At 49.2% G+C, this 257207-nt stretch overlaps 12 protein-coding genes across 18 annotated transcripts; 8 read left to right on the forward strand and 4 right to left on the reverse strand.

Moving 5' to 3' along the window:
- Positions 1-8531: 8531 nt before the first annotated feature.
- MPG (N-methylpurine DNA glycosylase) lies at positions 8532-22508 on the forward strand. Of its 3 annotated transcripts, XM_032197450.1 has the most exons (5): positions 8532-8589; positions 11615-11763; positions 12372-12597; positions 15774-15978; positions 21986-22508. In XM_032197450.1, exons 3-5 carry the CDS (start codon positions 12376-12378, stop codon positions 22378-22380), a joined length of 822 nt encoding a protein of 273 aa, XP_032053341.1. In that variant the 5' UTR covers positions 8532-8589; positions 11615-11763; positions 12372-12375; the 3' UTR covers positions 22381-22508. The 3 variants fall into 3 exon arrangements, with proteins under 3 accessions (XP_032053341.1, XP_032053343.1, XP_032053342.1); XM_032197452.1 differs by lacking the exon at positions 11615-11763 and having other exon boundaries at positions 8570-8589; XM_032197451.1 differs by lacking the exon at positions 8532-8589 and having other exon boundaries at positions 8856-11763.
- A 2430-nt stretch (positions 22509-24938) lies between these two features.
- Positions 24939-75163, reverse strand: NPRL3 (NPR3 like, GATOR1 complex subunit). 2 transcript variants are annotated; one of them, XM_032197447.1, is made up of 13 exons: positions 75022-75163; positions 72388-72457; positions 63262-63391; positions 59478-59552; positions 56179-56332; positions 55281-55362; positions 46123-46260; positions 45212-45368; positions 44649-44755; positions 43262-43391; positions 33280-33469; positions 31956-32148; positions 24939-25707 (listed from the first exon to the last, which is right to left on the reverse strand). In XM_032197447.1, exons 1-13 carry the CDS (start codon positions 75137-75139, stop codon positions 25542-25544), a joined length of 1710 nt encoding a protein of 569 aa, XP_032053338.1. In that variant the 5' UTR covers positions 75140-75163; the 3' UTR covers positions 24939-25541. The 2 variants fall into 2 exon arrangements, with proteins under 2 accessions (XP_032053338.1, XP_032053339.1); XM_032197448.1 differs by having other exon boundaries at positions 75104-75122.
- A 4777-nt stretch (positions 75164-79940) lies between these two features.
- LOC116495457 (hemoglobin subunit pi) lies at positions 79941-81882 on the forward strand. Its single transcript, XM_032197927.1, has 3 exons — positions 79941-80035; positions 80980-81184; positions 81754-81882. The coding sequence occupies exons 1-3, from the start codon at positions 79941-79943 to the stop codon at positions 81880-81882; spliced, it is 429 nt and encodes a 142-aa protein (XP_032053818.1).
- A 2906-nt stretch (positions 81883-84788) lies between these two features.
- LOC116495420 (hemoglobin subunit alpha-D) lies at positions 84789-85804 on the forward strand. The gene is made up of 3 exons (XM_032197860.1): positions 84789-84912; positions 85065-85269; positions 85629-85804. The coding sequence occupies exons 1-3, from the start codon at positions 84821-84823 to the stop codon at positions 85755-85757; spliced, it is 426 nt and encodes a 141-aa protein (XP_032053751.1). The 5' UTR covers positions 84789-84820; the 3' UTR covers positions 85758-85804.
- Positions 85805-87921: 2117 nt separating this feature from the next.
- LOC116495403 (hemoglobin subunit alpha-A) lies at positions 87922-88727 on the forward strand. The gene is made up of 3 exons (XM_032197837.1): positions 87922-88044; positions 88193-88397; positions 88502-88727. Exons 1-3 carry the CDS (start codon positions 87950-87952, stop codon positions 88628-88630), a joined length of 429 nt encoding a protein of 142 aa, XP_032053728.1. The 5' UTR covers positions 87922-87949; the 3' UTR covers positions 88631-88727.
- A 9165-nt stretch (positions 88728-97892) lies between these two features.
- On the forward strand, positions 97893-117312 carry PGAP6 (post-glycosylphosphatidylinositol attachment to proteins 6). Its single transcript, XM_032197765.1, has 13 exons — positions 97893-97995; positions 102334-102511; positions 104179-104386; positions 104477-104610; positions 105011-105276; positions 106474-106799; positions 107582-107675; positions 108116-108239; positions 109029-109165; positions 111285-111463; positions 111972-112118; positions 112576-112692; positions 113559-117312. Exons 1-13 carry the CDS (start codon positions 97893-97895, stop codon positions 113853-113855), a joined length of 2310 nt encoding a protein of 769 aa, XP_032053656.1. The 3' UTR covers positions 113856-117312.
- Positions 117313-117454: 142 nt separating this feature from the next.
- MRPL28 (mitochondrial ribosomal protein L28) lies at positions 117455-119665 on the forward strand. Its single transcript, XM_032197586.1, has 5 exons — positions 117455-117751; positions 117828-117980; positions 118149-118283; positions 118907-118993; positions 119283-119665. Exons 1-5 carry the CDS (start codon positions 117461-117463, stop codon positions 119358-119360), a joined length of 744 nt encoding a protein of 247 aa, XP_032053477.1. The 5' UTR covers positions 117455-117460; the 3' UTR covers positions 119361-119665.
- A 29841-nt stretch (positions 119666-149506) lies between these two features.
- Positions 149507-224777, forward strand: AXIN1 (axin 1). Of its 2 annotated transcripts, XM_032197956.1 has the most exons (9): positions 149507-150458; positions 188467-188607; positions 198106-198202; positions 206295-206432; positions 212260-212813; positions 216102-216278; positions 217529-217774; positions 223248-223415; positions 224172-224777. In XM_032197956.1, exons 1-9 carry the CDS (start codon positions 149581-149583, stop codon positions 224296-224298), a joined length of 2526 nt encoding a protein of 841 aa, XP_032053847.1. In that variant the 5' UTR covers positions 149507-149580; the 3' UTR covers positions 224299-224777. The 2 variants fall into 2 exon arrangements, with proteins under 2 accessions (XP_032053847.1, XP_032053848.1); XM_032197957.1 differs by lacking the exon at positions 216102-216278.
- A 2225-nt stretch (positions 224778-227002) lies between these two features.
- PDIA2 (protein disulfide isomerase family A member 2) lies at positions 227003-231438 on the reverse strand. Its single transcript, XM_032197842.1, has 11 exons — positions 231189-231438; positions 230590-230796; positions 230227-230360; positions 230024-230161; positions 229835-229951; positions 229631-229756; positions 229353-229547; positions 227757-227877; positions 227413-227594; positions 227239-227325; positions 227003-227083 (listed from the first exon to the last, which is right to left on the reverse strand). Exons 1-11 carry the CDS (start codon positions 231436-231438, stop codon positions 227003-227005), a joined length of 1638 nt encoding a protein of 545 aa, XP_032053733.1.
- A 255-nt stretch (positions 231439-231693) lies between these two features.
- Positions 231694-235283, reverse strand: ARHGDIG (Rho GDP dissociation inhibitor gamma). The gene is made up of 6 exons (XM_032197940.1): positions 234998-235283; positions 233756-233938; positions 232976-233059; positions 232816-232892; positions 232367-232430; positions 231694-232285 (listed from the first exon to the last, which is right to left on the reverse strand). Exons 1-6 carry the CDS (start codon positions 235068-235070, stop codon positions 232086-232088), a joined length of 681 nt encoding a protein of 226 aa, XP_032053831.1. The 5' UTR covers positions 235071-235283; the 3' UTR covers positions 231694-232085.
- Positions 235284-235937: 654 nt separating this feature from the next.
- Positions 235938-240490, forward strand: RGS11 (regulator of G protein signaling 11). Of its 2 annotated transcripts, none has more exons than XM_032197949.1 (17): positions 235938-236048; positions 236480-236576; positions 236893-236943; positions 237014-237120; positions 237203-237254; positions 237340-237398; positions 237592-237668; positions 237793-237874; positions 237999-238067; positions 238705-238734; positions 238813-238874; positions 239050-239163; positions 239294-239409; positions 239575-239662; positions 239778-239916; positions 239986-240068; positions 240140-240490. In XM_032197949.1, the coding sequence occupies exons 1-17, from the start codon at positions 235989-235991 to the stop codon at positions 240258-240260; spliced, it is 1407 nt and encodes a 468-aa protein (XP_032053840.1). In that variant the 5' UTR covers positions 235938-235988; the 3' UTR covers positions 240261-240490. The 2 variants fall into 2 exon arrangements, with proteins under 2 accessions (XP_032053840.1, XP_032053841.1); XM_032197950.1 differs by having other exon boundaries at positions 238711-238734.
- A 1526-nt stretch (positions 240491-242016) lies between these two features.
- FAM234A (family with sequence similarity 234 member A) lies at positions 242017-256504 on the reverse strand. Of its 2 annotated transcripts, none has more exons than XM_032197527.1 (12): positions 256351-256504; positions 255698-256000; positions 254519-254635; positions 254014-254199; positions 250076-250206; positions 247752-247881; positions 247165-247303; positions 246644-246784; positions 246350-246428; positions 245764-245916; positions 244795-244897; positions 242017-244642 (listed from the first exon to the last, which is right to left on the reverse strand). In XM_032197527.1, the coding sequence occupies exons 2-12, from the start codon at positions 255960-255962 to the stop codon at positions 244431-244433; spliced, it is 1656 nt and encodes a 551-aa protein (XP_032053418.1). In that variant the 5' UTR covers positions 255963-256000; positions 256351-256504; the 3' UTR covers positions 242017-244430. The 2 variants fall into 2 exon arrangements, with proteins under 2 accessions (XP_032053418.1, XP_032053417.1); XM_032197526.1 differs by having other exon boundaries at positions 256079-256504.
- Positions 256505-257207: the final 703 nt, after the last annotated feature.

Consider the following 257207-nt stretch of genomic DNA (forward strand, 5'->3'; position numbering starts at 1 on the left):
AGGTCACTGTAGCGCACAGCAAGCTGTTCTGCTTCCCCTACACACTTGTCATCACACCCGCCATTCCAGCTGACTAGTCCTCAGTCTCTCTTTTTCTCCTGTTTGAACCCAACATATGGAGAAGCAATGCTGTAGAAATGCTATACATCGGAAGGCCACGTATCAGATGCGCTATGGAAATTAAAATGTAGTAGCAGAACAAAATTAAGGCACTTTCAGATGCAAGTCCATAGGCGATATAGCTCCTCTCAATGGTTTCTTAGTGAAAAAACAGAGAAGCAACCTTGCTATATCCCAGCAAGATGTGTCAACTTGTCAGAGGGTTTCCAAAAACAGAACAACTCTGAGCCAGGTTACAGTCAGTGGAGAATCAGGCAGAGTAATGTCTGTCCAGAGCCTGGGGTTTGACCTCTTGGTTTGCACAGCAGCAGCACAGCGCAGAACACAGGGCGTGATGGTTACTTTTCTTCCTCCTTGTGCTCAGTGAGGGAAAGGCCTTGGCCTCTACATCCCAGGTAAAGTTCTATAGTAATAATGAACTCAAGTTATGAACGCTGTGTCAGCAAAGGATGTGTGCCCCTTTTTCTGAAAGGAGAGACACAAATCACCTTTCCCCAAAGTATATTCACCTGGTCTATGCAGGTGTGCTACAACCCCTCAATACCACTATTTGAACACTTGTGTAATCCTATGCACAGAACCAGAGATGGATTCCTTGACACCTGATGCTTGAGGAGGACCTAACATGAGGCAAAAGGCCTTCAAGAAGATACTACAGTATGTAAGTCTGTTTTGTGAATCTGAATTTCCTCATCCTGTCTGTATTTAGACTTGTAAAGCACAGAAGTATTGATTAGAAGTGACCTTGGAGGTGTCCAGCCCAGTCTTCTACAAGAGCAGTACAGTCACCAACATTAGATCAAGGTACCTGTGGTTTTGCCCAGTGAAGTCTTGAAACCTTCCAAGGGTGGGAAAAAAGCTTATTCACTTGTCCAACCCAAACCAGATGCTGTTAGGCAGATGCTATCCTTTTAAATGTTTAATTACTGTGCCAAAGGCTGTATCTTTGATCAGTGGTTAGCTGCAGAGCAACCTGCTGCAAGTGATGAGAGTGCAAGTTTCTGGCCTTCAGCTTACACCAAGGCAACACATTCACGGCCACTGTTTGAGAGACACTGCTCAGAGATGATGCTGTAGGCAGAGAGGAGCACTGAGGGGCATGGCAGATGGGGTTTTCATCTGTGGGGGTCTCATGCAGTCACAGAATGGCTGAGGTTGGAAAGGACCTGGAGGTCAGCTGGTCTGACCTCCTGCTCTGAGCAGAGCTGGCTGCAAGCTCATCAGAGCCTTGCCCAGCTGAATTCTGCAAGTCTCCAAAGATGAAGGTCCCAACATCTCTCTCGGTACTGTTCTGGGACTGCACCATTATCAGTTATCTGATGGGACCCAGAGCTTCCCTTGTCACTGCCTGTGGCCTCCTGCCCTTCCAGGGTCTTTGTAACCCCCAGCAACAGCATAAGGTGCAAGTCAACATGAAGAGGAATTCTCCTGCTGCTCAGACCAAAAAAAAGAAACCCCAACCCCCCATTCTGGTCACTTTCTTTGCATGAGGAGGAATTCTGACTTACTCCAAATATCTTTGGGTATCCTATATCACTACAAATTTGTTAAGACTAGAACTGGCTAACCCACGGTCCCATTGAAGACACAACTGCAACTTTTATTTGAAGTTTTAAATACCACAGCCCACAAAATGGAGCAAGACACAGCTTGTGCTGCACTCTCAGAAATATGTCAGCAGGCCGAAAACAGATAAGTGGGGAAAAGCCATGAGCCAAGCAAGTGTGATAAATTTTCAGGAAGTAGGAACAAATAAATTGGGAGCTTAGCTATTTTGAAAATAATTCCTATTTTTTCAGTGAATATTTATATTGGCTCTGCGTTCCTAACTTTCCAGTCAAAAGTCTTTCTTGCCATGTGACAACATATTTTAACATTCAGCCAAAAGCAATGCATATCCCAACTAAAGCAACATTGTGATGTACACGAACTCTTTGGTAAGGCAGCCCAGAGAAGGGCAAAAAAAGTTCCAGATCATTGCAACCAGATGTGGTAGCTATCTTAACCAACTCCTAGACTAAAACGTGAAACGAGCTTCTGGCAGGCAGCAATCCATGGTAGGGAAAAGAGGTTCCTACTTGGAAAAGAGGGAGTCTTGGAGCTAGGCCATATCAGCTTCTTTTCAAAGACCTCATAAGTCTGTGGAGAATATTTGTGTCACCAGGGGATTCCATTTTGAGTATTAAAGCCATGGGGATCAGAAAATCTTTGCCTACTGTCTTTACTGCCAGCATCAATTCAAGTCCCTCAGCTTGAGGGCTGCATTCAGTGCCCCGCTGTTTTGGGATTGTTGAAGGGTTGTCACGTCTAGCTGTCTGCTCTCACCTGGCAGGAGGCTACTGCCTCCAGAGCAGACATGACTTCACGGCACAGCTTACAGCACACCGTGGGAATACACATATTCCTATAAGAGGACACAAAATGCTCCTGATTTCAGTACTTGTGTGTCCTCTTTGGCCACCCATGACGGCAGAAGGGCAAGCAGATGGGGCAGAAACAGCTTCAGCAGTGCTAGTTAACCCTGCTGCTTTGTGAGTGTCAAGGCCTTTCGTTAGGTTAGACATGCTCTACAGGTTTACTGATTTCAGTGTAATCACCCCCAAAATGTACAGAAGGCCCAGGAAGAGGGGGAGCCCAGTCCCCTCTTTGCAGAAGTTCAGGAGCCATTGCTCAGCAAAACTGATTCCTTAATTATATGATTTACCTTCAATGCCCATTAAAAGCTCTTACACAGGGATCTTGGCTTACATTGCCCAGAAGTTTTCCTTGTTAGTACAGAGGAGTTACCACCTCAAACGGGCTACAATCCCTTAGCAAAGGGTTTTGTTTTTCCATTATTAATCAAACTACACTGGGATTTTCCCAATATAATTGTACTGGTCAGGGTGTTGTGTTTTTTTTCTTGTTACATTCCTAAAGTAAAAGCCACAGCAAAGCTGCAGCATAGGCCTGTCTTGACTGAAGCAGATGTTAAAAGTGGGTGTATGCTGCAGAAAGCTTTAGTGATTTACATTCAAAAGCAAACTTTACCTATACTGTAGTTATGCTCCCAAACTGCTTTTTTTCTTTTTTTTTTTCTCTCTCTCTCTCTTTTTTTTTTTTTTTTTTTTTTTCCCCTGGGAATATCGAAGTTCCCATCTCTTCAAAAAGAAAAAGAAAAAAAAAAAAGACATTTGTTTTCAGTGGCAGTACTTGGAACTGGAACACTACGTCCAATGCCAACTGAAAAATTGATATGCAGAGGGTGCATCCTGCTGCTTTCCAGCTACTTGAATTCTCACCCCAAAGTCTGCATTCTTCTGGGAAACCCTGCAGCAGGAAATAACCACATTAAACCCAATGAATTTGTCTGAAGACAGATTTGAGGGTTCAAGAACCCCCCTTTTTTTAAAATGGGACCTCAGACAGAAACTGGAGATCCTTCATGTTTAAGTGGGTCTTTGAGCAGTGGAACAAAACGTTAGGCTCCTAGGCTCCTGTGTCCAATTTCCCTTTCTTTCCACAAAAACCTCCATCTCCTCCCGTCCTCCCGAGGACCTCACCATGCTGCCAGCTCCTGTATCTCCCCCTCCCCACCCCATATGGTTCTATACATCATTTACCTCCCATGTCCCATAAGCAGCATAGGACTGGGAGGGTGGCCAGTAGCTCTGTGCTAACCACCCAGAGCACTTGAAACAGCGTAGGGAATTGCTGAGAGCATTTTTTCTTTTTCCAAGGGGTGAAAACATGATTCCAAATCTTTATCCCCTACCTAGAAACTGGGTTTCATAAAATCTAAGGAACCTCAGCCTGCAGATTCAAAAGGGAAGGAGACAAGGGGAGTGCATAGGTTTGCTTACCCTGGGAAAGGATGTTAAAAGGGAATGGAACAGTAATTTTAGTTACAACAACTAAATTTGAAACACAGACCCTAAGAGCAGGGGTTCTCCGGTTCTTGTTCTGCCTTGTGAGCCTTAAGATGAACATCTCTCATGCAGCATTTATAATCATCTTTTTAGTCTATCGGGACATGAAAACTGGAGTTAAAAAACACCAGGAATATAATTAACTTACACTTCAGTCAGAACTAACCTTTTTGTTGCCAGCAGTCTTATACAGGCAGTAAACCCTGTCTTAGATCATTGCCTACATGCCAACAGTTCTGGTCAATGATTATCCCTTGCAAAAAGCCTCTGACATAGTCCCTCCAGTCACCTGTTTACATCCCAAATGTTCTCATATTCTGCTATTTCAAGCTTAACTCTTGTGACCTTAGTCAATGATATTCAATCCAAGCCTCCTTACCAGTTCCTGCAAGGCAAACAACTTCAGGTCAGTTTTAGCAACCAGTGCTATGTCATGCCTGTGGTCAATGACTCTAAATATGCCCACGCCCATGTGTATCCTAAATCTAGACGTCTGTGATGGCAAACAACAGGGTCTGGATAGGCAGTTCTGTTTCACTAAAGAAGATTTGTGGCATTTTTGCTCTTCAAACGTTTTCTTTCACCTTCTGTGCATTGCCTGGATGGATTTAGACGTATTAGAAGGGGTCAGCTAGGCAGGATAAGCAAAACAATTGTGACTCCTACAGAATCTCTAAGGGCAGATGAGTCAGATAACAGATCCATCGAGCAGAAGATATGTACCTCCAACAACGCGAATTGCAAAAGCTTACAGACAGTATAAAACCAGGTCAAATGTACAGTCATACTTCTCCTAAATACTCCACCAGACCCAGCGGTTTGTGGCTCAGAGACTTCCCGAGTTAGAGATGGTGTCTGCGTTTAACAGCCCTGGACAGACTTTCCTACCAAGTATTTATTCAAACGAATATTGAATTCCTACAACTTTGTTGTATCCACAATGCCCTCTACAAATACTCTCAGTTGGTGTAATTATCTTTCTTTGTGATAAAAATTGCCACTTTTTGCTTCTTTCTAAGCCTCTTTCTTTTCTTTTCAGTCTTTGTTCCCCCTCTCCATGACAATTTTTGTGACCAGCCCCTAGGACAGTGAGTGACTGAGTCCCAGTCAGGACATAAGCTTCTGATCTCATTTGGAAACTGCTCTGTTCTTTTCCCAGCAAAGCTAGTAAGTAGGTGACCAGTCTTTATCCCAGTACACTCATACAATACAAGCATCATTTTGCAAAGTTCCCTTTGGTGGTTAACAGTACATAATGAAATGACTCCCTTTAGTGTTTCTGTATTTACAAGGGGTACAGGATTACTCCTGTAAAAACAAATGATCAGCAGCAACTCGGCTGCATTTGAATTTGAATCTTTTTCATCAATTAAGAGACAGTGGTAGAGTGTACCTGAGCTACTAGCAGTTTGCTGACATTGCACAGGCTGCGGAACAACTGTCATTCCTCAGTGTTACCCTGACCTCAGCTTTGCTGATGCACCTTCTTTGTGCCCGCTTCTGCTCAGACTGCTCTAGGTTATCCATGTCAAAGGTGATCTGTTGCTCTGCCTAGGGAGTGCGGGCATGCTTGTGGTGGTTTCACACCAGTAGGTAGCTCAGCACCACCACGCCGCTCTCTCACTTCCCCTCCTCAGTTCAAGGAGCTGGTTTAAGCACAGGCCTGCAAGTTAATGCACTGGTACAGAACAAGTGCCTGGAGGCAAAGAGCACTGAAATGTCTTCCACTGGCATTTTCCCTGCATCCAGCACATTCTGAGCACTCCCAGCAGAGGGGCAGTGCTGGCCAATAGTGTGTGTCAGCTCCATCTCATGCCTCCCAACGTCCTACCAGTTTAGCTGGGCCTTTGGCTTCAGCCTCCAGCTTCCCACTGTTGTTTCTGTGCTATGCAGCTGGGAGAGACCCCAGGCATGTCTGTCCTTATGGAACTGCCAAAATCTGTGTCAGTGGGGATATCACGTAAGCTCTTAGTACTGCAGACACAGTGAGCAGAGCCCACCAGCTCAGCAGACTGCCCTGCTCACTTGTTTTTAATATTTGTTTCTCTGCACTGAGCAATCCCATAAAGCAAAGCCTCGTCAGAGAATGAAATATCCTGCATCCAAAACAAAAATGAGACCCAGTAGAGTCCATTAATATGTTACTAAATAGGACTTGCCTGCCCTCTCAGGTCCAGAGCTAAGGCCAGACCTGGAGGTCTGTTAATTTACTGTGTTTTCCCATTACATGCAATGCACTTGCTATGATTCTTTGCACCCTGAGTACAAAGTAGGTGGAATGGTATCCATCATGGATGTCACCAAATTTAGAATACAACATACACATCTGCTTACATAACAAGCTGAATGGTCTTGGTTCGCAGAACTAGATATTTGATCCACGGCTCAGCTTGGGTGTGGGAGATACCAAAGTAGCTATGAGCCCTGCTGCCTTCTAGTAGCTGGTTAGTTCTGGTAGTAATTTGAGGGCTGTGTGTACATACCTCTAACAGACACTGACTGGAAATAGCTCTGAACAAGACGCTGGCAACTGAAACTAAGCAGGAAGCAGCAGCCAAGACTGGATGTCAGGAGAGGCCAGGAGTGGGTGTCATAAAACCCTGTGCTGTTTGGAGCATTTTCATCTGCAGGAATTCTTCAGTTGTTGGCTCATGAAACTTTGCAGCTGTCTTGCAAGTCCTGGTGAGAGTCGTGTGGCCATGCAAAGTGGCCAGTCAACAGCCACTGGTAGGGAGCTGACTCCATGTCACTTTCAAACTGGACACGAAATCCAGTTTCAGCAAGTATCACAAAAACTTGATTTGGTATCTTATACAGGGAAAACTTGGAAATCTGTCCTTTGTGCTTTCTTCTGCTTCCACGCTGATTTGCTGTCCTCACTGCAGAAGGAAGGTAAGTCAACAGTCATCACATCCTGGAAGCTGTGGAGAACACTTCGCAAACACAGTTTTTGTTCCAAGAAAAGCCCAGCCCTCTGTATGCATCCAACATGCTGCAGATCCCAGGTCTCAGAAGGCCAGATTTTCTAACAGCAGTTTCCAAGTCGTTCCTTTCAGGGGGAAAAAAAAAAAAAAAAAAAGTGCTTTTGCCCAGTAGACAGGGAAACTTTAATCTTCCCAAATAGATCAGCTTTTACAAGAGGCTATTTTAGGTTTTAATTCTGTTACACTGAAGTTATTGGACAAATGAAGAACATGGCATATGCTGTAGCTTGGAGCAATTTGCATTCTTCAGGTGTTAAAAGCTTGAAATACTTCCTTTGGGCAGGAAATAGATCCATCATCAAAGTCAGCATTCCTGAAAGTGCCTGTCCCACAGACTCCCATAGGAGAAAGTCTGCAGAGCTGAACTAGTCTGACACCAGGAAATCCTTTCTGCATCTCTCATTCCTTCTTAGTTTCACATTTAGTTTTTGGAATTTGATGAAAGGCCAGTTTGATGCTTGGTTATCTTCCTTTTTATACACATTCTTGGCCTTCCTTTCTTATATTGACACCATATTAAAGCTGGGATGTTAACCATGCAAGTGAGGAAGTCCAAGATGCTAAGCTCTTCTGGAGGCATTCAGTCAATCAACACTGATTATGATTGTATATATGTATATACATTTATATCCTGATTTCTTTGCTAATAAGCGACTGATTTTCCGCTGGAGCTAAATGCATTTATGCAGCTGGACAACAGTATATCTCCAGGGAATCCTAACTATTGTGAGCTTATTTTTGTCCATTTGTCCATTTTAATTAAAGTCATAGAGATCTATGCTGTATAAACAGGAAATAAATACATTTTGATCCATCAGACCTTTCCTAGTACCTTTTATGCAAACACTTGTTTATGAATCCATAGGCCTGTGTCTCTCCAGAAAGCGGTGAGGTAAATCTTATTTTGACCCTGTTTTGACCATACGCTCCATCTGGGTAAAAGCCAAAGCCAAGAATCTTCTTCTGCAGGCCAGACGCTTGTTATTCAGAGAACTGAGGGAGTAATTAATGCAGCTTTCTATGAAGTCAGCTTGTGACCATTCGCATTCTCTGGAACATATATTCACCCTTCTATTTCATTTTTCTGGGTGTTACTAACATGAAGCAGCAACACGTCAGAAAGTCCATGTTGAAAACCAGGAAGAGTTCAAAGATGTGCTACAAAGCCACCTGCGGCCCATAAAGGAATGACAACGAAAGATCAAGCAAGCTCAGAGAAAGCGTTGCAAATCGACTTGATTGTGGACCATCACCACCTACACCGTGAGAAGACGGCAATAAATAAATAAATAAATAAATAAATAAAATAGAGGCCTTTTTAAGAGAGCCTGGTGCCTGGACACAGGAGACAGTGAGGTAAGGCCAAAAATCATGGCCTGCGGGCACACAGACGGGCTCCGGAGCCCACCGCCGTCCCCCCAGCCCTTCTCCCCCTCAGCAGCCCGGCCCCTCACGGCCGCGTATGGCGGGCGGGCGGCGGCCTCACCGGGAGGCGGTGCCCGGCAGCGGCCCGGCCCAGCCCGGCTCGGCCCGGCGGCACCGCGGGACATTGGGCGGCACGGCGCGGCCCCGGCCAGGTGCGTGTGCGGCGGGGCCGGGCGGGCTGGAGGCCGCCGCCGGGCCCACCCCGGGCGGGCTGCGGGGCCGGGGCTGCCCCCCGGGGCCGCCTCCGCCTCAGCCGGGGCCCGGCGCCAGCGTGCGCGGCCTGGAGGCGTCGGGAGGACGGGGCTGCCCCGTGAGGCCCGACCGCGGCGGCTGGGCGGGGAGCGGGGTGCTGGCAGCCCCCGGTGCTGCTGCGGGAACGGCTCCTGCGCCTCAGGGGTCCCGCAGCACAAGGGACGAACGCTTCCCGGTGTGTCTGGCCACCGAGCTCCCAGGAAAAGGAGCTCTTGGAGCTGTCTTCACGGTCACCAGTGGTGTTTATTTCAGGCTACTGTGTCGAAACATCCCTTTCTGATGCTATAAAAGCTATTTTCTGTGCTTCCTGGCTCTAAGGTGTTGCAAAGGCCATATAATGAATTGAGGGGGAAACAGCATCCCCGTGCTGTGAATGCAGCTGGGGCGAAAGAGGCGTGATAGCTGATAAAACAAAGCATAAATGGATGGCTGCCTTTGGAAGATGGGTGCGCAGTGATCCCCATCTCCTGTCCTGACACCTTCTGTTCTGCAGAGCCTCCTGGGGCCTTTTTATACATAACAAAATGCACAGATAATCAAATCAGTCAGCGATGCTCCAGAGATCTTGGAAGATCTTCGAAGATTTCACAGCTAAATGCTGGAAGGCCAACTGCTCTACAGATGTGTGCGTGCCAAAAAGAAAAAAAAAAAAAAAAAAAAAAAGTGGTATGAATTAGGCCCTATAAGGAGGGGAAATACCCAGTCTACACGAAATGTGCTGCTAATCTGTTTTGGAAAATGGAGGCTTTTCTAAATAAGAATGCTGTGTTAGAATCAAGGCTACTGTGGCATGAAAGGGACTGTGTTCATGCTTTACTCGTTCATGTCTATGTCTGACTCATATTTTCACAGCCTCTACAATAAGTGGGGATTTGCTCGATTACTGGAAGTGTCTTTTTATAGGAGAAACTTTAGCTTTTGTTCCTGTATTACATCATCAGATGTTTTTTGTCTCATTGCCACTAGCAGGCTGGTTTTGTCCCATACAGCATATGATCCCAAGCTGTGCGGGAAATTGACCTCTCTCCTCAGATCCTTCATTGTTTACGTAGAGCCTGAAGACTTTGGGGGTTTTGAAAATGTTCATTACTGTGGTGGACATCACGTCAGCTATGTATCTTAACCTGCATTTACAATTGTATCTCAACAGATCATCATCCATTAAGGCTTTGATCAAGTGTTCTGTTTTCTGACTTGAATTATTTAACAATGCCTGGTAATGTAATGCAGAGCACAGACAAATATTCTCTCTCTAACTATAAAGATTAACCCTGAATCACTAAATGTAGGAAAAGTCTTTCCTTTGGTTGAAAATTGAGGAAAGGAACCTTGGAATCCTATTGCTGTTTCTAATGAGAGCTGAAGATGCTGAGGTCTGTGTAGGATCAGCCTGTAGCAATGAAATTACCGGTGCTCTTGGGCTGCCCATGTAGCATGTCTGTGAGAGCACTTGCAGCTTTTAAGAATTGCTTAACTGGAGAGGCAATAGGTGCCAGGCAACTCGGATCCTGTTTCTGATGTTGCGTTCCATAAAAGCACAACTCACCAACTGAGTTAGTGCTCCACACAAACTGGCCATGTTTTCAGCACGTCTTCATGTATTGCTGGTGATCTGTAAGTTCCAGTTAACGCCATCAGAAGAGTCTGGGAGTAGTCTCCAGCGTGAAGCACTCCTTTGATTGACTCTTCAGAAGTATTTCTCTTCTGTCCCTTCCTTCACACAACCCCTTTTCCCATCCACGTCCTCCTTTCTAGGCGGGATTCACGTTTGCAAAGGCCAACAAGCAATTTTGTCTGAGGGAGGTAGGTGACTTCTAATAACAATTTAGAGTTGATACAAAGTGAAAGCAATGGTCCCGAGCAGAATGCTTGGCATGGAGTTGGCCATTCTATGCCAAGTCTCTACCATCACTGAATTATTGCAATAAAGAATTAGATGTTCAGGAAGAAACAAACGTACCATCTTTTTGCAAGTCATGGCACTGTGATTTTCTTACTGCATACCTTTATATGCATGTGTCTCTGCTTCTGAAGAACGTAACAGTACCGGAGAACCCACACTTGTGATTCATTATTGTTTCAGTGCAGGTAAAGGAAACTGTTGCTGATGTCTTTGTGAAAAATATCCAAGCAAGCTACAGATCATTTTTGATGGCAAAAGGTTTAGCAGGCATTTTTAAAAGCTCCTGATCTAGTGGAGAATGAGTGGCAGTAGTTTTACTATGTATATACTTCCCTTGCAGATTCAGCTGTGTGTAGGTCTCTTTCGATTTCCACTTATGTAGGATATTGAACTCTTGCTTTTTTCCCTTGTGTCTAGATTTGGTTGAATTTTAGCATTGGTGAAGCATCTTTTAAAACCTGATGTCACTGCTGTCTCTTATAAAACTTCCTTTTTAAGGCTGACACTTTCCGAATTTAATAAGTGGGTGCGATTTTTTTTAGAGTTTGGTTTCAGCTTTTTGTGTATCCGGTCTTGTTGGAGTACAGGAACAGTGCATTTTTCCCCACTGTTTTTTTAGCCTTTTTGTATAAAAAAGGCTAAATAAAGAGCATTTCCCAAAATGACAATGTCCCAGCTGGGAGACTGGCTTTTGCTAGACCCTGAGAAGAAATAGAAAACTGTAAGCTGTTCCTGAGTAAATGATGCTTTGTTGGTATTATGACCTACAGCTCCAAAATCTCTTAGGCTACCTGGGAGGTTCTGAGCGTCCAGTAAGCACCAGGAGCAGCATACACAACAAAAGGACAGCTCACTTCTGTGTTGTGCTCTGCAGATGTTCCTGCAGTGAAATATCTCCCACCAAAGCTAGTTGGAGTCACGGTGCCAATCCATCGCCCCCAGCTCCCACGTCACGCTGTTAGCCAGCATAGATTTCAAAGAGCTTCATAGAGTGAATTAATACCTTTGTTCTTCTTTGACAGGTGTAAGGACTGCAGCACAGAAAAAGAAACAAACTTTTGAATCTTGCATAGTAAATTGGTGACAAATCTGGAAGAACAATTTTGTCTTATGTAGTTGTCACAAATACATACTGTAGGCTGGAACAGACTGCTCTTCATCCCTTTGGCAGGTGAATTTAAAGCTTATTTTGTGAGGGTCTTAATACAAACATTTTTACAGCATGATAAACAAGTCTGACACTACGTCTGTAAATAGGGCATCTCTCATCTCAACTGTTCTGTGCCCTGTGGAGACTGAGATTGTTGTCCAGCTACATTACTGTATGAAATGATTGATACATCACTTCTCTGAACCTTCTAACTTGATACAATTTTCAGGGTGTTTGTTTCATATTTTTTTTTGTCTGCTTAACAGATCATCTCCTTTTTTGGAGAACTAACATAGTACTGCTTCGTATTTATTTTCAAATTCTGAATTTCCTAACCTAAAAGCAAACATATTTTTACTGCTACGTAGAACAGAGTTATTTTCTGTCTGGAGTCTTTACAAGATGAAAACTCAAACTGCAGTTTTCTATTTGTGTATCAGCAGAGCCCGGTATTTGCTTAACCTGATGTAGACCCGGCTAAATATGTCACCTGCTTCTGTAGTTTGCCTAAGTTGTCTAACCTTTCAGATTCATTTTGTGGAGAGATGTGTAAAAATCCGTGTGTGTGGACACGAGTTACTTTTAAATAAGCTTTACATCCTCTAATTATGTTTATATCTATTTTCTAGAACTATGCCAAGAAAAAGAAAGCTGTTGGCTGAATTAAGTGCTCTCCAAAGGAGCTCCAGCATTCCTCCCTCTGATGCTTTGGAGAACCTGAACACCACTCCTGATGGGGACTCTTCTCCAAAAAGCAGCAAATATTTTGCAACAGAGAAAAAAAAGTCTTTCCAGCTAGAAGCAGATTTTTTCAGCCAGCCCTGTATTAGTCTGGCCAAATCCTTTCTAGGACAGGTAAGACATTTAGACTGAGATTACTGTGCTGGAGCATGTGCTAGCTAATAATTTAGTGTAAAAGGATGAAATTCTTTTTCTGCAATTTGACCCTAGGGCTTTTCTATTTTAGGAATAATGTTCTCCTCATTCTTTCTCATGCAAAGTTTAGGAAACTAAAGACTGGTAGCTAAATCTATTTTGGATGAAGACATAAAAGTAATTTTTTTAGGTTTAATTTATTGTCACATTTCAGAATTAGTTTATTTTTGTGGCATTTTTCTCACTTATTTTCTGATTTACTGAAACACACTTTATTGTTTGTGGTTTGAAGGTTGCTTGAGGCCAATTTTTTCTTTTCAGGTATTCCTTTATTTGTTTTTGCCCACTCCTGCTTTGTCCACTGGAAAGTAATGCTGTGCAGTCAACATCATTTGCTCCTCTACCTCCATTTTATATCTTAAGATGCTAATAGCATGCCAGGTCCTTGGCCTTTCTTGACCAATAACCACTGTCATAGGGTACTGGAATATTCCGTTCTCACCTGGAAGTACACTATGAAAGTTGTGTCTTTCACGATCTGCTTTTATTTTTGCTGTTCTGCATAACTCAGTATTGTCAGTAGAGATGGGGAGCTTGCTAACAATCACCTTTCCCAGCTTACTAACACAAATACGTGAGGCAACATAAGCCCTAGCATGGAGGCCTCTGGGATGCCACAGTCCCACAGTTAAACTCTGACATGTTATTCCTACCTACAACTACTTGTTCATGTAAGTACCTTCTACCTTATCCCACTGCAGAAATTTTGAGGAATCCATGGACCTTGCTGAAAGCCTTTGGAAATCAGAGTACGGGAGATCACGTGTGTCCCTTCTGCTCAGCAAGTCCTTCAGAAAACCCTCTGGCTCTCTTTATGGGAGGGAGTTCCTCCAGTGTTCTCCCTGTAAAAAGTTCCAGTCTGAGACCTCCTAAACACAACTGCAAAATGTATTTTTAGTTTTACTGCTACAATCTTATCTGAGGCTTTTTTTTTAATACCTTTATTATCTGTAGGGTGAACTCTCTGGGTTCTCATTGGTTTAGATAACTTCAGGAATTTGTTCCACTAACTGTTGTTTTTGGCATGTATTGCCATGTCTAGCTTTGGTTTTACTTTTGAAGGATACTGTCTTGCTTGTAATTGATGCCTTTGCTCTGTTTTTTAACCCTGCTGCTTTTTTTTGTTCTTTCTCAGCTTTTCTCTCAGACGTCATGATGTGTATTTGCTCTTTATAGACTTCCTGCTAGAGGCTTGCCTTTCCTGCTTTGGCCTTTGGCTGCCTCTTTTAAGTTCTTCCTAACAAGCTTCCTCATTTTATGTAGTTTCCCCTTTTTGCTGGTAAGCAATACTGTAATAGATTATTTTTAGACCTGAAAGCTTGTGGAAGGACACTGAACTTTATACTTCATGGCTGAAAGCTCAACAAATTGAACAACTTTGTGAAAGTTGTTTTTCAGAGATGAGCCTTTGGAGGACACTTTGCATTTTGCTCTGGATCACTTTGACAGTTTATATACTGACAGTTGGTGGTATCTAAAAAATATGGTCCATGGCCAATCCTACTGTGGTATTTTCTTAGTCTATATGAAGATACCTGAAATTTTCTTGTACTAGTGCATTTTTTGTTGTCTTGATGATTCCAACATCCTCATGCATTCTGTTGCCCCAGGCAGATGACGTTTTAGTCCCAGTTCCATACTTTTCCTGTTTAGGCCTACAATTACAAACCAGGCAAATTCTGTGTTAATTTTAGATTTTCTTTAAAGTATAACTCCCAGTTTCCCGTGATGTAATCTATGGTTTCATTTTGTTATAATTATAACTGCATTGGTAGTTCACTGTTTACTTTTATTGTCTTTGCTCTACCAGATTTTGGAGGTGCCTGCTTTATTAGTATTGCTTATTATTTTAAACTGTTATAACTGTAAATAGTTTGTCTGAAGACTGAGGGAAATGCCTGCCTACTCTTAAAATTGTAACTTTACCATTGCATTTCATCATATTAAAAGAAAAATTTGGCCATCTGCGTGTGCTTTTGGGGTGTTCACAGACACCGGTGCTTTTCTGAAGTCACTGTTGTTCACAAAACCAATAAAATGTTGTTTTCAATGATTTGGGAACTGCTGTAGGGAAAATGTGATATATAGGAGTTGCAACATTTAAGACAGACTTCTGGAGCATCTGTACTGGATCAGGTCAATGACTGCATTAACAATCCAGGAAAAAGATTTATTAGGAGGTATGCTTTGTTTCTTGCAAGTCATTCTTGAATTGCTGGTTTTTAAGTATGGAAGCACAGAACATGGTGTAATTAGACCGATGAGACCATAGTGCAGTATTTTATAAACACGCATTAAGTAAAAAAAAAAAAAAAAAAAAAAAAAAGTTTAGAAATCAGGTCAAAAAAAAATGCTGTACAGAGTTTAGTGTTTATTTTTCTAGAGAATCTTTTCACTGTTGTGGTTGTGCTTTTCCTCATCTACTGTGTTTTATTTAAGGAGGTAGCAGCAGTGAAGAACACACTGCAGTAACGAAGATCCTTTGTTGTCTGCCTGAAGCCACTTTCTAGCTCTTCTGCAATTGCGCTCTCCATGATGTAGAAAATAACCAAAGTATCAGTAGTACTTCTGTCTCTATAGTCACTAGGACTTTTTTGAAACACCTCTAGGAGAGACTATCCAGTCACAGTAGTTATTTAATTATGCTGCTGTCATATTTCTTCTGATCAAAGGAAAACATATTTGTGGTGCTTCAGAGTTGATATTAGTGCTGCTTTTTTGCCTTAAAGCTCTAGCTCTCCTGCAGGGTTGAGGTGGAGAATACAGAAAATAACCACAAAAGAAGCTCTGTGGGCTGTGGAGATTGCTGCTTTGTTGTAGATATGGTCATAAATTTGCTCTGTATGATACTGTAACATCTAGACCCTCCAAGCATTTTGCTGAGTGAACGACAGGTAGGAATTTCTTGTATTGGGATGTGGCCCAGACAGTAGAAACTGAAAGAGTTCTTATTAGCTTACAGACTGAACTCATGGAGGTATAGGAGAGTAGGTTGTACCATCATGCCCTTTTTTCTGACTTGCTTCTACAGCCCTTGTGCTGTGATTGTTTTGTACAGGGGGTTGCTAACTGATGCCCTCTGACCTCTGTTTCAGATTTTAGTTCGCCGACTTCCTGACGGCAGGGAGCTCTGGGGGAGGATCGTTGAAACAGAAGCCTATCTGGGTGGGGAAGATGAAGCTTCCCACTCGAAAGGTGGGAAGCAAACTCAACGAAACGCAGCGATGTTCATGAAACCAGGCACCCTGTACGTGTATCAAATCTACGGGATTTACTTCTGCGTGAATGTTTCCAGCCAAGGTAAGCTGAGGCTGAAAAAGATTTAATGCCTACAGCACGGGTCTGATATTGCAATCTACATTTGCTGTGGTGCAGTCACTCGTGAGTTCCCTATGGACTCTGTGAAGTCAATGACTTGTCATAATCTCTCCTTCGGACCTTAGTTTTGCCATTGTAAATGGTTTGTAGCTGTGGCCAGTGTGTTAGCTTCAGACACTACAAGCAGGGCCCATCTCTGGCTATGCAGTGACCAGCCAGATGGGGTTTTTGTCCCAGCTGGAAGCTCTATGGCTGTTCAGATGCAGAAATAAAGGTCAAGGACTAGAAGGGAATCTGGACAGGATGGAACTTTCAGTTTTGATGACCAGAGCTGCTGCCTTATTCATGTGAGTTGGTGAACTTTGTTCCTTGAAGGTGGTGTAAGTAAGTAGCCACTATAGGATCATTTTAGCTGCTTTGCTGTATCTTAAGGAAAAAAAAAAAATGGAAAAAAAAAAACAGGCTGTTACAGGATCTTTAATCTTCTGTTATTCTCAAGATAATAAAAGCCCTAATCATATGATTCTCCTTTTAACAAGCAGGTGTTGCTTGTAGACCTGTTTTTTGCTTTACTTACAGATGACAGTGTTTGCCTTGCAATAAAGCTATTGGTTAATTAGACACCTTGAAATGGCAGCATGTATTTCTTAGAGTAAACACTTACTTTGTTTGAAAAATCTCAGAAGCTTTTTTCTTTTTCACCATTGCAAAGATAGATCTTAAAAACAAAAACAAATAAAAAAACCTTGCTTGTATATTCCTAATTAGAAAGCAAGTGCTGTCACAGTGACCATTAATCCTCAGGTTTTGGCCTTTGGACAGGAGCCAAGCAGAAAAACAGTGCCAGGTAATACTGTGGGGGAAGAGCCTGACTTCCTAAATGGAAGTCTGGAGTCTGATGGATGAACACATGAATTTCATTATGATGTCTCTGCCAAATCTGTTCAGATAATGAAAGAAGAATGTTTTGTTGTTGTTGTTGTTCAGGATGGGATTCTTAGTGTATGAAATATTAGGAATAATAATTTTTACTTTTAAAAAAAAAAGCTTAGCCTTTGAATTCTAAAAGATTTCTTTGAAATCTGTGCTTTCGGAAATTTTCCCTTATATACCTATGTTTAGTTTTGTAGCAAAACAGTCAATGAGCTCACTGTTTTGATGGAATTTGGAGATTGGGGTCTCTGCTTTTTTTGTGATTATGGCTAACAAAGAATTTATATCCCTCTTCCTAAATAGCTCCAAGCCACACCTTTAAAAGTTAGGCTGTTTGGAAATCTGAAGATTTAGCTGAGCTCTTAGCTTTATTTTTAGTTTCTTATGTTATTTGTGTTGCATTAGGACATTCCCCCATGTGTCTGACAAGACGTTTTGTTCCCTAAGCAATGCCCAAGACAGTGAGTCTCTGCACTAAAGCAAAGAGAGAATTTGTATGAAACAAAAAGATCTGTTAGTAAGTTATTACCTGTCTTTGCCAGGATCTTCCTGTGCTTTAAAAAGAAATGAACTCAGCCTCTGTCTGCTCTGCAGCCTTGATATGGTGTTGTGGGGACACAGAGTCTGAGATGATGTAAGTGTAAGAACAGACCCTGGAAGTATTTGTGTTCCCTGTCTGTTCTTGGGCACCACAGCTGTCCGACCCCTTGCTCTAGAAATGATTTTTCTCTCTTTGAATGTCAGCAGGTACTGCACGATGACTTTTGCATAATCAATTATTCATTTAGGCCTGTTTTGCTATGGCAAGTTGACCGTGAGGTCAGAAGGGAAGCTTTTGATGGTGACCGAGGCCTTTACTTGAGTTTTCTGTACTCTGCAGGATTGGGGTGCAGAAGGAAATGCCCAGCAGATTTTGCTTTGCAGCCTTAGGTTTGCTGCCCCAGCAGTGCCTGCTTTGGTCTTTCTGATCGGGTGGCCACGTTTACCAGCTGGAGTAGCGTGATCTGGCCCTCATGCTGGAAACGCCTGTTCTGTATCCAAATTTCTGTTGTCTCAACCACTGCTTTTCCTCAGCGTTTCTATGCCCCTGCTGAGACCTTGTATTGCTGTAACTGTGCTGGCTCAGGTCAAACTGACCAGTTCTGCATTGCTGGCAAGCCCTCGTGCTGCTTCCACAGCAGGGTCCTGATGAGGAAGGGGCACATTTCAAGAGAGCCACTGGCTGCTGTCCTGCTGCGGCTCAGCTTCCTGAACTGAGCGACCAGAGCGCTGATGTGGAGCTGTTAACTTAATGAAAGCAGCTGTACTTGCCTGGAGGAAGATCAAAGCGCCGTGCTCTCAGTGTTGCCTGTGTTTTGCTACCTTCTTGGCATAGCTGCTACACAGGGCTGTCCCGGACACATGCGCTGTTGGGACCAGGCAAGCAGCACAGGTCAGACTGTTGCAGCAGACAACAGCTAAACTCTGACTTGAATTGTGCAGGCAGCTTTTTGCTTCTTAAACAGCTCAGGATCTAAGACAGTAACATGTGTGCAAGCCTTTATATGCCCCTCTTCCTTGCTGCCCTCTGCGTACCTTCTCAGGAATGAGGTATTTGGCTCTTGAGCCTCTCGCTCTTTAAAGCTCCCTTTTTTCCATATGTAGCCTCGTAGCATTGTCTGTTTTCCTACCACTTGGGACAAACATCTTCTGGTTTTTGTATTTGGTTTATGCGAGACTTCAAGCTCAGCCGTGTCACTCGGGGATAGGAAGAGGCGTGTCACCAGTAGAGCTGTGCTGCCAGAGATGTGTGGCAGAGCAGCTACAAAAGCAAGTTTTACTGCACAACCCACCACCACTGCAGTGTCCTCAACAGTAAGTCCTCAGCCCAATGTGATGCTGCCGACAGATGGCAAAAGCATTTCAGCTGTAGCACGTTGCCTCGCCACATTGAGGCGAGAAGTTGAGGCTGTTTGTGTATTCAGCCAAGTCCACTTGGTTGTGGTTTTGTGTTCATAAAACCGTAACGAGCTGAAGGGTGGTCTCATATTTTCTGTCACAGAGGAAGGGGAAATCTTTGTGTACATCACCAAGAGAAAGCTGAATCGTGGGACTATACTGGAAGGGGCCTTTCCCATTACTGTCAGGACTGGTACTGCCTGAAGCCAGGGAGTGTGTCACTGCATTGTGTTTTTGGAGAAATCATAAAAGATAGAGGAAGAAAAGTTTATAGAAAAATATATCCAATGTCCTTCAGCGTGCATGAATCCTACCGCGAATCTTGGCAACAGCAGAATAATCTTAGCACAAAGAGCCTTCCCAAGGGCTAAGAGGGATGCTGGGCTTCCCTTGCTTCAGGAAGACAATAAATGCCAGTCAAGCTTCTCTTTGACTTTGCTGTGATTATTTTTTTTTTTCTCAGGCATTTGCCAATGTGAGCATTTTGCTGCCAGATCTGAAATAATCTTGTGTAAAATCAGGATCCTGGTGATTCTCTACCCAGGCCCAGGGTCACACAGGGTGGACTTCTCCCTAACTTTTGGATCCTAGACCAGGACTTTGAAGGAAGTGCTTTGAGAGCAGTGAGTCAGATGGGTGGAGAGAGGAGAAAACGTCTCTACAGCAGCCAGGAGCTGTTTCCAAGAATGAGAGCTGGAGTTGATCCAGGGAGGGAGAAGCAAGCTGCACAGCGCGGGTGTGGGACTTCATTATCATTTCATGATTTCTAGCTGCCCAGGGAGAGAATTGGCCTCTGCATTGCTGCCAGACCCCAGCTTTTAGTTCTAAACTCTGCTCGGTACACAGAGTGACTCTGTGAGGCATGGGAGGTAAATACACTGTCTCTGGACTGGAGCAGAGGACCCGAGCTGCGCTGATGGTGTGGCGGTGGCAGTGTCTGTCAGGCTGGTGCTGAAGCCAGGTGACCCCACGAGCTCGCAGTGGCAGGCTGCAGGAAGGGAAGAAGGAAGGCTCAAGCACTCTGGCAGGCAGGTGGTGAGCCAGGATTCAGGTACTATTTGGTAGTTAAAGTAAAACTTCTGATACGCAAATACACTCAGAGGGTCCTGAGTGCCAGCCTGCAGGCTGGGAGGGCAGAGAAAGCAGTAGCTCATCAAGGCATCCCTGCACTCATATCCTGCCTGCTGGCTGTTCCCAAAGCTCTCGTGGTGTTGCTCTCACGCTCAGGGGCTGCTGGCTTGGAGCAGAGCAGGGTCTGTATTGCACACAGCTAGGAAGAGCTGGAAAACTTCCTAGTGGAAACGCACAAAGAGCAGCCAGAGACAAGTGCCAGGTACACCCTGCCACTGCTGTGCGGGTGCTTTGGAGCACCTGGAGTTTCTCTGAGGGCTTGTCTTTCTTCACATGAGCTCCCAAGGACTTGCTTTAATTCACATGTAACCACAGTTTCCACTTGCATTTGTGATGGATGAAGGCAAGTAGTGTAATTAGCAGCTCCTCGGAATCCCACAGTTGTTCCTGGTGAGTGAGGCAGCATCCCAACATGAAGGATGTTTCTGTTTGCACGGATGAAAAGCAGAATTAGGACATGGAGCTTGTTCTTAAAAATCTAAAATGAGCTTTGAGCTCTAAATCAGTGTCAGAGAGGGAAACAGCTTTTGGCTGCTAGATTAGCATCAGTCCCCTTCCTTAGAGAAGGGAGTGTTTGGAAACAGATTGCGGACAGCTGTTGGAATTAAGTCTGTTTATTTCACTGAGCTGCACTGGGGGCGGTGGGGGTTCTGTGCAGGTTCAAGGCAAGAGGCACACCTTGCAAAAGCAAGAATCAGGCCTTCAGTTTATAGGTTCATTGGGAACCCAGGAGAGCGGTTTGTTATGGGCCTTGTACAAAATGTGAGAGGGCTTCTATTTTTGGAAACTGCAGGTCCCTAGGGATCTGGTGGGCTACAGAAGAGCCTTTGCCAGGCTTGAGCATGGCTCCAGATGTTTGAGGCTGGAGAGGGAGAGGAGATTCTTGTGGAGCAGCATCACCAGAGCGCAGATGCTGGAGAGGAGGAATGTCGTGGGCGGCCCCAGCACAACGGGTGCTGTGTGGGGCAGCACACAGATCGCATTGCCAGGCTCTCAGCTCGCCCACTCAAGGTCATGAGAAGACCTTCCCTGCTCCCCAGTGGAAAATATCAAGGAAGTATTTATGTCCCACTTCAGCTGGATAGCCTCCTTGCAGGGGAGTTTCTCTGCTCAGAGCTGTAGCTTTGCTTCACTGTCCCCAAAATGAGGGGGAGCTCCAAAGGCTCCCGACAGGGTGACAAATCGCATTTGAGAAGAGAATGGCAGCTTTCTGCCCTCCTCGTCGCAGGTGGACCATCTCTGCAGAAGGGATGCTCCCAGCGCCGTGCAGCCCCTGCCTGCCCCAGGACCCCATCCTGCGAGAGCTTCCCTGGCACAAGGATTCAGATCGCACTCCTCTGCAGTTCCCCAAAGCCACGTTTGTCCCACCCACACCTCAGACGGGGCGCTGGCGCTGGGAACGCCTCCATCCCAAGCTCCCTCAGCGGTAGCCCAGGCTGCTCCCAGTGCCTGCTGCTGCCTGCCAGGAGGCTTTGTCCAGTGTCACCCCACAAGCTGTCTCTTTCTGTTGGCAGCATCCACACTCATTCCTCCTCTCCTTTGTTAGCTGGAGATCTTATAATCAGAGTTTATTATAAATCCACTGGGTTTGGGAGCAGCTTCAGATAGCTATGCCAAAACTGAACCATATGTGTATTTATTCCCGAACATTGTGCTGACAGAAGAAAAACCTCTTGTCCTCTGGCAAGCCTTGGAGCAGCAGTGAGACCTGGGAACATCAAGAAGTGGGGTAAAGGAAGAGCAAATCAGCTCTGGTGAATCAAGGACACAGAGTTAGGGGACTCCAGATATTCAGGATAGGCAAGGGAATGCACTGACCATGGGTTAGCAGCTGATTTGGTGACAGCCTGGGAGAAGTAGAGGCCCTGTGGCTGGTGCTGCAGGCAATTGAAATAGAAATGAAGAGCTTCCACTGGCCTTGGGGCTGAGCACGGAGATGCTTTTGACAAACAAGCCTGTACTAACGTGTGGTTCTTGTTCCGCACAGGGGAAGGCGCTGCTGTCTTACTTCGTTCTTTGGAGCCTCTTCGGGGTTTAGATGCGATGAGAGAGCTGCGCGGTGCTGCCAGGAAAGGACCTGCAAAGCCACTGAAGGACTGGCAGCTGTGTAACGGGCCCTCCAAGCTCTGCCAAGCATTTGGGATTGATAAGGCTTTTGACCAAAGGGACCTGACCCAAGATGCAGCCATCTGGATGGTGCCTGGACATGAACTACCAGGGGAGCAGGACGTGGTAGCCACAACCAGGATTGGTGTTGGCAACAGGGGAGAATGGTCACATAAACCTCTCAGGTTTTATTTACGAGGAAATAAATTTGTAAGTGTTGTAGACAAGAAAATAGAGAGAGAGATGGCAGTAAGGGGACCCTCCCCTTGCAGCTGATGAGTCTTGCGGGTGTGCCACCAACCAGGACTTGATCGGTGCTCTGTATGAGAGCCTCAAGCTCCGCTGCAGCAGCAGCAAGGACAGCTTGTAGGTTTTTAACAATAAACGTACTTTATCACAATGAAGACAGCAAGGTGGAATTTTGTTTGGGGAGGCAGATGGGCATGGCTCTCCCAGCCAAAACGGAGGTTGGTTTTGAGCACTGAAGGGCACTGGAGGCATTGTGAACAGATCCAGGCTCTGGTAAGGTGGGTGACTGGTGAAGGCTCATGCTGCTGGCCTGCTGTGCTGCTGCCCAGAAGAAGCTTCCCACTTGGCATCTTCTGGGGAATAGCCAACAGACTGGATGGCAGCAGGGCTGACGGAAGGGAGGAGAGAGCTGTGGGTGATCAGCCTGGAGGAGCGGAGGTAAAAGAAGAATCTTACTGTCGCCTACAACTACCTAGTGGGAGGCTGTAGAGAGGGCAGAGCCAGAGTTCTGTCAGAGGTACACAGGGGCAGGATGAGAGGTAATGAGGACAAGCTAGAAAACAGGAAATTCTCATTAGCTACATGGAAAACTTTTTTGCCATGAGGGTGGTCAAACACTGGAACAGGAGCCCAGAGGAGCTGTGAGCAATCTGTCCTGGGAGGCATTCAAACCTCCTCTAGACAAGCTCCTGCGTGACCTAACCAGACGCATTCTCTTTGAGCAGAGATTTGGACAAGAGCCCCTGTTCAATCTATAACCCCAGTCTATAAAGTCCATCTTTTTTTTGTTTATTTTTCCTGCTGCTTTTGAGACCAGTTCAAAACTTACGAGTGTGTGAGCCTCAACACAGAGAAAGCACCAATGCTGAGGCTTCTGCTTCGCAGCACTGCAACCTGCCACGAGGTACGGGGTGTGTGTGTGTTTGCACTTAGGATTCAGGGCAAAACCCACAGAACTGCAGCCCTGCTGGCAGTTTGCCTTGGAGATACGGCACCAAGCCATGCAGCCAGGCCAAACAATTGCCTGGGTCTCAGGATTTAGTGGCCACCAGCCAGTGTTAGGAACCTCTGTGCCACAGCGTTGCTGCAACTTCCCCTGCGGAGAGCTGCACCCTGCCTTCCCGTGCCATGACCGTGGGGTGGGAGGGCGAGGGAGCGCTGTGCTGCACTCAGCCACAGCTTGCACAAATGCTGCTGCAGGGCTGGTGCCAATGTGCCCTGCTGACCTTGGGCAGGATTTGTCTTTTCACCTGCCAGCCAGGCACAGCTGGGTGATGGCCAGCAGCCTGTGGGCCCCTTTAGGTCCGGTGCTCACCTGTGTCCCCGGGCTTGGGCCCGGGTGACCACATCCCATCAGTGAGGTGTGGCACTTGGCTTCAGCTAGCAGTCTGTGTCAGCATCATCCCTGTGACCACAAATGGAGATGACAGGGATTCCTCTCCACCTTCAGGATTCACATGCAAGAAAAAGTTCAAGTTTCCAACTCCCCCATCACATGAGAAGACTCTTACCCTGCTCCTCCAAAGGGGCTTAGTTATGCCCAGCTCATTAACGCCCCGAGATGCATTTGCTGGGGACTGGATGGGCCAAGGGGCCCTGCAGCAACGTTGTGCTGATTCTAGCTCAGGCATCGCTTTTGTCCTTCTGTAACATCCTTGCTTGCAGCTGCAGGGGGTGATGCACAAAAGGGCCTGGCATGAAGTAGCTGTCATCAGGTATCCAGCACGCTGTGGGCCCTGGGCTCCCTCGGTGCAGCTGCGCCCTGCTGGTGGTGGCTATGCTGGGCAACACGTTTTTCACCCCTGCCATGTGGGCAAGTGAAGCCGCTCTCACATTCCTGCAGCTCTGGGGAGAAGTTCAAGCTTGTGTGTGTGGTCTGTGTGGTATACAGGAAGGTCTTCAAGAGGAGCCTGGTGGTCTGTACACACCGCATGTCCCTGGAAGCCACCACCACGGAAGCAAAAGTTGCCCCTGCGCCCTTTCCTGGATGCACAGCACAGAGCTGTAGGGGTGCCCGGGAGCTCAGTATCTCCTAGCCCCGGCCCCTGGGTCTTCTCTGCCTTCACCCATGCAGCAGCTGGAGCTCAGCGTTGGCCTTAGGGGAAGAGGTAAAACGGGCACTTTGCTGCAGCTGATGGCAGAATGTCCCTGCCTTGCTGTCGCCTTGGACCCCGCCACGGTGAGCAGCTGTGGGGAGCTGCTCAAGCGTTGCTGAACTGGGTAAGGAAGCACAGCCACGTACAGCCCTGTGTGTTGGTTTTCAGCTGGACGGCTTTAACCCAGGCCAGCTCCCTCGTCTGCTGCCCTGCAGCTGCAGCGGTGCTTGCAGGGAGGGGAACGGAGCCACAAACTAGGCCCCAGAGGGGCAAGCAGCAGCCTGCAGCTTTGTGGAACAAATACAGCCAAGCACCTGCAGTATGGCCAGACAATTTCAGTCCTGCTCTGTAACCAAGCTCCTCCTGCCCCAGTCAAAAACAGATCTGCAAATCTGCAAACAGGCTGCCTTGTGACAACAGGGTCCCCACAGACACTTAGTAATAGGGATACTGGGAAGAGGAAGCAGCAAGCCATAACAAAGCAAGTCATTTTCATTCATGAAACTGTTTACTTGTGATACTTTGCATTCTTAGTTATGTCCCCACTGCTGCCAGATAACGATGATCAGACAGAATTCCTCGGCACCCAGGGACATGTCCCTAAAAGCCAGGCCAACTCTGCTCTGCCCTTGAGCAGAGGCCAAGCACGGTCTGCCGTGGGGAGAGGCTGCCCACGAACAGTGCCCACGGCTAAATGACCCAGCGGTCACACTGCCGGAGAGCAGAAAAAGCATTTCTGCTGCAAAACATCCACCCAAATGTACTGTCAGTAACACTGCCGTTAAAAATCTTCTTGGACCACACTTACAAGCCCTGGTAAAGGAGTAGGAAAACAGTGACCCAGCAGCTCCCCTGCTGTGCAGGTGGCACGGCAGGAATCCAAGCTGAGCAAGCACACGCTGTCCTGCAGCAGGCCCCAGAGCCCTTCACATAGACTGGCCTCAGCTGTAACCGCAGGATGAAGATGGGAAATGGAGGCACGAAGGGAGAGAACCTGCTCTGTGTCATGTGGCAAGAAGGAATTGAATTCATCTCTTATGTTTTAAGCATCTCCTAGAACATCAAGCGTGTGGCAGGTTTTTGCCAGTAGAGTCATTTTAAGACTGACTGGAAAACTGAAATCACCGGGTCCTCGTGGCTGGTCACTACCAGCACACTGCGGAATTTGTCAAACAGCATCAGCAGCTGGGAGCGACGCATGTTCTCGTTGTACATGATCTCCTCCAAATGGTGTCGTCCTCGGAAATAATGCAGCAGCCTGCAGGGAAAGAGAACAAGGGAGGCATGTGGGCCAAAAGCAAGTGGATGCAGCAAGACTCGATATTGCCACCCTCAAGGTCTCCCCTCCGATGGAATGCAAATCAGAAGACACCTGGCTTGTGTCCCTCATTTACATGAAAAGTGAGTTGAGTGAAATCTGTGCCTATCTTAGACATGCCTAGTGCATAAGTCCCCCGGGAGAGCAGTACAGGGGACATCACCCACTAAATTCTCATTTACGTGTGCAATTTCCATCACACTTACTTTGCTTCAGCAGTGCCCAGCTGTTCTAACGGCTGCCCTGCTCCCGTGTTGCCCTCATCGCTACATCACACGGCAGCTAGACTGTAATGAGGAAATGCAGCCTGGGGGTTTTGCAGAGGCTCTCCTTGTATCGAAGTTTCCTGGCCTAGGGCATTTCCTGAGACTGTCAGTAGTTTTAACTCCAGAAAACACAGAACCACAAGTGCCAACAAGCCCTGAAAGCAAGAAGTGACAGATTTACTTCTGCAGTCTCTTAGCTGGATCTACAGTGTGCTTGTCACAGCTCTGCAGCAGCAGTCTAGGTAACTACAGTTTAGACTTAAGAGGCTATTTTCCTCCAGAGCAGTCCAAGTGGCTTGGTAACTACAGGTCACGCACTCCTGAGGTTTGGTTAGCTTGGGGTGGGTGAAGTGGTTGCAATAGGGAGATGGCAATTTTGGCCAGAATCACCACAAAGAAGGCCTGGGAATTACGAAGTCCTGAAAGAGCCCCTAAACCCTGGCTCTAAGCTAAAGCCACAGCAACTACTTGCATGGCCAGTCCTTGTTAGTCAGTACAGATACCGCTTTGCTGGGCACCACCATACTGCACAGACATCAGCTCACCTCAGCACTGCACAGTCACAGCAGGGTCAAAGACTAACTGTGGGCTTTGCACTGCATGATGGCATCCCTGATGGCAGAGAAGCTGCTGCTCCCCCAAGACTCCTCAGAGCACAACCACCAAGCCAGCCCTTCAGATATAGCTCAGGTTTGCTGCACAGCCTCTTAATTGTCTTAACAACCTCCCAAATGAAGGAACCATGCTGCACGTCACTCAAAGTACTCCCACTAGCCAAGGCCCAAACACATATGCCAGAGTCATTTCTCCAGTTAAACATAAAGATGTGCATCTCCATGTGTTATACATCACATGCTCTGCTCTGGAATTCATCAGCTTTTGCTCATGTTTCCATACCCATCTGCAGTTTAGGAACATACTGGGCTGCTGCTTTATGCCAACTGACGGTAAAAATGAGTGGAGATGACAAGATCTGTTTTCCAGTTCATTCATACCGTCCTCATGCAGGAACAGCCCCTGAAAGATGCCAAATATCCCTTAGAGCATTCCTGCCTGTATTCAGGTGATGGCAGGATGGGGCCTCTCCTGCTTTCACTGAAGGACTGAAGCTTGCCTGGTTGTCTTCTGCTCTTCAGGCTGGGCACTCCAGTCACCTCACCACCCTTCATGGACACCTGGAAAGGAGTCTGTATGCAACGAGCCTCCCTTCATCACACCCTCCATGTACACCACACACACGTGGTTTTAAGCTATCCGTCACCTCCAGTCTCCTGATGTTTCTCTTTGCTCCCCATCTTGCCCCATTGCTCATATCACCCTCCTCATGCTCCCTGGCCACGGGTAAGCTCATTGCCTCATCCCTGCAGGCAGCCCAGGGGTGTGCAGTTCCCCAGCAAAACGAGCACGCAGTGCAAGCACAACACACTGCACGCTCCCTTCTGCTTTGATGTACATCTGCCAGCTCTCACGTTGGCACCGTTATGCAGAACATAATTGCTAAGTCTGAAATGCAAACAAACAACGGGCTCCAGTCATATTTACATTTCCCCTATCAGTGGAGTGCATTGGCCTCCTGCAGTATCTCCCAACGGGCATTTAAATTAGGCTAATCAGCTTCCTTCCCCCAGTCGATGGTAACCAGCACGCTGAGAAGTGGCCATTAGCAGGCAAAGCGGGGGGTTGTGTGCCTCAAAAACGCACCATTGCCTGAAGTATTAATGGTAATTTTTGAAAACACTGATTTTGGATTTTTTTCTTTTCATGCTCACATTTTAGCTAGCAGGGGGATTAGCATTCCTTTCTTTCTAAAAATGACTACCTATCACTTCTACCAGATTCTTCCCCCAGAAGGACTGCTTTCTAGAATTCTCCATTTCATTTTGGCCAATTTATTTGCTGTGATTTTCCAAGCTGAATCAAATGCTGTCTAGCCTTGTCTGGGCACTGTGTTGCTATCTGTCCCTGGCCAAAGCTCCTCCTCCCCTAACCTGTGTCACTGCTCAAAAAAACACTTTAAAGATTTTTAAAGCTCCGTATTCCCTCCCTCCTACAAAGCTGCTCACGGTGACTGTCCAAACTCTCAACCCCTGGCACAACTGACTTCTGTGTGGATGATTGCAACCTAGTTTTCAACAGCTATGCAACCTAAGTAGGAGTTTTCCAATAAATACATCCGTCCTATATTCAAAAAGAGTCTGGATTTGTAACTGGTCAAGATGAAATAGTTTCCATTCCAATAAAAGCTAGAGAGGATATTAAAGAATATCACAAAAACGCTGGCTGGAAGTCACCTCCAAGGCCTAATCCAGCCTCCTGTCCCAGCTGGACTATTGCCAACGCTGCAGATTTTTCTGCCCAAGCTCTGTAACTCTCCAAGGGCAGTGATCCTCCCACATAGCTGGGTAATCTGTCCTGGGCAGCATCGCCCTCCTGGAGAAGTTTTCCCTAATGTCCAAATAGAATCTACCAAGCTGCAACTTGGTGCTGCTGCCCCTCGTTTAACTGAGGAGAGTTTGGCTCCATCATCTGCTGTAGCTGCCCTCCAAAGTGCTGCAGGCAGGCGTTGGATCCCCCTCAGCCTCCACTCTGCTGGCCTGAATAAGCCCCATCTGAATGAGCCTCCCCACCTGCCCCATGCCCCAGACCCAGCCCAGCAGCCAGCACGGGCCCTTCACCTTCACCAAGCTCTTCATGACCCAGGGGGAGGAGAGAGAGGGAAACGAGACAGTTTTCCAGGTGCAGCACCAGATAGAAAGGAATAATTTCTTTCAGTCTGATGGCCGCTCTCCCCCACTAATGTATCATTTGTCTCTAACAAAATAATAAGGACATATCCATGGACAACAAGCTCAGGCGTGTGCACCACAGGAGTCAGTGGTCAGGCTTGGTGAGCCCCACGCTTTGCTCCTGGTTCCCGTCTGTCCTGACTGACCCGAGCCCAGTAACTCTGCGCTGGGCTCCTTCACGCGTGCATGCACCCATGTCCATGTGCATGCCTGCAAGCCAGAGCTCTGGGAAATGCCTTGCTTCATCTGTCCCAGGCAACTCCTACCTGGAAAATACAGCAATTAAAGGAGGAGTGAACAGAAAGCTCATTTTGCTGTTACACAGGGATAAACCACTAGCACAGGCAGGACGGAGGGAAGTGCCCAGTACGATGGCATGTCGTTAAACACTGCCCCACAGAAGGGTTACACCAAGCACCCTCATTTACAGCTCCAATGAAGGCAGGCACTATCTTCACATTGTCAGGCAGTGAACATTTATGGGACCCAAAGAGGACATAAGATGGCAGTTCTGAGAATAACACTGCATTTGGGTCCCTCTGAAGCTGCACAACTATGTCTGTTGACAGATGTGTGCTTCCAGGTCCAGATGCAGTGATGGAAGATTATTTCTTTCCATTGCTCATCACTGTCCTCCCTGCCTCCCCGTTCAAGTTACCAGAGCTGCCCTGCTGTCAGCACTGTGGTGGTATAGCAGTTCCCTAAACTGCTTCAGACAAAAAAAAAAAAAGATATCTCAGGTTAGTCATTCAAATAAAATTAGCTTATATCTAGCCAAAGAGATAACCTTTCCAACACTTCGTGAAGATGGAGCAGAACTGTCCACAGCTTAATAACACCTACGAATATTCCTCTATGGAGTAAAGAACCTCTATTTCTCAATCTAAGAGTAAGAAAAAATCCCAAAAGTGACTCTACACCCATGGCTTGGGAGAGAAGCCTCAAACTGTCTTTAAAAGCACTGCTTGATGTGCATTGAGGAACACTTTATACACATTACTGAAGATCTAGCACAAAAAGAGCTTTTTGCCTTCTCAAGTGTAGTTCTGGAAGGACAATGCCATCCCTCCTCCAGCAACACCTATGGAAACAACTTGGATTTGAATTCCGATTCCATGCTATGAGGATTAATGCAGCCAATGCTAAAGCCAAGCTCCCATATCCCTTATTTCCCCCTTAAGGTTTCTGCCTTGCAAATACTGGCTTTGCATAGTAATGGACAGGCACAAGTTCTTTCTGGCATCTGTTTAATGAATAACAGGAGTTCAGAGGCATAGACACATGAAAATATATCAGGCTGAACTTTACTGCTATACTGAAAATAGACCATCCCTTCGTGCACACACAAAACTATACTTAGAAGGTCAGTTACAGTATATTTAGTGCACTAACTATGCATTTATAGTAGGAATTTGTTCTGGTAGGCAGCTGATACAGCACAGCTATTTGCTGTAGCACAGCTCTCATTAGGCTGTTATTCTTAAAGATGAAGCGAAAAGCAGACCTGATGCAGTAACCTCTGCTGGGGTAATGAGGAGGATCAGCTCATTCACTGCAGTGGCTTCTCCACAATTATTTATACTTTTACTAAGAGCCACATGCTCACCCAGACACTCATCTCTAATGGTTTACAGGACAAAATGAGAGAAAATACATGCACGACCTCCAAGTTGCGGTGTCTCATAAAATCACAAGTAACCAAGAGCATCTTGTATAAACATTGCTATTTTTACACTCTAGCATCCTACCCACAGGACCAATCTATTTACTCTACCTCCTCTCTTTCTCACTGCTGACTTAAGAGTGAGTTATGGTTGTCAATTCAATCTACAGTGGAATGGAAATTAACATTTTGCAGATGCTCAGCATGGCTTTGCTAAAGAACCTAGTGCATGGACAAACTGCAAAATACACATCATTAAGACAGCTGCCTGATTACGGCAGCTGATTTTCTGATGAAACTGAAGTCATTTTTGGCATCTGCAATTCAAAAGCTTTCAAATTGTTGCTTTATCCAGATGAAAGAAGTGACAGAGAAGCAATAATGAGATCCTTTCCTCTCTCCAGGATAATTAGGAATCTGCATTGCCACTAAACTCACCCGAAGTGTCCCCCACAAATTCTTTCTTAAGATACTACCAATTATGATTTTTACTTTTCTTTCTCACAGGTTTTATAACCACTTATCTGGTGATGAAGCTGCAAACTTCATCACAGATAAGAAAAGCAACTTCTTGCCAATACAGTTTCTGTAGGCTACTTGACTGTATCCATCCTAGGGTGAAAACCATGTTTTCAGGGATGACCACTTGAATTTGTGAAGTACGGAAAATGTTACAGAACTTGCCCCAGGTGGTTTTCTGCTCTGCAAGTATGAAAAACAGTGAAAGCTGCATTCCAGTGATGCCACCGTGTTTTGAAATGCTCAGGAAAGGAAAAATTTCCCCCCTACCATTTTCACAGATAGCTGGTTAGGAAGTCATTCTGCTTTTGACCATATGCAGAACCACACCTTGTGTATTTTTGTTGTGTTGAAATTTGTAACAACAAAACTGGGTGCTACTAATCACACAACATAGTGACTTTAACTTCTAGAGCTAACTAACCTACTCAAATAAGCAGCTTATCTCAGCAAAACTGTCCTTGAAACCTTTGTAAGCTGTTCTGTAGAAGTATTCAGGCTGACTTTGTCTCTGATGCTTTTTTCTTTGTCTCATATTTACATGTAGTTTAGAAATCTTAAAATAAAGACTATCTGGCTTGAAAATACTAACACAAAATGTGTCAGTATGAGTAAGTCTTTGGTTTTCATACCCAGATTTTTTTTTTAGGCTATGCTATTATATCTACCATGTGTGGACACAGGAAAACTGGTAGGTAAACAGTGATGGTTGGACAACAGGGTCTTATGTCCTGATGCTCCTTCATACATGGAGAATTTTGTTAATAGGTGTTCTTGTGACATACATATTAGTTTTTGTCAAAAACTGTATGAAATAGTTATAAAGGAAACAAAATCAAAACAATTTATCTTCCAAAATGCCAAGCTAATGGTATTTGCTTCGAGTCCATGCCTATCCTTCAATAAAACAGTAAGGATAAGAAAAAAAAATTATGCTCTGTACTCATTTCCTACCTTGCAAACATGCGAAGATCTTCTGGATTTTGGGCAGCAGGGACATTGAGGATAGCTTCCCGCTCGTGTTCCAACAAGCTTGCTAGGAGATTCTCTGTCATCCTTTTATTTAGGGGTGAGTCCCCACCAGGTATCAACTCAGCACTGGAATTGTCCATGCTAGGACTTGTCAGAGTCATGTCATCACTACTAGCTATCAGGGGATGAGAGAAAAGAGACAGAATGTTTACATTCCTCAGCATAATAACATAAAGATTATCAATTCAGGTCATTTCTGTGCGGTCTTTCCAAACAATCTCCTCAAATCTGTAGAAAGTGGCTCTGGAAATGCTACATGTATCTGCAACTAGTGATATGACAGCACAGGAATTTTCTCAGTTGGAAAGTCAAATATTTCAACAGCGTCATCAATTTATGTGGGAAACTACTTCTGGAGACCATAAACAGTCCATAAAAACACTTGAAAAGAAAATTCCCAGCCAGCTCTGCTGGAATACCATGAAGTGGTAACATGAAAAGCCTAACAACACAGAAGGTGGGAGCAAGCAGAAAGGCCAAGAAGCAATATCCTCTTGTGAGTGAGACAAAATAAGCAGAGCGCAAACTTATCAAACTCACGTTCCAAGATTTCTGCCCTAACTCATGAGTTCTGTAAAGCTGAAGGTTGCACAGAGTATCAATCCTGATTTCCAGCCACAGTGCTGTTCAGCGTTCTGAGAATGCTGCTCATGACAGCACAGGCAGGCACATTTAGGGATTTCTGTGTTGTATCTTCTTTACTCTTTGAGAAAATGCTTTCCTAGAATCACTCTGAAGAATGGCACTAAGGAAATTAAATACGTCAGGAAAGAGAAATCAACCATTTGTGAGACTGACAGCCAGCTTGGTATTTTCTGCATGCTGCTCTACAGCCCACAGAAATTAATGCTGTTTAAAACAATTTTTCACAATTTTCTTCCTCTCCTGATAACAAGAGCTCATGCAGTAACAGCAGTGCAACCAAAGGTCCTTCATGGTTACTCTTTAGCACAGCAAGGAAGTAGAAATTTGCTTGGGAAAAATGCACTGAAGTACCTCTGATAAATATTAAAATATTTGACATAACCAAATGAGAACTTGACAAATTAAAAATACCTACTTGTTTATAAAAACAAGAATTTAAGCCCTTAAGACTTTCACTAATGCCCAGCTCTAAATTTAAGAAGGGCAATTCATAATTTGCAAGCACTCCAGCAAAAACAAGTTATCTTGATACTAAGGCATCGCTAACAAAAGGTCTAGAAGTTGGCTGTAGTCTGAACAACAGAGAAAAGCTTGCTCATACTTGGAGAGCCAAAGCTGAGAGCATTGGGGGTGCTTAAACTTCGGCCTCCAACTCTGGCAGTAAAGGGCATGTCTTCATCCTGGGCCCGGAAATCCTCCTCATTTGGTGGCACCATCAGACAGACATAAGTGTGAAGCTGAATAAGAAGCCGGTGTTGGAGCATCCATATCACCATTTGAATGAGCTGAGTCTGCAGAGTGAGAAAAGAGACATTATACACCTGTGAAATAAAACACAGGAGAAAAAACAATGCACAAAGCCTAAGAAATCACAACCAGAAATGCTTTCCATGCCAGAGAACAGTTTTATATTTTCTCTGAAACATCAGCCTACACTTTCCATCACAAAAAGGTGACCAGGCACATGTGTGCTCATTACACCCAAAGCATTTGTGTATGTTTAGGCTGTTATCAAACTGCTAATGACCAACACGTCTTTATGCAACACTGGCCAGCACAGCCAGTGCACTCAAACAAACCAACCTTGCCCCCCTGCCAGAGTTTCAGCAGCTGCTATGTTCTAGCAGAGCAGCTGAATGCCCTCACCACACGAAGATTTAGCCATACAGATATGGCCATACCTAATACTTTAGCCATACAACCCCACGTAGAGCTGTTCAGTCCTCTTTTAACAAAAATGTTCGTAGGTGCTAAAAGAAAGAATGATCATCCTTCTGAGAGACACAGGGCATGCGAAACAAATGAGGCAGATGCAGCCCTGATGGCCTAGGCCCAGCAGTGTGAGCCCCGGGATCAGCATGCTGGCTTTTACACAACGCCCACTAAAACCAGTAATCACCAAACGGTTAATCCCAGAGTGGTCAGACCAAAGTTCATCTTCTCCTGGAAAGCCAGGGAGAGGGCAGGGTGACAGGACACAGCTGAAGCAACCAAGACAGGTGCCCACAGGTAGGAGGCTTTTGTCATCAGGTGAGAAATTGTTGCAGAACCATGAGAGACTCTGGGTATCAGAGCCACACCAGGAATCCCTTCCTGCTGCAGAAGTAATGCTGATGGCAGCAGACAACTGGACAAGCAACAGCAGCCTACGGCTGCCAGGGAGTCCCCTCTCAATATGCAGGGTTAATATCGCCCATTTACTCACCATCTCTCCACAATAAGAGGACAGGCCATGCTTGTAAAGGCACCTAGCTTTCTATAGTACAGACAGGCAAGAGTTTAAAATCTGCCAAGAGATGACGCTCAACTTAAACAAACAAGCAAAACACCTTTGTGTTGCAGCAGCTGAAGCAGCACAATGTCCCAAAGGCGATGCTGAAAGCAGCAGGCAGAATGAGGGAGGAACATTGGTAGGTTTCTGGCATGGCCTACTTTCGGGAGTTTTAGAGGAGCATTCAAAACCCATCATCATGTCTGAATTTCTACACAAAAAGCCTTTTCATTTCACTATAGACAACCCTTCCCATAGCTAACAGCTCTGAAAACACTGATTCACTGACAAAAGCTATTTGGGGATTTCATAGCAACCAACATTGTTTTGGTGAGAGAAACACACACAGAATGAGCTCAGACTCTGAGAAGGAAGCTAGCTCTGCTGTATTAATCATCAGGATAACAGGCCAAATCTCAAATACAAGCCCCCAAGATGAAGTTCATCAGCCCACATAATCTTCCTTTTTCCATAATTCATTTAATTTTCAGTTCCTTCTCTGCTATCAAATCACAAAAGAAACATCTTCTGCTTGCAGATAAACACACACCCTGTCTTTCCAGGGATTACCACTTTTTGAGGCTGAATGGATTTTAATTTTAAAACATCTTATCTGGGATTGCCTTCTACACATCTTTTCCATGAAAGGTGTAATTAATTTTATATGTTTAAAAGAAAATCTAGAGAAGGGGAAGTTAGCAGAAGATAGCAAGTACATTTGCATATTATTTTGCTAACATCTCAGATCAGCCTGTAAATAGAAGAGGCTTATTCCAGTGATTACATAGCTAAAAACCTTCCTTCCAGATGCAGGCCTGGATGGAAAGATCTCTTTTATGTTTTACTTAAATTTCCTACCTGCTGGCATGCAGCGGCATCTAATTACCTAGTTTCGTGTCAAATTAAAGAGGTCTGCAGATTTCATAGACCAAAATAACCTCAGAAAAATCCAAGAAAACTCAAGGCACAAAGACAGGCTCTGCCAGACCTGCAGAATCTGCTGTGTAGGGCCTGACCTAGACCAACCTCCACTGGCCACTTTGGTGATTTTGTAAATTACAAAAATAGCCAGTTGTTTTTGCTGCAGCTCTGTATGCTTGGGAACTCTCCCATTCTGCATACACACCTTCACTCCAATCCTCTTATGCAAATATCTAGAGAAAGCCACCCCTGAGACAACAGCCTTGGCTCAGTGGAACAATAAGCCAGGCAAAAGTGGTGGTAAAGATTTACAACTATAAGACACTTCCCTGAAACAATGACTGCCTAATGTCTTTGTGCCATGACTGGGAGACTTGGAGATAGTGAGTAACTCTAAAACCAGAGAGAATTGTTCTTCTGTATTGAAGTGAGCCTGAACAACCACCTCTAGGTAAAAGAAATTGATCATTGAAGCTTATCTCTAATAAGCCTGACTTCAGTGGGAATTTAGTCTCTTAAAATCCAGTCCTAGAAAAAAGACCAGGCAGTGAAAAAAAGAAAAAAGACCAGGCAGTGAAGCATATATAGCAGGCACCATGCCCTAAGTTGTGTGTATTGTGCCATCACTGCTAATACACCTCCAACACCTTTTCCACTTTGTCTTACGTACACAAAAATACTTCTTCCAGGTTTAAACTTATTTCTTACCAAAAGCAGCAAGCATTTTCACAGATAAAATAAGGCAGAGGCTTTGCTAATACTCTGCTGCCTGCACTTCTAGACATGAACACAAAATTTATATCCTTTCTCCATCTGTTCGTCCTGAGCTATGATGGAGTTTCCAGAAAGGTCTGTAGGAGAGCGGGCTTCCCCGCACCATCTGCGCTGCTCTGTCTGTTGGAAATGCTCTTCATCCCTCAGGGACACAAGCTTATCTCCATGCTTGGTCTCAGTCTGCTGGATTAGCTGGGTTCTTCCTGAAGCAAAAAAGGCTGAGAGAAACTTCCCAGGAAAGGGTATGCTTCAGTCCCAGGACTGACTCCACTCAGTCATTAAATGACTGTAGGAAGCCATAGCCAGCCTTTTTTTTGGCTGAAACACCAGTACCATGATAGAAATATAAAAGGAAATATTCTTCATTGTTTAATTCAACAATCAACTCTAAATTTCATCTCTATTTCTTTCATAGTTGCCCTCTCCCCAGCCTGAGGGGTTCTGTCAGCTGCAGCATCTGCATGGTTCCCACTGGCACAGATCAGCCCGTGGCCATCCCTTTCCTCACCCCCCATCGTGGCGCAGCAGACCCTGGGCAAATTAGAGTATGCACCACAGCATGGAAGGCATTGGTAACAATACATTGCCTTGTGTTTACTGATAAAATCAGAGAAGGTGGGCACTGTACAGCAGCCCATCTGGGCAGTTTGAGACACTCAGGAAAGCTCAGATCCAGGTCCTGGAGGAACAGGATTTAGCATTCATTCCCTCTGTGAATCAAAAGGAGCATTCCTAAAACTGTTCAGTAGTATGTTAAATAAAATGCATTTCCTGCACAGATTCCTTAAGGTAGTTTCTTTCCCAGGCCTAAAAAGCTAAAGAAAACACAAAGGTAACAGGGCCTAGCAACACGTTCAGGAAAGGGAAAACAGCACCACAGAAGCACCCAAATCCCAGCTCAGTATTTCTCACTACCCAAGGATATCCTCTTAGTTAAGAACCAGCACATTTTGCCTGCTGAAATATGTAAGCCCCCTTTCTCCAGTCTGGATTATCTAGTTAATTTGACACACACTCTTCATGGTCTGACTGGAGAACTAAGCATCACTCTGTGTCAGTAAAACAGCACCTGCATAGTCACTGCACGAAATGGATGTTTGCTGAAATGCATTAAGCATTTATCATTCAAACCATCCTGCTTTACAAATAACAAATCTATTACATTTTATCCTGTTTTGCATAAAACAAATTCAGAATACCCCTATTAATGAAGGATAAAACATTATTGTTTAATATTGCCATTTTGATCATTATGTGACAGCTCTGAATTCTCACTTTACCAAGAGAGCTTAACCATTCCCTCCCTTCAGGCCTAGAAAGCCATATTTTTTAACCTGCTACACTGAAAAACCCTACTGTTTCCATACCTCTGCCAACAAAAGCTCTTATGACTCTTAATGCCTTCCAGATGCCCAGCAGAACAGTGCCATTTGCAGTCTGTTTCTCAGAAGACAACTGCCTTCTCAGCATGCAGTTCTCCTCCCACTCCCATCCTCTGACACACACGCTCATTTTCCACTGTGCCGTTACACAAAGCATGGCACGTCTTCCGGATGTGTAAGGCAGAGGCCTCATCTGCTGGTGCCTTTGTCCCAGCAGTATGGATTGACTTTATTCAAGTAAAGGTGAAAAACTAATCATGCATGTTCTGTTCCCTGGCAGCTCTCATATTTCTCTGTTTTTTTCCACAGTTATCCTAGCCCCATCAAGGAAGAAGTAGTTAACTGCAATAATAACTGTGTATTATGATAATGAACTATTGTAGTGAAGGGGATGCAGGGGCAAAATGGGATGTCTAATTCACATAGGTGCATCCCTTCTACCTCATGGATGGAAAGATCATCTTCGTTCCTCAGGGCAGCACAGAGATGTTAAATCTTTGTCTCAAACAGATGAACTAGCTGAGGCTACAAGGCATGGAGGAGGGAAGCCACAAGTATTATGATTTACCCTTGGTTTGCCAAGAAACTTAGCACAGAGTATCTGGATGAAGAAACTCCGATATTGTACAAAGAAAACCTTGCACTGAGAAGCAGAATTAAAACATTCCTATGCAGCAATTGCAGTTGTCAAGCACATGCCTGGTACACTCACTCTCTCAATGGAAGGTGTTGAGCTAATGGTTTTAGGGCTCCAAGTGTTTCAGTGCTTTCACATGAGGGCATGAAGGGGTTCATATCACCAATGAACACCTTGCCACTCATCCCAGATCCCAGTGAGAGATTGGAAAAATGGCAATGGGTCATCACAGATCTGAGTGTACAGCACTTCAAAGAACCAGCTGCTGTAACTGCTGCTTCTTCTTAGTGCTTGTACAGGTGCACACACACACACACACGCATGCACACCCCCCTTCACAATTCAACTGAGCAATGTTCCTTGGATGACACCCTGCCACTTAAGCAGTGATTGCTGCACTCTGAAGTTTTAATCTGCTCCTGATACTCCTGTATCAGCATAGAGGGACATGACCAGAGGACTGGTGTTACTGCTCTGCAATATTCTACAAGAATATTCTTCCAAAAGGCTGTAAGGCCACCCTAGAGTCAGGCTGCCATAAGTGGGTGTTCTCTGCACACAGACACTTATATTCTTTGTAAAGACTGAACCAGTTGCTTTGTATGCAATGAATCTAGGCTGTGTCTCCTTATCTCCTACAACTTTTGAGAAAGAGCACCTATCAACAAACGTACAACCTGATCTAGGTGATATTCAGATCCTTTTTTTAAAAAAGGAATTTGAATTACACCTTCAGTTAATACTGTAATCTTAGATAAACTGAATATGGACTTAGACTCAAAGCTCACAGCTCTTCACTTCGTTTAGCTAATGCCACCACAATGATAATAGGCATCTTAGCTTATCAACAAGAATGGGAGCAAAAAGCTGGTAACTCTACAAACAATCTTGTGCAAATCAGAGGGGCAGATTCTCTTATCAGCAGAAAAGCTTGCTGTATTCTTTAGAAATCACATTGTTCTCAGGTAAGAGAAAACAGAATGACGCTAAGCAGGAAGGTGAGTGTCAGACGTGGCTTTGAAATGAAATTTTAACGTGCTTACTGAGACCCTCGGCTTCTGTATGTAACCTCAGACCTTCTTGATCAAGACACAGTTGCAGGTCCAAGCAGCTAATATTGCCCACAAGCTACATACACATGCAGCTAAGTTCTTCCCAGTAACAGTATGTGATATCAATGCTGTTCTAGCTACAAGTTGCTTCCGTTTTCCTCACTCACATACCCAGCTGCAAAAGTGCCTCCCTTGCTCTGTGCCAGTCCTGGAACTTGCTGATCCCCTGAGCAAATTCCACCTGCTAACCTGGCAGAAAACCAGCCAGGCTGAAACAAGTTAAGTGAATAGAGTCACGCTGGACAGGAGCCAGAGCACCAGCACAAAGGAAAGGGGGAAAGGAGGAAGGCATGTGTGCACACACTTGAGAATGGAAAGGAAAACCAGGGCCGCCTCCTCTTGGCAGCACCAAGATGCCATTATATCAGCTGAGCTGTAGGCATAGGCTCATCCTCATGCTACTGCAGCACTGCTATCCAAGCAAGGCAGATTAAACAGAGAAAAAGGGAAGCTAGCATGGAGATCCCTACCCAAAGACCAACAACTCGGCAAATATAAGCACAAGGCCACTGACAGAGGATGGATATTCAACCACTGAAGAGTTCAACTGCAATGTACTGCAAAGGCAGTCTCAATAGATGCCACTGCCTGGCCGCCTCCTACCTACCTGACAGACAGACACCAAAGCAGAAAGTAGACATGCACTGAAGCTCTCAAGGCAGTCTTATCCTTACTGAGGGTATTGCAGGTTGTTTGTACCTCCTGCCAGACAAAAAATACCACAGCACCCCAAGTACAAAAATGCCAGTGTCCCATTTTTCATCTACCCAGAGGAATGGAGCGCCTCCATCCATGTAACTGAGTAAACAAAAAATAAGTGTTCTCTTTTAAATGAGGCATTGTGACTGCATCAACACAGAAGGAAGGAACTGCATCAAAACATCACTACTGAGGATAAGGAAAAGGCTGAGGTTTTAATGCCTTCTTTACATCTGTCTTTACTAGACAGACCACCTATCCTCAGAGTACTCAGCCTCCCAACCTGGAAGTCTGGGATGGGGAGCAGAAAAAAAAACAGTGCTCAGGTGGAAATAGTTAGAGACTACTGCCCTATCTGGAATGTCACAAGTCCATGGGATCAGATGGGATCCCCTTGAGTGTGCTAAGGAATGTGGCAGATGGGATTGCAGGGCCACTTTCCATCCTCTATCAGCAGTCACGGTCATCCAGAGAGGTCCCAGATGACTGGAGACTTGCTGATGTGATGCCCATCTATAAGGGTTGTAAGGAGGAACTACAGGGCTGTCAGCCTGACCTCGGTGCCAGGAGAGGCGATGGAACAGGTCATCTTGAGTGCAATCACATTGCATATGCCGGACAGACAGGGGATCAGGCCCAGTCAGCATGTGTTCATGAAAGGGAAGTCCTGCCTGACCAACCTCATCTCCTTCTATGACTGGGTGACCCACCTGGTGGATGAGGGAAAGGCTGTTGATGTCATCTACCTAGACTTCAGCTAGGCCTTTGACATGGTCTCCCAAAGAATTCTCCTGAAGAAGCTGCCAGCCCATGGCTTGGACAGGTCAATGCTCGCCTGAACATGAGCCCAGGTGCCCAAGAAGGCCAACGGCATCCTGGCTTGTCTCAGGAGCAGTGCAGCCAGCAGGACCAGGGAGGTGATCATCCCCATGTATGCTGCTCTGGTGAGGTCGCACCTTGAGTGCTGTGTTCAGTTTTGGGCCCCTCACTACAAGGACATTGAGGCCCTGGAGTGTGTCCAGAAAAGGGCTATGAAGCTGGTGAAGGGCCTGGAGCACAAGTCCTGTGAGGAGTGGCTGAGGGAACTGGGGTAGTTTAGTCTGGAAAAGAGAAGGTTCAAGGGAGCCCTTATTGCTCTCTGCAACTACCTGAAAGGAAGGCGTGGGGAGCTGGAGGTTGGTCTCTTCTCACAGGTAACTAGCAATTAGACTTCCCACAGTACCAACCTTCCAGTACAGACTACCTTCAGAAATACAGAGACAGTACAGTCAGCATGACGAAAAGCACAAGGTATGACCATGAGTGAATTTCTTCAACGTTTAAAAAAAAAGCACCACAAATTAAAAAACATCCACTCCAATGTACAAAGTTACAATGAAAAGTCCAAACTTTGTTGTTTTTTTTTTTCAAAGGCAAAGCAAACACAATTAGATAATATTTACAGTTCAGAGTGCAGCATCTTCTACTGCTGCACAGCAGAAAGAAAGAACACCCACGTTTCATCAGATTACTTGCTCTGTCAACTAGATCTCTGTTAATTACAATTGGAGCCTGGCCACCTCAGGATAGGGATGGGATTCATCTCCCTTAAAAGGCTAGTTCCTAACAAAACAATACTACAGGAATTCTATAAAGCTACATTAAAGCAGAGGAATGTACCTTTTCTACAGGAACATAATAATACAAAAACACCCCTCCATTTCAATCTTCTTCAAGAATTGGCATGCTTAACTTTACACAAAAGAAGCTAGCCATCTCTCACAGCAGCCCACTGGTTTATGGTTTGTCTTGCTCATCCTCATGCACGTCTTGCCAAAGGAGTCCCAAGTCTTCCACAACCACAGAAACTCACCTCCCCTTTTCAGATTGCAGGAGGCAGTTCCATAGCTTTTCACAGCATCATCCTCAGTGCATGAACACATGCCAAAAGGATGAGGAAAACCACCCATGCTGTTGACTTTCAGAGCCCCATCACGGAGAGGCGAGCATCAGAGTGAAGATGCACAGCCTAAAAGAGCTATTATAGCATCCAACAGCTCTGGCAAACATTGACTCACACTGTTGTTTCAAGGCTTTCCTCATAACTGCAGTAGTGTGTGGCAGATTTTACTTATATATTTTAAACAAAAGTAAGATGTCTGAAAACAACCAGAAGTATTGAAGGAAAAGTCCTAAAGCAGGTAATTCATTTTTTAAAAAGTACTGAGAGTAAAAATGCCTCCTAAAGCTACTGCAGCTAAAATAAAATTAACTCTATTGATTCAGCTTCAATTTTCAGGACAGAGATTTGTCTGCAACTACAGCAAAGTACTGACAAAACAGTAGTCACTGCTCTTTCCCTGCTTCTAAAGATGGCAGCTGACCAGTATATACTATGGGGATTAGAAGCTACATAAGTAGTTACCTCTATCTCTGATCATTATCTCTGCCAACCTGTAATTACGACAAATTCGTCTCTCGCAATTGTTTGTGTGCTTGATTGATGTTAATCTTCTAGGTATTTGAACAGTGACTAATTTAATATAAACAGAAAGTCATCAAAGTACAAAGGCTAGCAAACAGCACGACAAGATACCAGTTAAAAAATTTGCCTATGCTCACTTTGCCACAATGATTGTTCAGAGGTTTTTTCATTTGGAAATGTAACAGCATCAGCATGGAGGTCTTACATTACTGAGATCTTTCTTGCATTTCGCCAGTTCCCAGAAATGCTGCAAACCATGATCAAGCAAAATAACAGCACACAAATTGAAAATCAATATGCTATTATTCCAAATCTGAACATCAAAATGCTTATGTTGTAACACGTGGGCTTCTGTTGACTACCTGCTGAATCTACTTCCTGCAATAGCCTTTAAACAATTCCAGTTTTGTACCAAAAGCTAAGTGAATAGACAGTTTGCTTTCAAAAACAGATGGGATATAATAAAAGTAAATGTGATTGTGAGGAATCCACAAACTTGCATTAAGCCCTACAGTTTATGACAGGCCTTCACTCTTCTTCCATACTACATCACTCAAGGAAAAACAGCATTATGATTTTTCTTTTAGGAATGTGCTTTGCTACCACAGAGCATCCACACAGCTTCATCTTGAAAATCCCCACAGCTTTTTGGCACACGGATATGAAACAACAAATCACGTTTGGAAATGTAGTAAGTGGCAACTTCTAAGCCTACAGTAGCAAGTTCCTAACCAGGTACTCCAGAAATATTACCAGTCCTTTTTCTCCTTAGCAGGGCAACCATACACTGTCCAAACAGCTCTTGCATGCTCCCCCATCTCACCTCCTGAACAGGCGGTGCAAGTGGATTCTTGAACTCTGAGAGTGACACTGGGAGGGAGAACTTGGAAAGCATCGATGGCAGATTGTGGCCCCGAAACTGGCAAGAAAATGCATCTGCTAATGGAGAGTAACTACAGAAAAGAGATAAAAGCAGAAGTCAGTTTTATATTGCCGGTCAGTGTAATATTTATCCACTTAAGCATTACATTAAGTGTCAATTTCAAATGAAATATTCTCTATCATCTAAAAACACAGTAAGGGTACTTAATGGCATGTTGCATCTTGCTTTAAGTAACCACATAGAATATGTATTTTCATCTTGGCATTACATTCAGCTTCACTGTATTACTGAGGGTGTGGAGGGAATCCAGAGAAGAAAAATAAAAATGATAAAAAGTCTAGACCTGTGCAGTCTCTGATCAAAGGAACAGGGATTGGTCAGTCACGAGATGACAGGACTAGGGATGGGCAGTATACAAGCACAATCTTCAAACAAGCTAAATGCAGCTGCAGATGTGACTGCTCTCCCTGCCTGTGCTGAACAAGGAAAGCAATATGACTGATTAGAAGTACAGGAGAGTCAAGTTAAATATTAAGAAAACTGTTTGTCTTCAAGAACAGCACTGCCATGTATGACACAGGCACAGCTGTTCGTGCATGACCTCAAGGTCCCTTTCAGGACTATTTTTATACTTCCATCCCATTAGTTTTGACCTAAAAGTATTTTCCTATAACTGAGTTCCAACACAGATTCTAAAAACATCTCAAAATACAACCCAGAAAAAGTTGCCAATCTTCAGCAGAGCAAAAATATCCACTGCTGCCTCCATATCTTCCTTGATTGCCACTACCTTCCCTCAGACTATCTGCATTACCTTCAGTCTACTGAAAGGCATGTAAGTGGAAATGCCATCATATGAAACAACACAATATTGATGGCAACACTACCCTGACTTGCTAATTTGATTCTTTTCAGGTGATGCTGTGTGCCAGATACCCAGACAGTCCCGTGAAATATTCAGTGATTCAACTTAATCAAGTTTTCTAAGTCTTTCCACATTGCTTAAGGATCATACAACCTTTTCTGATATGGACACAGTGATGTACTAAAGGATGGGACATACTAAGAGTAGCATCACAATGTAAATACTGTTTCCAAGTCCCATGTCACTGCAGAAGCATATTGAACTGCTTTGATACCGCTCCCTACCCCAGACAAACTCATATGTGGCTTTGCAATTTCCAGCTCATGTAATGATTAGTGTTCTGCACAACTGCAACAAATTCATACACAACGAAAGATCTACCCTGTATCCAGTCAGACAGGAAAGAAAATCTGCACTTCTCACCAATTTCTTAATACAATCATTGATCTTCCTACTACTTACAGACAGACACTGGCATTTGGAGAAAGCATGTAGACATTGTTTTCACACAGCGGATAAATAATAATTGCTTTTCCCCAGTAAACAAGATGTGCAGCAAGCTGAAAAACCTGCATTAAGGAAACAGGGAAAAGTTAGGACAGCAAAAAAGCAAAATTCAAAATCTCACCAGGACTTCCATACAATGACAGAAAATTCTTATCAGATGACCAAAAAGTCTTGTTTGAGCTGAAATGAAAGCAAAATATTATATCTTTTAACTCTGCCTTCAGAATAAGTTCAGGGTTTAAATAACATGTGGCACATCAAAAAACATTTGACAAGGTTAAGGATTTCCACAGCAACCCATGATTCAGCTTTGGATGCAGGACTGTTGAGCACCATCACTGCACCACTGATCTTCATTTCGCCCATCTCTCCCCCACACTGTAAGGCTCAAGCTTTCTCTGTGCACTCTGCTCACACTGAAAAAAAACTAGCATGCTCATATACCACCGAAACCCACTGGCATGAAGAACGAAAATGTCTTGTGAATTAAAAGAATTTCAGCTTACAGTTCCCCATACCTGCAGCAATGCCAAGTCAGCGTCTTGAGCTAGTTGCTGCAAATTCTTCACAGCAGAGGTAGTTTTAATTACTCTCACCAGGGCAGGAGAGCAGTCCAATGGGAGCTCATTAAGCAATGACTTCTCATCATTTAGAAGTAATAAGGCATGGTAAGGCCTGCAGAAAAAGAAGGAATATATTTGCCCAGTAAACTGCAACTTTTCCTGAAGGTTTAGTTATTCCCAGGCCATGATACCTCAGCTGGTAAAAATGACACTCTAATATCATCCTTTTGCTGTAAGTGGATTCAGAGTAAGCTTATTTTTATGTTACAAGATAAGATGTTCCCCACAAAATGGGGATAAAGGGTTATATGATAACTGGATGCCATAGTGACTAGAGAAGAAATGACACTGTGCTGGCATACAGTTAACCCTAAAGAATTTGACTGAAAACTGCACATTTGCATCACTGAAATACAGAATGAAGTAGAAGAGAGGAAGAACGCAGGACTGAGTTAGTTTTGCAGGTAAAAAGCTGTAACCATAGAGAGCAAGAAATAAGACATCAAAGAGCCCAGGCTCTCTTTCCTCTTTACAAAAAATCAGTCCTGTGTCAACAGATTCAAATGAACACACAATTTCTCTGAATGCAAATAGTGCAGACCTCTCCCGCAGCACTGCCTACCAAACTCAATTATGTTAACCAAACCACCTTATGTTAACATGAAAGCTGTGGCTTTGCACCACCACGTATACAGCAGCAGCACGATACCTCAGCATAAGATTCAGGGAGTCCTGTCTCAGCTCACGCCCCAGCCACCCACCACTCAGCGTCCTTTCATCCCCCCAGCTGTGCCAGTACAATCATTTGCAGCATAATACTTGGGCCTGGTGAAAGGACAAACCGCAGCTGAAGGACTTGCTCTTACCTGATCGATTTCAGGCTTCTCTCAATTGCTTCTGGAGGAATAAAGTTTGTTGCAACATAATGGATTTTATGAGGCAGGCAGAAACTCACTTCCAGCCAGTTGTTGATATGTAATCGGACCACTCCTGTTGTACAGAGACTATAACGGGAAGAAAATAAATACATACAGCATTTATAGTGTATACCAAGTGAAAATAGTGGACCAGATTGATTTCTGCACGGGAATCAGAGCAGGGCAAGAAAAGGGTGAGAAGGGTGAGTGTACCATGTCTACCGCCAGACTGGATGAGAACAAGATGGATGATTCCTGGCTGCAAGGGATTCCTTAATTTACAGAACATTATGTATTATGAGGCTTTGGGGAAATTTGCAAGACTATATCCCACTGGCTGCCACTTCCCTCTGCTCTTAACATTGCAGCAGTATCTCAAGAGAGAACAGTTACTTGAAGGTCTCCTGCAAGGTCACTACACTAGAAAATTCCCTAGACCAGAGATGGAAAGGGCAAAGATAAATAAGGCACAATGTTTTCACCACCATTTTCCATCTTTCTGGAAAAAGCTCCGTTTGTTCAGAATCCTTAAACAGTTCAGAGACTTGAGACTTAAATATATGCATCCAAGAAAAGTCTCTCAAGCTGAAAAGCAGAATTGCAAAGTTTCCATTTGGGATAAGTATTTGCCTTATTTGCCCTCACTCCTGCATTTCAAAAGCATGTTGAACCACAAAAAGTAGTTTCTGCCAAAATCTCAGTTCCACAAAGCAGACAAGAGCACCTATATCACAAACATAACCGACATCTTTTGATCCATACATCATATGATAAACAACTGAGATACCTTATAGGGCTTGCTTTGGGTAGTGACACTTCCAGATACTTCAGCAATGAACAGAATCAAGTCAGAAACAATACAGAGAAATGGAAACAGGAGTCTGTAAATCTAAGCAAGAGATGAAACATACCTAGGTAGGTAACTGTAGCTGCTGAAAAATGGGTACAGGTGGGCAAGATACTGTAAGGAACTAAGCCAGCACCCCCATGCAAATTTTTACAACACTGCCCAGTCTGACAAAATGAAACACTGGCCTGGAAACAGCTTTGCTGGAGACCATGGGACAGAGCAAGGAGGAAGAGGAAAGGCCCAGAACATCTTTCCATGTATAGGGAGTTAGAAACAAAACCAAACTCCTTAATCATTCTTAAGCCAAAGCCAACTTTGTCTACACTGGAGAGCTGAACTTCTCAAGATGCCTACAGGCTGTTGTCCTCCAAGATGAACAAAGTGCATCAGAGGCTAAATGAATATTGCCTGAATTAAAACCTCATCCCCAGAAAAAGAAAAAAAAAAAAAACAGTCCTCAGAATGTTTCATCCTGAGAACAAAAACCAGTCCTCAAAATGTTAATCACTCCATGGCACCAACTCCTAAAGATGAGCTGGCTGGAATCCATCAGGAGTACGCACGTAGGTCTGTAACTATAGATTACAGAATCACAGGTAGACCTTTACAGGCCAGGTTTCAGACAAAAAAAAAAAAAAAAAACAAACCTCTAGCTCCCTTAAGATGCCCTCTGCTTTTGAAGTTTGTTCTAAAATATTTTTTTCTAAACAAAATAATATTTTGAAGGTTTAGGTTGGATATTAGGGAGAACTTCTTTACAGAAAGGGTTGTTAGGCATTGGAATGGGCTGCCCAGGGAAGTGGTTCAATCACCATCCATGGAGGTCTTTAAAAGATGTTTAGATGTTGAGCTTAGTGATATGGTTTAGTGAAGGACTTGTTAGTGTTAGGTCAGAGGTTGGACTAGGTGATCCTGGAGGTCTCTTCCAACCTAGACAATTCTGTGATTCTGATTCTGTGATTCTTTTTACAAACTTCAGTTTGCAAACATTCCAGTCTAAATTTTAAATTTGAGTGTGTTGAGACTTGAAATATGACTTTTGTGTAGATAAAACCCAAGAATTTCCCCTCTGCTCAAAACACATTTAAAAACAAGCCAGGAGCAGACAGAGAGTGAATACATGTCTTGAACATTCTTTATGTGGTGATTTAAACATTTATTCCGAGCACTTAATTTTAGGCCACAAACTAACATGCTCTTTTTCAAGTTCATCTGGTTGTATAAGGAGTTTAGAGAGATCAGAAAATTCAGCTTTAAAACAAAAGCATTGGTAGCATTGGCTGCCAGTGTAACTATTCACCAAACCACAACAGAGTGGTGAGAGCACAAACAAGATCCTGTCCTGCCTTTTGCATGATCAGACTCATAAAGTCAAATCTCACTGTAGACAAAGCTTTTGTAAAGCAGGGGCCATGGTTTTGTTCTAAAAACCTGCACTGAACACTGAGAAGTATTTATTTTCCAAAATGTTAATGGAACAAACACTATACATGTTTTCCTTTAAAAAAAAATCCCTGAAAAGCTAAATCCACTCTCTGGTGCTACCATCTCACACCCATTTAGAGGCTACAAACCCTGAAGGAACATGCAAAGCATGGCAAACACCTCAGTTTGTCTTGCTACAACTCCGGTAACACTGCTTAACCCACCAGACATACACCAACTGACAGAGAAAGCTGAATTATCTTAAAATACATCAAGGTAAAGCGCACCTTGAAGCAGTAGTTATCCGCACTGTGTAGGGGGCCAAACACTCACAAGAGAAAACATGACAAAAAAATCAATTGCACAGATGAGTTAAGAGACTATGTGAAAGCTAGTGTGGTTGTCAAAATGGGTTACCAAAACAAAGGAAAGAAACATGAAAATATGAAACATTTGCAGGGATATTCTCCCTGTGTACTCTAACACTCAGGAAAAATATATGTTTGGTTCCTTTCATTCTTTGGTCCAAGTGCATTAAGGCAAAAGCTTTAATTATATAATTACATTCTCCACAGCATAATTTTGTCTACATTGCATTATACAACAATAGCCTAAAATTAAAGACAACAAGAAAAACAGATTTTGAGCTCTGATTTCAATTTTAATTTCATTTTTCTACATTTGCATTCAATTTCAAACCTTCACTATAGCTAGCTTTATGTAACGATTTCTCTTTCACTCCTCCCCTTGTGGATGGAAAATAATTTAAGTCTCTAATAATCTGGCTGGGAACAAAATACATCCACCAGCAACAATGTATGTGACTGCACTTAGCCAGTCAAAATCAATTAGTTTTACCAAGATATATGCAAGGATTCATGAAATACAGTAAAGTCCAAGAAAGTGAAATGGACAATGGGATGGAGTGCACCCTCGTTGAATTCACAGATGGCATAAAACTGTGAGGAGTGTGATTTACCAGAGGGCCATGCAGATATCCAGAGGAACCCTGTCACACTGGAGCAAAGCACTGTCTGTCAAGAACCTCATGACATTCAGCAAGGAGAAGTGCAAAGTCCTGCACCTGGGGAGTAACAACCCCAAGTACCAGCACATGCTGGGGGCACCCAGCTGGAAAGCAGCTTGGCAGAAAAGGTACTAAGAGTCCTGATAGACACCAAGTAGAACAAGAGTCAGCAATGTGCCCTTGCTGCAAAGAAGGCTAACGGCGCCCTTGGCTGCATCAGGGAAAGTACTGCCAGCAGGTTAAGGGAGGTGATCCTTCCCCTCTACCTAGATTTGGTGAGGCCACACGTGGAGTGCTGTGTCCGGTCCTGGGCCCACCAGTACAAGAGAGACCTGGACATACTGGGAAAAATCAAATGTAGGGCCACAGGGATGATGAAGGGACTAGAGCTCCTCTCCTGTGAGGAGAGGCTGCGAGAGTTGGGACTGCTCAGCCTGGAGAAGAGGCTCAGGGGGATCTCACCAATGCCTGCACATCCCTGAAGGCAGGGTGCACAGAGCATGGAGCCAGGCCCTGCTCAGCGGTGCCCAGGGCCAGGCCCAGAGGCAGTGGGCACAAACTGGAGCACAGGAGGCTCCCTCTGAACACCAGGAGGCACTTCTGTGCTGTGCAGGTGTCGGAGCCACACAGGTTGCCCACAGAGGCTGTGGAGTCTCCTCCTTGGAGAGCTCCCAAAGCCACCTGGACATGGGCCTGGGCTGCCCTACTTGGGGTGGCCCTGTGGGGGTACGGGGGGGGAGAACATGGGCTCAGAGGGGCCTCAGGCCTCAGCCATGCTGTTGTTGTGTGAAATTGAAGTTTGGATCCGCATTTGCTTTCATTTTTATTTGTTTCCCACAAAGTCATCTATTTAGCAAGCTTTTTACTGTAAGCCTCACGAATCCCCATGAGCTGGCTGCCAGCTGTTTGGCTGGGGACCATGCACACCCAGAAGCTTCCTTCTTTAGGGACAGAAGCACAACACCAAAAACTAGCAACAGAAGAAAGAACCAAGCAAACAAGTTGTAAGTTATCAAAGTTGCGTTACGGAGTCACCTAGCTGCACTTCGACTTTGCTCTTCTCAAACAACTAAAATTGTGGAGCAAACAGTCCTGTGTAAGTGGTGATATCCATGCTCACTGAGCACATGTAACTCTATAACATGATGTCCGTATGCAAAAGATGTGGTGCTAGCTCCACTGTGCTGATCCTATCCTAAAGAGACCAAAACGCAGTTAGAAACCAAAGTGGAATCATCTGTACCTAGCAGCAGTGAACAGGTCAAATCCAAAGGAAAACTTAGAGCACAGACCTTGCTATCCCACCCCCAGTCCAGCACCAGGAAGACACAGGACCACAGAAGGTGAGAACACTGCGTTGGCCAGCACTGTACCGTGAGCCTCTGGCTCTGGGACACATTTACATAGCCCCTGACAGAAAACATAGAATTACACAAAGATTTCAGAGGTGTGGTAGATTTACAAGAAACGTACAGGATTACCTCTTTTCTTCTTCGCTCCTTTCCCAACTTCTCTTCACGTTTTATGGGGATTTTTTCAGTGCTACTGCACCCCGAGGTTTTTCACTGAACCATCTGCTCTAATTCCAAACGCCCTTTTCAGAACAGTTATATATTATACAAGGTTTGCCTTGTCTCATGTGCATTACTTTACATCCAACCATAGTGAATATCATCTGCTGATCAGTTGGTCTCCAGTAACCTTTCTTCAAATCTTCCTCATCTATTTGCGTTTTTATTCCCTTCGCTATTATCTATAAACTTTGTCACTTCACACATTGCCCCTTTTTCCAGGCCAGTTATCAATATGAACACATTGAACAGCACAGGTATGAATACAGATTGCCATAGACAAACTGGGTAAAAATGGCTTCATTCTCCATATTCTAATCCTCCATTAAATCCTCATTGATGTTCCATTTCTCTCATGAAAACTTAATTTCAACACTTTTTGTTGGAAATCTCTGCTTAGATGCTACACCATGAGTGATGCTGAGGGATACATAGCAAGGGATTAGGATGCTGACAGGGGATTTTGTAGTAATCTGAAAATGAATCAGGGAGGAGTAACCAGTAAAAAGCTGTTCGCTGTCTCTCTAGTGTAAGACCTAAAATACATCTAATGAGACTGGGAGGAGGAGCAAAGTTCAAAAAGAAACAGAAAGAAACAGAGCAACCAGTTAAGCCATGGAGCTCCTTATCAGAGGATGTTGTGGTTGTTAAATATTTACTTTGGCTTGCAGGAGATTGAACTAATTTTGGGAAATGAGATCAGCTTAAGGCTGTTGAATATACACAAAGCACCTCCAGAGCTGCAAGCTGCAGGAAGCTGTGGAATATTTTAAGGAATATCAATGCTCTTTTGCTCTGTTCTTATGCTTTGCCCTGAATAGCAACTGTGATTTAATCCCCCCAAAATGGGAATCTTAAAGTTGGCCAGATCCTACAGAATCCCAGCCTTCTTTTTCACAACTATCAGCAAAACACAGCCAATCCCACCTCACATTTTATAAACTGGTTATGAATTCCTACACACACACCACATCTTATGTTTATCCTGTTTACACCATATATTAATAACATGCTTGCTAGTTTTGTAGGGGTGAGCTTGTAGCTTTTGAGTTTATTTTTGCTAGAGGTTGTGACTATTTGGAACTTTCAAATAGTTTTACTCTTCCCTGTAAAAGACACACTCACTGTCCTTTGGTCAACTAACTGTAGTTGGCTTATATGTCATAGTACAGTCATATAAATAACATATAATAATTCATTAATTTTCATATAATTATTCCTCTTCCCCTTAAGTTGATGAGAGGCTAGATCCACCAGTCAGTTCAAATCCCACTAGGCTAAAATGTATAAAGGCTCTTTGTATATTAAAAACAAATAAACAAAAACCAATCCTCTCCTCCCCCTCAAAAAATAGTATTTTCACTTTTCTTCTAATATAAAGCTAATAAAAATTTGCTAAAAACAGATGGGCACTTAGCTATCATCAAGCTAACAAATTATCCGCTCTAACAATTGGTGAAAGTAGTCTTAATTCCTTAAATTGAACGCTGGCTTACAGGAGGCCCCCATTGTAAAAGCAGGAAAGGTTCCCCTTCCTCTGAGGGGAAGGTGAAAAAGATTTTCAAACTTGTTTTCTCAACTAATGGAAGAGAAACATCTGGTTTTAGGTATTAGCCAAAAAGGTCCCAGGAACTAAATGTTGCTTACCTCCAAACTGTCAGTTTAATAATACTCAGTTACAACAGCAGCAGTAGCACTACAGTCAAAATGACCTGGCTACTGATTACTACCTTATAAAATAAGGACATTTCATTCAAAATGCAAAGGACATTGAGCTATAAAAAGATTTGTACACTCATGGTTTACTACAAACCAGCTTACTAAGGGACATGTTGGGTCTTGCCTGAAACACCTCAGCACCATCTACAGGAAACCAAAGGCTAGACAGCAATTCTGAAGCAACTGCAATAATTCAAGAAGCATTTGACTGGAATTCCAAAACAAGCAGGCACTAGGAAATGCTGGCTTGAGCAAATCTCAAATGGGGAGATGGGTTCCCATCTGCAATTCAAAGTGCCCTCTCCACCTAACTATGACATTTCCTTATGCCAAAGGCTATGCCAGAAATGCCCATATATTTAAAACAGTACATTGTCACTGCATGCACTTATCACAGAATCATAGAATGGTTTGTGTTAGAAGTGACCTTTAAAGATCACCTAGTCCCATGGGCAGGCACATCTCCTACTAGGCCAGGCTGCCCAAATCCCCACCCAGCCCGGCCTTGAGCACTGCCAGGGATGGGGCACCCACAGCTCCTCTGAGCAGCCTGGGCCAGGGCCTCACCACCCTTACAATAAATAGTTTCTTCCTTATACATAATCTAAGTCCACCCTCTTTTAGTTTAAAATCATTAGCCCTTGTCCTATCACTACATGACCTTGTTATAAGTCTCTCTCCATCTTTCTTACAAGCCCCCTTTAGGTATTAAAAGTCTTCTCCAGGCTGAACACCCCCAGTTCCCTCAGCCTCTCTTCACAGCAGAGGAGGGAGCTCCAGCCCCCTGACCATCCTCATGGCCTCCTCTGGACCTGCTCCAGCAGGTCCCTGTCCCTCCAGTGCTGGACAGTTTCTTCTACTTGACCAAAAAATTATTTTAGTTATATGCTTGCCCTGCAAGGTGCTGCTGCACCTCTCACCCTATCTGCCTGCAGGTGTAATAAGCATATTTCCTATTTTCTCGTATAAAGCATTAATGGAAAATGCAGAACACCACCTTATTACCTATCCAGCTAACACTGTTAATGACTTTTCAAAGAGAGCTTTCCAATCAAATGCAAAGTCATTTATCCTTTTACCAACAGTTTAATTCTTAACTTGCTTGTGACAATGTCATGCAAAATCATGTTAAAATATGACATGCATGTCCTCTACCCCACCCACAATGCCTAAATGAGGGAAATGAGGGAGACTGCTTTGTTTTATATCTGGGAGCCAGCACCAATGTGTGTTTCTCCATGGCCAGTCTACTCCTTATTGCATGGAAGGACAGTAGTACTACTCCATGAGCTTGGGCTATATGTTCCTCCAGTCACAGTTAAATGCCACAAGATGTCACTGTGTCACTAAAATGTTTGGAAACAAGATCAGTATCTGCCCTGTCACGAATTCATACCCTGAGAGGAACAGAGAAACGTAAAAAGCAAGTGAAAAGTTTGATATGAGAATTACAGGCTATGCAAAAAAAAAAAAAAAAAAGCAGCCTTATTTTAAAATTTAGTATACATTTTGTGAGAATCTAATTGATCAGTGTGCTACACTCATTCCAAATAGGCTGAAATTCACAGCTCTTGAACACAGTAAAAACAGCTCATTAGAAGTTTTACAACGTGTTTACAATCATTAATTTATCTAGGTTTTCAGTGCCTTGCCTTCCAGGTCTTCGTGATTGTTCCCTTTGAACAAAGGAAATTGTGACCTAGGGAAGCTAAAGAGTTGGTCTAAGTTCATACACCGTGCCTGACAATCAACGAAGGAACTCAACAGTAGTTTTCCTAAGTCCAGACAAACACACTAGTCAAGGGGCTCATCTTTCACCCCACCAAACCCTTCTGTCTTCTGTCTTTCTCCTGCCAAGTGCATATCCTGAATAAAGGTGTCTGCTCTGCATGACGAATCAGCACTGACATACGGTTGAAGCAGTATGCTGGAGGAGCTGGGTGCCCGACTCCTGCTGAAATTCAACACTAGCTCAACGCTTCCTTGAAATCCTCACCAGAACCTTTAATCCAGTCAAGAAACAGCATGTTACACTTTCCATTCTGCTGAAAGTCTCACCACCTAATCCAAATTCACTGTCCAGACATGCACAGTGTAACCAAATGAAGCCAAGGCAGTATCTAACGTTGCCATCAGTGCTATACGCAGCATTTTTCTCTTACTTGCAGGTTTATAGCACTACTACAGAGACAAAATATTCATATTTTATATTCAGATTTTTCAGTTTTACAATTCGTTTATCCTTATGTGCCTTTGTGCCAAAGAGGAAAATAATTATTGAAGCTGCAACAGATCACCGACTTTTAAGAAACATAATATATCCAAAGGGAGACCAAGGTGATGATTAGGATAGCGATTCTGCAAACATTTTACCTGACACCTAGCCTCCACCTCATCTAAACCCAAATCTCAATGAGTCAGCAGCATAAAGACATAGATAACCTCCTAAGGAACAGGGCCAAGAGGTTTCAGTGACAAGCAACATACTATGAGCCATGAAGGAAAACCTGCTTACCTGTCATAAGTCTCTTTGAGATCTCTGGCCAATTTGCACTTGGGCAGGATATGATGAAAAGGTGACTGTGGCCCTTCTGTGGCTATGGAAAATTTCAAAACAAGGAAGCAAACAAATAATTTCAAAGCAGAGAGAATTTCCTTTTCCCCCTCTAGGCAAAGCCAGTACCTTAGGCACAGAATCCATATCTTTTTAATCTACATTTCTATTTCAAAGCTTTTATGATAATCCAAGTTAACTATTAAGATAATAACAATGAATTAATGCCAACTTCTGATCCTCAACTTAGTTAAACACATTACCTGTGAACTTGACGTGATCATTTTCAGTGTTTTTGTTTCTATACATACTAGGTTTTATTTTCAATACTTGAAGCAAGATGATGTGTCAGTAAGAGTTCACCTTAGATGGTGCATATTTGTATAATAAGTTGCTATAAAGCATGGTCTATAAAAATGCTGTGCATAAAAATCTGTTGGCCATGGAAACTACATGTAAAAGTAAAATTTCCACACAAGAAGTCTAGTAACTAAACATAGTGTTAGAGCATAGGAAACTTGCTCTACATTGGGTGAAGTAGCTACATATGAGTTCTTCCACATCATCCTAACAGGCAGATCCAAACATGATGGTTCAGTACACCCTCTCCAATGATTGTTCTGAACCAAGCTAGCAAGGAAAGCAACCAAATTACTTCACTTCTAAAGCTGACGTCTCTGCACAGGGATAGTTTTCTTGGATGAGGAAAAATGCAGTCAAAAGCTGTAAGAATGCTAAAGAGCACCAAACCTTGTTCATTCTGATCGCTGCCACAAAAGAAAAAGGCACAATCAGCACTTCTCTGAAAAAGTGCTCCTGCACAAATAGAGTTGTACACAAAGCTAAGCTCAACACTTACTTTCTGACATGGCAGACACTTCATCCTGAATAGCTAAGATCAGCTTGGCCTCCCTGGTCAGGTACTGGCAGCGGCGCTCCTCATGCTGCAAGACGATGGCGATTCGACGGGAAAGGTTGTGTAAGCAGTTTATCACTGATGGATCTGCATTGGCCTACAGGCAACACAGAAGGGAAACTGTCTGGTCATTCAGCCACAGTCACATTTATGGAACTAGAGTGATGGATAAGTAATCAAAGCAATTATCTTCAGCAGATACCAGTCTCTCTGGCAACTGGCTGAAGAATAGAGTTTTCTCTGACAGTAACAAAGCTCCCAGAGAAAGTTAAGGAAGATGAAAGTGAGGGACTTATAGACTTGTTCATGAACATCAAATTAACACAGCACCTGGAGTATGATACTCGTATCTGTGTTTTTTTTTTTTTTTTTTCCAGCTGTTACTAGGCCTTTTGCTAGCAAAGAGACCAAAGAACTCAATTTCACATAGCCAGAAAAGAAAATGTCAAGTTATTTGAAAAGGAAGCGCATCACAATGTTCAGGTTAAATTCACTGGGAGTATAAGGACTGCAGTGCCTTTAACATAGCCCACTCTCACCATGTTGGTTGTACTGAAGTTTGTCTTATACAACTAGCATTTGTCTTGTCAGTATGTAAGTAGTACCAACAAATGATCAACACTTTGATACAAAAGCAAAATGAATCTGGACATACATTCCAAAGCATTTCACAAATATGGCTTATTACAAACACTTGCATTTGTGCAAGTCCCGGAACGAAAGTGCTAGAAAAATCTATCACGTAAGTACAGCTGATAAGGGGGGACTCAGCAGCTCTAGTCAGAAAGTGCACAGTAAGCAGCTGCTTCATGTTTGTTAAGACTTTTAAAGGAATTTACAGTTCTAGCAAATGATAACTTGGCATGTAAACTAGCAAACCATGAGTCAACATTTTCAAATTCCACTCTTCTTGCTGAGTCACGACACGTTGGTAACCCTGAGCTTAAACACAGCAGGATCAGTGCTGATTACAGTGTTTGGGACTTTGCCTGCTCTGTCTGCCCGCTGCAGATGGGCTCATCTTTATCACAGAATACCTCCACCCACACTTTGCAGTGCACTAGACTCTGCTAGGAAAAAAAAATTCGCTTGCTTTACACATAGCACTTTCCAAAAACTTGACAGCTCTCTGTGAAGTAAGAGTGTCTCATTTGGCAAACACAATTAAATGCTATATTAAGCACATAGTACATCAGTATCCTCACAGTGCCAAAATGCAAAAAAGTGAGTTTTCCTAGGAGAACCACTAGAAAACAGATTCTAAAGAAATGCAGACAAGAGGAATGTACGTGTTACTAAAAGATCAAAACTTTTGAAGCTAACAGCTCTTAATGCGTGAAATTTAAAATCAACTTCTGTATTGCAAATTTGGATCTTCCTAACCTAAGAATGTTCCAAAGCACAGCAACACTGGATTCCCAGCAGAACTCAATGAACGATATCTTGCTTGATTCAGATTGGGATAATTGTCTCTTGTGAAACCTTGCCTTTCCACTGAAGAAAAGCCACTTGGACTATGGCCATGTATAAAGTACCGGTGCTAAAAGGGGAAAAAAAAGTCACTTCACAGTCAAGGAGCTGGAGGCTTTAAAATCATGACATGGTATCCAAAGTCCTAGTCAAGCAAAAATCAGCCATCTCCAGCAGGACAGCTGTTCCAATGCCATCCTTCATTTTCAGCATGTTGCTTCACATGCATATGTGCCACAAAAACAATATGATAGCTCCACAGATGTAACCTGTGGGCTGTGAAGAGAAAGCCAGAGCTCAGAAATCAAATAATGCTTGAACATAATGAAATTTCTAGGGTTTTATACTATCAAATTAGTGAAACCAGGATCCCTTAACACTGATACCAACATCTCATCAACAGAGTAGACTTAAAAAGAAACTCCGAGGAAAACATACATATTTGCTCCAGATTTTTGTTTAACATCAAAGTGTATTTATTCCTCACGTGTTCCTGCTTCTCGTTCAGAATGCTACATACAGCCAGTTGCTCCCTGGCATGCTCCTTCTTTTACAACAGCCTCATGGCTAAAAAGAAGCAGCTTTCAAACACTATCCAACTAATTATAAAGAGGCCTGCAGGTAATGAGCAGAGGCACATGGCTCTGTATCATCAAGCATGATTAAGGGCTCTAAATAGTGCTGTTCTGAAGTATCATTTCAAAAAGAGCATCAGGGTTAAAAAAAAAAAAAAAAAAAAAAAAAAGAAAAAGTGATAGGTTTTGTCCAAATACAGAAGGACAGCCAAAAAAACTCTTCAGACATTAAACTGAGAGCACCTTCATCCACAGACCAATCTTGGATGAAACTGCAAGCCCATGATACCAGGAACATGGTTCCCACTCAGAAAAATGCTATGAGACGAGAGGAAAAAACACACAAATGCCATTCCTTTCTAAACATGAGCCTAAGCTCTATCCTTTGGTTCTGATATGTCTTCCAAGAAACTACAGCACCGTGCTAACACACAGAGCCAGCACCCATCCAGGTCTGGATCCAAGCTGGCAAACCTTACTGGAAAATGTAATGGCTCTAGAGAGCACAGAGCAGATTTCTTCATGGCTTTGCACTGAACAAGCTTGGGTTAACCAAAGCCATGGCAGGGCCCTAACTTGTAAGTCTGTCCAAACACATGTCACTGTCCATGCTTGCTGCTGCCTCTGCTTCTGGCGCAGAACTGACCACCAAGGCCAGAGCTGCATGGAGCTACAAGGGCTCAGCAATGTGCTGTATGGATTTGGACCTACCCCAGGCAGAAGTAGAGCAGAGAATGGCATCTGGCACACAGGACAGTAAGACACAGGCTGCTTTTCCACATAGCTAACTTGGACAAGCTTCAATTGCATGATTAGAAACATCACAGCAGGTCAGCAGCTCGTCAATAACAACAGACAAGACACATGCAAGATTTGTAACAGGGTTCATATCTATTTTTCAAAGTGATTTCTTGCATGCCTTTATAGTCTGGGTTTTTAAAAAACAGAACAAAAAAGCTCTAAGATGTATCCTGAACAGAACAACTGTGCTTGAGGCTACATAATGCTGGGCTGGAAATCTTACTAACTTCTCAGTGTCGTGTTCTACTTTGTTTTGTTATTTCAAATGAAAATCTCCCAGTGAAATTGGGTACTGAATGTTTTACAAGAGATTATGGCAACATGAGCCTACTGCATTCTGTTACACATCTGAAGGACACTCCATTACCAGATGACTAGAAGGCAGTCCTTACTTACCCTTAGGGCAAACACCACATTGAAGAGAATCATAGTGGGCATCTCTCTCTTTGGCGAGGGATCAGTTTTGGATACCTGAAAAATATTTGAAAGAAATCCCATATGCTACTGTCCTCCGGAACAAGTAATCAAGGGAGAAAAAAAAAAAAAAAAGAAAACTCAGTCAAATAACAGTTTGCTGAGAGATGAGAGCAGACAAATCAAATTCTACCATCAAAATTTGACTTGTAAAAAATAAAATTGTATGATTATTTTCTTATTAAAGTATTACAGTTATTTTATGCTTTCTGAGAAGCTGGTAAAACATAAACCAAAACATTTTGGTAAGGATCATAGAAATGTGTATCAGTTAAGACAGCGGCATTAGTAGATGTCTTTACTAATGCATTCTAGCACCATTAGGGGCCCTAGATATAATTTTTTCTTAAAACAATTGTTATATATTGTTAACCACAGAAAACACTACAGATTTCTCACCCCATGCCACACATATTCTCCTTTTTCCTAAAATCCCCATTTGGACTGCATCATGTTGCAAGCTGTTGTTTTTATCAGAAAAACTGTGCTCGAGAACTGCCCATATTCAATCTCACGCACTTGCACAATACTAAGATAAAAGGTTTGGTTTACATTCCTGCAGGACTTCAAATGCATTCTCCATCACGCACGCCTTCCCTTCCCCCCCTCCCCCCAAAAAATGTTCTTTCTGCAACAGAAGGCTTCCTAGTGTCATAATCTTTAGCACATGTACAGGCTTTCTTGTGGGGAGGCGCAGAGGAAGCGAAGACAAGCAAGTTGTATTTGCAAATCCAGTACTAACATCTCTGAATCAACTATGCGTCACCACAAGATGGAGCACAAAATCCAGAGGACACCCCTGCCTTCCCCGAAGCTCCCTGCTGAACACTCAGTCCAACCTGAAGTATAAACCACCTGAACAATCATCTAGCCTAATATTCTGCCTCTACACCACAATGAATGGGCATAAAGTTAATGCAGTGTCCGAGGCAGGGCAAACACAAAGAAGCTAGCAACAGCAAAGCTGCTTCCAGCCTTTCTGACAAGTACTGAGCATCAGCAACAAACTGCTCACTGGTGAACTCCTGAATGCTTTCACTTAAAAATCAGAAAAACTAGAAGTAGTAACACATACCTTTGTTTTTCTAAATTGTTAAGTGAAGTTCTATCAAAAAGGCAGTGACAAGGGGTATGACAAAAACAATTTACTGTGCTTATTTGTTCTTTTGGAGATACAGGTTCCAAGATGTCCTGTGAACTTCAATAAAGACTTAAAAGCATTAAGCGCAGGGACTGATCCTATTCTTCCCTTAAAATCAACCATTAACATCAGCTGGAATACAGCTAGTTTTCATATCCCCTCTTGAGTGGAAAAAAAGACCTAAGCTGGAAAAGAAAATGATGAAAGAATTTAAGAATTCAGAATATCATTACATAAAAGACAGTCTGGCACATGATTAAATGTTGGTGCTCTTGTAATTCCTCAATCTCATTTGAAGAAGAATTTGCTGAGTTGTCCTGTGAAGTAACTTACTGCAGCATGAACTCCAAAGAAATCCAAACCAGAGACTGTCAGGTTACTTCAGTCATTGCTTTTGCTCCATGGGACAGGGATGAAATAATCTAGCTTCTTACTAACTGCCTAAGGGTCCCAGATTTAGACCCAAACGAACTAGTAGAAAGGGCTGCCACATCCAGAAGATTCTGGAAACTAGAAAGTTCTGGGTGCCTCCTGGGGTGATAAGACACAGCCAAGAAAAAAGATTCTACTAGAAGTAACAAAAAGGCATTTACAGCACTCTATAATGTTGTTTATTTACACAGATGTAATTTTATTTAGACAAATTGAAAATGAAGAGGTTTTTCATGCAATTAGGATAAAAGTGACTACAAGCAGAGAAAATGTGTAACGTGTGGTAAACAAATGCAAATACAACTTTTCAACTTAGTTTAGACTCACTACACCACAATTATGAAGTTGTGCCTTTTGGACAAGATTGGCAAAATAAATGAACCTGGTACTGTGGGAGAACAGACCACTGTTGTCAGGGCCCTGAGGGCACCAAACACTCTTAATGGCCTTGGCCAACACCACTTGGTCCCCACACCTGCCCATGCATGACCCAGGAGCCCCATTTAAGCTCAGTATGGGGCCTTTGGTCCCTGAAGCTGGGGGTCTCCAGCCCTGTCTCTTGGATAGGCCTCAGACCTATGCTGTAGGTAGTGTGTCTCCTGGAGGGACTGCACTATGTACACAGCAGCCTTGTCCTCTAGCCCTACCTGTGGCTCCATCTCCTTTTGCTCCTGGCTGAGCTCTCCAGATGGACCCTGGGCCCAGTTCGTTGCTTGCCTTCTGTGAGACGGGTGACAGGCCCTGCTAGCAGCACCCCAGCTTGCCCATCCACCAGGAGCAGCTGGTCCTTGCTGCTCCCATACAGCAGCACAGTGGGTCTGGAGCATCCCCTCATTCTCTCCCTTCCTTAGCCCTTTCCTCCATCATTTCATAGAGTCAACTGCCACACATTACTGAGGTGGGCTGTAACAGTCTCTATAAAAACAAAACAAGGCAACACCTTCTTGTCTCTTTGCCACCATTCTATTTGCTCTAAGTGTCAGAGCTAGAAACATGAACGGCAAAACAAAAACTACCTTGCAAAACACTGCTTGAGCTTCCCAGCACCTGACCTCACTCCCAGCAGCACCAGGAACTTTTAGTGTCCTAGGGTAGTGGGCACCAGCTGTTCTGAACACAGCAGGTTGCATTTGCTGAAGTACTTGCATGGTCTGGGGGAACTTGTATTCTGTTTTCCAAAACAGTTCAAACATTTGAGAACTGAGTCTTGGTGATGCTCAGTCACATTTCTTGTACTCGTATGTGAGTTTCAGAAGTGGAACACTGGCACCTTTTGGTGCTTGAAGCCAGCTTCTTACTTGGATAAAAGCAGTCCTAAAGCAGTCTGGTCTTCTAAATACCAAGCAGCAGTTGCCAACAATCTGTTTGCACCTCTAATTATAGATAGAAAGGATGACAGAATTGGCAAGCAGATTTTTGCCTGGAAAAATGAACGACTTAGCAAATTTGACAAAAAAGGAGATGAAAGCAGTTCAGTCATACAGATTAGTGTTGGATTTAGAAATTACCAAAGCCTGGTTCATTTTTACAGTCTGTCAGGATGAGGAATGGGAAAGGGAATATTTTGCATGCAGAACCACGCAAGTTCTTTCCTAGATTTAAGCAGGGCCTTTTCTATACCTGGGTGACAACTGCTTTTACTCCAATCACAGACCATAAACCAAGGTCTGAATACAAACAGCAGCCAAACTTTCTCCACAAGAAAATTTTAGACCTCTTTTTAACATTTGTTAGGGTTTGGGCTTGTTTGTGTTTTTTTTTTGGTTGGTTGGTTTTTGTTTTGTTTTTTACTGCCATACTAATTGGTGGTGATGAAAAGCTAAGTTGCAACAACTAACATGGTGAGAAACAACTTTTTGAGCTGGACCACTTAGCAAACTTCTGTTTACCCAAGCTCCTTTTCTAATGTGACCAGACTGGGGTTTCTGTAAGTCACTGACACAGCTCCCTTAGTTTGCTACTCACTGTAGTTATCTGGAAATACAGAAAGGCAGCTTTGAGCATCCACAAGAATCAGAAATCAGGAAGAAACAGGATCAAAAGCAAACCTATCCATTCTAAATTCTAGGTTTCTTAACTAAGCCATGGAGTTTGAAAAGAAAGCATGCCCCCCAAGCAGACCTCTTACCATACCTGCCCAAGGGCATGCTGAAGCAATGTAGGGTGGCCAACAAAGCGAACATTATCAATCTTCAGTTCAAATTTTTTGCCACACATATCTGACTTTGTAGCCAAAATCGTTGCCAGGATGACATCTGAAAACCTTGAAGAGCAGAAACAAAAGTTATTACAATTTTCAAAAAGCATACCCCCAGAATGTTCCTCCAAATACAGATGTATTTAACTTGTGAGATTTTTTTTAAGTTGTAAATTGTGTATAAATTGCTGTACCTGGCATACCCCCAATTATAGAAAATTAAGAATCCCTTAATTACATCTGTCAGATCATCACAATTATAAAACAGGAAGCGTTCAAGACAAAGACTGTGGTGTCATGCTTATTTCAGTACATGCACAGCAAAATAAATTGGTAATATTAGATGCAGTTTGTTTAAATACAAAAACAGCCTGAGTTAGCCATTGCCTGGATTTAGCTGCAGATTAATGAACTTACTAAGCAACTACATATCAAGACAGCCTGTCACTCAAGCACAACAAAGATCTTTAAGCCACCCATTGCGGCAAAGGGGAAGGCAAGACAGAGCTTGAGTCAATTAAAAGAAAAATATATTCTACATTTGTCCCTCCTTTTCCAAATCTAGTCAGTGAGACTCAAAGTTACTCACTTAACAGCTCTCAACCTGCGGTCAAAGGACCAGCAGCACCCTGCTGAAAATTGCTTGGCATCACCTGGCCTCGTCTGATAAACTAAACCAAGACAAATTCATGACAATGGGCTCTCCTCAGTGCTGACCACATTTTAGTGGTACTGGGGACTGCTCTGGATTTGTGGTGGGAAGACTGCAACCACGAGACAGGACAGCAAGTACCTACAAGGAGTCTGCCAAGTAAAATACAGCCACAGCTCCAAATTGGGTAAGAATTCCAGCGTGACAAGGGAAGAATTCTGCAAACACTTCTGATGACCTTACAACATTGGCCTTCTCTTTAAAAATACTCATGTTCCTCAGGGTGTCCCCTGAGACAGTGAAGCTCAAATCCATACGAAAGGGGACCTCAGTTAGCTGCTGGAGGGAACTTCTTGTTGTTTCACGACAGCAGTAGTGCAAGGTTTGATATTAGCAATGTTCTTTCCTCATCTGATTTCTCTAAGACCCTCACTTAACCAAATGGATTTCAAGCCAGCTTCTGATGAGACTGTTTTTTAAATAATGGCAATGTTTAATCCAGTTTCTTTATTTGCATTCATGGATGTGTGTCCCTGTCAGACCATCCCCCTCCACCATGCAGGTTTCCCGGATAACACAGTATCACTCAGAGAAAAGGGCAGACGTGGGTGTGTTCTGCACTCACCTTATCTCTTGGCCACAAGCGAGCCCTCAGTGCCCAGGGAAGGACTTAATGTACCACGCTCCTGGTTCACTCTGAGTGAGTTATGGAGTACCACAGAAACTAATACAAGCACACAGCCAGGTCTTTAGTCTGTATCTATCTGCATATGACCCAGGGGCTATTGCTGTCATTAGACCTACATATACTGAAGATGCAGGATAATACAGGGGCTTTCCAAACTGCCAAAGCCTCTGATGCTTGTACAAAAAGGTCCTCCTCACCATCCTGCTTATGTTTGGCTAATGGAAGGAGCAGCTCTGTACAAAGTTCCAAATCCCTGGCTGCTCTGCTCACACAGGATGCTGAACACAGCTGAGGGCTAGCAGAGAGATGGGCAGACTAGCCAGAGACTCCTGGGGCCACTGAACCCGTGCTCCCCGGCCACTGTGCTGGACTGGGCTGCACAACACATGGATTTCATGAGGAAAAGGTAAAGCTTCCTCCAGCTGGACTTCACGTGACAGCTCCTGGAGATCACATCCAAAATAGGAAAAAGTCACCACGACAGCAGTGAGCTTTCCCTCCTCTTTCTGCCATACCCAGCTGTGTTAGATACTAGCCTGGTCACAGAGCCAGGAAAACTCTAAGAACAATGAGTCAAAAACGAGCATATGCTCTGGTAAGCAGAGGTAGAAACAGGGTAAACTAGGAAGTGCCTGCTTGCTTGTAGAAAATGAGTTCTTCTTCCCTCCCCCAGCCTTGGCAAAGGATGCCTTGAGAGCTGGAAAACCAAACTTCATTAATGACGACTTACACCTCTGTTAAGATTTCACTTTTACACAGAATTCCACCACGAGATCTTTTCATGCACAGCTGCGGTGCTGAATGTAACAGTTCAGCAGTGCCCCAGGATAGCTCACGACACTGACACCCACCTCTGCATTACCTCCTATTTGGCTCTGTGAGGAGCACAAGATTAAAAGCTTAATTTTGTAATGTCTTCCCCATCTTCTTGCTAGCCAAGTCCTCTCTTTCTGGAAGACCGCTGCAACTGCAGCCAGATGACATGTTCAGGATATATAACCCTCTGTTGTGTAGCAGGGGGTCTACCTGATGGGTACAGGCACCTGGTATCACCACAGGCTCTCCAGAGAGACCTGGACTCCAGACTCATTCTCCTGGTCTGACAGCCTAGAAGCATTGGTTTGGTTGTTTGTTCCAAATCCCCCCGAAAACATTCCACATCTTTTATACATTTCTTAGGCCTCTGGACAAGAGGGAAATTGAGGGACAACTGATATGTCATTCCCTTCATTTCAGTTCATCATTTCATCTTAAACAACAACATTTTAGTTTAGATATTTTAAAACTGGTTTTCTAATCTCTGTAGCATACTAAGATGACTTAAAAACACTGACTTATCAGAGCCCAAGAGTTTGTTAGAAGCAGATTAGGTTTCACAATTGGGCAGTAACAGTTCCTTTTTATTTCATGGGATTAGCCCGAGCTCTGTGATTTACAGAGGGAAGCAAACTTTCCCTTTACTAAAGAATTCAGCAACTGGAAACTAAATACAAAAAAAACAAAAGCTTTGATTTGCCCAAAATATCCTATGGTGAGCTTGACATTGTGGCAGCAGCAGACAATCCAGCAGTATGATACAAACCACACTAGTGCAGACTGACTGCTGTCACCAGCACCTCCTCTGGAACTGACATAGCTAAACCAACAATTGCTTTTGCTTTAGCATACAGAAGAGGAGGGATATCAAGAATATCGAACAAAAACATATTTTTTTCCCAAGGATGGAAAATAACTTTAAGGTTCACAGGAAGTCAAAGTAAGTTATTTCTAAGGAATTCGTCTTTGAAGTGGTTTAGAAAGGGAGCTGACTATCTGGGTGATCATCTTTGTTACATGGGTACTAGAGGTGAGGCTTAATACTTCTGGGGCCCCTGGCAGAGATAAGTACTTTTCCCTCCACACATTCAAAAAGGGGTATAATGCAGTCACCCAGCTTAGTTTTGTGGGGCAACAAGAGCAAGCAACCGGAGCATCCGCTCAAAACCTGGTCTCTGAAGAGCTCTCCGTAATTACTGTGAGATTGAATAGCGTACTTACTGGTAGGTACTTCTAACTCATTGCTTGTCAGAAAGCAATTTGTTTTAGGGCTCCTTGTCAGAATAACTACAATGTTAAGGCTATACATTTTTTTATTCCTGGAGGGTCACAACTTTCCTCAATTCACAGAGGGACAGTATGACACCCATTCTGGGTACCCTACAGAAAGCGCAGCGATGTTAGTAGGACCTTTGTAATTATCCTAGCATAAAACCTTAGCGATACATTTCCTACAGACATTGTGATTTAGCGTATAATTATGTCATCATTCGGTGTGAAGTAGAAACCAGGAACAAAGCACAATTAAAAGGATAGTGAGAAAAGAAAGCCATTCTAGACAGAGGTGATTATTAAGAACATTTGGTCTTACCCTGAAACCAATTGCTCATCAGTTAGAGGACATTGGTCTCTGAAATGGGAACATGGCCATAAACACAAGACAAAAACATAACAAAAGAAAATAAACGAGGCAAGTACACACCAAAAAAAAAAAAAAAAAAAAGAGAAAAGATAACATTAAATACTACGATGATCTATTAAGAGTTAAACTTCTGTACAGGAATGACAAGTATTGAGAAGACTCAAAACTAATGGTAGGTGAATTCCTGGGACACGTTGCAGACTGAAATTGAAGGCATTTTAGTCTTCTCACTAACACTGTTGTAACGTCCTCCCACAATGTGCTGCATTTATGGAATTGCATTTACACTGCATTTTTAAATTGACGCTTACCTTACAAGAAACAAACAAACAAAAACAAACAAACAAAAACACAGAAGATGTTGTAGTCTGATTTAGAGCAGATTATAAACGTTACTTTGTTTTCTAGACTGTCAGTAGAGGTTTCGCCAAAGGAACATCCCACGCAGCCCCAGCTGACTCAGAGCTCTTCACCACTGGTGCTAGTGCTTCCATACCCACAAGACTTAGAAAAAGAGGATGGCAAACACTGTTCCACACACAGCCAGCATTATTTTTAAAGGGCTTTGCACAAACAGCTGCTGCTGCTCTCCCACAGGGATCTAAACAATAGGTACAAGTGTGTCCAGAATCACAGCACAAGCATGAAGGTAACTTAGGAAGAGTAGGCAGAAAAAGTTTTCAGGCAAAGAACCTGAACGGTGTGCAGAGCAAGGCTCTGTTAGCAGCTGCACTCACTTTTGTATCAGGGAAATAAATACCTATTTTAATTCTATCAACTGCTTGGTGGTTGGATTTTGTTTTGTTTTTGTTTTTTTCCGAATAACAAGGGAAAAAGTACTTTGGAAAAATGAATCTGTAATGAAAAATTAATCTAATAAAAGCTTCATACTGTCCACTGTAGAAATGAGACAAAATGAAAACCTCCAACAATTATTTAATCCCAAAGACCGCAGATTTCCACAAGTCATGTTGAAAAGGTAGAACAATCCCAAAGGACAAACAATATACAACAGGGGTGATATTACAGAAAGGATGTTTAAACGGATGGATGGGTGAACAGAAAAGCACAGGCTTACAGAAAGGAAGCCTTTCAGAACAAATAACAAGGGAGAATACTGAGGTCCAGTGAAAGAGGGACAGAGGAGACAGAAACATTACCACAGGAGAACTACTGTTTGATAGAAAGGGACATTTGAGTCCTTGTTTGTCAGTAACTTGATGGTTGTTTTTTTGTTTTGTTTTGTTTTTTAGCAAAAAGCTTGTAGCCAATTAATGACATCAATGCTGTCAAGCTTACTAAATCTCCCTCAGTTAGTTGGTTACACTACTAAAAAATATAAAGTCTGGTGTAACATATGTTCCTCTGTGTGCATCTTCATTAGAATTTTTGCTGAGTATCTCCCCTCCAAAGAAAACTACAAAATGCACTTCAAAGAAATTTAACAAAGCATCATCTTCAGACTTCAAGAGTTGCTACATGTCTTTACTGCCTTACCTTTTTCCAGGATGGTGGGCATCTCCATAAGTTGTGAAGGGTATATATTATTGATAGAGCACTCAAAAAATGAAGCATGTTTTTGATGAGAGCAGATGATGTAAGACTGAGAAGAAGCCAGCAAAGAGAGACACTTGACAGGTGATTTGCTTTGACAGTGACAGAATCTTAACAATACCTCTCTGTTGCCTGGCCATCATCAACACACCTTGAACACTTTTGATGCTTGACTTGCCTTTAGGATAAGAAAAGATCTGTATTCTAAAGACCCAAATACACAGCTCCACTGAAGATAAATCAACACAGCTGATACACACCAGTAACCCAGAGGCAGGACTGTCATGAATAGGCTGCACTTTTCTTTAAAAAAACAAAGTATAATGAAGACCAGGAAACTCATGTCTGAAGGTCACAAGAAAATAAATTATGCATACAAATAGGGAAATGGAGAGTTAAGGCACCTGAACTGATCTAATTTTCTGAAGCCATAAAGAAATACAGATACCTTAACCGCTCCATGAGAGGTACGCTCAAAAGTAATCAATCTGGGTTCCAACAGCTTAGCAAAAAAGCAATACTGAACCTTTTCTAGGATACATTTCATCCTAGATTATCAGTAAATCATGGACAGCCATCCACTATAAAATAAGATGCATCCAACCCTCATGAGAACTATTGTAGCAGCAAGAGAGATCTGAAATAACCTTTGTTAACGAACATAAAACGTTATCAAACCACTCAACACAGCAGGCTGCCCTCTCCAAAGCCCCAGTTTGTGCTGCCAAAAACATCTGGAGAGATTACTGATATGTGGTGATTTAAAGGAATCTTTTTGCCAACACTTCCTTGAGGAAGCCTTCCAAAAATAACACAAAGCCACTTCATAAATTACTTTCATCTGGGACAACTCCAATAAGAAAATACCACCAGAACACAGATAGGACTTCATGCTGACAAACCCTCTCACTCTGTGGACTACTAAACCGAGCATTTCGGGAAGAGAATTGCTACACCACTGCACTGCACAAGAACAAACCTGCAGGGACAGAACTGCCACTCAAGAAACAGGGATGGCTCTCACAAATCCAGTCGCTCCACTCCTGGTCTCTCCAGCCTTCAGTAGAAACATAAAAAGCACTCCAAACTGGAGCTCAGGAGCGAGAATCAGAACACTGCTGAGGAATAATCCCACGGGCTCAGCAACAGTACTGGTTTTACAGTAAATGATATTTAAGCTCTTTCCTTCCCTAGTCTACTCACACAGGTCATAAATCATATGCATCTCGCTCTGTCCAAGACCTTTTGCACTTCTCAGCCTCTACTCTTCCCCAAGGATCTCTTATGCTCCACAGGCATCAACTCTTGTTACTCCTAATACAGATACAGATCAAAACTCTGAGCCACCTGTTGTACATGACTTTGAAAATCGCTTTTCACTTTGTGCTGGAAGATGGGTTTGAGTACCGAAGACTTGCATATGGTTTCTACCTACATATGAGAGCTTCAGTTATTTCTTTTACTAGTTGTTATCGCTGAAGAGAAGGATATTTAGCTGCTGCATCAGTTGTATGGCTGCATTAAATGAATCTGAAAGCTTCTCTTCTGTCTTAGTGTGAAAGGCAGCTTTTTCAATGGATTTACAACATGAATTACACTGGTATTCAGGAAAGGCTTTTCCATAAACAAAACTGAAAGAAACCCAATTTTGAAAAACACTGCATTTCTGAATGTCGATGTATACCTGTGGAAGCAGCACAAGCAGTGTGCTGGGCCTCAAGATCTGGCAGAGCAATACGGATGCTCCGCTTCCCCCACTCCCCTTTTACCTGAATAGCAGCGATTGGCAGATCCATAGGATAGTAATAAGGGCCCTCCTGCTAATAGACCTGTGTTGGCTGGCACCTCAACTACATAGATGTAACTATAAGGCTATGAACTCCAGTAAACTTGACAACCATCAGCTACAGAGAGTACAGCATGGATTTGTATGTACTGCTATGTAAGGCTGTACAAATAGCAATTTTTCTCTGAAGACCATCACTACAGAGCGGGATTTCTGTCTTAATACTCTCTCACTCAGCACTTCAGAACTGTCCAGACCCACTTGATGGACTGCCAATAAGCTGATACTTTGAGCCTAGAGAAGTCGGTTCCCTAAATTCTTTTAAACACTAAAAGCTTAATAACAAATACTTGACCCAACAGACTCGAGCATTAGCCTTCAACCACTAATTTCTGGACTCCACTATAATAAAATAATTTAACTCTTTGTTTAATTTAGGTTACATGCCAGCACATTCAATCCACTTACAACCAGTTTCAGAATACTAAATTAAGAGCACTTTTCTCATCTGACTGTAATTTGAAGTGATAAAAGCTCTTCTTCCACCACAGTAGTAGCCAATATTGCATCACACTAATTCAGCACCACAGACAACATCCGGCGAGCACAGCTCTGCATTATGTGTTTTGTCCAACCTGCCAAAGTGGAAGAGGCAACAAGAATAGGTATCAAAAAGAAGCTGGCTCGCTTCCAATATTGCCTTAAATCTATCTAGGGAAATACTGGAGACAGGGTTTTTGAACAGCTACCAACAAAATCCCTGAGATAACCAACAAACATGCACAGAGCCCTCCTAACATGCATGTTAGGACATGCTGTCCACAGGACAGTCTGAAATGTCATTCAACAAATATCAGACTTCAAGACGTAGTGTGGTCCCACTGGAGTTGTGGCTCATAGCACACTACATCCCATGGAGACATGGTAGAACTATTTAAAGGTTTCGAAAAGATGCAATACATACAAATGACCCTAAACAAGATGTGTTACATCTGTTTTCATAAGGTCCCAGTCCTGGAAAAACATACAGACTTGATGAAGTTTCCTGTTATAGGTGGTTTTAATTTCAGTGAAACTATTCTCAGTCAAATGTAAGAACAAGATTAAACTTTGCAAGTTTGGGATATTCATTTCTTTTTTTGAGGACAAGTGATGACAACTTTTTTTTTAATTCTTGTATTAGAGAACAGCACCAACTATGCCATTGTTAATATTTGAAATTAAAAGACACATCTCAAAAAAGATCTGGAACTGAACTATGGCCCAGATTTGTCTCATACCTGATAGAGATAAATTTAGAACAATGCGGCAAATTACAGATTTTCTCCAAAAACTAATTAGAGGGTCCATTTCTATGTATATGCATGCTGAACAATATACATTATTTTTAGTGCATTTTTTCAGTGCAATGACCCACTGATTTCCTGTAATTGAAAAACTATCTCTAAGTCTCAGTATCCTTTTGAGCTACTATTTCACTCCATGGATACACAAGCAGCTATGTCTGGAGAAACAAAATTAGTTACTCATTAGCATAGAGCAATTCTGTATGACAATTATATGAGCTAAGGAAGAATCTGAGGCAACTATACAATATATCCAGTTAGAGGTATGCAGGTAGAGAAAAGTGGAATTTTGCCAAAGGATTAATACTCCTAGCTTTGAAAGAGTAATACTGCCTTTCTAACAAGCACAAAATATCTGAACAATACCCTGCCCAGAAAACAACAGACTCACTAGCATTCACTCGTGAGACATTCCTCATTAACAAGCACTGATTTGCTCATAACCTGGCATTAAAGCATCTCTTTGCAGGTCTTCTATACACTGTAAGAGAATTTGCCTGCTGAACTAGCAGGCAAGAGAAAGAGAGGCCATCTCCTCCTGTTTCAAACTCAGACAAAGTGAAACGTTTTCTCCCTACCTGGAGTCCCCATCTTGATCCTCTGAGGTGTCACCAGAGCTATTCACAGCATATCGACTCCTTGGTTTATCTAAAGCAAAGAATAAAGACATTTTTTTCAAGGAACAACCTCCTTAAAGTGTACATTAAAGAATACTTGTCTGTGTCCTTTTAAAAATCATCTATAATCAAGCTCCAAAAAAGTAACATTAAAAGTAAGAATCCTTTCCTTTTTAAGTGGAAATACCAGATCTTGGTATGTTAGGGTTTTTTTATGATTATTATTTTTCTATTTTTACTCATAAACACATTAAAAAATAGGAGAAGCTTACATTTTCAGGGAATACAGAGAAGAAAGCAAAACATACAGAGAAGTAACTTTTCTCTTAAGTACCAGGTAACAGTTTGCAATTCAAGAGAGTGGAAAATAAAAATCTGACCAATTAATTTCCCTTATTATTACTCAGGTTTCAGTAGAATGATAATGCTCCAGAAGCCCCCTCTGCGATGTCAGATATCAAAATCTTTTGCAAACAAAAAGCAGGAGAGAGACAGGAGGGAAACTGACAGCAAATATATATATATGTGATATATATATATACACATGATATATATACGTGATGATTTTTCTTATAAAAAACAGAGAGGGATTCAAAAATTACTTTTGCTCAGTAAAAAATTACTCACAACCTAAAAAGGGGTGTCAAATCTCCCATGATACATGGCAGCTGGCAAAGATTCATGTAGAACAACTTGAGGCCACGGACCATGATACTCACCTACCAGGTGACTCTCATGTTCAGTTTGGTATGTTCTTATTGAGGTCCAAATCATCAAATATTCTTAGGCACCAAACTCACACAGAAATCAAAAATCATTTCAAACTTACCTGCAATTACATTGCCTGGAAATGGCTTAGATCTGCAAGCAATGACGCTGTGATCTTGAGGCACTAACCATGCTAAGGCCTCTCAAAGCTGCTCTGGCTTTTTAGTAGCAGTGCACCTCGAAGTGCAGGACAGAACCAGCCACGCTGGCTGCACAGGGCCAGCACAAGCATGGCTTCATGTCAGCCATTGCAGACCCAAGAGAAGACTACACAGAATTTATAGAATTTACAGAATATACAAAGTTGGAAGGGACCCACAAAGATCAAATCCAACTCATGGCTTCTCACAGGACAACCCAAAAAACAAACCATGTGTCTGGGCATTTTCCAAACGCTTCCCAAACTCCAACAGGCTCAGTGCCATGAGCACTGCCCTGGGGAGCCTGTCACCCTGCAGAGCCTCCACCTCTTCCCGCTGGCAAGTAGCAGTGGCCACACTGATTCTCATTTAGAGACACACGCAGTTATCCTACTCGTGGCTCCAGGCTGACTCCTGCTGAAGGCAGGTCTGCGTGCATCCCAGATACCTGCTGGGGCTGGAAACGATGGAGAAAGAGGTACAAGTGAAACTGCCTCCGCAGCAACCAGCTGAGACCCAACAGGTCCTGTTTTCCTTTATAAATGAAACCTCCTCCACCTGATTATTCAACACAATGGACTGAAGGGACAAGAGGAAACGGCCTCAAGTTGTGTCAGGGGAGGTTCAGGTTGGAAATGAGGAGACATTTCTTCTCAGAAGAGCAGTCAGACAGTGGGATGGGTGGCCCAGGGAGGTGGTGGTGTCACCGTCCCTGGGGGTGTTCAAGGAAAGGTTGGATGTGGTGCTTGGGGACATGGGTTAGTGGGTGACAGTGGTGGAAGGGGAACAGTTGGACCAGATGACCTTGGAGGCCTTTTCCAACCTTAATGATTCTACGATTCTCTGAAGCTTCTTAGTTTCTACCCATTATTGGTTAAAGCTCACTTTGTCTCTTCTGAATTCCTTCTCCTAGATCTGTATCTTTCCCCCTTCTGTTTCCTTACTCTGTCTCCTTCATCCTCCACAGTTCCGAAACCCCCCAGTGCTCCAGCTGATCCAACACCAACAAAACACCAACACAACACTGCCTCACGAGTAACGCCAGTCCCTACCATGATTCAAATTCGCCTTCCTCAGAGATGTCAGCCTGGGCACCTGCAGGCAGGGCACCTGCAGGCAGCCCCTGCTCGGCACCGTGCCCTGTGGCAGCAGCCTGGGGACAGCCCGGCCGCTGACGTGTGAGCACCCCGTGCCAAGGTGTGCATGCCTACAGATGGCTGCCCCACAAAGAACAGAATAGAACCACAGAACTTCCTTCCAGGTAGTTGTAGGGAGCAATAAGGTGTCCCCTGTGCCTCATCTCCAGACTGAACACCCCCAGCTCCCTCAGCGGCTCCTCACAGGACTTGTGCTCCAGGCCCTCCACCAGCTTCGTAGCCCTGCTCTGAGCCACGAAGATGTGCGCACCGTGCCAGGCAGGGCAAGGCACGAGGAGCTGTGTGTGTGTGTGAAGGGGACACCAACCACGAAATGAGCCTCAGAAGGGGGAGGCTGCCTCCGGGGTGCCACACACCAACAACTGTAGGGATGAGGGCACGGTGACACCACAGGGGCGTGCGGGGGGGGCACACCAGGACACGCAGAGGGCTGTGAGCTGGGCGAGGGGCTCAGGTGCAGGAGCACCGGCGGACGGCTCGGCACGGCTCGGCTCGGCTCGGGACGGACCCCAGCGGCTGCACACACTTACTGGCCTGGGCAGCGGGGTGCTCGGCGCCGCGCTGGAAGGGGAAGCGGAACAGCAGCTTGTTGCCGCGGCTGCCCGAGCTCACCAGGATGACGCTGATGGGGCTGGTGCTCTCGCCCATGCCGGCACGGCTCGGCACGGCCTGGCCCGCAGGAAGGCGGCACGGCTCGGCTGATTTCCGCTTCCGAGGCCGCCACCGCTTTCCCCGGTCCTTGGAGCTCTCGCTGGGGCGGAGCTGCCCCGGTGCGGGGCCGGCGGAGCTCGGCAGCCCGGCACGGCTGGGCTCGGCACGGCCACCGGTCACAGCCGTGCCCCCAGGACAGCCCAGCACCTCCCGCTTGAGGCAGTGCCCTCCGTACAGCCAGCACCCGGTGTACTCATTCCGTTTCAGTCCTTTAGCCAGCACTGGCTGTATCCATTCCGTTTCAGTCCTTCACATGCCTAGGGACGGTGTCCCTAGTTCAGCCTGGCACCACGGCTTTATTCCGGCTCAGCGCTCTTTCCCCAGCGCTTTGGGCCCCAGCCGATGGCTGTGGTGCCGCAGGGCAGTGCTAGCACCCAGCCCACCCTGACACCGGCTCCCGGCTGGGGCACCTGCCCTGGCAGCCTCACACCGGCTGTGGGAGTCTCGGCCCAGTGATTGCCATTATTTGCAAAACCCTACACTGCATCTGGCTTTCTATGGGAAGGTTTATTCCCACCTCTTCCCATATGCCTGCAAACCCGTTCACTACTTTCATGCCCTTTCAGTCATTTTTAGTCATTCTGTTATTACAGCTCTAGAACTTCACAAAAAGCTGGTGGTCAGTGGTACTGCCATCAGCAAGCGTCCGTAACTGAAGAACCTGTCCCTGCTCACAGCTCACACACTGAAGGGTCTCCACAGGAGGCACGCATTGGAAATCAGTCTTCTCTCCTCTGTGCTCATGGAAGTGCACATTTTCTATGTTCATTGTATGATTTCAGGGCACTTTGCAGCACAGTGTGCACTGCTAATGCAATTTGTCTTCTCATTCCTGTAAATTTATAGATTTAATGCCTATAGCTTACTAATTGCAGCATTATTTGCCTAGCAGCTGCTTTGGTGCATTTGTCTTATTTTGTGTTCTAATCAGATCAGAAAACTATCAACAATTATGACAGAGGATGTCCTGTGTTTTGCATGTAAATTCTTCTGTATTGGATTGCAATATTTAGATATTTGAATAATCTGAGGAAAACTCTGGAGTTTTCTCTGCAAGATTCTTCCCTGGGACATCAGGCAGAAAGATGGGTGGTTGAAAGAGTGAAAGGGAGATGAGCACATGCAGCAAAGGGCTTAATCAGCACTGTCATTCTCTGCAAGGCAGGTGATAACAACTGAAGCAAGAGAAGGTGTCATTGAGGCGAGAGAGTTGTTTAAGAGTGATTAAAGAGCAGTCACATTATCACAGCAGAGCATTCCTCATTCACCAGTGCTGGGCAGCTATGTTAAAATTTCCCAGTGTGTCTGCTTCAAGGCATAATTTTACTTTCTTAAATTATAAATTACAGACATATTTGTCATTTCCAACTCTTGTAGGTGAGCTTAGTTAAAGCAAAGCTTTAGAATATTGCATGCTCTTTGAGTGCTAGAAGGAAATTAAAGAATAAAGGCAAGATTTAGATTCTACTTTTAAGATTCCCAAAACTTAATACACTCCACATTTGTCAGAGTTAGAGCAGATATATGTGCCACCGTTCGTTATGCACTGAAATTCCCCCTGAGAGGGAGGCAGGCCCTGTGCAGAATATGGGCTCATGGGGACAGTTATCCATGATCTCACAGAGGTGCACAAATTCAATTAGTCACTGGATTTACAGTCAGGGCTCATGGAAATTATAATCCCACTTTTATAATGAGCAAACAGGTCTATTGCTGACTTACAGCTTTTATAATGAGAAAATCTGATAGCCTGCTTTTCAAGAAGGATTAAAAAAGACTTATGTTAATATTAAAAAACACTTTTCCTGCTTGCTGCCTGTTCTGTTTGTTCTTGTGGGAGCAGGATGTGGGAGGGCAGGCAGCCCTGAGGCCAAGCTGCTGTGAAGGATGACAGTGTGTGCCAGCCCAGCCTCGCTGCTCTTTTCCAGGGCTTTGGTGACATTTCACAGATTCATGACAAAGATTCATCATCTGCACCAGGGCGCACATTCTGCTACAGATTTAAGAAACATAATTATGAGAAGCAGCAGAAAGAGAGGACGGCATGTCTGATGCACATTGCCGGAGGACATGGCTTCATTATGAACCCTGTGACCGGAGGAATAACAGCAGCTGTGTTGTCCAACTCATTGCATCGTGCAGGCCAGGACTTCCACGCCTCTGTGTACTGTGGGCAGCTGAAACAGTGGAATGGAAGAACTTGGCTGAGAAGCCCATGCAAGGGCAGAGCCCATCACTCTTCTTGTCACATTGCCACATATGGCTGTAAATCATACTTCTCCCACCAAGCATGTTTCTAAAGAGCTCCTGAAGCTGTCCCCAGCACAACCCTGATCGTAGGCAAGTGGTTAGGTCCTTCTGGCAAACCACTGTCACCTGTTGGCTGCTCTGGCTTTTGTGATAATGCAAGAGCAACTCTTGGAAAATGAATTCAAATTCTGTGAAAATTTATACATATAAACCAACAAGCCTCCAGTGCAGGCATTGCTTTGATCCTTGTACCTACACAGGCCTTAATCCTCCAGTCATGGAGGACTGATATTCAGGTTAAACAGTTGGCAACAAAATAGGAAGGAGTACTGTTGGCCTCTGCCTGGCTATATCTGAGTCACAGTGGCTTCTCTCAAGCACTCTCACTGAGCAGAACTTGGAGCATTGCCATGCAGTAGGCAATATAAGAGGCAGCACTTTTGGGAGGAGACAAACAACAGCAGCATTATTATCATAGTAATTTTCCTGTGGGAAATCTGCAAGTTTTTTTTTCTTTCTTTCTTTTTTTTTTTTTTTTTAAATTCATATAGTAAGAGGTGATGAATACAGCCTCCCTTGATACCTCCCTCCGTTTATGCTATATAAACTGCATATAATATTTTCATTTTATAGAAGAGGCCTATCTTCATATGAAGGCCAAACCCCCCCCCCCCCGCCCCCCCCCCCCCCCCCACAAAAAAAAAACAACTATAAGAACATCACACCCCAAACCCAACACATGCTGGCAGTCAGGTTCCAGTGCCCAGCAGCACAGGACAGCCACACCGTAACTCTCAGGAGAAGCTCCACATTTGGTGCATGCGCCTGTGTGACATTTAGGGGAGCTGGGTGGTATGATTGCACTGGCACTGCTACTTTGATTCAGATAACTGTTGGCTGGACATACTCCAATGCATACATGACCCAAGTATCATTAGATACTTAGAAGGGCTTTCATCTTAGCAGGACAACCATGTCTGGGGAGCATCGTCTGTAGCTGTTGGTAGCGTTGTGAAACAGAGACATGTCTTGGCAAGGAATCTGGCTTAGACATATCAACTCCTCAGCACAAGTGTGCAAGGCTATTTGGGCAGAGAGCGCTGACGCCTCTGCCTGTACCAGCCAGCTTGCTCTGCATTGCTGCCAATGCACAGTGGTGTGTATTGCTTTTGTGGTTTATCAGGGTGGCAGAGAGATTTACCTCTGCTTCATGTGCTGGCAGGATACTCTCTGAGGATCAGAAGCAACCATCTCCAGAAGGGTATTTCTTTGACATTTTGCCCACGTATCTGTGATTACAGACCTGTGCTGGTCTTTCCTTTACTCATTTGGTCCTTCACCCATCAAGTGTGTCCAAGCCCTGAAGCTACAAGCTTTCTAGCATGGGACCAGGCTTTTCAGTGCATGTCCAGCATGTAGCACAGTTTATACCAGCACTGTCTGAGGTTCTGAGGGCTATTTTACAGCACCAGGGATAATTAACGGTAGGAACCATACAGCTAGAAATCAAAGAGATGCGGTATGAGGCACTTAGTGATGTAACTCAAATATCTATAGGAGGGAATTGTAGGTTAAGGAAATAAACTGCTGGGAAACATCTATGTTAACTGTCTCAGGAAGCCCTCTGGTATCAGCACTGAGATCCACGGACAGTAAGGAAGCATGTGCATCCAACTGGGTTTTCTCATATATACGTGCCTCTTTCTAGAAGAAATATTCTCAATTTCATAAGGTCTCAACTTCATAAGCTCTCTCTTCCTGTATCCATAGGAATCATTACTACTGTTGCTGCAAAAAGCAATATCAATAGTGGAGTGGGTCCCTAATTCTTTGCAAGAGGCTGGCAAATGCCTGGAAGTGCTGAAACAGGTGGAAAAATCTGCACAGTTTTCCACAAAAGCAGGGTCTCACTCCCACTCTGAACTATGCTGTGCATCTCCCAGCCTGTTCCCAGCACTACCCAGGAAGTATTTAACATAATATTAGGACATGTGATGACCACATAAATTGGAAGCGTATGATATGCATGAAAGACATGGTCTGGTGTTGACATCTGTGAAGCAAGGTAATGTAAAGATTTTTCTACAAGCTTCTTAGTATGCTTGAAATCCACCTGCTCCTCAGTTTAAAGACGTGTCTTAATCTGCCATCACTGGAATATTCCAGCACTCTCTCTCTGTTCATGTATCAATATGTGTCCAGACATTTTTTTTCAGGCCACATAGCCATTATGTTAAGAAGCAAGAAGCTGATAACACCAGCAAAACAGAAGGCCAGTGCACTGACCCTTTCCAAAAAAGGCTTTGTTTCACGGGGAGATAAGAGTCTCCCACCTCCCTGGGTGGGCCTCTGGAGTGACCAATGAACGTGGACAGACCCCAAGGTCCACTCTCCTCTGCCTCTTTATAACCAGGGCTGTGAGGGCAACTAGTACAAACCTGCTCTGAGTGTTCACTGCAAGGAGCCTGAGCCCGCACTCTCCCACACAATGACGCTGACTCAACCTGAGAAGGCTGCCGTGATCACCATCTGGACCAAGGTGGCTACCCAAGCTGATGCCATTGGGGCAGAATCACTGGAGAGGTAAGTCACCCCGAACACCCTAGCCAGAGGGTGCCACCTCTGAGTTTGCTATTAGGATGCTTCTTGTGTAAATGTCATATGGGTAAGATTCATACAGTCACACTGAGACTGATGAGAATTGCTTGATTATCTCCATGGTGTCTAATATGACTTTTTTTTTCTTTTCTTTTCTTTTTTTTTTTTTTCCCCTGGAATTACGTCTGTGTTACTAAATTCTAATAGATGGCTTCAAAATCTTACAGCGAAGATACTTTCCTAAACAATTTTATGGGTTTACTTTGATTATAGAAATTCAGAAGAACTGATAGGTAGGAGCCCTGAAGAGAAATTCAGAGTCATTCATACTTGATGACCTAAAACAGAGTTATTACTATTAGGAAATGAACTTTCACTCGTTTATCATGTAAGTTGTCATATGATGGGCATCAAGGGAACGGCTGTCCATGAAATTCACTGGGTACTCATGTTTCATGGCTCCAGTTGATACATAAAAAACTGTTAGGAAATAACAAAACTGGACCCTGCAGGAAGTACAGCACGGCAAACCAGTCATTCAAATTAAGCAAGCTGTCACAAAAAGGTTAATATTTTTTTCAGATTTTTTTCAGAAATCCTGGAAACTAGCTTACAGTGTAATACAGGAAATGTAGTGACAATTTGGGGCTAATATTTATTTTAAAAATACATTATGTTTAAAAAAAAACAACATTTCATTCTTCTCTAGTATGTGTAGATTAGCCCATTGTTTAATCTGTACATACTACAGAAAAGGTTTAAGAGCAGAAAGACCTCCTGATGCCAGCTTCAAGCTTCCAAAGCTCTGTTAACTGCTCAAGGAGTGTACTTCTGAAGCTGGTGGGTTTTTCAGTGTACTTGCCCAGAGGTTTTGTCAGATCATGCATGCCTTTTCCAATGCCAAACTTCATTATCATATTCTCCTCCAGGCTTTTCTCCAGCTATCCCCAGACGAAAACCTACTTCCCTCATTTTGATCTCAGCCAAGGCTCAACTCAGCTTCGTGGCCATGGCTCCAAAGTCATGAATGCCATTGGGGAAGCTGTGAAGAACATTGATGACATTAGAGGCGCTTTGGCCAAACTCAGTGAGCTGCATGCTTACATCCTTAGGGTGGACCCAGTGAACTTCAAGGTAAGTGAACACAGACATTTTAAAGAATGAAAACAGACAGTCACAGAACTACAGACCACAGATCATTTTGCTAATGCTTGTTTGATCCCTGACTGTATGGTACAGCCTTGTCAACTCATGTTGCTGCTGGTTCCCAATCTGATTTTTAACCTGAGACTGGATCTTCTAATAAAACATATGGTTCAGGTCAAGCAAAGAACTATTCAAGGTGCTTCTGTGGTTTGTGTTAGACAGACCTGAGTCCTTTCTGCCTTTGTTGTAATTTATCAATCTTCCCTACATGTAAGGTGGTATCACCTTCCCTGAATAGTCTTAATAAAATCTGAATTCCCTTCAGTGAAGAAGAAAGAGACAATTGGAAAAAGGGATTTATATCAAGCAGTGGCTTTTGTCCAATACAAGAGGCCAGTCTGCTTCTTCACACACTCTTTCTTCAGGCACTAGCATCACCTGTTTGGGACATGTATTTGTCATCCCAGACATTCTGGGACAAACCAATGTCAATTGCTGACCCTCAGACTGGCATCTGTTACTGATTACAATTGAATTTATCTTGTTTTCCCTTACAGCTGCTTTCCCACTGTATCCTGTGCTCCGTGGCTGCCCGCTATCCCAGTGATTTCACCCCAGAAGTTCATGCTGCATGGGACAAGTTCCTGTCCAGTGTTTCTTCTGTTCTGACTGAGAAGTACAGATAAACGGCCTCCACAGAGGATGAGGGACGCACATCCATGGCACATCACAGGTGCCAAGCTTTGGGGTATTCACTCCTTCCTATGCAGTCCTCTCAAATCCCCTATGCAGGGGCTTGGTCATCTGCAAACCACAATAAATAATTCAACTGTGAGCTATGGTCTCTGTGCTTTCATCTTCATATGTTCCACTTACACTGTAGTGTTCAGGTAGGGGTGTCCTGAAATCTCTACATAATATGGAAAGCTGATTAGGAAGCATTCTTTTACCCTTCTAGGATATTGAATGGACCCAGGCTTTTCATTTGGCCTCTCCAAAATCCAGCACAGCCTGTTCTGAACAATAGCTGCATTTCATATGGTGGGATGTGCACAAGGTGATGCTGAGCATTGTATTTGCATGCTCTTCTTCACAGGGTCTGGTCAAGGTATTTGGTGTTTCTTGAACACCTTGGGCTATCACACCTGCTAGTCACATCTGTTTGGTAAAGGGACCGTCCCCTCAGCTTAACATTTCCTGTTTATATACTGGGAACTTTGCATGCATTTGAAATTTGGGAAAACTAGTGGTCACTGGAATGAACACATCAACACTGGAGTGTTGATGACATCTGGAGGATCAGAAATTATGAGTGTTTGTCTGGAAAAAGGTCACCTGTATTGCTGACCTGTATCAACAGTCACCCTGGGGGGAGGCATGAATCTTCCATACATATCTACTCACGCCTCACTGGCCAAGGCCCTCCTGACTCCCACTGACTCCTTCCCAGCTCCCAGATGCTAAAAGATGTGTGACCTGTTTTGTTTACATCCTTACTTCTTCCAAAGTCTTCCCAAGACTTACAGTGATGCATCACTTCTTCATGAAAATACAGGAATGTTTAGAGCAGTTTGAAAATCAGAAGTCCCTTCATTTGTTGTTGTATTCTCTACCTAAGTAAGCCACATGCTGTGAACAGGCCAAAGACTAGATAAGCTCCCCACACATGTGGAACAAACAACATATAGTGCATCTTAGAAAGGATCTGTGTCTAAGGACTGGGTGAACCCTGTTTCTTTTGCTGAGCTATATCCCTGTACTTTCAGTGAGATATTTATCAAGTTACATCACTGTCCATGTGTGTCTCAGAGGAGTTGTGACATGAAAAGATGGGTGCAAAGTCTTAAGCAAATTCTGATCAACAAGCCTGAATTGGTGCAGTGAGCTGTAAGTGTTCATCTAACTTACAAAATTTAGGCTCTGAATTTGGGTAATTGTGAGAGAGAAGATGCAGAAGGTCTGAAACCATCAAACTGCTCTAAACCTGTTAAAGTGTAACACAGCATTTTCTGTGACCAGTAAGATTTTTAAGCACACTATATTGGTGGGTTTTTGGGTAGCTAAGAAGTTTAAATCAACAACTTAGAAGGCAGAATCATAGAATCATAGAATATTCCAGTTTGGAAGGGACCCATAAGGATCATTGAGTCTAAATCCTGGCACCACACAGGTCTACCCAAAAACTCAGACCATGTGACTAAGAGCACAGTCCAAACGCTTCTTAAACTCCAACAGACTCGGTGCCATGACTATGCCCTGGGGAGCCTGTTCCAGTTTGTGACCACCCTCTTGGTGAAGAACCTCTTCCTGATATCCAGCCTGAATGTCCTCAAGTCAGGGGGATCTGGTAGGTCAGCACCTGGTACATCCCTAAACCCAAACTTGTATCAATGACTTCATATAGAGATAAATGAAAGATATGACAGTCCTCAACCACCATAGCCCCTATGGAGTGTCCTAGCATTTGTGGAGAGGCAGGAGCACATACTGGGATGGGAATGAGGCAACAAGTGCAGGCCTGCAAATCATGCAGGTATGGACCTATAGTGATAGGACTAGAGGGAATGGCCTCAAGTTGTACCAGGGGAGGTTCAGGTTGGAGAATTTTGGAGAATTTCTTCTCAGAAAGTGTAGTCAGGCATTGGAACAGGTTGCCCAGGGAGGTGGTGAAGTCACCATCCCTGGGGGTGTTTGAGGAAAGTTTGAACGTGGTGCTTAGGGACATGGTTTAGTGGGTGATAGTGGTGGTAGGGTGATGGTTGGACCAGATGATGTTGGAGATCTTTTCCAACCTTTATGATTCTAGGATTCTATGATTCCATGACTTTGGAAAGACAATGTGCCAATGAAAGAGGTTCTTCCCCCACCCAGATTTTTCTGGACTGATGGAGAGATGCCTTTCCCACAGCAGGTCCATGGCATGACCTGCAAGGGCTTGCCCCACAGGTTGTCCATGGCTCTAGCTCAGAGGCATTGGGAGCATGCAGAAAGCAAAGGCAGCACAGGGAGCAGAGACGGCCCGAGCGATCTTTGCTCAGAGTGGGCTGCATGTGCCAGAGGCTGGAGGACAGGAGGGCCACGGGCAGGTGTGGGATCCACCCTGACACAAGTGACAAAGAGCCAAGCAGGGCCTTGGTGAGGGGAGAATGGCATATGTGGACAGGAGCACCAGCAAGGAAGACCAAGGCTGTGGCTGGCCTGTGGCACCCATGGGATGTGCTGATGGCTGCTGCTGACTGCAAGGCACAGCCCTGCTGGGTGCTCTCCCCGGCCCCAGGCCTAGTGAGGGGCTGCCTCGGATCCCTTCTGCCTGCTGCGGCAAGGCCACCTGCGGGGGCCAGCTCAGCTGGAAGGGCAGAGCAGGGCAGAGCAGAGCAGTGGTGCCCCATCTGGGCCCCCCTTGGGGCCGGGCCCCCAGGGCCCCCTCTGGGGAAGCTGGGGCCCCCCAAGGAACTGCTGCAGCCTCTCCCTGGTCCCGGCACTGCGTGGCCTCAGCCCCTCCACCCCTCCACGCTGATAAGATAAGGCCGGGGCGGGAGCGCAGGGTGCTATAAGAGCTCGGACCCGCGGGTGTCTCCACCACAGAAACCCGTCAGTTGCCAGCCTGCCACGCCAGCTGCCGCCATGCTGACCGCTGAGGACAAGAAGCTCATCACGCAGTTGTGGGAGAAGGTGGCTGGCCACCAGGAGGAATTCGGAAGTGAAGCTCTGCAGAGGTGTGGGCTGGGCCCAGGGGGCACTCACGGGGGGGGCAGCAGGGAGCAGGAGCCCTGCAGCGGGTGTGGGCTGGGACCCAGAGCGCCATGGGGTGCGGGCTGAGATGGGCAAAGCAGCAGGGCACCAAAACTGACTGGCCTCACTCCGGCAGGATGTTCCTCAGCTACCCCCAGACCAAGACCTACTTCCCCCACTTCGACCTGCATCCCGGCTCTGAACAGGTCCGTGGCCACGGCAAGAAAGTGGCGGCTGCCCTGGGCAATGCCGTGAAGAGCCTGGACAACCTCAGCCAGGCCCTGTCTGAGCTCAGCAACCTGCATGCCTACAACCTGCGTGTTGACCCCGTCAACTTCAAGGCAAGCAGGGACTAGAGTCCTTGGGTCTGGGGGTCTGAGGGTCTGGAGTGCAGGGTCTGGGGGTCCAGGGGTCTGAGGTTCCTGGGGTCTGGCAGTCCTGGGGGGCTGAGGGCCAGGGTCCTGTGGTCCTGGGTTCCAGGGTCCTGGGGGCCAGCAGCCAGACAGCAGGGGCTGGGATTGCATCTGGGACGTGGGCCAGAGGCTGGGATTGTGTCTGGAATGGGAGCTGGGCAGGGGCTAGGGCCAGGGTGGGGGACTCAGGGGGACTTAGGGCCTCAGGGGGACTCAGGTGGGGGTCTGAGGGGGACTCAGGGCCATCTGTCTAGAGCAGGGGTACTAAGCCCTGGTTTGCCTTGCAGCTGCTGGCGCAGTGCTTCCAGGTGGTGTTGGCCGCACACCTGGGCAAAGACTACAGCCCCGAGATGCACGCTGCCTTTGACAAGTTCTTGTCGGCCGTGGCTGCCGTGCTGGCTGAAAAGTACAGATGAGCCACTACCTGCACCCTTGCGCCTTCAATAAAGACACCATTACCACAGCTCTGTGTCCGTGTGTGCTGGGACTGGGCATTGGGGGTCCCAGGGAGGGCTGGGTTGCTTCCCCACATCCCTCAGAATGGAGAGACCTGCTGGTGGGGCTGGCTGTGGAGGTGGGGAGGGGGCACTGGCCCTGGGGTCCATGGCTATTCTCCAGGGCCCTGCTCACTCTCCCATCCCAACTTGGGACCTGCCAAGTTAAACACAATCCTGAAGCTGGTAGCAGGACCTCGGGGACAGAGCTCAGCCTGCCACCTGCCCATGCCTGCAAACCTTGGGTGGGGGGTAAGGGTATGTGAGGCCAACCATGGTTCCTGGATCTCCTTGAAGGATTTTCTATGGGGAAAGATTAACTCTTCCTGGCTCTGTAACCATGACTGTTTAGGATTTGATTTGGGATGCTGTGGGAGCTAAGTGCCTGCATGAGCTCCACAGGCAATCAGACAAGTTCACAGAGTGAAGAAAAAAAAATCCACTGTGAACCATGAAGTACAAGCACTGCTCTTGGTCTCAAGCCCCTGAGCCACAAATACCTAGCAAGTGCCTGAGAAGTGCCCCTGCCCTGTGTGTCTGCTCCTCCCATGGCATCTGGGGAGGTGTGAGCTGCTCCCTGCAGAGCTGTACTCCAATGCCGCTGGTTTCACATTCTTGGAACCTGAATCAAAAACAAAACAAAACAAAACAAAATAACTGGCTTTAGATCTGAAGGAGATGATAGGTTATAAGATATTAAACTAGCCTAAATTATTCTAAATTATTCTGCATTGTGGCACCAGAGGGAGGATTGTGAGGGATGAGAGAAAGTGCATCAGGAAAGCAGTGGCTGAGTGCAGGCCACTGGGCATACTGGGACCCTGCATGCACAGAAACAGCTCTGGGGAGTCCTTGTGCCATGCTGGCTCCTGCTTTTGTGAGTGCACTCATGAACACACAGTGCTTTTCCTCCATGCTCTGAAGCATTATCTAAATCTGTCTCCATTTACCCCCAAATATTCCTGTGCCTTCAGTTTGAAGGGCTCGTCTGCTTTTGCGGTTTGCCCCACTGATGTGTGCACAGGATGAAAACACTCTGCCCTGCTACTCTTTCCCTGGGCTCTGCTCCCCCCTCCTTCCATGCTCTGACATGGTGCCAGGTCAAGCTAATCTCCCCCAAACACAAATGATAAGAACCGCTGGCCATGGAGGAAACAGGGGTGTGAACTGTCCTCCACCCGCCTGCTCTCGAACCTACTGGAAGCACTGCTGCCCTCACCTTGCCAGCCGTCCTCATCTTCCTCGCCCTCCTCATCCTCCTTGCCCTCCTCACCTTCATCATTCAGGGTGCACAGGGCTCACCATGGGCCACTGTGGCCCTGCGTGCCTTCCTTCCTTCCCCAGCTGTCAGCTCCTGCAGGCTGGTGCTTGCATCTGTGCCTGGTGCTGACCCCCTGGCACTGCTGTGTGTACCCTGTTCCCAGGAGACAGGGAATCCTCCAGTTGTGTCACCACAGACCGTAACCTTAACCTGTGCCAGCACAGACCCTAGCCCTAACCCCAACCCAGCTCTTGTCAGGGTTGGAACCCACCAACCCCAACACTAACCCCAGATTGTACTGGGGTCAGTCCCCTCCAAACCTAACCTTAATCCCAACCCCAACCACAATCCCAGCTCATGCCGGGGTCGCCTCCCCCCCTCAAACCCTAACCTTAATCCCATCTCGTGCTGGGGTCAGACCCCCCTGACCCTAACCCCATCAGACTCCCCTAACCCTAACCTTCACCCTAACCCTAACCCTAACCCTAACCCTAACCCTAACCCTAACCCTAACCCTAACCCTAACCCTAACCCTAACCCTAACCCTAACCCTAACCCTAACCCTAACCCAGTTCATGCCGAGATCAGCCCCCCCAAACCCTAACCCTAAACCCATCTCATGCCGGGGTCAGACCCCCCCTAACCCTAACCCCGACCCCAGTTCATGCCGGGGTCGCCCCCCCCCCGTGGTGCCGGTGCCGCAGGCGGGGCAGGGCGGCGGCCCCGCCTGGCCGAGGTCCAGCCGCGGCGGGGCGGGCGGGGGCGGGCGGCGCCCGGGCCGGCACGGGGATATAAGGCCGGCGGCACCAGTGGGGGCACCCGTGCTGGGGGCTGCCAACGCGGAGCTGCAACCATGGTGCTGTCCGCTGCTGACAAGACCAACGTCAAGGGTATCTTCTCCAAAATCGGTGGCCATGCTGAAGAGTATGGCGCCGAGACCCTGGAGAGGTAGGTGTCTGTCCCCGTCCTTTGTCTGTCCCCGATCCTCTCCTCTCTAACCCCGTGCTCTCCCCCACCGTGACTGTCCGTGTCCTACCCCACCCCATCTGTCCCCCGTCCGTTGATCCCGCTGGCCCTGACTCGCTCTGCTCCACAGGATGTTCATCACCTACCCCCAGACCAAGACCTACTTCCCCCACTTTGACCTGCAGCATGGCTCTGCTCAGATCAAGGCCCATGGCAAGAAGGTGGCGGCTGCCCTAGTTGAAGCTGTCAACCACATCGATGACATCGCGGGTGCTCTCTCCAAGCTCAGTGACCTCCACGCCCAAAAGCTCCGTGTGGACCCTGTCAACTTCAGAGTGAGTCTGGTGACTTCCCCCAGCTCCTCTCCAGCACCCCTCCTGGGCCATCCGGCCACCCCTTTACCTCCCCCGCTCACTCACCGTCTCCTTTTGCCTTTCAGTTCCTGGGCCACTGCTTCCTGGTGGTGGTTGCCATCCACCACCCCGCTGCCCTGACCCCAGAGGTCCATGCTTCCCTGGACAAGTTCATGTGCGCCGTGGGCACTGTGCTGACTGCCAAGTACCGTTAGACGGCACTGTGGCTAGAGCTGGACCCACCCTGTTGCCAGCCTTCCAACTGCGAGCAGCCAAATGATCTGAAATAAAATCTGTTGCATTTGTGCTCCAGCCCTGGTGTCCTGCTCTGGTTGTTCCTCCATGGGGAGGGAGAGGGAGGGAGCGGCTCTGGGGCTCTGTGCACCTGAACTGGAGATCCCCTGAATGAGGTGGGCACGCATGGGGAAATGGGCTCTGTTTTTCTTCTCCTGCTTGGAGAGAAGGTGGTTGGGTGGTGGTGCCCAGAAGGCAGACGGTGCTCTGCCAGCTGTGGGTATGAGCAGAGCATTTCTAGGCACTGGTGGAGAGGAAAGGCCACAGAGTGGCCAGAAGCTGGTCCTTGGGAGATCCCTGCAACCCCGGCCCATCCTGACCTTCCCATCAGAGCACCATAGTCATGCTGAGATCCTTCCAGTTGGGGTGGAAAGTCCTGTGCACCCCTTACCACGCTGAGGATAAAGTTGCATGGGAAGAGACTACCTCATCCTGGAAGCGCTTGCAGGAGACTGGAGGACGGGCACCTGCCACCAGCTGTGTGATGGCATGGTGAGGACCCCCTGTGCAGGGACAGCTTTCCATGCAGCCCCACAACTGGTTGTACAATGCTTGTAGGACTTCTCTGTTCCCATCTAATGATGCATTGCTAGTGTGCTGCTTAGTAGGGGTGCTAGGGGCACACTGAGGGGACAGCAGGCATAAGGGACTCCTAGGGGAGCCCTCAAACACCTGGGGCTCAGTCCCAGATCCTGCTCTTTGGGACGGAGCCTCAGCAGTATAATGTGGGGGCAGGAAAAGGAGAGCAGGCTGTGAAGCAGCGCTGGGGGCTCTGTGTAGCTCCCAGCCCTTATCGTGGCCAGCTGTGGGGTGGCCATGGCAGGTGGGGGGCTGCAAGTGGCTGATAAGAGTCGCATGGGCTCTTTTCCAGCCTGCGGGTGTGGTAAAGGACCAGGGCAGCAGATAGTTGGGGGGGTGGGGGTTAGGGAAAGCAACCCAAAACCTGCCAGGTGCTGAGTAACTGTGTCCTGTCCATGCCAGGGCTCAGAGGTGCTTGGTGCAGGGATGAAGATTCAAGAACGCTCTGGGGCAGCCAGCACAGCAAAGCCACGACACGGAGCCAACTTGAAGGTGTCATGGCCCCCTTGCTCCCTGGCCTATGTGCCACGCTGGTGGGTCTGGGTGGAAGGACAGACACTTGCCCCTGTGCATGAAGAGTGAAGTGTAAGAAGCAATGCAGGGGAATAGTACATGTGTGGGTCAGGATTTGGCTGCTGCCTCTGCCAGGCTTTCACTTCCAATGGCTCTCACACAATTTGTCCTTAGGTAGGACACAGCACGGCAGAAGTTTGAGAGGAGGCAGCCTGTCCCAACAGGCAGCGCCCCATCTCTGCCTGGCCACAGAAGCACTGTGCTCCAAACAGCCAAATGTTTTGTCGCCGTCACTCACCCCCACTGCCACAAGATGGGGGCCTCAAGCCGTGGTCCCCTTATCAGAGCCAGCCAGGCAGTGCAGCCTTGCTCCTGGCTGCAGCCCGAGCTGGAGCCTCCAGCAGTTGCCAGGCTGTCCAACAGTGTGCAGGCCTCCTTACGTAAGTTTGTCCATGTTCTCAGGGGGTTTCCAGAAGGCTGCCTTCCCTAGGAATTATCCTGAAATACTGTTTTGCACCAGAAACAAAGAATCACAGAATCATTAAGGTTGGGAAAAAGATCTCCAAGATCATCTGGTCCAACCATCCCCGTACCACCACTCTCACCCACTAACCCACGTCCCTAAGCACCACGTCCAACCTTTCCTTAACACCCCCAGGGACAGTGACTCTGCCACCTCCCTGGGCAACCCGTCCCAATGCCTGACTGCTCTTTCTGAGCAGAAATGTCTCCTCGTTTCCAGCCTGAACCTCCCCTGGTGCAACTTGAGGCTGTTCCTTCTGGTCCTATCACTAGTTACCTGTAGGAAGGAGCCAACCCCCAGCTCCCCATGCCTTCCTTTCAGGTAGCTGCAGAGAGCAATGAGGTCTCCCCAGAGCCTCCTTTTCTCCAGACTAAACACCCCCAGCTCCTTCAGCCACTCCTCACAGGACTTGTGCTCCAGGCCCTTCACCAGCTTCGTAGTCCTGCTCTGGACACACTCCAGGGCCTCAATGTCCTCCTTGTAGTGAGGGGCCCAAAGCTGAACACAGCACTTGAGGTGTGGCCTCACCAAAGCAGAGCACAGGGGGACAATCTGCTCCCTGACCCTACTGGCTACATTATTCCTGATACAAGCCAGGATGTTGTTGGCCTTCTTGGCCACCTGGGCACACTGCTGGCTCATGTTCGGAATGTTCCACAAAGAACGTGTATCAGAAGAAGGTAGTTAATAGCATCAGAAGATTAGTAAGGATGCTGGATTAGTTGGGATAGAGTTAATTTCCTTCATGGTAGCTCATGTGGTGCTGTTCAGGGTGCAGGCTGGTAAAAACATGGGTCACACCCTGGTGTTCCAGCTGTTGCTGAGCCAAGGCCTTCTCTGCTCCTGATGCTGCCCAGCCAGTGAGCAGGCTGGGGGTGCCCAAGGAGATGGGGGGACACAGCCAGGACAGCTGAGCCCTGCTGGCCTCAGGGATGTGCCAGACCTTGGGGTGCCGTGCTCAGCCATGGCACTGGGGCAGCTGAGAGGGGGGCTGCCGCTGCTCAGAGGTCAACCGGTTGGGAGCAACTGCGTTGGGCATCACGTTTTTTAACTTGATTGTAGGAACAAAGTGTTTTGTTATCTAGTTGTCACCAAGGCAAGTGGCATCTGAGAGCTCATTTCTACTGAAACACCAGGAAATGAACTTGACAGCTATGGCTTACCTGATTGCAACAGTTTTGCCAGCCTCTCAAGAGACTGCAAACAGCTTTATCCAGGTAGCTTGGATATTTCTCTTATTAGCATCTGATAAAAAGTCATGGTCCTGGAGAGTGCCTCGTGGAAAGGGACAAGGAACCACATACTTCTGGAAGAAGGCAAGCTTCCTAGAGGAGTTTACCAAGAATTTCGCATTTAAAACGTACTTTCCTATTTAGCAGAGGAGCAATGGGAGGATTCAGAATTCTTTTATTTTTGAAAGCTGATCTTAGGATACCAGCTGAGAGATCCTCTTTCTGGAGAGATAAGGGAAAACGTGTTTACAACTGGTTCTTCTGTGTTTACATCCCATATTGTCATTCAATACGCCAACAGCATAACTTGCAATTAGTGCAACCTGTAGGTCCTTTGCCAAAAAATTGCTGCTTAGGCAGTTTGTTTGCCTTATGCTTGGACAACTTTTCTTTCCTAAATGTCAGACTTCCCATACTGAATTGGTCTCTCTGATAAATTAGATAATTTTGAATTTTAACCCAGTGCTTTGGGGTGCTCACAACTCTTCCAGCTCAAGCACATCCGAGATTTTAATAAGTGTATTCTCCATTACAACACATAAGTTATTGATGAGGGAACAGTGAATAATGATGTTGAACCAAGGACTGGAATATGTCACAGAAGGAAAACAGACTCATCTGAAATGATTCATTCTTGGCAATAGCAATGGTTATTACTCATCCCTTTATTCGATTAAATATCCCACTGTTTGTTTTTGTTGTTGTTGTTGTTTGTGTTTGTTTTGTGAATTGAAGTTTTCTGGTTTATAGTTCCCTAGTTGTTTTTTTTTTTTTCAGGCAAACAGTCTAAAAACACTGGAATCATTTAAATATACTTTAATGCACTCTTTTCAGCATCTGCCCACCTTCTCTAACTGTTCTTTTGCCAGTTGTAAGTCCTTCATCAAAAATGACATTTTTGTGAAGACTGATTCTATTTTCTTTCTTCTATGACTACTTTTCCTGTCTCTGCTGAATCAACACCTTCCTCATGGGATGTTTTATTTTTGGCCTTTAAGACTCTTATAAGCTATATCTTCCTTTGTGTCTTGGTCCTTTGATCATGTCCCTACAGGCTAGCAGCTATTTCCTAATACGTGTTGTTAATGAGTTTGCCTCATCTACAGTCAGTGGTTCCTTCTGGCAACTGAGAGCACTGGTTTAGCCAGGCTGTTTTCCTCCTGCCCTTCCTCTGCACTGGTACAGGTTTGATTTGTGCCCTTGCATCTCTGTTTTCTGTAATTGTTTCCAGCTCTCAAGACCCCTTTCATGAGAGGTTTCCTTGTCAGATCTCAGACATCAGGCTACCGAACTTGCTGGAGTTTTCTCTTTAAAACCTCATAAGGAAGGTGTTGATTCAGTGGGAAAAATAAAATAGTCAAAAAAGACAGAGTCAACCTTCTCTATAATGTCGGTTTTGATGAAGGACTTAAAATACTTTCTCTCCTTACTTTCCCAAAAGCAGAGATTGCTCCCAGTGGAGCAGCCATATGAAGCACCAGCTACTGCACAGCTGGTCCTTCCGGAGAGAAAGGAGCTGACAAAAACAAGCATTATCAGAACTTTAAACATTGGCTGCTCTTCTTTGACATCACAAAAATTTAACATCTTAGAAAAACTGTTTGCTGATCCCCCTCCAAGTTGACCCATGAGGTGTCATTCTGTGAGTTCCCCATGACCAAAAAGGTCAAACATGATGAATCCCTTGCCATTGGAGATATTCGTGGCAGGTTCCATGTCTTGGATTTTACATCTGGGAGGAGAAGGAGCAGGCCTGTGGTAACTTGATGTTGACCACAGATTCCTTCTCAGGGCTGTCACTGCAGTATTGGAGTCATTCATCAACTAAACAGCAGAAACTTAGCACTACTCCTTTGCACTGTTTTCCCACTTTCTTCTTGTGGCTAACCATGTCTTTTCTGACAATTAGATCTAGCCAGATTTCCACTGTGACTAAACTGTACCTCTAGCAACCTTTTTCAATGAAATTACAGCATTTTCATGTTGGGCCTGCTGGATATTATCCACTGGACATTGATCAGATTTTCAACTTGGAATGGAAATGCAAATTTTTTTTTCCTGCTAATTGTCTGTCTTCCTACCATGCACCAACCACCTGAGAAGATCTGAATGTGCCTAGGAATTATGAAACTGAGAATATAAGAAATGCTGTGCTGGATCAGATCATTGGTTCATCTCACCCAGTGTTGTTTTGAACAACAGGAGATGGCATTTAGGGTGATCACATGAGCCTAGCCTTTTTTGGTTTTGCTCTTCCAACATCCGCAGCATCAGTAGTTATGATTTCAGAGCGTACATTCCTGCATGTTGCCTTCGGCACCTGTTTATCGACCTGTTGTTCTTGAATTTGCTAATCTCTTTATAAACCTGCTGATCCCATTTGTTTCTACAACCTCCTGTGGCAGCAGGTTCCAGAAGTTTATTCTCCCTCCCTGCCTCACATGAAGTCCCTTTCATCCATTTTAAACCAATTTACTAGACTCATCAATGGTCTCTAGTTCTAGTGTTACAAAACCCAATGAGCACGAGGTGCACATTCACCTTGTGATCTGGTAAATTTTCTGTGCCCCCTCCTCCAGGTTGAAAAATCCCAGCCTTCCCTGGCCCTCCTCATGTTGCAGCTGTCCCATGCCCATGACCATCTCAGTTGCCCTCCTCAGGACAATATGTCCACTGTGTCCAGAGGCCACAACTGCATAGATGTGAGTGCACGAAGCTTTTAACAGCCAAATAATGTCCTCTCTATTGCCTTCAGAGTCCTTCCTGATGACATCACCACATTTTGCTGGCTTCTTGGACTGCTCTGCACACCAAGACTACAATTTTGTTGAACCATCAAAAAAGACTCCAGGATATTTTTCCTGAGCTGTAATAGTCAGTTCAAGTTCAATATCTGCTGGTTAAGATCGTAGTTCTGTATCTGTGTCACCTTACACTGAAACAATCGACTTCTTATTTTTTCCATTCTGGAATATCAGTGGAAGCTGCATGTAGCAAAGCTGGGACTAAGAATTAGAGAGATGCATTTATTTTGCTGCTGATTCTCTGCTTCTTACCCTTCCCTTTGCTGGGCTGCCTTGAGGGACCATACAGAAGAGCACAGCCATGCCAAGGACCCAACTGGTGCCTGGCCTGTCACATATGGGGCTCCTGAGGCATGGCAAGAAAGGAAATCCTGTGATGAAGTTGATGGATGGGAAAGGACCTGAGCCACTCAAAGCATTGCTGGATCATGTTACTCCATGGACTACAACAGAAAGCCTCTTACCAGTCTCCTGCAATGGTGGAGAAATGTCTAGTATTCCATCTGAAGTCAGAGCATACAACTAACACCAGAGTTTTGATCCATGCTCATGGGATGCAGTACTCTTCCTTTCCAGATCCCCTGCCACAGTGAATTCAGTTAGGCAATCAGCTGCAAGGTAGACACAATCCCAGGCTTTAACTGGAGATGGTTAAAATCATAGAATCATAGAATATCCCATGTTGGAAGGGACCCATAAAGATTGAGTCCAACTCCTGGCACCGCACAGGTCTACCCAAAAATTCAGACCATGTGACTAAGAGCACAATCCAAACATTTCTTAAACTCCAACAGACTCGGTGCCATGACTATGCCCTGGGGTGCCTGTTCCAATGTGCAACCACCTTCTTGGTGAAGAACCTCTTCCTGATATCCTGCCTGAACCTCCCCTATCGCAACTTGAGACAATTCCCTCGGGTCCTATCGCTGGTCACAAAAGAGAAAGATCGGCACCTGCCCCTCCTGTTCCCCCTTGTGAGGAAGCTGTAGACTGTGATGAGGTTTCCCCTCAGCCTCCTCTTTTCTAGGCTGAATCGGCCAAGTGACCTCAGCTGTTCCTCTTATGTCTTCCCCTCTGGGCCTTTCACCATCTTTGTAGCCCTCCTCTAGACGCTCTCCAACAGTTTCACATCCTTTTTGTACTGTGGTGCCCAGAGCTGCACACAGTGCTCGAGGTGAGGCCACACCAGCGCAGAGCAGAGCGGGACAATCACCTCCCTCGACCGACTGGCGATGCCGTGCTTGATGCACCCCAGGATGCAGTCAGCCCTCCTGGCTGCCAGGGCACACTGCTGGCTCATATTCAGCTTGGTGTCAGCCACAACCCCCAGATCCCTCTCTGTGTGGCTGCTCTCCAGCGTCTCACCACCCAGTCTGTACGTACAGCCAGGGTTGCCCTGTCCCAGGTGCAGGACCCATTTAGAACACAGTGTTTTACACCCTGATCTACTTTTTTTTTTTTTTTTTTTTTTTTTTTTTTTTTTTTTTTAACTTTCCTTGTACCAAAATCAGACAAATAGATACGGGAGCAGACTGTGCCAGCTCTATGCTCTTTAGAGACCTTTGTGTATGGCCAGGAAGATTCCAGCTATGGATTTATGGAAAGCAATACAACAAAATGTGCGGCTGCTTGTTCAGGAAGCTTTTATACCTTCTTCAATGGTTGAGCAGCTGAGTGCCTTTTTTTAACAGTAGAAGTGTATTTATCAAAATTCATGCTCCATAGAATTTGGACAAGTTGCCATTAGTTATTTTTCCAGATCACAGGTTCAGATGGGGTTGTTTCAGTACATAGTCACAATTTCTCCCCAGGCCTGTTTGAAACCTTGTAAGAAAGACATGAAAAGACATGATCAAGAGCAGGTTGTTCCTCCTGTGACTTCCTGAGGAGGGACTCATGGACCAAAGAGCAGTAAGCAGCTGCTGTTAGCCCTAGCCGTTACACAGGCTGGCCTGTTGGCACAGGCACCTGCACTGTATTCAGAGTCAAATGTTGAAGTTAGACAGAACCTCTGGTCCTGACAGGACCGTGCTCCCTTAGATTTCAGTGAAGACAGAAGCTCACCTGGGGGTTTCCAAACACTGAGATTTTTGTTGGCACCACAAAAGAAACAGGTATCACTACAGCTGGATTTTCTGCCTGGGAAAAATGTGGCAAAAATCATCACGAACTCCAGAGAACCCTCAAATAAACCCTTAACCACACACACAAGCAAATTTCAGATGTAGCCCACACATGGGATTTCCAGGAATTTTAATGGTACACAAGGAAGATAAGGAATTTCTGCTAGTTCATTAAACAAGGAATTTTCTTGGAAATTCTTGACATTCTCTCTCGGGAAGAATGAGTGTGAGGTTATATCCTCTCTTTCGAGGCCAACCCCACTTGTGACAACAGAACAGCAGTACTTCCGTGCTAAAAAAGCTGTGGTCACTGATCTCAGGCACGGAGAACTCAGCCTCTGAGGTATGACTGCACTGGGGTGGGTCAGTAGGGGAAGGGGAATATTTCAGCCATGGTACACATGGAAAGTTACTGACAAGAGATGAATAACAGGTTCCCTGTGTACATAGCAGCTGAAGCAAGAATTAACATGACATGATGCATCCGGCAGTGCCCCGTGCTACTCCAGGGGCTCAGCCCCAGCAGATGGGGCAGTGCAGAGCCCACTGGTGCCTTCCTACAGCAAGGCCACCACCATGCAGCACAGGGAGGAGGAGGAAGGGGAACCAAAGGCCAGCTGCACCAAGCCAGGCATCACCACAGGGCTTGCCATGCCACGCCAGCACCCGCAGATGAGGATGACGGCGAGCTTAAGCCCTTTGTTTTCCCAGTGCTGCTGTTCCTGTGGCAGGTGGCTGCACCACCCCACAGCGTACGTGGAGCCTGGCTAGGGTGCTGCTGCCCTCACAGGGGCACGAGAAGGGAGGCCACAGCGTGAGGATGAACCAGACCCCAGCCCACACAGGGACTGTCCCAGAGACCTCCTGGTGGCCACGGGGCATGCCCCTGGCAAGCCTGGATGTGCTGGGACTCCTCTGGGATTTTGGGAGCAGCACACGGCCACAGGGCTCTGAGCCCATCCCAGGTCACTCTCTTGGTGCTCTCGGAGACCTCTCGTGCAATTGGGGTGCCAGGGGGACCTCAGGGCCTTGTGAAGTCTCAGGGCTCCCTGCGGTTATCCCAAGGTCTCGGGGTGCTGACAGGGCTCTGCGACGTCCCCAGGATGACTGCTGTCCCCAGGTCCCGGCTTCCACCCCGGGGATCCCTCAGGACCCTGCCAGGCCTTGGGGACGGATCCCACCAGCCCCACACGCATCCCGGGCTCCCCAGAAGCTCTCTATTGAGCCGGGGGTCCCAAAGGCTCCCCCCGATCCTCTCCCAGAGCCCCGCAGCGCCGGGGCCGGCCCCGGTTGTGGCGGGGGCGGAGCGGGGCGGGGAGGCGGCGGCGGAAGCGGGCGGTGGCGGCGGCGATGGCGCTGCGGAGCCCCGGGCGGCGGCGGGCGGCGATGCCGGGATAAGGCGGGCGGCCATGGCGCAGGGAGCCGGCCCGGGGCTGCGGCTGCTCCCGGTGCTCCTGCAGCTCCCGGTGCTCCTGGGGCTCCCCGCCGCTCACGGCAACAGCACCGGCTCCGGTGAGTCCGGGTGGCTGGGGGATTGATTGCTCGGCCGTGCGCTGTCCGCTCCGGTGTCCCCGGGCTGGGAAGGAGGAGGAGGAGGAGGAGGAGGAGGAGGAGGAGAGGGGGGAGGCCTCCCCTCCCCAGGGACCCTGCGGTTGTCGTGTGCCCTTCTGCTCTGCTCTGTCCCCCCGGGACCACCGGGGGTGTCCCCAGCCCCGCGGATGTCACCGTGTCCGTGGGGAGAAAGCAAAGTTTGTCCGGAGGCACCGAGGCGAGAAATGCTGCGGTGTCCCCGGTGCTCACCGAGGTGGCCCTGGTGTCTGCGTTGGCCCTTTGGCCAGGAGGAGGCTTGGGGTGTGTGGTGTGGGGACAGGGACATGACCGATGGAGATGGCGCCTGGCCCATGGAAGCCCTAGGGCTGCCTTCCCTGGGCAGGGGAAGGGTGCAGGGAGGTCGAGGGCCCAGAGGAAAATCAACCAAATGTTGTTTTGCAGTGGGCAGAAGCTTCTGTCTGCAGCACAGACCCGAGGAAAGTCCCTCATCTCGGTACCAGAGGTTGCTTTGAGCTGGTCAGCGCTGCGATCTGTGGAGTAATTTGTTGCTCAAGAGCTCTATTAATTGTCCCCTGTGCTCTAGCAGAGCAGTGCTTCATTCTGGCTGTACCAGGTGCTGTGGAGCAGCAAGAGATCGATCTCTTTCCCTTGGAGATCAGGGCCTGAAACCAGGCAAACTTGCCACCGTGTGTGCGGTGGTAGCTGTGGTGTTGCTTCTCAGGTGAGTTCACTTCCACTGTGTTGAGGCAGATGGGCAGGAGCAGGCGCCCAAGTGGGCTGGAAGAGGGTTTGGCAGTGAGCAGAGCAGTGGGCAGCTCTTTGTGGTGGCATGCCCGGGGTTCCCATCGTGTGTATGGCAGAGGCTCTGCTGGCTGGGGGCCGTACCCCATCCTCTGGAGATGCCACCAGGCATTGCAGTGTTGGGAAAATGTTGGGAGGTTGTTCAGATGCTTCGGCGTGCTGTGGAGGCAAGTTGGCGCTGACTGCGGTTATCAGCTGCTGGTGGTGATTATCATGTTGTACTTCCTCATAGTCTGTGAAGCATGCGGGCTGCTCTGGGAAGCCTATGAGGCCAAGGTGAGATGTCCTTTTACCCCCGGCCCACCCTCCTCTGGCATCCTGCTAGCTGGGTTTCCAGCCCAGAGGAAAGCTACCCTGTATTTGAGGCGTGTTGTTAGGTTTTTCTTGGCGTCATCCTGTCGGCTGGGAGAAATGCCACGTTGGGATTAGATCTGAGAGCTGGTAAAGATGAGGTCTGCCCCAGAGGAGTGAGGTGACCTTCTTTTGGAACATGTAAATATGGGATTTTGACATGGACTAAAGAAATACGGTTTCTGTTACATTATAAATGGCAAAAAAAAAAAAAAAAAAACCTGCCATATAGCCATTTCTTGTCTTGACTGGCCACTGTTGGTGTAGTACACAGGCATTTTCATAGACTCTTTATGAGCCTTTAGAGCCGCTCCTTGGCCTAAGCTCTGCACAGGGTTGAGCCAGCTGCCTTTGGAAGTAGTGGCTCTTCTGAAACTCCAGAGACACTTGCATCTGCTTTGAAACTGGGACCTCACATTGTTTGTGGGAAGCTCTGAAACCAACGGCCAACATATTATGGCTAAAAGTAGAATGAGATAATCTTTGGATGAGCAAATCCAAGCTGTTGCAAGTGGTTCTTTATTTTGAAATTCAAAGAACGCATCTCCTCTCTGCATCTGTGGTTCTGCTATGTTTTGTTTGTTTTCTTAAAACCACTTTTGTTTTTTTGCTTAATACATTTGAAACTTGCTTTTAGAAGGAGGCCATGTCTTGTGGAGACCTGTCTTTCTGTCTACTAATATTTGGTTTTATCCACGTGTAGCATTTCCTTGTCAACCCAAGGCTGAGGGTGAAGTGGGAATCAATTCATCTTATTTCCTGGGTGCAGCTCTTGTGTGCCCAGCATAGCAAGCCTAAGAGCAGGAGCATGGATAGATTGTCTCCAAGAGAAACCACGTGTGGTTGGACTTTGTGCATGCTGCTGTCACGCTGGCTCAGCCGTGGCTCTTGTTTTAACCTGGGAGCTGTCACAGGCTGTGCTGAGGCAGAGCAGGTCTGCAGACCTTCCCTGGGTGCTGTGCTTGACCTCACTCATTGTAATTGACTGGTCCTTAATAAAAAGCACTGCTGATTGCTTGACTTCTTAGTTTTACAGCCTGCCAGCCCTCTGCTCCCCCAAAACCTCGCACATAAGTCTTCAGCTGCTGTGGCCCTTTGAGGGCAAGGACCTGCTGGTGGGTGCTGGCTGCAGCTTGTTGGCCATGCAGAGCCTGGCCACCAGCAGGGGTGGAACAGCTTCGGTCAAGGTCAGGCACTAGCAGGACAGCGTATCCCTGCTCAGGTTGTCCTACTCTACCTGTTCCTTTAAGCAGAGCCACGGCGACCCCAGCCTTATCACTCCTTCTGTCTGTGTCTCCCCTTGTCCCAGATGTCACTGAAATGAACGCGCTGTGTGCATGCAGAGAGCAATTAGGTGCAGAGAAGCCACTGATTAAAGACCTCTCTCTTCTGTAGTTCCTTAAATACAGCTGGGTTTACAGCAGATCTCAGCCAATTCCTGTCTTGTCATCTGCAAGTGGGCTTTGTGGTGTCCCATCCTGGCTCACCTTTCCCTCTGTGCCTGGAGCCCTGTGCGGGCTCTGCCTGCAGGACCCCGTGGCGTGAGGCTGGGGCAGGAAGGTGCCTGCAGTGTTCCGCCAGCGTGCCCTTTCCCTTGTGGAGTAAATTCTCCCATCAGCTTGTGCTTTGACAGCAGTGAAAGCTGTGTGGCTGGTATTTCTTGCTTTCCTGTTTCCTCCTTTCTGTTGGGTTTGCAATCTGCCTCGAGGCTTTAGCTTGGTAATTTGCCAGGAAATTAAACCCATCATTACTATTCCTGTCTCTTTGCAGTGCCGTGTGTTCAGGCTAGCTTGCGTCCTGCTTTGGGGCATGAATCGTATTTCCTGCTAGGATTAGTTTCCTCTTGGCACAAAGTATGTCCCAAGGCTCTGCTCCTGCCTGAGGAGTGTTCTTCCTCTTTTTCTGGCACCTTACTTAAACTCGGTTGGGTCCTGTGTGTTTCCACATGACCCCGAGCAGCATTAGATGAAGATGGGCTGAACAATTCTTGCTGCCTTATTTTCTGATCAAAGCGGTGGATGTGAATCTGAAAGCTAGAAGTTTCTCCCCACTCCAGAGAATTCTAGCATAGAAAAGGAGCAACTGGGAGGTCTTGGTAGAGATGTGTGGGCACGTTCTTCTACTCCCCTTGCTGAGTGTGAGGAACCTTGTTTTCTGGTGGGCAGAACAGCTTTGTCTCTGCCCTCTCACCACAGTTTTGCCCTCTTCCCAACCCTCGTGTGATGTTTTTCTTCTGTCCCTGAGTTGTAGTCTGGTTGTTTTCTTGCTAACAGTGACACCAATGCAGTTTTGCAGGTGAAATTATCTGCAGGCTAGGGGTGATCTGTAAGCATAGTTGGGCAGAGGGATGATGGAAGACGTAGGTAGTATTCTGATGCGTTCACTAAAAAACTGTTGTCCTCTTGCGTGACCAAGCCTACCCAAGGGCTGTTAACACTATTTGGGCAGCCTTTCTTCCAGGTAGGAAAATCTCTAGGGTTTGTAAGGTATATCTCTGAAAACAAAGTGCAGTTTGCAGCATGTAAGTTTTCGTCACATTGCGTGTTGCAGGAGGACAGCATGTGGCACAGTGCATGTGTCCTGAGCCTGTGAGGACTGATAACATCAGCCCACGTGCTCAACAGAAACCTATGAAGACAGCTCTTGCCTAGAAACTGCAGCTAAATTCCCTGTGTGGAGCACAGAGCACCCTGTGCTACCTGCACCCGCCTCGTCCTACCCTGTCCACCTGCTGTGTGTGGTTTGCCTAAGGTGCTGGGACTGGGCTGCTGCCTGCTCTGCTGTGCTTTCCTTGCCACCATCTTTTCCTCCTGACCTTTTCCTCCTCCTCAGTGTCTCAGGTGTTCTGTCATCTTCACAGCATTTTTTGTGGAGCATGGTTAAGGTTCCTCCAGTGCTGTCTGGCTGTAGGGGACAGTTTTGTGGTAGGGATCTGTGCAGTTCTGGCTGCTCAATCTCATCTCATTCCTCCTCAGGAGGAGTGCAGTGGATCAGCGAGTATCTAGAGGAATTGGGCTGAGAGATTAAGGACACAAAGGGCTTCTCTCCAGTTACCTTAAAACTCCTGTGTGTGTCTGTGGGTGGCTGTAGCTCTGCAACCTGCTCCCAGCAGCCACCCCAGCAGCTGCTTTGCTCTCTCCCTTTCAGATTCCCTGTATGTCTCCGAGTACTTCTCTCAGAGTGCGCAGAAGTTGTCCTTCTACAGCTGGTATGGGAATGCCAAGGTCTTCCACTTCCACGTGCCAGAAGATACTGTGCTGCTTCGCTGGCTTCTGCAAGCGTCCAGGGGGAAAGAACCGGAGTGTACCAGCATGGAGGTCACAGTGTATGTATGTCCCTGTGCCACTGCTTGCACATGTGGGCTTTCTTGTCTTTCCCTTGTCCTTGTTGCTCATGCAGTTGTTTCTCTGTAGGAGGCTGTGAATTTGTTGCAGCAGACAATTCCTTAGTGTTGCACTAACACTAAATCTGTGTTTTTTAAATCTGTAGAAGCATTTCATGTTACCAGTGGATCAAAGGGCTATCAAATATTATGTCTAAGAAACATATCTTATGTCTAAAAATGCTGGAGAGAGTTTCACAGTGAGGCTGTTGTTGCTGTTCATAACCAAAGGTGTTCCTGGACCTTTCTGTGTCTGTTGATCCTGTGCATGGTGCTGTGCAGATGTGGCAGAACTGCAAAGGGCCTGTGAGGATGCAAAACGTTTGAAGGTGGACAAATTCCCCAGTACAAAGGAGCTGGAGAGACCAGAAACACTATATTGAAGGATGCAGCCTGTGTATGGAGCACAGATAAGAGAGGAATGCCTAATCCTGCTGACACAACAAAACAAGATTTGAAGACGTGAAGATGGAGCGTTCAATGACATCAAAATAAATATTGCTTAAAGCAGTTCTTGATTTGTCAGAGGATTTGAGATCAAACAGGTTGAGACTTTGAGCTGTATTTCATGAGGGTACTAAGCTTCCTGGGCAGGTGGTTCCCTGAGAGGCTATTTGGACTCTCAGAGACCTTACATGGCTAGGACCTACTCCACAGGGGTGGCTGCAGCTTGCTGAAGTTTCAGCCACTCCAAAAGCAACTGAAGTTTGCTGCACCAGCTGGCTTGCACATTACCTAGTCTGTTCTGGGCACAGATAAGTGCTCTGTTGCTTCTGAGCAGCCTGAAACAGGTGATCTGTGTGTTTTCTGCATCCCAGAAGGCTTTCCAGTAGTTTAGGGATGTGAGGGACAAGACAACAGTTAAACAATATCCTAAGAAATGACTGTGGAGATCAGTTTAGCTAAGCTCGAACAGATTAATGACAAATAACCTGTCATGCTTGCTTGCTGGACCTGTTATTGTTCATTGTTCTGTTGTAGTGCTCTAGTAGTCCCAAAAAAGAGCAAATTGAATGCCAAATTGGCTGTCCAAATATCCCATGCATTACTTAGCTCCCTGCTTTTCTCATATTTCAAACTTCGAGCTACTCATCTTAAAGCAGAGGTGCTTGTGTTCTAAAGTCAGTCACACAGGCCTTGCTTGGTGTGTTTTTAGACTGTCTGCCCTCCTTAATGGAGGAAATAGGAAACATGCGGATCTCTTCTATAAAAAGAAAGCTCTTAATTGACGATTTAGCCTAGCTGGCTATAGGGGGAACTTGCTGATGGTTATAAAAGGAAAAAAGTAGTAGTTTTGTGACTGGGGCTTAACCTAAGCGTGTGTTATGGAAATTTTCTTTCAGGCTTGATGGAACGATGTAAATCCTTGTCTTAATAAGCAGTCAAGTTAAACTAATCTCTAAATAAATCCAAGATAAGGTAATACCAGCCAGTCCTCACCAGATGAAAAGGATAGCTCTGTGCTCCACTTGAATATGTGGCGTCTTTCCAGCCTGCAGCCTCTCTGATCTCAGGCCAACCTGGGTGGCCACTGACGAATTTGTATCCCAGTTTACCTTGCAGGTGTATATACCTCCCTCGATTTACTTGCATTCTGGTTTCTCTTGCAGGCACTTTCGCTATGGAGCCCCTCCTGTAATAAATCCACTGGGCACTCAATTTCCTGCAAATGCGACTGTCCATCCTTCCTACAACATAAGCATCACTCTGAGCAGTGCAGTGCAAAACACCACTTTTGTGAACGTTACAAGCCCTGCTGCAGGAGACTGGTTCATTGCTGCACATCTCCCTGAGGCTGCTGGCAGAATTGAAGTGAAGGTAAGAGCTCTGGTGAGCATCTCGGACAGCCAGCATACTCTGTCCGGTGTCTCTTGCCGCAGCTGACCAGTCTGTTCTCCCCTCCTGCAGGGCTTCTCCACTCCCTGCACCTATATGTTTCAGGCAGATATGTTTGTGCTTAGACTCGCTGATATGCCTGTTCTGGAGCCTGGTGTTGCCATGCCACAAACTATCGTCTCACCTGCTAAGCCTCTGCATGTCAAGTGAGTGAGAGCAGCGGCTGGAAGCACTTGGGGCCGTAGGTATGGGGTCAGATTTCCCACTGATGCTGTTTAGGGTAAGCCACTGTTGTTTCCATGCTGGGCTGGACTATGCCCTGGAGTTTGGGGGTCTCTGGGTCTGTTTGACAAGCTCCCTGCATCAGGGTGGTAGGTTTGTGGGCAGCACACTAGAGGGCCCTTCTCTGACTCTTTGCAGGCAGACGTAGAGGTCTAAGGCAGAAATCTGGTAGTTCTTAGAGACCCTTCCCCTGGGAAAGATTTTCACAACACAAATCAGGGCAATCTAGTTCTTACCACAATGCCTGTGGGAATCTGTGGTGGGTTGTGGCTGGTCTGTGTTCAGACTACAAGCTGTGCAAGTTGCTGGTTGCTTCTCCTGCAGGGTCTTTGTTCCCAAGTACACTGCCAGGATGTGGTTTGAGCTGCGAAGCTGCGTGACAAGTGAGCAGAAGGCATGCTCTGTGCGGGTAGTGCTGGGCTCAATCACGCTGCCACAGTCCTTCCAGAAGATCATCACCTGCACAGGGAATGTAAACTGCAGCCTGGGCCTGGATTCACTCCCCTGGGAAAAGTGGTTGCAGATCATGGTGGAGAGTCTTGGCACTGCCAATGCCAGTGTGTCCATGGAGATGCTGACTTCTTTCACAGGTGGGTTTCCATTTTCTCTACCCCTATGGGAGGGATCAGCAAGAACTTTGTGTCTGCTTTGTCTCTCTCAGGCCTTTGGTTGGCTGGCTGTGATGCCCTATGTTTTAGGTTTTCCCAGCATGCTGGTTGCCTGGGCATAACCTTGAGGGCTGAGATATAGTTGTTGCTTTAGTATCAAAAGTGTAGGCTCTAATATTCATCCAAGAAGACTACTCCCTGGACCTTCCTATTCTGGAAATGCCTGTGCCAGGATCTCTGAAGCAATGGTATTTTCCAAAGGCTGTGACCAGCTTAAACTCTGGTGAGGAGAATAGTTTTGGGTAGATGCACTAGACTGTATTGATACATTGACTATTGGCCATAAGCAGGCTACAGACAGGAAGTCATCTCACAGAGGTTTCCTTGGGGCAAGATCTTGGGTTGTGAGGAGATGTCTCACTTTTACATGCCTCAGGAGGTCACGGGGTCCTTGTGGCTGTGATAGGCACTTGTAACATGACAGTCATCCCTGTTTGGCTGTTGGGAGTCTTGCAAGCTCACCAACCAGGCATATTTTTGAAAATATTCTGCTAGGGCTTCTGCTATCATTTCCTCAAAGCAGAGCCTCATCCGTTATGCTTGAGGGCCTGACACTGGCATCTGAATTGTGAGAGGGGACACACAGCAACACCAGCGGCATTAGAGCTACACAAGCTCCAGCAAGTTTTCAAATGTCACATTTGGCTCCAGTTACTATGACTTCGTGGTTTGTGCCTTTAGCTGTTATTGGGTTAATTTATCTCTTTTGCCTAGCCTTGTATGCCCAGGTCTGGGAAACTACTACAGCCTTTCATGCAGCCAGTGGTTATGGGGCAGTTAAGTGTTGTGCTCAGTTATTGGTTAGTGAATACTCCCTGGCTGCTGGGCACGTTGTGTGTAATCCCTTCTTCTGTTCCTCTGCTTGCCAGCTGCTTCTCTGCAGCTCCAGGGTGTTGCCACCCACTGTACCATTCGCCTGGCTTTTGTCAGAACCCCACGTTGTGAATGCTGATGTTAGAGTTTCCCCTGTAAAGATGATAAATACTGAAGTGTCTGAAGCAGCTGAAATACCCCCACAGTTTGTGCTGTCGCTTGACAGTCTGAAGTTCCTGGGGCCCTGCCTGGTTGAGGTGCTGATCCTGGTTCTTCTGACTCCTCTCCTTTTTTTTTCCTTTACAGACTGTAGGCCGGGAAGTACCAGTTCATTTCTTAACTTCAGCCTAAACCAGAGCCAAGCTGGTTCTGGACCAGGTAGCACAGGAATAGCAGGGAGCCCCACTCAGTCTACAGGAACGGCTTTACGCAATGCATCTGAGCAGAGGAGCTTCTGTCTCCAGAATCAGCCCGTTGTTCGGGAGGACCTGGATGTGGTGTCTGTGCGGTACAGGCTCCTGAATGGTCCCGCTGTGCCCGTGTACTCCATCTCCCCAACCCTGCTTCTCCTCAACTTGAAAACTGGCATGGACAGTGGGGGTTCCCTTGTGGTGAATCTCCTGCTTAACAAGGTGCAGTAGCTTTATTTGTGTGATGGTCTTCTCTTTGCAGTGCTCGTCTCTGCCTCTGTTCCTGGGTGGGTTTGTCAACAAATTCCAGGGGTTGTAGGTACCAGCAGTACTATTTTCCTTTCTTCTGTTGTTATTGTCTCTTCACAAAGCCCTCTGAACCTGTTCTAGCCACTTCCATGATGTCCTGCTTGTCAGTTCCAAGTGAAATGCCACAGCTTGCTGGCATGTGGTGGCAGCACTGAAAAGGAGAGGAAATGGAAAATAATTGCATCTCCATCTCTTCTGTGGGAACCTAGAGCCTTGCCACCAAGAGAGGAGGCTCTTCAGGGAAACCCAGGGATGTTTCTGTCTGAGTCACCGATTCTCATCGCTTTGGTGGCACCAAGGAATCATTTTACCTGAAAGTGTGACTGTGATGTTTGTCACAAGGGCTAGTTAGAGCTTTCCCAAGGGCTGATGTCCTGCTGCCTCTGTTAGCTGTCACCATGTGCTCATGCTGAAGCGATGGCCTAGTGTAAATGTCCTGGTTGGGTGGCATTTCCACCCATGCAGTCTCCCTGAGAGACTCTCTTCCTGTGCCTTTCAGCAAAGGCATAATGCAGTGACGATGCAGAGCGGGGTGAATGCAGGTTTGCCCAGAAAGAGTTGGTGAATTGGTGGATGACCTTGATCTGCAGCAGTTAATATCACCTGCTGCTCCCGTAGGACACGGGCAGTGTGGGAGATAAATTGTGCAGTGCATCGAGGTGCTCTCATGTGGAATTTTTTATTTTTTTGCACAGACGTCTCTGAGCCAGGCCAATGCCACTGTGGTAGCGTGTCTGAGTGCTGCTTCACCAGTGCTGTCCCTCAATACCACGCAGAAGTGCAGTACAGGTATGAGAGCCACTGACACGTGCCCCCAGCTCAGCTATGCTGCCTCAGGACTTTGCTTTTAGACCTCATGACCTCAGATGGACTCGGGTCCTTTGTAGATTGTCTCGGGGAAGCTGATTTTGGCGCAAGCCCTCCTGAGGCTTTCATCACTCAGTTCCAGCACATGCCCTGGGGTGCTGGGTGCAGATGCTAGTCTGGAACCAGGAGTTAGCCTCCATCAAAGGAAGGCGTGGTTAGCACCCAGCTCTCTTCCAGCCTTGTTGGCAGGTTTGGGAATGGTCAAGGCTTTGCTGGTGTGCAGAGAAGCAGAACTCTGCACTGGAGAACTAAATAAGCAAACAGGCTGGCCCAGCCGCCTTGTGTAGCTGATCTCAGCTTGGAATTGGTGCAGGCCCTTCTCCCCAAGTCCTGGTGTATCACAGCAACTTCTTGTCTTTAAGCTTTTTTCCAGGGCTACCCTCTGAGTGTGAGCACGTCCTCTGCAGAAGCGATGGTGATTGTCCTGTACCCCCAGACAGACGACTGGTTCCTTTCCTTGCAGCTCATCTGCACAAAGGGCCAGGGGTGAGTCTGCTGTGTTGCGTGGCTTCGAGGCTGGTTTGGAGCACTCTACCTTGCTGCCTTTGACTAACATAAGCAAAAGCAAATGCCTGTTGTCACTGTCTTGCCTTCTGTCATGGGCTCATCTCATGTGGTAGCAGTGAAGCCATGGCTACAGAGGGGGAGGAGGTGGGTGGCAGTGCTGCCTTGCTCTCTTGTGGGCCCTCAAGCAGCTTGTCTGGTGCTGAGCTGGCATGTCTCACACTGACTGCATGTGAGTGGTGGAGTCTGCCTGGGTGAGCTTCCCCAGATGTATTTTGAGGTGATGAATTGGAAAGAGCTGTGCTATAAATGAAAATGCTGCTGTTACTTCCTCAAGGAGGCTTTGAAATGTGTTCAGTTCTACTCATAGTCTAGCGGTTTGCCTTCCTGGTGATTCGTCTCCATAAGGGGCCGAACATGCTCTAAGAAGTGGTGCTGGCAACTGCTGGGCCTGACTACTAGTCATGGGTATCTCAGCCTCTTACAGGAGTCTGGGGAAGAGTTGAGGCCTGTCTGCACGTTGCTTTGGCAGTCTGAGTGGAGAGGGAGTTGACTGTGCTCTTATCTCTTGGGAGCAATGAAGCAGATCCACTGTGGGCTGTGGTGTGAAGGATCCCTGTGCCAAAATAGCAGAGAATTTGTGTATGTGAAAGTGGCTGGGGGTAGGACACAGCGAGGCCAGGCTCTTTCAGACCCCTGGAGCAGAGTGCTCCCTTGGCACACAGCTGCCCAGAAGGACCAGGGTACCAAGACAGTCTGCTTTCATTGCAGTGAATGTAACACCGCAGAAGCCAAAGTGACCATCATAGCATACCTCACCCCCTGCTTCAATGACTGTGGGCCATATGGACAGTGCAGTCTACTGAGAAGACACGGCTACCTCTATGCGGGCTGCAGCTGTAAAGCTGGTGAGTGCCTTTTCCTAGGAGGCTTTGCCATCCTCCCCAAGGGGAGGCCACGTTTTTCCATGCTGCTGTTTAGACAAGAGGGAAGAGGGCCTGCCACAGCTTTATGAATGTCCTGGAGTCACAGCACTTGCCTAAAGTGCAGTCTGTGCCCACGGTGCCCTCTTTGGGCAGCATCCTGATTCCCCTGAGGAGTTCTGGGAAGCACAGAGCATCCCAGGGGAAATGGTGAATCAGGCTGAGGACAGCTTTCTGCTGAAAGGTCACTTCCAGCTTTGAGTCCCCCAGGGCTTGGGGAGGTGCTTCTGAGCATCCCCAGTGAGATCTGAATACCTGCAGGGCTGCCTGAAAGCACCTGCATCAGAGCATGTGCCTTGCAGGGCAGCTTATTATGTAGTGCCCTGATACAGGACGTGATGAGGCTGGGCTGGCAGTCGCTGTCCATGCTTTGTCTCATGCTATCTCAAGAGCAAGCATGCAAGACAACCCTTAGACTTGGAAGTGCCACTGGAGGAGGAACATTGGTGTCAGATGCTAATATAATAATGAGATGAGAAGACTGGGCAGGAGTCACTAGTGTAGGGAAGATGATAGCTGTGCTGTGCTTGGATGGATACTTGCATCTGTTTTTAGCAGAAGGACAAGGCAAAATATGGTTCACTGCTGCTTTGGACCTGATCCAGCATGTCCTTGCTGTCTGCTGCAGTTCTGCTACTAGGTTAGGACTGCAATGGAGAGCAACATCCTAATTTCCTCAAGGGGTGCCAGGTCCTGGGAAGCACACAGCACCCCAGGGGAAATGAGGAATCAGGCTGAGGACAGCTTTCTGCTGAATCACTTGGAGCAAAATGCCCCAGCTGCATATTCATGACCCAGAAATAAACTGAAGAGAGCAGCCTCCTGTGGGCTCTGCAGTGAGAGCAGGGAGAAAGGGACAGAGCTGCTGGGCTTGTTTGTAGCAGCACCGTAATGGGATGGGTGCAACTCTTAACTCCGCTCTGACTGCGGAGCCTGCATGTACCCAGGCTGCCCTGTGACTGACCTCCTCTCCCCAAAAGGAGGGCATGGGCATTCTAACTTTGAATAAAAATAATAAATAAATAAATAAAGCTTAGTTTATAGAAGACTGTCAGCTCAGTCCTTGGACAGCAGGCTAAGAATTGACCCCAGTATCAAGCCCAGAGCTTTGCATTGTTCTCTGGGAAATTCTCTAGGTCATAAACACAGCTTGCAGCCAGGAAACTTCCAGCTAAAGCTAAGAAAACAATTTTTCTCCCATCAGAGTTGTTCACCTTTGCACTATATCCATGTCTCTGTCTTGGGGAATTTTCAAAACTCAGTTGGACAAGGCCCAGAGCAACCTGATCTGGCTTTGCAGTCTGCCCTGGGAGCAGGAGGCAGGACAGGATGGCTTCCTTAATGTTGTGGAACACTTTCCTCCATGGTTTCTGGGATCTGTAGGGTTCTTCCCCTGCAGTATCTTGTACCCAGCTTGCAGCAGAGAGCATCCTAAGCATTTGAGCCTCAAATATTTGATTTATCACCAGAAAGTAGCATGTGTGTTGAGTTACTATAGAGAAGAAAAGTACCAGTCTGGACAGACCTGTGCTGTGTGTAGAACAGCCCCTGCCACATGGGAATAACCTGGGGAATGTCGTTGGAACAGCTGCTGGGCTCTGCTGGGGTTTTCCCAAGACCTAGTAGCATGGGCCAGCCACTTTCCAAAGCAGAGCGTGCAATGAGTAGCGAGCATCCTGAGAACAGGAGCGTGCGTGGCTGATGGAGCAGATCAGCAAGAAGGGCTATGGCAGCAGGGCTCATTAGCCAGCAACTGCAAACAGCAGAGCTATTAAAGCCAGCTGCTCAGTATAAACACTGCGTGAGTCCTGGGTGAAATGGAGGTCAATGGGTAAGCTGCCAGAGATGCTGGGCTTGTGATGGGCTCCCAGTGGGGCCGTGTGGGTTTGTCCTTCCTCCTCCTAACATGCTGCCTCCTAGAGCAAAGGAGAGGAGGCCCAGGGATAGTCCTGGGGAGCTACTGCTGCTTCTGAGGGGTCCCAGGCTCCTGCTGGATGCTGCAGGTGGGCCACATGAGATCCACACAGGCCTCTCTGCTCCGCAGGTTGGAGCGGGTGGAGCTGCACGGATGACACCAAGGCCCAGTCAGTTGGTGCGCAGAACCTGGCCACCCTCCTGCTCACGCTGAGTAACCTCATGTTCCTGCCAGCAATAGCAGTTGCTGTCTATCGCTACTACCTGGTGGAGGCCTCTGTCTACACCTACACCATGTTCTTCTCCACGGTAGGGATCGTCTTTTGTCAGGTCCTCTGCCAGCTCCCTGTTAGCATCAGGAAGGGGATCCTGCCTGCTGCATTGGGCTAAAATCACTGGTGGAGCTGTCCATGCTCAAGCTCTGCAAGGAGCTTCTCGGATCATCAAACAAACACCTCCATGGACATGTCCTGCCCCTTCAGAGTTTGACAGGAGTGTTATTTTCATTGAGTTCTTCCAGCCACACTGCAGGTGCTCATATTTGGGGGTGGGACCCCTGGGAGCTGAGATGGGGTTGGAGCATTCTGCTGAAGGTTACTGTCCCAAGAGACCTCAGCTGCTGCTGGGAGGGTGCAGACTGATAGCAGCTCTCCAGCTTTTTTCTGTAACACTGTGCTGGTTTGGTGAAGCTTCCTGGAGATGCTGTCAGGAGGGATCTTGGCTACCATGGGCTGAGATTACTCCTGCTTCTCCTTTCCAGAAAGCTGAGTGGTGCTGCTGAGTTCATGTTAGCCTTTGGTTTTGTTCCTGGTTCTAGTTCTACCACGCATGTGACCAGCCAGGTGTTGCTGTGATGTGCATCATGGACTACGACACCCTACAGTACTGTGACTTCTTGGGCTCTGTGGTGTCCATCTGGGTGACAATCCTGTGCATGTCTCGGGTAAAGAAGATTCTGAAATACGTGAGTGTCAGACCTTTATTGCTCCTGTACTGCAGGGCCAGGCGTGAGTCAGCCGAGACACAAGTGGCCGTGCTGCACCCTCTTGTGGCAGCACTTTAATAAGACAGCGCATACAGCAGATCCTCCTCTGCAGCCTGCAAGATAGCCTTGCTCTCTGGATAGCCCACCTTGGTAACAAAGGCTGTTTGTCATCCACCCTAATTTTTAAACCAGAGGGTGGTTTTATCCTAGGATCTTGGATCATGAACCTGCATGCTTGTAGGGACTGTGCCTGAAAGGACTGAGGGGAAGTATTTGTGGGTCCTCTGGTTTATCCTTCTAAAGGTACTGCTTCTAAGTCATGCATGTGTGCAGGGCTGGACAGGCAGGAGATGAAGTTCTCCTTGCCTTAGGCCTTTGACATAGCCATCTGTGCTCTAGCAGCAGGTGAGCTGCTGATGTGGTGTCTCGTTCCCAGGTCCTTTTCGTCTTGGGGACGCTGTTAATTGCCATGTCCCTGCAGCTGGACCGCAGAGGGGTGTGGAACATGATGGGTCCCTGCGTCTTTGCCCTCGTCATCATGATTGCAGCATGGGTAAGTAAGGGCAGCCAGACAGAACCTGCTGCCCTCTGCTCCTTTCCAGAGAATGATGGTGACAGAGCAGGCCCCACTTACCAGAACACTGACACATGGGAGCTGATCTCCTTGAAGCACCCTGGTGGACAGAGCACAGGGCAAGGCGCCTTTGGTCCCTCCAATAGCTGAGAAATCCCCTGCTTATGGGTCTCAGCACAGTCTGGCAGCTGCAGCTCCAATTCACAGAATGGGTGGGGTTGGAAGGGACCTCTGAAGATCATCTAGTCTGACCCCCACCCACAGAGCAGGGTCACCTAGAGCACCTTGTGCAGGATGGCACCCAGGTGGGTTATGAATATCTCTGGAGACGGAGACTGCACATCCTCTCTGGGCAATGTGTCCCAGTGCTCTGTCACCCTCCCAGTAAAGAGTGCCCCCTCATATTGAGCCAGAACTTCCTGTGCTTCAGTTTGTGCCCATTGCCTCTTGTCCTGTCACTGGGCACAAATGAAAAGAGACTGGCTCCATCCTCTCAACACCTTCCCTCAGATATTTGTGTACATTGATGAGGTCTCCCCTCATTTCAGTGCACACCAGCAGCTGGAGAGTCCTACCAGAGTGGCTGGCTGTTGCCTGTTCCCTGGAATGGTGGCATCAGCATTGCCCTCTGCATGCAGGGCTTTGATGCCATAGCTGTGTATGGGGGGTCTGGCACACAAGGGATGGGCCCAAGACAAGGGGAGGCTGAAGTTTTACAGAGGCAGCAGGCATACCCTTTTGCTGTGAGGACTGTTTAACAGATGTTCCTGGGTCAGGCAGTGCTGTGTGTTTCTTATGCATAAGCTTCTAGTTGCTTTAACCCTTCTGTGCTCTCACACCTCTAGGTTTACCACGGAGTAAAGCGCAGACACTGCTACCCCTCCTCATGGAAGCGCTGGGTTTTCTACCTCCTACCAGGGATCACCTTGGCTTTCATCGCCATCTCAGTATATGCATTCATGGAAACCAATGAGAACTATTACTACACCCACAGCATCTGGCACGTGCTGGTGGCTGGCAGTGTAGCTTTCCTGCTTCCGCCTCGGGACAAGCATAAGAAGCCCTGGGCTTGGTCACAGAAGCTCACTTGTCGCTATCAGATCTGCCAGAATGACCGTGAGGAGCTCTATGCTGTCACCTGAACTGCTTGTTGCCAGGTCACAGAGGTGAAGGGCTGGTAAGGTTGCTCTTTGCCAGGCCAGCCTGGGCTGCCCCTCTGTAGCACGTTGGCAATCTTGTTACGTGCTCATTCACCGGCTGGGACAGCACAGTAGCTGGACTGGGTTTAAACATGAAGACAGCAAGCTTGTCTTTTGAAGGCAAGTTTGAGATCCCCTACACTTTACTGCTGGGATGGGGCAGGCTCTTTGTGGTTCTAAATTGAGGAATAGTCTCCCCACCACCTCCTCCGTGGCCTTGGGGGAAATTGTCAACTCTTATTCCCCTCCTACCCGATCCATGAGGACTGGGCTCAGCCCATGCTGCACTGGAGCCACAGGCTGCTGTGCTTTTTCCTGGACTCACTCTCTTAGCAGAGGGCTGTGGGACAGGGATTTCCCATGCCATCTTGCAATCAAAATTTGCTTTGTCAAGAGAAGAACAGATTTCTTCTGCACCTGACCTGGAGGCAAATGCATTTGAGTGCCCTTGGTGCTGAAGGGGGCGAGGGAGGGAGCTGATTTCAGCACACACACAGGGGCCTTGATTGCTGTCTCCCATGTGGGTCTGGAGCCCTCTCTTTGTGAAACAGGTGGTGCTGCTCTTACGTAGGCTGGCTTCTGGAAATGATGAATGAGACCTGAATTTGGGCCCTGGATTCAGGATCAGACTTGTCAGGAATGTGGAAAAAAACATGTGCAAGAGGCATCAGTAGCGTCTACCTGATAACTGTGAAACTCACAGCTGTGCAGGGTTTAGTCTAAATTTTTCTTTGTCCCTCTTGGTTCATCCAGAAGGAACTAGGCTGCTGTAATGTTCCCCGTCCTCTCTTTGTGTTCAGGTATTCGCTGTCTGACTTCCTTTTGTGGGTTCAGCAGCTCTGCCCAGCCAACATAAGTGGCAGAATCTCTCAGGACTCCATCAAGGTTGGTGATGTGCTGTGGCATTTCACTTGCAAGTTAAGTTAGTAACACTGCCCCCACCTCCGGCACCTTTGGGCAGCAACAGTTCACTCTGCGGCTGTATTTGGTTGGGATCAGCCTGGGCAGAGCTGGAATCCAGGGCCCTAGCGCAGCTCCAGCCTGAAGGCATGCCCCAGTCTTGCAATAGTCTGAGCACAGTATGGCCTTACGGCAAGTTTGTTAACGTGTGCTTCAAACCTACTCAGCACCTTTCCTGTGCTTTGCGTACAGCATCACATCGGAGCTGTGCAAACCCTGTGCTCAACCGGTTGTGGCTCTGAGGCTGGATGCGCTGTGGAGCCACAGCTGGTCTGAGGCTGTTGGGACTGTCCCAGTCCAACCAAGAGCATCTCCCTGGGCTCCCAAGATGGTTGTAGTCTCCTTGGGAGCATCTGTCTTGCTTTAGCCTTACTGGAGGGCACTTGGACATCGGAAAGCAAGGACAGAAACACAGAATTGGCAACCAGGAAATAGTCTTTGCCCATCCTTATTTTGTAGTTAAGGGCTCAAATACATGGTTCCCTGCCTGTTTATTCCAATTGTGGCAGATGGCTAAGGAAGAACAGCTTTGGCCAGTACAGAGCTCACCTTCCTATGCTAGAGACACTAATGTTCCACATCCAGCCATGTGCTTTTGGTACAGCCTGTGGTTCAATTCTATGTGCAAGCTGGCTAATTTCCACAAAATTGTGATCCCAGTAATTGGTGCACATCCTCCTCCTCTGGGATCAAAATGATGGCAAACACTACGTATGTGGCATTAAGGTGACAGCTGACATAAGCATTTTGGTGCTCCTTTCTAGTGTGCATGCTGCTCAGAGCTGGCCTGCAGTCAGACCTCTTCCTTTTGGAAGGAAAGAGCTATTAATGAAGGACAATGCTTCCTAGTTTATAGGAATCAGGGTTATTTCTTTGCCTTGAAAAATGTCCAGCATTCTCCTCAGCTCTGTACTTTAACCTCTTCTCATAGCTAACCTAGCCTCTGCCTAATTAATCTGCCTGTTAATCCAACCTCTGCCTTTGCACTGGAGGAGGGATAACCCCGAGCAGCATGACATACTAGATGCCACCCAGTTGGGAAGCAGCTTGGCAGAAAAGGTACTAAGAGTCCTGGTAGACACCAAGTAGAACAAGAGTCAGCAATGTGCCCTTGCTGCAAAGAAGACTAATGGTATCCTTGGCTGCATCAGGGAAAGTACTGCCAGTGCGTCAAGGGCCTGCACCTCGCCACACCTGGAGTCCTGGGCCCACCAGTACAAGAGAGACCTGGACATACTGGGAAAAGTCAAATGTAGGGCCACAGGGATGATGAAGGGACTGGAGCACCTCTCCTGTGAGGAGGGGCTGCAAGGGCTGGGACTGCTCAGCCTGGAGAAGAGGCTCAGGGGGATCTCATCGATGCCTGCACATCCCTGAAGGCAGGGTGCACAGAGCGTGGAGCCAGGCCCTGCTCAGCGGTGCCCAGGGCCAGGCCCAGAGATCTCCCAAAGCCGCCTGGACATAGACCAGGGTCCCCTACTCGGGATGGCCCTGCGAGGGCATCGCAGGTGGTGGAGGTGGCGGCGCAGATGGGCTCGGGGGGCCTTCAGCCTCCACCATGCTGTGAAAGTGAAGCTTTTCTTCAATGCAAGCCTGCAGGGGCTGAAGGTCACATCTCACCCATCTCCTTCACCGTCTGCCATTCATATACAAAAAAGGCGAGCAGGCAGCAGTGGCCCACACCCAGGCTCATTCTCCAGTGTGTTCCTGCCCATCACCCGGGGCTGTTGGATGGCCCAGACCCGTCCCTGCTGTCCCTCAGGGCACAAAGATGAGCTCTCCGTGGTGAGGAGGTCTCAGCCGCTTGCCCTGTCCCTGTATTTTGTTTCACAGCTTTCGGCCAGGGGCCGGGATGCCAGCAGCATGGATCTCACCCTCGGTTTTATCCCCTGGGGGAGGAGGGCTTAGCACTCCCTCCTTAGTTCCAATTTTACTGCTTTTAGGCACTTTTTGCCCTCTCAGCGTGTCGTGGGCTGAGCACGTGGGTGGGCAGCAGCCGCACCTTCACAGCTGCGGCCTCCATGCCTTGCTGCCGTGCTAGCCGGGGTGCTGCCTCAACTCTTTAAAGCAATAATTCCTCATCAGGCCTTTTCCTTTATGGCTTTCAATGCTGTGAAGCTTCAGGTGAAGAAACGCCTGGACCTCCGTCGTCGTCGTCGTTGTCCGGTCGCTGAAGTTCTGCCCTCGCTCCCCTGTGTCGCTTTGGGTCGTGACGCAGAACCGTGCTGTGGGCCTGGGGGAAGGGCTTCCTGTTGGTCGTTAATTATTAATTTGTATTACGGTTATTATTAATTTGTGTTAATTATTTCGGGTAAAATCCGAGGAAATCCCTGCGTCTGAACGGAATGGTTACGTGTTCGCTGTTAACACCCGGGATTATTTTCTACGGCCGATTTTAAAGCTTCCGATTTTATAACTTAATAAAGGGAGAGGTGTTTCATAAACGGCTAAGAAGCGGGTTTGTGCACTTTGTGGGGGAGGAGACAGCGAAGCGGGCCGCTGCGTGTCCCTCGCCGGCCGCCGTTTGCAGCTCGGCTCCGACCGCCGGGGGGCGGCCCCTGGCGCTGCCGTGGGGGCTGGGGGCGGCCATGCCGCTGCACCGCTTCCCCCCGCGGCTGTGGCCGGCGCTGCGGCTCCGCCAGGGGCTGTGCTCGCGGCTGCCGGCGCACTGCCTGCGGGCGCTGCAGGAGGACGAGCCGCCCGCCGCCCCCGTGCACTGGCGGCCGCAGGGGGCTCGCTACCGCCGCGACCCGCGCAGCGGCGAGAGGCAGCGCCTGCAGGACGTGCCCGTGCTGCCCTTCCTGCCGCCCGCCGCGCACCGGGGCCTGTGGGGCGGCGAGGGATGGGTCCGAGGCTTCCGCTATGCCCGCAACGACAAGGTGAGGACGGTTCCCCCCTCCCCGTACTCCCCTGTGCCCGGTGCCCCCGGCGCTGACCGGCCCCGGCCTTGGGCAGCTCTCCACCCGGCTGCCGAAGGTGTGGAAGCCGCAGCTGTTCGAGAGGCGCCTCTACAGCGAGATCCTGGATGCCACCCTCACCGTCACCGTCACCATGCGCACGCTCGACCTCATCGACCAGGCCTACGGCTTCGACTTCTACATCCTCAAGGCAAGGGCCTCAAGGTGTCAGGGGACGCCCGGGGAGCGTCGTCCCCTGTTACGGGTGTCCCGTGCGGTGTCTGGGTGATTTGATGGGGTTATCCGCATGCTGGTAGGCTCCTGGCTTCTTGGCTTTGCCCGTGGGTGCACATTCATGCTGTCAGTTCTCTCTCGCCAGACCCCCAAAGCAGATCTGGGCTCGAAGCTGGGGATGGATTTGAAGCGAACGATGTTGCTGCGGCTTGCACGGAGAGATCCCAAACTGCATCCCGATGACCCAGCCAGAAGAGAGGCCATTTATGATAAGTACAAGGTGGGTGCCCGACCTGCTGCTTCTGCTCTGGGGTCCGCAGCAGTGTTCACTGGTGGTCTCGACTGACAACGTCTTGTTCACCCCCTTGCAGCACGGGCTACAGTTCATTCTCATGTATCCAGGGTATGGGTATAGAAGACCTAAACATCATTTGCTAGATTTTTCCCGTCTCTCTGTAGCTGCTGCTTTCTGTATTCATCAGTGAGGCAGACAAAGATCTGGGTTTCTGTAGTGAATCTACAACAAGCACTGTAAGAGCTGACACTACCAACAGCAGGGAGAATTTTTATCGATGCTGCAGTGAGGAGCCCTTATTGCCTGAGTGTGATTGTTTAATTTTATGTAGCTGATGGTGGTTGTCATCTGTGGCCTGTGATCAGCCACAGAAGTGTTGGAAGGAGAGGCAGAGCAGCACACACAGTGCTGTACGCTTTGCAAAAGGGAAAAGGAGAAAGGTGAAGGGAGCTTTGCCAGAAATGAGATGAGCAAGGGGACAGTGCTTGAGGCTTGTCTGCAGTAGTGTTCCTGCTGGAGGAAGGGTGTTTGTGGGAGTGGGGTGAAGAGGGGACTTGCATGTTCTTCACCTGGAGAGACTACAGCACCTGTTTCTCCTTTTGTCACAGGAATTCGTGATTCCAGAAGAGGAGGCTGAATGGGTTGGCTTGAGTTTAGAAGAAGCAATAGAAAAACAGAGGGTCCTAGAAAAAAAGGTGAGTTTCTGAGGCAGTGCTGTCCTGTGAGCACAGAGGTGTCATAGCTGCATCATGCTGTGCATCCAGCTGATCTCAGTATCCTGAGCACTCATCACCGATGGAAGTAGTGCTCCAAAACCCCTGAGAAGCCACTTGAGCCCCGTTAAATCTGGGTGCCCAAAACAGTGCTGGGTTAAAGTGCTTTGTAATATCAGATCCTACCCCGTCTAGGCATTTCTGTCGCTTAGTGTGAGGCTTGCTGCTGCCCAGGTTCAGTCTAAATAGTTTAACCTCCATTTTCTTTCAGGACCCTGTCCCACTCTTCAAGGTGTACGCTGAAGAACTTGTCAACCAACTGAAAGAAAAGGCACTTCAGAAGCAATGAAGAAATCTTCAGCACAAAGTCCCAGCTACAGATGGAGCTGTGGGGTTCAGTGAGCCTTCTGCCTAAGCCACGCTTGTGTAGAAGAGGCCCCACAGTGAGCACACCCAGGGGCGTGTTGCAGTTACCAACATCTAACAAGCAGCCTAGTCTCAGTGAGGAATTGTGCCTGTTGGCTGAGGAAATTACTTCTGTCCTGTGGCCTCTGAAAAGCGTTCTTGTAAGACTGACCTGATGTGGTGGTTCTGCCCGTGCAGTACTTGACTGCATGTGATCCTGATCTAAAATTAAATGTGCATTTTAAGGAATGTCAGTGGACTTTACTCTGATCCTCACTGGTCATTAGTGTGTTGCAGAGACCACAAGATGTAGTGGTGGTTTTTCTTAGATCAGTCCACAGCTCTCTTGTGCGGAGTAGAGATGATGGTGCCCCAAAAGCGTGACCCCAAACCACAATGAGAGAAACAAGCAGTGCTTGTTTGGCTTATTTTCCACTGAAATGTAAAACTACAGGGGAGCACAAATTCCCAATATTTGTTCTGTCTTGAAAATTAGGAGAGTGCTGCAGAGGGCATTGCTGGGTAGGCATAAAGCCTTCGTAGGGCTGGGAGTGAGGGAGATGGTTTGGGTGAATGTGACTGAAGTGTTTTGTGAAGATTTCTTTGCTGCTTTTGGAGACTGGGAATGGGTTGGAGCCCTCACAAGGGGTATCTGAGCCAGCAGCTGAGTGTGCCACAGCTGTGCAGCTGGTCAGGGGCTGCCACGCTGAGGCTGTGCTGACTCTAAATGGGAGTAGGGGACAAGTTGGGTGGTAAAAATGGGTGTTGCCAGCCTGGTTGCATGTCCCAGCTCTGGGGAGTCAAGGTTCCTAAGAGGAAACTTGCACAGAAGGTCACATTTGCCTAATTAATGATTTCTTGGCTAGGCCACCACAATGACATTTACTTATCTTCTCGCTCTTCTGCAACTGAGCTGAGTGGGAAGCTGCTGCCCAGCTCCTCAGGGACCCTGACACTCTGCCCTCATTAGAGATAATTAGCTGGGACGAGTTCTTCATTGACAGCTCTGCTCATCATTAGGGCTAGCACAGCTCATGCATTTTAATGCAGCTCTGAGCAAAGCTCCAGACAGTGGCTCTGTCCCAGCTCCCCCTCCATAGCTCTGCTGGAACGTGACAGTTCTGTGCCTGCAGTGCTGCAGTTGGCCCATGCCTGGATCCTGGTGCCCTGTTGATGCCTTCAGTGCCTCACAGCTCCTCGGTGAGGGGGCTGTCTGGGGTGGCTGGAGAGATGGTGATCAGCCCCTCCTTTTGTGGGGCTGGATTTTAGTTATGTAAAATTATTTTCCAGTTCTGTGGTGCCCATACCCCTCAGGGGAGAGCTTTGGCCATATGTCCTCCCCAGCTGCAGTGCTGGTTTGCCTGTCCTTGAGCTACCTTTGCTCCTCAGTGCTTATCATGTCTGCTTGTTATGAAGGATTTGCAGTTTTAGGAAGGTTTGGTAGGCGATGAGGAAGCACAGGGGAGGTGGGAGATTTTGGCCAGATGTGGGGGAGAGGTCCTGTCCCATTAGGGCAGGGCTAACAGGCTCTGCAAAAGCACAGTAGGAGCTCCAGGAGCTTCTCTGCAGAGGATGTGGCTAATCCTGCCTTCTCTCCCTGACTTCTGATTCGGATCCTTCCATTCTCTCTTCCTTTCTTTGCTGTGAAACCCTCTCCTTGCTCCTTTCCCTATACCCATGCTTGATGTCACCTGGAGCTTCTCCCAAAGAACTTCTGTGTCCTTCTCCTGTGGCTGGGCCCATTATGGGAACATCTTCCATGTCTGCTTACTCTGGTTTGACTTCTGGAGGGAACAGCAGAGCTGCACCAACAGCAAAGCTCATCCTGGTGGGGGAGGCTGGGGCTACCATGCCCATGTGTTCAGCCAGGACTGAGGGTTAGAGGGTTACTGCAAATCAGCTTTGCTTTGGAGATAACGCTCCTGACGTGAGGGAGGCTGGAAACTCATTGCTTGTGGACCAGGGATGGTGCTGCAGTTTCACAGAAAACAAGGTGAGTGCTTACACAGCTAGTCATGCAGGGCTGGCTTGTCCTTCTGCTAGGCGAAGCAGGGAGCCCATGTCCATCTTTTGGGGTAGTCTGAGCAGCAACACTCCCAGTCAGGTCACCTTGAGGTAGAGGAATAGCTCGGAGCCTGACCACAGGTCCAAAAACTTGCTGGAGGTTAAGGCTGTGTTCCTCAACCAACTTACTTTCTTGGCCACTTAAATTCATGAATTAAACAGTATTTCACTTGTAAATTCCTAACAGACCCATCTGAACTCAAACAAGTAATATTTTGGGAGCATTAACAAAAACACCATACCCCTGCTTTTCACATGGGTGAAAAGGTGAGCCTGCATTTTCATTTACTCCAAAATGAGAGCCTTAAAGCCGCGTGGTGGTACTGCAGAGGGTATGACTTCTAGCGGTGCTGTGAATCATCATAAACCTGGCATCAGTGAACGCGAGAATTTAGCCCAAAAGTCATCCCCCATCCTATGGCATTTATCAAGAAAAGGAGAGATTTAGAAACTCCCTAGACAATTCCAGAAAACACCTTTCAAATATTGCTGTTGTGTTTGCTTAGAAATCAACAGAACTGACTTTCCACCAGAAAGCTGAATGTGGGGGTCAAGATGGCCTGGAGGCAGCAGGGGATCAGATCACACCTTGCGCTGCCCACAAGGGTTGCAGGGACCCTGGAGCTGGGCTGGTGCCAGCAGGACATAGGAAAAGGGCCCCATGGGCAGCAGCAAGGGAAACTCCGGTGGGGCAGAAGGAAAAATTCTTCCCCAAGAGGAGTAGAGGAGTGGTGCAGCTCTGAGACAGTCTGGAGAGCTGGCAGCATCTCCATCACTGGAGATTCTCAGAGCAGCACAAGGCCCTGAGCAACGTGCTCCGGCTTTGCAGACAGCCCTGCTCAGAGCAGGAGGTTGGGCTGGAGACCTCCAGAGGTCCTTCCAACCTAATTTTTTCTGTGATTCAGTTCCTAGGAGCTAATCCACCTTGTGAAGCTCCCTGTAAAACAACCACCAGCTTGAAGAGGGGGGATCAGTAACAAACTGAAGAAAACCACCCAGCACCTACTGTTTGGGGAGGAGGAGCCTGGTTTGGGCAGCAGGAGAGCAAGTCAAATAACCCAGCTCGTTATCTGGCATATGAGCAGCCACCAGACTGCCTGAAACTCCTGCAGTCACAGGCTGCGCTCCCTCTTCCCCCCATCCATGCAAGGAAGAAGCTCCTGGGCAGAGCCACCGCCTCCAGGAGTGGCTGCAGGCGTGCTGGGCAGGATGGAGCCATCGGCCACACACAGGTTTGCTGGAGCCCCTGGGCGGTGGCTGGTGGATGGGCTGGATCTTTGCGAGCAGAGCCCGAGCCCTGGGGATGCCTTTGGGCTGCCAGCCTGGAGCCCGTGCCCGGCAGAAGGCCCTGGCAGCTCTCCCCCTGTCACTGTTTTCCCCGTCCTGATGGTTTCTGACTCGCTGCTTGTCCTGGCCAGCAGCCCCAGCCCAGGAGGGAGTGTGGCTCGTCACCTCGCAGCAGAGCTGGTGGCTCTCAAAGGGCCATGCTCCACAGCCAAGATGTGTGTCTGGAGGGGCAGACTCAGGATCCTGGGTGTAGAGGGGAGCAGTCCTGTGGGTGAGCTTAGTTTTTACAGTAAGGGGCTGCAATAAACAAAAAGCTGTCGCATCTACATATGCAGAGCGCATTAACTGCTGAGAGCATCCACTCCTCCCCACGTTCCTACCACGGGCTCTTCTGCTCCCTGTTTCCCACCACAACCTCTCTGACCTCCGTGGGCTGAGCTGGGTGGAGGGTGCAGGGTGGGTACGTGGGGTGGCTCCATCCACATCTCCCCCTGCATGCAGTGGGCCCGCGTCGAGGGGCTGCAGGGGCGTGAGGGGCAGCCCGTGCCTGCCGGGGACTGACCGTGGGCTCTTTTCCCTGCAAGCGCCATTCCGCCTGCAGTCCTTGCATCCATTTACTGGGCGGCTGTCGCCATGGTAACGCTTAAAATGGTGCTGTTTTGGTCCAGCTAGAACGCTCTGACAAGGGCAGGAAATGGGAGTCCATTTCGTGGTGCTGCGCCCTCACCCCACGCCTCGGGGCTGCCCAGTGCTGCGCTGCTTCACGGCCATCGCCGGATGGTTTGGATGGCTCACTCCTCGCTGTGAGGACAGCGCTCTGCTGTACAGAGCTGGATTTCCAAGGCAGTTGGATTTCTTTGAGGACCTTTGTCGTGGCACCCTCCTTCCCAAATGTGTGCTGGGCCCCGGGCAGCCCTTCCCATCTGGGACTCCCCGGCCTGGCAGGGAGCAGAGGGAGCGGAGCCATGTGTCCTTCCTGTACGAACCATTCGGCCCTGCCCCACAGCAGATTTACAGGTTTTCCTCCTTGGTAGATTTTTCTCTGTTGCCAGTGAATGGAAGTGCACTTTGATTTAAGTACTCTGTCCTGAAGATTTGGAAAAGACATACTGATTATCTTTTTTTTTTTTTTTTTTTTTTTTTTTTTTTTTTTTTTTTTTGTGGCTTTATTAATGTCTTTTATCCCTCTTTATCCAGGAACAGAACAAAGCTACCACATGCATTTCTTTTATTTTTACGGTGAAGAACTTCTCTTTTTCTTGGCTGGATTTCCCAAGGTGTCTTTATTTTCCCCATGTCTGCTTGCAGCCCTTCAGATTCCTCCCACCAGCAGCCTGATTCTCCTCACGGAGTGACCGCAGTGCTGGCCGTGCCATCAGCCTGCACCCAGAGCCATGGACCCAGGCACAATCCCCGCCAGGATGGACACTGATGATCTTATCTAGCTCCTGGTACAGGCTCTCCCTGCAGCTCTGGCCCTGCTTGTCCCTTCCTCTGCTGAGCTGTGCTACAGAAAGAGCAAGGTTACCTCGTGTTTTCCTGCACAAGAGCTTGCCGGCTGTCTGGAGCAGTGGAGCGCGGCCATGCAGAGCTCTGCGGAGCCGGGAGGCCTTCCTGCTGGGGTGAGGCAGGCTTGCTGTTGTGCATGGGGAAAGCCAGGCTCCCCAGTCTCAGCTCTTGAAAGAAGTCAGTATTTTGTGGCTCTATGGGAGCTTCCAAAGCCAGGTCTCATTGCTGGGCCACAGCCTGAGCCACTGGATACAAGCCCTGAGAGCAGATAAATGCAGGAAGGACTGGCAGGTGGAGCCTCTGCCTCCTGCCTTTAATTAGTCACATTTTGATGCACAAGCAATTTTAAAACAGATTTTCAAAGGTTGCCTTTCAAGTCTGCCTGGTTTTAAGAGCAGCAAAGGAAGCTGGCTAGTGCAGCAGCACCTTTGCACCAGCCACCTGGGCCCGGGTGCCTGGATGCACCCCCCTTGGCACGTGGCCTGGGGTCTCCCTGTAAGTCCTGGGCCCCCCCAGCTGTGCCTAGACCCCTGCTGCCTCTGGCTGCCTGGGTTCAGCACCACGATGGGACCTGGTGTGGCATTGCCAGCAGCTCCTGAGCTTCCTACTGAGGTGCTAGAAAGATGTATTCCTGTCACCCACCACGGGATATTGTTTTCTGCATGATCTGCTGCAGCAAACAGAGAATTAGGGCCTACTGAGAGCTATGGGGAAGGTATATTGCATGTTTGGAGGGGCAGCCTTCTGCAGTGGTGTATGAGGGAAGAAGGACGGGGCTGGCAGAGGGGCTGGGGGGTACCTCCCGCAGGGGCAGACCTGGGCATGTGATGGGAGGAGGGCAGCGAGCAGGGCCGGTGGATGGGTGAGTGCAGACAAAACCCGAGCAGCTCCTGCGGCTGGGATCCGGGGAGTTTCCATGGGAACCGACAGAGGATGCTCAGAGGGCAGCAGCAGCTCTGCCGGCCTCGCTTGCTGGCCCTGGCGCGTACGCCTCGGCATCGAGCACAGCTGGAGGGTTCCCTTCAGAGGGTGCAAGGGCTGGGCAAAGGGATCCTGCAGGGCTCCCAAAACCACCCAGAGCCAGAGGAGGCCAGCTCATTTCCCAAGGCCACGCAGCGAGTGGGTGTCCAGCGGGGGCTGTAACGCTGTCTGTGGGGTGGCTGCACACCACTTGGCTTGCTGCTTGCTTCCCCTTGGCTTTTCTGGGGCCGAGCCGCCTGCTTAAGTGCTGGCTGAACCAGGGCCAGCCACGTTCTGCGGGCAGCTGCCTGGCGTGTTTGTTTAAGCCAAGCCTTCCCGGCTGTACCAACAGCCGCCTGTTTATCCGCACGTGGGTGGCGAGAGCCCTGACGTCAATGCCTCCCTTTTATCTCCCCCGCAGCCAGCTGAGCTCCCCAGGAGGAGGAGGACCGTTTGCCTGGCTCGCCAGGCACCGGGATGAGCTGCCGGGAGCAGTGGCGGCATGGCTGCATGCGGTGCCTGCTCTGCAGGGCAGCGCTCCCCGCCCTGCCCTCCTCACTGACTTTTGCCCTTCTCCTGTGCCACCGCAGCAGGTCTGCTTGACCTGGTTGGTCTCTTTTGGGGTGCTTCTCCAGGGATTTGTTCTCAGGGGGGCTGCCAACAGCCTGGGGGCTGTTTAGAAATAGTACACATTGCTCATTAGCATTGTTCATCCTTTTTGCCGTGCTCCTGGGAAGCACATCTTGCTCAGTTCTGCGTGTCTGTAGCAAAACTGGAAAAGCTCTCTGAGTTTGGCTGAGGAGGAGGCCAGGAAAGGCCATCTCCAGGTTGGCACTACCGCTTGAGCCCACTTTTCTGAGGACTCCTTGCCCCTCCTGTTGGGTACCCCACAATACCCAGGCACCAGCAAGCTCCTTGGCTTGGGGCCACGGTCTGCTCTGCACGTGCTGTCCTGAACCCACTCCACTCAGGTAGTTGTGGTGGCAGTATGACAGTGCTGGGGGGCGAGAGGTGGCACAGGAACAGGTCTGGGAGCTGGGGATGTCCCAATGGCATTCACTGCGTGCCAGCCTCAGCTGCCAGTCATGGCCCCTCTGTCTGAGCCCAGGAGATGCTGCCTGGGGCAGCTGGAGACACGGCAGTGCCTCTGTCCTGAGGTTGCTGATGGGTCTGGTGTATTCATGTTTGCAGGTACAGCCACAATCCTGCCTTCCCACACTGGGCAGCTGCCCTGCTCCATGCTCTGGTGTGAACTACCCCTAGATGAGATCACGTTTGGTGGCTTCAACCACACTTACACCCTTCCCTCATATCTGTTGTGGTCTTCTGGCCTTCCCTTCTGTTTGCTTTTTTGACCACTCCTGAGCACAAGGCAGACATTTTCACTGGGCTGCTTGTTGTAACACCAGCCGTGGCTCACAGCTGGATGGAAACACTCCACTCAGGAAGGAATTTCATCAGCCACCTTATTGCCTAGGGCCTCGAATGGTCTCTCTGTGGTTCCTTGCAGCTGGACCCAGCCCCAGCCCTGAGTCTCTTACATTTACAGTGAGCTCCAGGGCACTGTACAGCTTCCACAAGGTTGTAGAAGACCCAAGTCCCACCCAAGGTGCCGCGCACTCCCCAGCCACCTCCCCACCACAAGAAATGCTCCCCTCCTGCACCGAGCCCTGCCACTTGTCACTGCCCCTCCACCCCTAAGCTGCTCCATTCCCTGGAGGCCTTTGGTGACAGCCCTGTCACCAGCCTTTTGCAAGCCCAGCACAGCTGTACCATATGTACCACCCTTTCCAATGTTGCTGCTGGCACCTTCAAAGTTGGCTGCTCTTAAGAGACAGGACTTCTCTTTATGAGTAATCTGCTTTTTTCCCCAGGTGGATAGTATTTAGGGAATATTTACTCAGGTGCCCACAAATTCTATTTCCAGTTGCACTTCTGCTAACCTGCAGGTACAAATGTCCGACTTGGTGGCCTGAGGTTTCCTGGATCTCCCTGCAACAGGTTAAAGGGAAAACTGGTGTCACATCCACCAGGTGGTTCCAGGCAGCAGGTACATCAGGCTGCCTGAGGATCACCTGTTTCATCCTCCGCTCCCTGAAGAAGCAGGGGAGATGCCCTGGCACCATGACTCCTTGCTGCTCTCCTCTCAGCTGGCTCTGCACTTCGTGGTGGGTTTTCTGTCTCTGCTGCACTCCCCACCACGAAGTTGGGAACCCCCCAGCTCCTCCTGATGCAAGCACCAAAGTGAGGACTTCAGGCAGCAAAACCCCAGTCCTCCTCCTGCAACCCCCCTGATGGACTCCTTCAAAGAGAGAATTGCCAGATGTGCTTGGTTCTTTTTCCTTTCTCTCAAGATACTTTTCTGAGTTCCCTTTTTCCCCCTGCTGTTTCATGTGTTTAAATTTAATCTCTCCTGGATCCTCATTTAATAAACACACAGTGCACCAGAGGAACCCAGATGAAGCTCTCTAGCACACGCTGGGAGCCACAAAGTCTTGCTTTTTGGGCAGCTCTATGCAAGATATATGCTCACCACCATCATGGGCAGGCTGCGTCCCAACATGTGATGGGCACGGGCGCTGGGGAGGGAGCGGGGCCGACTGCGGGGCAGCACGGTACGAACTGGCTCTGCCCACTGGGGCCAGCCTGGCACACAAACTGAGCCCACCCCATGGCAGGGGCTGCCAGCTCAGAGGGAAATGCAGGGAGCTCCTTCCTGCCTGGATCTTACCTCCACATGCAGAGAAGCCAGTTCTAAGTGTGTTGTGCCTGTGCACAGCCAGGAACAGGGAAATCCCGGTGACGTGCGGGAGGCTGAGCAGGACGATTCCTTGTCCTTACACAGCAGCCATGCTCTGGTTATGCTTTTGGTTGCAGTTTGGACAGCACAGGCAGTTATGCTTCGTTTTTTTACCATCCCTGCTGTGCAACACACAATGATCTCTGCACAGCCGCCCCGGCTGCAGTCCCACTGCATGGCTCCTCACCACGGAGGGTGCCACAGGGCTGGGCGGGCTCTCACTGGAGGTCCCCTTGTTCACAAGGTCTCTCCCACTCTTAGATCCCCCCTAAGACCTTTTAATTCTGTTTTCCTGGAGCTGCTGGTCAGCCGCCAGCAATCACTGATGCAGACAGAAGGATGCTGCGAGTCCCAGGCAGGTGTCCCAGCTGATGAGGCTGAACCAGGTGCTGGTTTGCTGTTCTTTGGCTGAAGCATCTGTCCCTGACCACAGGGACGGGCCCAGAGCCATGCTCTTGCTTGCATCCCACCCACAGGTACCTCTTAGGACATCACCTGTGGGACTTGCCCAGCCACAAGCATAAAATCCTGCTCCCCTGCCCTATGGGCCATGTGGTCCGCATTCACCGGTCTGGCAACAAGGCTCCTCTGCAGCTAATTGCCTCATGAATTGCTCTGTCCCTCATCATTAACCACCCTCCAGGAGTAATGAGGACCTCTGTGCCCTACACAAGGCCCGAATGGTGCTCTGTGTGAAGACAGCGGGGCCCAGGCAGGCACCCTGGCAGCGAGATGGCAGAGCCGGGCCAGGAGCAGAGGTAGGAGCTGCTTCACGTCGGCCAGTGCCGACCTCGGGTCCTGTGGAGCTGGCAGCACCGCCACTGGGCCAGGGAATGGTGTCGGCACCCCAGCCACTCCCACAGCCCCAAATCCAGCCTTGTTCCTGCTCCCCAGGGCTCCCTGTGGCTTTCCCACCCAGCTGGGAGCCATGCGGAGGGTTGGCTGGTGTCTGGGCAGAAACCCAGCACGGCGTGGACATGAATTGCTAATACACCAGCAGCAGCAATGGGGAAGGAGGCGGGGGCTGCAGGGGAAGCGTTTGGCCCCATCTTCTCTCTCCAGAGGAACTGATGTGAAACCCACATGAAAGGCAAAAGCAGTCACTGGCAGCCTCACGGCAAGACCGTGTGGTGGCCAAACCCTCCTCCTGGCCCCTCGTGGCCGTAGGGTGCCATGTGTCCCCCCCAGAGCAGCTTCTTGGTGGCCAGGGCTGGGTGATGGTGCTGGGAAGCCCTGGCATCGAGGCATTGTGCAACCAAGCAGCTGTGGTGGGAGCAGCCAGCAGGGAAAGGCTGCCCGGGGGGGCAGCAGCCGCTTTCTACAACAGCGTTCAAAGAGTTTCGCTTAAGTGTTGCTGCTCTTTAGGGCTTCTTCCCCTCACCACCCCCCCAAAATAAAAAAAAAAAAAAAAAAAAGGAGAAAAGGAAGATAAATCTTTCCATGCAGGATGAAAGCGGCCTGTCTTGACTATTTACCCAGCAATTATAAGTAAATCGGTGGTGCCTAAAGGGGCTGGTTGCCATAGTTACAATAGGATTGGAAGGACCATCATTTGGTCCTGGCCGCAGCCAATCAGGCTGAGAAGCCAAAGCTGCAATATAAAGTAAAGATTCCCATCTTCCAGCCACACAGTTGCCAAGAAAGGGAAATAGGTTCAAGAGTCTTGGAAAGTGCTCCGGACAGCAAGCAGGGCGGCTGCTCCCGTCATGGCGGACTGCGAAAACCCAGCCGGCGCGCGACGCAGCGGGGCAGGCAGGTGAGAAATCCCAACTCTCCCCATCTCTCCGGTCATTGTTCTCCTTCGCCACGGCCCCCTCCGCCACCCCACCCCACCCGCGGCCACCACCGACCCCCTCGCCCCAGCCCCAAAACCCACAATGAAACCCCCTTCGGGCAAGAGACAAAGAGATCCGTGCGGAAAAACGCTCCACCATTCTCCCCAAATTGTTATCGTAGGCCTTTCAAATCAAATTTCGCAAAGCAGCTTCATCAAAGGCCCCCAGCTGGGAGACGCAAGCCCCATATTCCTGCCGCCCACACGGCCCCCCCAGGTCTTGGATGGTGCGACAATCGCACACAAAGTCAGCGCGGCTTGAGAAGTGTGTTTGCAAAAAAAAAAAAAAAAAAAAGGGGGGGGTGGAAAAAAAAAAAAGAAAAAAGCAAACGAGAAAGAGCGGTGCCTAAATTGATCATAGTCTCCAAATCTCATTACTCGAGACTTCTGAGGACGGATATTTCCAAAGGCTGCTATTAAAGACTTGTAAATGGAGCCCCTTTATGAGATCAAAGCCCAAGGGCCGGGACACAGGGGTGTGCGGTTGCTGCTGTGGTGGCTAGCGGAGGGGGCGAGTGGTGGAGAGCCGCAGGATGGTGGGGGGAGTGTTCCTCCCCTGCTGCTGCTGCCCTCCATGTTTCCAGTGTCGCTGCTGCCGCTGCGTGACCCATCTTGCAATGGATACTGCAAACGTGATGTCAGGCAGGGACGGTGGGGAGAGCCGAACGCCGCCCCGGCTCCGAACGGCTGAAACGGAGATGAGCGAACTCCGCCGGCTCGCGGCACCAAGCTGGGGACACAGAGAGAGAGTTCGGAAACTCAAGCAGCTCCCTTCCAAAATTCATTATTAAAAAATGAGCTTATTCCAGGCGGGACCTCTCAGGACACCTTGAATTGCAGATCAGCTCACGGCACTGGTCAGCGGGCTGAGCAAGGCTTTCCTAGCGGTTGAGTCCACTTGGTTGGGTCTCTTTTTCCTCCCGAACTTGCGGCATCTCAAAGCCTTGCTGGCCATGAGCAGAAGGGCCGAGAACAAAGGGAGGTGGACAGAAGTTGCACTACTTTCCCTTCCTGCTGCCTCCCTTCAAATACGGGCTTATTTCTGTTGTTGGTAACAAATTCAGCTCTAGGCAGGATTCCCACCACCAGCAAACAGGCGCCCCATCATATTCATGGAAAGCAAACTCACAGATGGTAAAATAACAGAGTCGTGTAGGTTTCAAAGAGACCTTCTATGTCAATTGTTATATTATTAGGTAAACTCTAAGAAGAAAATCTTTTAATCCACTGTGGCTAATCCAGTCCACTTTTGTTGGCCAGGACATATTCAGCATCAACAAAAGGCTCTGGCCGACGGACACCGGCATACATAATGTATTTATAACTCTGGGAGCTGGCTCGGCAGCTCCCAGAAAGAGACACTTCTTGGGCCAGCAGCAGGGGCCGGAGCAGAGGATTTGCCTGACTTCTATCAGTTTTATTTTCATTTCAAAGAACCCGACTGATATTTGCACTGCGCAGTTTACCAGGCAAAGCACAAAGAGGGCAGGGATGTTCCCAGCTCCGGCTGGCCCCACAGCCCCTGGACTCACTGGGATGCAGCTGGGACCCTGCTGGGACCCGAGCCCCTTGCCTCCCTTCGGGTCTGAGGCAGTGTGAGGACATGGGAGGGCCTGGGTGCTGGGAAATCCACCGGGCACCGGGCAGGGAGTGTGGGGCTGAGAGCTCCCAGCGCCGTCAGCACTCGGGGCTGGGGCAGGGGTGTGCGGGAAAGCGAGCACCATGCCCGCCAGGAGGAGGCACAGGCAGGTTTTCAGGCTCCCACCCAGCCTTTCTTGGCTGCTGACTGCCTTGTGCTGACAGCAGAAAGGGCTACAAGGGTCAATTTGCCCCAGGCCTGGTGTTGGAGTGACTGCTCCCATGGGGAAGGCTCTGGGAGCAGAGCGGCTACCAGGAGGTGTTGGCTGTGCACAGGGTGGCTCCCCCCCAAAACAGCCATTCCGGGCCCCTAGGATTTATACAGGTTTCACATGGAAGACGTCTTTGCTCTGGGGTGGGAGGAATCACCTTCCTGCAAGGGCATGGGATGGATATTAACGACGTGGGAAAAGAAATGCCCAGCACTGCGGAGATTGTGCAGAGCCTCCGAGGATGTGAGGTGCATGGACAGACATCGTCATTCTTGGCACGCTGCCACAGGAAGATGCTGAGCCCAAAGTCTCCAAGATTTGGTACTGCATATCCACCATCACATTTTCTCATGCTTCTGCCAATTGCGACTACAAAGGATGAGGCTGAAATACAATATGAGGCCCGATTCGCTCGTGTTTGCCTGCCCTGGGCTCTCCTGTCTTCTGCAGCACCCGAGGCTGGTCACTGCCACCAGTCCGTCTAGTCAAAAAAGTGAAGATGTAGGGCATCAGACTGCTGTCTGCTACCACCATGGGAGAAGAGCTGGATCAGCTGAAGGACATGGCTGGCTCAAACACAAAGAGTGTGAAATGTCTGCAGATAGGCTGGAAACTGGAATGTAGCCCTGGCCCTGAAGAGCAGGAGGGACCGGAGTAGCCTCTGTGTCCTGATGGGGGCAGGAGCCAAAGGCTGGGAAGCAGCACTGCTTTGTGGAGAACAGTCCAAGGCCTGGCGCCTGCAGGAAAGTGGACACAGAAAGCCACGAGGCCCCTGCCCAGCCCAGCACCTCTGCCAAGTGGTTTCTGCTTTCTCCTCCCTAAGGACAGAGCAGGCTGTGTGAAGCTCACAGCCACTAACGCTGGTCTCTCCCTGCTCCCAGCCTTCACATCCTAGGGACGCCTTGAGACTCAGGCTGCTGTTCCCTCGGCAGCTCCTGAGCCCCAGGTTCCCCTTCTCCAGGTCTGCTGTAATGAAGCCGGCATGATTTGTTGGGTGGCAGTTTCCCAGCAGCGTTCAGACCGCTGTGGTTCACCTGCCTGCCACGGCATGGGAAGGGGAGAGGATTTTAGGAGTGGAACAGTGTGGTATTTCACACAGGATAAAGGACACTAAATGGTGAACACAGGTGGAAAGGGGCCACAGAAATGCTGGCAGAAGCAGGCCAGGGGAGCCTCATATCTGATATCCAGTGCTAGGGCAGTTTTGCCTGTGCCTTGGAGCAAGTCTTGGACCCCTCCTAAGACAGAAATCCCCCACTTCTCTGTGTTTCCTCTCAGTGAACTATACAGTGAATTATTCTCCAAGTGTTTTTTTCCTGTTCTGCATCACAACAGCTCTGATACCCTCCACTTTTATTGCTCGGTGCCAGAAACACCCGGCCATGCGCCATGCCTCAACCCATCAAGCAGCCGCCTGCAGACCTTTGCCTGCTCCCGTAAATGAAGAGGTGACACTTGTTAAGCAGCCCAGCTCGTCAGCTGCAGCTCAGCACAGAGGCAGATGAACCCAGTCTCACATCTGGGCTGGGTTCAGCCTCTCAGCTCGTCTGGTTAGGACCCCCCCAGCCCAGACCCAACCTGCTCCCCTCGGTGTGGCACATCCTGCCTGCCAGCAGGCAGCCCCTGGGGTGCCCGTTACCAGCAATTAGCTGCAAATGGCTCCCCAGCCCAGATGCTGGCTTGCCCGAGCACTCAGAGCTGACACTTCTCCAGGGCACAGCGGCTCTCAGGAGCATCTGTGTCATCTAATGAAGGTCCTCAGGTTCACTGTGCTCCCAGCTCCTGCTGCACAACTCTGCCTGGCCTCCCTGGGGGCCAGAGCAAATGGCACCTTCTCCATCAGCCCCTGCCACCTGGCCAGAGCTGCAGCAACATCCCATGCAAATCCAAACTCAGTCTGCCCTGTCTGAGAGGTGTGAAGCAGCAAGGAAAACCACTCCACAGGAGAAACAAGAGGTGGCTGCCCTTGTTTGCAGCCTCATCCTGCTCCCACAGAGGGCAGCCCTTCGGCAAAGGCTTTCCAGGCTGCAGGGCTGGGAGGTCTTAATGCTGCCCAGGTTTGGGATCTCCCCAGCTGGCCCTCTGGGGCAGGGCAGCCTAATGAGCAGAGCTCATTAGAGGGCAGATGAACCACCTGGGAGCTCTGCTGAAAACTGAGCACTGCCTGCAGGAAGGGGCAGTGTGGATGTGGCTGTGGAGCTGCAGCTTACAGGAGCTGCTTGAAAGGGAACCAGGACCCAAGCTCTGGTGCACCAGAGCCACCAGTGCTTGCTCCAGGGAGCTAGATTTGGAGATCGTGCTCCAGGAGTGGGGTGATGGACCTCTCCACAGGCATTCATCTCAGCAGTCATGTGGGGGCTGTGGTGCTTTACCTCTGCCAGGGCATCTCTTGAGGCAGGTGATACACGATGTGGCTGCACAGCTGAGCCAAGTACAACAGGGAAGTGTCAGACCTGCAAGGGGCAGCACAGATCAACCCCTGCCAAGCTGCTGTGCTGGAGATACCACCTGGGGTGCTGCTTGGGGGCTGAGGAAGCCAAAACATGTTTGTGACAAACTTCTGAGTGCTCCCCTCATGCATGGTGAGGATGAGAGTTTTGAATTTTCCTTCCTTCTTTCAAGAACGGGACAAGTTCGCTGGCATCTTGCCACTGCCATTGCACCCTGATGCCCTGGAGTGACCTCGCCACCATCGCCTGGTGGGCTGATAGCATCAGCAGGGGCACAAGTGGCACTGCTCGGCCCCGGATAGTCATTGCCAATGGATTGAGGAGCAGAGAAATGGAAATATGCAAAATAGTTGACTTATTTTGGCAATTCTGCAGGGAACCAGTGGCCCCACACCACCCAGCATGGAAACACGCAGTCAGCTGTGGCTTTGGGCAGGCACCCCTCCAGCAAGAGCCGTCGTCCTCCACCACGCAGTTCCTCTGCTCAAGGGTCCCAGGTCAATGCTCTCTGGGTTTTCTTTCCACCAAAGAGTGCTTTGTGAGAGATGACTTAGCTCAGTGCAACCGGGGCCTCAAACTGGCTGCTGATGTGGAGCACTGTGGTGCTCCCAGAAGATGCACTTACTTGGATGTGAGTGAGCAGGTGCTCCTGGACTGCACCACTGCCAACATCATTAAACGCTAGAAAAGAAGATAACAGAGGGCAAACACAGAATGGGCTGAGCCTACTGGGAGGGAGTAGGGCTTGGGCTCAACTTTAAGCACTCACCTCTGGAGAAAATGCCATGGGGTTTCCATCAGCAGCACCCAATGTGACCACAAGGATCCGTTGCCTCAGCCCGGGTCTGGCTGTGTTAAACCTGAGCAAACCAGCTACAATTTCAGCTGTCATGGTAATTTCATGGGCTGGAAGCTCTCCTGGAAGAAGACAAGGCCAAATTGAGACTTGAACTGCATGTGTCATGAACACTGACAGTGTGCACAGGTAAAACGATTCCCAGAGCTTGTTCTGTGTGCACAAGTGTTTCTCAGATTTCCTCACAAGCCTCCCAAATCCACCAAAGCTGACCATAAACCCACAGGCCACTAGCTGGACTCCCAATAAATCCAAACTGCATGATAAGTTCATTGGCTGTCTTCCACATCTCTGAGAAGAACCTCATTAAAGCAGATGCACTATCAGCAGGCCTCATCTCAGAGAGAGGCGAGAACTGGGAAACCTGCAGCGTGCAACCAACTTGCAATAGTTTGGTCAACAACTACAGGCCAGATGTGGGTTAAACACGGCCAGCAGATGTTACTTATTGAAAATCTTTTTGCTAGCTTGCTGGGAAGAGCAGGAGAGCTGACCCTCCAGGATGGGTGAGCCAGGAGTATGGGGACAAGCACTTGCTCTCCAGGATGGACTGCTGATAGGGATCATATCAAAATATTCAGGTTGAACATCTGTAAAGGCTGTGTGACAGACATCAAGGCATCACAGAGTGCTGAGCTTGCTTTTTCAGTGAGGTTAGTGACCACATCTAAGCCTGAAGATCTTGCCCAGTATTGCAAAACAGATCTGCAGCAGTGGAGCAACCAATATTTCCAGCAGTGCTTTTGACATCAGCCTTTCCTTACCTCCAAGTAGGCCAGCTGGTTGGGATCATTAACGGATGGATGAAGGAGATATGCCTCTCCTGCCAGGATCAAACATGTTGGCTTAACACAGGTTGCTCTGGGGCAGCCCTGGCAGCAGGCTTCATCTCTCACCGTAGCCATCAACGATGTGAGTGCCACAACCCAGCTGCCAGATGGTCCCTGCTTTCCCCCCTGTGGATAGTGACCACTGTGCCCCCACCTCGTCCCACCCCTTGTGGAGGCAGACAGCAGCCGTAGACCGGGAGCAGCAGACACAGAGGGAAAGCAAACGATGCCCTGGAGCAGGTGGGTGAGCACCAGGGGCACAGCGGGGCCTGAGGACCAGGGACAGGAACGGCCCCACCACCACCAGTGCTCCCTCTTGCCTGGTCTCTGCAATGTGGGACCAATAACTGCTGTACCAGTATCCACTCCAGAGCTGGGACAGATGCCATGAGATACCCAGGGATTCCTGGGATGCCCAACCTCCCCAGCCAGCCCTGGGGCAGGGTTTGGGGAAGGTAGGCTTATTTGGCTCCCCGGTATCCTTGGCCTCAAAATTGTGAGCAAATAGGCTCTATGCCTTGGCTACCATCTTTGTAAGACACACTTTTTGGGGGGAAGTAGGGTACCCAAATCACCTGGCTCCCATTTTGAGGTGGGAGGAAGAGCGGAACCCACTCCAGTCACCTCCATCTCATGGAGGGCCGAGAGATGAAGCCCATCCTTTGGGGCCATGGCATTGCGGCACCCTCCTGCCAGCAGGGACCAGAGGGTGTCACCGGCTGCCTTGCAGCATCTCCTGGGCAGGGTGGTCCCAGAGGCATCTCCCTGTGTGTCCGGGGGCCGCATCCAGGCAGCTGTGCTCACGGAGAGACCAGAGCACGTCCTCTCCCATTGACCATTGCCATGTGTCACCCCCAGGGCTTGCTGGGGACAAGCTGACATCTCTTCTCTTTGCAGAGTGGTGCTGCAGGGACACGTGTGGATGGCGTCCCACCCTTGGCCAGCCGCGAGGAGCAACGAGCCTGGCAGCACGGAGCGCAGAGAGGCAGGCGTGGGGAGCACAGGCCATGGGACCCCAAAGGTGGGTGCAGGAAGGCGCGTTGGGCCGGGCCATCACCCAGGGTTGCCCACCTTTACTAGCTGATGATGAAAAGCAGGGGACATTGGGGACACTGGCTGAGTGTGCCTGTGGTGGGCTTCCCAGCGGCATGGCAGGCTCCTGGGGAAGGGGCTCACCCACACCCCATAAAACACGGGCCCTCAGGAGCAGCCCCACTGCTGCGAGATCCAGGGAAGGGCCCGGTGGTTATTTTCTTCCTTGTCCTGACTGTATTGACCAGGCAGTGCCCCTTGGTGTGCTCAGGGCTCAAGCTGGCCTGGCAGGACCCCACACAGGCAGGGGGCTTCTTGTCCTGGCACCAAAATGTTTGGTGCCCAGGGGGCCTCAGCGCCCAGTCCCAGCCCCCAGTGGGGCTCCGTGGCAGTGTCCCCGGCAGATCTGGAGGTGCTGGGTTCCCCCCGTGCCTGCCAGCCCCTCCATGCAGGCATCGCCAGTGTCTTTGAGCATGCGGCTGCAACCAAAACGTTCAGAGGTGAGGAGGCAGAGCAGGTGGATCAAAACTGGAGGAATTCCTATCTGCCAGGTGTCTTGCAGGCAGGCTCTATTTTCTTTGTCATTTTGGAAAACTCTTCCCAAAAGGGAAGGGGCCAGGTGCAGTGCTGGGAATGGCACAAGAGTGTGCAGGGCCCCGCCACTGCCTGTGCCATGCAGTCCTCCCCAGCACGATGGCACACAGGCTCTGCACAGCTCCTTCCCTGGGCAGAGCTGCACGCTTGCCGCATCCTTGTGAGCCAGCGAGGCTCTGCCCGCCTTGAGCTCCCACACTGAACAAGTCACAGAAGAAGCCAGGCCTGTTCCCAGTTGCAATTCCAGGTTTGGCATTTAAGGACTTGAATTTCAGCCCTAAATCTCACTTGTAGCTTCAGTTCCATAGTGTTTGGTGCAGGTTTTATGCAGTTTTATTCATCAATCACAGATGATTTTCTAAAAGAAGGTGATTGCACCTACCCCACAGCATCAATACTGCAAGAAATAGCTGACAGGTTATCTATTGATGGCTCCCTCAACCTCCTTTCGGTGGAGACTGAGGGTATGTATTACTGGTCATTACACAAATGCCTGATAATACATCCTACATCCACTTTACATGGATGAGATTTCCAAACCTAAGCAAAAACTGGGAGAGGAAATTCTTTAGGCAGAAAGATGGGAAGGGAGCCCAGGAGTTACCTGAAGCAGCTGATCCAAAAGAGGTGTTCAAACAAACGGGGTTTTAATGCAGCCAAGGGCAAAGGAACAAGAGGCAGACAGGGTGCAATAAATGGGTGAATTGCTGTTAGTCATAAATAGTGAATTAGTCGTTACTGTTAGCAGCTATTGCTGTTACTATAAAGGTGCAGAAGCAAGCAGACCAGAGCTGCCAGTGAAGTGCTGTGACTCTCCCTGGCTGGTCAGATGGGAGAACTGGGAAAGCTTTGACCAAAGCTACAGTCCTGAGCCCCAACATATCTTGGCATTTTTAGAGGACACCGACAGCCAGAGAGAGGAGCCTGGGGTTGGCAGGAAGGCTGGTGGCAGAGTCTGGTGACAGGAGTGGTTGATCAGCTCATCTGAAGCAGCCTCCAAAGTGATCTTCTTGTGGGGGAAATCTTTGTAATCTTTCTGGGGGGAAACACCAGGTTTGGGGGCTCCTTAATCCAGCATGGGGAGGCAATGCAGAGTTAGAGGCAATAAGTAGAAATATCAAGCTTGTGATGGCTCTCAAGGCAGAAGGCAGAATAAGTCCCCCAGGGAGAGCAGGTGAGTGTGCCAGGATGGTATGGGGCTCTGGATAACATGCAGGGGCTTCCCCCTATGATATAGGCATCTGCATCACAGCGGGTAAACTCTAGAAGCTGCAAAAACCATTTCAGGTGGCTGTGTGAGGTGGCACAGCCCCTCCTGCCTTTAAGTTCCTGGAAGGAGCTCACCCTGGACAGACAGCTGGAGTTTTTTCCTGGTTTTGCTGTGTGCAGCAGAACCTTTGCCCCATCCACCTGGTCCATCCCTGTGACTGGGAGAGGGAAGCCCCAGGGATCCCTGGGGACCCCGAGGATTTGCTAGCGATCACCCACATGGGAACGGGAGTGATTTAACCTGGGACTGCACCTGCAGGGAATTTGGATGGTGGGATCCCCTGAGCACTGAGTCCAGATTCCTGCCAGCTCAAGGCTAACAACTCCATGCATGCCGACCTAAAACCAAGGCAGGCAAGGTGAAAATAAGACAAATTACATGGACTGTCTGCATATGAAAGCTTTGAATCCCCGTTTCTCTGTGCAACCTACTCAGCCAAAGCTGGAGATTGCAGAGATAACAGTGCTCATAGAAGTGCTGTGCATGTCAGCAGCCCCTGAGTGAGTGCTGGTGGGCAGAGCCAGCAGCAGGGCACGCTTTGCCTGTCGGCTGCCTGGGGGTGACAGGGAACTGGGACACTGGGGTCAGTTTGCTGGAGAAGGACTGGGGAGAACAAGTCCCCCAGCCTTCCCATATGCCTGGAATTGCAGACTCACACGTGGTCTTCGTTTAAAAAAAAAAAAAAAAAAAAAAAAGCATCTGACCAAAAAGGCAAAAGTTGTTTGGAGTCAACAGGACAGGCAGGTGGAGGGGAGGCCATCAGCTAAGGACCACTCAGAGGTGGCCCTAACATTCAGCCAGCACAGCACAAGGAGGCAGAGCTCACAAGTAGTTTGGTGCCGGGAGTGATGCCCTGTCTGAGAAAGCTCCATATGGCTGCTCCATACAGCTTTGAATTGCATTTGATCAATGGTTTGATTTACTTTTTACTGTGTCTCAAGTGTTGTAACTGGGAGCCAGACTCTGCACTCAGCTGGAACAACCCTTTTGCTGCTTCATCCTTTCTGCCCAGTGCTGGAGGCAAATTCAAGGCAAGCTGAGAAATTTGGGTGTGTTTGTCTCTTCCAAGGCAGTGAATCCAAATGCGGTGGTTTGCTTAGGCTCCCTGCGGGACCCGTGCTGCAAACCATAGCGTGGGGACTTGGAAAGCAGCTCCTGCTGCACGGTGGGTGCTCAGGGGAGACTGATGCTGTCAGGGTCAGGGAAATCTCTTTAGACCTGTGCCTCCTGCAAGAAGGGGTGCTGTGAGGGTTCAAAGCAGCATCACCTGCTTCAAATGCCTCACTCCCCTCTGCAAAATTGCTCTTGTTGCTCTTTGCTGCCATGGCAGTGCCACCAGGTTGCAGATGCCTCTCTCCCAGCTGAGATCTTTAAGGTGCCCAGCCCCAGCTCTGAGATGAGCTGGCCACACCAAAATGCATGGCAGCTTCATCCCAGCCAAGCTCATCCCAGGCCCTGTGCCATGATGTTGATACTTTTTCCTTGACTGCCACTTCATTTTCTTCCTCTTGCTCTGCGTGGGTCATTTTGCTAGTGCCCCAAGAGCGAGCTGTGAGCCTCCTCTTCCATCCCATGACGTGTTTTGTCGGCAGAGATCTTTCCCATCACCATTTGTGTAGCCGACCCCTGACTGCCTCATAAATGAGCGTACTTCAGGCATGAGGGAATGTGGTTAGCAGAGGGTACCTCTGAGGGCAAGCTGCTCTCTACCTTCACCGGGGATCAGCGTAAGATCTCTGTGTCCCTGTCTCTCTAGCTTTCCAGCCACCAAGTGGACTGATTTATGCTCATAGGGTTTTCAGCCCTCTGTAACACTCTTTGCTAGAGCCTTCCCCCAGCCCTTGTCCATCAGAAGATCCTAACACGAGCCACTGCACACCGCAGGCATCAGTCACCAACACAGCCTGGCACTTCTGTCCCTACTTCAGATCAGTAGAGACAAAAACGGGGCTGAAAATCCCCAAAAGGTTGCTGGCTCTTTGCACAGCAGCAATGGCTGAGTCTGTTTCCCAGTTTCAGCACGTTTCTGGGCAGCTTCTCACTGCAATTTGCACAGCTCGCCTGTCAGTGGGAGGCAGACCCAGACAGGGCTGCAGACAGCGTGGGGGATGGCTGTTCAGAGAGAGCTGCTGGGCTTAGATGGCTGTCAAGCAGCTTCAGGGTATTTCTGGTTTTAAAAAGGGGTTGTTTTTGTCTTGTTTTGTTTTTATAAAACCTAAATTTGGCACCAGTTACAACCTTGTAGGGTCCTTTTAAATCACAGCCAAAGGTTGAACAGCACCATCTAGTGCGCTTCATCCCAAAAATGCCCGTGCCGGAGGAAAATGGGCTCTCATGCATGCACCACCCATGGCACATCCCCGCCGTTGGACGCATGTGCTGGACATTATCCTGCCATCCGCTGGCAAACGTCAGTGCCATGTCAGCACCACCATGCTTTGGGGGAGCCAGGCAGCAGGCAGGATTAAAACCAGGCTCCACAGACGTGGGTCTAATGGCACGGGATTTGGTCCTTGTATCCAACCTGATCCGTGCTGCTTCTGACGGGAGGATTTGTGCAGCTGCCCCTGTACAGTGGGAAACACTGTGTTAGAGTCACTGTGGAGAGCAGAATTAATTTGAGATGAATATTGTAACTCCTGGAGGTGAATTGAACGCTCTCAACCTTTGCAGAAGTGACACAGGAAGCCTTGAGGCTCCAAAGCCAATCTGGAGGGGAAATAATGATGCTACCAGAAAATGTCACTTTGCAGCTCTGACAGATCGGAGTAAATGTTTTGCAGCGAGGCTCTATGACTCACACCATGCAAGCTTTGTGTGCACAGTGTCAGGATGCTGGGATACAGCCCCAAACCCTTTAGACTACAGCAAGGTCTCAGGCTGCAGGGTGTGCCCAAGCTTTCTGTCAGCATCTGATGGTGGCAGTGAGTACACCTGTGGGAGGTGCACCCAGGTATGAGAAGTGCTCAGCCTAGCGGCAGAGTTTTGGGAGGTGGTGGGTAGGGGAGGAGCATCAGGGAGTCTGAGAAGGAGACTGAGTGGTGGATTCATGCTCTGCCATCCCTGGGACAGATTTATTAGCCACTCGTAGCTAACACAGGAGCTCCTGCTCCCTTTCCACTAGGCAGAAGGTGGTGGAAATGGAAGCAAGTTTCTGCTTGAGATGGCCAGTGGACCCCTTCCCTGCAATCTCTCCTCCTAGGCACCTTTATACAATGTATTTAAGGCCCTGGATCTTGACAGACACTCAAACAGTTGTGGGAGTCTACTACACAGCAGCCAGCCAAGATGACAACATTGATGAATTATTCTATGTATGAATTAAGGGATATCTCTGAATCAGCTGCTCTTGTCCTCATGGGTGACCTTAAGTCCCCAGATACTAGCTGGGAATAGCATGCAGCCAGCACAAACAGCTCCAGGAAATTCCCCAGGCACATTGAAGTGAACTTCTTGGTACAGGTACTAAGGGAGCTGACGAGGAAATGTGCCCTCCTAGATCTGTTGGCTGCAGCCAGAGAGGGTCTCGTGGATGAAGTGGTGACCAGTGACTGCCTTGGCCGTGGTGACCATGAAGCAGTCAAGTTTAAGATCTCTGGTGACAGGAGAGAAGCTGTCAGCAATTCTTCAATCCTGGATGTGGGGAGCGCAGAATTCAGGCTGCTCAGGGACAGGTTGGTAAGGTTCCCTGGAAATCTGCTTTTGGTGGTGTTGGGGTCTGTTAGCGCTGGTCACTTTTGAAGAGCTATCTCTTAAAAGTGCAGGAGCAGACAATTCCAAAGTGCTGTAAGTTAAGCAAGGGGGGCAGAAGGCAAGCATAGCCGAGCAGGGATCTTCTTGCAGCGCGCAGGCAGAAAAGGAAAGCGTACAGACATTGGAAGCAAGGTCAGGAGGGCTACAGAGACGCTGTTCACAATTGTAGGGAGAAAATGTGTGTGGCAAAAGCAAAATTAGAGTTGAAGCTGGCTGGTACTATGGGGGACAACAAGAAGGGCTGTTTTAAGTCTGTTAATGGCAAAAAGAGGACCAGAGATAACGTTGGTCCGTTCTTTGATGAGGTTGGTCACTTCAAAATAGGGAGATAGATAAAACAGAGACATTTAACGCCTTCTTTGCCTCTGTCTTTAACACCAGTGATGGGTTCTGGAACCCCTGGAGCTGGAGAACATGGTCTGCAGGAACAACAAACTCCCAGCTGACTGAACTTGTTTGGGATTTGTTGCTCCAGCTGAATGCATGTAAATCTACGGGACCCGATGGGATTCAGCCAGGGTACCGAAACAGCCGGATGATGTTATTGTGAGGCCTCTCTCAACTACTTTTCGATGACCTTGGGAATCCGGAGATGTCCCAGTCAAGTGGGAGTTGGCAAATGTTGTTCTACTTTTCAACAGGGATAAGGAAGAAGACCCTGGTAATTCCAGGCCTGTTAGCCCCACTTCAGTGCCTGGTAAAATTATGGAGAAGATTATTCTGGATGTTGTTGAAATACATTTGAAAGACAATGTCAAGTCTTTTGTCATAGCCAACATGGGTTCAAAGGGGAAAGTCACGCTTAACTAATTCAATTTCTTTTTATGATGAGGTTACCTGTCTAGTTGGCCAAGAGAAGCCAGTAGATGTGGTCATCTTGAATTTTAGCTAAGCTTGTGATATTGTCTGGTATTTGGTGGCTCTTTAAGGCAGAAACTGTGTACACCTGGAGCTGGGAAACGTAGGGACTGGGCTCCTTGGTGTGGGTGAATGGATGCGTGAAAAGCAGCAAGGTGACTCCAGAGGGAGCCCATGGCTCTCACCATTTTCACTGAACCCTGTCAGAAACAGAAAATGAAAGAGAGGCAGGGGAGCTTGGCATGAGCCTGGAGGGTATTCACCTCTGCAGCTTGCGAAGAGGTGGCTGCCTGCTAAATCTTACCTGCTCTGTGGGCAGATGCAGAGAGCCTGATCCTGATGTGGACAAGGAGCACTGAACAGCTGGGGGCAGAGATTTCTCCCCTGAATTTCTCAGAAAAGCCACATTCTGACAAGTAGCAGAGCCATTCATTCAGCAGTGTCCCCCCAGGATGAGCCCACCTCTGCGCTGCACCAGCACAAGCCATCTAGCTGGAGATCGCTGGGGAGGGAAGCACCTAGCGAAAGGAACTGCTAAATTGGGACTTAACGATGATTGAACCAGAGCAGAGTATCGTGACCAGAGGTGTTGAGCCACTGCAGCTGTGCTGGGCAGTCTTCACACCCCCCAACAAGTCAGCCCCAGCTTACAGGGTCCCCAGCAGCGATGGGAAATTGCTGCCCGTTGAGTGCCATCAAGTCCTCCTCAGCACACTGTAGTGCACGTAGAAAGCAGGACACAGACTTTCTTCTCCAAGCAGCAGCAGCTGCAAAGGCCATAGCAAGAGTTGAGGTGCAGCAGGAGAGAGCATTTGAGTGTGCAGCATTGAATGCACACAATGCAGAGGAAAACACAGTGCTTGCTGACAGCATCTGAGGCTGTGCGCCTCTGCTGGAGCAGGGCAGAACTGGCTGCTCCTTCTAGGCCCGTGAAGACTCGGTTTGCATAGCAATCCTGCCCTTGTGGAAGGAGCCCTGTGGCAAAACATTTGGTAGCGAGTGGGATAGTCAATCTTACCCAGCAAAAAGCTGGCTGAATTTCCATGTGGCCACAGCCTCCAAGGCCCTGCTTCTCTGAGCTGCACGTCAAACCTCCTGCCTCCCCTGTGGCTGCTGACAGGGCTTCAGAGAGCTGCAGCAGGAGTCAGGGAGCCACCTGTAACTGGGACAGTGCCCTCCACGCCTTCCCTGCACGGTCTCGCTGCAGGAGCCATGGGGTGAGATGGCTGCTGGCTCCTCGCCTCAGCCTGAGTCCCCTGAGCTGGAGGCAACGCTGCTGGGAGCCAGCTGCTGCAGGAGAAGCCTCCTGGCACTCCTCCTGCTGCCCTGGGCCCTGAGGAGCCGTAAGCAGCAGCAGCTGCAGGGAAGGGTAGCAGCAACTCCGTGGCAGCTCCGGTGGTTCAGCTGCGTGCACCTCATTGCACCCAAACTCCTCATCCCACCCCCTTGCTCCCCTCCCTTGCTTCTGGGTGTCCCTTCTGACAACTCTCATGGAGAAATCTGGCTTCAGTTTCTCATTTGAACTCTGTTGAGGCCATGAATTCTTGCTGGGCCTTTCTCTGAGAGACTAAAAGCTCTCTAATACCTGATAGTCTCTCACCCAGGAAGTTTAATTGCTATAATGAAGGCATCTTTTGGGCTCCTTTGAAATAGCTGAACAGGCTGCATATCTCAGGCATCCCCCTGCGAAGTGACTTCTCTAGAGCTGGGGTCAGTTATAACTCTCCACTGTCTAATTTTTCAGCATCCTTTTCAAATGCAGATGTGTGACCTAGGTGCCCTACACGTCTGCTCTCACTTGTTGTCCCTACCCACCTAAACCCATGCAGCTCCTTGCCATTCCCCTGTCCTCTGGCCAAAGCTGGCCTGTCTCCTCCTGCTGCAGCTTCCACACCGGTCCCAGCCAGGACTTTCCAGAGCCCTGCTGCCCCTATATTGCTCTTCCTTCCTCCTGAGCATTTTTCTGAGGCAGCCCTCTGCAGAGCACAGGTTTCCATGAGAAGCAGTGCCCTCCTGCACCCTGTGCCCCTCGGAGGCACCGTTCTGCAGCTGCTTACATTCAGCCACATTTTATTTGCCCAGACTCAGCTTATGAAGCTTTCTACAGCTGTCTTGACCTCGTCCGTGTCTCCTGCCCCCCTCGTTTCCCTGGCCCCTGCATTTTTCTCAGCAGGGCTTTTTAATCTATTTCTAGACCATTGATGAAAATGCTGAATAGCATTGGGCTTCACATCAAACCCTGCGGACACCCACTGAGAGTGCTCCCATTCTGCGAGGATTCCCCATTGATGGCTGTCGGTTTGCCAGCTCCCAGTCCCTTTAAGGTGTCCCTCTTGATGTTGTATTGTGCTAATTTTTAATCAGAATACTATATGGATTAAGTCACATGCCTGAACAGGGTCCAGGTCTATTATTTCTATGCCGTAACCTTTATCAGCCAAACTTGTAATCTCTTCAAAGGATGACATCAGAGTTTGACAAGAGCTATTTTCCAGAAACCAGGCTGGTTGCATTAATTATATTCCCATCCTTTAATTCTTTACCAGCTGAATCCCACATCAGCTTTTCTATTATTATGCCTGAGATCAGTGTTGCACTGTTACATGCTCTGAGCATCATCCACATGAAAGCACAAGGACCTGCACCATTCTGCCAGGCTCTCCGCCAGGGAAGGGGAGTGCTACTGCACTGGGGGTGAACTTTTGTGCATTTTAGGAAGCTGAAAAACATGTCAGTTTCTGAGAGTGCACAACAAAACACAAACGCAAAAAAAAAAAATGTTGAACACGCCGGTGCATGTGATAGAAGAATGCTAAATGAGTGAAAAATCAGAAACCAATCCCTACCAGAATTTTTTTGTGTCATTTTTGATTTTGAGGGGACTGCCTCATGGCTCGTTTTGCTTCTCTATTTTCTGGGATCATACCTAGGGATCTGCCTCGCTTGGGTCCAGGGCTCTGGCTATCCTCACCTTCCAGGGAAGAAACAGGCTTTGCATTTACCTGCAGGACTATTCTTGTTCAGTCTCTGCATATGCTAACCCCTTCTTCTTTTTGCACTGTCACCCAGCACTCCCAGACCGTGTTACATCCCACATGCTGGGGCATTTCTGGCCAGAAGCTTCCTATAACCAGCCACCTCTGGGTAAGGCACGATCCCCTCAGGCCTTTCTCAAGAGGCTCCATGTTGTTTTACCCATTTCAGTCCGCGCAGTGCCACCTCTTGGCGAGTTGCCTTTTTCCTCTTTGCTGCAGAATTGCTCAGCTACACAGAGAAGCAGGAGACACAGCTGCAGTTCGGACAACTGCTCGAGCTGTTTGTCAAGGCAAGAGCCGCTCGTGGAGCATCCACACTGCTCCATCCCTTGCCCCACAGACCTGCGGTCTTTTCGAGGAGGTGCTCAAATTAATGCATGCCAATCGATCCCTGTTCAAACAGAGGAGGCCTGTGGCACCGCCGAGCTAGCTTCGAGGGTCACTTCGAGGGCTGAGGCCTTTTCCCAGCCTTTTTCCCCAGCTGTTGCTGTGCCACAGAACCGGAGGTCTCCAAAGCACGAGCCTCCCCCGGGCTGCATCATGCCCAGGGCGTTCGGCTGCGCTCCTCCGGGCTTCTTTTGCCCACAGCAAGCAGGAGAGGGGAAAAAAAAGGAGAGAGGGAGGCAACTGCACACTGCGCTCCCACCTCGGGCTGCTCAGGTGTCGAACAAAGCAGCGGCTCCGGGGCTGTGCTGGGGTCTCCACAGGGCCCCCGCCATCCCCGGGGCCGCCTCCCCGGGCCGGGCGAGCCCCGGCAGCCCCCGAGCCCTGCCGGGCCGGGCACCGGCACCCCGAGAGGAGGCCCCGGGGAGGCTGCGGGGGCTCGGGGCCGGGCCGGGGCCGCTCCTCCCCCGCGGCCGGGCCCGCAGTACCGGGCGGGGGCGCGGGGGGCGCGGCTGAGCCGCTCTCTCCCCGGCGCTGCGAGGCAGCGGCGCAGGCGGAGCGGAGCGGTGCGGGGCTGGCTGCTCGCCGTGTCGCCGCCAGAGCCAGCGGCCGCGGCCATGGGCGTCCCGGGCCGCCCGCTTTGTGCCGCCGCCGCCTCCGCTTCCTCGTCCCGGGCGCCGCCGCCTCCTCCCCCCGCCGCTCCGGGCCGCTGCCGAAGCCGCCGCCGCCGCTGCTGCTGAAGCCGCATGGGCCGGGCCCCGCGCCGCCGCCGCCGCCGCCGCTGCCGCCGCCGCACCGTGCGGGTGAGTGAGCGGGCGGGGAGGCGGCCCCGAGCCCAGGCCCTGCGCCGAGGCCGCGCCGGAGGCCGCCGCCGCCGTGCGGGAGGAGCGGGGCCGCGCCGGGAGCCGCCGAGCCGGGGCTAGGCCGCCCTCAGAGCGGGGGGCGGGCGCCCGGGGCGGCCCTTGCCGGGCCGGGCCGGGCCGCGGGGGCGGTGGGTCCGGCGGGGGCGCTTCGTGCCTCCCTCCCTTCTCCTCCTTTCCTCGGCTCTCGCCCCCCCCCCCCCCCCCCCGGTGCTGCTGGGGGCCGTGACAGCGCCCGGGCTGCGAGCGGCTTCCCGGGGAGCCCTCGGCGGCGTGCGGGGCAACTCGCAGCGGGCCGGGAGGCGGCGGCGGCTCCGTGCGGTCGCCACGAGCTGAGGGGGGGGGACCCGAGCCCGGGAGCTGCCCGGTACCGGCGGCTCGGGGCCACGCTGGGGCAGCCCCGGGGGGCTCCGGTGCCCGCTGTGGTGGGCGCAGGTTGGGCACGAGGCCTCCGGGCCTCGCGGCTCCCCTCGCCCCTTGCCGGGGGTGCTCGCGGCTCGCGGGTCGGTGGGGAGGGAGGACCTGGAGCTTTGGGTGGCTTTGGGTTCAGAGGGACAGAGGGAGGGGAAAAAAAAAAATAAAGGCAGAGCATCCAAAAGATGTGTTCATCTGGGCGCGGCGAGCGCGGGGAGGCGGGCTGCGCTGGGGTGCGTGTTCCCTGCGCTGTTTTCGTGTGCGGTGGAGTTGATCCAGCGCGAGGAGCGGTTTGGCAGGCGGCTGGGGCTGCAGGGGTTGCAGGGCCTTCGGGCGGGTGGTGCTCTGTGAAACAAGACTTTGGCTACTTTCAGGAACAGAGCGGCTCCGTCGGGACGGGCCTTCAGAGATCACCTGGTGCAGCTGGTCTGAAACGCCTCTTACCTTGTCTAGGAGTGAAGGCAGCGGCCCGGGGTCTGTCCTTCTCCCCCCACACCTCCCATCCTCCATGTTGCCTCACAGCCCTGTTCTTAAAACGCTGTGTGCGATCCGATTGCCGTCTTCGGGTGATTCTCTCCTCCTTTGATGACCTGAAATTTTCCCAGGCTCACAGCGTGCACTGCTGTTAGCTTAAATGAACCTTTGCTAAATGGCCTCTGTCTATGAAAAACGGTGCCAGACCTGAAGTCCTGTACTGACATGCCCATTGGAAGCAAGAATGTTGTTCGCATGCCCAAAATATTGGGGTCAGTGATGCGTTTGGATTCCCCTGCAGCGAGATGAGGCGATGCAGTGCGTTTCTCCAACGCAAAGAGGAATGTCGCGGTGGTATGCCACTGGGGTGTACAAAAGCCACCTGTGTTTGGTTAAGGTGTGATCTCAGCTTTGGTACATACTGGTATTCTTTCAGGATATTTTTCACCAGCCTTAATGTAAAATCCTGTTTAGGGATGAGAATTTCCTAGGCCGGTATCCAGGTAAAAACACACTGCCTTGATGTGCCTTGGGACACGTGCTGTCCAGGTGGGCTTTGCAGAGAAGTTGATCCCAGTGCAGAAGCTGCCGTGTGCCTGTCCTGTGGGCTGTTACTGCTTGGCACCTGAGTGTAAATCTCTTGGACACAGTGAATGCCAGATCCCAGGTCCTGAGGAAACACCTATAATGTGAAACTGGCGGCTGTTACTGTAGCACCAGTGCTATCAGTTGGGGCAGGTGCTGGATACAGTTTTGGAATATTCTGTCATTTTTGGAGGAAGGAAGAGAGTACCTGTTTCATCCTGATCCCTGAAATTGCTGAGAACTTTGTCATTGATTCTGATGAGAAGGGGGATTCGGTACAGTAATCATGCAGAGCAGAGCAGTATCAGCAGCTTGTAATCTTAGAGTGTTTGTTTGCAGTGCTTAACATATTTCTTTCTCATCTGTTTCAGCAGAACAAACTCGTTCACAGTGGAACTACAGATATTGGTGATCTGAGGTCTCAGCTCTTCCTCCTTTGTTCCTGTGTGAGCAAACGCCAGAAAAATGAATATCCAGGGGAAAGGCTTCCCTCTGGACCTTGGAGGAAGCTTCACTGAAGATGCTCCAAGGCCGCCGGTTCCTGGTGAGGAGGGTGAACTCGTGTCCACAGATCCAAGGCCAGTTAGCCACGGTTTTTACTCTAGCAAAAGTGATGTTGTTAGAAATGAGACGTCCACCGCAACGCCGAGGCGCTCTGATTTGGATTTGGGATATGAGCCCGAGGGGAGTGCTTCGCCAACTCCACCCTACCTGAAGTGGGCTGAGTCGCTGCACTCCTTGCTCGATGATCAAGATGGTATCAACCTCTTCAGGACTTTCCTGAAACAGGAGGACTGTGCGGATCTGCTGGACTTCTGGTTTGCCTGCAGTGGCTTCAGGAAGCTGGAGCCATGCGTGTCCAATGAGGAAAAAAGACTCAAACTGGCAAAAGCCATTTACAAAAAATACATTCTCGACAACAATGGCATTGTGTCCCGGCAGATCAAACCAGCCACAAAAAGTTTCATTAAAGACTGTGTCGTGAAACTACAGATTGACCCTGATATGTTTGACCAGGCCCAAACTGAGATTCAGTGCATGATAGAAGACAATACCTACCCTTTGTTCCTTAAGTCGGATATTTATTTGGAATACACAAGGACAGGTGGGGAAAGTCCAAAAATTTACAGCGATCCGAGCTCAGGGTCTGGGACAGGTAAGGGGCTACCTGGTTATCTGCCTACTCTGAATGAGGATGAGGAGTGGAAATGTGACCAAGACGCCGAGCCTGAGGCCAGCAGGGACTCTGCCCCCTCGAGCAGGCTCACCCAGAAGCTGCTTTTGGAGACGGCCACCCAACGTGCCAGCTCCACACGGCGGTACAGCGAGGGGAGGGAGTTCAGGTATGTGCTCTGTGCTGCCTCCGGGCTGCCCTGAGGGAGCTGCTGTGAGTTCGGAGGCGCTGAGAAAGGGAGGACGTTTGTTTGGGAGTGCTTGGGGCTGGCTGAGCATCAGCACGGGTATGGGATGGCATCACATGGATGTTGCGCTGGAATGTGGCTGTATTTGAATGCAATGCGAGTTATTTTAAGGGTGTCTTGGGTCGTGTCTGGCCAATCTCCCTGAATCACCTCTGCAGCATGTTCCTCGCTGCAAGAAAGTGCTCCTGAACGTGGTCTGGGTGTAGGTGGGAGCTGTGGGCAGTCCCTGTGCACGCTGAGGGAGTAGAGGGAGCTGCAGTTTCAGGTTGGCTGTTAGCCTGCAGCGGCACAAGGTCGGCGTTCAGTTGCAGGAGTGCAGACAAGTGAAGCTCGTGGTAAAACTTCTTGTAAATATACAAGGAAATTGTGATGAGCCACAACAAGAGGCTGCAGGAAGCTTGCAGGAAATAACCTAGTGTTTGTAACATTTCTGTGGGTCAATTGGGGTCTGTAATGCTCCCTGAAAATGGTACAGTTTTGCACACGAGATCTCTGATAGCAAATTCTAACAGCATCAAAGTAGGAGTTGCCAAATCCAGTTAAAATCGTTCCATGTTGCAGCTTTTCCCCTCTTATAATTGCTTTTTCCCCTCCAAATAATTGCTTTTTTGTTTTGTTTTGTTTTTCTGGAGGAGTTGCACAGTTCTGCAGTCTGTGTTTTTTTGCTGGGTCCCCCACCCACTTCCAGCCAACACGGATTTTGAAACTTGCTGAGAGCTCAGTAAAAATTCCAGACAATTAACTTAGCGGGGAGTTCTCTGGGATCAATAAGTGTGTGTGTGTGTCTAACCCTTGCTGAATCAACAGAACGCAGCTAGAACACATTCCTACTTTTTTTTTTAAATAAAATCTCCTTGTTCTAAGACCTGCTTAGGCTAAAATCTGTCACTTTGTGAAGATTACGAAATGAAGGAGCTGAAGTGTCCTCTTCAAAGCCGCCTGTCTTATGAAAAGCATTTCTGTGTTTAATCTCCCTCAGCCGTCCCTTTAGGCTGGCAGCTGGAAATGCATCCCGCCCTGTGCAAGGTCTCAGCGCGTTTCAGATGGTGAAATGTTTTCATTTTGATTCCTGTTTTCTTACAGATTTTGAGGAGGGGATGTTGCATGTGAAACTCCGGGGAAAAAAATGGGAATTCATGTGAACTCCTGCTGTTTTAATCAGGAGTCTGAAAAACAAAATCCCAGGGTCCTGGGACTTTCCTGGGGAGTTAATAAAAACCCTGAATGTTTGTTAAAGTGGGTTTTCAACGAGCGATTGGGTACTTACCCTAAGTGAAGGATTAGAAAAGCCCACAATTTAAGTATCTTTTTATTTAGGTGATAATGGCTTTAAGATTGAAAATAACTGACTTGAGTTGTGTTTAGTTTGTGTTCTAGAGTGGGTAGCAAAAACCTACCTGGAATACTGGACTGCTCAGGTCAAACTTCAGGAAGAAAACGCAGTTTGCCCATTACCTGAATATATCTATACCAGATTTTAAAATGGTTAACAAATGTGGTATGGAATAGAAGTATTTTGGAGTGGAGTTCCTCAGTCTTGGGCATTTTCGTACCAGATTGAACAACGTGAAATAAACCTTTACCTAGGGGATGGAGGTCAGAAAAAATATATTGCTATTAATTTGTTGTGTCCAACAGCCTGTCATTGTGGCTACAGACACTCCGTTGACCTGTTGGGTAAGGAGGCATGGAGGTGTTTACTGTTCTCACCAGAGCAGGAGTCATTTCTGAGCCTGGAGTCAGTACCTGAAAATAAGTGATTGTTTTTTTTAAATGCTGGTAAGTCACCTGCAGAAGTGTCCAGAGCGTCACTGTGCAAGGTGCTGCTGAACGGTGTAGTCGATGCATTTTTTTTTTTTCTAAAACTCTGCTGAGATACTAATTTAGGAGTTGATTGTTCATCTTTGTGCTAGACCCTGTGGTTGAAATAACTTGCTTCCTGAATGTTGTATAGAAATAGCTGCCTGAAACAGACTTTTTTAACCAGGAGCGTCTTTATCCTGCAAGCGTTTTTATTTACTTTATTGTGTGAGTAAGTGCGTTGGAAGCTGGTGGAGCTGCTTGCAGCAAGAAGCGATAGCTGCACACACCATTTGAAAGGCAGCGTCCCAATTTATTTTGAGAATTTCCACAGTTTTTGTGCATGTGTGTGGAAGAATTTCTCATTTCTGTTCTTGAGGGAATGTTGAAATAAGCTGTTTCGCATTATATCTGAAGGCCTATTTAATCTTCCCAAGATTTAACTTCTCTTCCTCAGCTTCCACAGAAACTAAATAAAGAGGAATCTGACCAAATGCAATAGAAGCGTTTCTCTGTTAGCAAATGAGCATCTTGAAACAGCTCCAAACTTTTTGCAGCAGAAAGTTCATAAATCTTAAGGCGGTGCTTGTGTGCTCGTGCGAGTGAAAGCTGCTCGAAGTGCAGGCAACACCGCGCTGCCGGCGTTGGGTGTTTGGAAGGTGTGCGAGTGTGCATGTCTGGGAGAATATCCCGAAGCGAAAAGCATCACTGTTACCCACTGTGTTTTTGTACGCGTAGGAAAAGGCCAATAGTCATTATAGTTAGGCTCCTGCAAATTAATTGGACATTGGTTATGGATCAGTGAACTTCAAAGAGGGTAACCCCCGAAGATCTTGGGCATTAACTCACAGCTTCCGAAACCAACACTAACATGGTTGTGAGCGCAGCTAAATCTTTCATTAACCTTCTTCTGACACACTGGGACTGGGTTTTTCAGATACGAGGAGCAAAAATTAAACCCGTGCCTCAAAACTGCCCTGCAGGCTGGTTTTCAAGCACTCCAGTGAAATATACACAGCCTAAAAATCTGGGAATTTGGCACATGGTGGCCAAACTGGCACATCACAGCTGCATCTTTTGTCTGCATGGGTTTCTTCTGTCCTCTCTTTAGCTTTACATCAGAAGGGTTTCCACTCCTGCTTCTGAAACCTGCAGTCCCAAAGCTCTGTGGGGAGCAGCGCTCGCAGAGGTTGCCTTTGCTTTCTTTTCACGGTGTTACGTGTGAGTAGCTCTGCCTTCTTCGGACAGCCAGGCTGCAGATTTGGGTTGGTTCTGCCCCTTGTTTTGGTTCTTCCGACAGAACTGTCTCTCCGACAGCCTGTGCTTCGTAACGGGGCACGCAGAGAGTGAGTTAAGCAGCTGAGGGAGGCTCTAGCGGGATCTGACAGCCTCTAGCCTGAGACTTGCCTTAACCCTGGTGAGTAATGCGGGGCTGTGCGAGAGCAGCAGCGGAGCCTGATTGAGGGGAGGTGTGGGAGCCCTGCTGCTTCGGGTGCAAAACAGGCCGACGGTCATGAGTTTGGCCTGCCTCGGGAGGAAGCTGAAATTTAGCTGGCAGACCTGATTTTGAGGTTCGCTGCTTCATTCGTAATTAAACATTAAATTGCACGCTTCTGACTCAAAAGGAATTGGTGCTAATTGTGCCGAGTGAGTGGAACACTGGAGGTGCAAAAGTCTGTGTCCAGGCGAGTTCAGGTGCACGTTAGCGCCCTGCTGGCGCAGCTTTTAATGGCAGAAGCAGCACACGTGCCTCTGAGCGAGGCTACTGCAGCGCCAGGAGAGGCCGTTTGCTTGGAAAAAAGCTGCTGGCAAAGATTACACCTATATAGGATGGCAGAAAGAAGAGTTTGGGGTTGGCTGAATAAAGCTGTGAGTGTGACAGCACGGGGCCTGGGCCCTTTCTGTGCCAGGGCACAAGACAAGCCTGGGAAACATTGATAGGAGTGTCTGTTTTTTAACATATTTAAGTTTCAGTGGCTTGGGACAAGCCTACCAGGGAAGCCACCTCTTTTCTTCTACACCTCTTTTCTTCAGGACTTGAAGCTGCGGGTGCATGGCTGCATCCTTGGGGCACTGGTGCTCCTTCGGTTGTGCTGGGTCTGTGGGAGTCAAGGGGTGATGGCAGGAGCAGTATTTGCATGACATTTCAAATAATTTTAACGTTAAGTTGAATGTTTAAATATTTTACGTTAACATTTCCTCAACTTTTTTTTATTTATTTTTTTTCCAGTTTTGACCCTGCCTTTCTGGCAGTAATTTGGTGCAACCTGAAATCCTAGCTAGTGTTTTGGTTTGGATTAAAACTGCTGGGCCTGTAACACAACTTGTAATTGTTACAGCCCACAGCAATGTGCAAAGCAGCGGCTACTTCCAAATGGAAAAGCAAATAAGTCGTAGAAAGAATAGTTTTGGTTCTGCATCGTTCTTGAGAGAAGTTACTGATTCTACCAGGGATGGCAGGGTCTGATGCTAGTGGCAGTGAGCGGTGACTTTGTGACTGAGAGAGCTGGAAGATACACGAGACAGAGATGGATTGTGTTTTTGCACAGAAGTTACGCCAGCTTTTTTAAAGACATTGTTAAGCTGATGAAATTTCTGCATGGAAATGCTTACATTAACAGTGTAAAGTATTTGTACTGGCGTTTGCCAAGTTTTAAAATGGATTTTATTTGAAGGAGAATACCTTTTGTGCCCATAGCTTCGCCTCTACACAAATCAAGATGAAGAAGTGGTGCATTTGTTGTTTGGCTATGGATCAGTAGGTTGGCTTCTTTGCAAGGACAGTTTAGCTTTTAGCACTCTTCTATTAAATTAATAGCACTTTCACCCCTCCTCCAGCTACCTTATTTTGTGCTTGAGTTTTATTTGGGTTAGAAATCTTTTCTTTTAAAAGGATGAAGTTACCGTGATCATACTGAACCACTTCGGGACTGGTTTGGTTATCCTGGTGTTCACAGATGGCCACCATCAAGGGGTTCAGGGCTACATCAGTGGAGGATCACTGGGAGCTACCCCCCCTCCTTCTGGTGCTGGTGAGGCCTTACAGGGTATACTGGGTCCAGTGTTGGATCCCACAGATCAAAGATGGGTTTTGAGAAACAAGAGAGGAACCAGCAGAGAGCTCCTGAGGTGTAGAGCCAACAAGGAGGGCTGAAGAGAGCTGCCTAGGTGTGAGTACTCTGGGTTGATTTAATAGCAGTTTACAGCGGTTATAAATATCAGGGAGCCAAATTCTCCCTGGTAGTCGGAAATGATAGAAGCAGCAGCAGTAGCAGGCATGGATTGCAACCAGGGAAGATCAGGTCGGACATCAGGAACAAAAACCATCATGAGGAGCATGGCAAAGCCCAGAAACAGGTTGCCAGAGGTGGGGGCATCTCCGACCCTTGAGAGCATCATGGCTCGGTTAGACAGCACAGGGCCCACGTGGTCTAGCGCTGATAATGGTTGTCCGCTGAGCCAAAGGCCTCCAGAGCCCCTGCTACCCAACTCTGAGATCAGAAATCACAAGAGACTGTAGGCAGCAAACTTCTATAAGCAGTTTAATTCTTTTAAAGATTTTTTTTTCCTCTTTTCATGTGTACTTACAATGAGGACACAAATCATGAAGTGCTGTAGTTTGAGGATGAGGTTGGAACTCGGGCTGGTTCAAGCTCTGCTCCGTCCAGAAGGAATTGGGTACGAAAAAGCTGAATGAGAAATGAATCAATCCCAGAACTGAGAAGTGTGCCCAGGAGGTGGGCCACGTGGGGCACCTTGGTTTTGATCTGCAGTTCAACTTTAACTTGGCTTTATGTTTTAAGAGTTCCTTTGTTGTCTCCATAATGGACTAATCCCTTGAATAATTAGTTACTATTGGACATTTTAAAAATGACTGCCTCTTGGATCTGTTCTCTGTAATAGTCCTGGATTTATAGTCCTTTCTTTAATAATCCTGGATTTATTAACAATCAGAACAGACTGTGAAATCCTGTTAGGCCAGGCTTGCTTGGTGGGAAAAGGACTGCAGAAGAGGTGGGAGTGCTGAGGGACACACGCTGGCCTCAGGGTAGGGTGGGGCTATGGGCATCCCCACGGATGTCCAAAATTCTTGAATACCCGAGCCGGGGCCAGCTCGCTGTGTGCAGGATGGAAAGTCAAGTGTGTGGGGCCGCTGGAGCTGCGGCTTTCCCTCGTTGTGCTGCGGAGCTGGAAGATGGAAATACCACGTTCCTGCTGATGCTCCATCCACTGCCATCCCTGGGTGTGCAGCACCAGCCCACCCCTCTGCCCTAGGAGCTATTTGCAGTAGCAATATTCTTGCTGGCATTTAACCTTTTGTTTCTGCAGTTTTGCTTCGGTTCCTGTCCAGCTGAGCGCACCTTGCCAAGAGCCAAGCAAGGAGCACTCCACTCCCTGCCTGCTGCCTTCAGCAGCTGCCTGCTGGAGCACGCTGCCAGCGCGTCCACCCCTGCGTGTTTGGCACTTCAGAAAGTGCTCCCAGGGGTTATGGCCCAGTGGCTGCCCAGCACAAGGCCAGTCGTGCGGTTCCCTGGTATTTAAAATAAAACATCAGCCTCGTTTTATTAGAATCAGCAGAGAAATCTGGTTTCGGAAGTGACTGTGTGTGTAGTGTGGAAAATTGCTGCTTGATGTCTCAGAACAGGGGTGCTCATATCCTAAATCAGTTCCTGGAAATATCATTGGATTATTAGGCTCATCCTCAAATCCATTAAGCAAATTACAGTTAATCGGCCAAGTAAAAGAAGAAAGATCTTCTGCAAGGCCCTGCCTTCTGAGCCTCCTGGAGAAGCTGTAGCAGTATTTTAATTTTCCGTCTGTCAGTGAATGTATCCAGTCACTTCACTTCCTCACGTGGAGGATTTGAAATTAGAAACTGAGGTTAATTATCTGCATTAAATGAAATACGTGAAGACCACAAAAGCAAGAACCTCCACGATTTGGCATGGTCCGTTAAGCTAGACAGACTGCTTCAGAAGGAGAGGGGTGATTTTTCCCTGTTTTGTTCCGATTGAAGGGTTTTAGTCACAGTAATTGAAATGATTAAAAAGTCAAATTGCTGGTGAATGTAATTCCGAGCATCTTCCTGAAAAGATGTGACACTTGGGGAGAGCCCCGGCAGCGGCAGTGCTTGCAGGCTGGGAGGCGTTTGCTGGGCCAGGCCGCAGCAGTGCCCGTGTTTTGGGGCCTTTTTAGGGCTGTTTCGGGGCCATTTCCGCATGGGTGAGGCCGTGTGTCAGCAGTGGCTCATTCTCAGTCCCTTCCGTGACAGAGGCCTGTCATAACTCTGTTGTTTATTTAGTGGCGGCAATTTAGAAGCCGGACAGCACCGGAGGAGCGCTACGCTTTTGAGCTCTCAGATACAAAACGAGTCTGGCGCCGTCAATCCCGGTGCCGGTAATTCGCTGAGTGCTGCCCGCTCCGCTTGGAAGCGCATTTCCAAACAGGACCAACGTCCTGCAGACGCCCCGTCCCATGGTGGGGAGCTGCTCTGGGGCGAGGGGTTTGTCACAAGGCTCGCTGTTTTCCGCAGTGTGCGTGGGGCTCGGGCTCCGGCCGCTCCAGGAGATGTTCCCAGTGCCTTAGTCGGCACACGGAGAGATCTTTCTGCTGCCTCTTTCAAGTGAAATTTGATGATGGAGTCATGTGCAGCCAGTTTCATGGCATTTTAAAACGTTTTAAGTTCTAGAGAAAACGTAGCTGCCAAAAGCACCATATGCCTCCTGTGATCTGGTCCCTGGACTTTGCTACTGGGCACTGTGCGGGGCAAAGTGCTCCTGTAAGCTGGGGGGCTGCTGAGCTGGTTGGAGGGCAATGCGGCCCCTTCTGGATTCCCTGCTCGGCCTCTGGGCACCTCGGTAGGGACCGACCCTGCTGGGGGCAAAGATCTTCTCATTCCCCTTCACTTTGCAACACAGCGAGCTGCTTTTCTGGGAGTTGTGCTTGGGAATTAGATTGTACCAGGTCACGCTGGTGTGGAAAAGCAAAGCCGTGGTTACTCGCTGTCCTGGTTCTTCTCTGTTGTAAGGCAGTGAGGAATCTAAGTAGAACCACTGTGGTTTTAAATCAGGGTATCCAAATTCTGTAAAACCCACGTGGAGATTGGATCTTTACTCTGAAGATTCTGGAGTAAGACTTTCTGGTAAGATCTGGAGTTGTTTGGTGCCAAGGCCCCCAAAATACAGCTCACCCTTAAAGTACCAGCTGTTAGAATATGTTCAACTTCTTTTGATCAAAAGCAGGCAGAGGCAGGAAAAAAACTCTTTGAAATACCCTGCTGAGATAGATGGTCAGCACTGGGACCTCGTATTGGTCCCTGGGCTTAACTCCAGAGCTAATGACCAGGAGCTGCTGGGTTTTATTCTTCCTTCTACCCCCTATCCCCACATCTTTCCTCTCCCATCGCAGACCGAGGGAGTCTCAGACCTCTCCCTCTCTCCATTTTCTGTTTTTTTTGTTGTTCTTGTCATTTGTTTGTTTGTTTCTGTGCGTGTAGTACCCTGTCATTCTGTCTCATGGTGTGTTCAGATGACTGCTAGCGCTGGGGGAAGGAGAGCAGTAGGTGAGAGGGGATGGAATTGTTTGTGGGTTTTTTTCAGCAGGCCACATTTAGAGTGTCTTAGCTCTACTGGAGCTAACCATGCCTTTAGCATTCAACAGATTTACCCTTTTGAATCATAAATTTTGGTCTTTTTCTTGGCTGGCAATCAGCTTTTCAGACTGGGCGAGGTTTATCTGGAAGAGTGGCTTCCTTGTTCTGCCGCTGCTCCTAGCCTGGGCCAGGCGTTGCTTTGGGAGCTGGGGCCCGCGCGTGCATTCATGTGGCATCGGTCATCTGATAGCTGAGGACCTCTCCGGGCTTTCATAGGAGAGGCGCAACTCGGAGCCAGGAGCAGCAGCGCCTCAGAAGGGTTCCTGGGAACTGGCAGGTAGGATCCGAGATGAGAGGCACAGCAACCCGCTCTCCTGCTGTAGCTGCCGGCTTTGATTGCCGTTATCTCGGATGTGCCTCACACAAAAAAAGGCACACGTAAAAGCCTTGGAACTGTTTGGCACCAGACATGCAAATGAATGCGGGGCCGAAGCGACTGCTGCCCTCCAGGATCCCAAAAGAGGAATCAACAAATAGAAATTATTCTATTAGCAGGAGCAAAGTTCACAGGTTAACTATCGTGTCAAATCAATGAAATACAGCCTTGATCTCCTGCACAAGGGCTTGATTGTGTATAAATAAGAGTGCCCGAGCAGAGACATCAAGATCTTGCACTGTAACATTTGCGGCAGCGTGAAGAAAAGGAAGCTCTGTACAGGCTGCATCATGAAATGTCTCCTTCGGACATAGGCTTCATTCCTGCTTCAAAAGATTGTAAAACCTGACCTGGGAACCTTCTTGCTCTCCTTATGGTCATACCCGCACTGGGTTTCCACAGGGCATGGTTCTTTTTTGTGTGTTTTTTTTTTAATTTTTTTATTTTTTAATAAAAACTTAAGGTCTTTTGCTAAGAAGGCTTGTCTTTGTACTTTTAATTCAGTCCATGTGACTGTCATAACATTTATTCCGTAGGAAATGAAAAATGTTTCTTCTTGAGCAAAGCCACTAAACAAAGGCGTTGGGAGCGCTGGCAAGCTCAGGTGTGCGCAGCGTGTCTTGTGCTGATCTGCAAGCGCTGGACTAAGACCATCACCCTTCATTCCGTGGTTGCTTGATCCTGCTCTCTGCCAGCAGAAGAAAAAGCAAAAGCTGCCTCCTTTGTTGTGGAAGTATTTACATTTAATGTGCTTTTGAACATCTGCACGTTCAGGGAGACTTTGTTTTCCTCCCTTGGGAAAAAGGACTTTGAAAAGGCTCGCTCTCCTCTTCGAGGCGCGCCTGTGCTGGAAAAAAAAAATAGATGGGCTTGAAACGAGATGGAAACAGGCAGCAAAAGACGGGTGTGCATGTGTCGCTGGAGCGCAGGATTTGTCACGTTGTAAAATAGCATTGTGGTTTTCCCCTCGAGACGTATGCAGCAAAGTATGTGACCTGGGGGCGGTGTGAGTGCTGGCCGCTGGGGGAACCAGCCCCTGGCAGAGCATCCCGCTGTCCTGGCCGGTGGGGCCAGAGGAGCCTGCTGAAGCTGATCCGTGAGCTTGCCTCCTTCTGCAGAGAGGAAACTTCCCAAACGGGCATGGGAAAAAACTTTCCTTTTGTAATCCCCAAGATAACAGGTCATACAGCTTCACCCAGCGCGATTCTTGCACAATCACTTGTGGTCAGGCTGAAGTGTCTATTTTAGAAAGGCATCCAAGTGATGGGAGGTCATGCAGCATTTTTGTTATCTCTTCCTGTGGTTGGTTACTCTCACTGCTAGCAGTTTGTTCCTGAATGCTCGTTTCAGTTTTTGCAGCTTTCGTTTCAGGCTGAAGCTTTAGGGTTTGAGGTATTTTCTGGGTTTTAGGATGGCTTCGCTCACTTAGAGACTCCGAATACCTTTGCGTGTTTGAAAAAAGAACTACTGGAAGGGTGTGAATGCTCTCCCTAAGTGGCAGAAGCTTTGTTATGGAAGGCCCTTTAGTTTTATTAGACTTTTCAACCCTCCAGTCGACTGTTAAACAAGCCTTAGCTTGTCATGGTTGACAAACCTTAGCTCTGGTCTCAGACCTAACCTACCAGTTTAAAAGGCAGGTAGGCTTCTTTTGTGTGCAGGTTTCTGGGTGGGGACCATCGGCTTCTAAGGGAAATTAACTCGTGGCCTCTCTTTCCCCCTCCCACCTCAAATAAATTAGGTTTTGTGTTAACTGTTCTGTCATTCCCAAACACCAAAAGGAAATGTGAGCCTGTGGTTTAGGACCTGGGCTTTCTGCTGCCTGAAGTACTCTGCTGAGTGCAAGTAAAGAGAGATGTGTAATTGCAAAAGCAAAACAAAACAACAAAACAAACAAACAAAAGAAAACAGCTGCATGAGCAGTGTCAGCAACTGAAGATAAAATGTAGGAAGTTTTTTAGAATGATTCATCCGTAATTATTTAAAAACAAGTTGAATTTATTCTTAAGCATTGGAGAAGATTTCCTGCAAGCCTGGCGTTCGCTGTCTGTGCTGTTTATGCACCTGAGTAAATGCCTGGCTCAGCAGTTTGTTGGTGTTGCGCGCTCCAGATCTAAATCCCTTCAAAGGTAAACCCAGCACACCTTTGTCTCTGCCGGGCTTTCTGCCTTTAAAGCTGAAGCTGGTGAGGTCGAACCAGTCATAGCAGTGGCTGCCACTAGGACAGGCAGGGTGCCGTGGTTCGCACCATTTTAATAACTGTTTCATGCAGATTTGCTGTCTGTGGGTTGCTTTGTGTGCTCTCTAGGATGCAGCAGGCTGGCAGCTTCCTTCTGAACCCGTGCGAGGAGTGGAGGAGGGCACGGTGCTTGTCTTGGCATGGCCTTGCAGGTGCTGGTGCTACCTGCCCAGCTGGGCACAGCTTGGTCTTACTTTCAGCCCCCTGGTATACAAGAGGCCTTTTCCAAATGCTTCTCTTCCTCTGCTTGCCAGGCAGCTGGAAAAGCGCTGCGCCGAAGTGGCTGAAAATCATTCGGGGTGGTTGTTTTTGTGCTAACATAGCACTCTGCCCAGCTCACCGGCCCAGATAAGCAGCCGTGCAGGGCAGGGCTCCTGCTCACGTGGCCGGGGAGGGCAGCGTGCCTGAGATCACCCTAAACTGCACTGGGTGTCACCGCAGAGCAACGCCTGGTGGTTTCGTCAGGCCTGGGGTGCGTTTCTCCTCCAGCGAGAGGCATGAGGCAGCTTTCACTGTGCTCATGGCCAGTGGAGCAGGGCTAGGAGCGGCAGGGTCTCCTGGGACCACTGTCACAAGCTGCCTCTCTGGTCTGGACAGCGCTGGGTCGAGCTCCGCTGCTCCATCACGCTTCTTGTGAGCAGATCAGAGGAAGGCAGGAACTGCAGGAGCAGCAGGGCTTGTTCCAGCCCTGTTCCTGCTAAGTCTTGCTGCCCACATCTGCAGTTGTAGTCAGGAGCTCAAGGAGGCTTTTCCAATCCTGCAGCAGTCTTGGCAGAGAAGCCAGCTGGCCCCATCTTGATATATTTTCCTTCCTTGATGCAGTGCTTGAGCTCCTGTCCAGGGGAGCCTGCTATCCCTCACAAATATCGTTGCCTTGTGTTTGGCACTCCCAGGCCGGGTGACGTGGCTCGTTGGAGCTGCAGTGGGTGAGCTGGTATTCCATCACTTGTACAGGGGAGATGCTGGCCTTGCTTTCCCGCAGGTCTTCCACGTGCTCAGAAGGGTAGATGCCTCCTACAGCTGAATTTGCCTCCCCAGAAGTAAGATGCATTTGAGAGTCAGCAGTTGCTCAGACTCAGCAAGGTCATCTGAGTTTTGGTCCCTGATGGTGATGCCCTGAGTCAGCTCTGAAAGGACTGCTCTCTTTCTCACCCCGTGTTGGTTCTTCTGTGTCGAGCCATCAACCACATCGCCGGCAGTCAAGCTACAAGCAACCCTTTTTCCTTGTTAATTGCTGTCTGTGGCTTGGCACCGGTGCTGCCAGAAACCCTCCCAGGTAGCCCATCTTGGGCTGTGGACTTGGGTGTAGTGCATTGCCTCAGGTGGTATGGAGTAGGATAATCCTCTCATTTCCCAGCTTTGGAAATCATCCTGGAAGCCTGAGCTGAGGAAAGAGGGTGGGACTGAAGCCAAACCTCTTGTTCCAGATGGGACAGTAGTGGCAGGAACACCTATTGTCCACAAAGGTGTTGCCAAGCCACAGCAAGCAATTAAAAGGGAAGAAAAATGTGCTTCATTTAAAACTTGAAATTTGTAAGTAGTTTTCATTTTAAAATTAAATACCAAACATTGATACGCCAATTAGGTAAAATCAGGATTGTAAGAGCAAACATTGAAATCACTTAACTTGTATAGTTAGCAAGTTAATAAAACCAGCAAGCTTCTCAAATGGGACTGCATTCAGTCCTGAGCGGTAGCTGAGTGTGAGCAGCATTTGGACCATCAGCGTACTCAGCCCTGGGCACGGAGGACAAGTAGAGCAGTCTGTGAGTACAGTAGAGAGATCTCTTTCTAATCGTATTGTTGCCAACATAATTGTGGCTAAAATAGTCTGAAAACAAATTTTCCACCCATTTTAGGGTCAGCTGTAAACTGACCCTAAAACACTCCGGCATGAGGAGTGGGGGACATGGTAGGAAAGGGGGGACGTTGCCACACGGATTTGGTGGAGTCCTGTTGGCCACGTGAGCTATCAGGAGCTGTTTCAGATCCAAGTGCCCTCTGAATCCCAGAGGAGTGCCTTGATAGCTCTTTGCTGTTCTTGCTGCCTCCAGCTTCCCATGTGGACGACCCAGGTGTGTGTCATTTCTTGGAGAGAAGCGTGGTGAAGCTCGTCACGTTCTCTTTCAAGCATATTGTTGGCTTTCCTTGCGTTAATCCTCCCTCCTTGCTCTTCCATTGGTGCTTGCAATGCAGGATCAGAAAAGGCAGTTCCAATATCTCACCACAGTTGATTATAATTTTACTTCTCTCACCAGATCTCTTAAAATAGGCAGGCTCTCGGTGAGTATATTGGCCCTGGACACCTTACCTGGTGTTGACAGCAGTCCTGGTTCATGCAGGAGGTTGGACTACTCAAGTCCTCCAGAGGTCCCTTCCAGCCAACACTTGTGTGATTTTAGTTCTAAAATAACTGCCAAGCAGATCCTTGTCTGTCACATGCATGTCTTATGGACTTCATCAGCTTCTGTGCAACCCTGAGCCCTGCAGAACTGCATCTCCTTACACAGCTGCAGTAATGGCACTGGCAGCTGGAGACAGGGAGCCTTCATTGGAAAGAGTCATGAAACACTGTGAGAGCTCTGCTCAGAGGTAATTCCAGCAACCCACGCCACGTGAACAAGGAAAAGGAGTTCTTTTCCCCCCCAAAAAAAACTTGCACTGAAAGTGAGAAATGAAACGGCCATGCTGTAACAATCATCTTTGCTAGATGATAGCCATGTCAGCCTCTGCTCCTCTAGGGGTCCTTTTAAATCTCCCGTCTAAAAGGTTAAGCTTTAAAAATGAGAAAGGCATGTTTTCTTTCCTTCGTATAATGGTCTTTAATTTGTTGTTTGATCATGGTTCTTGTGCGTTGACTGCGTGGGAGCTGCTGTATTGGGTTACAAACAAAGCAGGTGACTGCTCCTTTAAAAACTTCAAGGCTTATTTCAAATGATGTAGCACTGAAATAGAGCCTATTTTCAAATAACAGCAACAGGAGCGGAATTTTTGTTGTTGTTTCGATTTGCAATTTGCGTGAGGATCCGCCCATATCTTTTTTTGATAGCCGATGTAAAATCTCCGCTCCTGGGAGCGCGTTTCTCCGTGCAGTATGGCAACCAAAGGTTAGGAATCTCGCCTCCAAAGCCAGCGGAGGTGGGAATGGGCAGCAGGCTATTTTTAGAAATCAGCAGTGATACATTCCAGGAACTCGGGCAGTATTTTTCAGAACTGAGTTTGAAGGTTTTAAGCGTAGATAGGGAATATGTCATCTGTGGAAATTACTCTAAATTACCTGCAATTTGTTGGGAGTTACCGTTTCTAAATGCTTATTGCGACTCTAGATATTTGAGGAAGCTTTTGATTATCCCAGGCTTATAAAATGCAGTTGGCTACTTCTTAATTGTTGTCCTCTGTGAAGTGTAATTACCCGTAATGTAGAGCTTTTTATTTGTCAATGCCGCAAACAGGAAATCAAGAGTGTCTGATTGAGATAAGTTTGGAGACTCCACCATAACTCCTAATTGCATCAGGTGACCTGTTCGTAACGAGCCCCGTCTCCTACAAAGTTCTGGAGGCCTTCAAAGAATCTAGAAACCTTACATACAGTATTTATGGCTTGTGCAGAAGACTGACTTGTTCTTCCCTAAAATGCTTACGCATCAAACAGCTGCCGTCGTGGCAGGGTCCTGGTAGCTCTTCATTCTGACATAGCACATGAAGCTTGAGGAAGAGTAGGGCTGAATAGTAATTAACTGCTTAAATGCAGTTGATCAGAAGATACGCTGGAGCTTCCTGGCATTCCTAAATACTGTGGAAAAATCAGTTAATTAAAACTTAGCACCTTGGAGGAAGTTGACAGAGAGAGAGAATTGCCATTGTTACTGATGTGGGGTGGTGCCTGGACGTAGGGTGGGTAGGCAGGCTAGAGCAGGCCAAACTGGGAGTTTTTGAGGCCCAAAAGCGTGTCTTAGCCTGGTCTCCACAAGGGAAGTGGGTTTTTATGCCTGGTGTGCTGCTGCCCTGGGCCAAACCGGGTCGGTGTTCCTCTGAGGCCTGCCTGGAGCCTCACCTCTCCCTGGCCTCGTCCTTCTCCAGCTGAAGGAGGGTGCTGTCGGTCCTTCATGGGACATTAAAATTATTACTTAATTGAACTTAAATGTTATTGTGGACTTCCTTGCTGTCATTCCGTGTGGGTTTTGTTTTTTTCAGCAGCAGTAACAGAAGTGTCAGGTTGGGTGCTGTCACCTCCTCATCTACACCTGAGCTGTGCTGAGGCCAGGCACAGCTCTGGGGATCTGTGGGGTGAGATGTGGTGTGGATTGACACAGCCGGTCTGGGATTCCAAGTCCCACGTAAGAGAGGCGAAAATTGGAAATTAAAAGCCCTCTCATTCCCGTCTGAATCCCTGGGAGACACTGTGCCAAGCCAGGCTGCCTCATGAATGGCTCCGCTCCCATACCTGAGGGTTTCCAGAACATTTTTTCGTGTGTGTGTGTTTCCCTTAAATGCAGTCTGTAGGTTTAAATATCGTCCTCGTTGTGTCTTTAGAGCATGAATTAAAAGCAGGAGCCGCTTGGAGAGTCTCCCACAGAAGCATGTGGCCGAATTCTGCCGCCTGAAAAAGTTTACCTTGAGGAACCACCTCAAAACAAAACCTTAAAACAAAAACCCTCTTTTTGCTACGCTAACTCTCCGCAAACATAGAATGATTTAAGCTTTATTTTTGCTGGTTTGACAGAGGACGGGTGTCGAACAGCTCTCGGGGAAGGCGGTGAGTCAGCACGCCCAACAGTGGCCGCATTGACCGATGCGAGGAGCGGCTCAAGCCTGGCTCGTCCCTGCTGCTGCTTGGCTGGGGGCTCCGTGGGGCAGGCTCCAACACCTCTTGCCAGCCTTGGGAGATCAAACGCTTATGAGTCAGGCCACAGAAAAGCATGATAGGGCCCAAATTATTTATTTTTTTTAACCTTGTTTTTAGTTAGAGAGCGGTGGGGGCAGGACTGGCACACGCCAGCACGCAGAAGCTGCCCGTGTTGTTGCACGGTGTCATTCCTCGCACCTCCAGAGCTGCTCCTGGAAACTCAGCCTTGCTGCAAAGCGATGTGGCCACCAGCTTTCTCCTGTCATGATGCCCCAAGCCCTCGTTTCTCCCCTGTCTGTGTCAGCCAGGGAAGCGGAGGAGCCAGCGGGCGGGCAGGGCTGGGCGAGGAGCCGGCAGCGCAGCGTGCAGGAGCAGCAGCCCTACTAACTGCTGTCTCCCACGGATTATCCTTTTCTTGCTGCTGAAGGTGAGGTGAACCACATCCTTACAGCCCCCAGCCTCCAACACAGAGATTTCTCTGCAAATCAGTCCTTAAAGACCATGAGCATGAAGGATGCCATATCCCATTGGTGTGGCAGCGTTTCATGCCAGTGCCCACATCCCGTGCCTTATGACAGATTTCTGTGCATTAATGCCATCTCCAGGGCAGGAGGGGGTCCCAGCAAGCACTGGAGGCCTCAGACATGATGTTGGTTTGTTAAATGCAAGTGCCACACGCTTTGATACCTCAGGCCATTCCACCCCAAGCTTTCTTCAGGTGCTCTGGAAACATGTGGTGTTCACCTCCCGTCTCACCAGGCACAAGAAGCCAGCCAATTTTCAGCATAACACACAATCTCAACTATTTTATTGCTTAATTTAGGCCATAAAGTCTCTTTGATGTGTTGTGTAATGCAACGTTCATTCTGAAAAAGTGGGTGGAGTAGCTTTATGGTATTATAAAAATAAATAAAATGCCTGGCAGGATTTTGAAACCACATGGTCATTCCTCCTCTATCCACAGATAAGTTGATTGTTGAGAGAGAAATCTTGCTTAATATCTAACTTTGGGTGATTTATTTCTCCAGAGCCCTTTCATCTCCAGTGTGTATTGGGTTATCTGTGACTTCTAATCTGATTGTTTTAAGTGTGATCAAAGAAACCAAGAGAATGCACTTTATTTTCCCACTGTATGAATAGAATGTTGTTTGTACAGTGCATTACATCACCTGTTCCTGCTGTTCCTGAATTGTGCACCAAATGTTTGTGGTATAAATAGAATACATAATGGACTTGTAGGGGGTGATGAAATTTGTTCCACTTGCTGAGTAAAACAGAGTTAACTAAATGAATCCTTTCTTCACACCCAACTCTACCTTGGCACACAACAACATGGGCTGAAAATGTTTGAAATAACTCGCTTGTGCGGAATATTGAGCTGGAATTAGGCAGCGTCGAGGAACTGCTTCGAAAATCTGCAGGAGATTGCAGGCAGGCAGGGAGATTCCTGTCATTGAAATTGCTGGGATTCTTTCCAGTCTATGCAAAGAAAGATTTTGGCCTTCAGTAGTAGCCGTAGTGTTGTTATAACTGCGATGGTCTCAGGGTTTGAGAGGCAGGTTCTGCACGGAGGTGATTGCTGTCATTGCACGGGCTTGCTGCTGTAGGATCCATGTGTGAAATGCAACATGTGCGCCCCGATGCAGGGAGCTTTTTGGTCAGAGGGCAGAAATAACCAGTTATTGGCAGGTGAATTTGTCTGGTTTTGCACAAACCACCAGCTCTGTCTAGGGCCTTTCAGCTCTCATTTCCTGGTGGAGGTCTAGAATGTGCCCCTGAAGATGGGCCTGGGAGCTGCTCCTAAAAATCCTGCATTCGAGGAAGGACGGGTACTGGCTGACGTGTCCTAAAACTTCACCACCCCGTAACCTCTGTATTTCGTGGAGGACAACTGTCTTTGGTAGCTTTACCACATCTCTTCCTGATAACCTCTAACATCCGCTTTGGGGGCACCGATCAGCTTTTTTCACTCCAATTATCTAATTGATTAATATATTTGACTTGGAGCAGTTGTTCTCAGCCTGTGTTTGACTTGCAGTTTGTTGCTTCTCTTGCAGACCAGGCGTGTAATCTGAGGGCCCGAAGGCTTGCTTCTTGCTTGTTTTTCCAAGCTGTATCTGTTGGCCAAAAAAAAAAAAAAACCTCTCCTTACTGACCTTGTCTTGACACACCTACAGGTCCTCATGAATATCCCACCCTGGGTAAATAGCTGATGTTTTTATTCACAGGAGAACTGCCGTGCACCAAAGGGTCAGGTGTAATCGCTTGGGAGATAAGTGGTAGTTTTATCTCAAGCAATTAGTCCAGAGAGTTTTTCTTTTTTTTTTTTTTTCATTTTCTAGTTGGTTTGGAAATTCTTGTACAGCGTGTGTCAGGAAGCTGTCAGGAATACTCAACCTGCAGAAACGGCTGGAAATTTTTGCAGGCTCTGGGGTAGGTAGGGAAGTCGGGAGGGCCGAGTCGTGCGCCCATCCTGTCCCCTGCCACCCCGCTGGCTGGTGGGGAAGCAGAAAGCCACCGGCATTGCTGACATGCCATTCCAGCAGGATGAGCTTTGGGCCGCTATCTCCCTCATCAGCCTCCGGGTAGTGATAATCTGATACATTGAAAGGTTTCACCCATCCATCATTAAGCTGCCCGTGTTCTTCTCCTATCTTTAGTTGTCTGGGTTGTAGCAGCGGAGGGGAAGGAGCAGGAAGGAGGTGGGGAGATAACTGGAGCATCCCTTTGGGTGCCACTTTTGCAGTTGATTTGGGGTCCAGATCAGATACAGGACATCTGAGCCTGCTCCTCGACACAGTTGCTGTAAATGTGATGGGGTTCTCCTATCAGAGCAAATGGAGCCACTCTGCCATTTCTTTTCCTTTATAGGAACACGGGTTTGTCTTTCTCCCTTGGAAGCTGTGCAGCATCAGCATGGGACTGACTGAATCTTTAAAAATTTCTGGGGTGCTAACCTGTGGGAACAACAGCGCCGGCCCCTGGTGCTGTCCTACCCACAGCCTGCCACCGCTGGTCAGGGCGGCGATGCCGAGTTCTCTCTCCGGAGATTTGCAGGCAGCGTCACGTTGCTTGGCTCAAGGTCATGCTGCAAAGGTTGCCTGAGCTAAAACACTTCTCGTTAATTGTTTGCATGGCGGTGCTGTTTGGAAGCCCCCCCCCCCCCCAGCTTGCGGAGGGGATATGTTGTGATATGAATCCCATATGTTGATACGGGATTTTGCAGCCCTTGAGGAATGGTGTCTTCCTTAGTTATGTTTCAGCATCCCTTTGGCACGGCTTGCCCTGTCCATCTGCAGCTGCTGCGAAGTTCCTCTGCCCGATCCTCTGCGTGAAAAGGGGACTGGACTGCGGGTTGGTGAAGTGATTGCCTGAGCTCGCTTTATGGCCATTGTGTTCCTGGCATGGCAGGTCCTGGAGGGGTCCTCTTGGACTCGATGAGGTGATAAACACAGAGCAGCACTGAAACAACTGCATCTGTGTGAAATCACCCACGGGGATATTACAGAAATCTGTGTTTCAGTTTGATACACTGCTGGTTTTTTCCCCAACTCTCTTATGCAAAAGCACTTAGCGGGTTGCTTCAAAAGCAGGCAGAGGTGTGAATTACAGCTGATGTAATTAATTTGTGTTTGTGGGCCTGGCTTCCCCCCTGCAGTCTAGGTGGTGTTTGTCTGGCTGGCAGTTAAGAAGAACAAAAGTCTAATCTTGGAGGAGATTAGGAATTCTTTGACAAAGGTTAAATCAGGGCTCTGCTGCTTTATCGTTTGTACTGGTGTCCCATGGCAAATCTGTAATTCCAGCCAGTACGCAGGCTGTTCCTTGTGTGACATCTAAAGCAGTGTCATCTCCGCTCACCTACCCAACTGTTTTGAAAGCAAATTCTTGAAAAATGTCATGAAATAAGACAGGGGCAACTCTAAATCCTAAAGATGCTGCAGGAACCCATTGCAGGAAGGACTTTCCGAACCATAGCCTGCTGTGTGGCTTTCCAAGTTTGTCCTTCCAAGCCCTGGGCTCCCTGCGCCCATCTCCGTGCCGTGCCGTCTCTTCTGCTCATCTATTCCCATCTCTCTTGCCCGTGGTAACTGAGCAGTGTAAATCTTGTGCATCAGCTGGACGCTGCAAGGAGTGCTGGAAATGAAACGGGGACGGAAGCAGGCAGAGCAGCAGGCAGCCTTTGCTTTAAAGCAGGCTGCCTCGCTGAGCCCTTGGAGCGCTGAGCCCCAGCCCTGCTGGAGCAGGATTTATGTCCCAGTGCACTTCCAGCCAGCGTGTTGTGGCAAGTTTCCCCAAGCAGCAGTTTCCACTTTTCCTCTTTGGTGTCTATTGTTTTGTTATTTGGGGAACTGGAATCCGTGATCAAATTTGAAACGTGGTTAGCATTAAGCTCTGACGCAACGTGTTTGTTTCCTTTCGGATTGGTCTGGATCTCAGCACATCTTCCCCTGACCAGCCCAAGGGGTCCACAGCTCTCCCATGACTCACGCCTGGGCAGCGAGGCAGCGCGTCGTGCTGCAGGACCATCCAGCTTAGCTTCAGCAGAGCTGCAGAGCGCTGGCTCGGGCTAAACCAGGCAAATAGTCACTTGATCGCGAGTGAGTTTCCAAAAAGAGGAGGAGGCTGGCTGGCTGCTGCTGTTTTCGATTTAGTCATTTAATGAACAGCATCAGGAGCATGTTACATCGTCAATTATTTTGATTTTAATCTAACGTGTTAATAACGTGAGGCTCTTCAGATGAAAATACACTTCCAAGCTGCGTTAAGTATTTGTTAGCATGGTAGGTTGAAGACACATGTGAAAGGAAGGGCCATCTGATGAACTGCTATTGTTCTCTTAATTCAGCCCACCCCATTTGGGCCACTCCGCATGAATGGCTTTGTGCTTGCTAATAAAATCATGCAATGTTCCCTGCAACACATGTTCTGCGTGTCCCAGCTAGTCAGCAGCAGTAAAACCGCATTTTATAGGTTTATAATGTTACCTTCTCAATTGTGGCTTCTTTTAGAGACGGCAGCGCTTCCAGGGCTGACCCTGGCACTGTGGGCCTGAGTGCGCAGGAGTGGCTTTGAGCGCTGCCGTAACCCGGTGTTCCTGGCTTGCCTCCCTCCTTTCTCTTGGTGCTGTGAGCTCTTGCTCCCCGCATGGCTTGTCAACGAGCTTGTGTACCTCGTCACCCAAAGGGTGCTGCGTTGGCAAATTCAGTGTTGGGAGAGAAGCGTAAACGTGCTCCTAGCGCTGCATCCTCTGCCTTCTCCCCCAGATGTTTGGATGAGCGCGAGTTGCCTCCGTGGCTGGCTCGGCTGCAGGAGCTGCGTCTGCTCCACGTCCCTTCTGTCTGCCGGGCTTTTGGAGATGCAGAGAGGTGGTGGGAAGAGCTCTGCTGACACCTGAACCTGGGAGAGGTACAACCAGCCTGGTGGTTTCTTTGGGCAGTCTGCGAGAGGAAGGGATGAAAAGGGATGAAAAGCCTTCTGCTTTGGCACGGCCGCGCAGAGGGAGCTGCTCCTGCAGCTGGCTGGCAGTGATCCTCCAGGAACCAATGCCGAGAGGGGGGAATCAGTATGCACAGCAGTTGCTCCCCTTCCTTGGCACATTGTCTTTTAGGGGCTGCAGGGTGGAGGGGATTAGACCAAGTTCTCAGGGGAGGAGAATAGCCAGCAGGGGATGGCTGGTCATTTTTGTTCCTTTTGTGGCACGAACAATCTCTCCCTTGCTGCTCGTAGGGGCTCATGAGCCTTTGTAATGTTTATGAGGCTGCAAGATTTGGAGACCTCTGGTCTAGATAGCTCTCTGGCCGAGAAGGGGAATTTAGGCACTTGTGGTAGTGTAGCCGGAGAAATTACAATAAATATTTGGGGAGATTTTTAGTGTTTGGCATTCATCAGGAATGGTTTAACAGAAGGAAATCTTCAGAGGAAAGGCTGGAAGTCCAGCTGAAATGACAAAGATGTGCCTGGGTTGGCATTGGCACATCCTCCCCACTTCAGGGATTAGAAGGAATTGTGTAACAGCAGCGTAATGGTCTGCAGAATTGGCTCATTTAAACTTCAGCTGCTTTTGTTTAGGAGATGGACCTAAAATCTGAAACTGGGTCAAAATCTTTTCTTGCTCTAGAACTAAATGTTCCACATGTTTTAGACTTCTGTTTGAACCCCTGTTCCTCCAGCTCCCCATGGCTGACTTTCTGCCGGGTGGGTGGCCTTGTTCTATTGGTGCTGCTCCCTTCAGAAAGTGGCATTGATCAGGATCAGAAAAGATCTGGAGGGTCTGATTATCCCCAACCCATCCTTTTGCAGCAAATTCATTCTTCAGTAGTCAAGAGAGTGAGAGACAAGGGATTCTTTGAATTTCCCAGCCAGTATCAACTTTCCCCTGAAAAGAAGTCACTTCACTCCTCCCCTGCTGTTTGGATCACAAACCTGGTGTCCTGGTCCTCCTCATCACTGACAGAGACATCTCCTCTCTCAGATGCCTTTCAGGGGCTATATTCCCTGTCTGGTTTCTTACCATGTTTTCAGTAAAGTTCGATGTCCAGAGGTTTGTCCCTCTGCAGAAGTCTTCCTCAGCACTGGCATTCTTCCCAAAAATGAGGCCTGAGTCTTCCTGACCGGGGTCCTGGGAGCTGTCATGGCCCTGCATCTCCTCTGTTTGCAGTAATACATAATAAAATCCCTAAAATGCTTTTACATACCCCTGCTTTTCCATCAGTAAATGAAGATTCTTTTCCCTGATCTCAGGGGCAGCTGCCCCTGACAGGCACAGCCTCCTGATCTTCTAGGGTTGGCTGCAGTCAAGGACATGTGCAGGTATTTCTTTGTCCCAACCAATTCCTTAACTTTTCCCAGAGAAAAAACCCTGGCGGGTATTAGGCAGGTTTTATCAAGAACTAGTTGCTTGGGAACGCCGCTTTCTTGCTGCTGGAGAAGCAGCCTGATTAATTATTCTGATCCCCCTCCTGGGCCAAGGTAGACTTCCAGTGGTGCAACAGAGAGGAGTTGTGGAGTTGAAGATCCAGAGGTCAAACGCTGCGGTAAGAGAGCCTGCCCCTCCAGCAGGCGACTCCCCAGGCAGGTAAGCAGCTGTGATCCTGCACGTGGAGGGCCTGTAAGTCACCAGCAGTGGAACTGATAAATTCATTTAGTATTTGCTTAAAGCTGTGCGACAAACGCATGTCTTCAGCGTGCCAGACATCTGTTATTGTCTTGAGCAGAGAAGATGATGAGCATTGAGCAGTTGCTGTGTTAGCAAGCGCTCACACGCAAAGCAGATGACTATCTATTTGCTCACTTATTCAAGGCGTGAATTGTGCATCGTGGATGTATACATAGTTCAGAAAGATCAGGCCTATAATAAGAACCACTGGCAAGTATTGTTCTCTTGCCCTGGATGTGACAAGGTACTGTCAGCAGAAGTCGAAGCCAAGCCTCTCTGCTGTCGCATCATGTCATGCAAGGGAGTCTCACAGCTGTAAACGCAAGGGCACAGGCTCAGACATTGATGTCACAAGCTCCTGCACGTTTTGTTTAATTCATCTGCGTTTTTCGCACACAGGTTTGGGGCCGGCTGCTTTCATCAACTTTGCGATCAAAATTTATGCCAAGGGTATTATGAATCACGTTGCAGGCTTGCTGGTAGTTTTGTGGGGGGGTTAATAGCGATGTTAAAATATTGCTCCCTTACTATACAGGCGGAGCTGGCGGCGATGGCTGCAGGCATGGTTGCCTAACATTTCCCATTATATAAAGCTTTGTTGTAGTTGCTCATATCTTTATCAGACTGGGTTGTTTGGTATTCTTCCACACTGAGATTCTGCCTAAGGCTGACTTATTTTGGCAAATTTCAGCAAAAACAGAGGGGGAGGAAATTACATTGTTTTGCTCATGTCAGAGTCTGACAATTTACTTTCCATTGATAACCTTCCAACTTTCCTGCTTTGAAGCAGGGGTGTATCATTTGGCAAGCAGATTGCTGGGGATGGGATTGGTGGTGGCAGTTTGAACGTACCTTTTGCTGTCCATGTGAGAATCCACCCAAATCTGGCTAAACTGTAAGCTTCTGAAAATTGCACAAGTTCTGCCGTAGATGGTTACAGTTTGGCAGCCAGATTCTCTGAGAAGCACATTCACTCAGAGATAATAGTGGCTCAGACTTCGGAGGCTGAAAACTGCAATTCCTGTTGCTGCTGCTCCTAATTTTGGAGTCCTGGGTGCTCATCTTTAGGTGAGCCAGCTCTCTTCTCTAATCCTCTAGAAAATGCACTCTGGGGGAAAAAAAAAAAAAAAAAAAAAAAAAAAAAAGGCATTTGGGGCAAAGAAAGGGGAGGAGGTAAGGAGAGTGAGATCCTCCAGCAGCAAGCAGGTGATCCGGGGAGCTCCCAAGGGAGGAGGCTGCAGGGGGTGTTGAAACCAGGAGGGAGTTTTCTGATGCTCCCAGGAGCTTTCAGGTGCTGTAGCTAAGGGTTCAGCCTTAGCTCAACCCTGTTATGTAGGAGGGAAACACTGCTTACCTGGTATGCTTGGTCTGCATGCCTTTCACTTTGTCCGTATCATAAGGAGTTTTAACCTGTTAATCTCAGCCAATTTTGATAACAGGGTGGAAATATCTTGTGTGCAAATGAATTGCAGGGTAGAGGAGAGAAACCTTGTTTGCCTCTGAGGGCTGTGATCTTAACCGTATTACTGAACCCATAAAACTAACCAGGAGAGACATGCTGGGAATGCTCCTTGAAGACACAGATGCTGTAAGACTGATGGTGCTGTCACGGGGAATTTCATAGCTGTTTCTACTTTTGTAGCTACTTGTTGATGCTTGTGATCAGTGACTCTTTTTCTTTTGGTTTCTTGCTTAGTTCAGTGCATGGGATGGATAGTGGTGCTGGGGGAAGAAACAGAGAGCAGGTAGGAAGGAAGGTGTACCAGGCATCTGCATTCCCTCTTGCCATCACTAAAAAGCAGAAAGAGGCAGAAGATACAAGCAGAAAAACCCAGGTGTTTCCCTGCTGGTTTCTGCCAGAGACATCCTGTAAGTCAAATCTCCCTAGGATCATCCCTGCAGCACATGCTGTAGTTTTTCTATGCTCAGCTTAAGACCCCAGCTCAGACGTGCTGAGCATGCACATGTATGGCTGAAGTCTTACAAAAATGCTGATTATTAGGCCCAGAGCATTTCAAATTAAGCATCCAAATTCTGAGAAAATTTTGTCTATTTCAGCATTGCAGTTAGCTTTTAATACTTGAGGATAATAGCTTCTCCTTTCTCCAGACTAACATCACAAATATTAAATACAAGATTCACTTGTGAAAAGTACCATGGAGTAATCTCCAGCAGAGTGAATTATGCTGCACTCAGTATAAGATTTGGGTGATGGATGCTAGATAAATTAAAAAAAAGAGAGGGAAAAAGAAGTGTATCAGTCCATTTACCCTGGGCAAAGGGCAGGTTAAGTTCTGCAGAGGTAGTTCAGGATCAGTAATCGGTAGCATGATACATGAGTACAAGAGCAGAAAACATTTTTTTTTCAAAACTGTAGGTTGTTTTGCCCTGTTATCTTCAGGGGAAGGAAGCCTTTAAACTAATGAGGCATTTTTGTAATACCTGCTTGGGCAATGAAATCCTGCGTGAGTAGTATCACACACACGCGTTTTGTAACAGCTGGACTATTTGTCACGCAGATGAGCTCCGGTGTTTCACAGCTCTCACATTCTGGGCCCTCCACAGAAAACAGACTTTTCTTTTCCTTCGTCCACAGAACTTAATTTCCAGCTAGGGCAGCTGAGACGACGACTTCAGTGCATAGCAGTGGTTCAGACCGGTGGTGTTACTTGTGCTGCGTTGCTCTGGGCTCCGATTCCATTGAAGAGCAACGAACAGGAGCAGCAACACATCCCGTCAACTGCAGGTGGTTTGGGGCAGCCATCCAAAATGCAGAACTGTACCAGGTCTTGGCACTGGAGCCCCCAAAACCTGGCTTTTGCAATGCATGTGTGTTCACTGCAGTGTCTGTGAAGGTATCAGCTAAAATTGAAACTTTTTTTTTTTTTTTTTTTTTTTTTGCATTTGTGGCCATTGTAATGTATCTTCTCCATGCAGATTTTCTGCTGCCTGTCACGGCTGAGATCCAGCCACAGCCATGTCATTATTCATAGCACTTAGTCTTTCCGAACCTTCCCATTTTCACTAATTATCACCGTGTCTTTGGAGCCTCCTTCCTCTCTTTAATTTGGCTGAGTGTCAGCAAATAGGTTGTACTCAGGAATTCTGGAGGAGGTAAAGAGAGATCAGAAGTTCATAGAGTTTGATCACCTAGCCTTGTATCTTTAAGAAATTGAGTTTAAAAACAAAAACAAAAACAAAACAAAACAAAACAAAAAAAAAAACAGCTGGCTTTTATCTGGACAGTGGCTAGTTCATTTAGAACAAAAGCACATTGCTTGCATTGTCACTTATTTCTCCTAAATGGAACTGTCAACTGGTTTTAATTGTATAAAGATACGTAGGAATGGAATGAGAGTTCAAACAGCTCTTTTACAGCACTTTAAATGGACATGGTACTTCATATATATCCCCACAATAATGCATACCAGATGAAAAGATACTGTGGAATTTGTGTAATAAAGGTAAAAGCTCATATATCTGCCTCTTCTAATGGACGAGAACCAAAACAGAAGAATTCTATAAGGCAAAAATAACAACAAACCCCAGCATAGTTCTTAAAGTGAAGTTTCACTTGCTGTAAAGTGCACCAAGAAAAAACAAACACAGGACTTCTCTGAGCAGTGCTTTAACAGTGTGGTGGTTTTACTCGGGTGGGCAGCTGAGTTCCACCACGGCTGCTCTCTCACTCCCCCTCCTCAAAGGGAAAGGGGAGAAAATATGATGCATAGGGCTCAGAGGTGGAGATAAGGATGGGGAGATCGCTCAGCAATTATCGTGGTGGGCAAAACAGATGCAGAATAGGGAGATAGTAAGATTTATTGCCTATTGCTAACAAGCTAGAGAAGTGAGAAATAAAGGAAAGAAACCAAAAACACCTTCCCCCCATCCACCCTCTTCCACCTCCTCCCCCTGAGCGGTGCAGGGGAATGGGAGAATGGGGGCTGCGGTCAGTCTACAGTGCTTCGTCTCCACCATTCCTTCTCGGTCACTCTCTGCCCCTGCTCCTTCCCTTCCCTTCATTTTTTAGCAGAAGATTCTTGCACCCTGAGCTATTTAATAATACCTCTGGAAATATTGTCATGTCTTGGAGCTGAGTGTGCCTAACAGGCTCCTTCTAGTTACATTCAACGTATATGCAGTTAATCAGCATTGCTAAGTGACATGTGCTTCAGATGCTGCCGATCTCAATCTTTCTTATTGCTGCATTCTTTGGTTTGCCAGTCAGCCGTTGAATTTAGATCTCTTTGCAAAAGTACAGCTACAAGAAAGTAGAAACTGAGTCTTCTGACTTCAAAAATCGTTTTAAAATGTGACCTCCTGTGATCCTGATGCAGCAGTGGATGATTTGGGTTCCAGGTCTTGCTGGGGATGCAAAGTTAGGTGACTGTTGCAGAGAAGGACTGTGAATGAAGACTTCACTCTGCGTCTAAAACAGTTGCATTAGTGTTAAAAGGAAGATTCAGTAACACTCTCACAAGACTAACTTCCCTCTGTATTTTCTGGGGCACAGGAGGAAGTTATTTGCTGTTAATCTGCTAAATTCTTAAAAAAGAAAAGTATGCATCAAAATGGCAAGATCCTTTTTAACGGTCTCTGTCTCCCTTAGACCGGTTTCTGTGTGTTTCATGCCTTCTGGTTGTCGCTACTGCAGTTCCCCTGGGGACCTGTCACTGCTGTCGCTCCGTGATGGACCTGGCCAAAAGCTCATATCCACCCAGCCGCTGCAGTACGTCTGCCAGGTCAGCGCAAGTGGAGAAGGGAACGTCAGATTACTGGCTCCCAGTAGAGACCAGGAGACTGAGTTATGATTTATATGTTTACTCTGATGCTGACATCTCTTCAGAGCTGAGTAGTAAATGACAGAGGAAGTTTAAAAGCTTTTTTGCAGCTTGCCAGTATTCTGCTGTTGCTACAGCTTGCTGTTTGTTAATGCGATCCAACAAGTATCCTTTAACGACCCCGTTTGGGGAATTGTGAGCCTCCAGAGAACTACTGGAGCAGCTGTTTCGTGGTGCTGTACTTCTGAGACCTGCTCATCTGTCATGGTGGCGGTCAGCTGATGTGTACAACTCCTGCTGGTGCTAAAGCACTGCATGGAGGCAAAAGCCTCCTATGGAAGGTCTTCTTCCCTGCCCTGATCTAATGGTTTCTTGGCTTTAAACTTACCTGCGCTCCCTAATCTGAAGTGAAGTTAAATAAGCCTTTGCAGGAATCGCTGATGTGAAGGTATGAAATGTCTTTGTGAAGGGTCTTGTGCTCTACTGAGCTGGTTTTTTATTTATGCTGCCAATATCTGATCCCACTTCTTGACCTTTAATGTATACGGAGAGGTAAGATTAGGATGTTTCTAAACAGCTGAATCTCCCCTCTGGGAGACTTTAAAAAACTCGGACACTCAGCTATATCTCTGCCAGGTCTTGCCAACCCTCCATGTTTCTGGTGTTGTTACCAGCTGGGGATGCAGTTTGGTCACCTCAGAGGTTCTTGTTCAGCCGGTGGAATGCTTGGTTCCTTTCTTCAGGAGTTAAGGTGCAAGTGATTGACTGCACTTGGAGGCAGACCTCTCTGCTTCATGGGCATTGGTGTGGCAGACCTTATTCAGTGAAAAAAAGTTGGGTTTTATGCAGGGTCATTACTAGGAGATCCGCAGTAGTCCTGTGCACCTCATCATCGGTAGGCCTCCATCAAAGCTCTCGGGGCTCAAACCTTTTGAGGGGTTAAGTCACAGGCCTCATAGATGTTCAAAGTATGACATCAACCTGCTTCTTTTAACACCCAAATTTGCACTTTCATTAAAATACCAAGCTTGTGGGCAACATTGGTAATGATTATTGAGTTTCATTTGATAGTTCCGGTGAAGATTTAAGTGGAGCCAGTAAGTCTGTGGCTGTCCAGCTCAGCCCGTGTTAAGTGGCCCAGCAATACAAACAAGCAGTTTAATGTCAAAGTTTAACTAGTCTCTATCAAATGGAGCCGGCCTGATTTGCATATCTTGCCCTTTCATTTCAGCCATCAGCAGCGCTGCTGTTTTGATTTCAGTATCAGGAAATGTATCCCTGAAAGCAATATGGAGCACAGATTGCATTTCTGGATTTTATGCCCTCCTGAAAAGCTTCAGCAACATAAGGAAGAGCTGAGCTGCGACTGACTTGCCCTTTGAATCCAAAGGCTCTGTAATTCCCGTGTGGTCCCCAGATCTGCAGGCACATACCTGCCCCGTCCCATGTTGAAAGCTCAAGAGGCTCTGTGGGTGCCTAGGAGGGAAGGAGACACGCTGCAGTCACCGGCCAAAGCTGGATGTTCTGTTCCCGTCCAAAAACTTACTCATCCTACAGCCCTGGTTTTCAGTTAATGAGCTTGCAGAGAAATCTGCTCGTAATTTATCTTGTAAGCCCTTTCTTGTTGAGCAGAAACTTTGGCAAGGAGTAGCTGAGGCGCTGGAGAAGCCCCGGTTATGCCTGGTTATACCAGGCCTCCTCAGATCTTTCTTTGGAACGAGCTGGGAGGAGGAAATACTTTCCATTTCAGAGAAGCGTGGACAAACAATGTTGCTTCAGACAGGGAAGAAAAGCGGCAGACGGAATTATAGCGCTGAATCCCGCTCGCCAAAAGCATGCTCTCTTCTTTATTCGGTCGTTCCTGGAACACACTGTTCTTATTGTATTCCTCCTGCCTGGGCCCTGACTCCGACTTGAGGCGCTGCCTCACCCAGCCCAGCGCGTGCTGCGCGCTGCTGCCGCCTGGCAGGGCCGACCCCGGCTGCCGTGCTGGTGGCTTTGGTGGTGCCATCAGGGCCAGCACACCCCACAGATGTACCCATAGATGTACCCTCTGCCTCGCGTGACACCGGGCCGACACGCTTGCCGAAAACCTGGATCCCGTTAGGAAGGTTCCCGCTGCCTGGAAAACAAAGTACTTGCTCGCCTGGTTTAGTCATTAAGTAAATTTGTGGTTTGGTTGAGATGAAAAATAATGAAGAAAAGCTGTTGAAATCCCGGGATTAATTTGATAGTTTGCAGGCAGTGGTGTTTTAAAAGTGGAGTTGCTGCCTTCTTTAGGTTACGAGCAGAGCCAGGTACAAACCTGTGTTTCTTCGTTTCCCCGCGCCTCAGAGGCAGGCATTTGGAAGTAATTTGCCTCATGAAGGCCCTTGCTGAGCTCGCAGAGCAGGCGAGGGGGATGCTCTGGGGTGGAGCTGCACTGTGTGGGTGTCTGGAAATCCGGGAGATGCTTTCGGCTGCGTGTTTCATCTGCCAAGGAAGCATCCTCAGCTGCAGCCAGGCTGGGAAGAAGGGACGGGTGCTTGCTTGCTTGGCGTGGTGCGGAGGGCTTTGGATGGCTGGCAGTTCTGCTTTGCTAACGGGTTCACCTATCCACCTGGGGCCGAATTTTTCGCCAGTTCTCGGTTTAAGCAGGTGGAAAGGAGGCTGCCTTATCATCCTGCGTGCCCGTGTCCAAGTCAGCAAGCCCTGTGGCCTCTGGGAAGCACATTTTCATGGTCAGAGCATGCCCTCACCCCCACTCATTTTGCATTTTGTTGTTTTTGTTTTTTTCCTTTGGGATGGTGCCCACCCAGGCTCTTGGGCAGTTGGAGCACATTGGGAGTGCGGATTCCTGTCCAGCTTCCATCCCCTGATGGGATCCCAAGCTCCTGTGCACACTGCAAGGCCCTGGGATTTGAAACCACTTGTATTTATTTTAATGCAAAATGAGACCTCACAGTGCACTGGTGCTTCTGTCCCGATGTTTCCCCTCACGCCTGTCATCCTGGGCAGGCCCTCTGTGTTCTGGGGGTGTCAGGAGGGTTTGTTCCTCAGCTTCGAGTTCTGCTCACTGCCTTCAGGATCCAGTTTAATATCAGTCACAAGCTTAGTTACGAAGACAACTTTTTTCTGGCAACATGTGTTGATGTTCACCACATCCTTGCATGAGCTGGATTCTTTCCAATAAAATATTAAAAATAGGATTTCTCCTATGGGATATTGTCCAACATGCAATGGATAGAGGCGAGTGCAGTTTATGAGTGGGAGCAATATGCCCTGGCTGTTCAGAATGCACACGGGAAACCTGTTGTGCCCTGGTTTTAGTAGCTTCTCAGGTCACTATAGAGCCTTTTGAATGACTGATGAACTCAGGCTGCTCCAAATAAGTAAGGCCCTTGTCAAATCACAATTAATGCAGGCAAAAATCCTGTGTACCTTATAGAGAATTTCCCTATTTAATGTCAACCTTTCATAATGGAAAAGAATTGATACTAATAATCTCATAATTTTCTTTAAAAAGCTACGTTATGACGAAAATTCAGGCTAACATGTTGCAATGAGTCTGAGCAGATACCTGTTATTGCTAGATACGGAACAAAATATTCTGCTACTTTTCCTTTATTCCAGGAGTATGATCCAAGCAGCCTGTTAATTGGTGTGAGACATGGTGTTGTCCATATTTTTTCTTTTGTTTTAATTAATTTCTTGTGCATTGCGCTATAAAGTAAATGAGCTTTTTAGTCTAATTCTAGGGAAGATTTGTGTTGTTTTTAGGAAGGATTTGACTTTATTGTGTGGCAAAAACGGTTTTACGGTGGATAACTAATGGATGGAATACATAATTACATTGGGGTAACAGAATGTACATAAGCTTTTCTCTGTCAGGAAGAAGCTGGGAGGGCTGACACTATAGAAACATGGTCAGATGAAATGTCACGGGGCTTGTTCTTCAGTTTCTGTGGAGCACTGTAGTTGCACCTTGTTGTCTGAAATCCTTTCTTAAGGTTAGGTTGGTGATAGGGCAGCACAACCAAAATATTTAGCCCATTTAGTCTTTATTTGCCTACTAAGCAAATCAATTCTTTCCTTTATTTCAGCCTCCTTCCTAGATTCTCACAAAATCTAATTGTTTTTCTCACCCACCCTGCTGTATCCTGTGATCTAAATTACTGATTTCAATGAATGCATCTTCTGTACCTTAGTCTTGAGAAGCATTATATCCTTGGTAGATGCAAAGGAGTTAGAAACTGGAAACTTAGATTGTTAGATCTTGGGTTTAGGTTTTGTGGTTGTGCTTCAATGCTTACCAATAATTACTGAAGCTACCCATAAAATAATCTCAGTGTGCTCCTAAAATGGAACCGAATGCCTTAGAAATAAAGAGGCGAAGAGCCCTTATCTGTACTTCTAGTTAAGTTTTTATTTATTTCCCTTTTTCCTCCGGCGTGGGAGGATGAGTAACCGTGGAAGAAGATACAGATTTGCAAAGGCAAGGAGCGCTAAAGAGCGTCTTTTTTTTTTTTTTTCATCAGCTTTTAAAAGCCAGACTGTAATCATAAATTCCCTGATAGGTGGAGCATGCAGAAGTCGTCTTTAAGCCTACAAGTGACAGGCTGCTGTTGCTTTTCAAACTTCAGATTTCTTTTTTTTTTTTTTTTTGTATAAGACAGAACTTTGATCTGGTTTCTTTGTAATGCTCTACAGAGTGCTCGGGCTGCTGCGCTCGCAGGCTGCAGAGCTAGAAGTGAACTTTCTTGGTGAGAGCCATCTGGATACCTCAAAGAACAGATTAACATGTCCAGAATTGATGCCATCTTTGAAGAAGCTGCCCTTGCTTAGAACACATGTGATTAGCTTGACATTGGCAATGATGAAGTTCAGATGCACAGCAGTATCTGACTGCCTATGGTAATTGGGAAGAGTTTTGAGTGGAGGAACCCTAAGGATTTGCAATCAAGTTATCAGCTAAATCCCCAGTTTTAACCTCCAGACTAGGCTTTGTGTCTTTAGTGCAGGTCAAATCCAGTCAAGAGTAAAGTTTTTAGTGTTGCATCTTCATAGACATTTCATTCTTAGCTCCAAAACACACCAGTGATGGTCTGCTGGAGAACACTGGATGCTTTGGGGCATTTCTAACAGTTGTATACCCAGTACAGTGCAAGCCTTGGTTGTGGTAGATGGTGCCATGGATTGGAAACCACAACTTTTCTCTTGAGTTGGTAGAGTAATGTAATTAAGTCAGACTTCTCTGTAGATACCATTCAAATCTCTTGTTTTAAAGGTGACCCTGCCACTCGGTCATTGTTGTCAGCACCTGCTATTTAAATATGCTTCAGCTCATACATCATAAGCTAACGAGTGCACCTTTTAATTTGATCGACTGGCTGTGATAACAGAATGTGGTATTGCATGAAGGATGTGACAGTTGCCCACTTGCTGGTAGGTGTAAATAAAGGAGGTAGGAGAGCTGTGTTTGAGTGTTTCTCGCCAGTCACAGACTCAACAAGTGGTCAATTTGAAAGTTTTTTGTTTTTTCTTCTTGGAGGGAAGTATGTTGCTTTTTTAATGGATATGGGAAATGTTCATAGAAGGAGAGATCCTGAGTTTCTGCAGGGCATGGCTTTTGGGATGTCCTTCTCTGGGACACAGCCCCGTCCCCGCTTCTCCTACAGCTCAGAGCTTCCCAAGGCAACTCATGCAGTTTGGATGATCATCAGCTGCCTTATTGCTGAAGCCATCTAGAAAATGGGATTTCTCCCATGTTTAAAAAAGAGCTCACCCAGCCTTTGAGGACCAAAGGCTCAGAATATGGCATGGGATTTAGAATATCATTGCTGGGAACTGTGTCGTGGGTATTTGGCTTTGCAAACAGGATGCTTGCATCTTTCTCCCGCTGTGGATGCTGAAGGTAATGCAGTTCTTACCCAGAGCATGCTGGACCTACATTTTTCAAACAGAGCAAAGAGTAGTGTGTTTAGCAAAAAAAAAAAAATGGGCACTTTGCATCTTTGATTTAAATTGAAATAGCTGTGAGCTTGGAATTGTGTAAAGGAGACTGGGAGACCAGAGCTGGAAGGGAAACGATGCCCACAGAGACTCAGGATGCATGGAGAACTCCAGGTAATCTGCCTCTTCAGTCTTCCTGCCCTCGCCTCTATTCTCGCTGACATCGAAGCTCCAAGATCTGATGGTGCTCACGTTCAAAATTCTGTGTGCTGGTCTTGGTCTGAGTGCTTGAAGAGTTCACCGTCAGGCTGGACGGGGCTTTGAGCAACCAGGTCTAGTGCGGGATGTCCCTGCCCATGGAGGGGGTGGGCTGGATGATCTTTGAAGGTCCCTTCTCACCCAAGCCACTCTGTGATTCTGTTAGGTAAAGGGGTACAGCCAAGGGAATATGTAAAATAAACTCTGAACAGGTAGAAGGAAACCCTAAGGAGATGCTTACTGGTTTTGTGAAGCTGTTTTGGCCCCTGTCGGCATTAACGGAATTAACAAAGTTCAGTGGAGAGCTGTGTGAAAAGAAGAGGCGGCTGGTCGAGCTGGGTCACTGTGGGCTTTATTAGAGTTGTTCCGTGTGTGGTTCCTCTGAGGGCTGAGCAACTGAGAGCTGCAGAAGAGAAGTGCTTTATTTCTGCAGTGTGTGAAACATTACATGTTAATTTCTAAAAAAAAATAATTGAATTTTTTGGTCCAAAGTGAGTTCCGGAAGTCTGCAGGAATCTTTTTGAAGTCTAACTAAACGCTCACCTTTCCTTTTATTGCCCTTATCAGCACATAGAGCTCGGTATGTGAAGTTTTTAGCTGACATTTCAAATCGCTCTGAGTGTGTCTGTATCCCTTTTAAAGCAGCCTCCCCTCCCAGATCAGAAGTGACCGGTTTTTTGTTAGCCTCCATGTTCCTTTAATGTTTTCCTGCTAATAGACGTTGAAAGCGATCTTCAGAGGCACAGCACAAAACATTCAAATGGTGATACGAGCCAGCTGAAGAGAGTTGTCAGGGAGAGAGAACATTAAGAGAAGGATTGAATACAGATGGATTCCTCAAAAGTAATGTAACCTGTTATGATTGCTTTGAAATCCTATACCCTTTCCATGTACTTATGCTTACTGAAAGTTTACATTTGCATTGATGTATTAGAGGCAGAGCTAACATGGAAGTAATCCCTGTTGTATACACGCTTAAGTGTGTAATTTTAGCTAAATACAACAGTTGTGACCAAACTCTTTCCTGTGTTCTCCGTGGAGAACCCACGGCCCCATTGGGTGCTGCAGGACAGCCTGTACGTCCCGGCTGCTCCCAGGGGCGAGGGACCTCCAGGCACCCCTCTGGTCGCCGCTACCACGGGAATTCCTTCGACCATCCCAGATTCGGGCCCAATGAACTCTTAAAACACAAAGGACGGTTCGTGGTCCTGATGTCTTGGCTTCTACAAAGCTCCCACTGTCTGCAGGGCCCAGCACTGGGCTGGCACGGCCACGCACGGGCAGGGCGCTGCCTGGAGCTCAGCAGGGACCCCGTGTGCCTCCCAGTGCCCCAGCACAGTACGAAGCACTGCTCCCAAAAGGGAAGGTATAGGTTATAGCAATTAAAAAACAAAACAAAACCACGGGGTTTGTGTACCGCTGATATCCCAGCAGAAAGCATTGCTGTAGCAGCAGGGCTAATCTGGGGATGTTGAAGGTGTTTTCTTTCCCTTTGAAGTGATCATTTTGTTTTGTATATCATAGAGCTTTCTTAACACAGTGCTGGAATAATCCATGCCACTTCCAGAGAGGCCTGGCAAAATGTCCACCAGACGTTGGTGTTATATTTTAATTGGGTTGTCCAAAAAGCTTCCTTCTCTTTGCCCGCAGGGAAGGCCTGACCTATCCATCATTCGCAGCTCAATTTAAGAGGTTTTATCCGCCTCCATCACACAACTGTCATATCGGATTTGACAGGAGGGTTGCACAGCACCGAGTTCATTTAATTTTCAGAACTGCCCATTATGTAAGGGGAGAGCTGGCGAATGGGTGGTGGTAAGGTTTTCACTTGTTATACTTTACTTTTTGGGGTGAACTTGTTCAAATTATTTCCTGTCTTTAATATTTGCCCTGGAAATCTGTTTGGAAGTCTGATGGAAGTTAGAAATAAGGCTGCTTCAGTGCACATTTAAAGGGACAGAAAGTTTGTGTGCTCAGACACGTCCACGATGCCTGGCCGTCCCAAGTTCAGGTTAGCATTCAGACCCAACCGATGCTGTCCTGCACCAGCCTGGCAAAACCTCACAAGACTCCCTGTGCCTCAGACAGCAGTGGAAAACCTCAGGTGACTCCGTTTTAGATGTTCTTTACACTACTCTGCAGCTACACTAAGCTCCGTCGTCCACAGAGAAATAGCTTGGAGATTTTGTTGTTCTGTGGCAAGCAAAGTAATAGTTTTCTCTCTGTGAGAATAGGAGGGTAATAGCCTCTAACTGACCACATAATGGGCCTAAAACAATACGTTTTTTCGTAGTGACCTGTGAACGTGGTGGTGTCCGTGACCCCTTGCATTACAAGGAAAATGGTTTGGTTCTGTTCCTAGGAGCAGAAGGGCAGGGTGAGCAGGAACTGTGTGAGCAGTGTGCTAGCCAAAGGCTGTAGCCCTGTCTAAGTCACTTCTGAAATACTTTGGTAGTACTTCCGTCCGTGTATCCCAAATTCCGTAGCATTAATAAGTCATTCTGAAAACCTCCACTTTGAATGAGTTGTCTGCTGTTCCCAGCTCGTGTCATGTTGTGGCCGGTGTGATAAGACCAGTAGGTGATAGCAAGGTGATGGTTGTGCTGTGTTCATACTCTGTAAAAAATACACCAAAACTGCCTACTTTTTCCCTTGCTGGTGTCTTCCTCACCTTCACTCCGTACGTGTTTTTCTGATGGTGTTTTTTTGTTGTTGTTGTTTGTTTTATCCTATCTAAAAGTAAACTCATCATGGCAGGGACTGTGTCTTGTTGCCTGTAGGACTTTGACCACTGCATAAAGGCTTTTCATGGCAAAACTAGGAAACGAAAGTTGTGTGATATGCCCTCCTTGGCAGGGTTTGCTCAAGGTCCACTCTGAGCCACCTCAACTAGGTGCTTGTTGCTGAGTCACTAAACAAAAGATCACGCAGATGAACTTGGTAATCTGAAATAAAACATCGCTGTGATGTTCAGAGCTGGTAACAGAGCTTGGACAACGCAGGAATTCGTAAACTGATGTTTGTCTGCTCTTCATGCAGGGGGGTAGGCAGGGAGAGTGGGGAATTAAATGATGCCTGTTGCTGTGCTGGTGTGAACATCTCAGCTTGTTCCTCTTTCTGGTGGATTTCAAAACGCCTTGCAGTGACAAGATGCCCGTGTGGCGTGACTGAGCTGAGGTGTGCTGGAGTTGGATGTGTACGAGAGATTGCATCTTGAATAACTGTCTGGAGGACAAGGCGTGTGGGATTGTGTACGAAGTAGCCTCTGTAGGTTCATGGACAGGTTGGCCACTGGAAAAGCAGGTGCAATGAGATGGTCCCTGCTGGGGGAATTTGCAAGTGTTTGATGTACCCGAGTGTGACATTTGAAGTCAGCTTCAGGTTCGGCATTGTAAGCAACTGCCATTTCTTACTTACCTCCCTACCTTGGCAAACATGTTAGAGGGAGGTGAGGTGGGATGTAAAAGCAAGCATAGAATCGGTGGGCTGTGCTCACTGTTGGAAGAGTGGAAAGAAGCCTGCCTTTACTAAGAAAGATACTGTAATAATCTTGATACTGCTTTTACATGTCCTGCAGTGCTCACAAAGTGTCGCTGCTAGCAGTTAACCAGAGGACACAGTAAATCCTAATGTGAACTGGACTTCTGCCATAATAGTCTTGTTCCCTGTCTCTCTTCAACTCTGACAATATCATCTTTATGAATTCCCTTTTGCTTCCAGTCAAATCATTCATGGTTTTATCAATACAACTTAATATGAACACAGCGTATTCTGTAGTGTGTCACCAATGCTGGGGCTCAAAGACAGAGTCCTTCTGCGCAGTGATGCAGAGAACCCGGTGGAGTAGGGTCAAGATTGTGTCCTTTTAATTTGACATTTTCATTTTTCTTCCAGGCATGGGTCATGGAGAGAGCCTGTTAACCCTTACTATGTCAACACGGGATATGCTCTGGCCCCAGCCACCAGTGCCAACGACAGCGAGCAGCAGAGCATGTCCAGTGATGCAGACACAATGTCGCTGACAGACAGCAGCGTGTAAGTATCCTTAATCTGTTGTGGCAATAAATGGGAGAATGGTGGCCGTTTCTTTAGTGGGGGTGCTGATTTTGTGTTAGACTGAGGGTGGCATTGCAACAGGTGGTATTGGGCAGAATATCTGACTTCAACAAGGTCACGATCATTCTGGTTTTCTTGTCAAGCTGAGTTGTTTTGTCACTGTGCAGGCAACGCAGCCTCGCTGTTCTTGGGAGTATTTGTGACATCAAACGATTTGAGTGAACTAAAATAAAAGATGTAGGAGTTCCGGCAGTGTTGCTTGCCAAGTGCAAATAGACATGAGCTCTCTTTGGATTCCTCTTCATCTTTGGGTTCCTCCTTGTCAGGATGAATCAGATGACAACCCCATCAAGACTTGTACCACTGCTCTTTTTCATGTCTTTTATCTCTTCAAAGTTCCCACTTGTTCCGGCAAACCACAGTATTTGGGTGGCTGATTACTGAAAAAAAGGCAGCATGACGAGTTCTAGTAATTGTTTTGCTGGAATACAGCTCGGGAAGCTCCTCAGACTTCTTATCCAAAGCTAAGGCAGAACTCAACTGTAGTTGTATCTCTGCGTTCAATTATCCTCTTTTTGTATAGTGAATCATAAGGAAAAGTTGGATTAGGACAGTACCTACAACTGGGGGGACTTGGGCTTACATCCGTGGTCCTCACTGCAGACTTCCAGTGCTGCCTTAGTTGCCCTATGCCTTGGGCCTGTCTGGAAACAGCTTTTCCTTCAAAGCACGTTGTAATAGCAACTGCAAGGAAATACCAGATTCTTCCTTTGAGTATATGTAGTAGAAAGAGTAAGTAGATTGAGAAGCTTTTGAAGACACAATACAATTTGACTAAATCTCTGTAGCTGGGCTATAGGATGCCACTGAAGGTGTGCTCAAGAACCCCAGCACCTGGGAAGCCATTCAGCCTGAGCTGGCAGAGGGTCCTGCAGAGCTGCCATCCTTCTGCAAGCACGTGCCAGCATGGGCTGTGCTGGATGAGCTGGGTGTGCTGCATGTGCTGAGGCGGCAGAATGGGTCTTGAAGGCCAGGTAGGATCTTTTACATCATCATTCCAGCCAGGCTGTGCTTTGCTACCCATTGGTTTGTTACCACAGGTTTGGAAGCTCTCTGCCTGTTCATACCACAGCACGACAGTAAAGACTGGTACATTTGTTCTCGGCTAGTTCATCTAATCAGATGTTCTTGTGTGAGTACTTCACAACTGAAATGATCCCTGTGTGGCTTTAGTGGTTCAGAACTGCTTAAAAACTGAAACTGAGGAGCCTCCACATCATGGTTAGGCTCTGTATACCTATGGGAGCCTCCTCCCTCTGCTGCAGGTTTAGCAGATACCTGCTGCCATGCCTTAATGTAAGACAAGCAAATGCATCAGTCCTTTTAGCACTGAAGAAACTAAGAGAAACTTAAGAAACTAACCAAATGAGAATTCAAGGTATGCTTTCCCCAGTGGAGACAACTTACTGGGCAGAGTCCGCCTGCTGTGTCAGCTCTGTGTGCAAATGCATGCACCCTTAGGAATTTTCTCGTGTGATCATTTAAATAGATCATCCAACTTTTGGGGTTTCTACATGTTCAAAACCATGTGCAACAGTAGGAGCTGAGAATGTGCAAACAAGTTGATCTTTCAGCTCACCCTGGCTATGCTACAGTGACAACATCTGACTTGCCCGTTCATTTGATTCATTCATTCTTGACAGACATGCTGGTGAGGACAAGCTGAACTACACTAACTTATGCAGCCCTAAGGGCCTGTTCTCTCTATAACATCCAACTTTATAGCTAATTATTAGATTGCTCAGTGATTAAAATAAAAATAAAGAAGAAACCTACAGCTTTCACACTGCAACTGTCCACCGTGCCTTAAAGTATTTTGGATACAAACTGCTGTCACAGGACAATAGCGCGTACTTGGCACAGCACTGAGCTTCAAAAAGATCTGTGGTGATGTCTCAGAGGTGTATCTGTGTCTACCTGCACTGACGTTGTGGGGTCATTGGAAGAGTGTTGCCAGCACAAGTCCGTGTGGTTTGGACTTTAAGGTTGGCCCTGCTTTGTGTGCAGGGCTGACCAAAGACCTCCAGAGGTCCTTCCCAACCAAAATTAGTCTTTGCTCAGGATTGGGGCCATTTCTTATTTGCAGAACTAGGCTTTCTAGGGAGCAACTGTTCTCATCTCACTGCCAGACACATAACACAAAACTTCATAAAGGTACCTAGGAATCCAGGCCATCTGTATTCCATTATCCACCTGCAAAAGTCTAGTGATGTAGAGAGTGAGGACAATGCACTTGCCATATGCTTCAGGAATAAAGCAGCATCTGCCATTCCCCTTTGTGAAGAAATTGCCAAAATTTTGACATCTGTAACACAAACACATGAAAATCCTGATAGTTGTGGCTCTGGGGAGCCAACAACTCTAAGTTAGCCTAAGAGATTGATCACAAAACTGGAGTTCAAAGTGTGAGGCCATTCATCTGTGCACTGCTAATGACAGTACTTTACAGCCAGACTTTTGATTCCCTAAAAGGGGATCAGTTTTACACCAGGCCTTTCTGCTGATACTCGGGATGACGCAGAGATTTTGGCTGACAACTTTTCTAGAGTCACTATTTGGCATTCCATCCCTTCAATACGTTTCCCTTAATAAACATCACAAAAAGCAGGGTGGATACTAGCCTGTCTCCTGACGGAACAACTCTTGATGAAAGAAATGCCTCTGTAAATTCAGAATATTCTTACGCTGAAGTGGAAGCTACCACCACATAATAACCACCACTTCTAGGTTAGGTCTGGTGACCACTGCATTTTTATGTAACTTGTACTGATAAGCTCCTTCCAAATCTTTTCCTGCTTTTTCTAGTTACTGCCCTCATGACAGACAGAGCAGTGCATCTCACCTGTGAGATACCTTTCTTAAAGATGATCTGCAAAGGAATTAAAAATGGGCTGAGACTTTGTTGTTGCTGCTTCTCTGTGATGAAAAAAAGGATTTGGGAGAAAGTATTCAATGTTTGGTCTGTTTTTTAGTAGTTCAAATGTGAACTGTCTTTCTGTAGAGCAGGAAGCCTTTGATTCTTTAAGCAAAGAATGACAGTTTTATGGAATTAGGAGACCATTTATTAACAGCAGTGCTGTAAACACAAAGCCCTCCAGGAGGCTCGTTTAGTCTCAGTGTGAATGTCGGGAGCTGTCACACCTTGTTCAAGAAACTTTCCAGCCTGTGTCATAAATGTCATCAATGGGTGCGCACCAAAACACAACAGTTCATCCAGTTCATCCTTCGGTTCATCCAGTGAGCCAGTGAATCCGCGAGGTGGCTGCAGACTCAGGAGAGCGGGCCACCTGCCTGCCCAGGCAGTGCCAGCGTGCATGCTGCTGGATAACCATGAAGGGACCTCAGGGACCCCTTCCCCTCGCAGTGCTCATGCAGCAGATCTGCCACCACGCCTTTGCTTGCACTCTGTGCCAAGAGCACGAAGGTCATGACTCATGCTTGTGCGCTTGAGATCCCTCAAACAGCAGCATGAGGGATCCGGCAGATGTGAGGTGGAACTCACAGCACTGGAACTGAAAGCCCTGGTGGATAACGAGACATCTGTATCTGCTGCAATAGCTCTAAGCAAGCCAGAAGCAGGCTTGCTGCTGGCTCTGTGGAGGCACGGAGATGTTTAGGAGCAGTTCTCGAGTCCGCTGGCACTAGCTCCTCGCACCATACCCGTGTTGCAAAATGGAGGATGCAGGTCAAAGTACCACGGGAGGTACTACAGAAAACTGTAGAGGACTGCTAATTTAAGGAGTCAGTGTAATACCAATCCAGCTGCCTTGTCACATACTTCTGTAATTCTTCAGACTCATCAGGTGATACGGAGGAGTATTCTGAAGCCAGCAGGGGTCATATAACTCTGTTATCAGAAGAAGCAGATGTAAGAACTCTTCAAAATTAATAAGCTTTTAGTGATTCCTTTTCCACTGGTCCATTGGCCTCATGGGGTTGCACTAATAGTTATACCTGCTAGAAGTTGTGATCATTTACACCCAAGTTCCTCAACCCCCTAATTTTTATTTCAGTAGCCATAATGTCTCCCTTTCTCGGGCAGAATTATTTTTGTTTCACCATCCTGTGCCTTCTTTATTCTTGGCTCCTTTTTCCTTTAGGCATTTTATCCCTTCTGTGCCCACCGCAGGCTGCTTCTAGGACTTTAATTATTGCTGATATATGTACTGCCTTCTGCTAATACCTAGCCCAATCTCAGCAGTTCCTTTTAAGTAAGTCTCAAAATCATAGGAGTGTACCTGTGATCTTTCTTTTTGTGCGTCTCAAACTGACTGCATGCAGATTCATCCCCCAATTAGGATTCTGGACATACAGCCTTGACCTTTGGCTTACAAAAACCGTGTCTGCATTAAATACTTGCTCTTCTTTACCAAATTGTGTTACAGTTTTACATGGTATTGCTGAACCTATCTGCCTCCTGACTTTCAAAGGAATTTTTGCAGAATTGCTTAAGGCAGCAGAAATGAAGAACAACCAGACGACGTCAGAGCAGGGACTCCTGCTGCTTGACAAGACTTGCATGTCTTGGTGCTTGTGCTTTGAATTTAGGCTTTCTCTAAGAAAAATGGCAACAAAAGCCTCATTTGGTGATGAGCAAGGTTTTTGTCTATGTATGCTGTTTACATACACAAGTCAGGCTCCATAATGAAGAAATCTAGCTTCTGCTCAGAGACAGTGCATGAAAGGTTTGGGATCCTAAGGTGGAAACCTCTGTGACCCTACGTCAGAGGAGCCTGTGTCTGGGCAATGAGGATGCAGACACAGGCTGATTGAGGAGAGCCCCAGCCCTCTAACAGGAAACTGAGGAAAGCGTGCCGGTGCACAAAGAGCACGGCGTGGTGTCAGGCATGGCCTGCCACTGGTAGCCAGCTCAAGTTGGGGGAGAAGGCAAATCAGCGCCACACACTGCGCAGTTGCTTGTTCTTTGATGTACTGCATTTGTCGCCAGCTCCCTTCCAAGCTTTGATATTCTACCGATCATGGCAAAGCAGGTTTTGGAAGTGTAATTTCCCCACAGGTTTCGTGCACAGCCCAACTACGGAAAACCGCTAGCAGAAGCCTGTATGATATTCTTGCCATCTGGCCCTCTGAGCTAGGTCAAACAGACAGAGGCAGGATTTTCAAAAGTGCCCAGCGCACATATGTGCTTTTAAAAGTCATTTCCGTGGTACCCAATACAAGCATGCTTGCCTTAAAGACGAGTTTTCAACAGGATGTCATTCCTAGCACAAGTAAATATTGTAATGCGTTCAATTTATGTAATGAATATATTATCAGTCACTGTTGTTGGAGGGGTTTTCATTTTAAGTAGCTTAAAAAACATTGCTCTTAAATACCTAGGCTCTGCTGATTGTTTTTCAGTCTTCCTGTGCCATACAAATTCCTCTGCCTGTGTAGGCAAACCAGCTTTGGTCCTCTGCTGAAAACTGTTTTTATAACGGGAGCAGCAGCTGTGTTGTTTTAGCTGTTTCATGTGGAGGTGCAGCCTGGAGAGGACCCGGTGCCATGCTCCTTGCAAGCACTAGCCCGGCTGCTGTGCATGGCCACCAGGGCAGCAGAGTCACTTGCCTGCTGGGGGCTGCCAGCCCGGCCTCAGGCACATGGCAGCACTCACAGGTGCTGCTACACAGTCTGTGATTCCTCTCTTGGATAACCCCTGGTGTCAGCAGCGCCTTTGCTAAGGGAAGGAGGCAGCCGCTGGGCAGGAGGGCTTGTCACAGCAGAGATACTCGAGGGAAACGAAGGCAGATCTAGGTACGAAGGCACCAGGCAGAGGCTGAAACGCATTAAATCGCCCCGTGATGTTCCAGTTCCAGTGCAGAAATGCCTTAGGTCAGCATGGTTCTTCTCTTTATTTCTGCAAGCGCTTACAACAGTGAATGAGAGGTCGTGTCTCTTAGCCTGGCGTTGTGCTCCAGCTAAACGAATAATAACCGTGCTCCTCTCACTGGGTCTCATCACCTCATACTCTTTCTGCTGGGTCTCATCGCGTGTCCTGACTGCCCTCGGCTGGATATGGGCTTTGCCTTCCCAGGCACCGGTGGCATGGCTCAGCCAGGGTCCTCAGCATGGTGCCCCAGGGTCCCTTCGCCCCAAATCAAGTCAGAGTACCCAGAGCACAAGTGGCCGTGTCCCAGAGTGAAACGGTTTAGAATAGTGGTCGCTGCTCCCCAAAATCTTGCAGAGGAAATATTCCTCAGATGGCTGGCCTTTGGCCAAAATGCCTGGCCATTTCCCTTCGGGCTTCTTGATGTGAGAAAGGTCTCTCGGTGACAGTGGTGCTTTGCTAAGAGTAATCGGTAGAAAATATTGGCTTCTCTGCCGATTTGTTTCCTGTCTTTCCTATGGTCAGTGATCCTGAATGACTTTGAGTTCTGCTCTATTTAAACAAGTTAAACAGCTTTTTAATTTAAAAGACCCCAGATGATGATTTTCCAACTTGTTAGGCTTAATGGTTAAATTTGGAGGCTTTCTGTGGAGGAGCAAAGAAGGCGCCTGGTGATAGCATCTGACTGCCAGGCAGCAGCAGACCCTCTGTGCCCATCGGGGGCTCCTGCAGGTGGGTTTGGGGGGCAGAGGAGAGGAAGCCACCACATTGCCAGAACAGCAAACCAACTGCACTGTCACTAAATAAATGATAGAAATGCCCATGTTTCCCACACTGCATTTTAGCACGAAACTTTCTGGTGCGAAAGAAAATCACATGATGAAACAAGTAAAAACAGTTTGGAAAGTTTTACTTTAAAAGGAGATGTGCTCTAAAAAAGTTTATATATATATATATATTATTTCTCTATCTATTGAAAATATCTCAAAGCAAGCTACCTGACAAAAGGAAAACAAAAGTATGGTATTGGTTTTCCTTGCTTTTCCCCCATCTATTGAATAAGGTTTTGTTGGGATAAAATTAAAGTGCTTATCTTTGAATTTGCTTCCTCTGGTTGAGTTGGCAGAGTACATTGAACGAAGGAATGTTCCAAGTTCAGAGGTGGCATTGGGGAATCTAGTTAAAATGACATCAAAGGCAGCACAGCAGGGCTGAACATGTGTTTGAAGCCGGATAGATTAGAGGCCATTATCAGCCTTTCGCTACTGTGCTCTGAACAAAAGTCGCTCTTTCCGCTGGGACTGCTGCTGTGGAGAATAAAAAAAAAAGGAAGAAAGAAAGAAAAATTGCGCCTTCTAGTATAATGCTGCTTTTCCCGTGAACGTCCATGCGGCCACAACACTGAAGTTGTGTTCCAGTGCCCGGGTTTTGTGTGGCAGTTAAGCTGATCTCTTGTTTATTGATTCTGCCTGGCAATGGCTAAAATCGTTCCCCATCAAAGGCAAGTCAGTAAAAATCGTCAGTGCTTTTGTTCCCATCCATTCTGGAAAAAATCTGTGTCTTGATACGATGAAACTGTTTAACCACTGTGACTCTACGTTATTTTTCAAATGGAGGTTCATCATTAAAGAAAATGAAGCTTTCTAATGAAAGCTATCGTGATCGCCTGTTGTTATAGCAACACTCTGCAAAATTGCTCTGCTCTTGTAAAGTGTCATTGACTGGGCGCAGCGGAGGTGATGCTCTGAGCCATGCTCTGCCTCCTCCTGCATTACCTGCAGCCGGTAGCCAGAGCTGTAATTAGCCAGACTAATTCTCTGTTTTGTCATTTGTCTTCTTACAAAAAAACACTTGTTGTTAATCATGGTTTTTATTTTATTTTAATGCATTTAATTTTGAATGCCAGGGTTACTGAATGAAATTGCAGTCGTATGGTGCAGTTTGGTCACGGGAGCAAATTCATGGCAATTCTGTATGGAGCCTCGTTTCCAAAGAGTAGCTGGGGCAGCAGGCACCACAGACACGGACGGGGCTCCTGTTTGGGAAAGAGAACTGATGGTGACAGTCCTTGCCCGGGCTCATGCTTGTAACTCTGGAGGTTTTCAGGCAAAAAAATACAGTAAATTGTGTTTTCTTTGCCAAACATCACGTAGACTTTGAAAATCTGCTCATGTGAGCTCATTAAACTGTTTTGCTTATGTTCTCAAGAAACAGCTGTGCTTAGCAGTTGAGGGGGTTAGGAGCTTACCTAAAAGCTAAATGTACTTACAGTTAGCTTGTGCAAACATCTTGTCCTGTAAGATGCACTTTGACTGAATTGGTCACCAAGATGCGTAGGGTAGCGACTGGAAGAAGGCAACGTATGTGCACGGAACTTATTTCATATTTGTGACAAACTAAACCACTCCATTCATTTCCACACACTTCCATGACATTGCCATTACTGAATAAGCAGAATCTGTAAATTAAAAGAGGAAAATTCCAAATTGCCAAGCACTAGGAGGGCATTTGTTTTTGCACTAGTTGATTTTTCTCAAAATAACCCCGTTTCACTAGGACATGAGCCCATTTCCTTATCTCATAACTAAGCTCCACTTCAATTGCGTTCTTCTCATCCTGTGATGGTTTCAGTGGTGAAAACAAAACGTGGTTCCTTCCTTTTCCTGAAGCTATACCCGGTCAGTGATGCTCTGCCGCCGGCAGTGCTCAACACAAAGCCTGGGAGCTGTGACCCCTCTGAACACCCCATTGCTGGGACCCAGGGTGCCCCCAGGTGTTTGTGGAAGGGCCTCAGCAGAGCGGGTCTGTACCACCCTGCAGCTCGTGGCAGAACCACAAAGCCAGTTGCTGGTCTGTCTGGGGACAGGCTCATTGCTACTGGTCTCCTTTCTCTGCAGACACCTCCATCACCAGCTTTTTCATCAAGGGAACAAACAAACTGAGCAGAGCTGGTTAGCCTGCATGCTGCTGCCCATGGCTACACCAGCCTCCTCTATGGCAAGCACTGTATTTTTTCACCCAATAACTTCAGTATCAAGTCCATAATTTCTAACTGAGCTAAACATCATCTTAAAAGCCATGAAGTCAACCTTTTGCTTTGATAAGCCATTTGAGAAGTTACCATGTTCTTTTCAAAACATACACCTTGTTCCCTGACCAAGTTCCCCTCACGGAGCTCCCACTTCTCCTCCTCCTCCCCCCGTTCCTAGCCTGCCCTGTGGTTTACTGTGTACATTGCTGTCTCTTTTATAGAAAGCAACCAACTATAAAAGGTACCAGGATGCAGTCCAAGTCCTTCTCCCTGCCCTCTACCTTGGGCAACAGTTGCAGGAGTCCTGCCTCACTCAGCTCCCAGTGGATGCTGTGTAAGTGCCCCTGGTAGGGAGCTCCAGGGACCTGGAGGAGCACCATTCCCCATATCGTTCCTCTTGCTCTGTTGCACTCGCCCTGGGCATGTGAAGCCTTTCTCAGACTCTAAGAGGTTTCCTTCCTGCCGTTCTGTGGCAACAGGGCTTCAATGAATGTTGTGTGATGGAGACCATCTAACGAAAGGCACTAAAGCAGGGCGTGTTGTTGCTTTATTCTGGCAGAGATGGGATCCCACCATACAGACTCCGGAAGCAGCATCGCAGAGAGATGCAGGAAAGTGCCAAAGCAAATGGACGTGTGCCACTACCTCACATTCCTGTAAGTAGCACTATCTCCTTCTGCAAAGGTAAACATGCGAAGTGCGTGAGATCTCTAGCACGCATTTGCTCTGCTTGCTCAAGTTTAACCTCCGTTAGCACTGCATTCATCTGGGGATGGGAATCCACTGTGCTGAGAAAGGGCATGTAAGAGGAGGAAAGCTTGGTAGTCCTCTGCCAGCCTCATCACCCAGGGGTACCCAAAACACAATTTTCTTAAGTGCTTGGTCAGTAGCCAGTTTCTTCAGGACAAGAATGGAAGCGCAGGCTGGCTGAGGTGGCTGGTGTCTGCCTGCAAGTAGGCTGGGGGGACAGAGATGTTCGTGGGAGGGGTAGGAGGCCACTGGGCACGAAGGCTGATGTAGCCAAAGTCAGCTGGGGAAAAATGCAGCTGTCCTGAGCAGTATTCCTGCAGTGGGTAGCAAAAGGGAGCTCTAACCTATTCTCAAGGACTCTGCAAAGTCTGCCTGGGAATACATGGTAGGAAAGCAAAGAAGGTGCAGACATAAGTATTTCCAGTTGTCTGGTATTGTCTCCCCAGTTGCTTCAGGTAAGCAAACAGCTTTTGGAAGATGAGGCTTCGGGGCTCTGCAGCACCATCTGCAGCTCTGCTTATTATATTCTTTCTGTGAGAAGTTACAGGTGACATTTAATATATAGCAGGGAATAAAGGTGCTTTTTTTCCCTTTGGACAGCTGGACTCCAGCACAAAACAAATTGGGAAAGAAAAAAAAAGCCTCCATCTGCTTTTTCCAGAAGTGCCTTCAAACTTGACACAGCTGTTCCCATCCTGCCTGCTCAAAGCAGCACAATGCAAGCAGAAATACACCCTCGTTTTAATCTGATTTAAAAAAAAATCACTCTTTGTTTTCCTTTTTAAATTAGATTATTTGCCTTAGATTTAAGAGGGTCTCCTATGCTTTGATCACTGGGTTGACAATAAAAACCCTGGCTGTGGACACTCACTAGCCATCCTTGCTTAGTCACCTCTCTTTTCATACAGTTGCTTTTGCAGTGTGGTCGCTGTTGAAAAGGCTGGCTGGGTGCCTTTTTATTTCACTTGATGCAGTTTTTACTGTAAGCACTGCTTTGTTAGAGTGGAAGTTTGAAAGCTTGGCCTTTATTTTTGTTGTTGTTGTTGTTGCTGTTAGTGAACAGTGGGAACTACTGAGTGAATGTTCTCTGACTTCAAAGCTTGTCAGAGGTTTTACCTTTTGGATAAAAATAATAGTGGGTTTCTGTTGATCGTGTGCACTGGCAATGCCTCAGTGAACTGCAGGTTATAAACTCAGAGTATGGAGCATTAAATATGTATAGTGAGCTGTTCTTTAACAAACTTCCATCTGCCAAACATTTCTTTTGTTAAAATGAATAAGTGTCATTCCAGCAGCAGTTCCTTGCAGACTAATTAGTTTTACTTAGCATTAAATTTTATCGACCTTTTTGGAAACCAGTTAAAAGGGGGTCGGAGGGTAAAAAACAAGGTTTAAATTGGCCACCTGCTGCTTATAAATTTATATATTATCCTACTTATCTACACAGTCTTTTAGAATTACATATTCCTTCTAAACTACATACAGACGCTTCACAAGGATTTTTCTATGAAACACTCAGTGTTCCCATTAGATTCTGTGCTGTAATTTTAAATCCCAGGCAAAAAGGCATCTTGACGCATATTTTTATGGGAGTGGAAGACTGAGAAGTCAAGTTAGTTCTAGTCTTTCTCCAGGGAATATAAGTTTAGTTCAGACACTCTGGCACCTCCTGCCAGCCAATTACTGACACAGAATTGGCATCAACTTCAGAGAGGCACTGCTCTGCCCTCACTTATCAATCAGCCAAGAAAGGAGAAGGTAATTAGACAATATGTTTTGACAACACCAGTGTGAAATGTTATGAAGTTAGTCTTTTAAAATCACCTCTAACTGCAAGTTTATTGAATTAAACTTACCCAATTAGCAAAGAGCCATGCAAATGTTTCTTCAAGTGTTGCTTTCTAAAGCCAGTGGTTAGGATATCATGCAGCCCGTAGCTAGAGCAGTCTCTGTGAGCTGCCTGGACCTGGCGGTTAGCGTGCTTTTAAACATGGAGCAGTGACTAAATTGCAGCCTTTGAGTGAAGGTCTTTATGGGCTCATATCTAACCAGTATAGCCAGAATCCATACCAGTAAGTGTTGCAGAGTGCATGGTGTGTTTTCCTGCTGATAGTAGAGAACCTCCTACCTCCAAAAAGTCGTTTTAGAAGTCCTTTAGAGACCTTACTGTTCCCTGACAAATGAGGTGTGGGGCTATTATGCAAAATTCTGAAAGAACTTATATTGCTTTTAATAGCAGCACTATTTAGGTCTTTATTTTATTCAGGTCTAGAAGCTATAAACTGTAGTTATAGGAGATTGCCTGCTAGTTTCATCAGCCGTGCTGCCTCCAGACAAGTTTTAAACAAGTTTTAGTCATGTAGGATTCCCCACTATGTAGCAGGAGATTTTAGTGCATGGACAGCAGTGTTCTGCGTATTCCATACTTACAAACTTAAAAACACTCTAAGTTGGGAAAAGTTGTGTTTTCTGAAATGGCACTCTGCCCAGGAATGCAGCAGGTGAAGGTTTCTAGCAAGCAACAAGACCTTTATTTTGTGCCTCTCCCAGGAACCTATTACATAGTGGGTGCCTGTTGCCTTTTATGTGATTTTTCCATCTTCCTCTAGGATTTGAGTAAAGTCTTGGGGCAGTAAGAAAGGAAAGAGCAGGCAAATGCCCAAAGGAGGAGTAAAAGCCCCAAGAATGCAGGGCCTTACCTGTGCTGTTGTACTGTATTTACCCTAGCTCTGGCATGCAGCAGTTCCCAGGACAGGGTAAACACCATTTTCTCCCTGGCAAATTCAGAAAAATACAACCTCAAGCATTATGGCTTGGGATTCCTTTTTTTGTGTGTGTAATTTTATGTTTGTTTACTTGCATGAAGAAGCCATTTTGTAGCTGTAGAGCTCCCATCAAGTGGAGCTCTCCTGTCCTGCCCCCAGTCAAGGAAGCTGCGAGCATGTTGCACAGTTGTCCTGTGAGAAGGGACACTCAGCCTTCCCAGGAGGGTGTCCTGTGCACAGAGGTGACTTCCATGGTGTCCTTTAGTGGAACAGGATTCGAGCGACTACTCTGCAATGCTGTACAAGTGAGGAGTGGACAGGATGAGGAGCCCTGGTCTCATTCTGCCTGGGTGGCTTCTGCTCCTGCAAGCTGGGGACGTGCTCGGAATTCCCATAATCCGATGTGTGTCCTTCTCAAATGCCTCATGGCAGTGGGACTCTGCTAGTCCCTGAATGCTACTAGGGTGGATGCTGAAGTCCAGCTACCCATGAGCTCTGCCACAGTTGTTTCTGGCACAAAAACACCATTTGCCCTTTAAAAACATATCCCACAGTGGAATACGTTAATCTGGGAAACGCAGAAGTTGAGAATTTCTTTTCTCTTGTGTTATCTAACCTGCCATCTCCACTTCGTCTCCAAGACTGACTTCTGATCTAACATCGGCTGCTTGAGCATCATGGAGGCATCAAACCTGTAGAAGGCATTTGAGATTTATCAACATGTAATTCTTTGGCCCAGTCAGGTCTGTCAGAACTGGTTCAGCATGGATCCCCGGGGCTGACTGAGACCTCTGCCCAGTGGTAACACTGGAAACGTTATTTCATCTTAGAGCAATTGAGGTTTTTTCTCCCCAAGGGGAACCTGCAAGCCACAGTGAGATTCTTCTCTTTCAGCCTTTTCTTTTCTTTATAGATCATAGTAAAATCACTGTCACTGTGATGAGGCTGAAAAGGTGGCATAAACTCAGTTGGGAAGAAAGAGTGAGGAAGGACAGAGTACAACTTCAGCAGTCCCAGCTTTCAGCCCTGGAGACAAATGTGCAGATCCTTGCCTGAGGTTTCATTCAGCTTTGAATGCTGAGCTGGCAGCTTTATCGTGTTTCTTCACCTCACTGTGGAGGTGAGAAGCCCACTCAAGCCTTGAAGAAACACAGCTCAGCATAAGTGGTGTTCCAGACGAGGCACTAATTTAGGAAGACAATGTGTTCAGATGCAGAACCTGGTCTTCAAACCACAGTTTCTCAGAGAAGGGGAAATCCATCAAAACCCAAGGCCTGATTCTGCATCATGGAGAAAATCCATGCAACTCTCATTCCATCAGCTCCAAGAAAAGATGGAAGAAACATGATAGCAGGTGCTAAATGGAACAACTTGGGTGCTTGTATATCTAGCGTGTTCTTAGCATGCTGATTCTTCCCAAAGCTACCAGAGCTTCAGACACTTCATATGTCCAGGAGAGAGGACAGCGTTCTGGTGATAGGTACACCGAGAAATCCTTCCTAACAGTTGATTAAGAAGATTGACTAAGTTGACTAAGAAAGATTACTTCATCCGGAACAGTTCAAACTATTTCTTTCTTGCCAGCCCATCTGGCATTCAGCCTCCCGTCCATTGTTCTCTGTAACCTCCCCAGCCCAGCATGGTTTGGTTCTGGACAGACCCTGTCTGAACTAGTGGCATTAAATAAAAGTGGATAAATAATTAAATAAAACATTAGATAAAACAACTTCAGATAAAACATTAGATTAAACAGCAATTCTTTAAGACAGAGTGCTTCCTTTCTAGCTTGTTGACACAAAAAGGCCAGAGATCTCATTCTGGTCCAGACTGGAGGGCTGTATCCTCCAAAAACAGTGGGTGTTGGACCAGCCAGCTCTTGGAGAATGCTGCATCCTTTACTTGGAACAAAAGCATTTGGAGCCCCTCTGATTTTAGAACAATAAACAGCTTATTTATGACTCCCTTGCAGGGCTCTGTATGCCCACGAGGAGACAGGGGCAGGTTCAAAGTCCTGAAGCTCTGACAGATCCTCCTCTGGGCACAGGCTCAGCCTGGCTGGATTTTGGCGAAACGTGTCTCCTTTCCTAAGTTGGGCCTGTCATTTGATAAAAGTTTCAAACCCTTTGTTGTCTTAAGCTTTTTGAGGCAGGTCAATGCAGTATGTGATTACTGCCCAGAGGAGATAGCAGTGGGCTGTATTGTTTCAGCGCAGGGATTTTGCATTCATTATTCTCCAATACTGTTAGTATTTAGGGAAGTCTGTGTAGCTCATCCTTTGAGCTAGGAATAAAATCAGAGCTGTGGCAATTCAGAACATCATTTTGCTTGGTAGCTTTCTGCAAGTCACCATTATGGGTACTCACCAGGAAAATACTGCGCACGTGCTGTGCTCTTCATCCATGGTGAAGTGAGATTTATTTCAGCTCAGTTGATGGGTAGGGAGATGGACAGAGACTCTCACAGGGACTGCTTCCCACTGGGGGCTGCATCTTCCACTGTCAGACAGGCTGCTGTAGGACCTGTGCACGCTGTTGTGCTGAGCGGAAAGCCAGAAGGACAAGGTAGTGTGGTTTTGCACGCACAGCAGTTTATCAAAGAGAGAGGAAAACGAGTTTACTGTATAGGTTCTTAGGCTCAATTATTTTCATTTATGTAGTTTAGCTTCAGTCACTACCAGGCTTTGAGAGACTGTGGATAAATGTGCTGAAGTATGATGTAAAAGGCCAAAAATGTCCTATCAAGCTTTAGTGACCCTGAACTTCTTCAGGTACTCATTGGAGTTGGAGCTGCAGTCCTTAAGCATTGCTGGGCCTGGAGGAGCTGCCTTATTTTACCAGGACTGAAACATGCAGGTTAACAAACCTCAATGTTTGCACCTGCTGCTGCAGCAGACTGGGTGCTTGGGAGAGATTTTCTTTGAGGACGTTGCACTGCGTCAAGGGCTATGAAAATAATGGGAAATTCTTTCCTGATTCTGCTTTTCTGGGGAAGCTGCTGCAATAGCTGCAACAGGGAGATCTGAGCCTGTATCTGCTGAGCCCTGAATTCTTCCCCTGCACCCAGAAAGCTCCTAACGGCGTGGTGCCTGCTCTAAGCAGGGCTTGGTGCTGCCGTCCCATAAACAACCGCAGGGAAAGTTGACGTGTGTGAGGTGGCAGGAGGGAATGAACACATCGCTGGACTGGTTGTGACTTGTCAGGTGAAAGATTGCTGGCATTGCTGGCCATTTCTGGAATTGCTGGCATTACCTCATGGCACAGACAGTGTTCAATGTTTGGGGCTCGCTTGCTGATGGAAGCAGACTCCCCTAGCCAGAAGTGCTTCCCCAGATATTTGAGGAATGGGGAAACATCACATGGATCCCAGAGGCTCCCCACTGAATAACAGAGCAGGAACCATCTCTATTGGGTCTTAACCCTGTGGCCATGCACAACTGAGGCACGTTTCTGAACTACACGAGCTCTGGACAGTAGGATACAAATTTTCTGTCCCTCCAAAGGGAAACGGTATTTTGCCCTCACGCTTGTTATCTGGGTTATTTCCCTTCTCTTTAGTGAGGGACAGCACTTTGCCCTGGATGAAGGGGATGGTTTGTTTGGGGCTGTTGCCTTTGGCGGCATTCCCAGCTCTGTCGGGTCCAGTCCTGCCTGGGACAGCTTCAGGTCGCCGTGTCGGCCCCTTGCTTTCCATGCACAGCGAGCGCAATGTGCGGGCAGTCCTTTCACCTGCAGAGCTGCCTCGTGTCCGCAGGCATCCCGCAGGGACCCCACGGCCCAGCACCACCCAGTGTGAACAAGGAGATGATAGTGGAAGTTGAGGTTTGTTGGCAGGGTTAGCTGAGTTTTGATCTCAATGGGCAAAACAAGCGGTACTTTTAATCTGAGACATGATAACTTAACTTGGGTGTCATAAAAAATGTCTCCAGCTTCTCAGTGCCATAAGTGGGATACTTACTGCATTTATTTTTCTTCCCCCTGCCTTCCATTCGGCAGTTGGCAGAAAGAGAAAAACAATATGATTTGCATGCTTTTGTTAGTTTGGAGGCAAAGCATTATTTTAGTCTTCTGCATTGGTCTTTAAGCTGGTTCAGGGTAAATTCGATTGGTCTCTAATCCTCCTTTAAAGATTCCAAGCTCGATTTCTGCTTCTGGTGCTTCATTTGTTCCTCACTATGAGTTATCTTGTGTCTTCATATTTAATTTTATCTCTAGCCCTATGAAGTATTTATTTCTCTCATGCTGGTGTTGAAATATTTGAATGCAGGTTTTTATACTGTTGAGTTTTCCCTATATTTTTCCTCCAGATTATTATTTTCTCTCTGCTGTGTCGTTTTATTTCTTCTACTAGCAGAGTAACAAAATAATTCAGAAGGGATGAAAAAGAGGGAAAAAAATACAGTGGCTGTCAGCTTGATACTTCACTGCACAAACTTCTTATCTCAGAGCTCAGGAATTTAGGAACAAGGTAACTCAGCATAAGGAACTGAGAGTGCCCTTGAACTTTATTCATTTGTTCACACAGAGCAGGCAGAAAAATGGTATCTCTGTGCTTGTGAGGTTGCCAGAGACTGCTGTATTGGTAAAGCAAGGAGGGAATCTTTGCACAGCTCTGAAAAGATGAGATGCAATCATGCCACGGCTGGGCTCTGATAAGAGAGGATGCTTTATGGGAACCTTTCGTGGCTGGGTAGATTTTAGCAGAAGCTGTGCTGGAAGATGGAGGAAAGCAAGATTTCTTGGAGATGGCTGGATTTCTGCTCCTTTCTGCTCATGAGCTAGATTTGCAGAGAGTGACAGGCACACACACTGATCCACCTGTGGTAAGCTGAACATGTGTGCAGCAGAGTTCTGTCAAAGTGAAAACATTACTGTAAGCATATTCTATTCTTATTGGCTGTGTATAATTTTATATTCTTATTGGCCATGTATAATTTTGAGAGTTATCATGCACATACATCCCAAAGTGGAGTCTGATGCCAAAAGAGCTTGCTGATTGTGGCTATTGGAAACCTTTCCCTTATATGAGGGGGTGCACAGAGCTGGTGCTGGAGAGGAAGCTTGTGGTAGTGGCTCAGCTTCCAGCCTGTCAGTCCTAGGCTGCACCTCGGTGTCTGCCAGCTTGTCCTCCCTGAACTCCCACTGGAACGACTGGCATTTCCAGTTGTTTAAGCCTCCAAAATAAATGTGTGATTTTCGTGCACCTTTTGCTAACCCCTGGTATGTTCTTCCTCCAGCGTACGTATCGAATGCCAAAGGATATCCATGTTGAACCAGAGAAGTTTGCTGCAGAATTGATCAATCGTTTGGAAGAAGTACAAAAGGAACGTGAAGCAGAGGAGAAGTTAGAGGAGCGCCTTAAACGTGTTCGAGCGGTTAGTAATCTCCTCGCCTCTTGTGCTAGTCTGGAATTTGTTTGCTTTGTATGCAGCAGGAAGTTTTCAGCTGCTGTGGAAGCAACCTGGGTGACTACGTTCGTCGCTTGCTTGTGGGTTCCTGAAGGCTTTCTGTCTCTAGTTAGGGGTTGTGGGTGCTCTCCATCTTCTTTGGTGCCCTTGCTCTCCTGTCCATCACAGGCTTTGTAAGCCACCCCTTCTATGCAAGGATGGGGACAATGTAATGGGGGTTCGCTTTCCCCTATGGCATTTTGCATGATCCCTATTTCCCTTTCATGTGGCAAACAGATGGCAGATGATGTTATGCTTGGAGGCATTTGTGTGTGCCAGCAGCCCATTTCTACCAAAAAGGAAAGGGTTCTGCCTGTTAGTGCTTAGTGTATTCCTAGCCTAGCATCCAGAAATCCTCTCCTGGCCAGAGCAATGCAATGACTTCACCTGGGAAACCCAGCCCATTGCACTGCGTGCTGTGAGCCCTTGTGCCTCTGGGGCCATTCAGAGCTTGAGTACTTGGTAGATGAATGCTACCAAGGGAAGGTAGGTGAAGGGTTCTAAGGGAAGCTTGCAAAGCCTTCAGCTCCACAACAAGCTCCATAAGGGAGTTTGGTTGTCTCATTCCCTGCGTGAGACACGCTGTGCTGCAGTATTGATGCTTTACCGTTTCTTCTGAGGTACGGCATCTCACACGTTTATCTTGTGCTGGAGATACAGGAGCCTTTACAGAGGACATGACAGTGTTACTGAACATCACAAATGTCAGCATAACTACAGCCCCATGTGAAGAGGTTCTGGGTCCCTGCAGTATAATAGCTGCTGGAGCTGTGAGGCAAAGGCTCTGTGCTTAGTATACCCTGCAGCTCTCCTTTAAAGAGGTGTCCGTGCCTATGTCAGCTTGCTCTGTGCTTTTAGAGAAGCTGAGTCTGTATGGCTCCAGGGCAGACCCTTCAAGCACATTAGAGTATTTTTAAATATTCATCAATGATTTTAAAAGTTGATTTAGTAGCGCTTTAAACAGAAAAAGATCTGTAGGTTGTAGTATTCGCTTTAAATCGCATACGTATTCAAATGCAGAGAAATGAGGAAGGCAGAGTAACCTCTAAGCTTCCCTCCAGTGCCAAGCATTATCCAGCAAACTCGCTGCATTTCTGTGTCCAGCATCTAGCCAGAAAAAGACCAGCGAGGTCCTATTCTGTGATTAGTTTCCTGCTCTTCCAGAATTGGGCTATTTTCCTCTCCCATAACTAGTGCTTTGTAGACAAAGCCAATGTAACCAGCAACATTTCCCGCTAACCCAGTCCCCTTCTTCTGCTCCCACTGGTACATTGCTGCCCCCCACCTGTACCCAAATACATGATCCCTGCCCTCTACCCCCTTGAAGAAGCTGCCAGTAGCAATACCATAAAATCAGCAAACACGTATGTGCCAGAGAATAAAACTAAGTCTGTCTAAACATATTTTTGTGTGACTTAATCTATTTTTAAGCCCAGGACTCCCACTAAAGCTATATAGTGAGCCTCTTTTCTGTCTTCAGAATATATTTCATTGACTGGCTGGCATTTGGCATTAGCCATTCGGGAAAAACTCGGAGTAAGCAATTGTAGCTTTTTTAGGTCAGCATTTAAGGTGTAAGAGCTGCTGGTATCAGCAAGAGGAGAGCTTGAGTCCTGATAGATCACAGCTTTTTTTTCTATGACCTGAACACTAGGACTACAGGGTGACCTCTTACTGGGTCTGCATGGCTCGCTGAACAGTAGCACAGGGAAAACCATAAGGCATTAGTGACAGTAAGCAGTTTTCAGCTTACCAGAGAAGCAGAGAAGAAATATTTTGCAAAAGCTAGAAAAAATATATTTTTCCCCCATAATGAGCTGCCTACAAGCTCCCTTCCAAAGCCTCATCATACAATAAAAACGGGAAGAGGCATCTGGTTTAGAACCAGGTGATTTTTACTGAAAAGACCATAAGATTTCTGGTTTTCAGGAAAAAAAAGTGAATTCATTAATTATTTTGAGCAGCACAGGAGATAACTGGGGGGTGATATGCATGTTGCCTTGTTACTTTCCATTCCATCCTCATGTCTGTGTATGTAGCTGCAGTATTGTATCATGCAGGCCACTAATTCTTTGTCTGAACCAAGTGAATTTGAAATGAGCTATGTGCAGGAGAAGCAAAGACACTGCTGAAACTCTCAACGTTTGAGTATAAAACATTAATTAGAGAGAGAAATTGTTTGCCTGAAGGTGGAAAATGCACTCCGTGTGATTAGGTGAGCTGTTTTGGCCTACCGACCGGTAATAGTCTGATGGTTGGGACTGGGAGAAGTCAGGGGGGGAGGTTTAAAGCAAGGTGTTGCTTATCCATAGCTCATCAGTGCATATTTCAAAGGCTAGGCTGGAGAGTAAAAACAGCTCAGCCGGCAGCCAGCAAAGTTTAAGCATACATCCAGCTGTCTCTGCCTTTGCGAGCTGATGGAAGATGTTTCTGACAGTAGTATGTCAACAAAGCACCATCTAGTGGCTGTGACACCCGGGGCTTCCAGCCCAGCCGCAAAGCCTTGCTGGCTGCAGCAAGATGCTGAAACACAGCCCTGGAGCCCGTGCTGGGGGAGCGCTGCCATCCCACGCACCTGCACATCCAGGAAAGCTGAGCCCGTGGAGGAGGCTGCTCCCCAAACCCACCGGTTTCTTGGGTTCATAATGCAGTAGTTATCACCTTGCACCTACCAGAGCAGTTCTTCAGATAGTTTCCTGGAAACCAGGGTTTGTACCTAATCAGCTGAGAAAACCTGCCGGGATACTTTTATCTGATAACAGTTAAATATGATGTAAAAACTCCTGAAACAAAATTCAGGGGTAATTTTGTAGAAGTAAACACAGAAAGCTGTAGGCAAAACATATGGGGATAGCTGACTGCAGGCATCCAGCAGTACCTTGAGAGGATTTGGTTAGCTGTCACTCCCCACCGTGCAAATTAAAACATGCAATTCCCCACCTCTGGGTCAGGGTGGGGAGGCTCTCCCCAGGCTTTCCATGCTGGCAAACCCAGAATGCCAGGTTGGGGGATGGCCTTTTCCCCAGGGCAGCCACACCAAACCCTTGCCTGTGGCTCCTTCGGTCAGCAGCTCGGTGTTGTCTCGTCTCCCCTTTCCTCCACCCATGCCAGCCGCGGGCAGGTGTCCGCCGGGCGAGAGCGGCTCATCTGGGTGCAGGCAGGTTTGGGGAGGAGGGGAGGGCTAGCGCTGCACTGCCAGGCACAGACTGAGATCAGATAACTCAGGCAAAGAGACTAAAAAGAGGAAGAATCTGTCCTGGTTTAGCGCAGGGGTTAATTTGCAAGCTTTTTAGTTCTGGATATCCTAGGCCAGTAGAGATGTCTCACACAGGTTGGCTTGGAAGCGGAGCCTCCTTCCCTCGTTACCTGCCATTGTCTCAATGTGGGGCTTTCCTGCTTCACGCGAGGCTGAGACCAGTGCTGGGGTCAGGAAGCCAGCTGCCCACCAGAGCTCACCAGCACACCACCAACACAAGCAGCACTTGCTCCTGGCAGAGGACCTGCTTAGGGTCCAGATCTGCTCATAGAATCACAGAGTCATTAAGGTTGGGAAAGATCTCCAAGATCATCTGGTCCAACTATCCCCCTATCACCCACTAAACCATGTCCCCAAGCACCATGTCCAACCTTTCCTTGAACACCCCCAGGGATGGTGACTCCACCACCTACTGACCAACACCCCCAGATCCTTCTCCTTCCCTTAGCCCACCCTGATCTCAGTCTTGGAGCAAAACAAAGTACCAGATCCCAGTTATTTGCACAATTGAATTTCAGGTAGCCAGAAGATTTCCTAAATCCCAAGCACCCATTTGGCTAGGCAGTCCCAGGTTCACCCTGGGCACGCTTGTGCCTCCCTGCTGCAGTGTGACAGCACCGCCAGAGCAGAAAGCACGTGCTGCCATTCATCAGGGATCTGCCCCAGGCACAGATCTTGCCCTGCAGATACCAGCTGCTGTTTAAACCTGAGAACTCTCCAGCATGTAGGTACCGACCCTCAGAGCCTCCAAAGTGTTGGGTATGTCAGTGGGTCAGCACAATCTGTTAATAACTATTTAACCCAGCGTTAAGGATTTAGGCAGTGCGTGCTCCATCTTTTCCTGTATCCAACCCTGCTGCCCAGGGAGGGCATTTGGCAGGCTGTAGCGTTGCCACTGGAGATGAAAGGTGCTTCTGAAGTTAGGAGCAATTTGTGAGCGACTGGTGTGTCCATGAGTGGGCATCGTGTCACACACCGAGTCCCATCTCTGCGGAGTGGCTTGGTGTTAGGAGTCCCCGTGACAGCCGGGATCACTGTCATGCTGGATCAGCCGTGTTCCAATGTGTTTGCACAACAGCCTCTTTCTGGTTCTTGCAAAACGATGAGGGTGTTATGAATAGATCTTTTGGATCCCTTGAAGTCAGTTTGCATTGCAGCGAGGCAGGGAAATCAGAGGGGCCGTGGCCACAAAGAGAGTGAAGGGAAAGGCACCTCAGCAGGGCAGGACTGGAGCTGTGGGGAGAAGCCCAGGCTGGCAGAAGGCTGCAAGTGTCCACGTCGTCTGCACTTTCAAAGCCCAGCATTGGCCCTGGTTCAGTTTGGAACCCCCAGGTGTGCCACTGGAGGAAGTCTGTTATTTGCTTTCTTGCTCTGTGGTTGGCAGCTCAGACTTTGAAGCTGGTTAGCGAGTGATGGATGATAACAACTGACAGGCAAAGCTGATGGGAGGCAGTGTTTTCTCGCAGATGCATTTATCTGGCAGGGCAGATATTCCCCATGCTGCAAACGTGCCAAAGGAGGAAGAGAGAGTGGGATTAAAGGACTTGCTGGAATCCTACTTATGTGATTAAAAAAAATAGGAATCCTGTTTTCCAATAAAGAAACTTCATAAACATCTGAGTTTATGTTGGAGCATAAAATAGTTTGTCAGCATCAAAATTGTGGCTGTTAGCATGGAGGAGTTTTATTCCTCCTGGCACAGACTAAAGAGGTGCTAACAACAGCGTGCCCTAGACCATTGGGAACCATAAGAGCAAGCAGTTAGTTACAACCCGTGTCTTTATCTGCATGAAGCGTTTTGCTGTAGCATTAGCATGCCTGGGAGAAGACGGTGTTTGATTTTCAAAACCGTTCAGGCTGCTGTTGACCTTCAGTTGCACGCTCCTGTTACAAGCCCGCTGTTTGCTTTGCTTTGTGGAACATTCGGGTGAGAAAACCCCCTGCTATCTCCTGACTTGAGAATGGTTTTGCTGCATGTCCTGTGACTTTGTGCTTCATCTGCTGATCTTTGAAGCAGTGCCTCACCGAAGGCCTGTAGGAAGCTGCAGGTACGGTGCGGTAAGCTGCGTTTCCGCTGCTGGTTGTTGCAGAACCATCTTCAAGGGACTTGGGGAGCTTTTTAGCAAACCTCTGCCCACGTATAAATCCGATCGAGTCGGTACACTTATAAGAAAGGCACATCTGTAAATCCTGGCTTTGTGTCAGCAGTGGCCTGGTCTTTTTGGGCGATGTGGTGCGGGCTGAGCCGGATGCGGGGCAGGCTCAGGCTGCACATTAGGAAGTTTTCCACAGGAGGGCAGCGCAGCCAGGGACAGGTCTCCAAAGAGGGGAGGCATCTCCATCTTGAAGGCTTTCAAGACCTGGCTGGACAAAGCCAGGGCTCACCTGTCTGAGTGTTGGTGGCAGGCGTGCTGTGAGCGGGAGGTGGGACTAGAGACCTCCAGAAACCCCTTGTGCCAGCCTGCTGTCATTCTCTGACTATCCTCTGGTTTCTTGCAGGAGGAAGAAGGTGAGGAAGCAGACATCTCTTCTGGTCCTTCAGTCATTAGCCACAAGATGCCTTCTGCCCAAGCCTTTCATCACTTTGCTCCTCGTTACTCTGAGATGGGCTGTGCTGGGATGCAGATGAGAGATGCACATGAAGAAAACCCAGAAAGCATCCTCGATGAACACGTACAGCGTGTGATGAAAACACCAGGCTGTCAATCTCCAGGACCTGGCCGCCACTCTCCTAAGCCACGGTCTCCAGAAAGCGGCCACTTAGGAAAGCTGTCAGGGACACTAGGAACAATTCCTCCAGGGCATGGCAAACACACAACAAAATCAGGAATGAAACTGGATGCAGCTAACTTATACCACCATAAACATGTCTACCACCACATCCATCACCACAGCGTGATGAAACCAAAAGAGCAAATTGAGGCCGAGGCCACGCAGCGAGTGCAGAACAGCTTTGCTTGGAATGTAGATTCACATAACTATGCAACAAAGTCACGAAACTACACTGAAAACTTGGGCATGGCCTCTGTCCCCATGGACTCTTTAGGCTACAGGTGAGTCAGGGCAACACCCAGTGGGAGTCCCGGAGCTGGAGCTTCTCTAGGAAGCTCTTTCATAAATGGGCTCTAGCATGCCAGTGAAACAGGGTGGCTGAGCCGTGTTTTCTTATGGGACATGGTTTGAGGGCTTCTCACTGCTTTTCCCCCTCAGAAATGAATATGCTTCCTGATAACCCTTTTAAGCTCCTTTTCACCTCTGGGTCTGGTGCTAAAAGACATCCTCTAACCAGGATTTTTAATTGCCTTGGTTATAAAGTAGCTCTTCTGCTCCTTAAAGCAGCAGAGGTGCTGGTCGACTTAACCATGCACTGGGAGTTGATAAGTGTAGGGCTGTGTCTTAGGGCCTGGGCAACAGAAACCAGACTCTTAAGCTGTTTATGAGAGGACACAAAAGTACTCCTTTCTGCAAGGCGTAATTTATTCACCAGAAGGGTTTGTTTCTCTTCATATATAAGGGGTGGTTGCTCTGGTGCTGCTGTGGCCTGCTATCCCAGGGGGATGTTCTCTCAGGCAGAGCTGTGTCCATCTCTGCCCAGGGGAGAAGTCGCTGCCATGTGTGCTCTTGACAGTTTTTCCTTTGTCTGTTTGGATTAGAAACATGGAATGAGAGAATGGTTTGGGTTGGAAGGGCCCTTAAAGATCACCTATTTCCAGCCCCCTGCTATGGGACACTTCCCCCCAGCTCAGGCTGCCCAAATCCCACCCAGCCTGGCCTTGGGCACTGCCTGGGTTGGGGCACCCACAGTTCCTCAGGGCAGCCTGGGCCAGGGCCTCACTGCCCTCATAGGAAATAGGATTTCTTCCTCATAGAATTTCTTCTGAACGTATAATCTAAATCTACTCTCTTTTAAGTTTAAAACTGTTACCCCTTGCCCTGTCATTTCAATCCCTGATAAAGGATGCCTCCCCATCGTTTCCGTAGGTCCCCTTTATATACTGAAAGGCCGCTAAGAGGTCTCCCCGGAGCCTTCCCTTCTCCGGGCTGAACACTCCCAGCTCCCTCAGCCTCTCTTCACAGCAGAGGAGCTCCAGCCCCCTGACCATCCTCATGGCCTCCTCTGGACCTGCTCCAGCAGGTCCCTGTCCCTCCAGTGCTGGGGTTCCAGAGCTGAGTGCAGGGCTCCAGGTGGGGTCTCATGAGAGCGGAGCAGAGGGGAACAATCCCCTCCCTCACCCTACTGACCGTGCTGCTGTTATTGCAGGCTGGGGCACAAGTGGCTTTCTGGGCTGCCAGCGTACATTTTCAGCTCATACTCAGTTTTTCATCCACCACCCAATTCCTCCATCTTCTGTCTGTGTGCTGAGAGGAGAGGACGAAGTTTATTCTCTGCAGCAGTGGGTTTTGCTAGTCCTGTTATTGAATTACTGTGAGGGCGAGGCTCAGGGCTACCTTGAATAATGAGTGGTGATGATAAATGTGGAGTAACTGTAGTTGAGAGCTTGGCTAGCTCCTTAAGGTATGTTATTTTGGGGCAAGGCTTTGCAGTGTACTTGGGGTGGGATTTTAGTGAAGGCAGGCTGCCAGGTGGGTCTGCAATGTGTAGGAACAACCTTCTGGAGGAGAGATGAGGGAGGCAGAGCATAGAGGCAGCTGAAGCAAACTGCTCTGTAGGCTGGCAGGCAGGGAGAGAGCCCTTACATCTTTCTGTGGGGTTGAAATGTGGCTGGGCTGCTTCAACAAAGCATAGACGTGGCCATGCTGGGTTAACCCAAAGCCACATCTAGATATAGGTCTCTCTGGCACTGACTACAGTATGCATTCAAGGGAAATGTAAGTGGGCACAGTCAGAGCCGTCCTTCTGGCACAAGCTCAGAGTTCCTGTCCCCAGGTTAGGAGTTTCATAAGATGAGAGTTTGCACCTGAACACTCCTGTTTGGCTGCCAGTGCTCTCTTGCAGTGGCTTGTTTGGTTCCTGAACCCAGCTGGGCTGCTGGCCTCCCCAGTCTGCAGTGTGAGTACGAGTTGGTGAAAAAGGCTTTTTTTTTTTGATTGCACTGAACCTGCTGCTGGCGAATTTTATATGATACCTGCTAGTCCTTGTGTGGTGAGAAGCTGAGAACAAATTCTCAGTTTGCTCTGACTTCACTGATTGTCAGCATCCCCTGTCCATGTTGTTTCCTGAGCTAAAGAGTTTTTATCTGCACAGTCTCCACCTGCAGAAGACAATCCACATCTCTGATCGCCTGCATGGTGTCAGTGCTCTGAGTCCCACAGTGGCCATGTGGGGCATGCTGGCCAGACCCAAACACAGCAACATCTCCTGCTCGGTTCTCAAGTCATTCTCGCCACCCTGCAGTATTGGGTTACTGTTTCCAAAGAACCCCTGCTGGGAATCCCGTCTCACTTCTTTCCAGCAAAGCTGACTGGGGCCCTGTTACTCCTCTGTGGTGTTCTTTTACCTGTCTGTGCTTATGAGCATACAGAAGTAGAAGTAGGGAGGGCCTGCGGAGTAAAGCAGGTGGGTGATTAGAGTGATGGGGGTCCATGAAATTACTGCCCATGGCAATGCAGGCCAGCACAGGCTCGTTCTGTGTGGCCTCGCCTGCGTGTGGCTGCTCAGCTGTGCCTCTGGGCACAGCCACATGCACAGTGGCAAGGAGAGGTGGGATAACTGCAGGAGCCTTCGCTGCAGCCATGAGCACACCAAGGGCCTGTCAACCACTGCCTCCTTTCTGCCTCGCTGCATCGTCTGCAGCAGCTGCCTTTCCCCGTGTGCCCTAGAAGTTGGGTGAGAGCCTGCAGAAGGCAGTCCCCTCCGTGGGATGTGATCTTTTACCATGATTTGAAGCCTCAGTTCAGATCACGGTGAGAAGCAAACGCTTGGCATGGTAAAACAACAGTTTGGGGTGCTAGCGAGCTGGTCAGCAGCTCTGGGGAGGGGATCAGAAGGGTTCGGGCGAAGAGCAGTGATCTGACACGGAGAGGCAGCCTATAGACTGCAGCACCAGGATGAACCTCGTGCTCTGAGCCTGTTACCAGCAAAGAGCTGGGGGTTTAACACCGTCCTTCATTTGCCAGGAGATCTCTTGGGCTTCTTGCCACGTTGCCATGGCTCATTTGCCAGAGGAGCTCCCTTCCCTCCCAGAGACAGCTGATGTGCCTCAGTGTAGCCAGTCTTGCTCTTAGCCACAGCTGTGGCATGGTCGGTTTGAGCTGTGGTAGAGCCCAGCAGACCCTGGCAGGGCTGAATATGTCTAGAGATGGACATGTCCCTCCTCTGCCACTGTCTGTGGTGGTTTGGCTTAGGCAAAGCGCTAATGTCTCAAGCTTTGTTCTTGCAGTGGGAAAGCAAGTCTGCTCTCAAAAAGAAATGTTAAGAAGACCGATTCAGGGAAAAGTGATGGTGCCAACTATGAGATGCCAGGATCTCCTGAAGACGTGGAGAGAAACCAGAAGATCCTTCAGTGGATCATAGAAGGAGAGAAGGAGATCAGCAGGCATAAGAAAACAAACCATGGGTAAGGGCTGGTAGAGCGAGGAGTCTTCGTACTGTTGTATTGCATCCCCTGCGTAAGGCATGTGTCTCTAGGATGTACAGCAGTCTGCCTTGTTCCTGGAGATCTGGAGAAGGCAAGCATCCACCAGGCACAAAGTTTAGATCCTCTGGAGACTGAGGATTGCTGGGGGCTATAAGGATAAAGTTCAGTTTTTTTCCAGAGGACGAATTGTGGCCGTGGGGGGGAGGTTGAAGCCTCAGAGGAATCTCACCAACTGCTGCTGTGGTTACGGGGTGGATAACGTGGCACACAGGAGGCAGTATTTTTGCTGTAGGCACTTGCTCTACATAAATGCTTGTTACTCTTGCAAGGTGTTGATAGAAATGTAGGACCTGCTGTGCTGGAGCCATTGGTCCCGAGTAAGCAGCCTGACACGGTTTCGGCTTATTGGGAGCATCCTCTGGGATGGCCTCGCCTGCGTGGAGTAGAGCCAAAGATGGTGGCTGTCTTGGGCATCTCTCCGTAGTCAAGCAGATCTCCTGTGGGCACAGATCCATAATCACAGCCTGGCCATTCTGTGGCAAAAAGCCGTGCTTTCAGGGCCTCACTGACAAAGGGGATCTGGGGGCTTGTCCCCATTGCCACGGCTGTGTTAGCGAGTAGCTGAGTACCAGAAAATGCTGTTGTTTTTTGCTCTTGCTTCACAGTAGTGGCCAGGCAGGTTGCTCTGCAGGCAGCTGGGGTGAGGGACAGAGCCATGGGCAGCGCCAGGCCACCGTGAAGCCAGGCAGCAAGTTGTGCTGCTGGAGCAGGGGAAGGACGAGCACGCTGCTGCCACATCCATTGCCCAGCGGTGGCTCGGAGCGAGAGGCTCGCAGCCTGGCAGCGGTGGCACCACACATGGGGACATCTTCTGGCGGATCCTGCTGAGTGCATTGTGCATGTCGTTGAGCTGCCTTTGGCTGGTTTTATTTCTGTGCATTGTGCATTCAATTTCATGAGAGCCCTGAAGCAGATCTATGTGTCTGGGTTGGGTCACCCTGATGTCTCACCAAAACACTAGAGTAGGTGGTGACACGCTGCCCTGAAATGTCCGGGGCTGCAGGGGCTGGATGGTGCTCCCCTCTCCCTCAGAAACCACAGCCGTGCTGTAAGGAGCTCCCCAGTGGTGCCTGAGCCCAGCTGTGGAAGCGGTTGTCCATCTAGGAATGACTGTGAGCATGTGCAGAGCGGCTTGGCAATCTGTGTAAAACCTTTGTATTTATGTGCAGCTCTTCAGGTGCTAAGAAACAGCTGTCCCATGACATGGTCCGACCCCTCTCCATCGAGCGACCTGTTGCAGTGCACCCGTGGGTCAGTGCCCAGCTCCGGAACGTTGTCCAGCCTTCTCACCCTTTCATCCAAGATCCCACCATGCCGCCCAATCCAGCACCCAACCCTCTCACCCAGCTGGAAGAAGCTCGCCGGAGGTTGGAGGAGGAGGAAAAAAGGGCTGGAAAACTCCCCCTTAAACAAAGGTATGGCAGGAGGGGCTGTGCGTGGGAGGGAAGGGGGAAACTGCTCTGAAGGTGGGGAGCTGAGGGAGATGTCCAGCCCCCTCTGTTTCAGTTTCCAGCACTAACTGGTGGAGGTGTGTGCAGAGGTCAGAGAAACCTGCCCCAGTCCCTCTGACCTGCCCTCTCGTGGTGGTGCATGTCACAAACTACCTTGAGGCTTGCATATTTTGGATGGAGGGTCTGGAAGAGCTCTGAAAGGATGGGGAAGGAGCTGCTGAGAGCTCGGGCAAGTGGAGCCTGTCTAGAAGGAGCAGGCTGGGGAAGAGCTCTCTTCTGCAGTACTAACCACATCGCAGCTTGTGGGCTCGCTTGCTCTTTGCTGGCGCTGACTCTCGGCTTGTTCACACTCACACAGAGATTTCAAAGGCCTTGGCTGGTGCGGTGGCAGAATTCAGCAGGATGCAGCAAAGTTAAGCACAGAAGAGTATGCATTTGCTCTTCATTTACAGCTCCTCCAGTCTTCCAGCAAAGGCTGCGTGTGGCATCTAGATGGGAACACCGCGCTCTAGTCCCGCTACAGCAGCACTGCCTCGCTGCGTGGCTGTGCCCAAGTCACTGCTTTTTGTGACTCAGCTTAATGCCTGTCGCAGAGCTAATTCTCCTGTATTATCTTTCAGGGAAGATTATTTGCAAGGCACATGGAGCTATCAGATGAAAAACGTTTTGGAAATGCTGGATAATTACTGTTAAGAGCTAAAAGCACTTTGTCCGTTAAAAACCTTTCACAATGGGAGTTGCTTGTAGTCACTCCAGTGCTTTATAGCTGCATTCTGAGAACTTGAAACTTTCAAGTCTGACGCTTAGAAACATGAGTGTAATTTAAAAAACAAGCTCCTCTAATTGCTGAACTCCAATTATTTTTGCTTGCAGTGGCCTTGTAGCAGACTTCTGCATATTTATGTCAGAGACAGATTGAAAGACAGGTAATTAGAGGGCTCTCCCAAGTCAGGTTGAGCCAAGTTTATTTGATCTACCTTTCAGTTGGTGTAATTGGATAGAGTTTATTAGTGGAGTCGTTTATAGTCATATTAAATTCATGCACCTTTCCCAGAAATGTCTAGATGCAGATGCACACTTTGGAAACTCCAGCCCGGGCTCTATGCATATGTCATGAATATGCTAATAGCAGCCTGGCATGTCTTGTAAACACAGCTTTTGTAGAAACCCCGTGGCATTGTGGTGTGTGCCCTCCAGACCAGCAGAGAACAGGCTGAGCCGTGCTGGGCTGCTCCACTTGCACACTCGTGCTGCCTCCTCGCAAGGCCTGGCTGTTCTGGAGACACAGTGATCCCACTGACCTGCCTGATGCGTGGAAAGCCAGGGAGCAGCGTTTGCTGGGGAGGAACTGCTAATGGAAAGCAAATGTGCCCGTGTCCAGTAGCACACAAGAATGGATGCTGCCCCCAGGGAGTGAAGGATTTCTTGGCATTTAAATCTTTCTACTGGATTTTGGCAGGATGAGGTGCTCCAGCAGAAGCACGCCTGAGCTAGCACCTTTTCACAGGGCTCCTGTTACGGTTAGCACAGGAGAGTGCCTGAAAACAGACCCCACCTCTCTTCTGAGAGGGGCTGCCCAAGGCTGGCTGGGGAGCAGAGGAGAAACAGCGAGGGGATTTCACCTGGAAACACCTTTTATTTCAGTCAGGAGCTTCGGAGAGCTCTGGGAAATTGGAGCCAGCCTCCAGGCTCATCGGCAGCCTTGGGGAGGCAGAGTCCCCACAGCACGGGAGGAGGTGCGAGCCTGGAGGTGTCCTTGAGGCACGGGCTTGAGCTGGCTGCAGGGGAGCGTACAGTGCCAGCTCTGCACAGCTCAGCTGCCCCTGCGGCATGCTTCCCTGCCTCACGAGTTGTTCCCCTGCTGGCACAGCCCTCTGTAGCCATCTCCTTTCCCTGCTTGCTCCCCAGTCCTGTCCCACGGGCATCCGCACAGGCTGCACTGGGCATCATAAATACTCTGGAAGGAGTCACACTGCTGTTGCAGAACCAGGCTTTCTCTCCCTGTTCTGCAGGGAGCATTGATCTTTGAGATACCAGCAGGACAGCTGCTAGGAAGCAATTCAAGATTAAATGTCCAGCACTGAATGACCTGCGGATCAGGGTGCCCATTGGGGAGAGCCCTGTCCCAGTGACCATCAGGTTGCTTGTCTGTGCAGCCAGTCTGGAGCCATTTTCTGTAGCTCAGTGTCACAGTTCAGTTATGTTAACAGCTGGAAGAAGTAATTAGTAGCAGCTCTGCAGAGAAAAGGGTTTTGCAAGCAGCAAAAGAATTTTAGAAACTCGCCAGCAAAAAATGTTAGGGTGAGCTCGGTTTAGAATTAATTTGGTTAGCCTGGAAGAGGACCAGAGCTGGACAGTCCCAAGGTAACATCCCCCGGTTGCATTTCAGGCTTTCCAAAGCTCTTCAGCCCCTGGCTGAGCAGGAGCAAGCCCCCTCCTCACTGTGCTGGGCAAAGCTGCATCATCTCTAGGTTGTCCGTGTGCTCCAACAGACTCAGGTTCCCGTTCACATCAGCCATTTGGATTACATGGCTAGAGATTCTTGACAGGTTGGTGAAGTGTAGATGCAATAAGTTGGATCAGCGCTGCTGTTTCCTTGTTGGATAACATTTTATCTCATTTTATGACAAATGTTGCAAAGGGAGCTGGTCCCAGAGGAGAGGTAGCGTTACTTGTCTGTATTCCTGGGGAGGGTCACGCTGCGGGCCCAGGAGATGGGCGCAGGTGGAGGCTTTACTGCAGCAGGGCTTAGACGTGGCCTGGTGGAGCAGCACACTCAGTGGGGGCCCATCTGGGTAAGAAGTGGCCTCAGGAGATTTCTAGATTCCTTGGCGATGACGAAAGTGGAGACAGTTGTGTTGCCTTGTTCTCCTGAGAGGAAAGCTCAGAAAATTGTGTTTCCAGTGATCAGCCCTGCTTCAGGCTGCTAGAGATCTGTTGCTGCAGTTTTGGGATGCGTGTGTGTTCTGTGGCTGTGAGATGCTCCCAGAGATGATTTTTCTTCCTGCAGGAAGGCATTAACCCTCTAGCTCTTGTCCCATCACCGGCAGCGTCCTTCAGGAGCTGCTCCTACTGCCTCTGCAGGTCCTGTCCCGTGGGGAGGAGCCCTGTCTTTGTGTCCTGCCACTCTCCCTGTTGCTGCCTGTGGCCTCCTGCTCTTACAGGGTCCCTGCAACCCTCTGGGCAGGTCCAGCTGTGATTCCCTCCCCCTCCTGCTCCAGAGGAACCGAAGCTGCCCTCAGCCTCTGCTCGGATGCCCAGAAGCCATCCCTATGTTGATTTATGTCAAAAACAGGGAGATCCAAAGCTGCAGGGTTTGGTTTTAACTCCAGTGCTGTGAAGCAGTACAGAGCTGCTGTTTTCAGGCACTGGCAGCCTCTCTGTGCTCTGGGAAGGAGTGCGTGCTGTGATGCTGCTGCTTTAACCCCTGCCTGTTTTCCACCATCCCCTTTTTTCTCTCTGCAGTCTGCAGCAGGAGGGCTGTCTGTTTTGACAAGCCCTTGAAACGGTGTACGTGCAAGAGGCATTCGCTCTCTAGCGGATGCAGGAGAAACTTGGGATGCTCTTTCTTCCTTGCGTGCTTTCCACAAGCCACACGATCCCCATGGCCCCTTCCCGAGGCTGGGGAAGAGGAGATAGAGGAGCCAGCCTGAGCACGTTCAGAAACGGCCTTTCAGGAGTGAATTACGCAGCAGCAGGAGGAAGGCTCCCGGCTGTTGGCACAGTCCCTCTCCTGCTTCTACCAGGGCAGACCCCGGGGGGCTCAGGGCGTTTGTCGTAGTGGATGGGCGTTTGCAAGCCCAGGAGGTGCTGAGCAGATGAAGGCTTGCTCACCCCCCAGCCCTGTGGGACGGCGGCGCCAGCGCCGTGCTGCCTGAGCTGTGCACGCCGTTGTGTCCCCGGGAGCCTGCGTGCCAGGTCCCCTGGGCACAGAGCAGCTGTCTCTTAGTCATGACTTGTTTCTAGCAGCATTAAGAGAAGCTTAGGGACTTTGAGGTTTTCCAAACCCCTTCAATTAACTTCTGGCTCACAGGATGCACAGTATTTGCCTGAATTTATGACCCATTTTTCCTTTAAATACAAGATTTTTTTTTTCCAAGGATGATTCAGTTTCTTAATGTTTTTCTAGCTAAAGGGCATCCTGTGCTTTGATATGAGGATGGGTTCGAAGAGCTCTGCTGGCACCGTGAGCAGACCCACACCTCTCAGGATGCAGCATTTTCCCCAGAGGTCTCCCAGGCAGAGCAAGCACCAGAAACGTTGTTCGGTTGAACTTTAGCCCTCTCATGGCTTTAGAAAGAGGTGAAAAAAAATTCTCTGGTCTTGGTTTGCAAAGCCAATGTTTATGTGGGCATGCCATTAAAAAGGTGCTGTGCCTGTGAGCCAGTGTTTAAAGGTTAGGGTCACAGTCATTTCCAAAACTGTGATTAGCTCATGTGCTTGGCAAATTCTGTTTTCATTGCAACTTTCCAGTCGTATAAATACAAAATCATCTTTTTTACCCGGTGTGCTTTTAAAATCATTTTAAAGCTGCCAAATTTGTTTTATGTCATTTTGAAAGAGAACGCTGCCTCTGCCGAGACCACACATGCCAAGCTACGGATTTGTGTAGGCTGCTCAAATGCTTGTGCAGCATTTGCAGTGCCCAGGTGAAGTCTCTACAGAAATGCAAAGTACCATCATTTTAATTGTTGCTACTTTTGTCTGCCTCTGAAAATAGGACGAGGACTGGGCTGACACTTTCAGTGTAGTGATGGCACCACGTAGCAAACGCCAGGATGTGGGCTGGAGGCAGAGACCAGCCTGACATCTCAAGAGTCAGGAAAACAGGAGATTTAAAGTCAGTTTACCAGGGGTTTGACGGCAGTGTCAGCCTTCCAAAATCCATCGTGCAGTGCAGACAGGACGTGTGTTGTTAGCCAGCAGCCTAACTGGGCCTGGCCACCCTGTGTGGACGGGACAGGCAGCAAAGCCTGTCCTTGAGCTGTTCTCCTCTCACCAACAGGTTCCCTTGCTGGAAAGGATGAGCCGGGAAGCCACATGGCTTCTTAAAAAAGCCATGTAATTGCTTGGATGGGCTCTCCTCTTGGGCTGGTTGGAGATGTTCTCCCTGTGCAGCAATCTCAACAAGTTGGCTGCTAGCCCGGTGGCCCTGAGACAGCTCCTGTTTTTGACATCAGAGCCTCTGTTCTCCCCACAGAGCCTGAGGAGCTGCAGGACCACCACAGCAGGCTGCCTGCCAGTCCCAGGCTCGCTCAGAGGCCGCATCACACCTCCTGCTGCCCACCTCTTGCCACCCTGTGGTGGAACATGACCTGAACCCCTTGCCTGGGCAGCCCCACGCCCAGACCGGCACCCAGCGGTGGCGATGGCACTGAAGCTGTGCTGAGCACCGTAGGCTGATACTCAGCAGGTTGCTTCTATTTGTGTGCAACAGGTTGAAGCCCCAGAAGAGACCGGGCAGCGGCGCGTCCCAGCCGTGTGAGAACATCGTGGTTGCTTACTACTTCTGCGGAGAGCCGATCCCCTACCGCACCCTCGTCAAAGGGCGCGTGGTGACACTGGGACAGTTCAAGGAGCTGCTGACCAAGAAAGGGAACTACAGGTAAGGGCTGTCTCCTGCCAAGGTGAAGGAGCCATGGTGGAGGTAGGTCGGGAGGGTCCTGGAGTTCTCCAGAGCCTTCCAGGAGGGCTCTCAGGCTGTGCTGCAGTGGGAATCCAGCAGCACAGTAAAAGATGCCTGGTTGCCACTGGAGGTTCCTGCACTTAAGAAAAATAAGTCCCAACATGAGCCAGGAATGTACTTTTTAAACAGGGGCAGAACCAGTACTTGCAGCAGCAATCCTGCCTCGTGTAAGGAGGGTTGTATTCGTGTTTGGCTGGAAAGGTTTGGTTGTTGAAGAGGCAGGTTACAGGAACATGGGAGATTGGGTTCTCTACCAGAAATGTCCTGCATCACAGTTCGTACCTTGAACAGACATGTCAGGGCTGCACGGTGTCCTGGGCTGGTAAGGAGCAGCAGCAACCAGTGCTTGATGATGTTCTGGAGAACCCTTCAGCTTCCAGAGCCATTTCAACTCCCAGGGTTGCCTCCAGTGAGGACAAACAGGTTGGGCCCTACTGGAGTCCCAGAGTGCCTGTCCTCTGCATGGCAGCCAGGCATGGGGTGTGTAGCTCTGCCAGTCACCCCTTCCTTGTCAGAGTGAAGACGGGTGGATGCTGGCCTCAGGCGCCTCCACATCTGCTGGAGCTGCTCCCCGTTCCCCATGAGCTCAGGGAGTGCTGTACCCTGTCTCTGGGTATGACCGGTGTCCCACGTGGCCACTCACCTCTCGCTGTCGCCGTGTTTCTGGGTTTCCAGGTATTACTTTAAGAAAGTGAGTGATGAGTTCGACTGTGGTGTGGTCTTCGAGGAGGTGCGGGAAGATGACACCATCCTGCCCATCTTCGAAGAGAAGATCATCGGGAAGGTGGAAAAGATCGACTAGGCGACTAGGCTGAGAGGCTGCGAAGGCTTTAAGGAAAGGACTGTGAAAGACTCTGGGACCGGAGGAGAAGGTCTGGGGCTGACGCTGGCGGTGCTACTCCAGCAGGTGCTGGGTGAGCCCGGGGCGGAGGGCAGCAGCCTGCTCTGCGCAAGCTGTTTTGCCAGTGGAAGTCGTTTCACCCCACGAACCTGCCAGTGGGAGCCTGGGCTCCCTCTCCATACCGAATATAAGTGTAATGTAGCATTGTACAGTGCATTAGAAAGTGTAATATGACCTTGTTTACTAAAGCTGCATATTTTTGATATATTGTAATAAAAGGAAAATATTTCCAATGTCACAGTGCTCTTATGTAAATGTAAAACGTACAGGTACTGCAGAATTCACCCAAAGTGTACAGCCATCCGTCAGACTCGGTGTGGTCCTCGCTTTCACAGCACCCTGCCCTGTCCCCTCCGTGTGGATGGCTCCTGAGCGACGCTGCTGCAGCGGGCAGAGCGCGCCTGGCCCAGCGAGCTGCTGTGCCCTGCTCGTGTGGAAGGCGTCGCTGCTCCAGAGGGGCCCTGCTCTGTGGTTCCTGCGCCCCTCCGAAGATTGCTGAGACGTTTTGAACAAGTCAGCCTCGTGCTTCCCTGGCAGTTGCAGCTACAGGACCTGGTAGGGTGGTTTTTCTCCTGAGCTTTCTGCAATTGAGTGACTCCCCGATGGAAAGAGGGGTCAGTGGCAGGTCTCAGTGCTGGGGGCTTCCCGTGGTGCCTTGTACCAGAGCTGCAGGGGACGGGGCGAGCTGGCAGGGCCGTGGGACATCCGTGAGGAGTGGTCCCCACCCCATGCTGTGGAGCTGGGGGCAGCAGGCTGGGTGCTGGCATCCCACATCCTGTGCTTGTCCTCCACATGTGCCCTGTTCCCGGAGAAGACCTTTCCTCCCAGGAGGGAGCAGCAGCTCCGCGGAGGGCTGGCACCCGTGCGCCCCATGCAGACGTGCTCAGGCCTCCAGTGCCAAAGTCAGGCTTCAGTCAAGGAGTCTTTTTAGGAGATGTAGTATGGGGAGGTAACCAGTGAGACACTTTAAGTATGAGGACAAAACCCATCTTTTTATGAGTCTTGAGGTTTTTTTTTTAGGTTCTGTGTCTCTGAGGGGGTCGTGTGAGAGCACTGCAGTCCAGTGCTAGGAGCGAAGGGAGTTGTTGATGCCATTTTGTGGGGCTCTTTTAGGGCCAGGTCACCCGAACACTGCACTCACTCTAAGGGTTAACCACCAGGGTGCAGACAGGGCTCCAGGCAGCCTCCTGGGATTACCTGCTCCCACCTGGGCTGCCCGCTCCCCCTGTCCCTGCCCACCAGCCCGGGCCGTACTCCAGGCCCAAGCAGCTGCAGCTCTGCACTGGCTCCTTCAGCCAGACCAGCCCCCTCGTGTCCCCCAAAACCAGCTCGTGGGGGGCTTCCACATCAGCTCTGGCCCTGCCCAGCTGCACGTCCCGGCTCTGCACTCTGCTGCTGCAGCACCTTGGAGCGTGGTGCAGCTGCCCGTGGGGCTGGGGGCCCTGTGTGCGTGGCACCACACGGGGATGTGACTCAGCCTATTGTATATGTCACCGAGTGCCTTTTAAACACGGTCCTGGGACTTGCCCATCACTATGTGAAGTCCAGCAAAATTTGCCATCGTTTTCAGCCAGGGAACAGCGTTATGAGCGTTTTTTTTCCTCCCTCTTTTTTTAAGGTCTGATCATGTTGTGTCTGGTGAGGTTGTTACCATGCCTGGGATTTCCGTCTCCCCCTTTTTTTCTCAGGGGGTTCCCTGTAAATATGTACATTTGCTAAGTGCAGCATCCTCCGCTGGCTGTGCAGCCCTGGCGATGTCTCCTGTGCATCCTCATGTGCTGACTTGTACAATGATCTTTTCAAAGGTACTTGGATAAAATGAAATAAAACCCCACAGCCCAACGCCTGCTGGTTTCTTCCTTCCCTGCGGAGCAGAGATCCAGGCCCAGGGGAGCCCGTTGGGGTGTCTGGTGGGTGGGACTGGTCGGGGAACCCACAGGGTGGACGTGGAGGCCACAGCCCCTCAGGGCCCTGTCCCCAGAGCCATTGCCCACAGCCTGAGAGCAGCAGGCACAGGGAAAGGGGACAGTACTGGGGGTTGTGGGGACACCAGGGGGTCCCAGAGGCTGTGAGCCAGAGTCTGGAGAAGCTCAAGGAATGTTTGGAGCCCTGTGGTGGGCCCAGGGCCCTGGGGAGGTGAAAGGACCCTTGTAGCACCCACCCCATGGGGTGTGCCCAGGGCCAAGGGCGAGGGCACGGTGCCTGGTGTCCTGAGAGCAGCAGTATGAGACCTGCACCAGGCCCTTAGCATGGGTACAGGGATGATGCTGGTGCCAGCCATCTCTGGTGAACCAGGGTCTGTCCCACGTGGCTGCAGGGTGGGAACCGGGCCTGTGGCTGAGCTGTCCCATGGGGGAGACTTCCTGGGTTCAGCTTGTAGGCAGGGGGCTCTGTCCCCTGACCCCCAGATGTGAACCCCCTGTGTTCACCCTGTCCCCTTAGATGCCACCGAGTACCACGTGCCCCTGGCCAGAGCAAATGTGGCACCCCTGGGGTGAGTGGGGGCTGCCGGCAGCTGCACCCCCATGCTGCAGAGCTGCAGACAAAGACCAGAGCCCACGTTGTTTCCAGGGCGTTTATAGCACCCACGCACGTGGGACAGGGCTCACAGCTCATCCCGGGCCTCAGCCGTGCCTGACGGACTCGGCTCCTCTGTGCCTGTGCTGTTCTCAGGGGTCTTGGTCACCTGCAGAAGGTGGTGGTAAGACAAGGATGGCCACGCACACCCCGTCCCCGTCCTGCTGTGGGGCAGAGCAGGGTCCATCCCCTGCCCAGCAGGGGCTTGGAGCCATCCTGGGGTGGATGGAAACCCCTCCCCAGGGAAAGGGGGACCATACTGACCACAGGTGGCTCCTCAGGCAGCGTCCCCCCATTTTCCAGGAATTTGGAGAAGGTCTCCACGTCTCGGGTGCTCCTATACTCGATCATCTGGAGTCACGGAACAGAAGGAGGATAAGGAATGATGCCCGTGCCCAGCCCCCTTCCCAGATGCCCCACTCATGCCTTGTACCCTACCTTCCTGCCCGGCCCAGCAGGGAAATAGTGCAGTGTGGGGTAACCCCTGATGGTGAGGTTCTCCAGCTCATTGGCCGTGGCATCCATCTCAGCAATGACAATGTCCTCGTGGTCCTTGTAGCGCTCACCCAGCTCCTCCCAAGCAGCCGCCATCTCCTTGCAGTGGGAGCACCACGGCGCATCTGCACGACAGGCACAATGCTGGGAGGACACCCTGGCTGAGCGAGGGGGCCAGGATTTGGGGCTGCCGGGTTCCTCAGGTGAGGGCCTGGCGTGGGAAGGGGGCTCAGCCCTCAGCCCCCTGATGGAGCTCAGGAAGGGTCACAGGGAGCCACAGCACTTACAGAATTTCACAAAGACGTTCTTGGTCTCATCAAATGCCACCTGCTCAAAGGTCTTCCCCACGAGGACTTTAACAGGCCGCGTGTCCCAGTCCTCAGGGGGCGTCTGGCTCAGCAGATGGGGCTGTGGGGACAACCAGGATGGCCACAGCCCATGGTGAGCAGTGCTAGGACACAGGCATCAGGGGCCAGGGTTTGCCAGGAACATCCCCCCACCACCACCTGCAGACCCAGCAGATCCAGGCACGCCAGGACCAGTTGCCAAACGCCATCCCCACCACCCCAGTGTGGTACCCAGCCCTGTTCAGCATTCCTGTGCTGACTTCTGGACCATCTCTTCCCTGCTCCCCCTCTACTTTCATCCCATCATGTGTGGCTCAATGTTGATGATCTCCTGCCTCATTTTCCATAAAGTTTTTTTTTTTTTTCCTTGCACAGTCAGTTGCAGGACAAGCTGGACTCGTGCAAAGCATTTGACACTGTCCCCCATTATATCCTTGTCTCTAAACTGGAGAGACAATTTGGTGGATGGACCTTTTGGTAGGTAAGGAATCAGTTGGATGGTCACACTCAACGAGTTGCAGTCAACAGCTCAGTGTCATGGTGGAAATCAGTAACAAGCAGTGTTCCTCAGGGGTTAGTACTGGGACCAGCGCTGTTTAACAGCTCTACTAGTGACATGGGCAGCGGGATTGATGATGAAAGACACCAAGCTGTGTGGTGAGGGACCTGGACAAGCCTGAGAGGTGGGCCTGTGCAATCCTTCAGAAGTTCAACAAGGCCAAGTGCACCTGGGCTGGGGCAATCCCAATCATAAATTTGGGCTGGGGCAATCCCAAGCATAATCCAGGCTGGGTGGAGAATGGATTGAGAGCAGCCCTGAGGAGAAGGACTTGGGGGTGTTGCTGAATGAGAAGCTCAACATGAGCCCGCAATGCGTATTGGCAGCCCGGAAAGCCAACTGTATCCTGGGCTGCACCAACAGCAGCATGGCCAGCAGGGCGAGGGAGGGGATTGTCCCCCTCTGCTCCGCTTTCATGAGACCCCACCTAGAGCCCTGCACTCAGCTCTGGGCCCCCCAGCACAAGAAGGACTATGATGTATTAGAATGAGTCCAGAGGAGACTGCAAAGTGGCTGGACCACATCTCCTACAAAGGCTGAGGGAGCTGGGGTTGTTCAGCCTGGAGACGAGAAGGCTGCAGGGACACCTTACAGTGGCTTTCCAGTACCTAAAGGGGGCTGCAGGAAAGGTGGGGAGGGACTCTGTGTCAGGGGGTGTAGTGATAGGACAAGGGGGAATGGCTTTAAACTAAAAGAGGGGAGGTTTGGGTTAGCTATTCAGAAGAAATTCTTTACTGTGAGGGTGCTGAGGCACTGGCACAGGTTGCACAGAGAAGCTGTGGATGCCCCATCCCTGGAAGTGTTTGAAACCAGGCTGGATGGGGCTTTGGGCAGCCTGGTCTGGTGGGAGGGGCAGAGGGGTTGGAATTAGAAGGTCTGTAAGGTCCCTTCCAACCCAAACCATTCTATGACTATATAAGCCCCAGATCCTCAGCTCTGGCTGCACAAGTATCAGTGAGCAGCCACGGCTCTCTCACCTTGACCTTGCCGTCCAGCACCGCCTGCACAAAGTCCCGCACGGCTGTGGCCGAGAAGGCATCCTCAGCCATCTGGTACTTGCGGTTGTTCTCCATCTTGATGAAGCGCAAGGTGGGGGCATCCGCAGGGGTCATGCCGAAGAAGGACAGGACAGTGGCACCGTACCCATCCACGTCCACCACTACAAAGAGCACCTGGGCAGAGGGACAGGCAGCACTGAGGCCAGGGAGCCTCAGGGGTCCTCGCCGTGCCCACCCCCACCCCCAGGCTGCCTCACCTTTCCCCGAAAATTGCTGGCAGCCTTGCGGAAGTCATCCCGCAGCGCCAGCTGCTCCTCCACGGTCTTGTTGAGAAAGAGCAGCATGTGGTGGGGGATATTGGCACCGAAGATGCGGCTGGAGGTCTGCGGGGAGCGGGAGGATGGTGAGGGCTGGGATACCCTGCGGCTGGTGCTGGGGACAGGGTGGGACGGGGGCCGTACCTCGTTGGAGAACTCCATCACCAGCTCCAGGCTGTGCACACGGAGCAGCCGGGTGAGCTCGGCTGCGTTCAGCCCCTGTGCTGGGTCCACAGGGAAGTCCGTCCGTTCCTCGTCAAACTGCCAGGACGCGGGCCAGTGAGCGCCAGGGGTCCCCACCATGGACCCCCCACCCTCCCCAGCCCTGCTCACCTTCTTGAAGAGGCAGACCGTGTCAACTGACAGCCCATACGCCTCAAAGAGCTCGTCCGCCTTGGTCACACCGAACGCCACGTCCACCACCTCACCAGCCGCCTCATAGAACGCCTGGGCCGCCTCGCCCTGCAGGTCCTGCATGGCCCCACCATGAGACCTGCCCTGGCCCTGGCCCAGCCCCGGCCTGGTCCATGGCCCACCTTGAAGAAGCCCACGACCACGATGTCCTGGGCGTTGATGAAGGCGGCCGCGGTGTCGGTGTCCTGCAGCAGCGTGGTGCTGGGGCCGGCCCGACGCTGCATCCAGCGCACGATGCCCTCGGCGTCCATGCGGCCTGCAGCGGGGCTGCCACCATCACCACAGGCACCCACCCGCCGTCACCAGGCTGCCAACCCCCCAGCCCAGGCCACCACCACCACCACGAGGCTGCCGGCTGTCACCTCCTTCACCATCGCTGCCACCCACTCGCTGTCACCACACTGCCACCCCTTCACCACCCTGCGCCCCTCCCGCTGCCCCCCCGCTGTGGATGCCACCGCCTTCACGCGGTGCCGTGGCCCTACCGCTGTAGGCGAGGGGATGAGTGCGGTTGCCATCACGGAAGAGCTTGAGCGTGGGGTAGGCGTGGATGCCAAACTCATTGCTCAGGGCTGTCTGCGCCGTGGCGTCCACCTTGCCCAGCCGCACTGCCTCCGACCCGTTCCTCAGCCTGGCAGCTGCCTGGGCAAACTCGGGGGCCAGCCTCTGGCAGTGCCCGCACCACGGTGCATCTGCATGGAGGCCCAGTGTCACCCACAGAGAGCCCAGCACGTGTGGGGGTGTCCCTCGTCCCCAGGGTGGGGCTCAGTGGGTGGCCAAGGACATGTCACACTTGAGCCTGGCATGCTCCAGCACACGCCCACACTCTTCTGTGTCCCACACCCCTTGTGTCCCTGCCCCATATCCCATGCCCCTGCCCTGTGGCCCTGCCTCACACCGTGTGCTCTTGCACCAAACCCTATGTCCCCGTGTTGTCACGCTGTGCCCCTGCCCCTCTTACCCATACCCATAGCCCTGTTGTCCCCATGCCCCTGCCCCACACCTCTGCCCCCTGCCCTGCACTCACAGCTCTGCCCTGTACCCCTGCCTGTCCCCAGCCCCTGCCCTCACCCAGGACACTTACAGAACTCCACCAGCAGCAGGCTGAACTCGCTCAAGGCACGGGCAAAGTTGTGCTCGTGAAGCACCAGGACACTGTCCTCCTCCACGAGCTCATCCGAGATCACATCGTCATCTTCATCCTCCTCCTCCTCTGCCACCACCTCCCCATCATCATCCTTGCCCTCAGGCCCCTCGCTGTCCCCCCAGGCCGGGCCCAGCCAGGCCAGCGAGAGCACCAAGAGCCAAAGCAGCCGGGCCCCGGAGCCTCGCATGGTGCCACCGCTGCCAGACGCCACTGCCAAAGCCGGCGCACGGGGGAGAGGGGCCAGATAAGGGCCCCGGGGCGGGTGGTGCCGGTCCCCAGGAGCTCGTGGCCCTCCGCTACTGGCTGCCCAGCACCACAGATAAGGCAGCGGGACCAGGTGGCTGTTTTCCAGCCACCCCGTCTCCGCAGCGGGACCTGGCCCAGGGACAAAGAACAGCCGCGGGATGGGCGGGCAAAGGCAAGGGGCGCGTGGACACAGCAGTAAGAGACAAGTCTGTACGGTTTAATGGCGATGGAAGAGCACAGCCTGCCACCGGGCAGTCGGACAGGGCCGGCAGCTCGGCACCGCGCGGTGGTCCCGTCCCACGCGGCCGGGCAGGCCCCGCTCAGCGCTACAGCAGGTTCACAGCCACAGACCCAGCGATGGAGATGCCGCAAGGACGAGTCGGGCGTCAGTATTAAAAAAAAACAGCAATTAAAAATAACTTTGGTTGCGAAGACCACGACCGTGGGTGCCCGCTTGCTAAGGGACCCCCCCACACCTTAACATGAATGGGGCGAGCGCGGCAGCGCCGGCGGGCAGCAAGGGGTCCCCGGGGCCGCGGGAGCCGCGTCCCCGAGCTGGCAGAAGGCGGGGGTGCGGGGCTGGGGGGGTCAGTCCTCCCAGGCCTTCTTTATGCACAGGCCCCACTCCCAGGAGAGGTGCTCCGTCTTGTCATCATCGGTGACCAGGGAGCGGACGCGGTAGGAGCCGCGCACCAGCCGGCCCCGGGGCACCTCCTCAGCTGGCGTCACCACCTCATACTCCTCGGCCCGCGGCGCGTAGCTGCCCACCATGAAGACATCGCGGTCCACTGGGTGAGAAGGCAAGAGGGGGACGAGTGAGCGGGGCCGGGGCGGCAGAGCCCCCATCCCTGGCCCCGGCCCCCACTCACCCGGCCGGCCGCGGCGGTACGTGAGGTGCAGGCACTTCAGCCCGCAGACGATCTCCCTGTTCACCTGCAAGGCAGAGGGCAGGGGTGCTGCGGCATGGCATGGTGTGGTGTCCCCCACCTCATTCTGGGGTCCCCTGGGCTTTGAGGTGCCCCCCTCTTCCCCACCCCCACAGCCCTGTAAGGCACTACACCAGGATCTGGCCTCTCAGTCAGAACTGGGCACTGAGCAGGAGAAAAGGTGGCGGGGACCCCGGCTGGCAGTGGTGCTGGGGAGGAAGGATTGTCGGGGTGGGCAGGGACCCCCAGAGGGGCAAAGAGCCAGAGGCGGGCAAGGGGCAGAGACTCCGTGGCAGCAGGGACCCGTGGATGGCAGAATGCACCCTGTGGGGCAGCAGTAGGGCCGTGCCCAGCTCAGCCGGTGGGCACAGGGCACCCCACATCCACCTTACCTTGAAGGACACCTTCACCCTGTAGTCCACCCCCTCCTTCAGCACAAAGGGACGGCTCTGCAGCACCTCCAGGTCTCCTGCAGTGGGAGGCAGCCCCATCAGCCCGGAACCCCTTCCTCCTCCTCCCTCCCACCATGGGAGCCCCTCCACCAGCGCTCACCTGTAAGGTCCATGGTGATGGGCCCCGGCGCCTGCTCGCACATCAGGGTGAGCTTTGTCACCTGCACGTTGGGCACGCTGGCATCTAGGGACAAAAGGCAGGGTGCAGGCCTTACCCAGCCCACACAGAGCTGGCACCTCCAGTATAGAGCAGCTGTGCTGTGTGCCCCCAGGGCCTTCCCTGCCCACACACCCCTGCAGCATCCCAAAGGGCTGCGGTGCCCACAGTTCGGAGCCAGTGGACAGCAGGCAGCCCAGGCAGGGCTCAGGGACATCTCAGGCCAGCCCAAACCTCGGCATCAAACCCACCCATGTGCACCCCACTGGTCTGCACGCACCTCCCCAGCTCCCGTGCACCCCCTTGGCTGGGGCATCGGGTGCTGCGCCCCAGGCAGACATGGGGAGCAGCACAAGGCCAGGTGGGTGCTGTGGGGTTTGGGGTCACCGCCTGGCTGGGGGGCCCAGCGCCGACAGCCACGAGCTGTCAGCCCCCGCAGCCGCTCGCTCCATCTCTGTCATCCCAATGAATTCCCCGGTCCCTTGTACCCGTTCCTATGGAAACTGCGGCGGTGATCCTGTAACCAAGGCAACCGGGGTCCCCGGGCAGCCGTTCCCGTTGCAGCAGGGGAATGCCGGTGTCTCCGTGCAGCGGGGTGGGCGCAGGCAGACGGCACCCACAGGGATGCCCCAGCTCCCTGCACCCGCCGAGGCTGCATCGCCTGGCACAAGGTGCCGGGGGTGCTCGGGGCACCCAGCCCTAGCCCGCGGCCCCCGGCCTTACCCACGGCCGCGGGGATGGTGCCCAGTAGTGCCTGCTTGTACTTCCGCAGGCTCTCATCCCCCGGGTCCAGCTGCTGGATCTCCTGCAGGCTCTTCTTCGCCGGCGTCTTGTACGCCAGGGCCACGTCGGCATCGTCCTCCTCCTCCAGCGACAGCGTCACCCCCTCCTTGTCAGCCATGATGTCTGCGGGGGACAGGCAGTGGCAGTCCCGCCCTGGGGACACCCCAGGGGACCCCCCGCAAGCCCCGGGGACACACAGGGGTTGCTGGGCTGTGGGGGGGGACTTAGCTCAGGTACCCCCCAAATGAATGTGGGCCATCATCTCCCCATCTTTTGCAGCCACATTGTCTCCCTTGCCTCAGGACTGTGGGGACACCGCCAGGCTGCGTGTCCCCGGGGCTCGGTGGCACAGCTGAGCCCAGAGGCGTTGCCGCCAGCTGCGTTTCCGCACGGTCATGAAGCGAGACGAGCCCGTGCCTACGTGGTGCACAGCTCAGGGCACGTTTGCAACCCGCCGTGGCCTGCAGGCTCCCCGCGTGCCTGGGCACCCAGGGAGGTCCTCGGCACCGCACCGCAGCCCCTGCTCCAACCCTGCTGGGCAGCCGCCAGCCCCATCTCCTGCCCCAAACCACCAGCAGCTGCAGGTACAGGGTGCAAAGAAAAAAATTAAAAATAATAATTAAAAAAAAAAAACACAGGTCTGAGTCAAGCAGCGGCTCTGGTGGGTGCCAGCCAGCTGGGGGGGTGGCGCACACACAAAGGCGGGTGATGCTCCTGCAGCCAGGGGGTTCGGGGCCCCTGCCCTGCCCTGCCCTGCCTGCCGCATCCCCCCCCTGCCCTTCCCTGGAAGCCCCAGCCTGGGGGAAGAAGGGGCCGCCGCGCTCAGCCCCCAGCCCCCGGGGTGAGCCGAGCGGGTCCCCGGGGCAGCAGCGGGGCCGGGCACAGCGCGGGGGCCCCGGCCGCATCCCCAGGCCCGGCCGCGCACAGACGGACCCCCCCGGGGGCTCGCCCAGCGCCGGGTGCCGCAGGCCGGGCTGCAACGGGGCGGGAGGGGGGGCGGCCCGAGGAGACCCCCGGCGCCGTCCCCCGCTCCCGGTCCCGTTGCGATGCTCACCTGTTGGCTGCCGGGGGCGATGCTCGGGCCGGCCCCGGGGCGCTGCCCACCCCCGCGCCCCCCGGGCGCTGCCCACCCCCGAGCCCCCCGCTGCGGGGGCCGCGCTCCCCGGCCCCGCCGCCGCTCACCTCGGTAGCACAGCGCCAGCCACAGCAGCTCCAGGAGCTGCCCGCCGGCCTCGCACACATCCAGGCCGAGCATGGCCGGGGCCGGGCCGGGCCCAGCGCTCCCGGGGGCGTCGCGAAAGACCGGGGCTGGGGGAGCGCCCCGATGGGGGGGGGGGGTGATGCCCGCTGCTCTGCTCCCGGGGCGCGGCTCCGCCGCCTCCCGCTGCTCTCCCCGGGGCCCGGGGACGGGGACGGGGCCGCGCTCGTTCCCGGCGCTGCCCGGCGCTGCGCTCCCCCCGCTGCGCTCGGCGGTGCCCGGCGCGGCCCGGCGGGGCGGCGGCGGCGGCTCCCGCAGACGCGGCGGCTCCGCTGCCCGCCCCCGCCCGCCCCCGCCCCTCGGCGCCGGGCGGCTCCAGCCCCGCCGCTCATGGGCGGCGAGACTGCAGTGAGCTCATCCGCCGTGCGCGCCGGCACCGCGCCTGCCCGCCCCCGGGGCGCCCTGCCCGCACCCTGCCCGCATCCCCCCGCACCCTGCCCGCACCCTGCCCGCGGCTCCATCCCCTGCCCGCACCCGGGAGCGAGCCCCGAGCGCCTGCTGCCTGCAGCTACCCATCCTCCCCCCCCCCAGCCCTCCCGCAGCCGCCCCGCCCGGTGCCGGTGCGGCCCCGCCGGCAGCCGCGGGGATGCGGCCGGTTCCTCGGGACGCTCCCGGCCCCGGCGGCCGCCCCCGGCCCCGCTCGGCCACGGGGGGCGCCCCCCGAACGCCCTCGGCACCGCCCCGGGGGCGGCGGGGAAACGGGGTCGGGGTCGGGGCCGGGGTCGCCGCCGCGCCCCGGGATGCCCCGGCCGGGCACCGGGCTCGGACCGCGGCAGCCGCCAGGGGGAGCGCGGCGGGGGCGGGCGGGGGCCGGGCGGGGGCGGTGCCGGGGCCGGGACCGGGGCGGTGCCGGGGCTGGGCCGGGGACCGGGAGCGGGGAAGCCGCGGCCCCGAGCGGAGCGGAGCGCACCCGCGATGACCGTCGGTGGTCCCCGCGGCGGGCATCCCCGCCTGCAGATGCCGTGCCTCAGCAAGGTGAGCCGGCACCGCCCGGCACCGGCACCGCGGGGAACGGCCGTCGGGGCTCCGAGGGGACCGGGCACCGGCACCGGTCCCGCGGGACAGCGGGGAGCTGCCCCGGCCGCGCTGCTGGCAGCGCCGGAGGCACCGGGCAGCGCCCCACGCGGGGACACTTCACGGGTGGGCACCCGAGCTCCGTGCCTGGCCCCCGGCCCCGGGAGTGCCGCAGCCCCGGCAGGGCTCGCTCCCCAAAAACGGGGCTCCCCGGTGACCTGGTGACACCCGGCGGCAGCGCTCCCCGCGCCTCGGCCGGCTGCAGGGTGTCCCACGTGCGGAGGGGTGCCAAGGTGCCTCCCGGCTGCCTGCCCTGCACCGGGCTGTCGGGCTGTCCCCGGACCCTCTGCCACCAGCCGCAGGGCTGAGCGTGGCCGATGCTTGCTGGGCAGATGGAGCGGATGATCGTCAGCATGCAGGACCCGGACATGGGCATCAAGATGAGGAACCAGCGCTTGCTCATCACCGTCATCCCCCATGCCATGACAGGTGAGGTTGAGCTGGGGCTCCTTGCGAGGCCGCGCATGGCAGGGAGTCAAGCGATGCTGCCCGCCTGTGCCCAGCTCTGCGGTGTGCTGTGCCCAGCACCCAGCCCTCTGGCACCCCAGCCCCAAGCCACTCACCTCCCCACGTTCGTGTGCTCTCAGAAATGCAGCTGGGATCAATTATGCATTGGCAGAGCAGGGCGGGCGCTCGCCCGGGGCGGGCAGCTTGGCACGTCCTTGGCAGGGCACCCATCACCCTGTTCGCCCCTTTGGCACCCGCTGCATGGGGGGCCCTGTCACACCCTGCTAACGGCCCCCAGGGAACGACATCGTGGAGTGGCTCATCCAGAAGTACGGCATCTCGGAGGAGGGTGAGTGTCGGTGCCGCAGGGCAGCCGGGGCTGCTGAGCCGCTCGGCAGCCCCCACTCCCGCTCCCCCAGAGTCGCTGCACCTCGGCAACCTCATTGTGAAGCACGGCTACATCTACCCCCTCAAAGACCCCCGCAGCCTCACGCTGCGGGCGGATGAGTCACCCTACCGCTTCCAGGTACGTGCCCTTCTGCGGGCAGAGCGGGCGCTGCAGCGGCCTCGGTGCCGCAGCTCAGCCTGGCCCCTCTCTGCCGCCCCAGACCCCGTATTTCTGGACCAGCACCAAGTGGCCGGCCACCGAGCTGGACTATGGTAGGTGCCGACCTGCTGCAGCCACTGCCACCACGGGCTGCGGCCCCTTCCCGGCCCCGCTGAGGTGGCTGCACTCCCTTCGCAGCCATTTACCTGGCGAAGAAGAACATCCGCAAGCAGGGTGACCTGATCGAGCACGAGAAGGTGAGAGGTGCCCTCCTGCCCAATCCGTGGCAGGGTTCATGTGTGTGATGAGCTGGGGGGGGCTCAGCTCATCCAGGAGGGGCCAATGCTCGCCGCTGCACCCGGTGCAGTGGTCCCCATGCTGCGGGCCCCAGGGCCAGGGGAGGGCAGGGCACAGGTGTGATGCCGTGGCCACCTGGCCGCTGCTCCCCAGGACAACTACAACCTCCTGCACAAGAGGATCAACCACACGTGGGACTTTGTGGTCATGCAGGCGCGGGAGCAGCTCCGGTGAGTGCAGGGCGCTCACAGCACCGGGATGGGGACAGGGATGGGGATGGGCAGAAGCTGGTGCCGCTGCTGCCCAGGGGAAGCAGCGGGGACGGGGCACAGGCACTGCCTTTGCCACGGACAGGGCGGCCAAGCAGCGGCGGAAGGGCGACCGCATCGTCATCGACTGCCAGGAGCAGGCGTACTGGCTCGTCAACCGGCCCCCGGTGAGGCCCTGGGCACTGGCACCAAGCACAGCCCTGGGTGCAGGGGCTGGGGGGTGGTGGTGTTGGGGGGGGTCCCTCACAGTGAGGGGGTCCCTCCAACCCTGGCACTTTGCTCTCGTTGCAGCCGGGAGCCCCCAGCGTGCTGGAGCAGGGCCCTGAGCGCAGGAATTGCCACACCAGCCGCGTGCAGCTGGTAGGTGCGGGCTGGAGCTGCCCTGGGGGGTCACGGCTGTCCCAGCCCAGGCTGTGCACACGTTGCTTTTTTTTGGGGGGTGAACCCCAGCTCTGCTAACATCTGTGTGTCCAGCTGTCCCCACTGCCCTTGCTAAGCTGGGGGAGGGGCTGTGTTTGCCCGTGCACCCTCTGCCATCTGTGCCCTCTGCTAATCCCCCCCAGGGCTGCCCTGCTGCCTGTGCCCCCAGCACCCACCTGGCAGCCCCCAGCCCCAACCCCAAGCTGTCTGGGGCCGGCCAGGCCCTTCCCTCGTGTGGTGGCCCCACTAACGCAGCCCCAGCACCCCCCATCTGCCCGGCTGGTCCTTACTAACCTCCAGGTTTTCTCTTCTCTTCTCCACGTGCCATGTCGTCTGCCCACGTAAGTGTCACTAACCCACGCGTTGCACTGGGGCGGGGGGCAGGATGCCTGGGTCATTCCAGGGCTGTGCTGGGCAATTTGGGGAGGGGGACATCGATGTGGGGAGGGCTGGAGGCTGTGTGGGGCTGGGGATGCACATAGGGGTGCTTCCCCTGGGTGGTGCTGGACAGGGTTGGAGGGCATGAGGTCCTGGCCCCCCTCCCAGGCCCTCACCCGGCTCCGTGCGTCTCTTGCAGGCCAAGAACATGGACTACTACAAGCGGGAGGTGAGCGGGGCGAGGAGGTGGGAGAAGGGGTGGGAGAGGGGGTGCAGGGCCTTGACGTGCCCCGTGGGCCGGCCCCAGATCGAGTACTGCAGGAAGGCCATGGCCAGGACCCGGGTGAAGTCGTCCATCTGCCTCGAGGGGTGAGCGGCAGCTGCCGTGGTGGTGGCAGAGCCGAGGACACCGCGGAGCCCGAGCACGTGTCCTGGCCCCGAGCCGGCCCTGCAGCATCCCCCGAGGCGGCCGGGAGCAGGGCAGGCAGGTAGCGGGGCTGGGGACACGGCGGCCCTGGCCACCTCCAGCCCCCACTCCCGGCAGGTACATCAAGTTCAACGAGCAGTACGTGCCCCACGACCCCATCATGTCCGGCTGCCTGCCCAGCAACCCCTGGATCACCGACGACACCACGTACTGGGCCATGAACGCCCCCACGTAAGCACCCATGGGTCCCATCCCCACCCTCCTCGCCCTGACACCGACCCCGGGACGGGGCGCAGGGAGGGGATGTGGCTGCGCATGCAGCCCCCCCACCCCTCACCCGCTGCCCCGGTGTCGCCGGCAGGGTGCTGACCCCCACGAAGCTGCGGGTGGAGCGCTGGGGCTTCGACTTCAGTGAGCTCCTCACCGACCCGCTGGGCCGCGCACAGCTCCTCGAGTTCCTCAAGAAGGAGTTCAGTGGTCAGTGGGCCCATCCGGACCCCCCCCAGGACCTGCTGCCCACATCACACCAGCTGCTCCCCGCTCAGGGGGGTTTAATCCTGCTGTGGGACCAGCTGGAATGGCCTGGGGAGGGTGGTGTCTGGTGCCATGTCCCCCTCCCCAACACCCTGTCCCCCTCCCCAGCTGAGAACCTGAGCTTCTGGGAGGCGTGCGAGGAGCTGCGCTACGGGGAGCAGTCCCGCATCGCCGAGATCGTGGATTCCATCTACCAGTGAGCACTGGAGGGGCAGCAGGGGACAGCTGTGGGGACCAGGCCATGGCAGTGCCACGTCCGAGCGTGGGGGCCGGCCCTGGGGTGGGCATTCATCACCGGGTGCAACCCCCAGGCAGTTCCTGGCTCCCGGGGCCACGCGCTGGGTGAACATCGACAGCAAGACCATGGAGCGGACGCTGGAGGGCATCAAGACGCCCCACCGCTACGTGATGGACGACGCCCAGATGCACATCTACATGCTGATGAAGAAGGTGGGCGAGGGCTGGGCAGGGCTGGGATGGTGCTGGGGGGCCGGGGCCTGATGGCTCTGCTCCCTGCAGGACTCCTACCCGCGCTTCCTCAAGTCGGAGCTCTACAGGAACCTCCTGGCCGAGGCCGTCATCCCCCCGGAGACCAAGAAGCGGTGAGGCAGGGACCAGGCTCTGTAGGGCGCTGGGGGCGGCCCCGTAGCGCTCACCCTGTCTCTGCCCCCAGGGTGTTCCCCTTCATGCGCAAGCAGCGGCACTCCAGCCCCAGCCCGGCCCTGCTCCTGCCCGCTGGTGACGCCGAGGACAAGATCAAAGGCCCCACGGCTGTGCCCGAGGAGGAGAGCTAGGAGACCACGCATGGTCCCAGCCCACGGCGGGAGTGGAGGGGCCCCCAGCCTCTGCCCCGTCACAGGACCCTGCCTGCAGTAGCACTGAAGGAGAGAAGCCATACGCCCCACGGCCAGCCTGGCCACACTGTGCCCCCTGCTCACCACCCCCAGCCCCATCCTCCTCCCAAAGGAGCCCCCCCTGGGGCTCAACACAACACGTGCAGAAAATAAAGGACCCCGTGGGGAAAGCGCTGCGGTGAGCGTCACGGTCGGGGAGGGGTGACCAGGGGGGCTGCAGCGGGGAAGGGGGGGTCCACAAGGGGGTGGCTGCCCCTCGCCCAGCTAGATGTGCCCCCAGTGGGCTGGCAGCAGTGGGGAGCAGCCCCCCAGGCACGCACAGATGCCCCCATCCCACCCCAGTGGCTCCCACATGCAGCCCCCACCCCCAGGCATGGCTGAGCTGGCACATAGGGCGCTGGGCCCCCCTGCAGCCCCCTGTGTATGGGTGGGCAGTGCAGGGAGGCCCAAATGAACGGCCTTGGAGCCAGGCCAGGGGTGCAGCAAGATGCTGCCGGGCAGCAAACGGGGGCTGTAAAGGCCCCACGGCTGGCGGCTGAGCTGCTCTCCCTGCCCTCAGCCCGTTAATCCAAGCAGAGGCTGAGGATCTCACGCAGGATTATTCTCTTTCCCGGAGCTGAGCCCCAGCTGTGGGGGATTAATACTGGCCATTATATAAACAGGAGGGGGGCTCACGGCCCCTGGCGCTCAGCCTCGGTGCCAAGTCCAGCCCGCACGCACTCGGGGCCCACACAGCGGGGCTGGGTGGGGATGTCCCCAGCCCACCAAGGGCCACGCGGTGCCAGCCCGTGTTGCAGCCAACGAGAGACCCTGCAGATACTTGGGATCACGGCATCCCTTCCTGCCGTAGAGCTCAGGAGCCCCAGAACAGAGGGGCTGGCTGTAGCTCAGCTCAGTGCTGGGGCGTAGAGAGCAGCCCTGGGGCGAGGTGCTGGGGAAGCTGCAGGAGCTTCGGTGCCAGGATGGAGCTTGGGACCTCGGCGCTGGCAGCCACAGGGCAGCGACAGATGGTCCCACGCTCCAGGAGACACCGCGTGCCACGCGGCTCCCTTTGGCTTGATCCAAATCCAAGCCCTGGAGTGAGATTTTCATGCTGATGGACTGCAGCAGGAATCTGGGGTGTAAAACCAGGTCACCGAGCCCCAGGCAGGGGGAAGGGATGTGCTGGCCCAGCCCTGTTATCTAACTCCAGCCTCCCGCAGGTCAGGCACCCGAGGGGCTGTGCAGCCCGCTGCCCACACAGCAATGCCCCTCGAGAGGGGCTCACTGCAGCGGCAGACAGAGACAAGTTTGCACAAATCCCTCCACAGAGCAGCCGTAGGGGCCAAGCACCCTTTTTTCTAGCAGCGTGGTGCCCGGCCTCTTCCAGAAGGGACACTGAGCTGCTTCCCGTTACCTTCACTATCGCTGAACGCTCCTGGCCCAGCACCAGCTCAGCTGGCAGGTCTGTCACATTCCAGTTGCTTCCTGGGGTTTGAGCCTTGTCCAGGGCGAGCCTGACCACCGTAACGAAGGGGAGAGGTGGGCACCTACCGCCAAAGAGCCAAAGACAAGCTGCAAGCGTCACCAGGACACTTGGGTCCCTTCCAAAAAGTTTTTTTCTGCCCTTGGGAAGCCACACAAAGGGCTGCCAAAATTCTGAATTCTTGTATAACTTCAGCTGTTTGTTAGCAGCCACAAAAAAAGCATGGCACCATTTACAAACAATGCAAAAGAGGATTTATTGAAACCATTACAGTTAGACCAAGTCCTATACAGCACAATTTGCAATAAGTTAAAGAACCAATCCAAACAGTCGTAGTGTTAAAAAACACACTAATGCATAACACAGTGATATAATGCCATCATCACCCATCTGAGTTATTGAATCAAGGCACAAAGTCATTCATTAAATACTGCAAAAAACAATTACACACGGAAAGAAGCTGCAAAAAGGACTTGTTTTGTTAAGAAGGTGCTGGTTTGGCACTGATGCGTTTAGTTGAGCTGCCACAGGGAATTCTGGATCTCCAAAGTATTTGGAAACATGAACGGACAACTTAAAGCCAGAAAAGCCCCCCAAGAGCTGAAAACCCAGCACTATTGAAGGAGAACATTCAGTGTGCCTACCACGAAGGTCAGGCCTGCGCAGGGAGCTGAGGAGGAAGGGAGCCAGCGTGGTTACGGTGAGAATAAAGCCTGGGCGTGCTCGCTGCCCCGGGAACCTCAGCGGGATGCAATCTGTGCTGACCACACAGATCCAGGCCACCGGGCACCCATCCTGCACAGCTCTGACTGGCAGAGGGTGCAAGCACACCCGATCAGCAGCTACGGGGCCGCGGGGCAGCAGCGGGTGGGTGTGTGGCCGGACTATGGGTGCCACAGCTCATTTTGCTGCAAGGCTGGGAGAGCTGCAGCCGCACGCACAGTTCTGCGTGACCCCAGCTGCCCGTGCCCGGAGCTGCCCTGCAGCATGGGAAATGTCAGTGGCTGCCCCGAGAGAACTGATTCCTGGACCTACACAAGCTCTCAAGTTCTGTCTCAAGTTGCTCGCCCTGCAGTATTGCCTGCAGGTGCCCCAAGCTGAGACTGCATGAGGGAGGAAGGCCCTGGCTAACCCCCCTCCAGCACCACAAAAGCTGGGAGGTTTTTTAGGATGCAAACTCCACCGTGTTCAGCTGTGTTTTCTGTCCACCTCCCTCTCACCAGCCAAAGGGACGCCCAGCAGCGTGCAAACAGCAGCTGTCTCAGTGCAGCTGGTGTGGGGACAGCAGCTTTCAGGACCCAGCAGCCTATGCAAACTGGTTTCCAGGCTTCTTGCACATTGTTCCTACAGCCTGCACCGGTGCCCACCAGGAACAGGGCAGAGCAGACACAGCACACTAAAGACATCTCCAAGAGAGACATCACTTTCACACAGCAGCCCATCCCAGCCAGCAAGACCCACTCTCTCGGGCCGCCAGGCTGCACCTTCAGAGAAAACAACACCTGGAGATCCTCCCCCAGCACCACTTCAATCCGAGGGGCAGGGAGGCAGCACAGAGCTCTCCTTGGAGCGGTGCTGCACATACAGCCTGTGTTTTTGCGTAGTGGCTTACATCTGTCTTGCAGCTTGCCCACCCCCTGGCAGAGGGGACAGAACTTGGAAAAGACTCCTCAGTAGCTGCAAGACCAAATTAGTATTTTCAGGACAGCTGGCATTGCCACTGGAGTACAGAGAGCTCCCAGGAGCAGCAGGCCAAGCTCCCAGGAAAGGCTAAAGTGCAATTCTACTCTAGTAAGTGTCCTAGATACCCTGGCACCTCGAAACCAAGAGGAGAGGTGGCGTCCACACCTGAAGGGACCAGCAAGCCTCATGTTATTGTATCACCTACAATCACAAGGGGGCTGGGATGTGGACATATGGGTCAGGTGGGAGACCAGCTCCCTGTCAGTGTCACCAGTGCTGTACAGCCTGGCAGGAAAGGAAGCAGCACAGAAGACACAGGTAGGCTTGTGACTGCTGGGTGGGGTACACGGGGCTATTCTCAGGTGAAAAGGTCATTTTCTAAGAATGAAACTTTAATCTGTGCCCTGCTGGCACAGGTAGGACCTAGCCAAGTCATCAGCCATAGCTGGGGTCTAGCACTACACACCCATTATTGAAGGGGGACCCAAATTCAGGAGAGGACGATTGCAAATGGCTCTGCAGTCAAGCACCTCTTCTGCAGCCAGGAGAGCTGACTCAGAAAGGAAATCTAACACCACACACCAAAGCTCCACTTCTCATGCAAGCACCCAGGAAATAATCAGCTCAGGCATCCCCACAAGCATGTTTTCCTCCAGATAGAGGCTGAGTCAGCACAGTTCTGCGGGCGCAGAAGGACCAAGTGGAAAGCCCTCACCCCTGAGCTCACGACACCTCAGTGGCAGCCAAGCACTGAAGTCCCATCAGCTCTGACAGTGGATGCGCCGGCAGCTGCTCCCACAGCCTGGGCATACCCAGGCACTGGGGGAGCTTCCCTGCCAGCCACACTTTGGTTTGCAGATCGAGAAAGACAGCTTCCCATTGGAATCCGTGATCGGGGTTTGCTAAGTGCAGTGCTGCAGAGGAGAGGGGCCAGAGCAGCCTCTCCTGCTCTCCCAGCGAACTCACACTCGGCTGTGGAATCGCATCCTGTAGAGGCGGTCCCGGATGTACTGCTCACTGTCCACAGCCACCTGGCTCAGCCAGATCACCTTGCTCTCCGAGACATCCTCCTTCAGCTTGCGCTTCATCAGAGATACCAACCCCGGCTCCTCGCTGGGTTGAGGCCCCGTCAACAGCACATAGCAGGCATGACGGCTCCGCTCAAACAGCGCGGCTGTAACACAGAGCAGAGGGAACAGCCCGGCCTCAGGTCTCCATTCAGGCCGTCCACAAGCTCACCACCACACCCCCAGGCAGCCCAGGAGGTACCAGGAGTCGGTGTCCTCCTGCAGCTCCCTGCTGGAGGGCTGCAAGGCCAGGACTTACCATTGAACGCAATGATCTGGTCTGTGTTATTGCGGAGCTCCAACAGGACGTTAGTGTAGGAAGGATGGAACAGATACAGCTTCTGCTGAGGAGCTGTGGATCCCTGTAACCAACAGGACTCTATCAGAACACTCACATACATTATCCCAGAGACCAGGCTCAGCTATTACTTCATGCCCGACAGAGTACATCCAGCCAAATACTTGTCTACGTCTAGGCAATTCATCCTGTTTGATGCCACCATCACAAGGGATAGGATTTTACTCACTGCTTGGTGCCCTCCTCCCCAGCCCAACCTTCCTGCACAGAGCAGGCCTGTCTGCTATGTGCAGGAGACAGATTTTGCCCTCGGGCTAGTAGACTTAGCAAGGAGAGCACAGAAAACTCAGCTGGCATTCAGACACCCTCCAACACAAAGCGACACTGACACTGCCAGCCGCTGCTCCATAGCCAAGCTGTGTATCAGGGCTGCTGCACCCTGCCTTGGAGACGGAGAGGATGCTCACGTGGCCACAGATCACAGTCTGCAGTACTGCTGCAAAAGGTGCAGACCAAACAGCAGCAGTCTCAGGGGTACCAAGCCAGCAGCCTCTCAACTCACCTGCAGTACCACACCAAGGCAAGGCTCTGGGCAATCCAGTTACTTTGCTCATACAGCCACTAAGTTCCTTTTCTCTATGTAGCCAGGCTGAGGATGACAAAAGCTGCTGGTGCCACCACCAGCTGCGAGTAGGGACAATGCTACGGCCATGGTAAGGACCTACTACAGACCAGACCACAGGCAGAGGTCTGCATACTGCAAGCAGACAGGGCTGGTCAGAGACACGTGGATACCCCACACCCTGTGCAGAATGCTGCAGTGTTCGTAGGACCTACAGATTTGAATGTCAACGCTGGGTAAAGGGGGTGGCTCCACACAATTTTGACCCAAAGTTTAGAAAACAGCAGCCATGCAGCAGCACTACCCACCGTTTCATTTCCTGCAACCTTGTATTCACCCCAGATGAGGAAGGTGGACCGGTGATCAGCAGTAGAAAGTGTGGCTAGCCCTGGGCTCTCTGCTCTCGAGTTCAGCTTCAGGTCCCACTGGACTGCTCCAGATCCACCCTCAACAATCATAACCTAGCAGGAAAGAAAGAAAACGAACTCGGATCAAAGAGCTCTATGAGCCACGAGGAAGAGGCCAAGTCAGCTGTCTCTACCTCATACTGTCTATGGGAGCAAGTATCTGACACATAGGAAGATGAGGAAACACTTGAAGCTGAGCTTCCACTTGATCACAGAGCTGTGAGACCTTGGGTGGACCATGTAAGAGTAAAGTCTCAACTTTTTCAAGCTATTTCACGGAGTTCAAAGTTCTGTCATCAAAGTCACTTGCTGAGAAGAGAAAGTGCCTGGGCTGGCTTCAGCAGCTTCTTAAAAGAGATTCTTTTCTAGCTAAAAGCCTTCTAAAATCAGCTGGAGGCAGCACATTGTACCAGCTGCCCTCAGCTCAATGCCTGCTTGAGCTGAGACATGCAGAGAAAAGGGAAGTTAAAAGGAAGAGCTTTCAAACCTTCTTCCTGTTGGGCCCGATCTCACTCTCAAGGACAACACCAAGAACATCAGGTTTGTAGTAACCAAGCCGTGGCTCACTGAGAAAGGAAAAGAATGGACAGATCACAATACAACCTGACGGCTTGTGCATGCCCTGGTCTTTCAGAGCAGCCTCCCAGCAACTCCCTTGTATGAGACTCAGCTGCTACAACACTGCAGGCTTTTATATTTCAAATGAAAAAATAGCATCTGCCAGGACCGCTGCTGCTGGAAACCTGAAAATGCTACACACGATCTGTGCAGGCAGCATTACCTCATAACATGGGACACATTGAGGGTCCACAAAATCTGAAGATTCTGTGGATTGATCAGCGTAGCCATCTCCGAGTTCACAACCAGGACGTTGTCCCGTGATGCCCCGGGAATTTTTACCAGGTAATGAATGTCTCCAGAGCTAAACAAGAACAGAGAATTGATTATGCTTTCTAGATAGGGGATTTTTTTTCCCCCTGCATAATAAAAAGTCAGAGGCTCATCCTAACAGGCAGGGAAGACCAGCAGGGCTGGGAGGTGAAGCACCAGGCTCTGCATTTGCCACCCACTGAATTAGTTGTCTGAGGTGCTCCACTTGCATGCAAATACAAAATCACAATCTGCTTTCCCTCCTTAACTGCGAAACCCTGACAAAACTATCAATGCCAGCTCTCTCCCCAAGGTTTGGATGTGCTCTTAGGCCAAATTGCATAGCCAGGAAAGAACAACGGCAGAGCAATCCATCCTGTCAGGAACATCAGTGCCCTCCAAACCACCGGCAACCAAGACGTGACACCATGCCTGGGAAGGAAGAAGCGGTGTGTGGTTGGGTCAATGTTCCTCTCCCACAGAGGATCTTGCTCAAGGCTGGGAAGCAAATTTTCCATCCCAGTTGCTGCACTGTAGAGCTCTTTCAGGGAATATGCATAGACAGAGTTGGCTGTGCAAAAAAAAGCAAAAATGAGGGAGGTAAGTTATCCTGCACTTGCTCTGAACTCCACAGATTTCCAGATAATGTCTGAAATTAATCTGGCAGATGAATGATGAACTGTATTTTTAGCAATATTTTGAGACTCAAGCCTGCCTTTTTGAATGCTTTTAGCATCGTATCTGTTCATAATCCAAGCGTTTCACAATAATCACTTGCTATTTAAATGGCTGCTTAAAACTTACATTCTTAACATTTTTTCAAATACGATTACTACAGTATGTACCAAACCTTAGTTTCAGCAAGGTCCCACCTTCTTTTGGCCTCAAATAGCTTCTTCACCAGGTGGAACCATGACATAGCTTTTGAGAATGTAAAACACTTTCCAACAACTGTTTAGTAACACTTATTTCACAGTTACAATCATTCTTTCCGACTGAAGTCCTGAACAGGACTGTACCTGTATAGAAAAGGAAGTAGGAGGAAGAGCCTATGTTCAGACTGATATAATGAGCCTTCCCACCCATGCTGTGACTTTCAGTGGAGCCGATCTCGTTGCCATTTCTTCCCGAATGGATGAAGGTCTTAATCTACACAGCAACAGGATTAAAAAAAAAGAAAAAAAAAGTTAAAATTGCTTCTCTCCAATTCAAGCGTTCTCATGTAGTGGCTTCACGTAGTACCTGACATCACCTGCAGGAAGCACTGTGCTGGCAGAGCAGTTAGCACAGCTTTTTCTCTCCTTGCAGGCTTGACAAGGCCCAGGGAACACAGCTCTGCTAAATATAAATTCTTGCAGTGCCCTAGCCTACCCCTCCTAAAGCTGACATTGAGTCCATAGGGATAAAAAAGATGCCGGGATTCTTTATGCTCTTAGTGCAGGTACCAGAGCAACAGAATCCACTCAAAATATTTCATCCAAGAGAATAAAGGATAAAGGCAGGATCGAATTCAAATGACTGGGCAAGAGGCACGGTCTGGGGGGAACACAGCACGCTAGGACTGAGAAGCAGCATCCAGCAGAGACGCCGAGTCAGAGAAGAACAGAGACCTTCCTTCCTCCTCCTTGAGCGGGGCAAACAGGGAAACAAAACAAAATCTGCTGCTCTTGACGTGAAACTGGAGAGCCTGGTAGGCAAATAGGGGATAGAGCTTGCTGGGGAGAATGAAGCAGGCAGCTGAGGGGGGAGTGCAACGCATCCACCAGCTGATCCCAGCCTCCCGCACCGGGAGGAGACGCACACCAGCGCTTGATGAACTGCTGCACCTTTACCCGCAAGCACGGGTGCAGCAGCTGCCCCAGGGACAGAAACTGCCAGTGGCAGTCATGTAGCCAGTGAGAACACACAGCACCTTACACACTGCATTGCCTAACGCCTTCCGTGAGGTGCTACAGGCGATGTATCCTGAAAAATGGCTTGTTTTCCAGGACGTGTCTGTGCTGAAGCTTGCAGCAGGTAGGGGTCACTAAGACTCACAAAAAAATGGCATCTAAACCCCCTGCTACACAAGCACACAGAACCTTCCCCGCAGACTGCTCAAAGCCCTGCCATTTCAGGAAACTGCAGCATAACGTCATGTTCAGCTGCAGCCCTTGTTAGCAACAAAGCTAATTTACTGAAGTTCTGAATCTCCCTTCCAAAGGGACTGCCTTTTTCCAGCTCCAGAGCTCCACTCAAGCTTCCCACCATTTCTGCGATTTCTCAAAACACAATGTACTTTTACTGGAGTTGACAGAGTACTTGCCAAGTCCAGAGGGAGGGAGGGGTTTCATACCAAGATAGCTAGAGAGGTTACATGGAAAACAAATCATATGGCAGTTTAGCAGAACAGAGACTACATTCAACCATTCCTTGACTGGCTAAGATTAAGAAAACAACAAAACCAAAAAAGACTTGAGATAACTGGAATAGCAAAAGCAGCAAGGAAAGAAAACAGAAGAGAAATGTAGGAGTCAGAGAGGATAGAATTTCTGATGACTCTGGCACCAACAATGCCTCAGACAGCAAAACCCAATCTGCTTATAGAGTGCTCTGGTATGAGGAGACAGGGCTCCCACTCCTCCCCTCAGACTTGGAGGGAACCATAACTTCTGCATGGCTTAAACAGGACTGATTGCGCATACAGATGATGAGCATCACTCAGTCATGGATACAGATGGATTATGATACAAATATTTTTAGCTACATGACTTTTCCCCTCTAAGAAATGGGAAAATGCAATACTGGAACAGGCATAAGGCAATTAGAACTATTTCGCTAAATTAACCTGTCAGAATTAACCAGCACAGGGACACCTGGAAGAGAACCGTGCAAAGCAAGACCATAAGCACAGACTCATAAGGTACCAGAGAGACCACTGGCTGTACAAAAGCTCTGGCTGTCAGATGTACTTTGATCTAAGAGCCAAACCTGTCAGGGTTTGTTCACTTCCACTTCTCCGAGCATTGTCCCAGAAAACTGCAACCTCATCTTGCCTAGGCACGCTCCTCCACATACAGCCTAAGAAGATGCAGTGAGCAGCACAGACTGAAAAGGGAGAGGGGTTCCTGGCTGTTCTTTTGCTTTGTTTTGTTTTTGTTTTTGTTTTTTGTTTTGAAGCCATAAAACGCTTGCATGGATTTGAGAGTACATCTCTGCAGGGTGGGAAAAAACCTTCCCCAAACTCACAGATATCAGAGGCCTCTGGGCACTTCCTCTTAGGCTACAAGACTGAAATAAATAGCATTCCTGCCATGCCCTGTGGCCTGGTCACAGGGTTTTTCGTAGCTTTAGAGTGACATACCTTATCTCCTGTAGCAACAAAGATTATCAGGTCCTGAACTCCATCACTATCCACATCTGGAATCACTGACAAGGGAGTCAGCACAGTATAATTAGCTCCAAAGTCATTTGACTGTCTCCACTGAACACGCCCTAGAAGACAGAGTCATTGGGAAATGTTCACTAAAATGCACTTTACATTGAGAGGCTTTAAAACACCATTGCTCCTCCTTGCAGCAAGCAACCATTTACAGCCCATCAGCACCACAAGGCAACCGCATTTATACTCATCATGGGGTATTTTTGCATTTCTGCATTTCCAATGAGTGCCTGTATCCACGATTTCAGCTCATAGTGGAAAGTAACTCCAGCTGCCTGCACAAAGGCAGGCTAATGTCCTAGGCACAAGTCAATCAGCAAGGCACAAAGAACAGCTGGCTTTTTTGTGTGTTACCTTAACAAGCTTTCCGGTACGTTCATGCTGTGGAGAACCCTTTCTTTTTAGCAAGCCAAAATCTTGTTGTTCTGTATTTAAATTTGTGCAGGCATTTTAAAATCATAAAGAGGCTGAATTCTGATCACAGCATTACAGCTACTCCCGACAACACATTTTCCTGCAACTTGACTCCTGCAAAACTTTCAGGCCAGCATGACCCCTCACAACTCAGTTTACATCCCTCTTCTCTCCAGCATTTGAAGAAGGCCCACAGCACTTCAGACAATTTTGTCTCATTTGCTCGTAAATGTAGGTGTCAGAGCTTTGGCTTTACTCAGATACACTCTGCTGCTGGCGACTTTCCAGACACCACTGGGGGAATTTGCAGCACAATTTGCTGAGAGAGGAGACTGGTGTTTGTTTTTTTCTTTTTAAGGAAGACTTAAGTGTCTAACTAGGTGCTCAGAGGGGAAATGCTTACCCTCCCCTTTAAACAGTATCCTATACAGCCACCAGCAGTTCAGGAATGCAAAGTAATCATGTTCTTTGTCATGAAGGCAGTTGTACTGGAAGACGAGGAATTACTACCCTACTGTCTGCAATAATTTAAGGCAGGCTGTATTGCCGGTGTGATTCCGTCAAAGCTTTTACTGAAACACTGAAAAAAAGGTACTTGGATTTGTTACTATGACAACAGATATGAAACAGAAGAATGCCCCTAGGAAATAATGTGAAGGCAAAGAATTTTACCCCTGAAAACAACAAGCAGACAAATTATGAAGAGAACTTAAGTTTTAAAAGACTATATCCTGGCTTCAGGGTAGTCCAAAGCTGCAACAGTAAAATCAGGCTGCTGAAATCCATATTACAATGCATAATGCTTTATTATTTGCGGGCTAGATGGGGAGAATGATTTTGGAGGAAGGTCTCTTACTCTCTGGAAAAAAAGAAGTCTGATTTAAGAAACACATACAGGTAACTGAGACAGCTTTAACACAAAGAAGTTAAGAACCTTTCATGCTCTAACACAATTCCCAAAGGGCATGAACTGTGAATCCAGTCCCACCTTGCTCTATTAACAGGAGATCTGACTATTCTGGCAGCCATCTGGAGTGCTACAATACTTCCTCAGTGTCCAAGATCATTGCAAAAGCACGGCAACATAAACCAAGACAGAAATTAGACAAGAAATCCAATATGGGTGAAGGGTTTTGTTCTGTTTTGGGTCTGGAAGGAATAATAAAACTAGGGCTTCAAAATGTCAGTGACTGAGTTCAGCTCTCACTCCAAGGAACCAAACTCCCTGCTGCCCCCGAGTGTAACAGTCTGCAGCTCACAGGCTACCGGAGCCAAAGGCAGGTGTCTTGTACTGAGCAGTGCTAAAACTCTTTAATGTCACTGCCCACATGTTTACTAAACACCTCTAAGTTCCTGGCCCTCAACATGTAGTGGATGTGCAGAACTATTCCCTGCTGTTTTTTTGTTTGTTTGTTTTGCTTTTGTTTTGTTTTCTGAACCTTCTGCTGGATAAAAGAACCACTGAGCAAAGAACTGTGACATGAAAGAGCCATTCCCTGTTCTTTTACATGTCGCTCGTAATTTTATAGACAGCTTTCTGCCTGTCACACATTGGCTGAAGACTTCTGGTTTATTTCGTGCTTTCTTGCATGGAAGAAATTTCAGACATCTGATCATAGCGGCCCCCTTTCTGCCACATCCCTTTGGAGACCAGTGAGAACCAGAACCGCTCACAGGGTTCACAGTGCAAGCTACCAGAGGACAAGGTAAAGACAGAAGTGTTCATCACATGCTCTTCCTCTGAATGCTGCTTCTGGCCATGGCAGAGACAATACCCAGCTACACAGACCTCTGCTTTGACCTGAAAAAGCTAATCTTAAGCTCCTGTGTCCCAGCTGGCTTGTTTATCTTCACATGAAGGAATGTTAAATGTCCCACACAAACAGACGCATGCGATACATGTGCTTTCCTTCTTGTTTGCTCAGGTCACTTATTCTGGCAATGAAGAAAGCAAAATTTGATACAACTTGGATTGACAGAAAAGCATTAATTTTGTCGGCATCTTCAGATCAAACATCCTACAGGCAGAGACTAAAGGTAGAGGTCCCTGGAATCTCATCAATCCTCCATGATGATGAATCATTAACAGCTAAATATTAATCTGGCTACTGCTATTAGTACAACATGATGAAAGTCAGACTTTGACACTTTAAATAGGTTTAACCCGATATTTTATTCTGATCTGCCCTCCTAACCCACAGTGAAAGTCTAGGAAACCCCTTTTAACCTACATAAAGCCACAGCAAAAATGTACCAAATATGTCAACCGCTGGGTTATTCAGCTTTCTGTCGGAATCAATTTTTCATCTGTTGCTTTTAATTTACCTGTGGAATGTTTTCCTACCACATTGTTCTTGTGACTTGTGGCTTAGCCTGGTTGTTTCTCTACGTGCTTGTGCTATTTCTTTGTGGTTGCCTTCAGTTAAATGGCTTTGGCTCAGCTGTCACCTATCTACATTTTGACCTAAAAGCAACTACTTCATTAATGTCTATAAATATCCTGTGCTAAAGCCTGTTGACGAACGAAATGGTGCTAAGATATCTCCTTTGGTACAGAATCTTTCCAGCTGTGTGTGCGTTGTTCATTCCAGCTACAGTGGAAATTAAAAGCTGTTAATCTTTTCCTCAGATCCCTTTTTCCATTGCTATCTCTCTCTCCCTGTTTTTGGAAAACAGGGTGTAAGGGATGCACTACTGGATACAGAGGGGAGGATCCTTGGCATGTTTCCAAGAGAGAACATGCATTGTCTATAACCTTTGAAACAGTGACCCCCCAAATGGAAATGTATTTCAATCTTCCTCAGAGAGGAAGGTTCAAGGCGTAACAGATGATCACTGCCCTGTTCCTAGAGAAGCACAGGCACTCTTTACCCTCACCCTTCCCCCTTCAGACAAGGCAGTGAAGAACCCCCCATCTATAGGTGCAGAAATGAAGAAGGCTTTTCAGAGAAATCAGGCAAACACCTAGACTACTGAAACAGACCACTGAGTGCTTCTACATACTCCCCTTGGTGATTTTAGATCTTAAATCCCTGAAACTCCCACGCTTCTTGCCACTGCAGGAACTCCTAGCGCTCACACAAAGGACTGAGAAATATCAGGGGTTCATGCCCAGCTCCCGGGAGCAAAAAGTAACATTCACAGCTAGTGACTGCTTCTCCTGTTTCAAAAGTTGTTGAAAAGTTGTTCTTGTAATACAGCAGCTGGCACAAAACACCACAGCAGAGCCCAGTCTCTGGAACAGACAGGCTGAGAGAACAGGCAGTTCTCAAAGGCCCAGCCAATGGCTCTGGCAAGGTTTTCAAGATGATAAATGCCCTGCACATCATCCACGTATTGTCTTGTCATGTCATGCTGCTGTTCCCCGTTCCCAAGGTCTGACAGCCACCAGGTGAGGGATGCCAGCACCGTCCCCTGTGCCCAGCACTGTCCCCCTTGCCACTCACCTGACCGGCTGAGCGCGGTGAGCGACGCCGGCTTCCCCACGACGAGGCAACCCGGTTCCGAAGCCTCCCCGAGCTGCCCGATGCCGCACTGCATCCACTCGACCTCCTTGGCAGCCGGCTTCTCCCACAGCACTTTGCCGTTTTTGCCAGACACAGCAGCAAGAAAGGCACATGGAGAAGGGAGACCTGAAGAGAAGAGGCATCAGAGGGACTCCTGCCCGTGTCTACTTCCACTGCCCTGCACCTCCTGGGTGCTGCGCCTTGCCCCGTTCCCTATCCCTTCCCAGATAACCCCATTTTCTCTCCCAAGCCCTTATCTTCATTTCTCTTCTAACAGAAGCACACACTGCTTCCAACTTCACGACACGGAGGAGAATCAATACGATGGGCACTACTCCAACACCAGCACCCCCCTCAGGACAGCTGCCACAGCAGCCTCACTACTTATAACAAAAAGAGAAGGAGCAGCCCTTACTACAAGGCCTTTTGTTTCAGAATCAGCTACCTTCATCCCAACAAGTACGGTTGGAGTTGCTGCTGCCATTGCTAGCTCTGAAAGCGAAGATGACATCTTGCACTTTGTCCTTGTCCACATCTTCTATGGCAAGAAACTGGTAAGCCACTGTAAAAGAGATCACAAGCCAGGCACTAGTGAGGATTGCCTCAACCAACAGCACAGCTAGCTGGAGGAAAACACAAATTCCTAGAGTCCTACTCACTGCTTCCATCTCTGACAGCAAAACATTAGGACAAACTGGCTTTTGTATTAAAAAAAAGGCATCTACATGAGTACTAAGGACTGGAAGTTAGTGCCAAAGGAATTTTTTTCCATCCCTCAGAGGATTTGTCTCTTTTTATAGCCAGGCATCCAGAATTTGAACTATGTTTAACAAAGAACAACTCTGGTCTTGGTGTGGGGTTGCTATTCCCAAAATAAAAAAAGACAAACAAACAAATCATGAAACCCAGCCCCAGCTATATCATCTTACTCACTCTCAGCTAAAAGCACCCTTCTTTAGCTCAAAGTAGCAGAATTTTAGATTTAGGCATTAAAGCACAAAGTCCAGTCCCTGTTGGTGAACACTACTTCTGTGCTTATGGCATAAACAGCATACAGCCACCACACACAAGGTTAAAGAAAAGCACTGACAGAAGCAAACACCCAGTCACCAAGGCGCAGTACAAAGGTTAAAGAGCTAATTGAAACAATTATAAATTTGTGCAGTTAATAAAAAAGCAAGGTGCAATTATTCTACTCCCCTTCCTGTTAGCCATGGAGAAAAATTAGAAAGTCACACTGACAGGGAAAAGATGCTTAATGGTCCCCAAACCTAAGCACAACTTCAAGGGAACACTCCACAAACCCAACTGCAACAAAGATTTATTCCTAGATACCCTTCCCTATTTCTTTTATTCCAAACGAGAGCAGTCTGCTGCCTTGTTAGTGCTTCAGAGCAGCATTTAATTTTTCAATTAGATCCTGTAAGCACCTCCTGGAAGGCCACTCCAATTATGACGGGCCTTTGCTTATCCAGGTCAGGTATTCACAGTTCTCGCTCCCGAGGGGAGCACCCCTGCAGGCCCAGCTCCAGATTGTGCTGAGGCAGAGAGCCACAGTTCAAATCCACAACATGCAAGGGAACAGAACCATTGCTAAGTACTTACTCTGCTACAGTAAGCTCACCTGCATTTTCATAGTATTGGAACCATGTTCTTTCCGAAATAGGCCTCTCTGGGCAAGGAATGATAAACGAGAAAGCAAACACAATTATCAGACACAGAAATAATGAGATGAAGAAGGCAGCAGTGCGCCACCGGGACAGCCGAGACAGTTGTGATGACTGCTTGATGATAATTCTTCTCTCAGCAAAGTTTTCATGGTTCTCTTGAGCTTTTACATCCTCTGTCTTCAGAGGGTGGATCTCAGCTTCTGAGTCTTTGTTATCCATCGCAGCTCACTCATTCAGACACCCTTCTCCCCTTTCACCTGCAGGGGGAGAACAGAAAGAGCAGTTAAAATACATTTTGGAATATAGAATAAAATGACAAAATATTCTCTTGCTACCTGATATTCACACTGGGAACATTTAACAGGAGGTGGCAAGTCAGCGCGCTGTCACACAGCTGGATAAAGCACCTCTGGTACCGGAGGTCTCCTACCCAGAGCAACGGGGAGAGGCAGCAGGACCCCAAAATAGCAGTGTTCAGTCTCCAGAGTAGGAAATCAGCGCTGCCAGACCCAGAGCAAGGACAAAAGCGGTGATGGCTTCTGTGCTGAGGACTGGCTGCCTCGTGAAAAACACGCCAAAAGCTCCTTTTGCTGAAAAGACTTCTCACCACCTCCCGCGTATTTCAGTCTGACTCCTGGCTGGATAGGTGAAAGGAAACACTCGTGACCTTTATTTCCCAACATAAAGATGTTCCCTGGTGTAATGAGCACATGAGCTTCCCGGGGAGAGAAACAAACTCCAACGTATTCTGCGTAGGAGCAAAACAAAGCTATTCAGCACCAGCCCTGATGAGAAGCCACTTGCTAAGTGTTGCAACCCAGCCCTACAGCAGGCAAGAGAACAATTACTTTCCTCTCTGGAGGATAACAAAAGCACAAATTCAGACTAGAATTGGGCAAATTGGATTTCATCGGAATGGAAGAGGAGCTAACAGCTGCTATTTTCATTTCTCCTGCTATAAATCATAATCTATAATTAATGAAACTGCACTTGGGGAAGACAGGTTCCCCTTGCCACAAATAATCAAACCACTTTTCCTCAGCTTGACTGAAAAGCTCTTTCTGCAGGATGGGGCCAGGCTCCTCCCTCCCACTCCAGAGGTGGAGCGAAGTGCAGGAACTGCAACCAGCAGGACCCTTCCCATCAACTTTCCACTGCAGGAGTCAGGAGTTCTAAATTCACAGCCCCGGACCATCTGCAATATGAGGCTGAAGAGGACAGGCAAGGCAAACAACTTTGATCAACTTCTGGCACTCAAAGGAGCTCCTACATTCCAGAGGTAATCTCAAGGCAGCGAACTGTCAGCCTCTGTCAGAATACTTTGAGCTACAGCTACAGTACCACAGGGGTTTTTGCTGATTACCTTCTGAAAAGGAATAAAAGAAAACCTAGTTGGTTTCAGAAGTCCGTAACATTACCCACAATAATAATAAGAAAAACTAACTTTAAATATAGTTTTCAGGC

The sequence above is a fragment of the Aythya fuligula genome, chromosome 15 (genome assembly GCF_009819795.1).
Source record: "Aythya fuligula isolate bAytFul2 chromosome 15, bAytFul2.pri, whole genome shotgun sequence".
In the NCBI taxonomy this organism is placed as follows: domain Eukaryota; kingdom Metazoa; phylum Chordata; class Aves; order Anseriformes; family Anatidae; genus Aythya; species Aythya fuligula.

Excerpts from the sequence above, each read along its gene's own strand:
- ARHGDIG (XM_032197940.1), bottom strand. The coding sequence starts at position 235,070 with ATGCTCGGCCTGGATGTGTGCGAGGCCGGCGGGCAGCTCCTGGAGCTG. Across the intron at positions 232,431-232,815 it reads GGGTGAAGGTGTCCTTCAAG|GTGAACAGGGAGATCGTCTG; the intron begins GTAAGGTGGATG and ends TCTGCCTTGCAG. Across the intron at positions 232,286-232,366 it reads GTACCGCCGCGGCCGGCCGG|TGGACCGCGATGTCTTCATG; the intron begins GTGAGTGGGGGC and ends CTTCTCACCCAG.
- LOC116495420 (XM_032197860.1), top strand. The coding sequence starts at position 84,821 with ATGCTGACCGCTGAGGACAAGAAGCTCATCACGCAGTTGTGGGAGAAG. Across the intron at positions 84,913-85,064 it reads GGAAGTGAAGCTCTGCAGAG|GATGTTCCTCAGCTACCCCC; the intron begins GTGTGGGCTGGG and ends TCACTCCGGCAG. Across the intron at positions 85,270-85,628 it reads TTGACCCCGTCAACTTCAAG|CTGCTGGCGCAGTGCTTCCA; the intron begins GCAAGCAGGGAC and ends TTTGCCTTGCAG.
- RGS11 (XM_032197949.1), top strand. The coding sequence starts at position 235,989 with ATGACCGTCGGTGGTCCCCGCGGCGGGCATCCCCGCCTGCAGATGCCG. Across the intron at positions 237,255-237,339 it reads GGCCACCGAGCTGGACTATG|CCATTTACCTGGCGAAGAAG; the intron begins GTAGGTGCCGAC and ends CTCCCTTCGCAG. Across the intron at positions 238,068-238,704 it reads ACACCAGCCGCGTGCAGCTG|GCCAAGAACATGGACTACTA; the intron begins GTAGGTGCGGGC and ends CGTCTCTTGCAG.
- FAM234A (XM_032197527.1), bottom strand. The coding sequence starts at position 255,962 with ATGGATAACAAAGACTCAGAAGCTGAGATCCACCCTCTGAAGACAGAG. Across the intron at positions 246,785-247,164 it reads CACCGCTTCTTCCTTCCCAG|CTCTGGAGACATTCATTACC; the intron begins GCATGGTGTCAC and ends GTTCTTGTTTAG. Across the intron at positions 244,898-245,763 it reads AGGTTGCAGGAAATGAAACG|GGATCCACAGCTCCTCAGCA; the intron begins GTGGGTAGTGCT and ends TGTTGGTTACAG.
- MPG (XM_032197450.1), top strand. The coding sequence starts at position 12,376 with ATGCCAAGAAAAAGAAAGCTGTTGGCTGAATTAAGTGCTCTCCAAAGG. Across the intron at positions 12,598-15,773 it reads CCAAATCCTTTCTAGGACAG|ATTTTAGTTCGCCGACTTCC; the intron begins GTAAGACATTTA and ends CCTCTGTTTCAG. Across the intron at positions 15,979-21,985 it reads CGTGAATGTTTCCAGCCAAG|GGGAAGGCGCTGCTGTCTTA; the intron begins GTAAGCTGAGGC and ends TGTTCCGCACAG.
- PDIA2 (XM_032197842.1), bottom strand. The coding sequence starts at position 231,438 with ATGCGAGGCTCCGGGGCCCGGCTGCTTTGGCTCTTGGTGCTCTCGCTG. Across the intron at positions 230,361-230,589 it reads TCATCCCCTCGCCTACAGCG|GCCGCATGGACGCCGAGGGC; the intron begins GTAGGGCCACGG and ends GCCCCGCTGCAG. Across the intron at positions 229,952-230,023 it reads CGGTCTGCCTCTTCAAGAAG|TTTGACGAGGAACGGACGGA; the intron begins GTGAGCAGGGCT and ends GCGTCCTGGCAG.
- AXIN1 (XM_032197956.1), top strand. The coding sequence starts at position 149,581 with ATGAATATCCAGGGGAAAGGCTTCCCTCTGGACCTTGGAGGAAGCTTC. Across the intron at positions 188,608-198,105 it reads TCGCTGACAGACAGCAGCGT|AGATGGGATCCCACCATACA; the intron begins GTAAGTATCCTT and ends TTATTCTGGCAG. Across the intron at positions 198,203-206,294 it reads TGCCACTACCTCACATTCCT|CGTACGTATCGAATGCCAAA; the intron begins GTAAGTAGCACT and ends TTCTTCCTCCAG.
- PGAP6 (XM_032197765.1), top strand. The coding sequence starts at position 97,893 with ATGGCGCAGGGAGCCGGCCCGGGGCTGCGGCTGCTCCCGGTGCTCCTG. Across the intron at positions 97,996-102,333 it reads CGGCAACAGCACCGGCTCCG|ATTCCCTGTATGTCTCCGAG; the intron begins GTGAGTCCGGGT and ends TCTCCCTTTCAG. Across the intron at positions 104,387-104,476 it reads CTGGCAGAATTGAAGTGAAG|GGCTTCTCCACTCCCTGCAC; the intron begins GTAAGAGCTCTG and ends CCCCTCCTGCAG.
- LOC116495457 (XM_032197927.1), top strand. The coding sequence starts at position 79,941 with ATGACGCTGACTCAACCTGAGAAGGCTGCCGTGATCACCATCTGGACC. Across the intron at positions 80,036-80,979 it reads GGGGCAGAATCACTGGAGAG|GCTTTTCTCCAGCTATCCCC; the intron begins GTAAGTCACCCC and ends ATTCTCCTCCAG. Across the intron at positions 81,185-81,753 it reads TGGACCCAGTGAACTTCAAG|CTGCTTTCCCACTGTATCCT; the intron begins GTAAGTGAACAC and ends TTTCCCTTACAG.
- MRPL28 (XM_032197586.1), top strand. The coding sequence starts at position 117,461 with ATGCCGCTGCACCGCTTCCCCCCGCGGCTGTGGCCGGCGCTGCGGCTC. Across the intron at positions 117,752-117,827 it reads GCTATGCCCGCAACGACAAG|CTCTCCACCCGGCTGCCGAA; the intron begins GTGAGGACGGTT and ends GGCCTTGGGCAG. Across the intron at positions 117,981-118,148 it reads TCGACTTCTACATCCTCAAG|ACCCCCAAAGCAGATCTGGG; the intron begins GCAAGGGCCTCA and ends CTCTCTCGCCAG.
- LOC116495403 (XM_032197837.1), top strand. The coding sequence starts at position 87,950 with ATGGTGCTGTCCGCTGCTGACAAGACCAACGTCAAGGGTATCTTCTCC. Across the intron at positions 88,045-88,192 it reads GGCGCCGAGACCCTGGAGAG|GATGTTCATCACCTACCCCC; the intron begins GTAGGTGTCTGT and ends TCTGCTCCACAG. Across the intron at positions 88,398-88,501 it reads TGGACCCTGTCAACTTCAGA|TTCCTGGGCCACTGCTTCCT; the intron begins GTGAGTCTGGTG and ends TTTGCCTTTCAG.
- NPRL3 (XM_032197447.1), bottom strand. The coding sequence starts at position 75,139 with ATGGGCGAGAGCACCAGCCCCATCAGCGTCATCCTGGTGAGCTCGGGC. Across the intron at positions 44,756-45,211 it reads CTGACTTGGCATTGCTGCAG|GTTTTTCAGCTTGCTGCACA; the intron begins GTATGGGGAACT and ends TCCTTAATGCAG. Across the intron at positions 32,149-33,279 it reads TCTCAGCTTTGGCTCTCCAA|CTAGTAGTGATGACATGACT; the intron begins GTATGAGCAAGC and ends ATCCCCTGATAG.